Genomic DNA, 280,423 nt, shown 5'->3' with positions numbered 1-280,423 from the left:
GGGAATGTCTCCCACAGGATTCCTGGTCTGAACGTCAAACCTCAACCACCCAGAAGTAATGATATACTGTTTCTGCTATAACACACACACACATACACACAGCCTTGGCTGGACACAAACACAACACGTGCATATTCAGGTGCATAAACACAGATATTTGGGTGAGTTCATATAAAAGAAAAGAAAAACACACAAACGCTTTGTGCTTTGAAGTCATGACTTGGTGGAATTTGCTGAATGATAACACACAGAAGCTTATCTCCTCCTCCAGCAGAACAAAAACAAAGCTTTTCTGATGTAAATGATCTGATGTGTTAACGGGGACGTTAATGAAATTTTCCCCCTTTGGTCTTGAATTTTTTTCTTTTTTTTTTGTCTTTCCTCTCTTGTCCTCGCGGGACTCAAGTTTCCCAGAGTGTGTGATAGAAGAGTCTGGGAAGATGATTAATGAGTCCAACTCTGACCCCGGTCCGTATCTCTTATCCCCAGACCGCGTCCCTTTTTTGATTGACACGCACAGGCGTCATGGCGACTGTCGTTAAGTGCATCCCGGGGAGATGTCTTGGCGACAGGGTTGCATTCGCTGCGCAGCGGGATTGTTTATTTTTGTATGTTTTGTCTGCATGCTTGCGTGTATGTGTGCGTACATGCCGTAAGAGTCGGGGTGTCCATCTTCAACAGGGGTCACGTTACTGTCAATGAGAGGTGCAGTAGGAGGGTCGGGGGGGTAATGAGGCCCCAGAGAGCTGCAGGGAGGTCAGAGGTCATGCGACGAGAGTGAGAGTGTGTGTGTTTGTGTGTACGTGCGCAATTGTAAGACACATTTCATCCAAACACGGCAGCACTGAGGAAGGAGGGAACCGGTAGATTAGTTTCAGTGTTTGGACTCTGGTGCTTCAGGTTTGTTTTCTCACTTGAGCGTGTTTATTTTCTCCTCTGATATGAGGAAACACTTTGGCTGTTTGACAGGAATCCTGTCTAATCAATCAGTGTTTGTCGGCCTGTGTGGTCTGTGTCTCAGCTGCACAGCAACAAGATATGATATGAACGTATCTCAGTGCACATAGTTGACATTCACTCTGCTCCCTCTGCCTGATAAACCTGGAATTCATACCTGTTGTGTGCAGGGGTCGTCTTATTCTTATCTTGCCAAATTTTTCTAATCACACTTCTTTGATGTGATTCTTCAGTGTGGCTTCTTTTTTTTTGTGGGTGTGTGAGTGTGTGGGAAAAGGGAATGCATGCCGAGACGGTATTTGGTTTATAAAACGAAATCTGCCCTCAGGCGACTGAGGAACATGTTTTAATCCCTGCAAAGATGAGAGGATTTATTTTCAATACATTTTTTTCTGGAGAATTAATGTGTAATAACAGATGAGTATTTTTCTATAGATGCTTAAATGCTTTATTTGATCTCAAGTTTGTTGGCATTTTAATGATCTCTTAATCTTACTGGTCACTCCCACAGTGCCTGTGCTGTCTCATACCTCAGTCAAACTGTGCCCAGTCCAAATCAGCAGAGGCAAATTAGAGAACATTAACTTGATTTACATGTATTTTATTGTACATTAAACTGGGAGCGTCCTGGAGCATTTGTAAATAATGAACCTGGTGAAGCTATAACCTCAGGAGATTGTATGATGATGATCAAAATGTTAGTTGTCAGACCAAATTCATTATGCCATTAAAAAAGAAACATGCAGCACTTCGTAAAATGTAAAAAGTAACATATTTTTTCTCTGTCAGGGAATATACAATCTTCCAGTCAAGACACTTCAATGTATTTATACTATGTGCAGGAGACCATGTGTAATTCTATCTTTACATCGCTGAAAAGACTCACTTGGAAGATATACGATGCCTTCCTGATTCTTACACGTACACAACACGCAGTGAGATGCTGCGCAACAAATGACTCACCTAAAATAACCAGGAGCCACGTGCACCGCCAGCAGATGACTAAACATTTCTACTACTCACTATATCATAACAGAGGCTACACTACAGCTACACTACAGCTACACTGCAGCATCCAAACAATGCCTCCATCTGCACACACATCCCCCGGGACAGTGACAGCAGCTTCAACACAGCGCAGTCTGTTCACATGAGAAGTGATAATCATAACCTGAGGTGTGGGCAGATGACCTGAGTCTGACTCGTGTATCCAGTGGCTCCACTTTGACTCTGTTGCCACTGATAACTGCAGCAAGTTGTTTCTGCATTCTTGTTTGAATCTCATATTTTGACTTCATAATAAAATAATCCACCCCTGATTATAGGTGCAGCCATGACTCATATGCACCACGCACGCTAGACTTTAATGCTGTGCAAGACTTAACAATTTCATGTGCAATATCTAGGGCACCCAAGTTATTTATTTGATCTGTCTAATGCCTTTTAATCATACTCGCGCATTCTCACTCATCTCACTTGAATGGCAATAGAGGAATCTTGAATTACGTGATTGCAGCTAATCACAGTGCTCAGGCAGCAGGGAGAGACGCATCAGTGTTGAAGCAGATGCGCTATGACAGGCTTCAAATCAATGATGCCTCCGAGATGAATGGGTTAGATGTGGAAAACAGATATTAGGTTGAGTTGAACTTTGCTGCTCTTGCTCCAGGTCTTGGGACACGACTCTGAACTCGATGGCTGAGACTTGATGACTTTCCACAGTACATCACTGTAAACATACAGTCACTATACACACATACATTTACGGTTAAAAAAGAAATACTAATAATACCAAAACAAAATACAAACCATCTTGTTTTCTGACTTTGTGTGAATAAAACTCCTTTTACATTATTTACATTTTGCTTTTGTAGCTTTTGACACTTTGCTCCATTTTGTTACCGTGTGTTTTAAATCCATCATATGGACGTAGTTTGACTCCAGCTGTTCATTCCAGCTCTACATGTTTTCAGACAGACTGAGTGAAGGCACCGCCACAGAGCCGCTGCTGTGGTAAACATCACCACTCAAAGATATTTTGGATGTGTGCTGCTATTTTAGAGCAGCTGGCGAGCTACAAATGACCTCAGCCTGAACTAAACACACACATTCTCTACATTTTCACTCAAGTCCAGGATTATAAAAAAAACATATAATCCATCAGAATTCACACATTATTAGAAAGTGCTTTGGGAGGCTGTGGATAATCTCAACCTATGGCCCGTGAATCCTTTTAGTGTGTCCATTGCATGTCTGTAATATGTTTTTAATATGTCTGACTGGAGGCATTCAGCTGAGTTATGGCTCCAGACTTCTGACACACATTTTCCAGGAGGTGGTATCACGCTGATTTTTAACCCATTTAATGTCTTTCTCTCATTTTCACACACTTCCTTGACCTTTCCTTTTAACCTTTGCTAATATTGTAAGAGGTAGTGGGTGTGAGTATATGCTGTGTGTGCGAGAAGAAACGTCAACGACTGTCACTTTGTGTTACGTGTTATTCATAAGATACCTGATGCAGGAAAGTCATTTGGCTCTGCGATTAATTGAATAAGAAATCTTGAGAAGGTAAAAATTGTGACTTTTATTTTATATTATTATTTATATTGTAATTATTAAAGTGTGTGTGTGTGTGTGTGTGTGTGTGTGTGTGTGTGTGTGTGTGTGTGTGTGTGTGTGTGTGTGTGTGTGTGTGTGTGTGTGTGTGTGTGTGTGTGTGTGTGTGTGTGTGTGTGTGTGTGTGTGTGTGTGTGTGTGTGTGAGAGAGAGAGCGAGAGAGTGAGAGAGAGAGAGAAGAAACTGTGATACAGACCCACCAGATTGCATATGTTAAAGATTTAATGCTCAGAGGTTCCTTATTAACTCGGTGCAGTGTGTGTGTGTGCGACGCGTGTGTGTGCAGTGTGTGTGTGGTAAATATTGCAGTAGTGTGCAGCAGTGCTTTAACAAGCCTGGAAGTGGATTTGGCTGTCGTCCCAGTCTCTCCCTCTGTTTCTTGCTTCACATCTCTCTTCTCCTTTTCCCTCTGTCTTTCTGCCCTCTGCTGTCTCCTCTGCCCAAACCATCAGACTGAAACTCAACCCCACACACTGATTATTTTTGTTATTGTTGTATTCTCCACATTGATTTGTTTTACTGTAACTGTTCCCCATATTGCTGTCTGCATGGTACTACTTTTTCAACCTCCTCTGTATTGGTCACATGTGTGAAGAACGTGCAAGATGTACTCACTAAGGCATCAACATCCAAATAAACACACTTTAACTTTACACCCAAGTCCCAAACAATCACCGTACTAAAACCACAAGTTGTTTGACAGGAGCAAAGAATAACATGTAGAGACCTGGAATAACAGTAATCTTAAAAGTTATAGTATATATTAGTTTCCATATGTTTGTTTCTATTCAGGAACAATCAGACATTAGTGAAGGTTTTAAAGGACATGCTCACAAGTTCCTAACTCTTTCTTAAATAATAGTCAGATTCTTGCTGTACTCACTCCTCTTAATCATTCAGGACATTAACATATTCCTGCCAAACATACTTATTCAGTTGTGTGGTCACAATTGTCCTGTGCAGTCACAAATGATTGGAAACATTGAGGCATTGCTGTAGCACTGTCCCAGTGTCTCCAGATATTGTGAAACCCCATAAATGTCCATGCCACACTAATGAGATTGCTTTAATTAATTCTTTTGTTAATGGATACATATTATGCCCCTTTTCCACAAATTAAAATAATTCCCAGGTGTCTTAATTGGATCAAACATCACGTCTCTTTTCATTCGCTCAAAACAGCTCTGTTCAGAACGGCTGGTTTCAGTGCCTGTCCCTTTAAATGCAAATGAGCCACTGCTCGCCCCGCCCCACCCCCTCTACCGGTACTAATACTCACAGGTAAGGGTGGTATTATGCAAATTCGAAAACAGCTCATAAAACCACATGGATTTCAACCTAGGTAGCCTGCACATTGCAGATTTATTTTGTCAATTCTCACATTTTGGGGGCTGGAAGATAAGCTAAACACCCAAATATATGTTAAAGAGCCTTCAAAAAGTGATATTTCCATAATATGTCCCCTTTAATAGTTTCCTATTCACACTCCCAGCAGACACAGAACAACATCAACGGTTCAGTCAGATTCTTTTAGCTCTTGTTTGGTTTCCACCTGGACCTGGGGCAGATAGCATCATCAGCTAGTCGCTAATGTCGTCTGTCTGCTATTTAGTGCTGAGCAGTTCAGGTACAGTGGTTTATCTGAGCTTTTTTTTAACCACTGCTATGGCAGGAAATAACAGTGAAGAGAGGATCATAAAAACCAAAACATAAAGCTGAAAGACAGTACAATTCTCCATAGAGCTCTAGTGACAATTCTCTGTGGGTTATGATTGATTTGATCCAATATTTGTGTGAAATGATCAGTTGTAGCAGCTGTAAGTGCATTTAGTTGGTCTTAAACAACACTGTACGTGCACACACAGGCTAAACATACTTTTACTGGGTCTGTAGCAAAACATTAGCCAGAGCAGTGAAGCAGAGTAAAGAGATACTGAGTGGAGTTCCACTTTGTTACAATAATGACTCCCCAGGCTTCATGCCCCACTATAACTACACACTCATAATGTTTGTGATAATGGCAGCCATGTTCAGTTAATCGGTATATGAGAACACTGTAATGATAGTTTGATTGTAGCAAAAACACCATTATGTTTGGCAGCTTTCACTAATGTCTACAATGAGACTCTGCTGCTTTGTGTGTGCATGTGTTGGCATGTGTGTTTGGCGACACATGCATGAGCGCATAACGGCGTATTGCCTGTACACACGTGTGTGTTTGTGCATGTGTGTGGTCCCGCAAACCCATACAGAAAGATCTGCAGGAAGGAAGTGGGTCTTTGAGGATTTTTTTTCCCCAACTAAAATGCTTATTTTAAAAGCTCCGAACCTGGCTGTATGTATACGGCTCCTAAGTGCCTTTTAAAACGAGACCCTCAGCAACACGACCTCCTATCAGCATGTGATCTGCACTCCCATGACCTGCGCAGTTTCCTCCTCGTCCATTAGCTATTGTTTCCCCTCCCGGTCCTCCTGCTTCCATACCGCAGCCTGCACCCCGTAACCCCCTGCACTCGCCTTTCAGACCCCCACTTCTGTCTCCAGATACGACATCCATACCCTTCCCCATTCATACCTCAGGCTGCGTCTGCTCCCCACATCCTTCTGCGTTGCTTCCCCTCATGTATCATCATCTCTCCTCTCCGGACCGTTGGCTCTGTGTCCTCGGGCCACAGTGATAGGCATCTGCTGCTGCAGGGCCATCCAGTCTCCTGAGCAGGAGGTGGACACCGTCAGCAGACTTATCTCCGAGGGCTTGACAAGGAAAGTTGTTGTTGTTGTTATTGCAGAGTGTGGGGGGGACTGACACTCTGAATTAGCTCCTGACCCACTTTTCCTCCTGGCCCATTTTTTTTCCTTGAGGAATTGACACGAGAGGCATTCCTCACCGGCTCGTGCAGAGATATTGACACATACTTTAATACTGTTGATTCAGGTCCGTGTGGGCAGCGTCTCCGCCATGTTGCTGTTTCAGTTTAGGCCCCCGTTTTATTTTTTTCAATGACACATGAGAAGCACACGGATCCTGAAATAATAAAAACATGCATTATTTCTTCATTCCGCTGCACTTAAGTGAATCCTGCTGATCACACTCAAATGTCAGGCAGGAAAATCTGAATCCTTTCCACTCAGGCGTTCTCCTTCCTCCACTGGAAAATCAAATGTGTTCAAGCTTTTAACAAAAAAACGACTTCACGATGTTATTGCTTTACTTTTCATCCTAATCTAATCAATGTCTCTGATCTTACACGACTCTCTCCTCTTTGCTCTGCTGTCTGAGTCTTCACTGCCTTGTCTTTGCACAGTTCACCTGCCAATCGCAACGTTTCCCTTACTTGTTGATCTAAGTTGACAATATACAAACCTTCCATATAAAAGCGCAGATTTTTCTTATTTGTGCAATCAAGATATTTGATTTTATCTTTTATTTTCTTTTTGTAAAAACTTTAAAATCATGTAGAAGCTGTGTTTTTATATACATTTTTCAGTGAGCCACACACAGAGCCTGTGTGGGATGATTAGGTGTGTGTGCATGAATGTCTGCGTGTGTGTGCTCTCAGGGATCACTAAAAACAGATAGTATGAGCAAGGAATTTAGGTCAAGGTCACTCTGTGCCATCTGCTCAATGGTTTCATTTAATCTGGACGTTTTCCACTTTAAGCAGACTGGTGCTGCTCACTGCAGGTTAACAAGCTGCCGGCCATTTCTTTCTGGATTCTTCTATTGCATGAGGACGACTCTCCGTCTGGGCTCCTCGTTTGTTTAGCTCTGATTGACCCGAGGGTTTGAAACGAGCAGTTGTTTGTTGATGGGAGTTATGTATGCGTGTGTGCGTGCGTGTGTGTTTCAAGCTCCAACAGCAGAGTCAAGTGAGCTTGAGCGGCTTGGCCTGAATGACTGAGTGTTGCTGAAAATAGAAGACAAGAGACCGGGGAGACAGTGGCAGGGATGAAGAGGAGGAAAAAAAAGAGCAGGATGAGGAGGAGGAAGGGAGGGTACATGGTAACTGAGCAGACATGTGAATTTAAGGAAGCTGGGAGCGAGGAGCGGGTGGTCATGTGATCTGTTAAATCATTAATTAGTCTGAACCCGTTGATCCAAACTCTGCCTGCAGATGAGTTTTCACAGTCGCAGTAGAGAGAACTCACTGAGAGAACAATCTGGAAACTGGGATTTTTTAAATTAGAGAAAATATGAAAATATTGACCACAGGCAAATTTATTCCAAATTGACTCGGTAGTGCAAGTAAAATATCTTTTAATTCAATTTTCATTTGTTATTGTGGCCTCAATACATGAAAACACAACAAGTAGTGTTGCTGGAGATAAGATAAAAAATATGAGAGAGCATCTTTGTGACGGTCACGTGCAGTTTGTGCAACATTTTTGACTGTGGCTCATCGTTCTGCTCATTTGACACAATTTCCTAACCTCAGATGACCTGGCGTTGGAGACGGGGAGAAGAGGGAGAAACTCGACCTTCTCCCTCCACTGCTCCACCATCTCCTCCTCCTCCTCCTCCTCTTCCTCCTCCTCCTCCTCCTCCAGCCTCTGTAGAAGTCAGCAGCCTGGTCAAAAAAAAAAGCCCCGTCCATTTCTGTAACCACTGCAAGATCTGGTTGCTCTCCCCACGGAGACGCCCATGCTCTGCTGTGTATTTGTTCAGAAAATCAGATCCCGGGTCTGTCCAGAACATGTCCATTGTGCTGCTTTGATTGGCTGTCGGAGCCCTGGAATGTGTTAGTTTGCTGTTTTGATTGGCTGCTGCCACTGCGAGACAGTGTTCCTGTGGTGCTCTCTCTCTCACTCTCTGCTCGGCGTAGAGGTTTACCTCAAGGACCAGCTTACCATCCGCGTATCAGAGCCTTCAACATCACAGAGGAGAAACACTAAACTGACCCCGGATCAAAGTCTCTGGACGTTTTGTAGTTTTCCCACAAAAGTGTTTGATTTCTGACCTGTGACCTCTTCATTTCACACTTGTTCTGTTTCTCAGCCTCCACTTCATCAACTTTAAGAGCGCACACTGTCACTGCAATGGCTGGTACAGTCCAGGTACTTATGAAGGTAAAACGTGATCTCAGTGTCACTGATTAGGAGTTTCTTGCAGGAATTTTAGAGGATTTAGGGGCAGCATTTAGCTCACTTGGTGAGCTGCCGCCCCATGTTGAGGCTATAGTCCTCACTGCAGGCGTTCGGTTCGAATCCCGCATCGGGCAGCCCTTTCCTGCATGTCATTCCCCCTCTCTGCCTCCCCATTTCCTGTCTCTCTCGACTGTGCTATCAATTAAAGGCATTAAAAGCCCAAATAATATACTTAGAAAAAAAAAAGAAGAATTTTAGAGGATTTATTCATTTTAAAAACCACATATTTCAGTGGTGCAGTGATGTGATCTGTGATAGACTGGAAACCTACACAGATAAGCTAATGGATGGATGGATTTTAATTCAATTTCAGTAAAATTTTTCATTTACCTTATCAATGTGGATGGACGGCACATCAGATATTGCTTCAAAATGAAAAATAATGAAAAAGCGCTGCAGCAATTTGAGTTAGGGTTATGGTTCAGCTCTCAAATTAACAGCTTTACTGCAGCCTTTACTGAAAATGTTGTCAGCATTTGTGTTAATGAACGGTTGCTGTTGGCTACACAGGAAACCTGTTGACTGCTCACTGATGGAGGCTGTAAAATCACAGTGTTTCTCCTTTTCCGTTGGGGGGGCGGCAGTGGCTCAGGTGGTAGAGCGGGTCGTCCAATGATCAGAGGGTTGGCGGTTCGAATCCCGCTCTGTCCCGGGTGCTGCCGTAGTGTCCTTGGGCAAGACACCTTACCCACCTTGCTCCTGATGGGTCGTGGTTAGCACCTTGCATGGCAGCTCCCGCCATCAGTGTGTGAATGTGTGTGGGAATGGGTGAATGTGATGTATGATATACTGTAAAGCGCTTTGGGTATCGTTTCCGATGGAAAAGCGCTATATAAAATACAGACCATTTACCATTTAAAGACAGACGCAGAGAAAAGAGAGCGATGCTTATTGGTCCTCAGATTTCAGATTAACTTCGCAGTGGAACAGCCCTGTGTGAAAGTTAAAATAGTGATCCTTCACATGTCTCCGGCCTCCTCTTTTTTTACCGCGGCAGATTCATTTTCTCCCTGTAAATTTCCCCCAAGTTGTAAATGTTCAAAAGGATTTAAGAAAACACAGAGAATGTCAGCGATACTTAATCCTCCGCTCCTCAGAGTTATGTCAGAGTGTTCTGATTATAAGCCAGTTGTGTCTGTAGTTGGCCGCGATAATGTGTTAAAATCCCTTAATCCTGCGGCCACACACATGATAGCGTTTGCACAGGGAGCACAGGTCACTGGGTTTTGTGCGTGTGTGTATGCAAAGTGAAAATACATATATGTTCACACACGAGTTTGTGTACTTTGTGCTTTATGTTGGGTTCACGCTACACTTTGGTGTTTACCCTGTCAGGTGGAATCATACAAACCCCATCTGACAGTGTAAAGGACAGCACTCATGCACTCTGCCACACACACACTATATTTCTACTATAAATATTGTTTTATAGAAAATGGCTCAGGCGTGCTCTTTTCCTTTTTGAGAACACTGCACTAATAATATTTGTGTGGAATCACATCCAACAGGTGATTTGTTTCCATCGTTTCTGCTCCAAGACGTAACGGCACTCATTTATTAAACACACAGCCTGTCCATATATCAAACACACAGTCGTTCAAAGCAAAATCTCATCATGACGTCCATATTTTTGCTCAGCTGAATAAAAGGAGACAGGAAATCTCTCTCCTATTTAGCAGCCACCTGTGTAATATTAACCTACTTAACATTTCTGGTACCATTTACCCAAATATTATCTCACAGTGACCTACTATCCTGGATTTGCTTTCGTGATTTTTAAATGGATGGGGCTTTATACTGCCATCGTTGAAGAGAGTTGAATTAGAGCATGGAGCCGTAGCAACAGGGCACGCTGCTTTAAGATCAAGCTTTTAAACTATAAAGCTGCTCCCGATGGGAAACAACTTCAGTGCTCCTCCTCAGCACAGATTCTCAGAGTCTCTGAAATTCCTCTGGAGAAATAAAAGGTTGTTCTCTCCAGAAGTCGCTCTGTTTTTTGTGATCATTGTGACACTGCTGCAAAACCTTGTCACATGGTGCTGTCAACCGGGTTGATGGCAACACCATGAAATATGATTCACATCATTTTCACTCTCTTTTAACAATTCAGTTCAGTCCCTGTGTATTGAATGCAGATTTTCCATTCTGAACAGGCCTTTCCTTTCATTTGTCACTTGTCTAAATGATAGACAGGCAGAGGCACATGGGTATGTGTGCAGGAAGTGGTACATCAAGTTGTGTCTCCATCCTGAATGTTTGAGGCATTTCATGTCAATCCTTTGTTCTTTTGTTCTGCAGCGTTCACATATTTCATTTTATACTTTCCATTTAATTTATGTCTGTAGAATCTATCTATCTATCTATCTATCTATCTATCTATCTATCTATCTATCTATCTATCTATCTATCTATCTATCTATCTATCTATCTATCTATCTATCTATCTATCTATCTATCTATCTATCTATCTATCTATCTATCTATCTCGTGTCTGTCTGTGTCCTCTTGAGATTTTTCTTGCTTGGTTTGCAAGAGTCTCACAAACATAAGAGGTCGTGCTTGTATCTTGTGTGACTCCCTGTAAATCAGGTGTCAGTCCATCTTGCACCATTTCCACAGCACATACAGTCCCTGGTTCAGTTCTGCTCTATTCTCTTTTCTCTCCGATCCTCAGTTCCACCGCCTCCTGTCTGCTTTTTCTGTCCTCTCCTCAACGTGATGAACACCCTCCCACTCAAAATCCGAGGCTTCACGCCAGCAAACAATACCTACATCATTTTTTTAAGGGAACACTGGCATCACTGCTCACAAATCAAAGCCATGTGCCTGCATATGTCGTGGTCTCGTTCCAGGTGGAGATCCAAACTCACAAATCAGGCTGGTTGAACCGTTTCACATGTTTGCATCTGTTGTTCTTTCTTCATATGTTGGGCTATGAAGCAGAAGCTTGTATTCAGTCATACTTGACAAGAGCTGGAACAACAACAGTCATAGTTGGTTTTCAGGAAACACACTCTTAATGTCCTTAGATTTCAGATTCATGGTTGGACAAAAGAAGACATCTGGAGAATTCACTATTTACTCTTTGGATTAAACAGTCAATCAAGGAAATAATTTTAATCAACGGTTAAAATAATTGTTAGTTGTAGCTATTGAGGTTGAATTTGCAATATCTGCACACAAACTTCAATCTGACCTTTAAGAGGCAGAATTGTCACGTCATCTTTCTAGTAACAATTAGCTCTGAATATTAAAAAAAAAAAAAAAAACTCATGTCATATGTCAATAGTCATTAAAAACACATTTAATTCATTCATTCATTTATTCATCTGCCTCTGTTTTCAGGTCCATATGTTTCTACATCCCACATAGCTACGTTCTCATGGACCTGATATCTTAGTAACACCTTGACAGAACTTCTTCAAATTTGAAAAAAACATCCAGTAGGAGTTAAAGATAAACTGCTTAGATTTTGGTGACCAAAGGTCAAAAGTTAAGGTCACACTAAACATTATATTGGTATTGTGAAAGCAATATTTTGAGAATTCCTCAATTCAAATTTGGCACAAATCCTCAATTGGATTCAAACATGAACTGATTGACAGTCAATGGTCAAAGGTCAAAGTGACCTCACAAAACTTTTTTTTCAGGGTAAAACATTAGTTTATTCCATGAAATGTGTCATGTGGCATATTTTCTTGCTTCTGCTTGTCTGTCCGCTCCTCCTCCTTCTTCCCTTGACTCCTCCTGTCTTCTCATTGTTCATCAATCTTTCCTCTGAACCATTTCGCTAACTCAGGCAAATACATGACCGGGGTCTGTGCAGCTACTGTACTGTTACTGGACACCAGGCCACTGCAGGACAGGGCAGAGCAGGGCGGGGAAAGTTGGATCATGGATCCCAACTTCAGTCACCTCCCTCCTCAACATGTGTGCTGTATGTTTGAATCAGTCTGAATTTACTGCAGAAGCCACATTTTAGGTGAAGACTGCAGCGATTATTCATAGCTCCAATTCTAAAGCAGTGGTATCCTGTGTCCCGATAACTTCAGGAGTCTGCTGACTGGTCGGCATGTCAAACGAGCTTCGACAGGCTGAAATGTTGAATCAGGGCTTTGCTCATGGATCCATGTTGACGCGGAACTCAACACCACAAAACAGGACATCCGACGGTGTGGAGCAGGCGGCAGCTGAGGAGCGTCCTGGCCGCTCTGACCACTCTGTCTGGCATTCCTGGGATAACATGGGAGAAACTCTGAGCTCAGAGAGAAATTCCCAAAACTCTTGACCTGTCAGGAAGGGGGGGGGGGGGGGGGGGGGGGGGGGGGGGGGGGGGGCACAAAGAGAGACACCTCAGATGACTGACATTGGTGCGCTTTCACTTCAGGTTTTCAGGCTAATTTCTGCATCTCTGCTGTAACTCATTCGACAAAAAGACACATTCAGTCATATCATGATGCAGTCCACAAAAAAAATCCTCTGATACACGTGAATGCCTTGGATTCCTTTGTCCATGTTGTTGTGTTTTTCATATTTCTGTGGATAACTGGCAGATCAGACAACTTTAATATCCCAGGAAGACATTTCCAAACTTTTATTACATGCAGCCTCTTGAATATGCGGTTTCCTGTTGTTGCAGATAAGATAAGACAAGATAAGATAAGATAAGTCTTTTCTCATCCCTCAGAGGGGAAATTTAGAGAAACTTTAGGGGGGAAAAATGCATTTAATTATTTTAACTACTTTAAATTGTATACATAACCTGAATTAGAATTGGACATCAACATTACAAGCACATGTAGGCTAAATAAAATACAAAACAAAGATTATTTCATCAGGTCGAATAGACATACCACTAGCTCTGGTAACATGAGTTTTATAGTGGGTACTATTTACTTTTATTTCTTTAAGGTCTGAAACATTAGTCAAGTGGAAAAGGCGGGGAGGCAACATGAATAAATCGGTCACAGTGTGCTGGTACAGTGTGTACAGCTGCTGCCATCTGAGGTCCCGGGCTGGTGACTGGATGAGCAGCGATGCTAAGGAAAGCTGTTCCTGGCAGCACGGCTCAGCTGCAAGTTGTGTGTGCACAAGTGTGTGGCATGCCTCTGTGTGTGTTATTAGTGTGTGTCAGGGGATTGAAAGAGATCCTTGTTTGGGTGAGTGGGTGGGTTTGTGTCGTGGAGAACATGTAGGATGAGTGTGTGTGTATGAGAGAGAGAGAGAGAGGGAGAGAGAGGGAGAGAGAGAGAGAGTCTTGCACATGGGGAGTGGGGAAACCGCCTCTCACATCTGGCTCTCCTTGTCAGAGCTCCAGCCTCTCATGCAGAAGTTGTGTTGAAACATTTCTCCACCTTCGCCCCACAAACACACACGAGTGTGTCCGCGGGGCCGGTGAAGCCGAGCTGCCGCATCAGACAGTGACATGAGAAGCGGCTCTGTGAGCAGCGGGTCCGGGTCCCGGCAGTAGGACCTCATCCGCCTCCGCTGGTGCAGGAGGGTGACGCAGCGCGAAAGGAGCTTATACAGTACCAGGTGAAGCGGTGACGACCATTGCGGCAGCAGGCAGGCAGGCAGGCAGCCCCCGGACGCAGCAGCCGGGACGCGCTCAGCAGCTTCCCCCCACCCCCTCCACCACAACCCCCTCCACCACCACCTCCAGCTCCAGCTCCGACTCCGCCGAGCCCGCTGACGCTCACACTGGAATAAAGACACCGAGGGAATAACGGGCGTTGACGGAGCGCTGGTTTCAGCCCGGGAATATGCGTCCGGCTGCGCCGCAATGACAAGCCAGCGAAAGTCTGCCAAGCTACAGCTGCGGCGGTCGATCAGCGAGCAGCTGAGGGACTCCACGTCCAAGGCTTGGGATCTGCTGTGGAGGAATGTCCGGGAGAGGCGGCTGGCAGGTTAGAGAGCCGAACCCAGTGGACCGGGGGAAACTTAATGTGAATGTGCGGGGTTGAGTTTATTGTCATTCAAAGTGACACATGTCAGTCAAGTAGATCCATTAGACTCCATACTAACACAGGCTAAACACACATACACATACACATACACATACACATACACACACATGTTTGATCTCTGACCTCATGAATATTTGACCTCACTTGTCACTGTTGCATTAATAGAACATAAAGGCTCTGATAAATAACAGCCATTAAGATATTGGAGGACAGAAGTTTATCTGCATACAGCCTCTGTGTTGTGCTCGTGGTGGTGGCATGCGCAGCGCGCTCCCTGATATTTCGGGGGAAGGTCATTGTCAAATTTAGTGCCCAAACCAGCAAAGGCATGTGCAGGGGACGGGACGGGACAGGAGGAGTCCGGCCAGTGTGTCAGATGCCAGCAGAAGACCAGCATTTGTTGTTCCAGCCCTGGGAGAATGGTTTCATTTTGCTTCTTGAATTGTCCGGAGCTCGGCGGGGATTTAAGGGAGTTTGGGTTTCGGATTTCTTCTATATATCTGCACGGAGTATAAATAACACTCTCATGTGCGCGCCAATGCACCAAGTTTTGGAGGGTCAGCCAGTTTGCTCCGTGGCCTGGATGCGCAGAGTTAGATGTCTATCTGTCTCAACTGTGCGTCAGAGAGGGAGGGGGGAGAGAGGGAGGGAGACAGAGAGAGATGGAGAGATGCAGGCAACTGCAGCTGTCTCCTCGCTTTAATATAATTACTGAGATACCCGCCTCTTCAGCAAATTAAGCGACGAACATTCCCACATTCACAACGACACTATAAACCTACAGGCCACGATATGTCGGTCAGAGCCGCTGCGCCTGGGGGACCTATCACAGCACAGTATGGGATCAGTCTGGAAATGCTATAGCCATACCTAAAGACTGTTTTAACCATTGCATGATGGGTAATTACTAAGTGTGATGAATATTGCTTTGGCGATTAATAAGAGAAAATGGAGCATCTGAGAACACCTGCTGCCCCACTAATCCTCTTTCCCCTTATTTCTCACCCCCTTTATCCTGTCCTCCAGCCAGAGCCCAAAACCCCCTTAAACCCCCACAGCACCTCCCCCCTCCTCCCCTCACCCCGCTGCTTAACCCATCAGCTCACAAGGCACACAGTTCACATCTGTCTGGATCAGATTTGGAGAAAGGGGGGGGCTTACGGGGGATCCTTAAAATGTGCACATCTGGCCTTACCGTTATGCTGGTGTTCAGCTTTGAACAACTATGGATTTGTGAAAGCAAAATGGAAAATATTCACGCTGAGGGTCAGGACAGATGTTTTTAGTTTGAAGCTGTTGGATTTATGTGTTTATTTGTCATCCCTGATTCAAGGAGAAACGTGTTAATGAGCTGGAGATTTCTCCCGTCAAGTTTTTTTCTTTTCTTTTTTGCAACATAACAAAATCAAATGAAGAGGAAGCAAAAAAGAGACACAATAACAAACAGACAACAGCTCATGAAGCAGAGAGCTAAGGCAGGGAAGGAAAACATGTTAGAAACAGTGTGAGATGCTGTGGTGGACACAGATGGACAGATCAGGGTCCTGATGATGATGATGATGATGATGATGACTGCTGAAACTGGCTCTGTGGCCAAGTTGATCTGATTACGTTTATAGCTCCATTCAATCACCTGTGTGTTTGTGCGCGCGTGTGAGAAATGAGAGTTCACAGTAGCACCTGGGTTTAGTTGTAATCCTGATGACTTTTAGGTTAGAGGTGGGGGTCGCTGCTCCCTGTGCGTGTGGGATTTATGGGTCTTAGTTGCTTCAGTGTGTGTGTGTGTGTGTGTGTGTGTGTGTGTGTGTGTGTGTGTGTGTTTGGGATAGTTAGAAAACAGATGCATCCATTCTCTCATTATGTAGTTGTCACTGCCATAGTAAAGTAGTAATGAGTGTATAATTGAGTCCTTATCACGGCTGGGTGTCTCAGGGCTTCCTGCCCATCAGAGATGACTTCTTAGTATTAGTAATGAGTGCATTCAGAGTAAAGCTGTCATAAATAATCTCAAGGCTGTATCAATAAATGGAGGTGTCATCATTAGCTCAGCTTTTGGCAACGTTTCAAAAACATAAATATCCTCATGTGTCTCCAACACAAAACATGTTTACCATCATCCTGTGTGTGTGTGTGTGTGTGTGTGTGTGTGTGTGTGTGTGTGTGTGTGTGTGTGTGTGTGTGTGTGTGTGTGTGTGTGTGTGTGTGTGTGTGTGTGTGTGTGTGTGTGTGTGTGTGTGTGTGTGTGTGTGTGTGTGTGTGTGTATTAAGAGGAAACACATTTTAATATGACACCTTTATGACTCGTTTCATTTTTGCTTGGTCACAGTTTAAGTTTTTTTTTTTTTTTTTTTTTTAACCTTTTGAGCCTGGGATCATAGCTGTAAGTCTCAGGCTTAAACATTGAAGATGACCAGGAGTGAAGCTTAGAAACAAACCAGACTGTGGAGCTCAGGTTTGGCTCCATTAGAGTCATAAATAATGTCATAAAGCACTTTTCACAATAAAAGCTGCAGCATTTTCCTAATTGTTTCTTCACTTTTGCTCACATCTTTGTGAGAGGCATCAATAAACAAACTCTGTTGTGCTGCAGAGACGTTAACTCAGACAACTTTAGCTGCTTTTTCAATCCACTCTTCAGTTTCCTCCCCGCCTTGACCGGGTGTAACTGAGACGTAGTGATGGTTATTATATTACAGAGTGCCTACTACAGCCCTGCCCTGTGCCAGTCCATTTACACACATCTATTTAGCTCACTATCACTCCACAGATCCAGCCTGCTGTGTCCCGCAGCAGTACTAATGTTTGCTCAGAGCTCTCTGCAGTGTTTCACCTTATTTTGTCAGTGTATCCAGGCTGATGTTTTTCTTTTTCTTTTCTTTTTTCAGAGATAGCCTCCAGAGGGCAGTCTAGTCCAATCAAATCAAATTACAGATTTAATATTTCACAACTTCACTGACTTTGTTTGACTGGGCTCGACTCTGTGTATGTGATTAATGTGCGTTTCTGAGATTTCACATTGTTCACTCACAGCTTTCTGACAGCGTACGACCTCCAGACTAAAAACCCTCTCTACTGTAAGATCAGGTGTGCTTCTGTGTGTGTGTGAGTGAGTGCTGACCTAAAATTGACTTTACCGTGACCTACTTTTCACGTGCAACCCCATCCCTCTCTTACCCCCTGCCTATCATACTCCTAAAGCGAATTAAAATGACCCCCCTACGCCTTCTGGTCCTGGCACATCACCATCCTGCCAAACTAGGTCAAAATATGAACTTTGCCTCCTCTTCGCCGCATTCCATACGTTTATCCACTAACTCGGTTACTGTATGGCAACGCTCAGCCACACGTTGCATTCAGACAGCAGTCCGCTCTGCTTCCTGCAGCTGCTTTACAACAGGTTTGTGTTGGATGTGTTTCCTGTCCGAGTCCCAGGCAGCGAGGGGACGTGGGGGTGGCGATCAGTTATGTTAAATATCATGTGGTATGAACTTGATGATGTGGATTAGAGAACACTCCTCAATGGCCTTACAGTCCTACTCAGCATTAGCAACAATAGCTATACATTCCTCAGCGCACAGTCACACACCCACATACTCTCTATTGTTCTGCCCCTTCCCTCTTCACATTAGGATATGGCCGCTGGGACAGTGTTTTTTTTTTTTCTCCCGGCCTATCCCTTCACTGATCGCATCTCGCATCTCTGATATGCCCCTTCTCACACTCTCAAACATGCACACGCACACACACACACACACACACACACACACACACACACACACACACACACACACAGACATATGCCCCAGGCGTGTACCAAATTGTGTCTTTGGCAGGAGTTCAGGAAGCAGACCACTGCTCCCTCAGCTCTCCTGCCATTGGCCGCCGGTCATGTGACCATAGGAAAGACTTTGTGGAAGCAAGAGTTTGTGAGTCTTCCTCCCATCTCAGCTGAGAAGTCAGCATGTGTTAGAGAGTGTGTGCATGTGCGTGGGGGGGAAGAGAGAGAGAAAGAGAGAGAGAGAGAGAAGGTCGGTCATCTGAGTCAGGTGGTGTGATGAGGCTTGTGTGTTTGTTTCACTGTGGTGAGCCGGAGGGAGGAGGCGGGTGGGGGAGCTGATTGGGCTTCCAGTGAGGGCATGTCAGAGGCAGGAATTCACTAGGAGTGCTCACACAACAACTCATCAGGGCGAGAGGGAGGACGGCTCGTAGGTTAGCGGGGATTACACTGTTACGTTATGGAGGCTGTGGACAGCAGCAGAGTGCAGGTTATGGATGATGCGGACAGCGTGGCTGCCTCGGCACACTGTGGAGGTGCAGACCTGCTAAACGCCTGCAGCAACGAAGAGACGGCAAACAACTATGTGGACACTGAGGACAATGCAAGTGCAACAGAAACCACAGATGAAGATATCAACAGGAAAATCCAACGCCCTGCAAGCCCAACCATCATGGAGGACTCGGAGAGTGCTGACACTGTTGGTGCTGAGGAGAGCACATGCCAGGCTGCTGACGTGACAGACAGCAGGGGGGCGGAAAACGATGACACCGCGGACAGCATGGACGAAAGCGGCAAGGGCGACAGTAGCGACGGAGACAGCACCAACGAGACGGCCTGCCTGGAGGCCATGACCCCCGACGGGCAGGACTTCTACCTGAGGCTGGGCGACACCCCTCTGCGGCGCTCGGCCCTGCGCCTCTCACGCATCATTGCCCGCCAGCAGCTGCTGCGGAGGCTGGCACAAGGTATAGACGTAGACAGAGTTAACGGCAGAGTTGTGATGTGTTATAATGTTGGAATATGGAAGTGGTTTTACAGTGACTTGAATTTGACCTGTTGGGGTCAAGAAAAGGAGGAAGGATGTTATCAACTGATGTTGTTTTGTTCACATCACTGTGGTTTTCTCCCTCCAGATGTGCTGTTTTTACAGGAGGGAGATGAAACTTGAGTTATGTTGATGATTTTGAACTCTTCACCTCCTCGTCCAGTCAGAGATAGAGAAGAGATGTGGGCGCAGAGTCAAACAATGTAAGCGCTGATAAAGAAAGTGTGTTGAAACAGAGGAAGGGAGTTCATGTGAGATTCTGTCTGATTTCAGTTCAATATTTTATAATTATTTCATATTCTAAGAGGAGTGACTCTCGAGGCAGCCGCTCTATCTTCAGCTCCATCATAGTCTTATACACTGAAGCTCGACTCGTCCTTCTGCTTTTACTCAGTGAGGACACATGGAGCCATTTCTTCTTTCGCAGATTCAGTCTTTCATAACCACGAAAGCAGGGATAACCAGCCCTAAAGGCCCGTGTTGCTGTGTTATTGTTTTTGTCTGTGTCTCTCCTTCCAAACTCATCAGCTTTGTATTCCATGCTAACTTCCTCCACTTCCTGTCACATGACTCATGTTTCCCGGGGAGTAAACAGAACATCCTGACGCTCAGTGCAGCAGCTTCAGGCTGCTCCAGAGTTACTCTCCTCCGTACGCGCTGGTTTTTTCCAGGTGTGACGTTCATGTGCGTAAAAAAAAACACACCAGGTAACGTGTGTGTTTTTGTTTCTGATGACTCTGGTGTGATGAAGCAGCAGGAGCATGTCAAGTCTTGTGTCAGGCGGTTTTTATTTTCTCTCGCTGCTAATAAATTGGAGAGCGAGAGAGACATTGAGTGTTATGGCAGGTGAGGAATGTAGATGGAGGAGCAAGTTTATGCCTGTGCTGCGTTTGGGTGATGGTCTGACTTCATTTAACTTTCACTCCCTGCCTCCTGCACTTGCCTCTTTTCTTGCAATCCTCCCTCTGTCTCTGTCTCACACGCGCACTCACACACACGCACACTCCTCAGTTGCATTCCACGTCTCAGCAGCTGCTCGACTGTCAGACAGACTTAAATAAAAAAGAACTCGGTGACCTAACAAAACCTGCATCTGATTCTTCTCAAAAAGCAGTAGTTTTTGATTCACGTCTTCTTCACGTGGCCTCTCAAACTGATGACCTCAAGCAGCTGTTGTCAATGCATTTACGATCACAGTCACACAATGGCCGTATTTAACACCGCTGCGTGGAGTTACACTGTGAGCCACCTGCTCAACAGCGCACACAGTGAAGCATTTCACCAAGAAGCCTGACGACTCCCTCAGGGGATGATGGAGACCGAATCACAGCCAAGAGGTGGCCAGAAACATAACTCCAAAAGTTTGGTGGTTGTCCTATATAAGCAAAAGGTCATGGAACAAATTTGCCAGTCAACTTAAAGGGATAGTTCAACATTTTTGGCAAATTGGCCCATTGCCATAATCCCTATAGTTTTAGCAGTAGGTTTGTTACCTTTAATTGTTGGTGCAAACTGTTTTTAGAACAGTGGAGCAGAGCCGTGAGCTGCTCGGAGCTACGCTACGGAGGCTCATGGGATTTCTTGGTTTCCCTCATCAAACTCATCAAATACATAATCCAACAACTCCAAAACGCACTTGTGGACAAGTTGTGACCTGCACATTCACCACGCTATGAGATAATAACGGAACATTATGAGAGGTAAATTCATGCAAAACAGCTGATGCGCGTTCCCTTCAGGGGCAGTTTTTTGGCAAGCAGTCTCTGCATTTGCCTAGAAAACAACTCTATGAGATAATAACAGAACGTTATGTCTCGTTATGTTCTGTTATTATCGAGAGCGTTTTGGAGTTGTTGGATTGTGTATTTGATGAGTTTGATGAGGGAAACCAAGAAATCCCATTAGCCTCCGTAGCATAACTCTGAGCAGCTCGCGGCTCTGCTCCGCCGTTCTAAAAATAGCTTGCACCGACAATTAAAGGTGACAAACCTACTGCTAAGACTATAGGGATTATGGCAATGGGCCAATTTGCCAAAATGTTGAACTATCCCTTTAAAAGATGACAATATGTTAGTGTGATCACAACTGCTTTCAGTTTAGTTCAGAGCTAGTTGGACTGTAGTGACTGGGCTGATTGGTCAGGGATACTGTTGTTTTCCACAGCAGTGATATACACCTGTTTTTTTGTTTTTTGTTCAAACAAACTTTAAGCTGCCAACAGGTTTTCCTTGGCCGCACTGTGGAAAAATCACAATGTGCAGGAAGAGCCTTTACCCCGGGGAAAGTTCCTGCACATACCAACTTCTTAAAAAATAAAAAGTTCCTGGAGCTTTTGGTGGAAAGGGACCTATAGTCCCTGGTTCCCAAATCCATAACAAATATTCAGTTGGAGCAGGTTGTCAATACATGGTCTGTCCACACTGGAAAAGTAAAAAAAAAACAAAAAACAGGCAGAATTCATGTTTAAAAGAATTGTCTATGTGCGGTTGATGGATGCTATTTTCCCATGGTGCAATGCACAAAGGAAATGGAGGAGCTGCTCTCAGCTGCAAAGAATTAAAACAGGCCATTTTCACAGCAGACATTTTGTATGAAAAGGAGATTTGATGTAAATTTCATTAAACTTTGCAAACCTGCTCATCTATATAAGCATTCAGAATATTAGTTAATAGAGTTAACTATTTTTCCTGCTGTGGTAAACCTAAATGTGGAAAAAAATACAACTATTCAATCAGCACATTCAGCATGACATTCACAGGTTTCTGCTTGATTGACATGCACCTAAAGCATTGCATCATTTTCTGTTCGTATGTATTTACATCCATTTATATACTGGTATTGAATATGCAGTTGGTGTATAGTGTGGAAGCAGGGCACATTTTTGACGTTATTGATGCTGTTTCTGAAGCGTATTTCTTCTTTGGTGTTGATGGTGATGGAGAGCACTGTCTTTGGCCCAAAATCTCCCTCATGCTTTCATTTGAACTGAAAGGTGCATGGCGACTGTGAAATTCACTTTTACCCTCCTCACCACAGAGTCAGAGTCTCTGAACGGTTTATTCAGCTTGTTTATTCAGTCACTTAATGTTTGTCACCTGTCTGAATTTTTATTGAACGAAAGCTTTTCTTTATGAGCAGCTTCCACTTCATTGAGTGACTGTTCTCTCGCTCTATCACTCATGGCCGTGCTCACCACCACAACCACTGGTGCTCAGCCAGACCACAAGTGTACCGACTGCTGCTGCTCCGGGGCTAAGCACTCAATGATTTCCATTCAGCTCAAATCACTGAAAGACAAAAGGAATAAGTTGTGGCAACATACAAACAGTCATTTCACACTCTGCCTATAGTAACCACAGCCTTAATCCATACAGTAGTTTGACACAAATGTGAGATTAGGTTGCCATCAACATGCTGCTTTATCACCATCTGCTGGAGAAAAGGTGACATAACGACACCCACAGCTCGCTCACATCCAGTCTTGTCTCCTCCTATCACATCACGTCCCAGCAGCCTATTACTGCAGCGTATAGCTCACCATAACCCCGGTGCTCCTACAGTAATAACCACGGCTAACTGCTAACTCACCGCGGTCCTGCCAGGACCTGTCACGTTACATCCTGGTCCGTTCAGCCCTCAGTCAGTGACGAGCAGGAGACTCTGTGCCCGGACCTGCACTGAACTGATTCTGCTTTACAGTACATTCCTCAGGACTCAACATCATCACAGAGGAACCACACAGGACAGGACAGACATATTCCTCCCCCTCCCTTCCCCTCCCCCGTCACTCCTCCTCTGCCTTCTTCACTAGTTTTTTTTTTTCTTTATGACCTTTAAACATGAAGGACTAAGTGCTTTAGCTTATGTGGGAATATGGCTGCTTTCCAAGCATCCTGTGTGTATGTGTGTGTGTTTGTGTGTATGTGTGTAGTGTTGTAGGGACACTATGAGTGTTCATGCCTATGCAGTCTTTACAAACTAAGTTATTCTAGTCTCTTCTTTGTGATGTTTACGTCCTCTGGTTATCTAGTTAACTTTGACTGGAGCTATACATTTAAATGTAATGTTGTAAGACTGTGTGGTTCTCCTGTGTTACTGCTCATTAGTGTACCAGCTGAGTCCCACTGACATGTTCAGTCCAGGGACTTCCTGTTGCTGTTCTTAGCTCACATGCCGCTTTGGACGCTTGGGAAATTCAGGGCAGGAACTGATGTCATGCAAGGCACTTCAGGGTTCTTGAGACCCGGCGCTACACAGACGTAAGAGACTGAGAAAAGGCTGTTAGAAAGTCAAGGTTTCTGCTGCTGGATGAAAGGAAATGAAAGAATGAAAATGAAAGCTAGAGGACAGAGAGGCAAAGGCAAAGCTTTCAGAGACAAAAACAGGCCGTGAGGACATTGGGGTGCTTGTACTAGGTGTATTATGTAACATAGTGGGCACCCTGTTATGCAAGGAATTGCCTTACAGCCCCTTTTGTCCCATACATGGACGTCCACATTCACACACCCACACACACTCACACACACACACACACACACACACATACCATCTGTCTACCTACCCTGCTGTTGTCCTAGTGGCCCGCTGCCTGTTGTCATATATTCTGCGCTGCAGGAACGCAGCGACATGGAGTAGTCTGAAGGAAAAGCACGGTAGGCATCTTGGATTAGCTCCGCCTGACTGTGCGCAGCATTGGTGTGTTTTGTTGAACCACTAATAACTTGTTTGTGTACTAATTAATCTCTTGATTAAATTCTACACAGATGAATAGCAGCGCTTTGTTCCCACGTTGACAGGAGCTCTGCTGCTTGGCACCGTCGTGCAAAAAAACAAAGATGTATTGCCAATACCACAGGAACAAACACTGATGGAGTGCGCAACTTTGTGCTTTTTTAATATTTTTTAAAAACTTTACAATGGCTTCGTATGTAGTAATTAGTTTTGAATGCATCACTAGTTAAGTTGGTGTCAATGCAATTAGTGGATAGAGAGTATTGAGGTTCCTATGTAGCATAGTATGCAAAGGAAATAAGGATCAGGAGTGAATTTTGTATTTTCACTGCAGCACAAAAAACAATAATGCAGTTTAATGAAGACAAACAGAACAGAACTATGGAGATTTACTGCAGTTTTTACTTTACATGTATTCCTGGCTGTCACTATATGTAGGTAATACTGTACAGAAGAACCCAGAGAGGTAGACAATGGTTTTAAAAGCTTGCAAACAAGCTCAGATGAAAAACTACTGCGGTGGTGACTCAGTAATTTACGATGCTGTAACTGTAAATCTTGGATCATAAACAGTACGTTAGATTACAGAAATGTTTGGTGCGCTCAGATTCCCAGTTTAGACGAGGCTTTTGTCAACAAATCCGAATGAAAAGGTCAAAACCAACACTGTAGTTTTGAATAGTTTTTACCTCGCCCAGTCCGTCTGCAGGCCACTGCTTCCTTCTAAAGACAACAAATAGTTACGGTTCGCCCTGATGGACAATTTATGTTTGGACCGCTTCAAATTGGTTTTGACTCATGTCGTTGGCGATTTGTTTCATTTCCTGTTTTATTTTGTAATCGCTTCCTTTGTGTGTCTTGTGGTTATTTTACTTCCTGTCTTTGTCCCGTTTCCCTCCTCATACAGTCCTGCCCCGCCCTAATGTGTTTCACCTGTGCTCTACACCCTCATGTATTTTACTCTCTGTCTCTCAGTTCACACTCTTTTTTCTCTGTTGAACTTGAGTTTGGGAATTTGATGTTTCCTAGCATCCTCTTTGTTTTTGGGTTTCCTCGTTTAACTTAATATCTGTCTTAGTTTCCACCAGTTGTGCCTCCTGTGTTTGGACTTTTTTATTAACAAAGACACTTGTGTTGAACCTTCCTGCCTCGGATTGTCTGCATGTCAGTCCAGCCAAGAAAACTCTCGAAAGCTAGTCATGAATATAGCTTCTCACTTTCTAAAGCAGTTGTAGTGCTGCAGTTTTTAGCAAACCTTCCTCAAACAGGAATAGACTATGCATTTGTTGACTTTACGGCACCACAACCTTGTGTGTGGGATCGGCTGAAAATAAACTCCAGCTCCTGCGTTCTCTGTAGTGGAGGAACACGTCAACCTGTGCAACTTGACTGATGTGTTTCATCTGGAATAATCAGGATTTAAGAAAGAACTGGTTTCCCCCACCCAAAAAAAAGAGACATCTTTCAAATCTCACTCTGCTCTTCAGTAAATAAGCTGCTGCTGCTGTGGTATGTCTTCCTCCCTGCGGTTTTCTCACAGGGTCTGTCCATCTCTACTGCCCTCCCCGCCCCAGCTGTCTGCCTGTCTCATCCTTTCTGCATTCTCTCTGACTCACTGGGGGCAACATCTGGACTGTGCTAAATGTCTGCGCTGGTGTGTGTGTTCACACTGCTGGTTCCTGCAGTGCTGCTGTACAGTAAAGAGTGCGAGGTCAGAGTCTTCATGCTATAGGCTTGCCAGCGGCTCAGCTGACATGCGAAGTTATAGCGTCCGGCAGTCCTCAAGTCTGTGACCTCGGGGTGGGGGTGGAGGGGCTGGCTGATGCAAACGCCAGCTGAAATGAGCCATTTCCTCCGTGGGTTTGATGTGGCAATAGCTGCTCTCAACGAAGATGTGAAGTCCTGTCGGATCAGACTGGAAGGAAGGATGAGAAGGTGTCAGAGGAAGACGCAAAGGCGACAGATGGATTAAGGAAAATGTGTGAGGGGGTGTTCTTGTTTAGAGAAAGACGGGGTTAAGAGAAAGGAGTGACATAAAGAAAACATTCAGGATGTAGAAAGAAATGCACACAGGAAGGAATACGACGGAAAAGGCAAGAGAGTAAGAAGTAGAGCGAGGAGAGGAGTTGTAAAAATAGAGAGATATTGTATGTGGATCCTAACAAAGCTGAAAGTGCGAGAGAGGAGGCTGAGGAGAAAATTAGAGGGAAGAGAAAACCTGCATGGGGCAGGCTGGTGGAGGGAGGCAGAGTTGTAAACACAAGGGGTTGGAAAGGCAGCGAGGAAGGAAAGCTCAGAAAGTTGCCACTTGATGGAAAGCTGGATGGTAGTGAATGGATGTGCAATGGGACGGAGAGGAAACTTCATTCTGAGTAAAAGGAGAGAGAAATAGCAGCATGTCATTGCCGGCACCATGAAGGCTTCAAGTAAGTTTTCAGTGGAGTTTGTCCGTCTCTCTCTTGTCTATTTTCAGAGTGTTACAGAAAGGTTTTTTTTTTCCCCCAACCATGTGTTGCCTCATATGTGATTTAGAGAGAGGAGCTATGCTGAGAATGTTGGGAGAGGGAACGTAATTGCCGGATTGCGGTGACAGGATCATTTCCTGTGACCGTTCTCATCTCTGATGGTGAGGACGGAGGATTTTTTACTGCCATGCTGAACTTTGTCCCTGTGTTTTCTGCGGTGCCCCGTCACAGTCGCTGCAGGCACCTCCACACAAATGAATGGGACGACTGAGAGTGAGTGTGTGGGGCTTTGAAAGGTGGATGAGATAAGAGCGGTGGTTGAAGGATTGATGTTGCTGCTGGTGGTCTTTTTTGTTCCCTTGTTATGTTTTCATCTGCGTTAATGTTTGTGTGTTTGTCAAAGCGCTGAACTAATTTGCACCAAACCTGATGAATGGATGGGTCGATGTTATTCAGCTGAGGAAGAAGCTGAATAACATAGGTTTCACGAAGGTTTCAGAGTAAGGGAATTATTTCACATATTTAACAGTGAGATGGATCATTTTTTGTAACATTTTCATTGGTTTCTCAGGAAATAATATTAGTTAAGGGTCTTGGTGTAAAAAAGAATCAAACATTAATGGAGTTGGTGTCTTTTATTATTAGTGCAGATCCAGATAATAATCTGGATCTGACAGACTGTGTAGGATTGTTTGGCCTTGGTGAAGGGCTGTGTGCTCCACTGAGTGCTATTCTAGTTAGTGAGACTGATATTACTGTGTTATTTTTGATGACCTTGCCAGAGAGACATAATTAGCAGCTTCGGAGCTGATCTTACAGTCACTGTCGCTGCTCTTCTCTCTCTTCCACTGGTACAGTTCCTCTTTAACATACTGTATAAGTTTGTATTGTATGTGTGGAGATTGATTGTGAAAATAGATGTATGTGTTTATGTTATATTTACACTGATGCAAGATGACTCATATGTCTTGGTATAAGCACAGAGCGAGAGCAGTGTCTGCTCATAAAGAAAACACACACACACACACACACACACACACATGCATGTTCGAGAGCTGCCAGTTTAGCAGTCTGAGCGATACATATGCAAGCGGAAAAAAGTAGTAAAACAAATGCCTGTAAAACGTCTCGTAATGCTGGCGGCAGCGCCTAATGGGGTGTGGTGCCATGTGTAAAGGCCTCTTAAATTTATGCCATAACAGCTGAAACCTGGCTGCCGCTTCATCTCCGTGGATATTGTTTGAAAGTACAGGATATTTCTTGTTAAACTGTGTAAACTGTTTCCTTTGTCCTCTCAGGATTATGTACATCCCTCTCTGGCTGACGTCCAGTTTTTCCAATCCCATCATTCCAGTAAATTCCCAGAGGAATATTTAATTCTCTCAGATGTTCCTCCCCCGTATGCAAAGAAAAAAAAAAAAAAGGAAAACAGACAGATGCAATGTTCTGCTCTTCATTTCAGTCTTAATTTATTTATATTTCGGAGAGCAAATAATTAACGCAGCTCGTCAAGCTGGACATAGAGAAGACATCAGCCCAGTGGAATTCCCAGAGGGAAATTCAATAATGTGGGACTTTCCTCCACTAACATGATGATGATGATGATGTGATATTTGCCCCATTACTCTTAACTGTTTTCAGATTTCCTACTACACAGTAAAACCATGAAGGCCAAATCAAATGGTTCTAATCTGTGTGTAATCAACGTTCCTCTGCTGCTTTATTCTTGATTTACAGAGATTGAGGCGAAGGAGGCTTGTGATTGGCTCAGAGCGGCGGGATTTCCACAGTACGCTCAGCTCTATGAAGGTAAAACACACACACACACACACACACACACACACACACACACAAACACAGTAGCCAAAGTCCAGAATTTACCCAGCTGCCTTGCTTCACACAAACACTCGCCTCTTCATTTTTCTTCTTTTCTTCCCTCCTGTTTCCAGTTTTCTCTTTGTCTTATTTTTTCCATCATCTCTCTTTCTCTCTCTCTCTCTCTCTCTCTCTCTCTCTCTCTCTCTCTCTCTCTCTCTCTCTCTCTCCTTCTGCAATTCCTCCATCTACATATCCTCGTCTTCTGGGCCACTGGTTTCTATTTCCAGGCTCTAGTTCCTGTCCAGAGGGGAGGGGTCATGGGAAAGGCCTTGTTATCACTGCTGGGACTCTCACAGATTCTTTTTCTCTCTTCTCTCCTCCACCTTTCTCCCTCGACTCGCCCACACTTCTCCGTCCATCATCTCACCATCAAAGCTCGCATTTTCTCACTCTCCCTTCCTCCTTTCTCTCTTCGATCATGCCCGCTTTTCAACTTTCTGGGAAAACCTGCAGGCATTTATTCATGTGATGATCATCAAGCCTCGTACAATGGAGACACAAACAGGAAATGGCCCCAGTCATCTAAGAAGTGGCTCTTAAAATCCAGCGGTCCTTCTTTAGCAGAACACACACACACACACACACACACACACACACACACACACACACACACACACACACACACACACACACACACACACACACACACACACACACACACTACACTCCTCTGACAAACGCTGTGAGTTCCAGTAATGTTGGGTTATGGATGCCGGCCTCTGGGACTGTGTGGCGGCTCCAGGGAGCACATGATGCCTGCAGTCTGCCACCGCACACACAGACTCACCAAAATAAAAGTCTTGAGTCATTTTGGCATTGTGTGGAGAACCAAGTTATTTCTGGGTGTCTGTGTGTGTGTGTTTTCTGAAACCTCAGATGACAGGTGTTTACTGTTGCAGTGCCACACACTTCAACGTCTCCACCTTGATCCTCTCTGATACTTTCCCACAGATTCCCAGTTTCCCATTGATATCCCCTCAGTGAAAAAGGACCATGACTTCTTGGACCGAGACCTGGTGGAGCCTCTGTGTCGGTAAGGACAGATATATTCATTAGGGCTGGGAATCTTTTACTATCTCAGGATTCGATTCAATTCTGATTTTTGGGGCTACGATTCAATTCAAAATCGATTTGATTCATAATGATTTCTGCTTCAGTCTATCAGTGTGCAAAGGATCCTCATGATCTACTCCAGTCTGCTTTGCAAGACAGAATGACTAAAGTGTCTTTTTCACATTTATTGAGTTTTAAACATTTATCCATGCTTAGATAGAATTGTTGAAACTGTTGCATAAAAGCAATATCACATATTGTTTAAGTAACAAAATTGCCTCTTTATTAAAAAAAATAGTGCAGTTAAACATGCTGCCTTTTAAATTCTAAGGAAATGGAGGCCGACAGCCAGCAGATTTCATTTTTTTTATCTTTTAAAATCGATTATATCAATTCTGAATCGTATTAAATGACAATTGCGATTCTTATGTGAATCGATTTTTTGGCACACCCCTAATATTCATACTGTACACTCACACACCCCAACCAGACACATGCAGATCCCATTTAACACCAGTCAACAACTCATCCCAGAATCCTTCTGTAGCCCCCCCCCCCCCGCTCTGCTCCCTGCCCCGTCCCCGCGGCCCGGTGCTAACCGCTAATCATTAGACGTCTGACCCCGACCCTTAACGAACTCCCCACCCCTGTCTCCCGCTCAGACACACACAGCCTTTGATCTGGTCACCTCCCCTCCCCACCGCCACGCTCTGATCTCCCATTCAAAGAGAGGACACCCTCAGGGGGCAAAGTGAAAGAAAAAGGGGGGTGGGGTGGTGGGGTGAGGGTGAAGCAGTGAGTGAGGGGATGCCACTGTATTCCCCCAGATGGCTTTGTGTGTGCGTTTTTAAGTGCCTCTGCACACTTCTATGATCTCTCTGTTTCACATCTCCTATTCTCCTCCTCATTGAAGTTTTCCCCCATGTGCACCACGACCCGCCCCTCCCCTCCCCACTCATATCTTTTTCCGTCTCTCAACACTTCCCCCCCACTTTCCCAACGTCTCTGATAGGGGAGGGTGTGGTAATTACGACGTTAGTGATTCCTGACAGCTATATTGCGAGAGAATACACACCAGACCCCCTGAGACGTGTCTTCGAGAGCTGTTAAACACAAGAAAAACACACCACTCATTACATTCACATTACTTTTTTCAGAATTGTTTAGATTTTCGATTATGTAGCCACTTGTGCTTGAACGAACACACAGTGTACGGAGCACAGACTTCTAAATCTGTATGAATATATGGGCCGTCAAGTATTGTTTGTGCCATCCTGCAGCAGAAACACAGGGTGTGGAAACTACAGCGGCTCCCTCTGTGTATTTTACAACTCGAATGTTACTTCCAGCAACAAAGGCAGTTGATATGACAGCCCTGTGCTTCCTATTGGCGTTTTTTTTCTGGTTCAGCAACAAGCAATTCCCCGTCTGCCAGTCAGTGCGAGAGGACAGCGGATGTAAACAGTGTGCAAACGTAGGCTGAGAGATTTCCAGCGACAGAGGCCACAAGGCCCAAAACATGTTTTTAATGATCCCATCATGAAAGACACCAGCACAGACACCACCCTCCAATCCAGCTGCTGCTCAGTTGCAGGAAAAGGGGGAGAAAGTGGGTGGGAAGGATGGGTGCAGAACGCAGGGAGGAGGTTTCTCCCCCCCTCAGCACTCCAGAGTATAAGAAGTTAAAGGGGAGAGGCGGGAATGGGTGACAGATGAAGGGAGGAGGGAAGAAAGTGGGGAGGGGAGGCTGCATTTCAGCAGTCCCAGTAGAGTGATGCTGGAGAGGGAGAGGGAGGAATGAGGGGGGAGAAAAGGGGGAAGGATGGGAGGAGAAGGGCAGGGTGGGAAGATAGGGAGAGACAGACAGAAAAGAAGATCAAACAGGGGAATTGGAGGAATCTGTCTGAGAGAAGAGAGGAGGAGGAGGAGGAGGAGGAGGAAGAGGTGGTGAAAAGGCAGAGAGGAGAAAGTGAGAAGCAGAATGCAACAGAGAGCACATATCTAATCTATCAGCTGTAGCATTATTGATTGATTCTGTGTATGTACTGTATATGTGTTTGTGTGTGTGTTACAGGCGTCTAAATACTCTGAACAAGTGTGCCTCCATGAAACTGGATGTCAGCCACCCCAAGAAGAAAGTAAGCCAACGTCTTTATTTACTCTACATCTCTTTTGGTTTGACAAGACATTTCTGAGAAGCCCGTTGTCATGATGGGACAGATTTTCACATCTGTTTTATCTCTGTGGATGATTTTAGCTCATTACTCATTATACACAGTAGTTGATTAGTACGTTGCCTTTGCAAAATCCGTGTTCCTCAGTGGGAAGTCTCCATGTGAATCTGTTGTTATCCAAACTAGAACAATAGCAGCACACTGGTTCAAAAAGGCCCTCGCAGCCATAAATATAATAACCAGCAGGAATGATGACAGGTGTGGTTAACCATCCAACCACACGGGATACACAGCTCAAGACAATTAACAATTCATAAGGCATTCAGTGAAAACTGAATGAATACAAACACACACAGACAATGATGCATCAAACAGATGAGGAATATCACAGATATTGCAAATATAATGAAAATTGCTGTAAATCACATAAAATCAGACATAATCCCAATAGTTTCAGGAGTAGGTTGCAAGCTATTTTTAGAACGGCGGAGCAGAGCCGTTAGCTCCTCAGAGCTACACTACGGAAGCTAATGGGATTTCTTGGTTTCCCTCATCAAATTCATCAAATACAATCATCAAAACGCTCTGGTGGACAAGTTGTGAACTGCACATTCACCACGCTATGAGATAATAACGTAACGTTACGAGACTGAGTTGTTTTCGAGGTAAATGCAGAGACTGCTTGCCAGAAAACTGACCCTGACGGGAACGCACATCAGTGGTTTTGCATGAATTTACCTCAAAAACAACTCAGTGTTGTAACGTTCTGTTATTATCTCATAGCGTGGTGAATGTGCAGGTCACAACTTGTCCACGAGAGCGTTTTGGAGTTGTTGGATTGTGTATTTGATGGGTTTGATGAGGGAAACCAAGAAATCCCATCAGCCTCCGTAGCGTAGCAGCTCGTGGCTCTGCTCCGCTGTTCTCAAAATAGCTTGCACCGACAATTAAAGGTAACAAACCTACTGCTAAGACTATAGAGAATGTAAAGATACGTCACGCCGTGGGACGTTGGGCGCCATCTTTGGAGGATCGCGGATGTAAATGTAATGGATGTGCACTCACTCCACCCATAAAAGACGTGCTAACCAACCTGCCAAGTGGTTGTCAACCTCTTGGCGAAGAGGTTAGCATCGTCGCCTCCGGGTCGTGGGATCGAACCCCACCTAGGGCAGGCCGTGAGAAACACAATGCAGAGGGCCAGATATGACATCGGCTACATAAACACTTGCTCGTCTCCCTAAAAAAAGTTCCCCAAAGTCGCTTAAAAGTAATCATGGTGGGACAGTACTGCTGCGTAAAAAAATGCCACAGTAGTATATGCACTAATACCAAAAACGAGATAGTTCACGATGTCTGGATAAGTCAGTGGAGGGAGTAAATCTGGGTCCTGAATCCAGTCCCCACTCTCTGTTTACATTTGCGTTCCTCCAGAGATGGCGCCGACGTCCCACAACGCAAAGCGGCGTGACGTCAGCTTCACATTCTCTATAGGGATCATGGCAATGGGCCAATTTGCCAAAATGTTGAACAATCCCTTTAACATTGTAACATTGTTCTATTACCTATTGACCAACATACACATACTGCATGTTTTCACCAAAGCTTTGGATTATCTGCAAAACATGATATCTAAAACACTGTATATCTAATTTGCCAATGTTACATTTAAAAGAATATGCCATTCCTATCCAGACATCACGATGTGAGACTTTGAAGAATGACATTTGTTTTGCTTGTACTTCACTTGAAGTGCTGATGAAGGGCTGAACACTAAATAGGTCCAATGAATCAATCTGTCATCCCATGTGTTTACCTTGATTTATTGGGTGTACATCTTAAATGAACCAGAGGTAAAAGAGAAGAAGGGCGTCACGCGTCATTATTTTTCCTCTTGAACACTCAGTTGTAATTTGAAGGCTGTGTACCTGATACTTTGTTTATCCTTTACACAGGGTGACGACTCTGATGAAGATGACCCGTTGGCCATCAGCAAACGCTGGACGTTCGAGTGGAGCAGCCGGCGCTGGTCTCGTCTACAAGACTTCCTGTTGGACAGCACCAATGAGAGCAGCCCGACGGGTCAGGGCGAGGAGGGGCTGCGCAGCACGGTGAGCAGCGAGAGCGTGCTGACGGACCTGAGCGAGCAGGAGATCACTGAGATCTCCTCCTTGCACAGCGAGGACTCAGCCTCCGCCATGCCCGACTCCATATCTATGGCGTCTCTTTCCGCTTCCTACCAACCGCCCAGGGACCTCTCTCACTACAACTCGCTGCCAATCAAGAGCGGCCGCCACGGGCAAGGCGGGCGGAGCAAAGCCAAGGAGTTCCTGCGTCGAATGGAGATGATGCGCACCTGGGGACCATCGACGAGGCGGAAAAGCTCCAGTCGCAGGCCGCCGCTGGTCATCAGCGGGCCGGTCTTACAGGGGGAGGAGCCTCAGGCGCTGCAGATGCTCCAGTGCACTCCCATCAGCCAATTAGAGCAAAGCCCTAAGCACAACCACCAAACTGACGGTGACACGTCTCCTGTCAGCTTCGCCACCGACTGTAAAGAGCAGTCCATGGTGAGCGTGAGCCCCGGCAGTGAGACGGTGGCGCTCAGCGTCAAGGCGCCTGTGTGTACAAAACCCCGCACTGCCAGCAAGAGGAGCAGCATGTATCTGGAGGACATGGAGCTGCCCTCTCAGGGCAAGAGGACTGAGGGGCAGGGCCAGTTTGGCAGGAACCAGTTCCACTCATATGAAAACCTCCTCATTCACATCCCCAAAGACCATAAACCAGGCACCTTCCCAAAAGCGCTATCCATAGAGAGCCTGGCTCCTTCCCCCGGTGACAGGAACAACGGCCCTCAGACACAGGCGCAGACCTCTCCGCCCAACAACGGCCTGGGCGCGCCCTGGGCCGCCAAACCTCTTTCCAAGCCCCCCTGTCCCGGGGCGCCGCGCGGCAGCAGGGTGAGCGTCTACGACAACGTGCCGGGCTCGCACCTGTACGCCAGCACCGGAGACCTGCTGGACCTGGAGAAAGAGGACAACCTGTTCCCTCACCTGGACGACATCATCCAGCACGTCAGCGGCCTGCAACAAATCGTGGACCACTGGAGCCGCAGCGTGCTGCCCGAGGGCGAGACGGGGGAGGGCGAGGAGGAAGGGGAGGGCAGGACCACCCCCAGCGAAGGAGAGAGGGACGGAGTCTCCTTGAACGACACCGACTCAACAGGGACCAGTCGGGAGAGGAGGGACTCTGGAGTCGGGGCGTCGCTGACAAGACCACGGTGAGCAGCGGGCACAGATTATCTGGGTTTTATTAGAACATGGATGTTGTTTTCATAGTTTTGGCCCCATTTTTACTGTATAAGTTATGAAAACATTGTACCCTCCAAAGTAATCGCAGAGAGCTCAGAGTGTTCATCAGCACAGCAGGGTCTAAAAAGGCAAGAAACAAGCTGTCAGACTCTATTTGGAATTTAAAAAAGAGCAATAATCCTTTAAATGAGCATGGAAGCTGCTAGATTTCTTGTTTCGTGATCCCAACAGTTGGCAGCAAGTGCTTAACTGCAGTGTCGTTATCACTGATAGGAAGCTATGAAACACCACATTGACCTGGTCAGACTTTTTTACATTCACCCTGAGTCTCCTGCTCTTCATGAATGAATCTTCTCCCCGTCTCAGTCTGCGATGGCCGAGCTTCAGAACCTCCGATCATCTCAACCAGCCGGCGTCGTCGCTGCAGATCAGCAGCCAATCAGCAGGCCAGCTCAGCCTGCTGCAGAAGTTCTCCTTGCTCCGCCTCACCGCCATCATGGAGAAATACTCCATGTCTAATAAACACGGCTGGACATGGTGGGCACACACACACACACACACACACACACACACACACACACGCCGTCACACATGTGTTTTTCTCCTCTTCTCCGCAAACTGGCTATTAACTCATATTTTATGCATGAATTCATATTCAGGGATTTTTACAAGATGTGATGTCAGACACTTTGACATGGAAAGTGTCTGGAGCAGTTTTTGTAAACCTCTGGTCTCACTTTTATATTTTTTTCAGTTTATTCTCATTTTAATTACATGAACAAACTTTCTTATTACTGTATAATTTCCAGTGATCCTTGCCAACTAAGGAATATATGCTCTGTTACAGCGATAGTGTGGCAGCTAGCACACTGGGCTCTATTAGTTCCTCCATCTGTACATCAGAGCTGAGGTTCACATGTACAATCAACATGTTAAAGACAAAAACAACATGAGCTTCATGTACTGCACTGATCCTCGTACTTAGCACGAGTTTGAACACCCTCACTGATCAAAGGCGCCAGTGTCGGTCAATACATCTACATAAAACCACCAGTCACCGTGACCAGCAAACACAAGCACATCCTTGTGTCGTTAACGACCGGTCCTGTTCATTTTTTACTACGCCCCGGAGGGAAATTGTGTTGACCAGGATCTCCATGAAGAGAGAGATAATGAAAGCTCAGGCCGCTCTTTTCTCCCACACACTTCCCTAATTGTTTTTTGTCTATCGCTCCCAGGTCTGTGCCCAAGTTTATGAAGCGCATCAAGGTGCCAGACTACAAAGAGAAGAGTGTGTTTGGCGTTCCCCTCATCGTCCATGTCCAGCGTTGTGGTTTTCCGCTCCCTCTGTGTTTACAGCAGGCCCTCTGCCACCTTAGAACACACTGTCTAGACCAGGTTAGAAAACATTTTTTCGCCATGGTGCAAATTTGGGTTATTTACATTTCAGATATGAGACAGCTTACACAAAGCCTTGTGTTTTTTCCCATCTCCCCCCACTTGCTGTCCTCTCTCTCAGGTGGGATTGTTCCGCAAATCCGGCGTGAAGTCTCGTATTCAGGCTCTGAGGCAGCAGTGCGAGCTGTCCCCCGACTCCGTGAGCTACGAGGACCAGTCGGCTTATGACGTGGCCGACATGGTCAAACAGTTCTTCAGAGACTTGCCTGAACCTCTGCTAACAAGCAAGCTGGGGGAAACTTTCCTGCATATTTACCAGTGTAAGTTGCCTCGGAGCTGCGAATCCTGTGACACGTTGTCACCGCGTGCACAAAAACACTGAAGCTGTTGCAACACTGGCTGACGTCATCCGCCTCAGTCTGAGCCTCAGCCCTCCCTAAGGCACTCGGGCCCAGGAGATCATTCGGATGTAGGGGTTGGTACAGCCAGCCAATAAACTGATGTTAAGCTCACGAGTTAAAATTCCAAGCAGGGTTCAATCTGAGTATAGAAAGGAGAAAGAAATGCTCAACAAACAGCTTCTGTGTCTAATTAATGACGCAGTAATGCATTTAGCAAATCTGATATACAATGTGAATTTTAGAATCTTACTCTATAAATGATTTTATATTTATAATGTGCATATGCTCTATAAAACATCATATATTGGGCTTTGGGGCATCTGGTGGGTGACTGAATGATTAATATCATTAAAGGAGACATATTATGCCCCCTTTACACAAATTAAAATAGTTCCTAAGTGTCTTAAAGACATAACTGTGACGTGCTTAGGTCAAATAACCCCAAGGATCAAACATCACAGCTCTTTTCATCCTCTCAAAACAGCCCTGTTCACAATGGCTGGTTTCAGTGCCTGTCCCTTTAAATGCAAATGAACCACTGCTTGCCCCGCCCCTTCTACGGGTACCAGGTAGGGGTGGTATTGTGCAAATTCGAATCCTTGTTACATCACTGAGGGAACAGCTCGTAAACTATGTGGATTTCAATCTAGGGAGCCTGCACATTTAAGATTTTTTGTCAGTTCTCACATTTTGGGGGCCGAAAGGCAAGACAAACACCCAAATATATGTTAAAGTGATATTTCCATAATATGTCCTCTTTGAATAATTGAATAACAACTGTCAAATAATAGGAAACTGGCCAAAGAAGAAATGTAAATATACAGTATATACTGTATGGGGAATTGTGACCTTTTCCTTGACCCATCATTCTTTTCTTTAGACGTCCCGAAGGAGCAGAGGCTGCAGGCCGTCAGAGCGGCCATTTTGTTGATGCCAGATGAAAACAGGGAAGTTCTGCAGACGCTGCTCTGCTTCCTGCGTGATGTCACCTCCTTGGTGGAGGAGAACCAGATGACGGCGATGAACCTGGCTGTTTGTCTGGGACCTTCGCTCTTCCACCTCAGCATACTGAAGAACGAGACGCTGTCACCAAGGTGTGCACCTGAAAATCCAAATTCTGTTAATATTATGAGCAGATGAACCCGCTGCAGCAGCCTGCAAGGACGGGATCAATGAAGAAGTGTTCAACAGCACAGTTGTTTTGATTCTTTCGTCTTTCATGATGGCTTTTTTTTATATTTGTGCCCAGAAACTATATACTTATAATGATAGTAGTAGTGCAAGTTATGTCAACCCATGGAATTGCAGCTGTCATTACTATGGCCACATACAGTATGTTCCTCTATCTAATTTGCCACCATGATGATATCATGTCATATATAGGGTAGAAAATAATTGAAATTAAAAAGTCCTTTCACTCAGTAAATGAATTCTTCTCTCCCTCCAGGTCAATCCAGAGGAAGTACACCACAGGCCGACCCGACCAGAAGGACCTGAATGAGAACCTCGCTGCCACTCAGGGCCTGTCCCACATGATCACTGAGTGCCAGCGTCTATTTCAGGTCAGTATTTACAATTTACTGCTCTTTGTTTTCTGTCTCCATAAAAGCGAAATATGAAAACTGACAGAAATTCTACAGTCATCGTGTTGACTAAGAAATAATATAAGACCACATCTTTATGTATGAAATTAACAGACAAAAATAACATGAAGCCCGGTGACGTTTCCCCTGCTGAGCTGTTATTATCCAAGGACGCTGTATTACTATGTCTGAGCTCATTTCTAAAACTGTATATCATCACTACCTTGAGACTGTCAGCGTGTACAGTGTATTTACTGCTGCTGTCAGTGAAAACCTCTTTAGGGAGTAAGAAAACAGGCTTGATTACCATGTGTGTTTGTGTTTTAATGTGGTTTGAAGTGTTTTCAGACTAACAAGACTGTACTGTACTGTTAATGTACTCTTACTGTACCAAGACATTAAAAGGGACCTGTGCTTTTGTTGGATGGTGATATTTCAAAGGCAGAGGACACTGGGTATTAAAATGTTCCAGTTTTTTTGAAAGAACTGGTCTCAGTGTATTGTGCAACAGGGAATGGAAAACCCAGTTAGATTGCACTCTGTTTTTTTAAAGTGTATTTCCTGTTTGAGACGTGGTAATATTTAGTCCTGAGCTGATGTGATGCGATGCACGTCCTCTGGCTGTTCCCCCCAGATCCCAGAGGAGATGGTGACGCAGTCTCGCAACTCTTACATGGAGGCCGAGCTGATGGTGCCCCCGCTGGACGAGCTGTGCAAGCCTCACGAGGAGGAAGTGGATGAGGACGAGGAAGAGGAGGACGAGGACGGCTCCTATCATGCACACCTGGAGAGCCTGGTCCAGAACCTGCTGAAAGAAGCCAGAGATAAGAGCAAAGGCTGGGTGTCTCGCTCAACTACTGACCACACTGAGCTGGCATTCAAAAAGGTATGTGGTCATTGAGGCATGAGAAATTAAATTATGGGATTTTTTTTTTATATTTTCAGCTTCCTGTGCGCCCACGTACATCCTCATTTTATACATGATAAAACAGGCAACTACATTGTACACACCCTGTTGTGATGAATCTAACATGCAGCATGTGTTTGTGTGTAAGGTCGGGGATGGAAACCCTCTGAGACGGTGGCGAGTGGGTGTGGAGGTGACTGCAACTCCCAGCGAGGTGCTGCAGCGGCTGCTGAAGGAGCGCCCCCTGTGGCAGGTGGAGCTACAGCAGGAGAAGGTGCTGGAGACGCTGGACAAACAGACAGATGTGTACCAGTACTCCTGCCGCAACATGGCACCTCAGCCCAGCTGTGACTACGTGGTACTGAGGTGGGGATTACTGACATTTATCACGTAATGCTGTCTGCGTAAAAGCTGTTATCTAACCATTACTGAGCCGTGGATAGCATTTCAAATGCAGGGAGCAATTACAATCAATCCCAACTAATAGTATGAGAAGAAGGAGGAGCAGACTATTAAAACAACCTGATTAAATGTTTTCCTGAATACAGGAATAATTCTAAAATGTCACACTGCATTAAAAATGAATCTGCGGCTATTTTGTAAATCAATTCATTGAAAAGGTCATTTTTTCAAACTGAATTTTGCAGCTTTTATTGGTCCTCACTGTAGTAAATGAGTAAATTCAAGTTTTCTCACCTTATATGTTGGTATCGACCAATAATTTGTAGGTTAATTAGGAAATGCATCATTATCAACATCATTTCAAACAGTTTCTGACATTCCTACATTAAATATCTGACTAAACCCACAGCTTCTCTATTTTGTGTGTCTACACCCCCTCAGATCGTGGCGTACAGACCTGTGCAAAGGCTCGTGCGCGCTAGTGTGTGTGTCCGTGGAACATGACGACAGCCCACGCATGGGGGCGGTGAGGGGGGTTGTGCTGGAGTCGCAGTACCTCCTCGAACCCTGTGGGACGGGAAGGACCAGGCTCACCCATATCTCCAGAGTGGACCTCAGGTGTGGGCCGACTTCTAGTGCTCTCACAGCGAAGGTTTTTAATCAACATCGTAATCATTAATGCACCGTGTTTCCTTCCTTCTTGCTACAGGGGGAGGTCTCCAGAATGGTACAACAAGGCATTCGGTCACCTGTGTGTGAATGAGGCCCAGAGGATCCGCTCCTCGTTCCATCCCCTCGACCAGACGAGCACTGAGGCCAAGAGCTGAACCCCAGAAACGAAGCTTTAATCCTGGGTCCCACTGCCGGAGCAGCTGGGCCTGACGCCCAGAGACCCAGGAGGGAACTCATCCAGGCAACAGACTTTGGTGTCTTTTCATGCTGCTGAGCCACACTGATCATTACTGTACCGTGCTGTACAGAGTTACAGTCATTCACACACAGAAGAGAGAGAGAGAAATGCTTTTTGTCATGTATTCTGATAATTCTGCATAGACAACATATATATGTATTTATTTTCCAAAATCATTTTTTTGTACCATAGAACAAATGTGGGTGAGTTTCCAAATATGAAACAACTCATTTTCTTTGACATTGATGTTTCATATAATTTGCTCTTACCATGTGCATCATTGAAAGGAGCGTCATCAGTATTTATTGCTCTGGGCCATTCTTCCAAAATCCTCATCTACAAATCTTACAGAAAAAGAAAAAGATGAGCCAATGAAACAGACAGCATCAGCAGGTTGGATCATGAGACTGTTGCTGTTGCTGGGTTAATATTTAATCTGTAACACCTTCATTTGATATCACTTTAGTTGTTATTGTAATAGAATACCTAACACATAACTATAATTGATTTTGTTGTTGGCTGTGTGTGATCTGAGTTGGCATGGAAGTTATTCACATTTAAAAAGAATACCTGGATTTGTATTGATTACTTTGAGAAATCAATATTAACTCCATCACTGTAAAGCGCCACGTGGCCTGTCTGGAATATATAAGCAATTCGATTGAAACTGTTTCTTAATGTAGACCTGAAAACCAGGATGTATTTGCTCCTGATCTGATTGAATTGTTTCACAACCTGCCAATTTAATTGTATACACAATTATCAATTGATGAATCTATCGATAAACTCATGCAAACTGGACCTCCCTGACCTACATTAGCACAAATCTACCGAGCCCTCCACAGATACTGTAAAGACACAAAATCCCTGTCTGCAGGAATGACCAGGATCAGTGCATTATGGGTACATGACAGCACAACATTGTGAAAAGTGCACTAGCTTCAGGAGAAACAACTAGCGAGGGATGTGGATCACAGAAAAGGGGAAACACTCATCGGGTCCATGAATGCCCCATAGATCCATAAATGCGTTATGGATACTTTGTGTTGGATATCACTGTCGATTTAGTTCTGTCACTATTTTCAGTGTTAAACTTATCTAAATGAAATGTTCCTTTAAAATTATTATTGTCAGTATATCTCTGTATATTGTATCATTGTTGCTTTTCTTTTTTTCTTTCTTTTTGCCGTCATGTTATACAATGTCTAAGACATGTGACCATTTCACTGCTTCTGGGAAGCATGTTTGAAATTTTGCATGTGTGGGTGTGTGCATGGATGTACCTGTGTATCTGTGTTTTAGATATACGTACAGCCTGTAATGTAAATATATATACATATATATGTACATGATGCTCTCTGTGCCAGCAGATCAAACTTCATAGCTTTTCAGGGTCTTCCTATCATATTGATATGCTGACATGTGAACTTTCCACACAGCATCATACCTAAGCAATAGCAGACTAAAGCTTGCTCCGCCATGGCACTGCCTTGGCTATTTGTTTTTTTGTTTCGGCTGTAGGCAGCGTTGCTATGGTGTTGCTATGATACAGTATCTCTACACTGCCACTAAAATCCTGTGTGGATGCTGTTTCCTGGAGAACATTGTGGCGTGAGTGTGTGTGTGTGTGTGTGTGTGTGTGTGTGTGTGTGTGTGTGTGTGTGTGTGTGTGTGTGTGTGTGTGTGTGCGCGTGTGTGTGCGTGTGTGTAGGAGAAGGACACAAAGACAAGAGGATGAGTGAGAGATGTTGACATGAGCCCTCTGTGCCCTGTGTGGAGAGGCTCCAAATCGAACTGAGTAGTGGATTTCTGCTTGGTTATTTCTGACAAAGAGACAGAAAATAGAACCATTGTTTCTAAAACAAGAGAATAAAAAACTAAAAAAATCAACACTGTCTACCGTTTGTTGAAATGTCCTCCAGTGTCACAGTAAATCACAGGGTATACATCATTTTTCCCACTTTGTCCTGTGCTCTAGTGTCCATAGAGTGGTGCTGTTGCCCTGCTGGAGTCTGAAGGTCATGAATGATTGTGGAAAAGTATGCTATGGAAAATATTTTTAGATAAGTGAGTGAATGAAAAGTCATCAAAGCATCAGGGGATTTTCCCAAAGGACATTTTCACTCTGCGTGTCCTTTCAGTGGACGAATGGTGGAATCTAAAACCACCACCGCTCGGATCAATACTCAATCACATTTACCTACTTAGCCGTGTTAGATGGTGACTCTGGCAGAGGACGATGAAGGTGTTTGAACACAGATGCTGCTCCCCGCCAGCCTCCCTGCACACCAGCGTGTGTTCTGTTTCGAAACAACACAGAAATGAATGAAACATTGCTTTACCTCATTTAACAAGTCAGTGACTTTATCTAGAAAGTAGAGCACACTGTTAACAGCTTCTGAATGTCAATGATCCTCTGCACCATGGGAGTACTTTAGCTCCCCTACGCCATGGACTCTGACAAATGAGAAACAACATGTTGCAAATTACACTATAAAAAAGGATTACTGACAAGGTGAATCAAGCATTGATTTTCCCAAGTGGATCCATTCGTATTTGTTTGTTCCTTGAAGCCACTACTCTAAAGCAGATGTTGAATATCGACGATACGCTCTATGAAAAGCAAACTTCAATTGTGACAGTGTTGTCACTCAGTATCCTACACTCAGATCAAATGCAGATGGCCTTGGAAGATCATCAGTGTATAGGCTACTTGAATTACATGAATGACCCTGATGAAGTATTTTAGAGTGACCTCTTCTGGGGGAAACAAAAAGTGCAAGTCCACCCAGGCCCAAGATCTCTTAATATATTCATATATGAATATTATATCATATGAATAATATAATATATCCATGGTGCATTCTTTAATAATTTACTTTTCTGTCCATATATTCTCAGTTTGTAACACGGGCAAGTACATTAATGAATAGATAGACACGGATTGTCAGTGCTCCAGGAATATGGATATTATCCCATATCATATATGGGATTCTCATTCAATATTGTTACAGATATGTTACTGTGAGGCAAAATGGATAGATAGATAGATAAATGAATAGTAAATAGGCCTAAATAAACAAATAAATACAAATATTTTTATTTTTAGTCCTAGCCTTCTTTAATTTGGGGGATAACTGTGTGCTAAATTTTGAGGTTTTTTTTTTTTTTTTTTTTTACATGGCGTTAATGGACGTAAACAGGAAGTGTGACGTAATAGCCATGTTTAAGTCTAGCTAAGGGCTACAGCCTATGGCTACAGCTTGCATCCTGTTTTACTGTTTGTTCGCATGTAATTTGTTCACATGCTGAACAGGAAAAGTATGACGAATCAATATTAGCAGTTAATGTTCGTAATGTATCAGTGTGTGTGCAGACAGCTTTTAGGAGCCTCCTCTGAAACAGGAGAAAACTTTAAAACGTGTTTCTTCCGAGTTAAGTTTTGTTGGTATCAGCGGCTCTTTTTCACTGATTCAAGGGAGGTTTTTAATCGATGATTATTGGCGATGGACGTCGAGTATACCAGAGGGGATGAGGTCGTCGAGAAGCGTAAGTCTCGTTGAATTTAATACTGTGTATTTTGAGTTGGTGTGTTCAGGTCTGAGTGTGTTATGAGTCTGAGAAAGAGTAGACACTTTGACTCTTCTCCCAGCTCTGACGGTTAACCCGTTACCCAGGCCTACTCAGAGATTAGCAGCAGTCATTCCCAAGACAGCAGCTGTCTGAGACCAAGAGCAGGCAGAGCAGCAGCAGCAGCAGCCTGGAGCCACAGTAGTAGATAGTGGTGATGACACAGTGAAGCAGATTGCAGAGATAGGTCTGAGGCCTACTATTAACATCATGATAACACCAATGAGAATCAAAACACATTATAACTTATCACTTCTGTCCCAATATCCAGCATCAGCTCATTGAGTTAAGATAAGGCAGCACTATGCCAATGCTCATGGCAATGTAGCCTACTATTATCAAACTTCATTGTAATGATAAAGCATGAAATTTATATTTGGACTTTTTATATGTGTCACCACTGAATATACTGAATATATATATAGCCTATAATTTGTATGTTTTTATTACCCATTCCTGTTTCCATGTTTAGGTAGTTGTTGTACAGAGGTGGACAAACTACACAGCTCCATCACTAAGAGTAGCCTATAGTTCATTGTGGTCAAATTATACAGTCAAAGTGAATCTGTTTTGACTTGACTTGAAGTATTGGAGTTCTTTCTTTTACAAATAGGCCTACTAAATTAAAAAGTTTAGTTATTAATGTTAAAACACTACACTACACTAAATGTAGTCAAAATGGAGCATAAACTACTGTTTTACTGAATTATATTACACAAGTATTACTATTTACCTCTACTGTCATTTTTTAATCTGTGTTGGAGTATATAGCTTTATTAAATTGCAATTGGCCACAGAAAGTAAATGTTTAATCATATTTTAAGTAGTTTAATTCATAAATGTAGTACTTTATTATGAGATTTCTAAATGCTTCATATGTGTTATTTTAGAAAATATGCATTAAAAAAAAAAAATTGGGTCTTGAGACTGTTGTTGATATTAACCGAAGCCATTCTTTGTCTTTCTTTTCATTTTCCTCACGCTCCATCACAGTTAAAAGAAAATCACTGCAGGAGGGATGGCTAATCTAACCCAGCCACACTTCTAAATTCACCATCCAAAAAAAAAAAGAATTTGAAAATGAAAGAGACCAACGGCATTCAGACCATCTGAAGGGCACAGTTGATGTTTACAGTGGAGTGCTGGAGTGGATGTTTAGTAGTGCTGCTCTTTATCTGCACCACATTCATGTTAGAGGGGCCAGGCAAGGAGAAGGAGAGAGACCTGGGGAAATAAATGTATCTGCTCGGAGACCGACTTATCCACTGTCTTCTTCCAGACAACCATGATAAGGTCATTAATGAATAAATTATCCAATCAATGAATTATTGATGAGACTATGTTGGCAGTTGTGTTCTGGTGTGCGTGGCCTGGTATTGGCATGCACGGTGGCAAAGCTGTGTGCAATTAACAACAGAAATGAGTGAACCGGGTGTCAGGAGATTCAAAAGAAGGAATATTAAAAACCCAGTCAGTGTTTTCTTTGCAGAATTTCAGATGCACTTTGCCAGGCTTCTTGATCACATTTGTTACTGGGCAGGAAAAGTTTAGCAAGACCACGATAACACCACTTAAGATGTGTGAATGCATAATTGGTGTTGAGTGAATTGCCAATTCCATTTTTTATAATAAGTGTTTAATGTGTTTTTCCTTTTTTGCACTTCTTTCTTTTGGCCAGTCCAATCCTATTAACAAACCATAATACTGCTCATTAGTTGTTGTGTTTTTTTTTACTGGAGTTGTTAAAGCAGTGGTAAGTTCTGTAACAGCAGCTGAGATCCTTCTTGACTCCTCATGGCAGAATGAACGAGAGCTGCTACATCAATGATCCAGCAGGCTCAATATGCAGATGCTGAAATGGGCTCACCCTAAAGGAAACCCAGCCATTATCACCCCAACCCCTCATGTTTTTGATACAGTCCATTAGGGGTGAAAAATATCTGTTGCATGTTCAAAGATAAAACAAACCCTGTGGCTCAGGTGCCTCACCTCACCTGCAAACACTTGTTATCCTGTGAGTGGTCGGATGTGACGAGAGCAGAGTAACAGAGCCAAGCATCCCATTTTCCTGCAAAATAATGACCTAATGGTCTTTGACAGCCCTCATCGCTGGTCTGAAAACATCTCCAAAACCCTCTGTCTCTTTTAACTATCTTGATGAAAAAGAATATTCCAGTGTTGCATAGAGAGAAAAAAAGATTTTTGAACCATTTCTCCAGTTGTAACTGTATTTATTTTAATGCAGTTGAATGCAAAATAACATACTCCCTATCCTTATAATAATAATAACTTTTTAATGTCATTTCTGGCTAAAGCCTTTGTTCATTTATAAATGAGGTTAAATGCCACATGATTGAGGTTATTCATATTCTTTTGTTTTATTGTTTCCATGCAGACTGAACGAGAGGAGACTAAGAGGATGTTAAGAGGTCGGTGGTAAGTGTTGCTCAACAACCATCCAGGTTTTCCAAAGAGTGTCAGGTAGTTGTTTTCCAGGAAATCAGATGCAGAGCTCTGTGACTTGAATGTGAAGTAAAGATGAGAGGCACAAACCTGGTCTCGAGCAGAATGTCTTATCATTTCAGTCTGCTTTCAGGTTTAATAGGATTTGATTTTCCAATAAAATGTATTCATGATAGTGTATTCTATGCATATATATCATAATAAATATATAAGTGCATTAATCTCTCATGTGCAAATGCTGAAATATCTGCAAGAGCTGGAGTCAAAGGTTTGTGGACACATCCGTGATGCTCCATCACCCTGACATTTCAAGCCTTACACATCTTTATGCACTTTAAGCTGCTGAATGTCCCGGGTACACAGCTTCGAATAGATTGCACTTCGAGTGAACTGCTGAAATTCAGTGTTTTTATTGATTTGAATTGTTGTGCATGTGCACCTCTGCCAGGGTTCAATAGGATTCATCTGTACGTTGAGGGTCTGTAGGTAGAAGAGATGAAGCTACGCTGCATCATTGTCAAATACGCTGAAAACAATCCGCTCTCTAGTAGTTTACACACTTTCAGCTGCGGCCTTGTAAACTCAGTAGCCTTCGGAGGGATGTGATGTATGTAAGCTTTTGTATCAAACCAAAGCATGTTTTCCATCTCTGCATGGGTTTATTCATGGCCACCGCCACAGTTCAGGACTCACCCTCCGCTCCCCTTGTGCTGCAGCACAGTCAAAAGAGCCAAGTCCTTGATCCGGGGTCTTGACCCCTGTCAAAGTAGACTCCTTTATCCCCGGTGACAGCTTTCCAGATTGAGGGGAGTGTTACTACAAACCAGTGCTTATCCCCACCTGAATGATGAAAATGAGGAACTGACATATGTTTCAAAAATAATTGCTGCTGGAATATTCTGTTCCTGTCTATCTTTTCTCCTCGATTCAGATGGAACCGGCTTGCTCAAAGCGTTATCGCTGCACACTTGTGAGTTCATCTGGAGGTCTTGAAAGCGATTCATAAGACCAAAGATGGTCTAATCTTCTTAACCCATAGAGAAGCGTGTAATCCTTAAAACATGACAATGACCAATATTGAGGTTATGAGTTTTTAGCAGGATGACATTTTTTTCTCCTTATGTGCTCTTTCCTTAAGACGGATACACAGACGCTCTTTTTTTTATCTTTAAAACTTTAATAAGCTACTTTGTGGTGTCCTTTGAGGACTGTCCTCTGAGATTCCTGTAGAAAAATGCAACAGGGAATATGACCTCCTTGTTGAAATTATTCTGTCCTAAGATTTCAGCACAGGAGCAACTGAGGAAATCTTGTCCTGAGTGTGTGGCCCTAAGGATCTTTCAGTCCATTTATAAATCTCATTTTCTGCATACGAGTAAAAAAAGAAAAACGCCAGCGGGGAGAGAATTTCACACCTGTTTTAATTTGAAGTTTTAATAGTTTCTCAAGAATATAAATTTCTTGAATTCTGCATTGCGAATTACTTCCTGCTGCCTTTCATCAAAATATAGACAATATATTTTCACAAAAGAAAAAAGTTGTGAAGTCTGAATCTGACCCCAAATAACCCTTAAAGATGAAGTTTGAAGCGAGGGAAATGTTACAAAAACAAGATGTTCCAATATATGACTGAAAAAAATAAGACATCAATATGACATGAAGATTGGCCCACTGCTGTTGTTTGACAAAGTTATGACTAACAGTGAAAAATAATACAGAAACTGCCAATAATGCCAGAAAAGAAAAGCTCATGAGTGTTTGAATGAAAAGTTTGTTAATCTAAAAAAAAAAAAAAACTGATTTGTTCACAGAAGTAAGATAAAGTTGAGTAATGGACAAACTGTGTGTTTATGTTTTGTGCCAACTCTAATCAGCTTTTTTCATCTCCATCTTTTTCACACAGGCATAAACATGTACATGCACATGGACGCACACCCACGCAGGACCAGCTTGACGATGACTCACACTCGTCTGTGAAAACAGGACGTTATTACCTGTGTCTCCGTCTCTGCCTGAGGCCCCTGCCCTTTATACGTCTGCAAGTCTGCTGTGAGTAACCTCCTCAACTTATCCTTCTGTTTTAACGCCTGAAAATGCTGGTGTCTGTTTTTGTCGCAGTCTTGTCTAAATGGTCATTTAAAGGGATAGTTCAACATTTTGGCAAATTGGTCCATTGCCATAATACCTATAGGGTATTATAGGGGTAGGATTAGATAAGTTTATACTTCTTCCTACTCCTTTTCGCTCATGTAAACTGCGTTGCTTATGAGATGTTGTGTATACATTTTTCTGTTCACTTATTATATTATTATTTTATCTTATTTATTTTATTTTTTTTACACTGTCGTTTACATGATCGAAATAAAGATATCAATCAATCAATCAATCAAAACCTATAGTCATAGCAGTAGGTTCATTACCTTGATTTGTAGGTGCAGCTATTTTTAGAACCGCAGAGCGGAGCGGTGAGCTGCTCAGGGCTACGCTACAGAGGCTAATGGGATTTCTTGGTTTCCCTCATCAAACTCATCAAATACACAATCCAACAACTCCAATACGCTCTGGTAGACAAGTTGTGACCTGCACATTCACCACGCTACAGTATGAGATAATAACGGAACTTTACGAGACAGAGTTGTTTTCGAGGTAAATTCATGCAAAACCGCTGATGCATGTTCCCGTCAGGAGAACATGCAGAACCTTATTATCTCATAGCGTGGTGAATGTGCAGGTCACAACTTGTCAACGAGAGCGTTTTGGAGTTGTTGGATTGTGTATTTGATGAGTTTGATGAGGGAAACCAAGAAATCCCATCAGCCTCCGTAGCGTAGCCCTGAGCAGCTCACGGCTCTGCTCCGCCGTTCCAAAAATAGCTTGCACCGTCAATTAAAGGTAACGAACCTACTGCTATGACAATAGCGATTATGGCAATGGGCCAATTTGCCAAAATGTTGAACTATCCCTTTAAGTGGGAAAAAGTTGATGGATGGTAGATCCTTGTCAAACCAAATCCAACCACAACTATTACACAGGAGAAAAAAAACACATAAACAAACTGCATTTTCTCCAGTAACGCACTGATCAAACCCTCCCTGACAGATGTCACCTCTGCTGCACTCTCTCTCTGCCTGATCCTCACCAAGTCCCCGGTCCCCTCTGAAGCTCCTGCACCTTGATCATCAGCCCACACAAGACACTGGCACTACCTCCACACATCTCTACAAAGGTGCACTGGAGCAGAGAGGAAAGTGACTGCCTGCCCGCAAAGTACTGCATCTCTACTGGAGGTGAGAGAGGGAGGAGGTGGAGGAGAGATGATGATGATGAAAGAGAGAGAGAGAGTGAGGGAGGAAAGGAAAGAGGAGGAGAACAATGTTAGGAGGGTTTCACCCAATCACCAGCCAGATCCCGGTTAAGACCTCTCTTTCTGTTAAAGAAGTCTTTTGTGGAATCATGACAAAGGTGCAGAAGCGAGCCTTTGTCTGAAAACAAAGAGGAGTGTGTTTGTGTGCAAGAGAGAGCCTGCTATTGTAGTTGTGTGCATGTGTATTTGTGTGTCTGCGCAAGAACCCGAGTGTGTGCTCGTTTGAGAGCGAGATGGCATGTGCTGCTTTGAGAAACTGCTCGCCTGAGTGTGAGGGAAGCGCGTGTAACAGATGCGAGTGTGCAGCTTTGACGGACTGTGCACCGCCGCCGTCTCTTTCATTTTCTTTGTGCCATTGATTGGGTTGGCCTCTGCTCATCTGTAAAAATTCTCTAATGATCTCACGTGCGCGCATGCACGTGCGCCGAGTGTGAAGCGCACACAACAAACACATAGAAAGAAAATGTCACTCTCCGTGTCACCCCCAACCTTGTCGTCCCTGTCAACAGCCCAGCATCTCCAGAAAAATAAGGAGCGAGACATCAGAGAGACTGCCGTCACTGCCGACAGATACACACGCGCACACAGAGTGACAAATCAGCCTCCACAGCTTCCTTACTAATAGAAATCCTACCCAGCAGATGTGTCCTGTTGGAAGAGCACATGGAGTGTGAAACAGGCTTATGTACGCACACAGGTAGTGAACCAGTAGCCCCGGCCCCGCAGCCTCCAGAGGATACTGTAGGTGTTGGTGAGCCAGTGTGTGTTTTACGAGAATCTGTGTGTGTGTCGACACTGAGAGTCAGATGAGTGCACGGCCTAAAAATAAAGAAAACTGAGAGAAACAATATCCAGACACAGTGAAGAACGCAGGACTCTACTGTAAACACACTGAGATGTACAGCAGCCTGGAGGAGGATACCACACCATGCTCAAGTGTAATATACAGTATTCTACATAAATCAGGATGCTGCTCTGTAAAAGAGAGGGCACAGAGAAGACGAGGAGAGGTGATGGGGGGGGGGGGGGGGGGGGCAGGGGGAGGAGAGGGGTGAAGTCTGTGGAGAAAGAGGAGGGGGAAGGTGAGAAAATCACACGTGAGGAGATGAGTGTCAGGAGAGCGGTCCTGCCACGCGCTTCATGAGGAGACAAAGGTAGCCGAGTTAAAGCCGGGACAGCAGTAAGTGGGACAGATGGACGGCTCCTGAATATGTAAACAGTCTGTGTCTGGAAGGCAGCCTCTCTAAACTGCACCGACTTCATCTGAATTTGCCCCTGCACTGCACCCAAAGTACACCCCCACCCACCCACCCACTCACCCAACCTCCTAATACTTATTGGTGTGTTACTGCTGTGTTACTTCATTTTTAATATCAGCTCTTCTGCAGCATTTAAACCTGAAACAATTACACAAAGTAGGAAAAACAAACAAACAAATAAAAAAAATGACAAAACAAACAAACAACCATAAAACAACAGAAAAGACCCAGTAGTTTAGGTGGTGCTGTGCTGTGCTCTGTATGAACCCATGCATGGATGGCTCCATGTTATTCCGCTCCAGCGCCCTCTTAGAAAGTCAGCCAGTGCGCATGCGCGGCGAGAGCGCACTACCGCAGACAGGGGGCGTCAACATGGCGCTCTCTCCTCGACGACCGCACTGACTGCAACCTGCCAATGAGAGAGAGAGAGAGGGAGAGGGGGGAGAGGGAGAGAGAGAGACACACACAGAGGGGGGAGAGAGGGAGAGAGAAGCGTAGGCTACCGTTCTGTCAAACCTCCATCCTTTTTTTCCAGCCCTATGAATCCCTACATATTTTCAGGAGGATAGGGTGAATTCAGAGGATTCTTTTATTTTTTTATTTTTGGAACCAGCTCTCCCTTGTTTTTTTTGTTTTTTTTCTCTCCTGCGCAGTGGATGGTTTTTGTGCAGCAGCAGCAGCAGCAGCAGCAGCAGCAGACGCCCGAGCTTGTAGGCTAGAGCAGGTGTGAGAGACAGCGGCGACCGCTCCTCTCCTCCCTGTTTCCAGAGGGGAAATGTCGAGCGAGAAGCCGGTTGCGGCACCACCGGGCTCTGCTTCTTCGCTCACGGACACAGACCGAGACTCGCATCCTCCTCCTCCTCCTGCTCCTGCTCCTCCGGGCTCCTCCGTGCAGCAGCAGCAGGTCGCCGCGGGCGCTAGCTCCGGCGCCACCGGGGAGAGGATGGTGTCCGCAGCCGGCTCTATGGTCCTCCCGGCCGGCGTCATCAACCCGGCCGTCCCGATCAGGAATATCCAGATGAAATTCGCCGTGCTGGTGGGCCTGATCCAGGTCGGGGAGGTTAGCAACAGGGACATCGTGGAGACCGTGCTGAACCTGGTGAGTGGAAACAGGAGCGAGCAGGAGGAGGGAGGAGGAGGAGGAGGAGGAGGGGGGAGGAAGGAGGGAGGAGGAGGAGGAGGAGGAGGAGCGGGGGGTTAGAAAACAGAGACAAGCAGCCATAGAACACAGTAGAATCACTGCGCCCTTACCCGCTATGTTTTATTTACGATGGCTCACTCCCATGGTTGTGTGGCTTTCAGGAGGATGATGTCATTTGTTTGTGAGATTTCTCCTTATTTCTGCAGATGGAGAGGGAACAAACAGAGGCCGCGTGTTTGTGTGTGTGCGTGTGTGTGTGTGGGGGGGATAAATAAAGCTGTGATATTCTAAAGCATGTGACCCCCACCATGCAGGCATGGAGGGTTAGTCCATCCACCACCGGCCATTGTTGACTACATGACCCGTTTGCGGTGCAGCAGCAGCAGCGGGGAGGAGGAGGGGGAGGAGGAGGGAGAGAAAAGGCATTCGCAGTCCAAACAGTTAGTAGGTAGAGGATGTGATGGGAGAAAGTGTCATGCAGCCTAATTCTCCTGACCCCGACGTGTATTGATGCATAGGCAGCCGGGAACTAACGGGGCGAGCGCGAGGTCTCGGTGTTGCGCACGAGAGCCAAACAGGATGAATCCCGTTTTTTTTTTTTTTTTAATTCTCTAATGAGCGAAACCGGTGCAGGTACACGCTCCAGTCGATCACCGACACAAATGAATACAGCACAGACAAAGGCCGACTAGCATTATGCTACCCATCGACATATGTATGTGTATGAGGATGCAGGCCTATTGTTGGAGGCAGGGCCCTGCATCCTGTGCGCAAAGCAGTGGATGCAAAAGAGTGGCTCTGACACGGGTTAGCGTTTTATATTGCTGTGCGATTGTTTAATCTATGGATCACATTATTTATTTGACACCCCCCCTCTCTCTTCACCACCACCTCTCTCTCTCGCTCTCTCCTCCATCCTCTCTCCTCCTTGTTTCGGTGATGCTGGGCCTACCCTACACAACACATCAGGGGATTTAATCCAGCTGGGAGGAGGAGGGGTGGAGGAGGAAAGGGGGGGCAAAATGTACAGCAGACGTGGGTCTAGGACTAATGCGTTAGGAGGATATAGGATGTATACGTGTGTGTGTGTGTGTGTGTGTGTGTGTGGATGCTGCCTGGCTGTTTTCCCTCCTCCATGCATCAGGCGATGGCGTGTACTGCATGGTATTACATATCTGCCATGAAAAACGGGGGGGTGGAGGGGGTTCTGGTGATTATTTATTTTTATTTTGAGGAAGAAGTAGAATAACGTGGACATAATTTATAGGCTGACTCCAGTGCAGTGCTTTCTGGAAGGTTGACTATTTTCAGGGTTTCAGTGGAGCCGGTGTGGCCTATTTACTGAGTGGATGCTCGGAGCAGGACGGCCTACAGCTGGGCTAAACCATTTCCCTCTCAGTCAGACTGATGAGCCGTCCGGATTCAGGTCGCCTCTCATCTCCCAATCGATTATTGGTACTACATGGAGGAGCAGGTGGGGGCTTTGCTGGCTCACTCCGACCTTGTCTTCTTCCCTTACAACCCCACCACCACCACACATACACACATACACCCCCTTTGGCTGCACAGGCTGATAACCATCCATCCTGTTCCACGGCCCCTCTCCTTCACTCTGGAGGGGCTGAGAGGAGTGATGCTGCCTGCATAGACTGGCCTGGCAGGGCAGCGCCATGCATTTAAAAGCAGGTGGATAGGAGGAGGAGGAGGAGGGGGGAGGAGGAGAAGGAGAGGGGGGTTGAGGGAAGGAGGGAGGGTGGGGGAGGAGAAGAGAGAGTGGAGGAGGAGAGGTGGTAGGATGCTGCAGTGGCTATGTGCTCAGAAATCACCAGCTGATGCAGAGGAAGAGGGAAGGACTCTGGATTGGTCCACAGCAGATCAGTGAAAGCTCATCAGAGCGTTCAGCTGAAATGTACTCCCGTTTTGTTGTTGTTTTTTTTAACATAAATAACCTGCGCCGCACTTTTATATTTGTGAATGTTGGTCTGATGCATTAACACACAAAAGTGCCTGACACTCTGACAAATTAAAGCAGTATGTGTTGGCATTATAAAGCTTTACTTGCTAAATCCTGAATTGAACAATCAGTTCTGGTTGCAGGGCTGCCAATAGCTAAGCCTGTTAGGGAATTCTGTTGCCCAGCTCCTTAATTAAAAGAGTTGAAACAAAGAGGTGTGGAGGCAGGAAACCTCAGTGGTCATGCTGCTGGTACAATGAGTCCACTGTGACCCAAAAGCTGATCCATTATTCCAGTCAATGTGGGAGACCACAGCAGCCACATTCACCGTCCTACCCTGGCTGTATTGATCAGATCCCGCTGCGGCTTGGTTGAACAGATGGCTTGTCGGCTGGATCAGATATGGCCCCCCCCACCCCCGTTCTATACGGGATGATTCGGGCCTTTGGCAAATGATGAACTGCTGAGTCTGTGTGAAGAAAGAGAAGAAAAGACGAGATAGAGGATAATAATAATAACAATAATAATAATAAAAAATCAACTTGGGCTGGAACACCGGCTGCACTGATGCTGATACAGCGGCCAAACAACAGAGCAGAATCAGTCCATCACCACGGCTACCAGTGCAGCCAGGAACACTGGGCCTGTTATTGTTTCTAATATTGTAATACCGTACTAGTATATTGAAATAAAAAAAAAAAGTGAAGATGTAAGATACAGTGGAGGCAGTGCGCGCATATAGAAACACATTTATTCTCTGTGTGCGTGTGTGGGTTGCTGGTGGCGAGGTGCTCGGCTATTACCATCAACAAGGCATCACAGTTGTCAAGGCAACACTGCTCTTTGACTGCCTGCCTCCAGACGCTCAACCACCTGGTGTTGCTTTCCACTTCCGGACTTCTGTCACAGCATCTCTCTCTCTCTCTCTCTCTCTCTGTCTCTCAAGCTCTTTCTCTCTCTGTCTGTCTCCTACTATGTGATAATGTTTTTGTGTTTTTTTTTTTCGGGCTTGAGGAAGTCAAGGAAGGAAACAGCCCTGAATAACTGAGGGAAGTGCAGCGTGATATTTAGTGTTATTTTGTATAGCGGGATCACCAGGGGAATAAACTCGGGTTGTGAGCAAATAGGTGGCAAATTGAAAGTCGCACTAGTTTCAGGTGTTTGGGGGGGAATAGGCCACCATTTTTCCAAAAGATTCTGCATTTATTATTTTTATGACGGTGGTGGAAATTATTTCGCATATGCGTCAAGATCTCCCATTGGTGTCAATTTGAGGCTGTGAAGTGGTTAGCATTTGATTTGCAGCATTTTTTTTTCATGTTCACTAAAACCTCACGTGTGAACACCTGCACTTGTGAAGTTTCTCAGCTCCATTTATACAGATTTTTCCCCCCCCTGCCGGTATGTGTGAATAGATCTGTGTACATCAAGCCAGTAGTGGATATTATAGATCTAGTGGTTCCCAACCGGGAGTCAAGGTCCGTTCAAGGGGCTTTGAGATGAACCAGAGAGGCTGCCTGGTGATTGATAGGACAGGAGCGCTGTGGAATCACTTAATAGTTTTCTAACACAGGCCTCATATTGAGCAGGTCCACGAAAACCATCCTTTTCTTGGTTGATGTCTTCATAACCTGTTATATTCAGGTGCCAGTGAAGTCTCATTGCTTTGTGTTGACAGGCCACAAAGGTCCACTATTGTAAAAGGCGCCACACAGAACACTGCTTTCCTTCCTCCCCTTCACTTTACTGATGGTTCTGTTGATTGAAACTCCCCCCAAATTATCCAGGTCGATGGTCGGCCACTTCCACCCGAGGCGATGGTTGTCTGCTTCGGCATGTCGCGATGATGGATACTGGAAAGAGGAAGGTCTACTCTGGAGGAATGTTTGTTGACAGATGGAGGAGGGCTGACACGTGCTTTTGTCTGTTTGAACTGCACCGTCGTATCTGTTCTTTCCTTTTGAAGAACGGAGGGGTACGTTTCAAAATGCATCTACAGGCGGTGCTGTCAGTCCGTCTGCCTAAGTACGGCACCAGCTGTGCTTATTTATAGACAGCTTTATCTAGTTGTAATGCTTTTTTTGGGATCAAAACGGCGCGTTTGTCTGGCAGGGAGGGAGATTGTTGGTGGCAGAGTCTGGCTCTGGCTGCCGTCTCGGCCGCTCCGTGCTCCTTCTCTTCGCCTCGTCTTCTTCTCTCTTTCGCCCCTTCCTTCTTAGTCAGATGCAATTTCTTCTGGCAGCGTCAATCCCCACCTGAGCCCCCCTTCAGTGGTCCCACTGAGTCTCTGTTAGCAAACGTCTCATTATTCTTGTCCACACACTCCACAATCACCAAGGTCACCTGATACCGAATCCACAGCCAGCAGAGTCAGAGTCAGCACATCACATGGAGCCTGACACACACACACTCTCACACACACACATCCAAAATATATACATGCACTTATCTAAATGATCATATGCTGACATTCAGACATATGTTCAATCATTTTCACACATAGCAGCCCTCTGATGTTTCTCTTTCCAGGAAGACGTGATAGATAAATGATAAATAAATAAAATAAAGACGACGAAGAGGAGGGGAGGAAAAATGAGGCATGAAAAAGACTCTTTCAGTGTTTTATCTCTGCCTGACCCTCTGCTTTGAGGGCAATGACATTGACTTGCTGATTTAGACCTCACAGGCGCTTTTTCTTCTTTTAAAGGAATAGGTCGCCCAATTTTCAAACATATTCTGTGCTTGTTTGCCCTGAGGTGGTTTAGAAATGCAGGTACAAAAAAAAAAAAGAATTTAATTGAACTGTTCTCCCAGCATGCCCTTTGGTTGCACACTCGGGGGGCACAGGCTAACTGTTTCCCTGCAGCACTGTAATCTGCTTGCATGGCCATGGCCATGCGGGGGGAATAACAATGCGTCATTGTGCGCGCGCACATGTGCCATGCAGACGACTCTCGTTACAAGCATCCAATTAATAGATTTAAATGGCCTAATAATGAACGTGTGTCACCACCGGTGTGTGTTTGGATGGGCTTTCGCATAGTAAACACAATTGATGTCTATTTGAAATGAGCAGTATTAGATCGTTTTCTCCTTTAGAGTGTTGTGTGTCGTTTCCCAGCACCGTTCATGCTCCATTGTGTTTTTAGTGTGGCAGATTCTAGCAGGAGCTTCTTATGTTATTGTCATATGAACTATGACGGTCACCTTTCTGTTATTACCACTGACTAATAAGAAAAGTCGTTTGTGCTCCTAAAACTACTGGACCTACTCCGACCGTCACTGTTTCAGGTTTTTCTTTAATTAAAAAGAAAAGGCGACCTCTGTCTTCATCTTTCTGTTGCTGTTGGAGACGCATTGGATTTATCCCTGATTTTACAACTATTTTGATAACTAATGAATCCTTTTTCAGCCATTTGTCAAATAATGAATGCAAAACTTCTCGTTTTAGTTTTTCAAATGTGAAGATTTGCTGCTTTTTATTCTCAGTTAGCCCTAACCCTAACTCCCTACCCATTTGTTGCCCTAATCTTTCAAAGATCATTAGATTAATCAAGCTCTTCCTGCTTTATGTCCAAGCAGTGTTGCCTTTTACAGTAAAGTAATGCAGGTGCTTTCGCATTTAAGTCTGAACCCAACAATGGTCTCATTTACTGTATAGTAGTATTTGAAATCATATTGCTAGTCCTCTTCTTTACTGTGTGTACATAGACGCTGTAGTAACAGCTCTTGTATAAGAAACAAATAAAAACTCAGGCAACAATTTAATTAGGGTGCAACTAATGATTGTTTCCATTATTGATTAATCTGAAAACTATTCTCAAGCACTCATTTAGTCAATGAAAGAAAGAAAGAATGAATGAAAGAAAGAAAGAAAGAGAAAGAAAGAAAGAAAGAAAGAAATCTTTGGGGAAATAAACCGATTTCCACTGTAAGACAACGATGAGCAGCAAATCTTAACAACTGAGGAGGATCTGGAAGTTTTTGCTTAGAAATGACTGAAACCATTGATTACTTTTTGTCACTCAATGAAATGATTCATCATTTCCCTCCATTAAATGTCATGTTCGTTTCACTGTGACCCTGAGTTAACTTCTGTACAGTGGAACTTCTGGTGTATCTCATCGTCTCCATGAAGGGGACAGACAAACATTGGCCTCAGGCTCATGCTTGACGATTTCAAGACGGAGATGTCTCAGGAAGAGGGTGCACATTTAGTTTATCTTCAGCCAGTGTTTTGCAGGAGACGGCGATGGGGCTTATTCTCAGGGAAGATGAAGTGCTGTAATGCTGCAGAGAGTCAGTGTGAGCCTGGGGGCTGCAGCCAGTCAGCTACATTAGCTAACGGAGACAACAGCACCATTACTGACTCATGGAACAAAAAAAACAACTCGTTGTTGTTGTTTTTTCACGGGGTGACCTACCACTGTAACTGCATGAACACACTCTCTCTCTCTCAATACCAGTAACACACACACACACAAGTGCTTTGGAGGTGGAGGACAGAGGGTGTGGCTTCCACTGCAAGGTCATGAATGACTCTGCTATCTATCACACAGCTGGGCTGTCCTGACCCCTGCATGAGAGAGAGAGAGCGTGGAGGAGGATGACGCGGGGAGGATCCTCATCTTTCCTGTAGAAATAGCGACGGAGGGAGGGAAGATGGTGAAGGAGGGGAAGCGAGATGATGGGATGCAGTTAGAGGGATTTTAGAGGAGAAATTGAAAAGTCTGTGATTGTCCTTCAGGTGCTCTCTCTCCTCTTTGAGCGAAGCCGCTCAGGTCCAGTTTTATGGCGTTCAGCGGGGGTCTGATGAGTTCCGGCTGCCCCCCGCGGCGCCTCATCACGCTGCAGGTATCACTACGCTCCTCTGCTCGTGCTTCCTGTTGATTGAAGGGTGGAGTACAGCAGGGAACTGCGTAAACAGGAGAGTTAGCACACTTTTCTTACATGAAGAACAAATCTTGTTAGAGATACCTTGACATTTTAAGTTTTAATTGGCCATTTTTCCTCATCAGTCACTTGTCACTCTGTGGGATTAGCTTGTACTGGCTTGTTAATACGAGGCTGAACGGGAAGGGCCGTACTTAAAGCTTCCATGCTCTGAGGCATCTAGAAAGCCAGTTTCCACAGTGTGGTGAATATCTGGGGTCACAGAAAAATAACCAATTAAAAAATCTAAATGTCAAGTCCCTTAAACGACAAACTCTTTCGTTCCCAAATCCTCTTTGTAAGTGAGGTTCTCCATAATGACGTGCTCCGGAGCCAAATGAGTCTTTTTTTTAAAAAGTCTTTAAGGTGCTGATTCCTCCTGGTTTCTCTGTCGTTTCTCTTTTTAGGCTTAAGTTATAACACGGTTTTCTCTCTCTCTCTCTCTTTCTCTCTCTCTCACCACTCTTGATTTGTATGTGTGTGAGCGTCGGAGCCAGTTAAGCATCCGGGCTAAACCGTTCACCTCTGTGTCTTAGAGCGCTTCAATTCTGCTCTACTTCTCTAAATTCCGCCTCATCCATCGTTAGCTGCTATTTCCAGATGCTGGGATTTCTCAGCGGATCAGCCATGTCTGAGTTTTGGGTGAGGGCACCTTCTGGGAACGGGATAGGATGGGATGGGGGGAGGCGCAAGACAAAAATGTCCCATTCTTAACGACACCTTTTGTTACGTCCTCCATCTCTCCATTCTTTATCTCCTCTAAGCACATCCATCTCCCTAACCCCTCGGTGTAATCTCATCCCTCGCTCCCTGACTCCCTGGTTGGGTGAGGCGGCTGGTGGATGAATGTGGATGATCCCTATTGTGAGGAGGTAATGGAGCTGTCTGCAGTGCCGTTGCTTTTTACTGTTTCTTTTCTTCGCTCGCCGTCTCCTTCCACTCATCTCTGCCACATTTCAAACTAAGAAAGTCTGGAGGGAGAGAATGTGCTGTTAGCCATACGTCTGCCAACGCGTCATCTGCAGCCTCCTGGAGCTCTGCTTTTGTCAGTGTGGATGTATGGCGGAGGAGAATGACAAAAGGCCTGCTGGAGGAAAGATGTGCAGGTGTCTCAAACTGACAGAAATGGCTTCTTTTTTTTTCAGAAGCTCTGAGCTTCCATATAAACATTGTGTTGTGTTTTTGACCTGAAATGGGATTGTCACAATATAAGAAAATACATTTACCAGTGAAATGATTTGTGCAGCACACACACACACACATCTCTGTGTAGTCGGTGTGCAAGCAGCAGGTTAAATTGACTAGCGAGGTGAAAATATTAATTTAAAAAGTAGACATTGTTGACATTATTTTGACAGGCTGAGCGGTGAAGACGGTGTGTAATGGATGTTGTGAGTAGAGCACCCAGCTGATCTTATGAATTAGCCTAAACAAGCTAACGTTAGCCTCCGTGAACAAACATGCAGGCACAAGCCTTCTGATGCAACAGATGCCAGCTGACGCATTTCACGAACAATAACGGTATAACTTGAAGGACATGAACACGGCGACATTAATATATGAACATTATGTTGTTAATGTAAAGTTAACAGCTGAAACCCACTCAGTGTGCCGGTCCAGATGTCTCTTGGCACTATTTGCATATTGGCTTCTTGTTGTCTATATGTTGCAGGCTGCCACTGACCTGTTGCTGCTGCCGTGCCACGTGCCGTCTTCTTCACTTCAGGGTTATTATAGTGCCCTAGTTACAGCGCTGTAGAAAAACAATCGACCTGGTGCTAGCCTAGAGTGATTCTTGAGAAACACAAAGAATAATCAAAGACGCCAGATTGCACTGATTTGCCACAAGAGCAGGTTAAAGAGTGGATTTCATAATAAAAGCATGGCTCATTACCAGCAGCTGTAGTCACATTCCCTATTTGCTCTATACATTAAAACATTCAGTATCAATCTTAATAAACTTTGATTAGACATTATAATGATCATGCCAACAGATCTGGGTTTTAGTAATTTTAATCACAAGATATAATTGTTCATTATGTATCAATATATTCAAGCTAATAGAAAGTGAAGGAGGTTCATAAAAGATATAGTAGCTGTTCGTATTTTACTGCATATTACCAAGTGATTTCCACATGAATATTAATGTTATATTCAAAATAGATGAGGATAAAACCTAAAACACTGAGCCCTATTAAAAAAAATACCCTATAAAATATGCCAAAACTAAAGCAATCAGTAATGTCTGAAAGAAAAGGCTTTTAATTTGAAAACCCCACATTGTAATTATACAGCAGAGTTACAAAAAACAAAACAAAGCATGTTTCATTTTGCAACTCTGAGATTGTAACCACCTGGTTATTGTTATTTTTACTCAATGAAAAACTATAAAATTGCTATTTAATTAATGTCCTGTTATTTTACAGGCCAAATTAATTATTCATTTCAGCACTAATATTCATATACAGGCTCCACAGAGCGTGTGATCTGAATTATTCTTGTTGTCTTCCTCTGTGTTTCCACACAATTGTGACCGGCTGGTTCAAGCTATTGTCCCTGGATCTTTTGTTCTTCAGCTTTTTTTTTTCTCTTTTTTTCTTTTTGCCAAAATACACACAGACACCATCTGAGTGTGTGTGTGTGTTTGTGGGGACAAGCAGAGAATCGTCATTTCTATGGAATCCTTATTCGCTGCATTCGGATCAAAAACATTGTTGAATCGTTGTGTGTGCATTTGTTTGTGTGTGTGTGTGTGTGTGTTTCACTCTGGCACCTCTACAATGTACTAATCTCCAAATTATAACAAACTGCTTTGTTTGAATTACCTGGTGTTTGTGTTGGTGAGTGTGTGTACGCCCTCAACATCCCTGAGAGTTGATAAATGAGTGTTCCTACAAACCCTTGCTTTAGTCTCCTACACCTTCATCTGCACATTTTCTCTGGCAACAAACACACACACACACGCACACACAAAAAAAATACACACACTGCTCCCTTCCTTCTTGTAGCCCACATTATTGCCTGGCAGGGGTGATTTTATATTCATGCTGGCCTACTTCGCCTCTCTCCCTTGGCTCCTCACTCACACACACACACACATGCATACACACACACACATCTGCTTTACTGTGAAGTATAGCTAACTGTGTAGCTATTCATCATGCTGCATGCTGCATACTGCAGTGGCTGAAGGTTGTGTTGTGTTTGTACGTGTGGAACTTCACTTCACTGTTTGACAACTGCTCCTAATGTTATTTTATACCTTCGACATGCAGCATCTCTGTGCTGTGTTTGTGCGTTTCCTGCAGCACCAGAAACAGCATCGGTAACTGTAACAAGTCATTTAACGCCACATTAGACTGGTTAGGGGTTCTACACTTGCTATCAACCTAAAATATTATCCACCTCAGTTTCTTTTCTTCTTTTTTTCTCTCTCTCTCTCTCTCTTTTTTTTAACTTCTCTATGTATATTCTTCACTGAGCAGAACTACTGCATGCTCTTCCCATGAAATAGACTTGGGCCAGAGAGAATGCAGATGAGAGCTATGATCCCTCAAGGATTTCGTCTAATAAATCCACGTCAGTAATGACAGAGCTGCAGATGAAGGGAGAGAGTTAAACAAGGATATTCAGGGATTTTTTTTTCAAAGGACAGTGCAGCTTGGTAAGTACTGTAAAAGGCCTTGGTGATGTTTTGTGCTCTCCAAAGAAAAAGACCAGACAGTGACACAGTACTGTAGTCCTCTTTGCTTTCATTTTTTGGAGGTGATGCTGTCTGGTTAGCGCTGCAGCACCGTTGGTTTTAGTCCACACAATAAAGTCAGGTCTGTGAGCTCTGGTCTCTGTCAGCAGGGGAAATAAGGGGACACACAATAGTGTCCTGATCCGCTGTGGAGTAGTGAGACTGCATGTGATAATAACCTTCTGTGTGAAGGCTGGCTGTCACTCAGTGGTGTCGACCACTCAGATTACAGCAGTTTATGACCATGTTTTATAGTCTGATAGTGTTTGTACATATCAAGATCTAGTTATAAAATCTCTTATCACAGAGATTCAGCTTTGTATAAATAAGATAAATTAAATAAAAATGTTTTTAACCCAACAAATCAACGCAAACAATCACAGCAAAGCAACTAGGCCATGCAGCTGCATTTGGTTTTCTGTGAGAGTGGTACTTAATGTAGGGCGGCACAGTGGTGTGGTGGTTAGCACTCTCGCCTCTCAGCAAAAATCTTCAGGGTTTGATTCCCCTTTAGTTTACATTTTCTCCCTGCGCCTGCGGGGGTTCTCTCTCAGCTTCCTTCCATAACACAAACACACACACTGGGTTAATTGGTGACTCCAAATCGCCTATAGGTGTGAGTGTGTGAGGTTGTTCATCTCTATATGTTGAGCCTGTGATAGGCTGGTGACCTGGTGTACTTTACCCAATGTCAGCTGGGATTGGCTTCACCCCCCCAACGACTCTGCATGGATAAACAGTAGGGCTGCCCCCAAAAAATCGAAGCTTCGTTTGTTGCCATGGTAATCGATCATGAAGTCCGTGATCGATTGTTTTTTTTTTCTTTCCTTTTTTCCTTTTTGACACTGGCCATTATTTCCGCTACGATCTGCCCTCGGTGGGTTTCGAACCCGGGTCTCTCGCACCGCGGGCGACGATGCTAACTGTTTCGCCAAGAGGTCCGTGACCACTTGGGAAGTGGGTTAACGTCTTTTATGGGTGGGTGAGTTTAACTTCAATACCGCTAACCGCCACACGTCGTCACTTCACCTCACTGGTACCTCCAGACTGTGGCTATACCCGTGGACCTTCGTTACATAGTAGGCCTATGTATATGTGTGTGGTTTGGTCTGTCTTTTGGAATTAGATCCAAACAGTGTAAGGAGGTGAAGGAAAAGTATGTGACCATAATTGTACAAAATAATTGACCAATGGAAACATGTAGATGATGAAAGCAGTATCAGTCTATTATTTATTTCAAAGATATCATGGTAATTGTTAATTGTGGTATATCCTGACCCCTTCTACTGTATGTGAATGTGTTAAATATCACTACAATCCATCCAGTTGTTGTTGATATTTCTATCTGGACCATATCAGACTGTCATGTCAGCTTCATGTCATCATTCATACAGGTTGTATAAGGTTGTGGGCGTCACATAACTGGCTATTACAACATAAAGTGTTCTGACACGGAGGTTATCTGTACTGGTGCCAGAGCCTCTGTCACCCAGCAGCTCCCTGTCAGGTGGCTCCTCACTCCACCTGTGAGCTCTTTCACACTTTGAAAACACTGGGTAAGAAAAGTGCAGTTTTCGCTAGTGGTGACTCACTGTGCCCTCAACACCCCCCCCCCCCCCCCCCGGCCCCTCCCTGCTGCTTTCAGCCTCTGTTTCCAGGAAAACTATTAAGGGCCAATACAGAATGTGGATGGAGTGAAGCATACTCTTATAATCAAGCTAATGTATGGAACCACAAGGGTCTCACTCTGAGTGTGTGTTTGCTCATCGTACCACAGCGGTCACATATGGAAATTTCACTTACACAATGAGCTAAAAGTGTTTGACTAATTTTTCATTGCTGTTATGGATCATGCTCATTTTTTTCTTTTGTAACAGTGATGTAGACGTTATCCTGTTGCTTGCCTAAGAAAATAGGTTTTACTGGTACAGTGTATATATATTTTTGTACCGTTAAACTTATTATGATTTGGGAATGGACGGTCCATATTTATGTTTCAGAATTGACTCTCACTTTCCATCCCACATCCCAGGAGCTATTTCAGACTTCGCAACCACACTTGAAGTTTTTTTTTTTTTTTTTTTTAAATCTTAATCTTACAATCCTTTTTATAAATCTACCATCTCTTTTCTTTTCTAAGTGTTTGGCCTTCTTCAGGCAGCGGTGGAGTGTAAGCTCTCAAGGCTGCGAGTAAACGCTGGCGACGGGCTGTGATATTTGAGAATGGATTTTGTGTTGATATGACCTTTTGATAGGAAATTGTTTTTTTGTGAGTGAATTTGACATTTGACATAGTCTTCTGGGGAGTCAGCTTTTTCTTTTTAGGCAAGTATCTCAATAACATTCAACTATGTGTGAGTGCGTGTCATGATATTCTACTAATGCAGTGATTTCTGTTTGGAGATTTGAGACCAGTTCAGTTGAATAAGAGTTGTGCGACTATATTTGCCATCATACGTGAATGGCAGTTGTACTGGATGACTTCATGTGGGCTTTTTTGTTAATGAAAATGAGAGTGGTTTTTGTATAGTGATCATTAATCAGTTAAATTCAGCGACTGAACGTACAATAAATATTTGTTGCAGTTGTGAAGCATTGAATCTCGACCCATCATTCAAAGTTTCCACTGTAGCTAATTAAGTGGTACAGTTTTCAAGTAATACTTTGCCTATTCGTATCCATTTGTTAGTATCCATACAAATGACCTCCAGGATGATGGCACTGTTTTTAAATTATTCCATTGTAATAGAAACGGCATAATATACTATTAATGTATTAGATCCCCTAAGGCCATATGCAAATAAGGTAAACTTCCAAGCATAAAAAAGAGAACTGCTATGAAAAATATGGTTTATGTAAAAAAAAAAACCTAACATTGATCAAGAAAATGCGGACAATCTGAATCTTAGTCGATCACCACAAATGCAAACTTCCGATGTTTTCCTTTAAAGGTTTTTCTTTTTTTCCAAATCTTCCGAAGCCTGAGCGTCTGACAGCTGCTCCACTGTTACTGCTGTGTCTGCTCTACTTCAAACAGCAGCGGCTTCAAACAACACGTCTTCACAACCGTCCAGTGTGGAGGGACGAGTCTGAAGTGTAGCTGATGGTAGTGACAGCCAGGCCGGTAGCACAGAAACACCTAGACGGAGGAGAGGCAGCTGAAGTCGGCCCCTCGCTCTTTGGATCTCTCATGAGAAACGTAAATAACATTGAGAGCAAAGTTTGGTCTCGTGTTACCTCCTCTATTAGTCTGTCTTGACCTCTGATTGTCTTGTGTGTGTGTGTGTGTGCACCATGTGTGGTCTTTTTGCACCATAACACACTACATCAAGCACCACTAGCCCTTCCAAGCACTACTTTGTGTGTGTGTGTGTGTGCATGTGCATGTGTGAGTCATTCCCGATCCTGTCTTATGATGATGGATTACTGAGACTCATTGGAGCTGCTTGCTGCCCCTCTTATCCTCCATCAGCTGTGGCTCAGCGGAACAGTACTCTCCATTGTTTCACCGGATGGTGAACACATACACGGTTATGTGTTTGTGTGTGTGTGTGCGTGTGCGCTTACACACATGCATGCACACATCCTATCTGCTGCAGCGCATAGACTCAAACAAACCAAACAAACAGATTAGCGATCCTGAGTTGCCACCAGCCAGGTCTGAGTCAGGTCTGCAGGGTTTTATCTGCTGACCTTTGAACTTAACATCAGCTCGTCTGCACCTGCTGCATCTCACACACACACACACTGAGCAGAGGTGGGCAGAGATCACAACCTCCTTACCTCGCTGAAAATGTAGGTCTCTCTGGTCAAATATTACAACAAAAAACAAAGTGAAAGTCGGTGAGTCAGGTTTTTACTTGAGTGAGTGTGGTGTGGAGTTACTGAAGTGTTCAAACGTGCATTTAACCCTTTTTTTTTTTTTTACCCGTGCATTTTTTACTTTTAAATTTTTTTTTATTCATTTACATGAAATTGACTAACAATGAACACGAGGTCATCATGGGCGTTACAGTTAAAATCACAATAAAATTTCCCACATACATCATGGTATAATGTCATACTATTCAAAGTACATTTCTCCAACTCAAGTCTTTAAAGCTCCAGTATGTAACTTCTTTGGCTTTTTATTAGCAAAAATCAAATATTGCTTTAAATACATATTTCACTGAAGTCGAATCACACCCGCATACAAATGAAAGCTTTCTTGTACCTTAGAATGAGTTGTTACAAGTCGTTACAAATATACAAGGGGGGGGGGCGCACCGAACCTCGGCTGCCGTTTTCGAGGTAGCGCCTGTTAAAATCGTCACCACTGTGTAGTGTGAGGAAGGACGGAGACACTGATGTTGCATTCAGGTGCAGTCAGGCAGACGGCCAAACCAAACCAAAACCAACCGGATGTCGTTTTACTCGACGAGAGAAAGACGGTAAACCGTGGGTCAGGTAAACAATACGACATCACCATGACAACATATTGTCACGCCTGTATTGTTTTGCCTCGTGCTGGCGGACCACTTGTTTACATAGACGCTTGTTTATCCTGTTACATGCAGAGTCTGTTGTCTGTCTGACGTCTGCCCGATTTCACGTGAATGCAACAGCAAGAATACGTTCCGATATGCAACCACACCGCTAGATGGGGGTAATTCCTACATATTATACCTTGAAACAAAAGTAAGTCTCTCCATAAAATACATTACTTTCTCCATCCCGCTCCACTGGTTCAGGCTTGCAACTATTTTCTGCTTATAGATGTCCTACTACTCGCCAGAAGTATCTTTAATAAGTATTTATACTTGTGTTGGACTGTTTCAGGCATTTTACCAAGATATAAAGTAACGAAAAAGTAATCATCATTTTATTTATCTCAGTCTGAAGCCAATACATTATTATATTCCACATTTACAGAACCAAATGTCCCTGAAATGGCTTCATGAGTGACTGACTGTAGAGCTGGTGAAGTAAACATCCGTGGATATGCTCCTAACTAACCGAAATCGGTTGTATCCGTTGCAGTTATTGGAGTTCTTTTATGCCAGCAGTGATGGATTTCTGCAGTAAGCAACAAACACTTGAAATGAAAGATATCTTTATTTCCAAACCTTCAAACACAGCCTTGAGATGGGATCGTGGTCCGTGGTGAAGAATCGTCTGCCTCATCCTTATCTAACAGAGCATCATTAGGACACTGAGAGGTTCAGACGTGACTGACAGCGGAGGAGTTGGCTGTGATTGTTTTTTTTAACTGGCGAGCAACGCAGCATACAGTATGGTCTATCGCTTTCAAAATAAAAGAACATTTCATTCTGCTGACTGAAAGCTCTACTTCAAAGTAAGAGTACTTCATACAACTGTAGTGGAATGAAAAGTGCAGTATTTATCTTTCAAGTGCAGTGGATAATACTCTGGGAAAGTAGAGATACTGGAATAAAATAATATTTAAGATGTACCTTGTTGCTGTCCGACCCTGACTCTGACACACACACTTGGATGTACATAGTGAAAAGACTATAGCCACTACACAGGAGATTTATATAGCAGAGCCGAGCTGCTCTGGTCAATCACACCTTGTCAGCTGCACAGTAAGAATGAGGAGTTCAGTTCATAGTGACTTGTAACTCTCCACTCTGCTCTCCTGCCTGTATTTCTGTCTCTGATAATCCCACTAAGGTGTAAGCAACATGCAGGATGCCCTGTAGGACTTCACTTCCTGTCAGCTTCTTTGAGATGAGCGCTTTTGAGTCGAGTCGGGGGAACAGGTGCGAAGGCCTTGTTAAAGCACCTTATCTCAGCCTCGAGTCCTTCCTTCCCCGGCTCCCGTGACATAGCACACGAGGATGCCCTCGTTACCGCCTGCCTTAAGGGGAACAATGAAAGGAGAGGAAAATTGAGCTGCCTCTTGTCCCCGACAGAACCGTGTAGAAGAGGGCAAAGAGGAGGAAAAAAAAAACTGAAAGACAACATCCTACTCCTACATCTCACTGTTCAACTCATGCTTTCTTTCTGCTCGCTGTCTCTAGTAGATTTCAATAGAATGTCTCCGTCCTTTCAATCGTCCCCCCTCAATCACCAACTTTCATTGATGCTATTTTTCCTCCCTGCTTCTGGTCGTCTTTTTCCCTTTGTACTGTGACTGTTCAGATGTTCTCTCCGTCCCCATTCCCCCCCTCCAGACCTCTTTGTCCCCTGGCGATAGAAGTTGCCTGTGTAACTTCTCTATTAAACCATAGTTCATCCCAGGTACACATACTGTATCTATTCTGGAGGGCTCGGGCCTTCTCTCCCTGATAGAGGCTAGTGTGGCTGTTCCCTCTCTAGCATTTATTTTAAACCTCTTCCTCTGAACCCTGCAGATGTTGAGGCTGGATCTGCGCTTGCTCAGTGATTGATGCGTTCAGCTGCAGGTGTCGAAGATAGCGAGTACGGCTGTCACAACACTGGGATTGGAAATTTGATACCGATACTCTGGTTAATATTAAAAAGCATTGTTTAAAAAAAAAATAGAAACAGTTATCAAGATCAATAAAGACAGTGTTTCTAAGCTGTGTATAACAAAATAACAAAAATATACAGTAGCAACCAGGAAAAAAAAGAAAAGAAAAAAGACCAGGTTGTCTTTAGGATGCTTGACATGGTTCGTTGTGCTACTTGACTTTGTTGTCACCACTTTGTAGCATTGTTTGCTCATACTGTAGTATTACTGACATTTTACCTTCCCTAGTATGCAAAATATTTCCAAACGGCTCTTTTGCTTTTTCCATTTTTGACTCAAATTGGTCATGAAGGTTCCGTCCTTTACGCTCGGCAAACACCGCTAATGCTGACTTGGTTTGATAATGCTGCTGCTTTACATGTTGACTGTTCTGTAGGCCTGTTTATTCCCCCACTTGCTTTCTTCTTTTCATGGGATGAGCCCATCTAACACCAGATGACACTGTGGATGTGCTGCAGAAAACCCTAATGTTTAAAGGCTATATCTTGAGTTGGTGTTATGTTGTATGAAGACAGATGTAAATTTATTCATGAGAAAGTGCAGTGGATTAGTATTTCAGCCTTGAGGCATGTTTCTAAGCAATTCCCCCAACACTGTTAGTCTCAAACACATACTTTCTGTCACTAAATTTAAATGCTAAAATGTTATATGCAGGGAATATACGGTACCCTGAATTTACATTCACATCTCTAACGAACTCCCTTGTGTTTTGAGTCATGGTAAAAACAAACAAACATGGAAGTAAATGGCTTTTAATGGCAGATATTACGTATTCAGATCGCCATCAGAATTTAATCAGTGGTGTGATGACTCACAGCCTCTCAGTCCTTCTGTTAAGATGTTTTTTTTAGATATCCAGGGCAAAATAACCTTCACGGTGAAGGTAGAATTACTAAAGTACAAAGCCAAACCTTCGTTGATGAGCAGTACATGGTCGTGAGTTCTCTAGAGAGCCTGTAACAGACTGTCGTGTTTTCTCTAAAAGCAACAAATTATGTCTGTTATTTTCTTTTATATATTTGACGGCCTCTTTATTCACGTATTTCTACTCGAACTATCCATCGTGATGCAATTTTAAAATCACCGTAACATGTTCTGTTGCTCTACTGTTGTTTGGTGAATTGGGAAAGTTATTTGAATCAGTGTGTGTGTGAGAGAGAGAGAGGGAACATGATGTGTGGTTTTCTCAAAGACAAAAAAAAAGGGGGAAAAAAATATTTTTTTGTTTGTTGCCCAATAGCATGTGACGAGGCTTATTGCTAGATCCGTTACTAAGCCTCTTTGGCCAATCAGGTGGCAGACATTTTAAACTGCAGTTGGATGAAGTCAGAGTTGTGGTCACTTGGCTGCAATCCTCAATCCCTGCTGCAGTGTGTGTGTGTGTGTGTTTCTGACCTGGATTTTTTTTTTTTTTCTTTTTCGGAGAATATCAGCTGTGAACAGTGCCGTTGTGTTTTGCTATGGCGCTCTCAAAGCTTTGAATTTCATGTCAGGTTTTTTTTTGCTGTCACAGACTTTTAGTCCCTGAAAAAAAATATTGAGGGCATTAATACGGCAATTAGTCCAGTTCCAGTTTCAGCCGCCTGTCAGTGACTTTTCAGCGCTCGGTGAAGGATTTCTGTTGCATGTGTCAGCAGAGAGAGCTTTAGCTGCGTTGTGCTGAAAAGAGTCGGCTGTGTTTGTCTGTCTCGCTTTATTTAGGTGTCACAGCATCTCTGTTGCTGCACATTTCCTTTCTGATGTCTGACCTCACTCTCTTACCGTCCTTCCCTCTCTTGATCCCATTCGCCGCAGCATTCCTCCATTTTTTTTCTTCTTCTTTGCTCTTTTTAAAGCGCCTCAGCCTCCCGCTTCAACAAACAGATATCTTTTCTTTTTTTTTTCCAAGCAGCTCTTATATGCTAATGAAAGTGTGCCTCATTATTATTGGATTATTTTGGGTAGACTCACTGTATCGCTGCAGCTCTCTTCTTCTACCTTCACTCCTTTCTCTTTCTGTGTGTACTCAGGCTGTCATTCATGTGCATCACTGTGCGAGTGTGCGACTTAAGACCTACAAGACTTTTAGCAGTGCTTAAAAAAGGATTTTTCCTTTTGAACACTGTGTGTGTGTGTGTGTGTGTGTGTGTTTTGGCTGACTTTGTCAAGAGTGTGTGGGTACCTGGTGTGCATTTGCTTCTATGTGTGTTTACGGTGTCTTTTAAAGCCGGCTCTTGACAAGGTTTGAGTCAGATGACGGGGGCGGGACTAGAGGCACAATGAACCAATGAGCTGGTCTGCAGTGAACTGGAGAGTAAAGGCTTTTATAAAGACACATCTCAGCAGGTATTACAGTCTTATCTCGCCCTCTCTCACTCGCGTTTCATCCAACTCTCCCCTTTTGGGTTTCTGGCAGCGTTAATAAAAACTGACAAGCCAATACATGGGAATGCTCAATAGCTTTGCTTTTTCTTTGATGTATGTACAGACGCACATTCATGGTTATTTTTGTGGAAAATGTGCCCAGGGTACAGCTTCTGGCACCGATTACACAAATGTCTCTATTTCAAATCTATTGAAACGGCAGCACATGCACTTATTTGCTAAATTGGAGGTCGCAGTTGGTTGATTAGAATTTCTCACCTTAGCTGAGCAGCGCCCTTCACAGGCTCTGACTAGCTGATTGGCACAACTCTTCTTTGCCCATAGGACACGATGTTTATGCATACATGGCTTTTTGCATGTGCCAAATTAAGCCCTGAAATGACTCAAGGACGGAGTAGCTAATTCTTCATTCAGTGTGTTATGGTTCATACATAAAATGTATGAGAAGGAACAGGAAGACGTTTCTGGTTGCCAACTGCAAGTATGATTTCATCTCTTTGAAGATTTGATGGGTTTTTACACACACGTACACACACACACACATATACGAATGTGTTTTTTTTTTTTTTTTTCCCTTATATATCTTCTGTCTCTGTTATTTTCCAAGGTTCTCTGAATGGGCTTTCTGATTGGATGACTTATGTGTGAGAGGGATGAGAGCAGTGTTTATATCCAAGAGGGCAGTGGGTTTGCTCCATAGAGCTGCTGTGTATGGCTGACATACCAGTATGTAATGAACTGCACGCTCCTGTAGGGAAAAATGAAATGTGTGTACATACGCAGGAAAAGAAAAATACACACTGTTTATGTGTTCGAACCTCTCTTGGTTTTTTTTTTTGCCTTCTGATGGTTGAGGAGGTTTAGTGGGGAGATAAAAGGAGATGCGATAGTCCCAGTCCAATCACTGGGAGGGGTTGGATGTGAGATCTGTTGGTTTCCCAGGAAACGTTAACTTTTTCTCACACTTATGGCTCTAGTGCAGCCTAAGCCGTGGTGATGCTCATGGTCTCAATGGTATTGTAGTATTTTGGGTTATTTTTGTTTCTCACAAAACCAACTGCGAGCTTTGAGCTAAATGCTAATGTCAGCATACTAACATTTCAGGATGCTAACATGTAGTTGCTGATGAGTCATTTTTTGTTCACTTTCCATGTGTTAATTAGCATTAAACATAAGGTGTAGCAGAGTCTGATGTGGGATTTTATTAATAAACAGAAATGAAAGTCAGAGAGCCTAACCTGAGCCTGAAGGTGTTCAGAAAATTAAATTTTTGAGTAAATCTGGGGTGAAAGTGGGGTAATTATTTTTCGCATTGGATAATGCAGGCGTGCAAATAAATGCTTCACGTTGCTCACGATTCATCAGCCAGTGATATCAGGATCTGTCAGCCGTCAATTACCGTCGTTGTGATATAGGCCTACTGTAAACTTCTGAGAAAAAATACTAGCTAAGTTAGCAAGCTATAACGTAGCTAGCCTACTAGCTAACAGTTAGCTTCGTCAGCTAAACACACGCATACCGAGCTGAACAACATCCAATCAAATTCTTTCAAAACACTGTGTCCCGCCACAAACATTGAATATCCCGCCCGCTCAGGTCCGATCAAATTTGTTTCCTTACTCATGGAAGGAGACGGGACAATCAGGACAAACGGCCAGATCCGAACACCTTTAACTCTGTTGATGGTGAAAGGTGAACAAGCTATGACTGGCTGTAAATACCATTGTTGTAGTAAGTAGGCCTAGTTGTTTCGTTATTTCAATTTAAAGCCAAGGTGATGGACTGACATCATCAGTAGAGACACGCTGCTGCTGCTGCTGCCTCATAAATACCAAGCAAGCAATATAGTTAACTGTGCATAAACAAATGTGCACTTACAGTAGGTATATTGTATGTCCAATAGCTTCATTATTGTCAGACTTTGTTGACTCACATCACTTTGATATTTCTTTGAGTTTCTGTCAGACCCAAGACAAGTTCCTCTATCACTTTAGCCTATGGTGATCATATGAAGTTCACAGGATGGACAGGGACACATTCACCTACGTTGCGCCACACAGAAGAATCTAGATTCCATTATTCACATTTAAATTTTTTGAGCCCTGCATATTATTTATAATTTATTCTAATTGATTCACCGCCCAGCCATAATGCACCGTGCACTGCATGCGGTATGGATCCAGCCATAACTCTGCATATGCTGGAAGTGCTACTCTCTCCATCCTTTTGCAAATTTTATGGCAGTGAGAAGCACCTGCTGTTCACATCAAACATGCTTTACCTGGTTCTGACATTTTTAGACATTTTCTACTGGCACTCACCTATACCATGCACACACACACATACACACACACACACACACACACACACACACACACACACACACACACACACACACACACACACACACACACACACACACACACACACACACACACACACACAAACCTACACCTATAGGCTACATGCATACATGTACGTAAACACAAAAAAACAGCTTTGCTTGCTTGTGCTGGCCTAAACCACCCTTATATTCCCTAGTGTGGATTTACGTAATCGCTGGTGTATTTTTGCAGTGTGTGTGTGTGTGTGTGTGTTGAAACCAGTTCTATCTGCATCCTTTCCTAAAACTGCTCTGCTGTGATTTCTGCAGTGTACTTCACTTCACTCACTTCCTTTCTTCCAGTAAAATCTTAAAGTAAAAGCCCAACACTTCATGCTTCAACAGCTCTTAGAAATTACACACACTCGTGGTGGATGATTATGATTATTTTTGCTGACTTGTGCATCTGTGTGTTTGTGTGCTGACTGTGTGATTGTGATGTTGTCGCTCTGAATAGGGCTTCATGAGTGGGGGGCTGCATCTCGTCCCATCTGCCATCTGTGCCGACACTGGTACAGAGGAGGCCCATGGGAAATGCAGTCCAGGGGGCTCCCTCCTCCCTCCTCCCTCCCCTCCCTCCCTGTGTGTCTGTGGGCGACAGTCCGTCAACATGTCATTGTTGATCGCCATCACAGAGCCTGAGACAGGAACACGTACACTGCCCTTTTCCATTTCATCTCCTCATCCCAGTTCCTCTCCACCACTGTCACACTTTCTATCACACTTAATCACAACAATTTTCCACAGTTGCTACCCTGCAGCTCCAGCTAATTATATTTTCTTATTATCCATTTATCTAATGATTTTTAGGAGGGGATTATTTCAATTAATCATGTAGTTTTAATATATCAAATTAACAGTCGTACAAAACAAAGAGAAGCAGTTGAAACGCTGAAAAGCCCAACACGACATGGTCAAACAGCTTTTGTGTGTGAACATCAGTCAGATATTCAGATTAGTATGATGTAATGAAATAAGAAGCTGGAGCCAGCAAGTATTTGGCAGGTTTACATGACCAAGTATTATTTGATTATTAAAATCATTGTTGATTAATCTGTGGATCAACTTATCTGTTCGTTAATGAATCATTATCATAAGAGATACAGCCACATTGTTTTTCATCACGCTTGTTTTTTAAAGCCAGTGAGGTCACGTACTGTAGATCCTCGGCCTAAAGCCTTGCACAACCCGGATTAGAAGAAGTTTATCTTGAATATGAATATGGAGCCAGTGATAAAATTAACTGCAGCTCTTATCAATGCTGTTTACCAAAAATGAGGTCATGCAGAAAACAGCGCGTGGATTATTGAGTGTTTTGTGGCCAGTTTAGCCCCAATGTAATCCATATCTCTGTAGAGATTTGCTATGGTCATCATCGGAGCACTAAAGGCTGTGGGCAATAAAAACCGCTCTGCCGTCCCCATAATAAAGCACAATAGCATTCAGCCGCTGTCTCGCCCCTCATTTTCCTCCTCGCTCCATCTCTCCGCGCGTCCGCTCCTTCTCGTCGCCGCTCCCTCTCCTCCGTCCGGCCCCGCTTTCCACCGCAGTTCACACCATTCATTCTCTCTTTTTTTTGTTTGTTTTTCTCCACTTTCGTCTCCCCTCTCTACTTCCCTTTTTTTACCCTCACTCTCCTTCAGTTTTGCTCTCCTGTGCTCCGATGAGCCCTCTTGGCGAAGCGTTAAGTGTATAATCTGTGATCTCATGTCTAGATGGGCCTCTCGTCTCCTCTTTCACTCTACACACAAAGGGACTGAATGGCCGCGGCTCACTCAGGGGACACAAATGAGTAATGAGCCACACACACACACACATATACTGTGACCAAATAAACACACACACATCTCTGCACCTCTCCAGCGCACTCCCAAAGGCTTTGAAGTTGCATATTGATGATGCTAGCACCAAAGGCTCAATTGAATGTGCAGAGGCAGAGGAGGCGGCTATTGACCAGGCTCTCTCCTCTCTGACCTGTCATCTCTGACGGCTCTAATGAGCAACAGGTGCCTCATTTTGCCAGCTTTGGCCTTGGTCGTCATCCAATATTCAACAGTCAGTCATAGTAATCAGCCGGCATAATGGCTCATTTGATGTGCCATCACAGCACCACATAATGGGCTGTGGTGGGTCTGTGAGAGATCGTTTTCAATTAAATAATAATAGTCCTAATTAATGTCACGCCTTTTCAGAAAACACCTCTGAAATTCAAACTAAAGCGATTAAAACCAGAAGTTTAATTAAAAGGATTATGTACTTTTTTTTTCCTCCAAGATTTTTTTTCCTTATGGTGAAACCACCATCATCATCTGGTCTCATCAAGAGGTAGCTAATGTTTCACTGTGGTGGAAAAAAAGAAGAAGTCTTTTTTTCAGTCAAGCCACAGCTGGAAAAGCACAGGTGTAGATGATTAATTGATGAATTAATTAATAATGGTTGAATTTCATTTAGCTGCTTCAGTTTCATAACGTGACATGCCAGATGTTTTGTTAGACCAACCCACTTGGGAAGGCTTAATTTGGTAACTGTCTGGGGGAAAAAAGGTGCAGGTGCTTTCAAATCATACTTGGCAGGTGATTGGATGAACAGTCTGTCTACTTCAACCAATCAAAATCCACATCACCTTAATCATTTTTTGGATTTATTATGATTCTACATTAAGAAACAGACCGGAACGGGCGGCGTTTAGCTCACTCGGTAGAGCTGCCACCCCATGTTGAGTCTACAGTCCTCACTGCAGGCGGCCCTGGTTCAAATCCCGCATCGGGCCGCCCTTTCCGGCTTGTCATTCTCCCTCTCTGCCTCCCCATTTCCTGTCTCTCTCTCAACCGTGCTATCGATTAAAGACAATAAAAAAATATATATACTAAAAAAAAAAAAGAAAGATACCGGAAAGTCAGAGAAGCACAGGAAGCACAGGACGATGCCCATGTGGTGCACACTCTGCCAGCTGAGCCACCTGGCCGGCCCTGCATCCTGCATCCACTCTCATGGGAAAATAGCAAAAAATATTGTTTCTATCAAAAATAACTGTAATTCTCATTCTCCTGTCAGTGTAGAAATCCTCTGCAGCAGCGTCTGCACTAACCTCTGTGGAGCTGCCAGTGTTGGTAACAAACAGTTGCTCCTCACTTTCGTCACATCTGAGACGCCTCGTAGCTGCCTGTTCTTCCCTCTCTGGAAGCTGATTGGTCCTGAGCCGACTGTGGTTCGGCAACGAGCAAATAGCTGGGAGCCTGGAAAGATGGATTCCTGCATCATGAGGTTATTGTGCACGCTGGCTCACAGCCAAGGCTTATTCTGACACTTGAAAGGAACAGAGCTATTTTTAATGTTATTAGCAATGCGTTTCACACAAGACCTGAGTCAGACTTTATATTCACCGAATATTTTTGTGATTTGTTTTGTTCTCGGCTGAGCATTTTTATTCTTTCACATGGGTTAGGGTTGTCACACTAGGCTACACGAACCCTCAAAAGAATAACTTTTAAAAGGCATCTGAGTTTTAACAATGTTTATGTAACATGACAAGTTACCTAGTGAACACACCAGACTTTCTGGAGCAAAGTAAACACTCGTATTTGCGAAAATGAGTCTGCAAGCTATATTTTTAGCAGGAGCACACTCGAGGGAACTGAACGCTCGTCTCTGACAGTGGATTGCTCCACTTTTTTACAGCACTACAGGAGAGCAGAGATTTACTTCACCAGGAAAATGACAGCACTGCCTGTATGTTTGAACCATGAAAGTGACCGGTGTTGACATGTTTCCTGACAAGTGACAGAAACAAGGGCAGAAGTGGCTTTATGGTCCTAGAAAACCTCTTTGGAGCAGAGGACAGCGGTTTACATATGGTCTCCTGCCAACGCTTTCCCAACCGAACCGAAGTGGTTTACTGTAACCAAACATAACACTGGCTAAAATCAATAGTGCTCTGTTAAACCTTTGATCAGTCTTCAACAGTTGAGCATGTAGCGGCTAAAGAGACACAGATTTCTCTCAGGAGATGGTAGAAACCCCAAAAAATGATGCAAATCTTGGAGATGTGTCTTCAGCAAGGATGTGTAGTTACTATTTCAACTTGTCCAAAGCTTGTTTCTGCTGTCTCCAATTGTCCAAGACATTAGTTATTGCAGGTTTGACCACAGCTTGAGGGGGCAGATTATAAAACTCACATGGATCATTTTTAGAACTGCTCTGCGGATCATTTTTCAAAGAAGTGACAAATTACCCTCTTTTTTTTTTGCTTCAGTACAAAGACTCTTCCGGACACCTGTGCTTTTCCAACTGTCCGACACGTCTTAAGTGAATTGCCTTGGAGGAGCTCGGGGCTGCCTCTGAGCAGCGTGGCTGCTGAGAAAGGTTCAGATGGACAGAGGGAGTGTTTGTTTTTCCAGCCTCTTATGAGAGCTGGTTTTGGCTGGTCGAGGTGCCTGCTCATATAAGCCCTTTGTGGTGGGAAGACGGTCCTGGCACTGGACCCCCCCAACCCCCCACCCCCCCGACTCACCCTCCTCAAATTCCCACCTCCCCTGACACATCTCGAGCGATGCCAAGCCAAGTGCCAGCTTCCTTCAGGGGTCTGAATGAGCAGCACTGCAAAGCTGGTCAGGACAGAATTAGAAATAGTGGGGGAGCAGAGAGGAAAGGTAACACCGAGCTGGACTTCACTCAAACTCATTGATACCCCAGAATATGACATTAATCATCAGTGCTAAGTGGAAGATGCCTTTTAGACTGTTAAAGGGATAGTTCAACATTTTGGCAAATGGCCCATTGCCATAATCCCTATAGTTTTAGGAGTAGGTTTGTTACCTTTAATTGTCGGTGCAAGTTGTTTTTAGAACGGTGGAGCAGAGCCGCGAGCTGCTCAGAGCTACAGTACTAAGGCTAATGGGATTTCTTGGTTTCAACTCAAACGCTCTTGTGGATAACTTGTGAAAAACTGCCCCGACAGGAATGCGCAACAGCGGTTTCGCATGAATTTACCTCTGAAACAACTCCGTCTCACAACGTTCCATTATTATCTCATAGTGTGGTGAATGTGCAGGTCACAACTTGTCCACCAGAGCGTTTTGGAGTTGTTGGATTGTGTATTTGATGAGGGAAACCAAGAAATCCCAATAGCCCCCGTAGCGTAGCTCTGAGCAGCTTGCGGCTCTGCTCCGCTGTTCTAAAAATAGCTTGCACCGACAATTAAAGGTAACTAACCTACTCCTAAGACTATAGGGATTATGGCAATGGGCCATTTGCCAAAATGTTGAACTATCCCTTTAACTGTGTCAGGGGTAAATGTAGGAAGTGAGCGTGCAACTGAAGGAAGAAATAGATTTCCTTCTGCTCACAACACAAGGAGAATATTATATTTTGGTGTTATGCAATCTTTTTTATTTTTCATTTCCAATCTAACACAAGTGCATATTCTCTATACAGTTGGCAAATAACATGCAGACTCACATTCATACTGTATGCAAAAGCACAAACAAAATCCAGCCTCAAGTGTCAAATGTTCATAAACCCCTCCAGAACATCGATCGCGGGGAAAGAGGTTGTCGCTCCTTCCGCTACTGCTTGACGACAGCCTGCTTATTTTTTTTCTTCTGTCTTTCATGAACATGCAGACATAAGTGGTACTCTTGGGGAGCAGTAATTGTCATAATGCTGCCAAAACAAACCGTCTTCAACCCGGTTGCCAAGAAGACAGTGAGGTCAGCGCTCGCATCGCCTCAGAGGAGACGGGGTGTTACTGCCAAGCCCCTCGGTGCCGAGGCGTGTGGCGCAATACGAGTCCCTGTTCATGTGTGCGTGTCCTTTACCCACCAGGGTATATGTCGGGGCCTTAAAGGGCCTCTCATGCGTGCTCACTGATGCGATTACTCGACCCTTTGTGAATGCTTTCCCAACAGGATACGACGGGGCGAGGCGAGGGAGGGATCAAAGGTCACGAGTATTTATGCAAAAGATTCATGTTCCCTCGTAAAAACTAATTAGTCGTCTTTTGTCCGATGATGGCGGCGCTCGAGTGCGCTGGAGTGTGCGCTCGGGCTGTTCACCATCAACCTTATTGCCAGTTATGCAGCGTGTTTATTTATACATCAATTAAAAGCCCCGCTCAAGCAAATAATGGGCCGCATCAATCATGTTTATGGAAGTCGCATTAAAATGGAAAGCATGTATTTATATGGATGTTTTATTTTGGAGAATATTTTCTCTCTCTTGTGTTTGACCACCCTGCCCTCTTCTCTCACGTTCTGGGTCCAGGAAGCTTCTGGCAGCATCAACACAAGGTTTTTAGTTGCCTTTCCAGATGCTGCATCTGGCGGAGGAGAGATAATAATGATCTGGGCACGTTCTTTTTCTCCCATTGCGTATCCTGCAATCGTCAACCCACCCCCCTTCTATTTCTCAGTATTGTTGGTCACGAGACTCAATTTGTTGCCGTTGTTTGCATCACCCTACTCATCTTGCTGTGATGCTCTGTGCACGGGTGGTGGAAGTGTAAGCAGAGGGAGCAGATTATACCGGTGCCATACATGTGTAGGTATGCCCTGCGGATATGTGTGTTTTCCCTGTTTCGAGTTTGCCATGTGTGTGTATCTGCGAGCGAGTTTCTACAAAGACTATCAGCGCCGTCTCCCCTTCAGCCCGCGTTGCCGGGTTGCACGGAGCATCCTCAGACTGACAGGTTGTATAGATGTTGTAGGACACGGCGGTCCCGAGCGAGCTTTATAATTGGGAACCTCGGAGGAGCGGGGCGGGAAAAAAAATTCGATGTAGGATGAATTAATTCTTCCCTCTTTTATTCCGTGCCTCGTTCAGGGGTCCTCTAATCTGTGCTAATGCATTCGCAGAGTGCAGTGGATCAATTCACTTCACCGAGAGAGAGAGAGAGAGAGAGGGAGAGGGAAGAGAGGAAGGGGCAGGATGAGAGTGAGAAATGAGAGGCAGTTAGTGTGTCTGATGAGCGGCAGGGGGATGAGAAGAGCATGGAGACTGTACACTTGAATGGGTGTTGTTTTAACACACCGAGGCCCTAAGTCTAAAATCTAATCAATCGCAAGGTGACTTTAGTGAAACTAACAAGAGGAGAAGGAGCCGCGGCTTACAAGGCCCAACCTTTAATCTTTAAAGCCTGTCAATGGGCCAGGAATGTAATAAATACCACCGGTGATAATGAGAGCTGCAGCTAATGTTGCATTGTATGTCCATGTTGTATATTATATATATGTACGTGTCGACATCAGAGAGAGCAAACCCTCTGCATGTGCTTTGTGTTTGGGGTGACAGGGCTCCAGACTAACTTCTACTAGGATCACAGTGGCCCCTAACTTAGAAATTTAGGAGTGCAAGCAGAAAATTTAGGGGCACGCACCGTAAATGGACTTGCGAAGCAATATAATTGCATTTCCTTTTCATTCATGATAGCCTGCCACCTGTAATGACAAATAAAATTTTAGGGGAAAAATGTTTTGCTATTGCTACACAGCTAGCGTTAGCTATAAAAGCTGCTTACTTAGCGAGTTTAGCATCAAATATGTGAAGAGCTCTCTGTAGTGGCCTGAAGTAACACACCACTCTTGACTCGATTGCCTTTTCTTCTACTTGTTTTAGCATGCTAACAGGCTAACCCTGGTCACTTTCTCGTTGCGGCTCACCGTTGCTTTAAGTCTGCCCTGAAGACACAGTGCTATAACCTCTTGTCTTGTAAACACAACAATGGCCAAAGCTCTTGTGAAAGGCATTCTGGGAAACAAACCATGTTGGCAACTACAGTCTATGGTTGGCGACAGAGAAAAGATTACAAATAACTCCTTTAATGGAGGCCATGATCATATTTCCACCCAAAAATAGTGTTAAGTGTAGCTGATTTTCTAAGAAAGAAAGAAAATACAGCTTCTAATCTTCTGCCATCATGAACATCTTGGGATTTGAGTGCATTAAGATAAACAGCCACTTCTGTTAATTCTCCCATTCTGGTGCTTTAAATGCATGCAGGCGAAGAGGGTGCAATGAGATGGCACAGTTAAAAGAGTGGCAGTCAAAGCTCAGACAGTAGAAAACCATGTTGAAAACACGATGGCATTTGTTTGCTTTACCATTTAATTTGAGGACGACTCATCTCGTCGTTCCACACATTTGAAGTTTTCATCTGCTCCTACTTTTGCCCTCTTCAGTGGGATGGGAGCTTGAGTGACACTTTAATTAGCTACTTCATCCACTAAATCACATCCACTTTGTCAGATTTCATTTTCATCAAGACATCAACTTTTTTTCTGGTTTTACTTTTATTTTTTTAAACACACATTGACTATTTGAATATAAAAGTATAACAGGAGGTTGGAAATGCACTCTTTTTAAGTTAGGTGATGTTAGTGGAACATAAACAAACTTTCAACAGTAACATGAGTGGAAAAGACTCAGTCAGTGACATGAATCAGAAATATTGTAGTTTTTCATTTCAATGCTAACGGTCATACCAGACCAGCAAAGGTGTTTTGGATTTAGCACGGGTGCATTTAATTGTTCATTCATTAAAGACCGTTCATGTGTAAGATAAAGGATGTGACATATTTCAAAATTATTGCTACTGTAGCCTTTTCTGGAGCTTTCAGCCCCATCTCATGTTCTTTATCATCAACAGCTGTTTTCTCAGTTGTGTACTGTAGGTTTGTTAACGCTGGAGCCAGCAGCCTGTTCCACTGTTACACAGACTGCAGTGAATTACAAAAATCAACACTGATGTAAAACAAAAACTCATTTCGTTTTGTGCTTTTTTTTTTTTTTTTAGTACAGCTGCAATCACAGCACAATTATGCAATGAAAGAAACATGATCATCTCATTAAGTGCACAGACAGTGCTATTGAATAGATTTGCAGGCCCACTCAGAGCAGCTCTTCTGTGTGATGGTTTTTAAAAACCCTTCATCGAACACACACATCGACTCTGGGCCCCGTCCGTCCCCCACCAATACCGACAGCTCCTGTCCTCCTCCTGTTCTCCTCCTGTTCTCCTCAGACCTCGGGAAGCAGGGGGCAGCTCTCTGCTTCTCAGTTCATTGTAAAACACACTGACTTTACCTAATTTGATCCATTAGTTTCCTTCTCTCTGCTTGTACAAAGACGACAGTCGACTCGTACAGACAGATCGCTCCGTCCAGTCTCTTTATTTGGGCTCGTCTGATCGGCTCCCATGAGCTGCTGCCTGTTTCTTCTCCATCTGATTTAATAACCTCAATGGTGTTTCTCCTACAGTGGCTTGTTGGTTGCTATGACTACCCTTTCCTGGATAGTGTAGTATGCTGAGTGGGTACGCTTGTGTTCATTTGATGGATGTGATGAGTGTGTATGTGTGTGTGAGGCACAGCGGTATGAAGGCTGTACTTTCACAAGTAATTATGGTGCATTAGCCATTAAGAGAGAGCATTTGCTCTCGACTTTAAAAGTGGCCAACGGTATCCTGGTATCCCGGTATCCTGGTATCCATGGTATCCACGGTGTCCTCCTCCTGGCTGATGCTATCTGAGATGACAGAGACTGAGCAGTGTATTAATCAGAGCCGGTGTTGTGTGTGCTTGCGTGGTTGTGTGTCTATCTGAGGGGAGCGGAGGGGGCCATTTTTATGCCTGCTGCATTTTCAGAGTGATTGTAGTTCACAGAGGAGAATGCTCTGCTCCTCACATTAGAGAGAGAGCAATAGGAGATGAGATGGGCTTGTGCATGCGTGTGTGTGTATGTGTGAGAGTGTGTGTGTTCAGAAATGAAGGATGTTTATTTGTTGCAGTATGTGTGGCCCCCGGCAAAAGAAATGCTTTCCTGACCACAATCAGCATCCATCAGAAGCCAGGCTTACCTCTCCTACAGACAAAAGGTTAAATGCTTCACTAAATCATTCTCTCTTTTTGTTCTCTCTCTCTTTCTTTCTCCTTCCATCTTGTTCCATCCCCCCTTTTTTCCTCCCCCAACCTAATGTTCCTGCTATCTACCTTCCTTTACATTGGTACCCTGCCCTTTTCTGCCTCCCAAACCATGTCCTTCCTCCTCCTCCTCCTCCTCCTCCTCCTCCTCCTCCTCCTCCTCCTCCTCCTCCTCCTTCTCCTCTAGCTGGTGGGCGGCGAGTTTGACCTGGAGATGAACTTCATCATCCAGGAGGCGGAGAGCATCGGCTGCATGGTGGAGTTGTTGTCTCACTGCGAGGTGACGTGCCAGGCTGAGATCTGGAGCATGTTCACAGCCATCCTGCGCAAGAGCGTGCGCAACCTGCAGACCAGCACAGAGGTCGGCCTCATCCAGCAGGTGCTGCTCAAGATGAGCACTGTGGACGACATGATCGCAGGTGAGTGACAGACGGAGGAGCAGCAGCAGCACACATGGGCACCTAGTGATTTACATGTGACAGGAATGACAGTAGTATTTTTCTAGGATTAAGATACATTCTTTATCAGGTAAATTGATACAAGGTATTTCAATTCAATACTGACTCAAATTCTACTTTAAACATCCCATTATGTATACATTGGTTTTCCATGTGTGTTTTGATTACAAAGCAGCAAACAGTGTGTATTCAGAAGCCTTGAAATGAACCAGTCACTGCTCTCAGCTACGTCTCAAGCCCCGCCCACCTGGACCTTGCATCCAACCTTGAAAGAAAGGCAGCTAGCCATTATATTGTGATATGGATAACTTACTGTGTGCACAACCACATTTATAATAGTCAAACACAATAAAATTGTTCGATTGAATAAGATTAAAAAAAAAAAAAAGAAATTAAATGAAAAAAAAACCCGACACTCAGCTTCAGCCAGTTCTTTTGTTAGTCTGTTTGAGAACAGGTTGATTGATAAGAGAAAAACAAGCAAACACAATGAGATATGCTTTTATTTCCTTTTGAACTCTTTGTGCGGTTTTAAGACTAATTTTAACACTCACACTGTCTTCAAGCACCAGTTGATGATGTTGAATAAATACAAAGGCCGGTAGTGTAAAGGCTTGTTTTTTTAATTTCGCTTTTACCTGCTTATCCTCAGCCCGCTTAGCATTAGTAATGATTTCAGACAGGTAGTGATTTTCTCACAAGAGCCTTTTCACACAAATCACACAAAAGAGCCTAAACTCTTGAAATCAGGAGTGGGTTGCGTGTAGGTGGGAAAACAATTGTACGAGCACAGAAAAGGAAAGAGAGACAAAAGCTGTATGGCAGCGCTCCAGGCTAACATTTCCATTGGTGCTACCACCCTTCTCAGTAGGTTACACTTTTTTTTAATCATGAGGGAGGTTAATTATGGTTAACAAAAATCTCTACATTTTACTTATGAGCGAAAATACAATTCATGAGTGTGTAAGAGCGTACTAACCTAAAAACCTCTTATTGCATCATGAGAAAGGTGCAAAGTGACATACAGCACTGCAGTTATCGTAGTGGGGAATAAAAGAAAACCCCCAAAATAACACAACATAAGAAACAATAACAAATTTCCTGATCTTTCTTCCTTTGCCCCGAGGGTCTGAATAACTCACTGTTTTCTCTGTCTTGTCTATCCATGCTCTGTCAGCCTGTTATTATGCAGAGCCCTAAAACCTACAATGGAACAAAAATAATTTTACTGAGTGTACAGTTGTGCTATTCACATTGTTAGAGACTGTGTTTGCTGCTCGGTTAAGAACCCAGAGATACAAAATATATATGAGCATTATGTAAGGTTATGATATTGAAGGAGACAGAACTCAACTCAATTTAACCCCTGGCTCTGTTATAGACAGACCTGAATTTGATTTGAAGATTCAGGAAGATTCTCCTCCTGAAAAAGGAGTCTGAGTCTGCTGAGTCTGAGCAGGTGTGGTGCTTAACTTGCAGGAGTTTAAGCTTAAATTGTATCGACTTGGTAACGAGTTTAGAGCCGTCTGCAATAAACATGCGCACTTAAAAAAAAAGAAAATTGCTTATGCAACTATTTTGGTTGCAGTGTGGAGCCAGACTTTGATGCAAAATAAGCTTTTTTTGTTCACTTTAGTATTTCGTATTTATTCAGACAGTGTGAAAAAACAAATTTGGTGTAGCACTTTACCAAAAACTATAAAAAGTAATAGCTTCCGTAAGTTCTGCAAAGTGTCCTTTGTCCTACCTACTGCCGCAGGGTAATGCCTTTTATAACTTCTTTGACTTATTACTGCTCACCACAGCAGAGTATACACTGCTTAAATCAATTTAATGCCAATTCCTTTAGACTCCATTTCTCAGCAGTGATTCTTAGACGTTTCTAAAACTATTTAAAATGACCTACATGGATTGATTGTACCAAAAACAGAGCTTAGGGCTTTTAAATCTAGGACATTGTATATTGCATTTTCCTCGTACACCAACCACCTCGGTGAACTAACCTCTGTTCACATCTAGCAGGTCTAATAGTGAAGGAGGAGCTTTGTAAACACATTGCACCACTGTAACATCCACACTGCTCTGTTGTCGCTGTGTGATGTGAATGTCCGTGAGGCAGGAAGGTCATATTGACTAAACTAATGTATGTTAACACAATGTCGACTTTAATTATCTGCTGAAGTATTCAAAGGGATAGCTTTCTGAAGCCTTGTTTTTGTCAATTTCATGACATGTGGTCATTAAACAAGAACACATTTAGAGTCTCAGTGAGGTTGTTGACAGGTTGTTACAGAGCTCCTTTTGCCTGTTAAAGTGTGAACATATTATAGGAATAGCCTGACATTTAGAAATACACTAATTCATTCTCTTGAAGCTGGTGCAAGACGGTGGTTAGCTTAGCTTAGTTTAGCGGGCGCATGACGTCTGTCCGACTACCCATTTCTCCGACCACCCATTTCTCCGACTCCGACCATACATTTCTTTATTTTTGCGTCATCAGTCCGACCTCCCACTTCTCCTACTTAAGTAGCCCTAACCCTTAACCTTACCCTAAACCTAACCTCAACACTGTAGAATGGCTAGTCGGAGAAATGAGCCGTCGGACTTGTGGGCAGTCGGACTGACGTATGCTCCCCTAGTTTAGCGACGGTGGTTAGCTTAGCTTAGTTTAGCATGAAGACTAGAGGGAGAGGAAACAGTCACTGAATCAACCAAGAGGAAGACATATTGGATTTTTAGATTGATGTCTTTTGTTAAACCTTTGGACAAAGCCAGAGTTAGCTATTTCTTTCTGTTTACAGTCATGCTACTGTAAGATAAGACAAGCTAAGCTAAGCTAAAGTAAGCTAAGTGGTGGTGGTAGTGTAGCCTACATGTACATGAGGTATCAAAATAACTGTTGTAAGTGTTGCTGTTGCCACCCAGTACTATCAAGGGAAAAAATATATCAAGAGGACTTATATGTTATGTTTGTTAGGTTATGTATAATAACTAAAATATTATGTGGCTATTTGTCTTAGCTATTTGTTTAGCTAGAATATTGTTTGTGTTTATGGCCCCACATTATCTGATTTATCAATATGGGTATGATTTAACACAAGATATTACATCGTAGTTTACACATTCACAGTATTAAGGACTGCTGTGCTCAGCAGCTCTGCCTGAGATTCAAGGTTGTGTGCATTTTCTATAGAGTGGAGGAGATTTTTGACAGCACTAATAGATTGCTCAACACTCACGGTGTGTCAGGAGAAGGAGTTCCAAATGCTGACTCACATACACACACACACACACACACACACACACACTCACAAAGGATGTCTTGTTTCTGTTTCTTGCTGTCTTACACTGACTTACTGCCTTTATCTGTGTTTTATCAGACCTTCTGGTGGACATGCTAGGCGTCATGGCCAGTTACAGCATCACAGTCAAGGAGCTGAAGCTGCTCTTCAGTATGCTGAGGGGGGACAACGGCATCTGGGTGAGTTGTTGGACAGTATAAAACTAGCTGTGTAAGGTGATTAGAGTTTTAAGATTGTGGATCGGTACAGTAGGTGTTGGTGTAGGGGATTTTTTGCTTAAAAAAAGATCCAAGTACAGTAGGTACAAACATACTGTACAGCTCTGGAAAAAATTAAGAAACCACCACTGTTATATTCATCTTAACGAGGCACTGATTAGGTGATCACCTGAACCAAAGAGTATAAAAACCACTGTGATTAAAATTTGGGGTTATCCTACCAATGTTGATTTCTGAACTCTTCCCGAGTCAGAAAATGTGTGTTTTGTTTAAAAATGATTAAACTTGTTTTCTTTGCATTATTCAAGGTCTGAAAACAGTGCACCTTTTTTTTTGTTATTTTGACTAGTTTGAATTTGTGAATAATAGAATGAAACATAAGTGTTCATTTTACTCAAACACATAGGCTACCTATAAATAGCAAAGAAAAAAAGAAGTAAAAAAAAAAAGTGGTCTCTTAATTTTCTCCAGAGCTGTACTATACACTGATGGCAATGGAGCGGTAACGGTATCATTTTAACAGTTTTATATTGTAGATTCTTCTTTTATTTCATGAGAGTGTGGGAATGTCTGGAATCAGTGACTGGATATTGACATCTCGCTGAAGAATCGTGGTGCAATCAAAGTCCATTCTCTACAATGGCAGAGGGAGCTTCAATCCAAATCCCCCCAAGTGGCTCTGATGACAGCAGAGTGACAGATTCATTAGAAAACCTCAGATTTTGATGTCTTTGCTTTCTTTTGATGTTGTTAACCAGAGCTTTTGATCATAGTTGGATTGGAAATATATATATATATATACAGTATATACGTATATATATAAAGCTGGATGGTGTGCACTTGGGAGAAAGATTATAGTGCATTAAGAACAGCAGAATGACAGTATAAAACACAGTAAGAGCGTGATGTACAAGCACACTGTCACAGAGGTTAGCTGTTGCTCAGACATAGGTTGAACAGTAGGAATGATTTGCTGAACCTCTCTTAGTGACAGTGAGGCTGAAGAAGCCGCGCTGCCTCTGCAGTGTGTCCTGGAGACAGAGATGGGATGGACAGTCCTTGATGAAGAGCGAGTGGTTCAGTCACCTCCTGCCTCTCACTGGCTCAAACATCTCCAGGTTCTGACCAGAGATGGTCACGGCCGTGTTTGACTTTTTATTGATCCTGCTGGCATCGCTGCCACTCATGCTGCGCCCACAGACTAGATGGCACCTGCTACCACAGAGGTGTGTGTATCTATGTATGGTTTGATTTGAGAGTTTGCCAAGACGAGGGCAATTGAGCTCATGTTGAACTTTTTTTTTTCTTGTAATTGCCTATTAATGCAGCAGTGTTGACTGTGTTACCTCTGTTAGAGTACTAAGTAACAGCCTAATCGTCCATGAAGGTGAGACACTCATGAAATAGCTCGTTAATTCAGATTTGTTTTTCTCCTGGTGACCTTTTTCCAGCAGCGTTGTGCTAAACACCAACACTATAATATGCATCTAACCACCATCATCTTTTACCAACCACCTCCATGAAAGGAGGCAGGAGCAATTAACAGACATGGAACCACGTTGTTATGATTTTGTGCATATTTGAGCTTGATCTCATCTTGCAGAGATGTATATTCTCTCAAGGTGTCTTCCCCCAACACTGTGCAGAAGCAGCCCAACTGTGCTGACTGAAATATGGTTGTTGTGGAACTAAATGTATTAAAGGGATACTTCACCAATTTTCTTCTCACCGTCATGCCAAGGAAGGGTTTGGAGAACTTTCAGAGTTGTCAAACGCTTTGGAGTTCACTTTTGAATCGTCCAAAACTCACACAATCAAACATCCACATACCTCCATACTGCTCATCCTACTGACCCAAGTGTCCTGAAGCCGCCCCACGGAAAAGTTGTTTGGGAAAAAATCAATTAGATCTCTGTTTTTATTCTTGTTGTAGTAGTAGCTCCCAGTGGCTCTGTTGATGTTTGTGCGCATGCATGAGATTTGTTGTGAGATGTTCATTCGTCGTTGTAAACAATTGGACACAGAAGAACATCTCGCAGCAAATCTCGCGCATCTCACGTAGCCACTGGGAGCTACTGCTACAGTACAACAAAGCTAAAAACAGAGATCAAATTATTTTTTTCCAAACAACTTTTCCATGTGGCGGCTTCAGGACACTTGGGTCAGTACAGACGAGCAGTATGGAGGTATCTAGATGTTTCATAGTGTGTGTTTTGGATGATTCAAAAGTGAGCTCTATCCAATATGTAAACCTGCTGCCAGCCGGACCCCCACTGGAACTCCAAAAGCGTTTTGATGACTCTGAAAGTTCTCCAAACCCTTCCTTGGCATGACGGTGAGTAGAAAATTGGTGAATTATCTAGTTTATTATTCCTATTAATGATATTTGTGTCTGAAAAACAGGAAGGCAGGCCGAGGCCGTGCAGCTGCTGAGTCATGCCCACTTCTAGAGCCACAATGCCAAGTTTTCTTGAAGTACCTGTTAATGAGGTTAATTCAGGAGCTGAGAGTGGAGTGCGCTCCACTTACTGTGCTGCTCTCTGTCGTCATCTTAACCGCTCCCCGTAGTTTTCTGATCACCGGTGGATTGATTGTGGGTGTTTTCCAAGAGAGCTGTGACATTTAGGATTGGTTTTATGAGACTGAACCTTCTCCTCTGCCGTCCTCTCTCTGCTCACTGCAGAGTTGAATGAGTGCCGCCTTGTGTCCACTACCCGAGTCAATACACCCGCGCTCCTCCTCGTCAATCTCCCTCCTTCCACTCCAGGCTCCGGGAAACCGCCATCAACAACCCGTGGTCACTGATCAGTGTTCCACAACAAGATCATCATGCCTCCCCCTCCCCCTCCCACCTCTCCCTCCATATCTCCTCCGTCCAATAACGAGCATCACCCCGTCCAGCTCGCCCCTACCTCCCTGTCTTTTCCAATTTCCCCTCCCCCCCCTAGCAGCCCTCTCAAGGGACAGATCGATTAAGGGTTGCCATGGTATTGATGAGGTGTTGTCGGGGGATGGCGGAGGTGATTGAGGAGTTATTGATCCGGTGGGGTTGTGGTGGAGAAGTGATGTCACACCATGTTTTTTTTTTTTTTTTTTTTACAGATTCTCACCCCTGTGTCTCTGATAGATGCAGCATTTGTCACATGATAATGGCAATCACTCTCTTTTTGCCTCCTCTCCTCTCCTCTCCTCTCCTCTCCTCTCCTCTCCTCTCCTCTCCTCTCCTCTCCTCTCCTCTCCTCTCCTTCTCCCTTCTCCCTTCTCCCTTCTCCCTTCTCCTCCAGCCGAGACACGCGATCAAGCTCTTGTCTGTGTTGAACCAGATGCCTCAGAGACACGGTCCTGATACCTTCTTCAACTTTCCAGGACGCAGTGCAGCGGTGAGTCCGACCAAAAGATAAACACACAAAACACACACCGGAGCCTCATTAGCAAAAATGAGTCTAATTTATTCTTTGTGCGCCCACATTGCAAAAGACTCCTTCATGACTTTCCTGTTTACAGTCAGCACATCTTAATTAGCATCAGTGCTAGGAGTAGAATGGTAAAAAAAGAAAAAGAAAAGAAGTAATAACAAACTGAGTGACATGTTGATAGCTACGCACATTTGCAACAGCTGCTCTGAAGTGTGTGTTCTCCTCCAGGCTATAGCGTTGCCGCCAATTGCCAAATGGCCTTACCAGAATGGATTCACTATCAACACCTGGTTCAGACAGGATCCACTCAACAACATCAACGTGGACAAAGACAAACCGTACCTCTATTGGTAAGTAACACGCCAATCTTCTGGATTACTAAACTACCTTTCAGAAAAAAAAAGAATAAGAATATAGGTTTGAAAGCCAGTCGCTGTACTTATTTTTAACTCTTAAACACCGATGCACTGGAGTATATCTAATGGCCATAAATCTTTTATTCCTTTTACCCATTTTGTTGACTTGATATTGTAGCGAGCGCCATTACAGAGGACTTTTAATAGGAGAAAATGAATCAAAAATAAATATCAGGTTTTTTTTTCAGCCCTTCAGAATTACAGAGGATGATGTTACCAGGCTTCTCACTCCATTCAGTGTTTTTTTTATCAGTCAGACGGGCAGAACAGAAATAGTGAAAAGAAGAGGTGCCGGTCACTGACAGTAGCCAGGTGGTGAAAGTACGGAGGAATGAACTGAAGTGAACATAGGTGGAAGGAGAGAGTGCTTCACTAACCCTAACACACAGTGTTAAAAAGCACTCGACAGACTTAGCTCAGGCCTTATTATAGTGTGTCTCATTCGCTCTCAGTATTGCACAAAGCAGGTGATTAGGAACTTCTGTGCAGGTAACCAAAGTTTCACCTGATGTGATTGTTGTTCTACAAAAACAACTTATTGGTATAAAATTCAAAGCTTCTCCATGCTACAGTATATATCAGTTTGTGGTGAACCCAAACACAGAGAGTCCTAAACTAATAACCTCTCTAAATGTTCCTCTTGAAGAATAAACACAGCATTACTTCTTTCTTTATTTGCTGAAGCTCTCCTCATGATAAACATTGAACTTATCGGAGTGAATGACACAGACAGAAAGTCAGTAGATAAACAGATAATGAATTAGAACATAACTTTAAATGTCAAGGTACTCCATTATGAGTATGCTTCTGCCGCCGCTCATTGTACAGCTCTGGACCTCGGCTGGCCTCAGCGTTAGCACTGTAAGTGCAGACCGTTAGCCGCTAAGAAGCTTCATTAGCTTTGACCTTTTATTTAATTGAACTCCCTCACTCCGCTGCGTGTCTCCTTCCCTCCACCTCTTCACTCTGTGACGCTCGCCGGCGCCGTCCTCCCTTCACCTCTCTCCCCCCTCGCCGCCGAGTCCGACTGATTCATTACTGACAGAAATAAGAATCAAGAAGCTAGTCATCTACAGGAAGGATGTCATACATCCATATATTCTCTGGATACCATCGCGGAGACAGGCTCTAATCGTGAAAAGTGTGAGGATGTAATCCTGTTTCCTTAGTAACCATTTGTCAGGTTGTCATGGCAAGCGAGGAGCTAAGAGAGGAGGGAGGGCGTCCCCTCCTCTCCTCTGGCCCCGGTCTTATCATCCTCCCCCAGATGCAGCTGCTACTCCAGCCGCCTGTCTGATACCGGCCTCCGCAGCTGCATTAAGGCCGTGATAACGCAGCGTACACACTCCTATTGTGTATCAGGGATTCACTTGAGAGGGGGCTTCATATCTGCTTTCTGCTTCCGCTACGTGTGTGATCCTTCTGGGCCTGTTTCTAGAAGTGAAGTGCGTCTCGTTGTTTCACGAAGTAGCTTTAGCTGTGAGACTGGGTTTTACATGGAGGGAAGGGAAATGTTATGGAGGAGAAAAAAAAATATTCGGAGGGAAGGGGATTAGTAGTGTTTCTCACAAACCCATGATCTGGGACCCCTGGTGCTGCTGTGAAGAAAGCACGTTAAAATCCTGCTCTTTGTGACTGCTATAGGCTTAAATGCTGTGATATGTGGGTGTGAAAGATTCCCTGCTAGTATTTCATAGGCAGGATTTCACAAGATCTAATTTTATCTGTGAAAAACGGTCTGACTTTCTTTGATGCAGCTGACCCTTTACAGTCTTGGTTGTAGTCTACAGGGGAAAAAAAATCTTCACATTCTTTACAGTGAAGTTGATCCGATAAGTTAAACCTGACAAAATACTCAGGCTCACATTTATTTGATTTTGTTTGATGTTACTTAGACACTGAAAATCATTGAGGTGCGCAGAAACTAGAATATTGCAGTATTATCATCATTACTTTTAATTCAGAGTTATGACATTTAATTAATAGAGCTATTTTCTAACACAGAGGTTGACGTGACATCAATTGAATTGAATTGTCTCTGCTCCTCCTGCAGCTTTCGCACCAGCAAAGGAATAGGTTACTCCGCTCACTTTGTGGGAAACTGTCTCATCGTGACGTCGTTGAAATCCAAAGGAAAAGGCTTTCAGCACTGTGTGAAATACGACTTCCAACCCCGAAAGGTAAGAAAACACACACACACACACACACACACACACACACGTGCACGACCGAATAGTTGAACCGAATCATTTTCAGTGTGTCTATCCGGCGCCACTTGTTAGATGAGACAGCACCGGGGGCTGTGCGGCTGCTCTCCTCTCCTGTCGCTCCCCTGCACTCACTTGTTAATGAGTTTAGATAAGATCTGTCAATTAAGACCTAAACACTGCCCCTCCACAGCGCTGTCAGCATTTTGCCACTGTCCTAGTGCACACACAAACACACACCCTCGCATGCACACATAAGCGCACGCACGCATTCACTTGATGAGATGGCCTTCTGCAGTATTTGCTGACCCAGTAGAATCTCTGCGCTGCCTAACAAAGTTCCCGGTGCTTCCATTTGATCATTTTTTTTAGAAAAGTGGCCATGTCTGACAGCATTTTGTCCACGGTGTGCATGTGTTAATGTGCGTGTGTGTTTGTGTTAGCGCTGGCACACGAGCGTGGTACCGTATTGTCCACTTCGCAGTTACAGCATGTGTGCACCTGCAAAATCCTTAGCTCTTGCATCCTTTCCTCCACAGCCTCCACCAGCAGCTCAGCTTCCCCCTCCAGGGAATATGTGTTTGTTGTGACTAGGGAAGATGCTTTCTAAATAGACAGTCAGATGCGCACATACTCACACATGCACAAGATTATGAAGGTGAGGATTGTTTAATGTGCTGTAAACATCCGTGTTAGCTCAACCTCACACGGAGATAAAATGCCCGAGGGAGGACTTTCAGTATTACAGTGATGTATGAAATGAAATCGTATCCAACATATCTTGACACAGACATGTAAATCTGAACTGACTCACTGCGCTGCAGGAGACTCACGACCGTATCCCTCTATAGTTTGTGTTTATTTAAAGACAAAGTTTCAAACAACACATTTTGCTCACCACAGGTTTCACTCACAGTGGCCTCGTCAATACGGTGAATTCGACCACCAACTGCGCCAATGTGCAAAGACGTCAAGCAGTATAGATAGGATTGCCAAGACAAGGCAGTGCTGCACCTTTCAAACACAAAGGCAAAGACTTCACAGAATGCAAGAAAATACATTTGATACACAATATAAAGAAAGAAGGAATCAATTAAAAAAGGAAAGTAAACTGAGTTCAATTGCTGCACTGTTTGCATCAGAAGACATCAGACAAGCCTAAATCAATATCAAACACAACAGTTTTGAAGTGAAACTCCCACATGTAATGTTCAAATAAACTGAGGCCAAAGGGAAACAAAGCTTTCCCTGTCATTAATTTGCGTGTGAATTTTTTTTTAAATTTTGTTTTGATGTTTCATCTTATTTTTGTATTTTGCAGTGGTACATGATCAGCATCGTCCACATCTACAATCGCTGGAGGAACTCTGAGATCCGTTGCTATGTCAATGGTCAGCTGGTCTCCTACGGCGATATGGCCTGGCACGTCAACACCAACGATGTAAGGACACTGAGATTGGTTTATTACTATGTGTACAACAATTACATTAAAGATTTCAGAAAAAAAGACACAAAGTTATATAAAAAAAAAACCTTTGGGTAAAAAAAAAAAAAAAGCTTAACTCTTGATGTTTGATATTCTTGTTCTCCTGCCTCTATATAAGAGCTTCTGTACCAGCCTCAGAAATCCAGTATTAGTCTGGCTCTACTTCACACTTCCCTCCTATGGTAATGCTGGCAAACATCTGTGGTTTGTCCTCTGCATATGTCAGCTGGGGCAGATTTGTCCTTGAGCCATGTTCCAGCACAATTCACCCAAACTTCAACTTCACACTTTTCCCAGTTAGCAGGGGACAGGTAGCCTGACCTCTCGGTGGCAGCACAGCCTGCGTACCACCTCCCTCCTGTCTGGCCCTTGACACTGTTGCAATTATTGAGAGCTGGTGCTACTCTCGCTAAGAAATCTGTCAGGGGTAAAAAAAAGTCTTCCAGTTCACACAGGTTCAGACATGTAAGAGCGCACATAGCTACAGTACAGAGCACGAGAGGAAAGCACAGGTGTGGAAATGTGCTGACGCTATCAGGCTTTGTTTTGTCCTGAATTCTGAAGATAAAACTTTTTTCATCACTAGGAAGCAGCAGAGGAGTAAAGATTTCATTGTGATAAAGGGTATCAGAGGGACAGAGGAGATGAAAGGCGCATGGGCAGAAAGACTGTAATTGTAGGTGACGGCAAAGTTGTAACAGAGCGATTAGAAACGAGCAGCTATTAAAAGTTAAAGAGCCGTCGACTGTGTTCATCACTACAGAGCGCCATGAAGTTGTGAGCCAAGGCGGAAAATGAATAATTGACTGCTAAAATCTGAAGATTAACAAACTTTAAACAAACTTTTGCTCTCAAAAGTGCTGGAGCTATGGGTAAGCTCTGCTATCGCTACATCATTTTAGCGTTAACAGTTGTTTACTCATCAGTCCTGAAGTAATTTTTCTGTCATTTACTTACAGTAGAGTAGTGTTGTAGTACTCGAGACCAATTAGATATGGTATAGATTTTTTTAATTATCTATTTTCTTTTCAGTTGAGGAATAATGTAAATGTCAAGCCACATGATTATTATCAGAGCTGGGACCTTGAAAATGGGCTCACATTGGTTTGGTCTTGAGTCAGTCTCGGGTTAGGTGGTCTTGACTACAATGCTACCTTTACTTGCAAAGAGCTGTATCCAGTAGAATGCAAAAAAATATATATTTCTCTTTTATTTTTATCACTTCTTTCCCTTTACAGGAGTTAGCATGCTAACTACCTAGCGCCAGCCTGGTTAGCTTGTTTTGTCACTTTCTGACGCAGAGTCACTTAAGTATCCTGTCTGTTAAAGTAGCACTGCCCTGTGAACATATTGTAACCTCTTGTATTGTTATTATGACAACTGTATCTTTTGACAATACTGGTGAGTTAAAAGCTCTAATTGACTTTATAGCAGTATAGCTCCTTTAATGTGGTCTGGTAGTAGCTAGCTGATGTAATGACTGATTTTCTTCCATTGTTTTTTTGTTAATTCTTTTTTTTTTTTTTTTTTTTACAGAGCTATGACAAGTGTTTCCTGGGTTCATCAGAGACGGCGGATGCTAACAGGGTGTTTTGTGGTCAGCTGGGGGCCATTTACGTATTCAGTGAAGCTCTTAACCCAGCCCAGATCTTTGCCATTCACCAGCTTGGCCCAGGATACAAGGTGAGTTAGCACCCATCAACTATCCCATCAGTACTGTATATCGCCTGTACGCTTTGCAGCACATCAATGCCATGCACCATTTGCCTCAGAGAGAATATCCAGGCAACCTGAGGATTGTATCACCAGTGTTACAACCATCTTTGCCTTTTCAAGTCTTCTGGTTGAAGTAGTTGAGGCCAATCAAGAGTGACTGATGGTCTCAACTCTCAGGCAATATAAATTCATTTGAATTGATTTTAATTAATTTGTCAACAGTAGCTAGTAATATAGTAGTTTATTTTCTGTTAGCTTTCCATTTAAAATTTACATCCAATACTTTATCCCGTTAGATGAAAGCTACTCTTTTCACAGTCTCCAGCTGCACACATGCTGCGTTTAAGTGCTAGTTGGAAAACAGGAACTTTTGGTGAATTCATATGTAATTTCAAAGTGAGTCAGATTGATTTTTGCACTCGTCATCCCACATTATCCAACTATAGATTCTAAACTGTAGCCAATAAGTTTACATACACCCCTCCAAATGAACCAAATCATCATGAAAAGTTCAAATAGATGAAGCAGTTTCAGATGATCAAGGGACCCAACAAAAAGTAAATAGCTACACTATCTCTTAATACCTCTTGGGAAATCACATCTTGGTGTTTGGAATAAATTTGCGCTTTTGGAAGTATCCAGAGGTGGATTTCTGCCTGTAAACCTTAAGTCTAGACACACAGCTTTACATCCCTGTGGTAATAAAAATTATTAAAATGAGACTTCTCAATGTTGGGTGTTGAGCACTGATAACTTTTAGCAATCACCACCTCTGCCTTTTGGCCTGGCTTGCAGTGACAGCCGAGATGCCACAACACCTTGCCAGCTGTCTTCTTCTTGTTTTGGCTGACTCGCACGCCTCAGGCCACTTACAGCTTGTTTACCAAGGTGTCCAAAACTGTCGAAGTCCTCAGTGCCATGGGATCGCTCTGATGTCTGAGGTTGCTGATGTGTGCGAACAGCTGCTGGTATTTGAACGATTCCTTAGAAAGGTTATAGACCGAATCAAAAATGTACTTTTAATTACCAAGACAATGATGAAGTTGTCAGATGTGCAGAGCAGACACAGATCCAGATATGAAATGATCGCAACTTTATACCATCTGGAAGTGCTTGAGGCAACCTGTTCTGAGATACATAGAAGTTTTTGCACTTTGCTAATTTTCAAATAACGAAGAGAAAACAAACACGACCTTTTAAGGTGACACAGATGGAGAAACATACTGACAACATACACATCGTTTGCCACGAGGTAAAAGGAGCACTGACTCATACATTAATTCACACCTGTCTCTTTCTTTCACACTTGCCCTCTCTTATCTCTCTCCCTCTATCCCTTTCATGTCTGACATGATACAACATACAGATACATGATAGACTAGAGTTGTCACATGTTCCTCCTAATGAGCACACGCCTACAGTAGGATTTCGCTGTTTGCCCGCCACAAGTGTCGAAGCCGCTCTCCGTCACAGCCCACGGTTTCCCGAGGCTGATCAGTCGGATGATTGCCTCTCTGCATGGCACAAAATGGGCTTCTCTGATGCCCAGAAGAGACCATTAAATGGCTCACTTGCTTCAAAGCCACAGGCCGCAGTGCTGGTATTGTAATGAAGAAGTGCGCAAGTCTTTTTTTGGTCGACTCAAGGAGGCACCAGTGGAACTCACGTCACACAGCTTCCTCTCTTAATGCCAACGTAGGCCGGTGACTTAACGCAGACCATGTTGTGACAAGCTGTGGAGGTATTACCTCACTGGTGTTGAAGGAAACCGCACTGTACGGTACATGTATGTATGTGTGCACGTAGCTGCATGAAGCCTCTCGGTCTCAGCCACTCTAAGTGTTTCTGTTCAATAATGAGCAGCAGAAGCGGACAGACTCGGCGCTCGCTCCGATAAACAAGCCTTCAGCACAGTGAGGGTGTTCAAGGTCTTCTCGCTCGGCGCGTGATGGCCAGCACGCTGTGCGTAGTCGACGTCTACAGTATGTCTGCACAGTTCAGCACTTCCACGATCTCCTAATGACAAGGGAAGTTGGAACATAACATCTTGTTTTTCCGCGCACGCTGTGGTCAAAAGAATGCTTCAGTGGTTTTTTAAAATCTTTTTTTCTGTGTGTGTGCGTGCGTTTGTGTTTTGCCTGTCACTCACGAGCCGCGCGCGTTGCTCGTTGCACTCTTCATCAGGAGTCCAGATGCCCTCATTGCAGAGCGGTGAGCGCTGCCAACAATCTGGCCACAACGTAATTAATGAACCACATAAATCTATTTGGACACCTGTATTGTATGTCTCCATTCCATGTTTTTGCACACACAAATCATGTCAGGTTTCACAACGGTATAATTAAAAAGTCAGTTATGTGCATTTTTAATATTGAACTTAAATGTTGTGTGACCATAACTGGCCTCAATTTATAATATTGTGTTATAGTGTAGATTTTAAAGATGTTATCCAGGGAAGGGTGCACATGCTGGGGAACTAATTTTAGAGGAGGTCTTCATTCAGTGAAGAGATGCCCAGGCTGAGCTGAATGGAGTAGATGTGGGTGTGTGAGTGTGTAGATGCGGTTGTGCTGTTGTTACCGCGGGCCACCGCTCTATCTGCTTCTGTCAGGGACCAGGCAGGAAGGAGTTGTCGCTTTCATCCCTCTGTGTGTTTGTTAAAACCAGGTGAGGAGGACACGTATGTGGCTGTGTTAAGATTTACATGGGATAAAAAAAAATCAATTTTCTTTCTAATCGCATGCTCAGTACATCCCTTCATATTTTAAAGAGTCAGCAAAGCTCTTTTCCACCTTCAGCTTCCAGCCTCCTTTGTTTAGTAAAGCAGACATAAATGTACACGTGCATTTACACAGCTACATATAACAGGTTTACACAGGCTTCATAAGTGCCCTACGATAAATGGGCTTACACTGCAAAAATGTGCATCCCAATAAGTGTATTAATTTCACATTCAGGCTATTCAGTCGTGTTTTTTTTGTGCAGAGGGGCCATGCACCTTTAAAATACACCGGAGAGTAATTTATTTGTGTTGATGATTGATTATTCCTGCACATGGCTGCAGTGTTCTGGGTTAGCTCTAATGGATAACACTGGGTCATCACCTCATGTATTTCGCTAAAGTAATATGTTCTAAAACCTAGACGTGCTGTCCTACCATGTAATTACCATTAATTACTCTTGCAGATAATGTTTGGCTGGCAATAATGCGTTCATGGAGATAGTGTGTGTTTCAGATGCAGATAAGCAGTCTCTATATAGGGAAGAAGGGAGAAAAAAATGAAGGCTTGGACTTGTATTCAGCCGTCGGATGGGGATAAGGAGGTTACACTGTAGAGAGGCTGTTTTTCTTCAGATGTATCCATTGTGCAGTGCGTTCTTTGCCTCAGTGTGAAATTGAGTTCTGCATGGTTAAAACCGCTCAGGGCACATTTTCTCCTGCAGATCTCAGATGAAAGGTTTAGAAACAAGACGGGCCTGCGAGTCTGTAAGCAGCCCGGGGCTTTCCTGCGCAGTCAGGCTGAGCAAGGCACCTGGGGACCCAGCCGCTCGGAGGGGAGAGGGCTCCTCTCCTGGAGCTGTTGCAGAGGCTGGCAGAGCCAAAACTGGCTGGCCGTCCATCTGCACGGCCTCAAGTGTGTCAGCAGCGCTGCAGGATATATGGATCAACTGACCTGAGCAGAAGGATGGATTTAGACATAGATGCGTGCACACATTTAGAGTGCAGTTATTACCTCCTACAACATCTGCATTGACAAAAGCAATCATTTTTGTACAGGTCGTCAAAACCACTGTCCTTTTGAAAACCTGCCTCACCATTCTTCATGAGGACGCTTCAGATCTCTTAGATTTGAACAAGATCAAGGCTCTGCAGTCATTGTTGTATGAAGGAAACATTGCAGCGCAATACGAATACGAACACAAATATGTCGGTGTGTGTCCGTATTCCTTTGTGTGTGTGGACTACAAAGTCAGAAGATAAATTTGGAGCTCAGAGTGCCTCTCTCCCACACATCCGCTCTCCCCTCGCCATCTCTTATTCTGGGCTAATTGAATTAGTGCCCGGGTTAGCGCTGTGTTCATTAAGCTAATGCTGCGTTGTTTACACACAACACATGCTGCAATTAAGCAGACTCCATTTCGGTCGTTTGCACACACACATACACACACACACGGAGACAGACATGCTTCGTTTTTTTTTCCACCGGACATGTCATTTGTCCCCTCTGATTCAAAGTTTACACTCTCCCACACAACCTTTGACAACTTCTTTCTTTCTCACCACAGAGCACTTTCAAGTTCAAGTCCGAGAGCGACATCCACCTGGCTGAGCACCACAAGCAGGTGTTGTACGATGGCAAGCTGGCCAGCTCCATCTCCTTCACCTACAACGCCAAGGCGACCGATGCCCAACTCTGCCTGGAGTCGTCGCCAAGGGAAAACCCGTCCATCTTCGTCCACTCGCCGCACGCCCTCATGCTACAGGTCAGTGCGGCTGTTCCAGTTCCAGACTCCTGAATGTTCAGCGGTCTGTGAGTAAAAGGAAGCAGAGATTCAGACTGATTCCTTCAATTGTACTGGTTGCCAGGTATGCCTGTAGGGAGCGGCTAGAGGCTAAAGCTAAGCTAACGCTAACCGTATTTAACGAGCAGCAGCTCCGGTGTTGACAGCGGACTGGAAACACATCTGAATCCTTTCACACTAGCTCACAGATGAACCCGACAAACCCGCAGCATCACGCCTGAGCCGGAAACATTACAGTACCAGCTGACCATTAGTTAGCATTAGCATTAGCACGATGCCATTTTCTCCACAGAGCTATCAGATCTGGCCCCTGAGCTCCGCCTCACATGACATCAACGTACTAATGCTGTTGGCGCAGAGATCATTTCATGTTGACGTTGCCAACGTAACCAGATGTATTTATTTATATATTTTGGACCCGTCAAAATTTATAAAAACATTTATTTCTATACAAAAAAAAAAATAATTCAGTAAAATGAATACTTTTATTCTACACCCCTCTAGACATTCTGTGGATGTATTCTTTTTGGAAAATTAATTGTTTTGATGAAAAAGTTGTAGCCAATACCTTTAAAGGTGTACAGAAATGGCCGTTTGTCCTGTTTGTCGCGCCGAGTTGTCACGAGCTGCAACACGAGTTTACCCGAGTAAGGAAAACAAATTTGATTGGTCGTTATCGAGCGGGCGGGATATTCAAAGCTTGGGGCGAGACCGAGCTCCGTGTGTGTGTGCGTGTCTCAGACGTTTGAATGACGGATTACGGATCCAATATCAGTGGCTGGTGAATCGTGTACAGGCTGACGTATAATCCGTGCGCCTGCATTATCCAATGCGAAAAAAAAATACACACTTTCAGCCCGGATTTACTCAAAAATAGAATTTTGCACAAAGTTTGTCCTACATCGTCTGATAGATGAGTTATTACACTAATTTTATGACCCAGAGTGGGCTTAAATTCAATTTTCTTTTCTGTACACCTTTAAAAATAAAAGAAAGAAAACATGCACCAGCATGCACCGACTGCACCCTGCTGTAAACACCAGTGCTACGATGTCCACAGTTGACTCTCTGTGACTCTCAGCTGTTAATTGAACTCGTTCTTTTCAGGATGTATTGAGGGGGTTGTCCAGGGTCGGTGGGGAATGTGCTCGGTAATGGCAGCTCTTCTTTGTATCTCATCTTGATTTCTAAGAATTTCTCCCCTCTGAACAGTGATGCAACAGAGAGTCAGGCAGCAATTACTGTAATTCACGATCACAAAGACAGACAGCGAGTCACGATGCATTGTCGTTAGAACAAAGGTATTTCAGTTCGTTGGAGGAGATCAGCAGCAGGGGCGATCGGCAGCTTCACAGCAAAAATGGTTTTGGGTTCGATTCCCTTGCCTAAACGCCTTTCTGTGTGGAGTTTGCGTGTTCTCCCTGTGGCTGTGTGGGTTCTCTCCAAGTTCTCCCACACAAGGACGTGCGCTCTCGGTTGAGTGACTCTAAATTGGCCGTAGGTATGAGCCTGAACCCCGCCCTCGCTTGAATGTCAGCTGGGATTGGCTCCGCCCCCCCCCCTACAACCCATGCGTGAAGCGGTATAGTTAATGGATGGAAGAGACTGAGCAGTCATCTTTATTTGTCATTTCGGTTCAGTTAAGACAGCACAAGACAACCATGTACAGTACTTTGGAAAATTTGAGTCGCAGAATATCGAGTCTTTTCAATAATTAAACATTTTCTTTTTAATTTTGCAAATCTATTAAACTTAAAATAGATGAAAATCAGGACGTGTGAAGGGAAGCTAAATGGACAAATAACATAGTAAAGTCATGACAAATATATTCTCAACATTTTACATTTATATATTCTGGGGTTCATCATATCTGATATTCAGCTCAACACCACAGCTACTACTCAGGCTTGTGACAATACTGTATTTAATGCCCAGTGCAGTTTTTTTTCTGTAAGTCTGTGTGTGTGTGAGATGTTGAATTTTTAATGACAGTGGACGAGTGTCTATGTGCACATCCAGTGTCCACTGTGTCTCTGTTAGAACTAACGGCCCATTTCTGCTCCCACAGGACGTGAAGGCCATTGTTACCCACTCCATCCACAGTGCCATCCACTCTATAGGGGGCATCCAGGTCCTGTTTCCTCTCTTTGCTCAGCTGGACTACAAACAGCTCAACGACAGCAGCGTGGACACCACAGTCTGGTGAGTGCTCTAAGGAACAGCAGCCAGTAGCTGTGCAGAAAGCACTGATATAGACCAGTGGTTCCCAACCAGGGGTACACGTAACCCTAGGTAGCACACTGCAAGGGATATGTGGAAACACTTGATAATTTATTTCCAAGATGGTAAGTAAATATTCCCAGTCATTTCATAAGCCCATTACTAAAATGGTACGTGGGCGCCACAGCTAGTTCCCCCTGGGAGACAATAACCTGTGGCTCAACTCTGTGAAGACAAATGGCTCAGACGTTCGGTTACTGTTACTTGCTCCGGACTCAGGAGAGGGTTCAGGGGAGCTGAACGTTATATGTTATGAATATTATACGAGTTTAATAGAACAAAGGCAGGTTGATTTTTATTTGTTATTTATTTTTATTTTGAAGGCAGAAAGATTCTTATGTATTTTTATGTTTAATTTGAGTTGAGAACAAAAGTGCAGGGGAATACAAAAATGTCCTTGTACAAATTAAAGAAGGAAATTAAAATGATTTTCATTTTATAATCAGTTGTATTATGTTTTATGTGACCACTTTTGGAGAATCAACAACATGTATGAGTGAGGGGGTACTCATGGGTAAAACAGATAGGTTCAGGGACAAAAAAGGGTTGGGAAGCACTGATGTAGACAGTATGAATCACTAAATTGGCTGAAACTCTCTTTATTTATTGTTTTTCATCTACTGTGGCTGATCCCAGAAATGGACCCAGAAACAATCAAGTCTTAAGAGGGATAGGAAGTGAAAATAAGAGCAGCGTTACGAAAAAGATGAATCTTCTGTGCGAGGGAGTTATCTTCCATCTGAAAGACCAACCTTAGATTATAATGCCGCAGGCAGGAAATAACTGATTAAAGAGAGCAGGGTGTGTTAGTATGAGAGGAGTTATGTGGTTTCACCCAGAGCGATGAGAGGCTTTTAGAAAGTCTGTGCTCCCAGATCGTCCTGATGTGACTGTAGCACATGAACCTCAGTACAGTTATATACCGTCTACTCATGCTGTTCACTGGGTTTGTCAAATATCATCAGGAAGACAACGACAAGACACAAAAATACAACTGCTTATTAAAAATAAATGATGGGGAGGAAAGCAACCACGGTTTTATCACATGCTCCAATAGAAAATACGTATAAATCATTAGTGATTTCCATCTAGCATTCTTGAAATATTTGTGTATGTGTGTGTGTTTGTTGTGTGTGTTGCAGTGCTACTCTGCTGGCGTTCCTGGTGGAGCTGCTGAAGAGCTCGGTGGCCATGCAGGAGCAGATGCTGGGAGGGAAGGGATTCCTGGTGATTGGGTATCTGCTGGAGAAGGTCAGTAGAAGTCCTCCACAACGAGGCCTTAACATGTTAAACTAATTTGTTGTAGGCTGAAGTAGCCTTGGCATGTTTCTTTTTTTAACGCAACCTCCACTAAAATTAGAATGTTGGCAAATTTGCCCATTGCCACAATCCCTGTAGTTTTAGGATTAGGTTCGTTACCTTTAATTGTTGGATTGTGTATTTGATGAGTTTGATGAGGGAAACCAAAAAATCCCATTAGTCTCCGTAGCGTAGCTCTGAGCGGCTCGCAGCTCTGCTCCGCCAATCTAAGAATAGCTTGCACCGACAATTAAAGGTAACGAACCTACTCCTAGGTTTTTATTTTATAGGGATTTTGGTAATTATGGCAAATTTGCCAAAATGTTGAACTATCCCTTTAACTACATACATTCATACATAATGTGTCTGGGTATTACTATAGATAGAGATGTTAATACTGTCAGTGAAGCTCTTTCCAGCTGCAGCGAGAACTAACAGAACACCACAAATGTGTAAAAAGATGTGGGAATAAAGAGACGTCATCAAGTCTTTTTCCTGCTGGTGTTAATTCATTGTTTGAGACCGTTGGTAACTGCTAACATAGGAGCTCAAGATAACGCATGACATAACATACTGCAGCAGGTTATCGAATGTGAGACTGACGACAGATTGTGAATAAAATGATACGGATAAATGCTGGTATTTGTTGCTCGTAGCTGATGTGATAGTTATTTAAGGTGGACTCACACGCCACTGTCCTGATAATGAGAAAAAGGAAGATTGATTGGTTTATTTTTGTCAGTGGAGTTAGTCTGATTGGAGCTACTGTCAAGATATTCTGGAGATAAAAGGACACAGTAACGGTGTGAGGAACAAAAAAAAAAAAAAAAAAAAAGGTTTTCTTAACAATTTCATGAATCTGCTTTAATCATATTTCACATTCCCCGTCCTTTGTCCAGTCGTCACGAGTCCACATCACCCGGGCGGTGCTCGAACAGTTCCTGTCCTTCGCCAAGTATCTGGATGGTTTACCTCATGGAGCGCCGCTCCTCAAACAGCTCTGTGACCATGTCCTCTTCAACGCTGCCATCTGGATACACACCCCTGCCAAGGTCTGTTTATATATGTGTGTGTGTGTGTGTATCTGGGGAAAGTGTGTCCATGTGTGTGTTTTCATGACCTTGCCGCAAAAAAAAGAAAAAAAAAAGGAGATGATATTCTGAATATGAGAATTAATGGGGTGATGGACTCAGAACAGGCATGGGAGATGGTGTGAAATAGAAAAAGGACGTATTGTCTGCTTGTGCAGGAGGTTTTCAGTGCGAGAATAATTGAAACAAACAGGCAATGAAACACAGAGGAACGAGACGCCGACTTCTTAGTGGCTTTTTGCAGTAATGTAACAAAGAGGTTGTTGTACACGGAAGGAGGAGCCCGCTCGTCACGCAGAGAAGAGGACAAGAGCACGCAAGCAAAGGAAACAAAGAGAAAAAGTGACATTTGAAAAGACCCCAGGACAGGACAGAGATGTGTGGGTCCTCTTTCCTCCTTCTCGCTCTGGACTGGATGTGAGTGTTCCTGGCGTTCTCACGGGGCAAATCAGCTCCTGCCTCCATTATTTTCAAAACTTCCCAGACTCCCCTGTCCTCTCCCCTCTGACCTTGAGCTGTGATTGGCTCTGGGGCGCAGCAGCACAGAGCTCCAGGGCGCACTGGAGTTGAGACGGAATAAAACAAGCGGGCAAACAGGAGAGTAAGGACGGAGGAAGTAAAAAGAAGAACCATACCAACCTTAGTTAACATGTCACCATGAAACGGCTCCATACCGTTGCCCATTGTGTTTTTACCTTCAGTCGGACAATGAGTTGTCATTAAACATCACAGCAATTACGGACGGCCATAATGAGAACATTAGAAGAACAATAATGCCGCAACACAATAAAATCTTTAATCCTTTAATCTAACTGCTCTTGTACTACTCTGTCTCCCACTGAGCGTTATTATTTCCCACGTCTCAAGGTGTTATCAGCACCTCCATTGTACTGTTGGCAGAAATAACCTTGGTCATATTCAGGACTTAATGAAACACTTGAAGAAATCACATCATCTCACTCTCATCATCAACATCCTCCCTGTTTAGCGCTGGAAAATAAAGAGATGCTTTTCCTTCACCAGGCGTCTTTGTTACAAGCTACTGATGCATCAGCGTGTCCCTAAAATGATTGTGCCGTGCTGCGATCAATGAATTTCTGGGTATTTTTTCTCTGCAGCTGATTCCGTTGCAAATGGCACAGATTAAAAAGAGAAAAAAAAAAAACGAAACTAAAAAACATGAGCTCAAGGTGTGAAATGCAATGTAATGAAAGCCGTTTAAACCAGCTGAGTGCATCCTCCCTTCTTGGATGAGCCGCGGCGTGGTGTGGTGCGGTCGGCTAATTTCATCTGCTTAAACGGGGGCCTACCTCGTTACGGCCGGCCCTCGGCGTTGTGGTCACTGTAATGAGCTCAGAGATTTGTGCGAGAGCGCCGCAGAGCCCCGGTAAACTGTGTAACGGGGCGATGGAAGAGGATCCGTCAGAGGGAAAAGGAGGAAGGGAACAGACGGAGGCAAGGAAGGAGCAAATGAGCAACTGGAGAGCGCCCTCCTTAAATGTCAGCGCTGCGTGCGGAGCTCCTGAAATACTTGACGGCTTCAGGCACAGAGACATCAAAAACAACACGAGGAAGAAAACACTGGCGCTTTTCTGCTGGAGGGAAGTTTCCTGTCGTTCCCATGCGGTTGTCTTTTCACAATAAAACTGCCTTCTGTTTGAACGCCATAAACACATGCAGATGATTTGTTTCTCTCCAGCAAGCGTCTGATAATTTGTGTTTGTGTGTCAAGTGTGTTTTATGCCTATTTTATGCACTATATAAATGCGTGTGTGTGTGTGTGTGTGTGTGCAGGTCCAGCTGTCCCTCTACACTTACCTTTCATCGGAGTTCATCGGCACCGCCACCATCTACACCACCATCCGCCGTGTCGGCACCGTCCTGCAGCTGATGCACACTCTAAAGTACTACTACTGGGCCATCAACCCGCTCGAGTGCAGTGGAATAACCCCCAAAGGTCTCGGTATGTTTACATGCACACACACACACAGCACACGGTATGCCTGACCTTCTATCTACTGCACACTTCATATAGTGTCTGTTTGTACAGACTTTTATCCTCTTATCTCCATCTCTGTCTCAGTCTCCCTCTCCGACCCTCCTCTGTTCATCGTCTGTGCAGTATTTACGGTCTCTCTTTCTCTATTTACTCATCTTAAACATACAAAACCTACATATGCGAAGTTATTGCAGCATCCTCTCAAATCCTCCCAAAATGAAGCGACACTTTGCCACTGCACAAGCCTTAGAAAATATCTTAACAATGCATTTTTATAACAACATACCATCAGTGTTTGACACGTTGGCAAAAGTCTGACAAGCATGCAGCAATTGGCCAAGTGTGCAGAGGTGATTTGAAGTTCTTTCTCCAGCTGTGCCATATTTAACCTCCCAATAGCCCAGTTTTTCCTGCCTTCCACTGAAGCAGTAAAAACCGCTAGAAAAACTTTTGCCTTCCATGTGTTACGATGACAGTTTATTACTGGAGCCTCTTCCCACTGTCCTGACAACAAAAATACTCAATTCTGTCCTAAAACCCTTTTGCAGTGAAGGGACATTAAAGGGGAACTATGCAAGTCTGGTCGCTCTGATCTTGCAGGGTTGGTTTTCGGGCAAGAAGATGCTCGATGGGAGGCAGAGAGCCTCCATTCTCCCTGTAACAAGTCATTTAACCATCACAATTACTCTGAAGCTGTTAAATAAATTAATAATTTAAACTTACTGAAGGTCAAAAATCTTGCATAGTTCCTCTTTAATAATATATATCCTATTTACACATACACAGGAGGTGTTGAAGCCTGTGTCTGCAACAGCATTGGGCTTAATACAAATCCCATGATAGCTTATCTATTACTCATTTGAGATGTTTATTGTGTAATTACATCATATCTAGAGTTTCTTTGCCCTGTTCGAGACACTGTGCAAGATATCGACAGTGCAAATAAACTTGAACTGTCTCCACTTGACATAGGATTTCATCAAATCCGCCGCTCTCTCTTAAAGGTAGCTGGTGTCTCTCCATTAGCACAATTTACACATGCAATTGACCTTTCTGAAATCAAGACATCACTAGAGAAAGGATTTTATTGATTAATACATTGAGCGTGTTAGCCGTGCATTCTTAAATATGAAATTTCTCTCTCGCCACTCTCACATAACACCAGAGTGTTTAAGAGGTCAAACCCAAGAGAATCTTAACTCGACTCAAACTAAATACCTGCAATATTTTCATACCAAGTCTTTATTATTTCTGATTTGCACAGTAATCGTTACCTTTGGCGAACTTGTTAAAGATTTTCCTTGAGTCCTGTCAAAACAGCATGTGGAGAAACGTTCTGTGATATAATCTATCCACCACTCCACATCTGTGACAGTCACTATTACACAGCAAAACACAGGGAGCTGTAGTCACAGAGTAGGTGACTGTGCATTGAGCTTGATAAATGATCAACATGAGTTTTCAAATAGGAATCTGATCATAACCTCTCCATTGTTAGGAGGGATTTTGACACTTTTTGCTGATCATTTCTGACTTGATTTTTTATTCAGTGTTAATTCTAGTGTCCAAACAAATGAGAATTGAGAGTAAAGGTGTGTGTGTGTGTGTGTGGTGGCCCAGGTGGTGCTTGGGTCGTTTTGTGAAAAAATACATTTTTAAAGGTTAAGTTATAGTAATGTCAATGAGTGAGACGTGATTATCTCACCCATTGTGTAATGGCTTTGAATGCAAATTTGCAGCAACACCTCATGGTCAGAAAGGTCACATATGTACAGCTCTGGTAAATTGCATAAAACACAGATGGCTATTTGATCATTATTTCAACACACTGAGATAAAGGTCATTTATGCTACACACACACACATACTTACTGTACACACACATTTAGATACTCTTCCCTCTCTTATCAAGCATTGTTATAGCTGTGTGCTCATGAACAAAGCTGAATATGTTTCTGTGTATCTGAGACTGGGTACGACTCTTTGCAGAGGAACAGATTCTGAAATCCAATTTTCCTCAGCAGATAAGTAATAGTTAAAATGCTGTTTGTTTGTTTGCCCCCCGAAACCTCTTTGATTTTGAACTACAATGCGAGGCCATGCTTCCTCGCGCACGCAGTGTTTACATGATTTGTCTGTATTTGACAAAAAAAACAACAATTCAATATGAAAAACAAATCATATTCCAAACAGAGCACAGAACCAAATCAGTCTGTGTGCATGTTCACTGGCTTTGTAACGGAGCAGCGAGCGCAGCCACACAGAGAGCACAGAGCTTCAGAGGGGTCGGAGCAGACCTTTCACTTTAATCAACCCCTTCCTCTGGCCGGGACCCGCCGCCGACTACGCATCGTGCGCATCCCACGTTGCCATGGCAACAGACAGATTTGATTGGCAGATCCAAGGGAGCTTTTGGAATTTCTAATCAAGTGGCTGTCTGGCTTGCCTTTCTGTTTGGCGATACTGCAGTTTGACTACTGGGATTTAGTCCCACACACACAGAGCCACAGATAACAGCAGCAATTAGCCTCAGATGCGTTCTAATGGCCGTTCAAAGCCAAGGATGTGCTAGCCGCGGTTTAGGAAGTCTGCATATACATTCATGCTTAACTGTACAGTGAGAGTGTGATATGGAATTAATGGAATTAATTAGCATAGTAACTGACAGATATTTGAAACGCCCGCAATGGGCTTTGTGGATAAAAATGTATTTAATTTTGCCTGAGTTTAAGGTAATGAGATTGAATACAAATTTCAGACAGTGTATGTATATACGTATATATTTATATATGTGTGTGTGTGTGTGTGTGTGTGTGTGTAATATTTTTCATTCAGCTCCTACTTCAAATCGGGTTAGAACTACACAGTTTTTCTGAGTTTTTTCTCATGTTTTACAAATAACTCCATTTGATGTCGGCTGAAAATTGCTTTCAGGACGACACAGAGGCAGAGGCAGTGCTGTACCTAATGAAAACACCTCGGGCCTCTCTCCCTGGTCACGTACCGTGCTTTTGAACTCTGCTGCTATATTATAATACAACGGAAACAGTGATTAAATGGCTTCTATTGAGAGAAACAAGAATGCAGCTGAGACAAATGAAGAATGACATACTGTTAAATATTCATGTGCCGCAGTTTTATTTATTTATTCTGCTTTTTCGAAAAAGTTGTGTGTGCCATTTCTATATTAATTTGCATTTGATTATTTTTATACATTGTAAAATATTGTTACATAATGTAATTTGTCTGGTGTTAAGTTTGAGTGTAAATATGGTACGTGTCCAGAAGTAATCTCAAGTGCACTGTACACTGAATGCAGAAATTCACCACAGTTTTGTTAAATCCAATTAGGTGTAGTTGTTGCAATGTAGGAACATTCAGACACACACACACACAAACCTCATCGACTCTTCACAGGTTGTAATTACCTGAGGGAAAAAAAAGCTTTTTTTTCTCGATGACAGGATAAAATGGTGGAGTCAGTCACTCAAGAAGAGGAAAATTGATTTCAAAGAGTAGCAGACGATAATTAAAGCTGCCCCTTGGAAGAGCTTTATATGATTAGAAGCTTTCTTCAAATCCTCCGGTAACAAAAGACCCTGGTGCGCGCGTGCTCCCGTTTGACACGGAGCTGCTGCGAAAAACCATGATGGATGGCGAGTGTCACCATTCCACCAATATGCACCAGCCTGACACGTAATGATGATGGATCACAAGGAGATCTGGTCAGTGTCATGTTTTGGTTTTGTGAGGAGCAGGTGAAGAGACAGAAACACTGGTTCAGTGCCAGCAGAACGTGACAAAGGAAGAAGCTTCAAATCCTCTTCTCTGTAGCTTTGGGTCAGATATCAATTTAAATCATGCGAGAGGATGAGGTGCATGCATTTTCATTCATGGTACAATAAACAGGTTCCTAGTTGCAGCACTTCTCCCTCCGGTCCATTTCCAGACACAGCAAAGAGCACAGAGGCAAATGCGCACAAGCCGGACATCATAAATGTTTATCGTTGCCTTATAAACTTTTACAAACCTCTGTTGGGTATGCAGAATGCTGATGAGAATACGCAGCTTATGAGCTTCATCGTGTAGCGCGAGGGTTTGTTTCTTAATAACAAAGGTGGAGGAAGGAGGGGAAGAGCGGATGTCGACCTAAACTGCCGGCAGCAGCCACCGGGAGCATTAAAGGGAAACGTGGCCTTATTTTTGAAAGGCCGGGTCTTATATCACTCCTGCTTTGATCTGAATCAATGCATCTTTGAGACTATTTGGCACAATATTCCATTAGTGAGTTATTTGGCAGCCATTTTGAGCCAATTCATCATTCAGCATAAGCCTGTGGTGTATCTGACCTGCACATTAAACACCTCAGAAATGAATGAAACACAGTTACATCAATAAAAAAACCGCAATGCCAACATCTGAGTTGTTAATTTTCCCCTTAAACATTTTTTTTTTAAAGTGCTGCTGTGCCATTGTTACATAGAGGCAGATGGTGAAGCTCAGTGCAGCCAGATGTCAGACAGAAAGAAAGACACACAAAAGTTTCATGAATGTGAATGGAGCCTCTCTCTGTGGCTCTTGAAACATATATTTTAAGGTAATGGAGGTGTGTGGCATTTATGGAACACAACAGTTGAATGGAAAGGTCTTTTTTTTTTGGAGAGAGGGCGGTTGTATCATACCCATGTGAGAGATGTTTCAGTTCACGCATCAGATGCTTTCGTGTTTGTAGTTTGATCATGTCTTTGCTGATGCTGATGCCTTGTTTGGTTTGGATCATTTGGACTACTGTATCAGTCACATGTTTGCAAATTGAAATGCCTTTGCCTGCAATCGTTTAAAGGGATAGTTCAACATTTGGCAAATTGGCCCATAGTCATAGCAGTAGGTTCATTACCTTTAATTGTCTGTGCAAGCTGTTTTTTGAACGGTGGAGCAGAACCGCTGCTCAGAGCTACGCTACGGAGGCTTATGGGATTTCTTGGTTTCCCTCATCAAATACACAATCCAACAACTCCAAAACGCTCTCGTGGACAAGTTGTGACCTGCACATTCACCACGCTATGAGACAGAACATAACGACACAGAGTTGTTTTCGAGGCAAATGCAGAGACTGCTTGCCGAAAAACTGCCCCCGACGGGAATGGGCATCAGCGGTTTTGCATGAATTTACCTCGAAAACAACTCTGTCTGGTAAAGTTCCATTATTATCTCATAGCGTGGTGAATGTGCAGGTCACAACTTGTCCACCAGAGCATTTTGGAGTTGTTGGATTGTGTATTTGATGAGTTTGATGAGGGAAACCAAGAAATCCCATTAGCCTCCGTAGTGTAGCTCTGAGCAGCTCGCGGCTCTGCTCCGCCGTTCTAAAAATAGCTTGCACCGACAATTAAAGGTAACGAACCTACTAAAACTATATAGGGATTATGGCAATGGGCCAATTTGCCAAAATGTTGAACTATCCCTTTAAATTAGTGCAACTAATACAACAACAATAACAAATACATTACAGATTGCCGAACTGCTTGTGGCATTAATGACAGTGATTTACACGGTTCTATCAGTGTGTGTGTGTGTGTGCTAACATGTTTTTCTCAGCTCTCCAGGAAGCTTAATACAATCTAATATCAGTAAACAGTGTTGCTCACTCAGCCTGAACTACAGACTTATTTAACCGATCAGTATTATGCGCAAGAATGGTTTTTTTTTAACAGGAAATTATTCTTTTGTTTATGTGTTTTCGTAGATGGACCGCGGCCGTCCCAAAAGGAGATCATCTCGCTCCGAGCCTTCATGCTCCTCTTCCTCAAACAACTCATACTGAAGGTGCAGTGAGAGAAATGGATTATCTTCATCACATTGTTTAAGATGCAAGAATCTTTTTTTCTCCATCCTCTGTTGTTTTCCTTCCTCCTGGGGACCATTAGCTTAATCTAAGATGTGAGTGTGTGTCTGTGTCTGTGTGTGTGTCTGTGGAGAATCGCATTATAGATCTGAAGCCTGAATGAAGCGCTGCAGCTTTTGTGTTAGCGAGTGCTCGTCGTGCCTTTTATTTACACGGTTGAAAACGCATCAAGCGAGAACAATCGGTGAAGTCATCTGAGGTTAAGGAGATGAGAAAAACAACAGCAGAAAGATCATGTACGTCTCTCTCTTGAATGATGTCTTCTGTCTGCTTTGTCCCTGCAGGACCGAGGTGTGAAGGAGGACGAGCTGCAGAGCATCCTCAACTACCTACTGACCATGCACGAGGTACGTACTGTAGGTGCTGTTTGATGCTGAAACCGTCAGTGGGACAGAGAGAGCTGGAGTGGAGCTGGTGGCAAAATGTGCATTAAAATTAGTGGGCTGGAGTTATGGTCCACTTAAACAAGAGAGAGTGTGAGTCAGCTTCGGCGCTGTGACAGCATGAAAAATGGTGCAACAATGGACTGAACAGAATGTACTCCTCTGTAACAATTATATCTATTCTTGCTCTGAAATGCCACATGCTCCTCCGCAGTTACCCCCAACCACAACGCACACACACACACAAAAACTCCGCACGTCCACCTCTACAACTCTCTCTTTGTCCTCTTAAGCCCCTGTTCATCTGTCCTCTGTCCTCCTCCTCCTCCTTTTGTTCACCTGCACAACTTGCAGGATGAGAATATCCACGACGTGCTGCAGCTGCTGGTGGCTCTGATGTCTGAACACCCGGCGTCCATGATCCCCGCGTTTGACCAGAGAAATGGAATCAGGTGAATGCCGCCGCCGCCTCCCAACATGCTGCACACGTACACACACAGACGGATCTGATGCAACGCAGATCCTACTGACACAGAAGAATGAATTATTCTTTACCAGATATTGATTTTGTCTCGTTGTTACAGCTTTTCTGTTCATGGGTTTTTATTTTTAACAAGTAACCGAAACACAACAGGAAAAAAATGCACTATTGTTTCGTTGTTAGATGAAATAAGTTGAGTTTATAAATAAAAAGGCCATTCTTTATGCTTTGTGAAAAAGCTTCACAAAGCAGTTGCTTTACCTTTATATATCTCCTACTATTAATATGTATTAAGATCTAAAGCAATGAGCACAATCTGTTTTATAGGTTTGCTTTCTCACAGATCTCTGTTTTTTTTAGTTTACCAAATAACATTCTTCACTTACCCTTAAAAAATATGTCTTTTATTATTTTATGCTTGTTTGAGGCAGTTCAAATGAGGTGGAAAAAAGTATTAATAATGTTTAAAAAAAAAAAAAAAAAAAAAGTAAAATGAAATGAAAAGCCAAGAGAATTAAAGAGCTGGTTAAGAACAGACATAAAGATATAAATGTTTCTAGTGCTTTCAATTCAGTCCTCAGTGTTCAATCATTACCCTTCACATAAAAAATGTTCTGAAGGGATTGAAAGTGGGCCGCCAACATTTTTCACTTTATTATTGATGTTTTGGACAGACTTATTCATCCACCATACAGCCACATTCACATATTTTAATATAGCACAACCAAAAAAAACAAGACCTTGGTATATTCAGAGACATATTGATCAGCACTGATAAACAATAAAATAAAAGAATCCAGACTGATAAACAAACAGTTCACATTGTCCATCAGGCAGGATACAGAGATCCATCCCTCACTGTGTCCATGAGACCACAGATGTTCAGTCCCTCAGCTCCAAAGACCAGATTAGATTTCATCAAAAGGTGAAATATACATGAACTTGTCAATCAAACACCCACAGCACTTGTTTCTCTAACAGAGAGAGAAGAGACCCTCTCTCCATCACAGTCTATGTGTCACCAGGTCACCAGTAGATGGAGAAGATGTAGTTCTGCTGCATACAGTGCACAAAGGGCGGCCTCAACCCAGCAGTTAGATAGATATTTTTTCCCCATTTCAAAGCCGACCTCAAACTGTGCTGGTATTTCCCCACAGCACAGCTCTGCATGGATGTCTTTTTGGTTGCTATGGTAACTCCTCTGTTTCCAGAGAGATAGTTAATACACTCCTGTTTTTCTCACTTTTATGTCCTCTGAGTGCTTCAGTCAGCGCATTGTTAACGTTAAGGATGTTTACCGAGCGCCAGGCAGCAGGTGTTAAACTTTACTGTGCACTGCACACTTCTGCTACACACTGCACAGGAGGACTCACAGTGTGTGTGTGTGTCTGTGTGTGTGTGTGTGTGTTTCGTGTGTCGCAGGGTGATCTGCAAACTCCTGGCCTCGAAGAGCGAGAGCATCCGGGTCCAAGCCCTCAAAGTCCTGGGCTACTTCCTCAAGCACCTCGGTCACAAGTAAGCTCCTCTTGTCTCTGTCTGTGCCTCCTGACTCCTTTGTGTCTGTCCATGATCTTTTTTTTTTTATTCTTTAATTTTATTCTGTCACTGCTAAACTCAAATGCGGCACCAGAGTGGGGAGATTGAGAGGCCTGACACTGCAGTAAAAACTGAAGAACTACAGCAGTGCAGTCTCCTGAGCCTCAGAGGGGGGGCTGTTTGTTTATGTGTGTGTGTGTGTGTATGTGTGTGTGCGCACGTAAAGATAATGTCCTCATCATCACATCCGAGGCAGAATAATAATTTTGACAGCGTGCTCTGGCAGGGAGGTGGAACCGTGATGAGCGGCAATGAATGCTGGGGGATTTATTCCTCCCATGCGATATGGCACGCCACTTACTGCACAACATGGGGGCAGAGAGCCACGCTGCACCTGAGCCCTGCACCTTCAAACCCCACCCCCACCTACCCCCACCCACCCCCACCTACCTAAGATCTGCTCAGACCAAACATAGTAGGGCATCATCATCACCCAAGCTACAATACCATAGAGCCCACATGATAATAACTATAATAATAATAATAATAATATAATTCATAATATTTTATTGTTAATTACCATCTAATAAGCAAAAAGCAGAGATGTGTCATGACTTGACTCGGAGCTGCTGACTATAACCAGTTTAGATTATAATTTTTCCAGGATGTTGTATCTAATGAACAACTTTATTATACTTATATAAGTGTTTTTTAGGGAAATTAATTTGTAAAAATACTTTGCAGAACCTGTTTCCCCTCCGACTTGCTGAGAGTTAATGACTAATCTTGACAAGTGCAGTGTTACTGTGATTGTTGTTGTCTCATTACACAGAGAGGAACTGTTGTCACCTCTGATTGAGAGCGAAGTGAAAACAGCATCAACAGAGCATCACTTAGACCTACTAATAAGCTGTCGCCGGGTAGATTTATACGGCTCTCACTGTGCGTCAGGAGCACAGCGGTTCACAACAGTCCTCCAATTTAAAGTCACACTGCTCATGGGATGAAGATGATTTATTTTAATCACATAATAATGTAAAAGCCTAAGAACAACTGCCCTGTCCAATGACGTGTCAGTCTCCCCCTGCTCATGTATCGGTGAGTTGAAAGGAAAAAGGTCATTAGTTTGGCAGTTTGTTGACGGGTCTTCATTAGTTGAAAATGTGATGAATAAATGTCCTAGATCTGTTGGATGCTTTGACATTTAATTTAAGGATAAGTGTGTGTATGTGTGTGTGTTAAACCTCAGTCATGGTGCAGTCTCATTATGACAGATAATAAATTTATTTCTGTGTGCAGTAGGCCATCATGCCTGCAGTTATATTTGTTCTGCTTGTTTTTTAAATTCAATTTGTTCAGTCAGACTGGAGCGTTGAGAAAAAAAACTATTTGCAATTTCTGTAAAATGTAATTATCCTGTTAAAAGACTAAATTAGAACTGAACCGACTGAACTGATTGGAGAAATGTATTTGAAACGTGATCATGGCAACTACACGATTTCTGTACAGTATGTACAATACATAATATTAAATATAGCCCATTCTAATGACCCAGTTAGATGCAGGTTTATACATCAGCTGTGATAATCACTCATTTAATTCAATTGAAAAGAAACATTTAAAGTTAATCAACCCTGATTTCTGAGCCTCTCCGCTTAAAATCCTCTTAGAGACACAATTATCACCTCTTGGCAAGGTGAACGGGCAAAATCAGTAATTCACAGTCATGTGAGCGTTGCCTCGGTGACTCCTGCAGTGCTGCTGCTAATTCCTCGTCCTCTTTCGTCCCATCACAACTGACAGGGCCACATGGTGCCGCCTGCCAATATCAGACTGTCATCAGGCCAGTGACAATCAATGTCATTTTCAACTGTCGTAAATTCTGTTATGAATGGCAATCTATCTCTCTCTCTCTCTCTCTCTCTCTTTCTCTCCCTCTCTCTCTCTCTCCCTATCTCCCTCTCTCCCTCTCTCTCCCTCTGTGTGTGTGTTTCTCGGCAGGAGGAAGGTGGAGATCATGCACACGCACAGTCTGTTCACGCTGCTGGGGGAGAGGCTGATGATGCACACTAACACCGTCTCCGTCACCACCTACAACACCCTGTATGAGGTAGGTGCCTGTTTGGCAGCCGCTCTTTCACGCGCTCCGTCACTATAGCGAAGTACACAAAGTGATGCGTTTTTTTTTTGTCTATTTATAGATATCCACAATTCAGGATGTTGTTGTTGTTGTTGTTGTTTAATTAACTGCCGTGGCTCTTCTTCTTCTCCCTGTGCAGATCCTCACAGAGCAGGTCTGTACTCAGGTGGTCCACAAACCTCACCCTGAGCCCGACTCCACCGTCAAGATCCAGAATCCCAGTAAGTACAAAAAAAGACAACTACTGTGTCTCTGAGTCTTTGTCTGCCAGTAGTGCTGGGCTGTTTTAATGGCTGTAAACAAACGGAGGCCAACACTTCTTCCTTATCGATCTGCCTCACTCTCTCTGGCTCTCATATTTCTCTTTTTCTCTTATTGAAAATCTTCTCTATATATCTGCTTCTCCCACTCTCTCATCTCATTATTTTCTCCCCACTTCCTTTCCTAATTATCCAATTTTTCTCTCCTACCCAGTGATTCTAAAGGTAGTGGCGACCCTCCTGAAGAACTCCTCGCCCAGCGGCGAGCTGATGGAGGTCAGGAGACTCTTTCTCTCCGACATGATTAAACTCTTCAGCAACAGCCGTGAGAACCGGCGGTAAGAACGCACAAATGACTGCGTGTCATCTGCTCCTCGCACTGATTGTTACAATTTCCAACGAGAAAGTCGTTTTGCAGTTCCCCCACGCTCACATCCAATGTTTGTGTGGTGTACCAGATGCCTGCTGCAGTGCTCCGTGTGGCAGGACTGGATGTTCTCCCTCGGATACATCAACCCCAAGAACCCAGAGGAGCAGAAGATCACTGAGATGGTGTACAACATCTTTAGGATCCTGCTGTACCACGCCATCAAATACGAGTGGGGAGGGTGGCGAGTCTGGGTTGACACCCTGTCTATCGCACACTCCAAGGTGAGAGGGGAATGCACATTTTTCTTGTAGACTTCTTAACCAGTGGGGTTAAAGGTAGGGTTCGAGATCCTATTCTGGAGCATTTTTTACACAATGTACCGCACCTCAGTCCTGTAGGTGGTGATGTAGATAAGCTGGATGCTGGGTGGTTTATTATGATGTTAGGTGTTTTATTTCACATTAATGAGCCACGAGAAAAAGCTGGTGGACAGTTAGTGATGCTGCACAGTGAAAGCGGAAAGCTGCGTCGCTCAAATTGGGATTTCACTGGGTCACACTGCGATACCCTCTCAGCTTCACCTTGATGTGAACCCAACGCTGAACAAGCGCTGCGTATTCCTGAGCTCTGGAGGTGTGGCTTCAGAGAGAGCTCTGAGGAAAGGGGCTGCATGGGACTTTGACTTGTTTTCAAAATGTGCCCTGATACAGTAGAACCCTTTTTCCAGGATCTCCAACCCTTTAATGTTAAAGATATTGATTGATTGATTGATTGATTGATTGATTGATACTCTTTGGTTGGTCTGGGGAGATTCTTGTAGAATATCATATCTAATGTCTCCAAAAATAAACACATTACTGGTGTTAATGATTTTTAGGTATCGGTATTTTAACTGCAGCTATCATAGAGGCTAAACAAACATGTATTGATTTGTACATATTGACTATTGCTAACTGTAAGTCTCGGTTCAATAACCTGCAAGGCCCAGAGTGATCCATTACAGATATAATGTTCAATACCTGCTGCTGACTTCTTTTTTACTGATCCGTCGTGGAAATTTAACCCATTTTCTGACGGCAGAGTAAAAGTGAGGGGAAATTATGGATGATGGTTGTAATGGCCGTGTTCGGATACTGTCCCACTTTTAGCCTCCGGTGCGGATTATCTAAGAGCTCTACTTGATGGAGACATTATTGATGTGGAGAGCTATTGGCAGTGCCTTTTGTTCTGATCACACAACCACTCATGTCTGTCACAGGTGACCTATGAAGCCCATAAGGAATACTTGGCTAAAATGTATGAAGAGTACCAGCGTCAGGAGGAGGAGAACATGAAGAAGGGGAAGAAAGGCTCCGTGTCCACCATCTCCGGGCTCTCCGCTACGCCCGCCCCCGTCGTCAACGGCAACCTGGAGATCGACGACAACTCCCAGACGCAGACGCCCGAGAGCGAGGCCGAGTACAGCGAGGGCGCCGGCGGAGACTCGCGCAACCTCCTGGCGGAAGGCGCGGTGAAGCGACCCAACGGAGAGGCGCTGACGCCCGGGGAGCAGAGCGCCGCGCCGGGGGTGAGGGTGGAGGTCCACGACCTGCTGGTGGACATCAAGGCCGAGAAGGTGGAGGCCACGGAGGTGAAGCTGGACGACCTGGACCTGTCTCCGGAGGGGCTGGGCGGGGGCGTGGGCGGAGGAGGCGGGGGAGTGGGGATGGAGAACGGACCGTTGGTGGAGGTGGACTCGCTCCTGGACAGCGCCTACTGCGCCGTGGTCCAGAACCTGAACGGGAGCCTGGCGCCTAAAGACGACACGGCGGGCTCCGGGGTCGGGATGGGGCCGGGCCTGGCGCTGTCGGGAGTCAGCCTGGAGGACGACGGGAACATGGGTCCGCTCATCACACTGGCTGATGAGAAGGACAGCGTCCCGAGCAACAACGGGTTCCTCTTCAGCAAGGTGGGGCGCTCTGTTGAGATTATTGTCACTGATGAATTACTGTCTTATCTGTGGAGCCTCGTCCTCCCCTGCTGACCTAGAATATAATATCACCATTCACTTACTGTTGTATCCCGACAATTTTCTGTCCTTCTTACTCCTTCTAATTTCCCTAGAGGAAAAAAGTTTTCCCTTCAAACTTTCCCTAATTCGTTAATTTTCTCTGAATTTTTTATTACCCCATTTATCTCTTCCAGGTTGATGAGAAACTACTTCCAGCTCTGGCAGCCACGGACCCCCTCGTGCTGCCGAGTCCAGACCAGCCCGCTCCATCCGGCCCGGTCCCGGCCCACTCCACCACCAGCGCCAGTGATGACCTCAGCCTGCTGGCCCACATGACGAGCTGTGGCTCTGATTTACAGACCCAGAGCCACGCTTCTGGGGAGCTTCCAGAGGACGGGCCCTTCAAGATCCAGAGCCCTCTTGCTGACATCAGCTCCATCGCTGAGGCCGAGAGCCAGAGCCAGATCCAGGGAGCCTCCAGGCCAGACTTCCCAGAAGGAGAGGCCACAGCCGGGGCGGAGGGAGAGGCCGCGGGGCTGAAGACCGGCGGAGACACAGCCAGCACCACCTCCGATACAGAGAGGTCGGACGATGGGAAGGACAAGGACACAAAAAAGATCCAAACTACGGCAACTACTCAGGTGTGTTCATGTGTGTGAGTCTACACAACTACTGCTGCATACTTTTAAATGTCAATCAGTTATTTTCATAAAATTTGTATGTACATTTATGTTTCACTTATTGTAATGTTAGCTAGAAAGTCACAATTAAAGGAGAATTCCAGTTATTTTCTAAATAACGCTCTACAGCTCTAGGTCCCCGAGTGCTACCATAGGAAAAGACCTGAGAAAAATATGTGCAGCCAGGACCTAGCTCTCCTCCTGCTAGCTGCGCTACACTGTGGTTAAACACTGAAGTAATGAGGGCAATTCTTCTAACAGCGACTTTGGCCTTTATGTAATGCTCAAAATATCACTAGACGCTTTGCAACATCCACCAGTTCCTTATCACAACACCGAGTGTGCATAACTCTGTTAATATGAGCAGTGTTAATGTGTGTTTTTATCACGTACCTCTGTTTACTCTAGCTTCCAAGACCTTACTAGTCGACTGTCCAGCTCAGGACTGTTTCCATATCAACAATGACAAAAACGCAAGGAAAACATGGATTTAGGAGGGGAAAAAAGATTTTGGATGGGGGAAAAATACATCAATATGAATAAAGCTGCTTTTTTTCCTATACAAAATCTTTTTTTTCCTTAGGTAGCATTACTTATCCTCACCTAAATGAATCTGCCACTTCAGGCAGTGACCAAGCACAGGCCTTATTCCCACTGCTGCCCAGCGTGATCAGCTGTGTGTGTTGATTAGTGTAAAATATTCAGCCTTGGACAGTTTGTCTCGGCTGCCCACACGTCAACTAATTTTCACTAATAGCTCAGTGAATAGAGGATAAGAAGTGCCACAGAGTGCTCTGTGGTTTCAGTTATGAAATAGATTTTCATAACTGAATCTATTCCAAGTTTTATGTCGGACTAGTGAGAGATGTGCTGAAAGCTCACGACTGTCTGACCCCCCTCCTCCTCCTCCTCTGTCCTGTTGTATTGTATGTAGGCCCTTCATGGTCGGACTGCGGCGCAGCTGGAGCGGGACCTGCGTGTCGACCTGGGTTTCAGGGGCATGCCCATGACGGAGGAGCAACGCCGGCAGTTCAGCCCCGGCCCGCGCACGACCATGTTCCGCATCCCAGAATTCAAGTGGTCGCCCATGCACCAGAGGTTGCTCACTGACCTGCTGTTTGCCCTGGAAACCGACGTGCACGTGTGGAGGAGGTGAGTCGCCGCAGGCTGACCCGGAATCAGCTCAGCTGGGTTTCAGCGTGTCCGTTCGAGGCCGATCTGAGACGACCACGACCGCTGCGATGTCTCTGTTTCCAAACCTGTTGTCTCTCATCATCCGTCAAACTCTTTATTTTCCATTTCAGTCACTCCACCAAGTCAGTGATGGATTTCGTCAACAGCAATGAGAACATCATCTTCGTCCACAACACGATCCACCTCATTTCTCAGATGGTGGACAACATCATCATCGCCTGCGGAGGCATCCTGCCTCTCCTGTCTGCTGCCACCTCCCCTTCTGTAAGTGGCTCCACTCCCCCCCTCTGTGGTAGGAGGGGAAACTGCAGGTCAACAGCTGCCTCTCAGGCCTGTAGCTCACACGCCGACTTTGAGGAACCTCCTAATCCTGATTCCCTTTGTGCTCAGGGCAGAGTCGATCTTGCATGATTGAATAGGTTAAAGAAATTGAAGTGTTGACTTTTTTTTTTTTTACCTATTAAATCGTGACAAAAGGTCTTGTTGGTTGAGAATAGTTTGGCCATGAATTTTTTTTTTAAAAAGGGTAAAGTGATTAAACTCTCATGTAACACATTCTGGATTCCTCTCATTTGTATCTTTATGTATTTAACAATCTAACACCTCTGCCTCAGTATTTTAAGCTTTATTTGAGCTTTGTTGTAATCCTTTTTTATTAACAATCTATTTAATTTGACGGTGTATTAATTGATTTCCTTTAATCATCTTTCTTTTTTTCTTTTCCTCTCTGTGTTACATGTGTTCTTTGTATTTTCTTGTCCTCGTTGTCCCTGTTTTTGTCTGTTTGTGCATGTGCAGAGTTCTAAGAGTAGTGCCAACACTGTAAGTTGTGGTTTCTTCCTCTCTTTCTATTCTACTAATACTCTGTTCTGGTTTATTTACCATTGTGATTGACACTAACCCTTGCCTGTCTGACATCCATAGTGTTTCTATTTGTTGTGCTCCTTTGCTGCTAATCAATACCCCCCCACCCCCCTTATACTGTCTCTATATATTGTGGGTTTGCATTGATCGCTCTGCCTCTAGTTCTTAAGCGATATAATATTCTAACACTGTTAGAATATTATACACATAAGGGGGTTAGAGTAGACTGAAAGCCAGGAGGTGGGTCGGAGAAATTAGAGTGAAAGAGCATGAGAGTTTACCATAAGTCCTTGGGGGTTGCATCTGCTAAGCCTGTCCCATTTGTATCAACACTAAAGAAGGCAGGAGGAGCCAGACCCCAGAGGGGGTCAAAGGGAGAGGAGGTGACCCCTATTCCTGGGGGAGGAGGCGCAGGGGGAGAGGTGCGTAAAGAGCCTGAGACTCCCACCATCACCAGAAGAGCTAAGAGCACCAAGCCCTTCTGTTTTCACCTTGTGTGTCTGTTATCCCCCCCCACACACCCCCACAACTGTCTGTGCTCACCTGCGCTGACGAGCCTCCAGATGCTTGCACTCTGTCGACTCTCCACAGCCCCGCACACCCTGCTTACCGAAGCAGAGACACAGCAAACCACACACTTGGTTTGAGTTTTAAACCGATGCCATGCTGCCCTCTGATTCATTTTTTCAGTGCGGATGTGACCGAAATTATTTTTTTTTACTGTAATTAAACACGTTAGGTTGGTGTGGTGAACACGAGGGGAACGGTATCCTAGGCTAGCTTTGCCTGTCTCTACACTGCTACTGTCACGATCCCACTGTCGCCATTACCTGTGTGTCATCAGGCTGTACTTCCTGTGTGTCGTGTAGAGCACCCCATGTTGCCAGATTTCATCATATCAGTATGTACTTCACTTAACCAGCATGACACTAAAGACTGTGTTTCCCGTTCGCTGGTGAATCCAGCCATGACTGTTATGGTCATGCTTGCGTAAGTCCCAGCTGCATACATTTTTCTAAAGGTTACTTCTATTGTTTGAAAAAAAAAAAAAAAAAAAGGAGGATACTGCAGTGTTTCACCACTTTTCTAAAAACTACTGAGTGCAACCAAGTGTGTTTACATACTACATTACACTGTGTAACTGGCAAGCTTGTGTGTGTTTCTCCCCCGCCCTTTCCCAGACGGAGCTGGAGAACATCGAGGCGACACAGGGCATGTCTTCGGAGACGGCGGTCACCTTCCTGTCTCGTCTCATGGCCATGGTGGACGTGTTGGTGTTCGCCAGCTCCCTCAACTTCAGTGAGATCGAGGCAGAGAAGAACATGTCGTCAGGCGGGCTGATGAGGCAGTGTCTCCGCCTGGGTGTGTGCTCAAAGTTTTCACACTATTCATTTTAGAGTTGGACTCGCAGCACGTAGCTTCACGGCCCTGTGGAGTAGCTCTGCAACTAACAATTACCTCCATTACAGTTTATCAACAAATCTTTCGAGTTTTATTAATTAATCATCATTAAATCCCAGAATGTGGGCGAAAAAAAAAAAAAAGTTTAGAAAAGTGACCATTATAATTTCCCAGAAGTGCCGTCTTTAAATTGCCTTTTTCATCCAACACTGCAAAATCCAAATATATATTCAAATTACGCTGATGATGTGGAGTAAATCTAAGAGAGGCAGCAGTTACTCACTTTTACAGAGGCTGCTCGCTGATGAATTTTATTCTCCATTGATTGATCCATTAATGAATTATCTGATTCAGCACTACTGTTGACAGGGATGCAAAATATTCTCCCAAGTGAAAAATGGCATTGAAGACATCCACTAATAAGTGTGCAGTGTAATATGTTTTTACAGCTGCTCCAGATGCCTCCTATTTTGTGTCTTTCGGTCTGAAATTGATCATAACATCTCATTTCATGCGATATATAGCAAACTAACTGATTCGATTAAATTGATAACAATAAACTATTATGTTTATGCATTTTTCAAGCAAAACCATCAAATATTTGAAGGTTCCAGGTTTTCAAATTTAAGAATTTGCTGTTTTTCTCTTCTTTTTTCATCAAATTAAATTAATTTTTTTTATGTTTTACATTAAAAAGACAACTGACATCACACTAGACTTTACTATTAGAGTTACTCAATTTTCTAATATTTCAAAAAAACCAAAGAAATAATTGATTGAGAAAATAGATTGCAGATTAATCTATAATGAAAATAATTGTTAGTTGTGTTGCAGTTGTACAGGTGATTTCTATCATAGGGTTTATATCAAATGGAGTCTATGTCCGTCCATAAAGTGGTTATTGGTCATGAAGAAAGCTGTATACCGTTACAACAACTACATCACAAACAGACAGCAGCCAACCTGTGATACTTACATGTTTCCTCTCCTGGTCCGTCAGTGTGCTGCGTGGCGGTGAGGAACTGTCTGGAGTGCAGACAGAGACAGAGAGATCGAAGCTGCAAGTCGTCTTTAACCAGCAGCAAGTCACAGGACAGCCTCCACAGTGCCTCCACCACCGGCAAGGTACCACACACACACACACAAATCAAAAGCACATCCTGCGCACAACACTTAAAACCTGACATGAAAACATGCATATGTATGACACACTGCGTCTGACATCCTGTCCTCCATATTTAGCAGGATCCAGACAGACTCCTGCAGGATGTAGACATCAATCGCCTCCGAGCTGTGGTTTTCAGAGACGTGGTAAGCACGCGCCGCGCACGTGTGTGTGTGTATTTTTAGCGTATACAGTATTTGTGTGGTTATAATATGAGTAAATATGCTTGAGTGTTTTTTTAACTACATAATTGTGTGTGTTTCCTGTAGGATGACAGTAAGCAGGCTCAGTTTCTGGCACTTGCAGTCGTCTACTTTATCTCAGTTCTCATGGTATCTAAGTACCGGGACATTTTGGAACCCCAGCGGGAGATCGGCAGGTCCACCAGCCTATCAGGGAGAAGCATCCGCCACGAGATCAACTCCCCAACCAGTACAGGTGAGACTCATTTTCCCTTTTGCTGCAATATCCTCAATATTATGGGGTAATATTGGATGAGCCAGTGATGACTCATTGTTGTAGCGTTGGTGTCGAGAATACAGGCTTCAGGCGAACAACAATACCTTTGTCAGGAATATGAGACAATTAGAGGAAGAAAGAAAGAATGCTATGACTTGGCAGAGAAATGAAAGCTTAAAAGCAGGAGGAAAATAGCTGAGGATAAAATAAAAACAGACAATATGTTGTGGAATTTCTTGACAATGAATTTTCTTGTGTAGTTATCTGACTTTTAGTCCTCATAACATCACCCCACATTCTTTATTTCTCTCTCATTCACCCAGAGCATCCGTCCACAGCCTTCTCTGACCGTGACAAACAGACCCCGACCCCTGTGGATGACTCTCCCCGCGCCGGACTCCCACACACGGACTCGGGCATCGGAGAGGAGGGCCACGTGGCCGGCTCCCTGAACGGCTCGGAGATGGGTCTTGGGCTCGGCCTCGGCCTGGTGGGGAGAGAGACGGACAGAGACCGAGACAGAGACATGGGAGGCGGGGGAGGAGGCACGGATCTGTTGTGCAACCTGTCTGACGTTAGGAGGTCACAGGAGAGTCTCCTGGATTCTCCCCACAACCCCAACTCCAGCCAAGCCCCGCCCTCCTCCATCTCCAGCATTAGTCAAACAAACAAAGGCATCAATGTCAAGGTGAGTCTGTGGGACGCTGCTTGCATCCAGATAAATCCAAATAGGCTTCATGCATCGCTGGTAAATTGTGTTTGTAATTTTAATATTCAATATGAAGTTTATTTTTATAAATATATTTATATATATGCATATGGTGCCCCATATGCAGAGGCTATAGTCCTCACTGCAATCAGCCTTTTACTGCATGTAATTCCCCCTCTCTCTGCCTCCCAATTTCCTGTCCCGCTCAACTATCCTATCAAATAAAGGCAAAATATGCCCTAAAAATATACTTAAAATAAATAATATGTAAATATATTCCCATTTGTAGCGATATGTTCCCATTTCATTTGTCGTCCAGGGTGATCAGGAAATTAATTTGTATTGACTCTGCTCTATTGAGATCACATGTATCTGAGCACATTTAAATGAGCAATGTGTAAGTTTAACTTTAGCCACTTAGCTAGCATTAGCACTAACAGCTGTTTACTTACCAGAAGTACTAGAAGAAATGCTGTAACTTTAGCATCAAACTAGGTTGCTTTCCTCACCAGGAGCTGTGTCTGGAGGTGGAAACGATCTAAACTCCTGTCTCTTTCACGTCGTTTCCTCCACTGTGGTTAGCATGCTAACCAGCTATCCCCAGCTGGTCTCATCACTGTTGGCTCCGAGCGGCTCCGAGGTCGTTTTATAACCTCTTGAATTATAAAAATGACAGCGGCTCAAGCTCTTGTTAAACGACAGTTACCACCTGCTCCTGGCAACACACCACATTCGTCCTTTAAATGTGTATCAAGCTTCAGTACATCGGGTTTCATTAGCTGCACGGTTGCAGTCGTATCGCCTGACGTGGGTTTTAATGCCAGGTCTGAACAGGGTCAATATGTGCTTCTTTCACTGAGGTTGTACTGTGTACGATTACTGTATCATTAAATCATAAATATAGTTTGCTCACTTTCATCTGTGGCGGATGGATATTTGTCAAAAGCAACAATATTAAAACCAACAAGGAAAATGAACCTTGAAGCGTCAGCAGCCTGTTCCCTGTAAACACCGGCGCTGTTCTCCTCTCTGACACACAGGAGATCCTGAAGAGCCTGGTGGCGGCTCCAGTTGACGGCGGGGACCTGGGACAGGAGTCCGGCCCCACGCCCTACCACCCCGACCCCGCCCTGAAGACGCACCCCATGCTGCCCATGCAGTTCCACTCCTTCGACAGGTCAGTCCCAGCCGCCGTTTGACCTACAAGAGGCAGAGGAATACAGATATCACAGTCAATGCAGCCTGACACTTCCATCAGTGAATTGATTTTTCCAGCCCATCCCAGACTTTTACAGATGTGTGTTATTTTACTGCCATTTGTTCAATTGCTTCACATAAGTTTTGGAAAAACAGAGACACAAAAATTGTTCACATGAATGATAATGTTAGAAATTATTCTCCCACTTGCAGAAATCTTTTTGAATACTAACATTTACAAGCATTTTTTATTTGTTTTCCAGAAGTCTCATAGATATTTTTGTTTTTTACTTTCTGTTGAGTGAAACAGATTATACATAAAAATACCAAATAAAAACAGCCACACTCTAATGAAAACAAAATGACAGTGATTTCCCTCTAGTCACAGTGATACCATGACAGAAAAATGGAGATACTGTCGCTGAATGATGGAGTCGTTGCACATGATGAGAGATAAACAAAGTCAGCAAAGAGTTTTAAATTTTCTTTCCCTCTCCAAACTGTGAACATGTGACCGTCCGCTGACTGATGACCTGCTTATCTCTCCTGTGAATCACTTAGTCTCTGTGATCCTGCTCTGAGCCGGTCCTTGAGAGCCAAGTTATTGATTGAAGCGATGTGCAAAATAGATCATAAATGGCTCCATATCCACTTCCAAGATGTCTACCTGATGTATAAAGCCTGTCTGCACGCTCATGGTTCAGACAGGCGCAGACACTGATCCATCGCTCCATATAAATTAGTAGCTAAATGCATCGTTGGCTCTTAAAGTCACCACCCCTAGATTTTAGTTATGTTGTTTATTTACAAATGTAATCTGAGTTTACAGTGCTGTATATTAAAGGGACAACGAGGAGTTTTGGAAAGCGAAGTGTTTTCATACTACATTTCCCATGAGCCTCCGCACGCACGGTGAAATTCTTGGACCGGTGCAAGATGGCCGTCTTGCCAAGAATGTTTTTATTAATCAAGAATTAAAGTCAGAGGTTCGAAGACGATCACATACCGCCGTAGTTCCGACCATAAACGGCGATTCGGCGGCGTTATTCCCATGACCCGCCGGGCAGCGTCCACGAAACCGAAAGCAAGGAAACGCTGGTCGGCTCGCCCAGCATTTCCACCATTAATTAAAATAACGATATATTTATCGAAAATGGAGCCATTAACAAGTGTGGGTAGCGTAGATCCATCCACATTAATGTGAGACTTTTTTATAACCAAATACAAACTCCTCGTTGTCCCTTTAAGAAATGCACATATACTGATGTTTATTAAGGAATTCATATTTTTGACATGAACAGGCACTTCCTTCTAGCTCCCTCATGATGGTGATTTTTTGGTTTTGAGGGACACACACCTGGACTCTGTCACCACATGTATCTTTGTGAAATGACACAATAGATTTAAAAAAGAAAAATATATATTTGTATTTGTGCAAAGGCCAAGTTTCACAGGGCTGAGACTGAAATCACAAAGCTGACTTCAGAAGTCTAACACTTTTTTTTTTTTGCTCCGCGTACTGTCAGAGTAAACATGCTCGCAAAATCGGAGGCTGTCATCATCACTGGAGCAACATAAATTTACTGTGTATTCCTCCTCACAGATGTTCTCACACAAAGATATCACCGGGAGGGCGTTTGATAAGGAATATTAAAATATTTTTATAAATATTTTTTTGCACGCAGCCTCGTCTCATGCCGTTTTGTTTCATCTCTTACAGGAGTGTTGTGGTTCCAGTCAAAAAGCCGCCACCTGGCAGCCTGTCAGTCAACACGGTGGGCACACCCACCACCAGCGGAGCAGCCACTGCCGGAAGCACACCTAATATTTTTGCCGCTGCGACAGCAACACCCAAGAGCATGATCAACACTACAGGTGAGAGATGACACACAGATATAATTCTCTTCTCCGTGTATTTACGGGCGTTTTCACTCAAATAAATGTTTGCACTGCGTCTGTTCACCGCAATGTGCGGAGAAGCAGCAGACAGACACCTGCATTATGACAGAGGTGTTTTGGAGAGAGGCCTCAAGCATTTCAAAGGCTGCTTGATGAAGCAGAATTTCTCCTCTTGATGCTTTTCTCTGCTGTGCTTCGACAGCCGGAACAAACTGGAAGAGAGACGGACCGAACCAACAGTGGCAGCAGATCCTTTCAGGAACAGCTTTAGCCTAGTTAGCAAGCAAATGAATGCAGCTGCAGCCAGCACAGCAGAGTGGGAGATATCCTCAAGCCATTAAAAAAGTAGATGATCTCATACAAGTCCTATGCTGGACAGTGCACCGTTCATATGGCTCACACTTACTGTAATCCCTCCTGCAGGAAAAAAACATACAGATGCAGACAGAAAATGATGTATTAGATTTGCTTGGACCCAGATATGATATTAAATAGGAAGAAATGTAGGAGAACAGGATAAGAATCAAATACACGTCAGCTAACATGCAGGTCACAGCTGTTCCTGTGCAGCATCGTACTCAGCAGCAGAGTGGATTTGTGTTTGTCAGCCTGTCAGACATATTGTACTGTATCATACATGCATAATGGACAAGGAGAGGATTTGTTCTCTAGAATGGATTCTGTATATTGATTGCAAAGCTATTTTCACAAACGTGGGGGGGTGGGGGCATTACCAGAAGACAAGCAGCTGCATGTCCAGTGAAATACTATCCAAATTGAATTTAGTCGCAGCCGATCAGGACATTAATACATTTCCTTTGTTATTTTCCTGCACGCTGATCTCTGTGCGGCTGGATTCATGTTACTGTAACGCCCGTCTTATTCATCCGTCTCCCCGCTGTTGGTTCCCTAGGTGCTACAGACTCTGCCTCCTCTTCCTCCTCCTCCTCTTCGTCATTTGTCAACGGTGCAACTAGCAAGAATCTGCCAGCCGTGCAGACAGTGGCGCCCATGCCAGAAGACACTATGGAGAATATGAGGTCAGCACTCTCAGCATCACTGAGCTCTTAATCGCTCCAGCCATTCACTTTCCTCCCGCTCTTTCTTTTTTTTTATTTTTTATTCTTTTTCTTTTTTTCTTTCCTCCCTGACATTGATTTGTCTGTTTTCTTGGGTGCCTGTACCTTTTTCCATTTTAATTCCTGTCCCTATTTCATTTCACACTTTGGTCTTCATCTCTTCTCAAAGAATATCCAACCAGCAATTCACACTCACATCGTTACTGATGTTATTCATCAAGGTTAGATAACACCTACACCCTTTCTGAGGCCTACATTAGGTAACAACACCTGATAGCAGATATTTTTTATTTTCTAAGAACATCAGGAGTAAAAATATTCTCATGTTAAATAAAGTCAAAACTCTAGCTGCTAAATGATCCAATCCATTATTATAAAAAAGAAAAAGCCACTCCCACATTGACTTATCATTTTAGAGATCATCGACTAAGAAGAATAAATATTTTTTTGCATATCTAGAAAAAAGAAAGTAAGTATTTATGTTGACATTCACGTGCATCGCTCACACATCTTACTCCGTCGACACTATGGTGCTCTCCATCCCTGACTCCCAACTGTGAGTATGAAAATATCAGCAATATTAATCCAGCTTTAATAGATTTCAAAGTACCTGTAGTAAAAGTAAACCTGTGTTTTCTGTGTGTCCATACTCTGTGAAGGCGTCTGGGGCTCAGCAGTAAGATAAAAGATGATCTGCGATATGAGACTGTTAATGATGATGAAATAAGCTTTAAAGCAGCAGATCAGCCCTTTAACAGCAGTTTGTACTGTAACTTTTCTGTCCATGTCCTCTCTCCTCAGACCTGATAGACAATCTGTTGTGATGTGTGCGCGCACGTGAGTTGGCGAGGTCGGTTGCGTGCGTGCTCCTCCTTAATCAGTGTGTATGTCTGTACGTGTGTGTGTGTGTGTGTGTGTATGTGTGTGTGGTTTGTATTGCAGTGCCTATTGTGAGGTGGCACAGTGTGCGCTGCGCAGCGGTCAGACGCCCCCTGAGCTCAAGTCTTTTAGCTCTCTGGCAGGCTTCCAGGCAGCCCCCCGAGATGCAGGACAGTGTTTTAGGCAAGGAGATACTCGTCCTGTCCCCCAACCCCAACCCCTCCCCCCATGCCCTCAACCAAACCCACCCACCCAACCACCCCCCACCCCACTCCCCACTCCCCACCCCCTTCTGCCCCACCTCCACCACACACCCTTCTGCTACGCCCAGCCACCACGACTAAATGTTCCCAGAGTGCCATGCAAGAAAGGACAGACAGGCCACCTAACGGCTTCCAACACTTAGCAGTCACTTTTGTTTCAGGCCCGGCAGCTCATGTATTGTTTTTTTTTTGTTCTTTATTTCTCACACAGTCCGACTCTGTCACTTCTGGCATGGCCGTCCTCTCACACTGACTAACCCCAAAACTCTACATCAGACCTGAGTCAAACTGTCGTTGCAAATACTGTTGAGCCTGTGGCATCGTTTTTTCTTTAAAGGGATAGTTCAACATTTTGGCAAATTGGCCCATTGACATAATCCCTATAGTCTCAGGAGTAGGTTTGTTACTTTTAATTGCTACGCTACGGAAGCTAATGGAATTTCTTGGTTTCCCTCATCAAACTCAACAAATACACAATCCAACACCTCCAAAACGCTCTCATGGACAAGTTGTGACCTGCACATTCACCACACTATAGATAATAACGGAACGTTACGAGACAGAGTTGTTTTCAAGGAAAATTCATGCAAAACCGCTCTTGTCTGGGGCAGTTTTTCGGCAAGCAGTCTCTGCATTTGCCTCAAAAACAACTCCATCTGGTAACGTTCCGTTATTATCTCATAGCGTGGGAAATGTGCAGGTCACAACTTGTCAACAACAACATTTTGGAGTTGTTGGATTGTGTATTTGTTGAGTTTGATGAGGGAAACCAAGAAATCCCATCAGCCTCCGTAGCGTAGCTCTGAGCAGCTCGCGGCTCTGCTCCGCCGTTCTAAAAATAGCTTGCACCGACAATTAAAGGTAACGAACCTACTGCTATGACTATAGGGATTATGGCAATGGGCCAATTTGCCAAAATGTTGAACTGTCCCTTTAAACCGACCCATGTGTCTGTTGAAACAAAAATGAGGGTTTGCAAAACACCAGTGACTCAGATCTGCTCCAGAAACAACACGCTTACAACACGGCAAGAAGACGCACCGCACTGCCATCATGGCTGCTTTGCTGTTTATCCGTCCTGCCTTACTCTCTCCATTTCTTAACTAAACATAGAACAGGGAACTATTTTAGTCAACACCTACTACACACACTAACTAATATAACAATGTGCAGTCTTCACAAGACATGTCAATATACACAATATCTGGCAGTGTAGTTTAAAACACAGGGCCTCTTCCTCTTCTTTTTTTTTAAAGCTTAGCTTTTTTGCTCTTCAAGGTTCAGTCATATCACGAAGCCAAGTTGATTAGCAGAGCGATTAGTCTTTGAACTGCCTCATCAATCAATACTAACCCAGGCATAGTGCTTCCATATCAACCCATCATCACACACTCTTTGATTCTGTATGTTTTTGTGTCCTCTAAGTTCATTTCAGACATTTTTCCATTTCCTTCTCCTGCACCTCTCCCATCCTCTCTTGCCCTCTCTCGTCTATGCTTGTCTGCAATCCCTCCTTCACCGATCTGATCATTTCTTTCTTGCATGCTTCTCTTCCTCTCTGTCTAACCCACCGTAACCCCCCTCCCTCACCCCAACACCCCTGAGTTTTTCCCCCCTCTCACACGCTTCTACCCTCATTTGTACCTTGCTTCTTTTAATCTTCACTTCTATCCTCTTCATCTCTCTCTCTTTCTCCCTCTCTCTCGCTTCTTTCCCCACCACAGCATCACCACGAAGCTGGAGCGGGCTCTGGAGAAGGTGGCTCCGCTGCTGAGGGAGATTTTTGTGGACTTTGCTCCCTTCCTGTCTAGGACACTTCTCGGTAGCCATGGGCAGGAACTGCTCATAGAAGGTACAGGTGCTGTACACGGCTCCTTTTCTCTAACTGGCGTCTCTCTGTGGAGTCTCCCCATTCACTGTCCCTCACCGCGGTGTGCGTGCGTGCGTGCGTGCGTGCGTGTGTGAATAAAAGAAAAAAAGTGAGTGAAAGGCAAATAAATGAGTGAGTGAACGAGTGTGTGTGTGGTTACTTGGGAGTGGGTGTGAGAGTGAGTGAGTGTCTTTGAGCTGGCTGCTTCACTCATTCGTCCAGCAGGTATGAAGTCACTATTTTGCACCATTTCCAGATCAGCTAGCCAGGCCACGTCCAAGCTTTTAGATCAGATTATGTTGAGTCGTATCATTAATGCTGCTGCTATTATAGATCGTACTAAATGTGTTGCACTCCTCCTCCTCTGCCCACCTGCTTCCTGGCGTCCTGTTATTCGTGATCCACTGTCTCTGTGTTGCTCTCTCTCCCTCTCCTCTCTTCCTGCTCCCTTTCCTCTCTCTCTCTCTCTCTCTCTCTCCCCCAACTCCCCCTCCCCCTCCTCTCCTCCGTCCTCCTACTCTCTCTTCCTCTACTGTTTGTTCCTGTCTTCTCTGTGGCATGCTTTTTATAAACTTGACTACGATGACTGTAAACAACAGCAGAAACCACTGACACTACAGTGTCTTCTTTGATGATATTTCTGTGTATCTCAGTGGTGTGCGAGTGTGTGTGAGTGTGTGAGTGTGTGTGTGTGTGTGTGTCAGAGAGAGAGCGAGAGACGGAGACGCTCCTGACTGTGTGGTGTGTCTTTGTGCTGCAGGTCTGGTGTGTATGAAGTCTAGCACGTCTGTGGTGGAGCTGGTAATGCTGCTGTGCTCTCAGGTTGGTAACTCGTCCTCACCTCTCCTCTCTGTCCCTCTGTGCACTGTCCTCGCTATTAGGATTCTTTTGTCAAAGCCTGAAAAAAGTTGTTTTTAAAGTTTTTTTTTTTTTTTTTTTTTAACACCCACAGTTGAGACTGAGTTGAATGCTGCCGAGTTATTGATCTGGCCTATGAGGCAGGGTCGACCATTCAATGAGCGCACTGCAGATGTAATATAACCTCAGCTGATATGCATCATCACACTGTAGTGTTCCCTCATCAGTACATAGCGCTGCAAGCAGAATTTTCCATGTCAGTCATAAATGCTTGTACTCCTTTTCTGCCTTGGATTTGACTTTTAGGAAATCAACAGAAACACCACAGCTTCAGATTCAGCTAGTTTGGGGGTTAGTCATCAAACTTGTTTTGAAAGCCAGTATCTCAGTTTTCCTGATGAACCCTTAAAAGAGAGACACTTACCACTACAGAGGTTCCTGCTGATGGTGTTGATGACCAGTGTCCTGCTTCTTATCTCCTGAAGTGTATCTCCCAGCTCTGGATTCTTGCTGCCTGTAAGAGCTCTCGTCTTTGGAGGAGCTCCTCAGATCTTTTTTCCTCTTCTTCTTCTTCTTCTTCTTCTTCTTCCTCTTCTTCAACCCCTATATCATGGTCTTCGCTGTCATCTCTCTCCGTCTTTTTCCCTTCTCCGCCTTCAGTCGCACCATCAGTCTTTTCTGGTCCATTTTAGCACAGGGTTTGAGTGGCTGCTGCTTTCATCTTCTACCACTCTCCACTGTTTGCTCTCACCACTCCCTTTCCCCTCTCCTCCACTCTCCTGGCTGCTCGTCAGCATGTATAGTATTACCCCCTGGCTCCGGCCTTGTCTGACATTAGAGGCTCAGGAGAGCAAACCCTAGCCCAGATATTGATCCTGTGGATGGGGGGAGTGTAACAGGAGATGCTCCCATGTGTCCTTCACAGCCTTTCAGAGCGAGTGGAGCTAATGGAGCACTGATAGTTTTAGGCTTTCAGCAGCGCTCTTATCCTGCTCAGCGGGCTCCACTCTGATATGCACAAACACATTAAACACTCAAGTCATCTTGGACGGCTACTTCCTCATTGATACTCACAGAGCCGTGTTTTCAGCAGATTTGTGCTAATGTACCTCAACACCAGAGATGATAACTACTGAAATGATATTTCTGAGCAAAGCTATATTACTGACACGCTATGAGTTAATAATGTAATGTTACGAGTTGTTTTTGGTCAATTCATGCAAAACCGTTGCATGCATTTGCCTCGAAAACAACTTTTTGTCTCGTAACATTACATTGTCAATGTCATCTCATAGCGTGGTGAATGTGTAGGTCACAACTTGTCCACCAGAGCGTTTTGGAGTTGTTGGATTGTGTATTTGATGAGTTTGATGAGGGAAACCAAGAAAACCCATGAGCCTCCGTAACGAAGCTCTGAGCAGCTCTGCTCCACCATTCTAAAAATATCTTGCACTGACAATTAAAGGTAACGAACCTACTCCTAAAACTATAGGGATTATGCCAATGGTCCAATTTGACAAAATGTTGATATATCTCTTTAAAGCCATGAGTGGATGATGTGACAATATACTGTATGCAGGAGGAATTTCACTGTGTAAGATATTGTATCCTGACCTGGCTCTGGTAATCACACACTATGCCAACAATGCTGCAAATTAGTTGGATTTATAGGTTGTTTTTTTATTTTAAACAGTCTTGAAATGTCTAAAATGACATTTTCAGTGATATTAATAATCCAAATCCCCCCCCCCCCCTCCTTGTCCTTGCTGCCTGCCATATTAACCCTGATGTGTCCTCTACCCTTAGGAGTGGCAAAACTCCATTCAGAAGAATGCAGGACTGGCCTTCATTGAGCTCATCAATGAGGGAAGGTAATCCATCACACTGACTGATTATCACCCTCACGTAATTCTCTGTGATTCACACATTAACACCAGTACTGTTATCAGTGCTTCACAACTAATGGGTATGATACAGCCCTAATGAGAACCTTGCTAGGATAAGTGCACAGTGCCATGTGTGTTCAGCAGTCAAATCATTAGAGTGCAATTAAGTTTACTGCGCACTTGTGCTGCTCTATTTTCAGAGCCTGTAATCTTGGGTATTTCTTTTTTTGTCTCAAGTGTTTATTGGAGCACTGCTGCAAAACTTAAAAAGATAAATACACATCAAAAGAAAATAAGAAAACAGATATCAAGTCCTATAGATGCAATTTAGAAAAATGTGATATTCTGAAAACTTGCCTCCTGTGTGGAATTTGAATTTTGTTGCTGATGCCTGTAATCTCTCTCGCTCCATCATCACCAGACTCCTGTGCCACGCCATGAAGGATCACATTGTGCGTGTGGCCAACGAAGCAGAGTTCATCCTGAACAGACAGAGGGCAGAGGATGTGCACAAACACGCTGAATTTGAGGTAAAAAAAATGACATCAAACAGAGACCCTTTGATAAAAAGTTTTTTTGCCGAACCTTCTGTGTATGTGTATCTAATAAAAGAAACACAAATAACAACCCTCCGATATGTTTGTACTTATTTACAGAGGGTTAATTATGAATCATTTTTGGTTAGCTTATTAATATTTTAAATTAAAAGTTAAGTATGAATCTAGAGTTGATTCAACCAGTGCTGCAAATGCAGATATATTATATTTGAGAGTGAACTTGATAACAATTATGAGCTTATATTTACATTTTTTTATATACATAGCATAAATACATAATGAATTAATTTGTGGTCGACAAACAATTTAACACTGACACAGTTTCTTAATAACTTCAAACAAGTGTTACTTCCGCTATTTCTTCTTATTCATCAGCTGACATAAATGTAACACTAATAAATCTCTGATGAACTCATTTGGGTTGATTCATTGGTTTAGCTCTAGTCACCAAAAACTCAACAGACAGACTTGCCGCGCTGCAGCTCCTAAGCTCTGACAGTAATGTTCTTTGGTTTTGAGTCTGTCCCCCTGAATCTCTCTCTTCCCAGTCTAACTGTGCGCAGTACGCGGCCGACCGGAGAGAGGAGGAGAAAATGTGCGATCATCTCATCAGCGCCGCTAAGCACAGAGATCATGTGACGGCTAACCAGCTGAAACAGAAGATCCTCAACATCCTGACCAATAAGCACGGAGCATGGGGGACGATGTCACAGAGGTGAGAGGAGCTGCATATCACATTATATTCCTGGACATTTTTAGATCACCTTTACACAGCATGTCATTTAACAGGAGACAGCAGATAAGTGCTTCTTTCATTTAATGAGAAAATTAAATGATTATTAAGTCGGCACCATCCGTCATACATGGTCTGTATCACTGCAACATATCACCACTGTATATTGTTGCTGTGTAAATACAGTGAAAGTAGCACAGCACATATTAACAAAGCAAGTGGGGTGACATCAGCTTCAGATCACACACAAACACACACACACACACCAAACACATTTATAAAAGATATTATGGTCCGTGAGTCATGAAACAATCTTGTTGATCTCATTTTATTGGACGTCAGCTACAGCACACACACGGACAGCTGCCTGGCAGCTGAGTGAGACTGATCTGCTTATTTAACACACTCACATACACTCCCATTACCTCAGTGATTGCTTGTTATGCAGATCTGCCTCCAGGCTGGCAGCCAGTCCAAGGACATGTGATTTAATTTGAGAACATGTGACATGCACCATCTGACTCCTGTCTCCTACATGTCACTGTGGATGAAGTAAATTGTATACCACAACATTCAGGCTGTTGATAAGGACCTCCTGTCCTCACATAAAAAAAAATAAATAAAAAAAAACGAATCAAAGTGAATTTGCATCTGAATTTTTTTTACATTCCTTCACATTAGGCAAAACCTCAATCACATTTATGATGAAAGCTCATTTTTCATCTGTGTCACCATATGGTATATAAGTCCATTTTATGTCGTCCCTCTCACTTCGAAGCTAGTTATTGTTTTTGGTAACACTTTACTTGACGCCTATCTCTATAACGCATTTTAACCGTACTTATAATGAGTTATAACGCAGTTATAGCACTGTATAACTATAGTTATAAACACTCATTGATCATAATGTTTTATAACAATAACCATAACACACTATAAAGCATTTTATCATGAAATATAAGGTCAGGTATTATAATATAATTGTTAGTAACTCACAGACAATGCCCACATCGATAATAGATTATAAATATAGTTATGATGTGTTATGATTGGTTTATAAAAATGTATAGGCTAACTATCATTATAAACACTCATAAATGACCATAAGGCTTTATAACAATAAGCATAACACATCATATAATATAGTAATACTTGATCTTATATGACCATTATAAAATGCTCTATGATGTGTTATGCTTATTATTATAAAGACTTATGGTAATTTATGAGTGTTTATAATGATAGTTATACACGTCTATAAGCCAATTATAGCACATTATAACTATATTTATAATGCATTATCAATGTGGGCATTGTCAGCAAAGTTACTAACAATTATAAGGTATTATAATACCTGACCTTATAAGTCATGATAAAATGCTTTATAGTGTGTTATGATTATTGTTATAAAGAATTATGATCATCAAGTCATTGTAAGTATAGTTATAATGCGTTATAGAGATAGGTGTCAAGTAAAGTGTTACCTTTTTTTTCCCCAGATGTGTTACGTTTTATTGAAACGGATCTACGAGCTACGTTTACTTTCCCAAACTACACACACCATATTTACTCCCGCTGCGATGACTCATCTTTGCTCCTCCCCCTTTTCACGTCTTTAGCCAATTACACGACTTCTGGCGTCTAGACTACTGGGAGGACGATCTGAGGAGGAGACGGAGATTTGTGCGAAACGCCTTCGGATCCACCCACGCCGACGTGTCACTCAAAGCTCTGGAGGAATATGGTGCGTAGTAACGAGTATCAATTGTTGTACTTGCTTTTTGCGTACACACAACATTTACACGCGTGCTTGAAAACACACAGGCACAGAGGAGGAGGAGGAGGGGCTTAAGTCCAAAAAGACCTTCCGCAGCCAGTCGGTGGTCACCCAGAACCCAGAGGCGGAGCTCATGCTGGAGGGAGACGACGACGCTGTCAGCCTGCTGCAGGAAAAAGAGATCGATAACCTCGCAGGTAAGATCACACACAGTTACGGGAGCATACACACACAGACAGAGATGCTCCGGTGCAACTAAACAGTGCAAACTGTCTATGACTCTTGTTTTTAGTTCGTTTTCGTCCACGACTTTTTACCTCCAAAGGCAAGTTGGACACTTGAAAGTTCTGCAGCTCTTCTAACCATCTGATGAAAAAAGTGTAATTTACTAAAAACTGATGCTGATACGAATCAGACCAAAGGGCCAATTTAAAGGGATAATTCAACATTCTGGCAAATTGGCCCATTGCCATAATCCCTATAGTCATAGCAGTAGGTTTGTTACCTTTAATTGTCGGTGCAAGCTATTTTTAAAATGGCGGAGCAGAGCCGCAAGCTGCTCAGAGCTACGCTACAGAGGCAAATGGGATTTCCTGGTTTCCCTCATCAAACTCATCAAATACACCAATAGATACACAGTCCAACAACTCAAAAATGCTCTCATGGACAAGTTGTGATCTGCACATTCACCACGCTATGAGATAATAACGGAACATTACGAGACAGAGTTGTTTTAGAGGTAAATGCAGAGACTGCTTGCTGAAAAACTGCCCCCGACCGGAACTCGCATCAGCGGTTTTGCATGAATTTACCTCGAAAACAACTCTGTCTGGTAAAGTTCCATTATTATCTCATAGCGTGGTGAATGTGCAGGTCACAACTTGTCCACCAGAGCGTTTTGGAGTTGTTGGATTGTGTATTTGATGAGTTTGATGAGGGAAACCAAGAAATACCATGAGCCTCCGTAGCGTAGCTCTGAGCAGCTCGCGGCTCTGCTCCGCCGTTCTAAAAACAGCTTGCACTGACAATCAAAGGTAACGAACCTACTCCTAAACCTATAGGGATTATGGCAATGGGCCATTTTGCCACAATGTTGAACTATCCCTTTAATCCAGTGGTTCCTCTCTCTGACTTACACACATGATCGGGTTGTTTACAACAGTAGGAAGGTAGAAGAAGCAAATAAATGATTGATCTTCACTAACACAAAATGTGTCTAATTACAGAATGTGTGCCATTTAATCATGTGTTGTGTGATGATTGCTCATTACTGTTGTGTATAATGAGCCTGTCGATGCAATTAATACTTGGCTCCCCCTGACTACATAAAGAGGTAATAACACTGCCCCCCCTCCCCGCTCCAGGCCCAGTGGTTCTGAGTACCCCAGCTCAGTTGGTGGCTCCAGTAGTGGTGGCTCGAGGCACTCTGTCCATCACCACCACTGAGATCTACTTTGAGGTGGATGAGGACGATGCTGCGTTCAAGAAGATTGATGCTAAAGTGAGGGCAAGTTGTCTTTCTCTGTTATTTTTCAATATTTTTCAGTCCAGATAGTTGTTTAACCTATTGAATCAATTATTTATATAAATAGATCTTTATTTATGTTAAATGTTTCACTGGATGTGCATTTCGAACAGGTTCTGGCCTACTCAGAGGGCCTGCACGGCAAATGGATGTTCAGTGAGATCCGAGCGGTGTTTTCCAGACGCTACCTGCTGCAGAACACCGGACTAGAGGTCTTCATGGCCAACAGAAGTGAGTCTGCACGTGTCTCATTGCTTACATTAACATACTCACATCTATTGATTTCTCACCAACAGGGATTTAGCAAGTGAGGCATAAATCCAAGCCGCAGATAGCTTTCATTGATTATTTACCACCATCATGACAAGCTAATTAAACCTGTACATTTTTTATTGCATAGAAAGTTATCAAGATACAAAGAGTGTCTTTAAGCAGAGTGTTTGCTTTGTGTCATTGTTAATTACAGAGTTTCTAAGTAAATATTGTTTTGGTACAAGATGAAAAAAAAGGAACAGACTTCATCGTGTAATGAACCAAGACCAGAAGACATCAATTTAATTACAACCAGGCTCAGTTATAGTTGCAGTTGGTTCCACTCACTGAACTTCTCAAGTTTGTGCACAATTAGAAATAGATATATGTAATGTTTTTTTTTTTAATGTTTAAAGTAAGACTGTATCAAGCTGAACATTTAATTAAACTATATAAATAAGTTTTGCATTAGCAGTTGTTTACTTCGCTGTTAAAGTGCAACCATTATCTGTACCGTTCAATAAAAGCCCCAGTATAAGATTCTAATTATATTGCTTGGCACCAGTTGCACATTACTTGTCACAAACTCTCTGTTTTCATCACGTTGACTACATGTTGCCTCTTCCATCTCTGCAGCGTCTGTGATGTTTAACTTCCCCGACCAGGCCACAGTGAAGCGGGTGGTTTACAGCCTCCCACGGGTCGGGGTAGGAACGAGTTACGGTCTCCCACAGGCCAGGTAGGTGCCAGGTGGAGTCAGCAGGTCCACCGCTGCTCAGTGATTGTAGGTAGTCTGGTTTGATTAAAAAGGGAAATTAATTTCAGTGTGTGTGTGTGTGTTGCAGGCGGATTTCCTTGGCCACCCCTCGTCAGCTCTTCAAGTCGTCCAACATGACGCAGCGCTGGCAGAGGAGAGAGATCTCCAACTTTGAGTACCTCATGTTCCTCAACACTATTGCAGGTGAGGTTCACTCTCATTCTGCAAAGTCTGTTTTTTCTGAATCAGTGTTTAAATAATATATAAACCAGTCAGTAGTCTAGCACACATAACCTTTCTGGTCTGTTTCCCCCTATTCTCAGAGCAAACATTTAAATTATTTGAAAGAAAACATCCTCATTTTCTCACTGAACGATTTTGGAGATCGATTTTGAAAACACAACCTTATTTTGTGGCTCTGACACTTCCTGTTGGGCCGCGCTGTTTAAAATAACTGCACAGGCTGACACTGCACACTCATCTTGTTTGTATTCCCCCCGATGCACATCATTAAAGAAACCAATTCACAGTGATATATTCTTTTGAAAGGACCAGATGAAGAACCTGAAAGATTTAAAAAGATGAACCTTTTATCAGCTACCAGCAGTGTGGCCTGTAAATACATATAAATACAAAAATTACCTAAATAAATTCAGCTTCAATGACGATAGATAATGTGCAAGCAATATACTGTAATATAAAAAGCAATGAATTAAAAAATAATTACTACAGCCATATATTTAAATACTGGAGTATATCAATTTATTTCTGTCAGACTGAATATTACAATATACAATTAGAGTTTCTAAGTCACAGCTATATGAATGCCACGCAGTGAGAATTAGTATAAAAGCCTTTGCATATGCTGGCATGCAGCAGTTTGTCGGCAGCTTGTGCTTTTATTCCTCCCTCTGTCGGATCGTCTTTTATCTCACCAACATACGACCTTGTTTGTCTTAATTGGCACTTAATCTGTGCTCAGAAGTTAGCCTCACTGATTTAATGTTTGAGCCCAAGCCTGAATTGTTAGGTGCAGAAGCTTTTGAAGGCTGATAATTAGCAGCAATGATGCTATCAATCACTTTTTTTTTTTACAGTGTGGATGCCATACTGTAGCTGCTATTCATCAGATAATGTCAAACTCAGAGTGATTAAAGGAAACATGCAAACAAGACTAACGCAGCAGGGCGTCACAGTGTGGGACTGTCTCCTGACACAACTAAAATGGAATGATGTCGTGATTTTGTTTCCACTCAGTCTTTTATTTCCTCTCCCATTTGTCTTCTGTCCCTTCAGGGAGGACCTATAATGACCTGAACCAGTACCCTATCTTCCCCTGGGTCTTGACCAACTATGACTCAGAGGAGCTCGATCTCACTCTGCCTGGAAACTTCAGAGACCTCTCCAAGGTGAGAGCACTCAGACACACTTACCGCACCTCTGCTCCAATGAATTCTTAATGTGCTGCTAATACTATGAAGTCAGAAATGGTCAAACATCAAGATTCAGCAGAAAAATGTATCCACTCTCCCCACCGAGGATCAAAACAAGCAGGAGCTCGTTCATTTGATTTTCCAAGACTTCCCCATTAACTTAAATGGATTATCTCTCTCTGGTTTCTTCCAGCCAATCGGTGCTCTGAATCCCAAGCGAGCGGCGTTTTACGCAGAGCGCTACGAGACGTGGGACGACGACAGCACGCCTCCTCACCACTACACAACCCTCTACTCCACTGCTCATTCAACACTGATGTGGATGCTCAGAATAGTGAGTACTGTACCTACCTGAGACACTTAAAAACTGAAGATACGCCGGACACGCAACCTTTTTTTTTGTCATTCAAATTTTTATTTGTTTTAACATATCTTTACAAACATTTCAAATGTCACAGATATGGCATAAACAAATTAATAGTCTTTAAGAAAGCCTGTGCATATTCTCATTTGTCCAGGTCATAGTATCTCAAAGGAGGTTAAATCGAAAGCAACTGGACTTAGTTATTTGTCTAGGAAGACGTTTCACCTCTCATCCAAGAGGCTTCATCAGTTCATGTACGCAACTGACCAGGCTGGGACTGGTCCAACTAACTGGTGTGGAGACCCAGTATTTTAAGAAAGTAAAAAGGAGAAACAGATAGATAGGACGAAGAAAAAAAAATCTGAAAAAATAAAATATAACATTGATAAAAATTAAAATAAAATACTCATCTTACAACTTAAAGGCAACCCCCACCCCTGGCACCCCTCATGCTTCATAAACATTCAAAACATACATAAATACAGTACAATTACATTCAACATACCTATCCTTCCCACCATGACACCCGATTTTTAATAATGAGTCTATCCTCCCTTGTGCCTGTAGGAGCCGTTCACCACGTTTTTCCTCAACGCCAATGACAGCAAGTTTGACCATCCAGAGAGAGCCTTCTCTGGCATCGGCCGCTCATGGAGGAACTGCCAGAGGGACACGGCCGATGTCAAGGTAACTGTTCCTGAAGGGTTGAAAGAACAACATACTGAGGAGACGGGTTCGGATTGTTGGAAAACTATCAAATCAGCCTGTGAAGACGTGAACACACCAACACAATAAGCACTGAGAGTTGTGTGATTTTCAGCTAAATAGGTTTCAATGATGCTTTAAACGTATGAGAAGTGTCAGTAACGTTGTCTGAAGCCCTTGACCTCAACACCTGTCAGAATTCTGCACAATACAAAGACACACATTCATTTTACTACAGTCATGCGATTCTAAACAGAATAATTTTGCTTCAAATAACAAAAAAATGTTTGTTTTCTATTTTCTACAATGCATATGGACTTTGAATGTCCATAGATTTTTTGGTAACACGTTATAACGCGTTATAAATGAAGAATTCAGTATTTATTAATGCTTAACTAATGCTTAAAAGTGTGTACTTGAACTGAAAGTATTGTAGTTGTTTGGAAGATGAAAACAACTTGTGTCTGTCAGCTTTGAAAAACTAATAATCATGATTGATTTCTTGAATGTCAGATGTAGTACTGTACCGGTAATCATTTTGTGGTACTGTATTGTCTGCTGTGTCTGTCAGGAGCTGATCCCAGAGTTCTACTACTTGCCTGAGATGTTCGTCAACAGTAACGAGTACGAGCTCGGGGCGCGCGAGGACGGAATCCCTGTGTGCGACGTGGAGCTTCCTGCCTGGGCCAAGAAACCTGAAGACTTTGTCCGCATTAACAGGATGGTGAGAGACACAGATTTACTAGAATATAAACATCTAAAAGAAGAAGTTTTTTGCCTCTATCTTTAAATCTAGCGACACTGAACATGTTCTTGACCTCTTCTCTGCCTCTTGTCTGTACACGCGACCAGGCGCTGGAGAGCGAGTTTGTGTCGTGCCAGCTCCACCAGTGGATCGATCTAATATTTGGCTACAAGCAGCGAGGACCAGAGGCGGTCCGAGCCCTCAACGTGTTCAACTTCTTGTCCTATGAGGGAGCCATCAACCTCGACAACGTAGACGCCACACAGCGCGAGGTCGGTTTCCACAACATCACTCTTGTTTGAGTCAGAAATTGATCTTTACAGCGCAGTCGCTCTCATGATGCGTCCGCAAGATTCTTCTCTATGCAACATCAGATTGATGAAATGTTTGCAGAGTTAAATAGTTAGTAGATATTATAGATTAGATAATGACGCTCACACAAATAACTTTCAGGGGAAGTACAGTATATAAAAATGAAGGGGATTTTATTCTGCCACCTTTCTCTTCCTTCACCATGTTAACGTCATCTCCTTCTCTTTGCAGGTCATGGAGTTGCAGATCCAGCTCTGTGGTCAGATCCCGTCCCAGCTGCTGATAGAGCCACACCCACCTCGCTCCTCCGCCATGCACCTGGTGAGTAAAAAACCTCACCCAAGCGAATGTAACTCTGTTTAAAGTTTCCATCCCAGGCGGCTGGACTGAAGATTTTTTTTCAAATTGCACAACTGATAAGCACCCACCCCCTCCGTCCAATCAGGAATCACCAAAACCGTAAAACAGACCGTTGCTAGGGACGCCGCTCCGATCGGAGTAGCACAGAGCAGAAGAACTATGCAGGATATTTACCTTATGTTTCATTTTTACCGTCATTAAACGGCTTCGGACTAATTGTGATGTTAGATAAAAGACTTGTAGCTTGTTCCAGGGAGAGTGGAGGCTCTCTGCCTCCCACACCGCTGCTGGAAACCAAACCTGCGATCAGAGCCTAGGACCCGGTGTCACAGCTCTCGTCTCTTTGGCACCGTGAGTCTGCGACACAAACGTGTCCCGTAAACGTAGATGGCGGTTGCATGATTTGGTGACAGACCAACCAAAGTTGTTTGAGACTAATTTGATTGGTCGGACACATTTTGGCCCCTGCTCCTTACACAGATGACCAAATTTGGTCATTGATATGTCAAATCACTTATGGTATCTATTACTGTCTATTACTTACCTACTAGATATACTCAGGTTTTTATAATTTTGCCAAAATTTTGCCAAAAATGAGCCGCCTGGGATGGTACCTTAAAAGGCAAATGCACATGAGTTAACTTTAAGAGAAGGAAAAGAGGTTTCCCAAGCGTTTTACATGTTATTTACAGGTTTAAAGGTTTGTATGAGCAGAACTGAAGCTTTCATTCCAGCCCTTTACACAGTTAATAATCTGGTGCCAATAGGAATGGTTTTTGAAATGACATTACATACAAGTGTATGTAATGGTGTTTTGTTTTTTTTAATCCTGCCTTGGTGTTAGCCTCTCTGTCTCCCCTGCTCCCCTCAGCAGCACGAGGCCTCAGTGTCTCCACATCAGAGCCATCTCTGTCCCAACCCAAACCTGTCAGTCCTGAACCCAGACCAACCAGTGCCTCCATCTCCTCTCCTCAGCCTAGAGCCCGCCCCCCTCAGTGTGTGTACCTGCTCTGACCCTGTGCTCCCACTAATATACCTTTTCCCTCCCCCCCCTCTGTCCCATCTGTTCTGTCTCTCCCTCTTCCTCCATCTCCATCCCCCTCCTCCCTCCCTCCTCCTCCTCCTCCTCTCCTCTCCTCCTGACCTTCCCCCCCTCGCTCTGTCCTTCTCTCTTCCTCTCCCTCTCTCTTTCTCTGTCTGTCTCACCAGTGTTTCCTTCCCCAGAGCCCTCTGATGTTTAAGGATCAGATGCAGCAGGACGTCATCATGGTGCTCAAGTTCCCGTCCAACTCCCCCGTCACGCACGTGGCAGCCAACACGCTGCCTCACCTCAGCATACCGGCCGCCGTCACCGTCACATGTAGCCGGCTGTTTGCAGTCAACCGCTGGCACAACACAGTCGGTGAGTGCTGGTTTGAATCGTGTTTTCAGCTGGAGGCTTGTCTGCGGGTTTCTATGGCAACACAAATCACAGGACACCACATCTACTGCCATGTTGTCGTGATAATCAAATCGATGTCAGCGTGGAACTAAAATCTTTAATGAGACACATTTTAGAGTGCTGTCATTTTCATTTTGCCCTGAGTGGAAAATGACTCTGAATGCATCATTACAAACCACATGAGCGCGTCCACTCCACTTATTGGTCAGATCCACGGCTGGAGCCGGACAGCGACCACAGGACGAAGGTCACAGGAACCATCTGAGCTGCTGGTGGGTCGGATCAAGTTCAGAACTCAGAAACTAACCCCTCCAGAGTTTTTTTAATGACTGGACTCACACCACCTCTTCAACTGTTTTCACACCTTATTTAACATATTGTACCAAGGGTTCCAGCGTCCACACCCCCCTGTTTAAACTGAACATGTGTTGTTTTAAGGCGTGATTAACCTCATTAATTGAAGTGAACCAGGGTTCAGTTTAAAACAGGTGTGAAAACTCGCTTAAAGTGAAGAATGGTGCATGTCTTTAGATAACCTTGACAAATAAACTGCTTTGTTACTTTACACACACAGTCGTTTCATTCTGGAGATATTGTGATTGTAGATTTTAAGCACTTTTCTAAAACATTTTTACAGCAGTCGTTTGATAATAAACTGAGATTCAAACTCAAGTCAAAAAGCAAAAACAGGTTCCACTTCTCTTGATTGTTTCTGCTCCTCAAATGTGAAGATTAGCTGATTTTGTCTTTTTATCTTTATCTTTTGTAAATGGAATAAAGTTTAGTGTTTGTTTTTTAGGTGATGTATCAGAAGTATAAAGAGATGACTTTGCAAGCCTTATGGAAATTAAATGCAAATACACTCCGTCAGATGTTGGTTCATTTCTGTGATCATTACTACTGTATATCCAGAGTTTTTTGGTTTTGTTGTATTTGGTTATAGTAGTTGTTAACACAGCCTGTATGTTGGAATTGTTTTTAATTTAAGGCATAATTAACCTCATTAACTGCATCATTAGCACAGCAGGCGAGGTGTAATTACATGTAGTAAAGTAATTACAAACTGTCATGAAGCAGTTCAAGTGAGTTTTGTTGTTGATTGCTTATTTTTAGCTGACCTGACAGCCTGGCTGCTGTTTCTGTTGTGTGTGAGTCATCAAGGCAAACTGGCGTCCTGGAGACACCTACTGTACAGAAAAGTAACACAGAGGTGCTTCTGAGGAGACTGTTTGTGTCTGTGGACAGATTTTTATCACAGATACAGTCATGAGGTTTGCAGTTGAGATGGAAATGAAGCTTTGAACACAGGGGCGGTCTGAAGTTTAACACGAGTCTGTATCAGAGCGGTCAGAGGATGTGGTTAAGCTGATTTATAATGTGCATATGTATGACTGTAATGTTTGATCCTCCACCATCCAGGCCTCCGTGGAGCTCCGGGTTACTCCTTAGAACAGGCTCATCATCTTCCCATCGAGATGGACCCTCTCATAGGTCAGTGCACCACATTCTGCACAGTAGATTTCTGAAAACTCCTCCATTTATTCATATTTTCATCTCTAACTTCTGTTGATAGTAATAGATGGGGTAGGCAGGATTTGTTTTGAAGACAAGCCTACAGCTCCCGGTATCTTTGACCATTTAAATTTATTCCCTGTCTGTCTGAGGGTTTCTGATTGGTTGAAGGGCTGGCCCTACTCGTGGCTTTAACAAATCGGGAGGACAGAGTGGCACCAATCAGTAACCCCCTCAGACCAAAATAGACTTAATTGTTTAAAGGTACTGGGAGCTGTAGGCTTTTCAGGCTGCTGCATACAGAGATATAGAGAAACACTGTGAACACCCCAAACACACAGACCTTTCCTTACTGACAGCTGAATGAGAAAACACAATTTTCTTTGATAAAAAAGAGTTAATATTTTGTTTTTCAAACAAATCCTGCCTACCCCAGCTTTAAGCTACAGTCCTATGTTTCATTAAGAACATAGTTTTGTAGAAACAGCTGAGTGGATGACCTCTCCTCAGAGGTCGGAGCAGACTTCATTACATTATCTTGTTGGTGGTGTGACCTCATTAACCTGCAGCCTCACTGTTCGCCCCCCCCGTAGCAAACAACTCAGGCGTGAACAAGCGTCAGATCACTGACCTGGTGGACCAGAGCATCCAGATCAACACACACTGTTTTGTGGTTACTGCCGACAACCGCTACATCCTGGTCTGCGGCTTCTGGGACAAGAGCTTCCGCGTTTACTCCACTGAAACTGGTAGGTTTTGAATTATTTATTTAAAGACATTTTTTTCACTTTATTTAAACACGTAGCACACTAACCTGCTTGTTTAACCTACTAGTATGAGTAAAGAGCACAGAGTCTGAGCTGTCTTCCCCGTTCCTTCCTTCCTTCCTCTCCACAGGGAAGCTGACCCAGATAGTCTTTGGCCACTGGGATGTTGTGACGTGTCTGGCCAGGTCAGAGTCCTACATCGGAGGAGACTGCTACATCGTGTCAGGCTCCAGAGACGCCACTCTTCTTCTGTGGTACTGGAGCGGACGACACCACATTATAGGGGACAACCCTAACAACAGTGAGTGGCGACACTGACTCAGCAGGAGCAGGAGGTGTCATGATGTTTGTGTCGCTGTGTCTCTCAACTGAGTTCTCTTCCTCCTCCAGGCGACTATCCTGCTCCCAGGGCAGTACTGACAGGACACGACCACGAGGTGGTGTGTGTGTCCGTCTGTGCAGAGCTGGGGTTGGTCATCAGTGGAGCTAAAGGTTTGTGTATGCTGTGCCAAACATATATTTTAATTTTACAGTTTTTTTTACACAGTGAAATTTGAATATCAGTAAAAATATAGAAAATATTTAACCCTTCCTTGGAGATTTCCATAGAAATGTTATTATCTCATTCATTTTAAGTGTTTTTGTTTTCTGCATTATTTCTAAATACAAATACACTATTGATCTCACAATATTTCGTCGAACCTTACAATCACCGAAGCAGCATCTACTGTACAATAACTTGTTTTGGTTTTGCTCCTCAGAGGGCCCGTGTCTGGTCCACACGATTACAGGGGATCTGCTCAGGGCCCTGGAGGGGCCGGAGCTGTGCCAGCGGCCCCGTCTCATCTCGGTGTCCAGCGAGGGCCACTGCATCATCTACTACGAGAGAGGCCGCTTCTGCAACTTCAGCATAAATGGAAAACTGCTGGCACAAATGGAGGTCAACGATTCCACACGGGTAAGACTGTGGGAGTTGGTACTGGCGTTTCCATCCACCTGTTCTTATTCGCATTTTCAGAAATTGCGAATAAATACTTGGATGGAAACGCCAAAAAGTCAAAAAGTTTTTACGCTTTGGGGGGGTGGATTTGTCAGCGTATCGTTAAAAGGAAATAAACGCGACCGATGCCATTCACATCGCAGTATACAGTATACAAGTTTCCCAGAATGCAGCTGCATATACAGCTGTAAAACAGGCGAAAAGCTGTTTTATTTCCCACTGTAGTGCTGTTGTTATTATCTCACATTATTAAGTTTTAATATTGTTTCATGCAAGAAATTATCTGTTTAGATCCCCAGTGTGCGGTTAGTTTATCCAAATGACGCCTGTTTAGAAGTTTGCTACAATGTTTTTTGGAGAAGTGAAGCTCCACCTTTGTGAGCAGTGACTGGTCGTCACAGAGGCAGCAGCCTCGTCTCCTGAGGTGCTCGGCCGGTGAACCTGCGTCATCAAAAACAATCGCTAATGAACTTACCCGCAGGTCTTCTCCCAATGATCACAAAACAGTAACGAATGGAAACAGGCATAAATTTGCATTTTCTTTTTGCGCATTTTCACAAAATTTGCTAAAAAAAATTTGATACATTTGGATGGAAACCTGATCTTACTTTATGTTTTTGTATTTATACTTTCCTTCTTTACTCAAACTCATATACCCTACTGTCTCTGGTAACCTCTCTGTCTCCTCGTGTTCCTCTCTCCAGGCGATCCTGTTGAGCAGCGACGGACAGAACCTGGTGACCGGAGGTGATAACGGAGTTGTGGAGGTGTGGCAGGCGTGCGACTTCAAACAGCTTTACATCTACCCAGGCTGTGACGCCGGCATCCGTGCCATGGACTTGTCGCACGACCAGAGGTAAAAACAGACAGGGCGCCGCTGTGACAGACAGAAGTAGATGCAGGCAGTGTGACCGTTGGTAAGAAGGCTGCCAAATTCAGGGCTGTGTCTTCTTAAGGACGACTGTTCTCAGGGGGTGGAAAGTGGGTCAGGGCCATGGGGACAGCAGAGAATACTAAACGATCAGACGTGTGGCAGTTATTTCACCCAAAACCTCACATGATTTCTCAGGCACAGGGAAGTGTTTTATGGAGAATGTGTGGCCTGTTTACAGATGTGACTCTGTGTGTGTGTGTGTGCTCTGCTCTCAGGACTCTGATCACTGGCATGGCGTCCGGCAGCATTGTGGCGTTCAACATAGACTTCAACCGCTGGCACTATGAACACCAGAACAGGTACTGAGGTGGACAGCTTGAGGAAGAGGAGGGTGGAGAGGAGAGAGAGGACCGGAGGGGAGAGGAGATGATCCATTCTGCTGTGTATCTGCAACGCGGGGGAAACCACAGGTACTGAGAGGAAGGGAAAAACAAGTACCGGACCTTAGGCTCTAATCCGACGAAGAAGTTGACTTGATGTGAGGATGCGGCAGCGCTGCTGGAAAATAACTTCCTCTGTGCACACGTGTTACGTACACGCACGTGTGCAACCACAGACACACAATACCCTGAAGATACACACCAAAACCTGCTAATAAAATAGACAGACTGCAGAATGGGGAGAAAAAGAGCAAGTCAAGCACCTTGTAGAGGTCGCTCATATCCGTACCACTCACAGGACTGGTGCAGTTGCTGTTGCTGGTATGCTTAATGCTTCACAGACAATGAACCTAAGTTTTATTTTCTCTTTTCTTTATCCTCCTTTAATTTTTTTTTCTCCATGCTTTTGGTTTGAGGGGAGTTACATCTGGGAATTATTTGGGTGGACTATGAATTAAGACTCCTTCAACTGATTAGATACGGTCAGAAATGAACCAGCCCCACCCACTACAATTCAAAACCGGTGCTATTGGCTTGATCTTAAATTCACCCTTGAAAAAATTGCCTGGGGATTTGAGTTTATTTTCTCTTATTTGATTTTATCAGGTTTTCTTTTATTTTCTAATCTTAATCATATTCTTTTTACCCACAGCAGGGTTAAAGTCGGATTTTTATGTAAATAAGACTCTGCCTCCTTCAGAGTCAACACTTGTTCTTTCACTACACAAACTGCGCTTATCACCTTTAATTTATTAATGACTTGCTGTATGTAAAATATTGTGTAATAATTATTATAATGTTGACAAGACTGATGGTAATAGCGGCAGTGTCAAGGATGGTTACGGGGTTTTTGCCAGAGATGGTGATGATGAAGAGGTCTTGCCAGTGCCACCACGGATGACAACCACAAGACTGACATGATTTCCTTTGTATATTTGGTGATTGTTTTGTCAAATATGTACATATAGTCTTGGTTCAGGCTTGGTGGGAGACTTAATCAGCTGAATAAGACTGAAACCGCAAAGGAAACCTTCACTTACCCACATTTGTTGATTATTTAAAAAAAGAGAATCAAATCAATGTAAAAGTTTGTTTTGTATTTGCACTTTGCACCAATCACATATCATTATTTATTAGCTTGGTTCTTTCTGGTCGGCTGCCATTTTGTTTCGGTCCATTTTCCCGACGGGATTATTTGTGCATTGATGTTTGTATTTAAAAAACGTTGAGCTCATGTGTGATTATTAAGTTTTACAACCTCACAGTTGTAAGCAATATCATGATTCTGTAGCTGATAGAGGTGGGAAGGAGGGCCGTGAGGGATGATGATGATGTTGATGATGATGATGATGATGATGATGATGAAAATGTGAGATGTACTGTATGTGTGAAGCCATCTTGATCAAATGCGCACATGCACATACTCTATCGACAGGTTCAACTTACGTATCCAAAAAAAGGTTAAATATTTTTGGATCTATGAAACCCTAAAAACTATTGTATTCATGTTTTATTGCAAAGATGTAAAATATGACATGTGTGAGTTGAAAAAAAAAATCATGATAAGAAAAATAAAATATGCAAAGAATTTGATGACTTGACTTTTCACTGGGCGCATATTTCCCCTTATTGACATGGAGGACGTCCTATTGACGCATGTACTGTATGTGACGCCAGTCTAAAAAGAGGCTTCTTTTCTATAATGATTCCAAGAGACTCCTCAGATAACGTCTTGTACTCTAAACACAACTGACCTTGTTGCTGAGCCTCTTGCATCACTGTGATTGCCATTTCAGATGTCTGTTATTATCAGCTATGTCCTGCAACACACAAAAGGCTCTTAACACACACAGAGAAATACTTCCCATTTCTGCCTCTACAGCTTTGGCTGGACTGTTCCTGCATTGTATCATGTTGATCTTATTTTTAAAGTAAAAATGTGCTTAAACGAGACATTTTCCAGTTGTGTTTATGGACCTACAGTACTGTAATGTAGCAGATGGAGATAAAAACAGGAATGCACCCATTGCAGTATTAAAAAGAGTACAGCAGAGAGGAAGTAATCAGTGATAGTGTTGATTAGCCTGGGTTTTTTTTTTTCTTCGTTCGCAGCCACAAGGTGTACAGCACAGTGAATCATGCATGGAGAGGTACTGTATCCACTTAATTACTGAGACACAGGTGGCAAAATGAAAAGAATTTTAATCTACTTTGTATGTTCATTGAAAAAATGTCTGTATTTACATGACTAACATTGGAAATCAGGGCTCTAGTTCAGCATAATCAGAGGGTTTAAAGGTCCCATATTTTACACTTTTCAGAGTTTTGTGTAGTTATGCTTTCTGTAGGTCAGTAAGCCAATCAGAAGAGAGGGTCTGAACCTCTCTTCTGATTGGCTGACTGTTTAAATAAAACTATTAGTAGATTTCAGGTCAAATCAAATCAATCAAATAATGCTTGTTTGGTTGGTGGATCCAGGTGGGTGGGGCTCGGGGGATGTGTTTAGAGCGATGACTGTTTTGTTGTGACATCACAAAGTTATAGAAGTCCTGACAGCTCATTTTAAGCCAGAATTTCTTAATACATGCTGTGTCTCATTTGTCTGTGGACTGAATGCTTTGATTCTTTCACAGCATTAATATAGAACCCAGTCCTGCTTAATAATAAAAAAAGACAGGGAAATCTCATCTTTAAAATGTGGGACCTTTAATCTGCAGTGCTTTATTGTACATCACCAGACTAAAACATGATTTTACTACATGGGCATCTTGAAAACAAAATTTTAGAGATGATTTCAAACTTTTTTTTTTGCACTACATTCAACCAAAAGGCTCTGGATACAATAACCTTACACCTGGTTTGCATACAAATTTACCCTCCACTGAAACAATGAACCGCCATAAACACTATGTCTAAATGGAGGAGTGAAACTAGAAATGATTTGTGTGCCTTTATTATTTTGGGCTCAATATAGACGGGATTATTGATTAATAACAAATTCTCAACTGTAACTAAAGCACACACATTAATCCTCCCAACTTTACAAGACAAACACAGCTATGAAAGATCTCCTTTATAATCCAAATTGTAAACAAAATGTTGCACATACTGCTCCCAGAGCTTGGAGCAGAGAGTGTGTTTTTTTTTAATTAATATGATTTGTGAGTCCATGTGTCAGTTCCTTAAAAAAAGAAGCTTTCGTGACTAAACCCTTCCACCAGATATACAAGAGTCTGGCTGATGCAGCACAGTGACCTGAGAGACAGATTTATGTGAGAACAGTGAGATGTAACTCCCTTTGTTTGTGACTGCCACCTGGACCGTCACTGTCTTATTGATTGTTGCTGGATTTGGTGTAAAAAGTGTACCACAGTGTAATTAAACCAGTGCCTTGTATTTTTGTTACCATGTCAAAGAAACTCCAGTCATTATTTAAAAAAAAAACAAAAAACAGAAGATGTATTTTGGGCAGAGATAGCCATTACTGTATCTTCAGCCTGACAGCTACACAGAGCTCTCATGCTTCAGTCTCTATGGAGACCGTGATCAGATGTCTCACGAGCTGACAGGCAGGAGAGGGTAATCCGTTTCGCTGGTAGCCCTTGTCTTTCAGAACCAGAATTTCATCTTGTACTTTCTGCCACTTTTGACCCTGGTCTGTCTGTAGCTACAGTCAGAGGCTGTCTGTCTGTCAGCAGTCTACAACCCCCACTTCTTCCACAGCACCATGTCTGTCATCTCCTTCTTTTTTTCTTTCACCCAACCTGGAAAATCATGAACTGGTTTGACATGTGCAAACTTTTCACGGTACAGTATCTTAGCAATTGGTTGCATTAAAAAAAAAAAAAGGTGATACAGTGTCCAAAGCCTTGCTGAGCAACTGAGACATAAGCATGCATTTCTGTACAAAGTAATGATCTTTAATCTTATGTTAATACTGATTTTTGCAGTGTGGTCTACAGATGTAATGAGGCATGCTGTACAAAGTGTCACTGGAAAACAATGCAGTAAATATGACAGGTACAAGAAATGACTTTTACAAAAAAAAAGAGAAGTTTGTCCTTCTGCCTTGTCCTTCAGAGAAGAGGCAGGTTATCAGGTTCATTTGTCTTACTCATTAAGGCTCAGAAGGGTTCAGTCACACTCAACCTCTCAGGACCTCTTCATCACATGGTGAGCCATGTTTCCCCTGTGCCTTAGCAAATTGCATGGACACACCTGACTCACTGGACCGTTGGGAATAAAATATGCATGCATGGAGAGTAAAGCCGTGCCGTCAGCTCTTTTGTAGCTGGTGGTGTGTTTTTGTGTTTGTATGTCACGCTGAGGAGGAGCATGTGCTTGCCTCCCTGTTGTTTGCATGTCCGCATGCATGCTGCAGTGAATCCACATGTGTATTGTCTTTGTACGCTCCCTCCTTCCCGTCCCCCTCCCATCCTCAGGTGGACAGTGAGGAGATGGTGGACCTCTGAGACGAGATGCTGCAGATCTCCATGTTGGTGAAGGAGCTCCCTCCTTCGCTGCTGCAGTCGGGGACGGAGGAAGAGGAGGAGATGATGTTCTTCAGCCTGTGGAGGGAGATGATGAGCAGCGTCAGCAGGAACACCAGCAGGCCGAGGAAGAGCCACACGTAAACGTACACGTTGCCCTGACGGCCTGGGGATGAGGCGGCCGCTGATGTGGAGGCCGAGGTTGGAGAGAACCGGAGGAAAGTCCCATTGTCTATTGGAGAGATTCCAGTCTCATTGTGGTCCACCAGTGGGACATCCATCCCAGACATCCTGTCTGCACCATATCAAAAAGAAAGATGACAGAGATTTATGGTGAAACAACAGAAATTCAAACCTAACAAAAAAAAACATTTATTATTCAAACGACCTGTGGGAGAAATTCTCCTTTGTCTGCTGGAGCTGCCTGGGATTTAATTTCTCCCTCCAGGACACTTCAGCATGGCAGATGCTTGCTGACACAAGAGCTTTCAACCACATCCTCAGATAACCTCCATACAGCCTTGGCTGAGGTTGAAAGGAAGTCAGAGAGAACTTCAGATTCAAAGCCAACTTTTTACTTCAAGTGCTCCAGATAGAGAGAGAGAGAGAAAGAAGAAAAAAAAACTCCCATCAAATAATCTTTACAAACAATAATAACTTCCTTTGTCGCTCTTGGAGCACCAGAGGAGAGTCTGTATGAACCATCAAATTCATCAAATTGCAAATACCACATCTATTATTAATCCCAGTCAAGTCAGGGAGCTTGTTTCAGCTGAGGGGACTGTAGCCTGCTGACCAGACGGTGGTGAACTGTAACAGCAGGGGGAGTGCTTGTCTCATTGAATGCCTGCCAGGCCTGGTGCCTGGGGCTGCGTCTGCTCATAAATGAAGGCATCCTTATCTGATGAAATTAAACTCCTTATAATCAGCTTTCATAAGGACAGCTGAGAGCCAACCCTCCTCCACTGTGTATTAATGCTGCTAATAATGTTCCACTGAAAATCAATGCAAGGCACGGACCTGATGAGAAGATGTGCCTGAGCATTGTGGCGCAGAAAGTCTTTGTGATGGTGGGAGACAGAAGGAAAAGGTAGAGCGAGGCTGTTTTTGTGTTTCTGTTAGAGCAGCCTTGTGTCTTGACTTGATCTATGACAGCAGAGAAAGACACTTCAAAGGGAGGAATAATTGACCATGACCAGAATGAAAGCAAGAGGTCAGCACATGTACTCACACACACACTCACTCACTCAGTCTCCCAGTGATGTGTGCTTGTTTCTCTCCTATGCGCCAGCCCCTTCCTCTCCACTTCATGGTTATATATTTCACAATGCACCATATACATATGCCAGGCCACTTGCGTTATATTCACCTCCTCTATAAGCCCTGGAGCTGCAGTGGCTGCATGTGTGGCCCCTGAGGAGTTTCCTGTGTATTTGTGAATTATGGGACGGTGCAGTCAAAGAACAGAGAAGGTGCTAAATGCACATTAGCATTTCAAACATATATAATTTTATTCTATTCTACTGTGTGGACTCATCTGTGGGTACCAGTGATGTTGCCAAATTGGGCGGAATTTCACCTAATCTGGCAACTGAGGGAGAAAGTTAAGGTGCGTTTAGGTGTCCTGAAAAAAAAAAAAGAAGAACGGTGGCGGCGGCAGTAGACCTAGTAGACATGCGCAGCTCCTGAGTCCGAGGAAATGAAGGTAGGGCGCACTTCTTCTTTTTAGCGCCAAATGTTCGAGTTATTGTCGAAAACAAAATTCATAAAAGTGCCAAATCTGAATGCACACACAATAGCCTACACGTATTTTATAGATAGCTACTGTGACTACACTGTCCGGTCATTTCAACATATCCTGAGAAAGACGCCGCCTTATTTACAGAACCTTCCGAAGGTTTTCTTGTGCTTCACAGCGCTTAAATAGTTATCAGTAGGCTACTAGCCTAGTTAGAAAACAATTAAGTAGGCCCGAATCAAATTAGCTTTAATTTCTCTAAATAAGGACAAATAAACACAAAAGAACGGGGCCAAACCGCAGTATAACTCATTAAATCCTCTGCAGGTGAGTCTTACAACTAATTAAGGCCAAACGATAAACACGTGTGTTGTTGCTGCTTATTATCATAGTAGCAACAAACATAGTAGCCTAGCTACTGTACGTAGGTAGGAAGTAGCCTATGCTAACATTGAAGTCTTATGTGAGGGCAGGGATATGCAGGAATTAATTGGAAGTAGTAATTGTTTGTTAACACTGGTTAGACTTGAATTAGACAGATCCCAATAGTTTGTTTAAAGTTAATTTTGTTCAGAGATGTGTGTGTGTTCGTGTTGAGTGTGAGTCTGTTGTTAACAGACAGGCTGGGAGCTGTCTGCTTGTGGGCAGGTGACTCCTGCTGAAATATGTTGCACCAGTGTCTCAGTCATTCATTCAGAGTGTGTAGTGTAACACTCATCAAAGCTGTTACAAAACTCCCATTGTGTTGTGTAGCTTTTGATGTTGAAGCCAGCCACCCTGTCTCCCAACTCTATTCTTCTCCATTTGTTCGCTGCCTTTTATTTTTCCTGCCGCTTCCCTCCATTTGCCTCTCTGTGGATGGCAGGCTACAGTTGACAAGATCTCTCCTCTCTTTAATTTACAGCCCACTGTACCTTCAGGGAGGCTGTGAATATAATGAGGCTGGATGAGTTAGGCTGTGCTCTTTTTCTGTGATTGCATGCTCCCTTTGCCCCAGCTCTGTTTTCTTTATCAAACACTCCCAGAGGTTTTCCCAGCCCAATGAAAAACTTTCTTTCATTGTCTCTTTTCTATCATGCAACTTTTCACAGTCGCATCGAGCCAGTATTGATATTTTGCTGCACAGACATTGCCCTTCCCTCCTTCGGCCTCCATGTTAACATCAGCTTAAAATGTGTCAGTGAACTCCCGCCCTTTCCCTCCGTCTACATCTCTGCTTTCATGTCTTCCTCTCCTCCGCCCTGCCACCTTCTCCTCGTCTTGTCATCCCCTCCCACTCCTCTCTGCTTCGCGCAGGTTGCTGTCGTTAATGATATGTTGTTTTGAAATCTGTGATGAGGCTTGCTCATTGTGAGCTGAAGGGGCTGATAATTGTGCTTAATGATGCTTTTTGTATCCAGGCAACACGGCACATTCGCTTCTTTTTTTTTCAGGCTAATCTACTTTAACAGGGCAGGCCATGCAGTCCCACTGAGGCTGAGGAGGTCACACGCTCGCCTACGTATCATAAATACCAGTAGATGTTGTCTTTAGGAATAGCTGCAAGCCTAATGCAGATAGCAGTGAGGGTTAATTGGGAAAATGGTTTGTCTTTATTGGGGAAAATTATGTAAATGTTTGACTTTTTGGTTCAGTATAAAATATTGGGTTTGAGTATTTTATTATTATCTCTAAAACATCAGAAATCTTCTGCATTCTGTGTTTTCCTGCCTAGCAATGCAGCTGAAAATCCCTAAATTGATATTTGCATTTGAGCCAGTGAGCATGTTCATCTGCACTAAATGCTCTGCATATTTGGTAGTTTGACTCTGTAAGTGGTTAGTGCTGCATGATGTGCACAAAAAGGTTGTTTTAAGTTACAGTAAATAAAGTAACATAGGTGATGAGCCGCCGTGAATCCTGTTTCCAGGGCTGTGCTGCCTCAGGATGTGCTCGGCTTAAACTCCGGATATCTCTTTATCTATGAGGGGGACTTCTCACTGCTCCGAGCTCTCGGTCTGTTTGTTGAAAAGATATTTATCTCTGAAGAGCGTGTGGACTTCGATTCATTCTGTCCCTGCCGGGTAGCTGACACTACTGTCTGCAGACATCAGGCTGAAGGCTTGTCAACACAAACTGTGCAGATGAATTAGTGAGCAGACTGTCAGTTTCTGCCCCGTCTGAGTGATAAGAGCTGATCTTAGCTGAAGCATCAGCCACTGACGCTCCATGCATAGCTATGTGTGCATAAGTGTTGAAGAGTCTTTATTACTTTTGCACAACTGTTTTGACACAAAATGAAAAAAACAAATTAGCCTTTAATGTGCACAGTGCATTCTTATTTTGAAGGAAGCAATACTGTTGTTTACAGAATCAAATCTGACCCCCAACCCTTCTGATTACATCTAGTGTCAGAGATGGAGGAGTGATCAGAAGTTAATTTGAAACTCTTTGCTTGGCCTGTTTTCTTTCTTTCTTTCTTTCTTTCTTTCTTTCTTTCTTTCTTTCTTTCTTTCTTTCTTTCAAGAGCTCATCTTTGCCACTTTGTTCTTGAGTTTGGTCCTCGCCGTGTCATCACTGCCTGTGAAGTACTCATCCAGCTGATTAGCCGCTTCACTCCACATTAAGACTGGCCCGACTTTGTTCAGGTTCTTTTCTGACACTTAAAATTGGCCCTTGGTTTTTCATCATTTGCCCACTGAGCTGTGATCTCATTTGTGCTTTGTCTCTTTAACAAGAGCTTGGCTTAAGTTCAGCTTCATTAAACTTTAATCCTCTGTTGTGGTCTCATAAACATACTCATATCAGATGGATACGTCATGACTTTTACCTTTTTTTATACACTAAATGAAAACTTTCTATTCAGTCAGATTAAAAATAAAATTGGCAAGTAAAAGTGCCTTTTAGTGTTATTTTGCACAGAGAGCAGCAGCAGGTGCTCCATTTGCACTAAAGGTCCGTCGTGATTTGCTCTTTTAGATGTCAGCAGAAACTGCAGGTTGAGCTCACCACAGTTAAATTGGGGTTCCAGCTGCTGCCCGCTCCCTTTTTGCTGTCATTCTCCACCTCACAGAGTAAAGAAATAAGTTCTTTTGGAAACGAATGAGGCTTCTCTGCTGGACCAGGATAATGGAGGCTGGCAGCAGCAAAGGAGCTGTGGCCTGACTGCTCTGTCAAGAGTCCACTCACACAGACTGGACACCAACACAGCCCCAGGGTCTTTGGCACCTCTGTCCCTCTTTAACACCAGAAGTTGAGCTGTTTCTTCACTTGGCCACGTAGAGCTCAGACACTTTGAGGCTGCTCTGCCCTTCACACTCCTCATTTTCTCTTTTCCTCCTGAGCTCATCAATAGCTTCTTACAGAAGTGCTCTTCCTTTTCATTCTCAATTCATGACTTTTTTTTTCTCTCTGATTATGTATTTCAGCGTTTTCAAAGTCAACATTGCCCTCTCGGCTCTGTCAAGAGCTTTTAATATATTCTGTACAGCCTGAGTTATCTCCACCACACACTGTTCAAACCGGGGCTGCCTTGAGCTTTCCTCTGTCTCTACTCCACTGTTTCTTGCTCAAGTCTGGGCTTGAGCATATTTTATTAAATTTTTTTTTGCCCACCACCACTCATCTGTATTTGCTGGACTCCCAGGGCTCTCTTTCGTCCTGATCAAACTCCTCTTTGTGCTGCGCAATCTCTGAAAGTCGCTCCTCAAACAATCTCATCCTCTGCCGGGTGGAGTATGTTCAGCCAAACTCCTCCTGAGACTTTTGTGCCGTGTAGCTTCCTCTGCTCCACTTTCTCAATCTGTTCCTCGCCCTCCACCCTCCTCCACTCTCTCATCGTCTCCTCGTACACTTTTCACTGTCACTGTTCTATGTATATTCCGCACAACCTGCATAAATATCCAGTCTTATTTTAATAACGCAGAGGCAGCTTATTCACATGAGTTGCATTGATAAAATGTATAACTTAACTCTTCAGGCTTTTATTTATATTCACAGCGGTTTGTCTATTCATGGCCCCTGGATCACACCGATTCATATTCAACCTTCAGCTCTTTTGATGATGGAAAAATAGCCTCGGCCATTGCTGGAATTTTTGTACACTCCACGCATCTAGCCGATGCAAATATTTACTGAAACCCAAAGTTCCCGGAGAGGGACCTTCTGTTGTCTGTTCAGTTCTGGTATAAGCTATTCACTTCATGAATAATGGACGAGATCCATGTGTGGCTAAATGTCATGGCATTTGGGCCATACACACTCTCTCTCTCTGTGTGTGTGTGTGTGTGTGTGTGTGTGTGTGTGTGTGTGTGTGTGTGTGTGTGTGTGTGTGTGTGTGTGTGTGTGTGTGTGTGTGTGTGTGTGTGTGTGTGTGTGTGTGTGTGTGTGTGTGTGTGTGTGTGTGTGTGTGTGTGTGCGTGCGTGCGTGCGTGCGTGCGTGCGTGCGTGCGTGCGTGCGTGCGTGCGTGCGTGCGTGCGTGCGTGCGTGCGTGCGTGCGTGCGTGTGTGTGTGTGCAGATTTGATTTCATGCCGCATTCAAATCCACATGCCCGAACAAACAAAGACAAATACCAGGTATGTCCGTTCAACATCATCCATGCCCATATGTAAAAATGCTAAAGAATTTGCACACGTACTGTATGGAGACACACACACACACACACACACACACACGGAGGGAGGGAGAGATTGCCAGGAGATAAGAGTAGCCTGAATTCGAAACATTTTAAATATCTCATGTTCAGAGCCAGATCAGCTCAAAACAGACCCGAGGCTTAACCACATGAAATCCAAATCGCCTCAGCAGAGCCAAATACCACAGATAACCCACACAGGTCAGAGATATGCATGGTGATGTGAGTATGAGGAAGGTAATTTATCAGTATCTGTCAGAAGTTCTGGATCATTTTCGTGTATATAAATATATTTTTTACAATCTATTCCTCTAACATTTGGATTGTTTCCGTGTTTACTCTGAAATGATGTCACTGTACAAATGCTAAAGCAAGTTAGAGAAGGAGGTGGGGTTTGAATGAGTCCACTAGACAATGGCCTGATGTTTTTATTCATTTCCTTTTACATTTGAATGAGAAAATCTCAGCACACACCTGAGCGCTCTCCAAGCCCCGCCGGGGGTCGAGCACCGCCGTTACCTGATTCTGTCAGATATTCACGGCATGAAAAGTGAGGATTTTAAAAAGGCCGGAATTTGAATGAGATCTCGGAGGTGCATTGAAAGGCTTATTAAAACTGACAGAAAGATAACATGAGACACAGGGACTATTACAATAGGAGGAATTATTGGAAGGTTTTTTTTTCTTTTTTTTGGTCAGTGGCCAGTGTAGATAACGAGCTCCTTCCCTTTGATGTTCATGCGTGTTCAGACGTGTGTGTGTGTGTGTGTTGGTTCATCCCTGTGGTGGTGTGTATTTTTACACCTCATATCTCATATCTGTTAATTACTCCTGATACTTGTGAGTGCGGTTGCCAATAAACCTGATAGGGGCTGTTTTCACATTGTGTGTGACGATAAAGCTGGGGGTGAGTCACACACCGTTTTGAACGCAAACAAACCCTGCTCCTGTTCTCTTTGCCCTGAAAGGACACTTTCATGCTGTCTTCCTACAAATGCTCCACTCATCCCTTTTTTTTCTCAACTGTCACACTGGAAGCTTGCTCGTCTCCCAACTTGCTGAATCAAAGTATACCTGCCCCCCCAGAGGCCTCACAATGCCATATAATAACAATGTTTAAATCACAATATGATATTAAGATTTGAAACGTTGCAATTACATACTGTGACAAAGTTCTCACTTGAATCATTTTCATTCATGCAGAATGGGATGACAGACACCCGTAAAACATATTTTAGTATTAAAGACGTAAATTTATATTTGCTGTTTACATAATAAAAAATCAATACTTGTTTTTTCATGTATTGATAGAGTATTTCTTCTTCCACATTAACCTTGTTTACTGGATGCCACAAATCAGCTCCTGCAGCACCCCCCCGTCGTTTTACTTATTATTATTTCTTTTTGCCTTCTACTCTCTTTTTTCCGTCGCCCACCCTCCTTTGTTTTCTCACTCCTGCTCTGCAGGAAGTGATAAATCACTGAACAAAGTTTCTGGCAACTGAAGAGAGACTGAACAGAAATCACGCCTTTCTGTAATCTGCTCTTAATGATCATTTTAAAACAGCATCCCCTCTCTTTCTTACTCTTAAAAACAATTTGGAAACATTTCATTGGAGAGGAAAAAAAGAAGCTGCCTGAAGCATCAGCGTCTTACATGAACATGTTCAGAGGAAAAAAAGAAAAGAGTTACAGACCTTTCACTGTGTGAGGGAGCTCTCCCCTCGCTCGTGTTCACGTCGTGCGGAAATCCATCCCGTTGTGTTTGGTCCTTCAGCCGAGCAAACCAGTTCTGTTGCCCCTGAGATCTCGTTCTCTCTCCCACTCTCCCGCTCTCTCTCTCCTTCTGTCATTCAGCGTGACTCACACACACACACACACATGCAAACACACACACATGCTCAGAGACGCACTACAGCTGGAGAAGACAACGCCAGACGTGGAGCCTCTCTGTGGATGGGCTCACGTTCAAGAAGAGAACATGTAGCTACACTCACTCACACAGAGGGCCTGTAACTGAGAGGCTGTAACTAATGAATGACACTGATGGTTTTTTATACTGGAGAAGCGGTGCAGAGGAGAGAGGGAGTACTGCTCACTCTAATCCCTGCCCCTTTTCTCTGTGCCCCCCCCCCCCCCCCCCCCTCCCCTCACTTTTTTTTCCTCTGCTGCTCGTCACCTTTCAACAGTAATAACATCAACTGTCATTGCTGCTGCTCCTCTGTCTTTTTGCTCTCATTAAACATTGAGCAAACACTCCTGCTGAGCTGATCAGTGCTCGGTAAACGCGGGTTAAGTCGGCAGATAAGCGGTTTGATGAGCTGATCAATAAATCAGTGTGTGTCATCACATGCAGACCCTGTTGAAGCCTTTATTTTGCATCTGTGTTTGTGAGAGGGACGCCGCCTCGCTCTCTGCTCTCAGCCGAACTGCGTCAGCAGACAGTATCCAGTGGCGAGCAATAACCTGGCAGAGCGAGCTCCTCGGATGAGACCCCAAACAGGCGGATGAATGGGAGAAGGGAGAGAAACAGCCTCTAACACCTCTCAATCTCCCAGCGCTGCTCTCCAGGCCTCTCTTCATCTTAAAGCTCTTTTATTTTTTAGCTCTTTTTCTTTCCTTTCCTCTGATCCCCCCCCCTCACCCCCTCCCTCCTCCTCCCCCTCGTCTCAGCACTGTCTGTTAACAGCAACCGAGCGCATCTGTTATCTTGTACGAGTACACAGTATGAATTGAAAATGAACATATGCTTGAAACTAATTACTTATGAAACAATATCTTTTTTTCTCTCAAAAGGATTTCCATATTACTTTTTTCAGTCAACATTGTCAAAAATGGGAATCGTATGATGAGGAAAAACAGGGTAGGATAAGGTCAGTTCCCCCAAATTAACAGGAGGGGGTTACACACAGTGATTGAATTTGATTTTATTTGGACAGACCATAAAACTGTCTGTCTATGTCAACCCAGTGCAATGGGAGATAAATTGTTTATGGTGCTGATTTTACAAGAAGTGATGTTTTGGCTAATGCTACATAGCTAGTAGGGCTGAACGATATGGACAAAATTTCATATCTAGATATTCATGCCAGATATCTCGATATCGATACGATACGACTACGGGTTCGGTGAAAACTAAAAACATCAAAGAATGTGGAAAGTGCAGTTTTATTGATAAGAACTCACTGCCAGTCATCAAAATTAACAAAAAGTCACCAATAAATAAATTAAAAATCAAACTTTTGATTTGTGTCGGACGTCGCGCTCGTCACTCTTCCAGTGACGACAATCAGTGGAAGGCAGTATGCAGTAGAGCCAAAGTCTCTGGTAGAGCCGAGCCGTGCCGTACTGCGCTAATGTTACCCTCTGTGTATTGTAAACTCTTGCAATACTAACTATAACATTTCCACAAAACAATCTTTGCCATCAGTACAACCTACTTGATGCACACTATCTCAATTCAGCAACATCGTGGTTCAGTATCATCAGCTTCCGCCAGTAGCAGAATTCAATTGCAGTAGCCGAGTTTCAACCGATAAGAGGGCATTTTTACAATAAAAATTGAATTTGGACCAGAATCAATCAATAAACAACACTACTAGCAACATACCCAAATACATTTGTTTTAAGCTGAAAAAGAGGTTTGGGTCTAGTTACTCTTTGTCTTGTAAACAGTCACTCATGGCAGCAAACCACGTGTGGTGGTAAAGAAAACTTAGCTTAGAAAAAATAGCTCTTGAATACTAATGTCAGCGTCATGCCTATGCTAACATGCTCACTGTGATGATGCTAGTATGTTGACATTTAGTAAACATGCAGTTAAGGATGTTCATATGTTTTTGCTAAGGAGAAAGTGGATGTGGAGTTTTTCAAATAAAGTCAGTTTAAACTTCATCTGAGGAAGCACGTTTCTGACATCACCATGTACGTCGTCTGTGAATTATGAGAGTATGAATTGAGTCTTTTTAACTAAATTTATTACCAATCTAATGAGTAGACTGTGAGATATTTTATTGATAGGCCTAATGTGCTAATTAAACTTGGGGAAAAGTCAAAGGATCATTAAAGTCACTGAATTCATCCATGAATGTGTGTCTATATTAACGACAATCCACTCTATAATTGCCCATTTATTGTATCCTAAGTATAGTCTGTTTCATTACTTACTGAATAATCCTCGTTCTGTCTGGAGGTTTCATCACGACTCTTCTTCTTATTGTGAGTTGCTCCACCTGAGAAAATCTTTAGTCATTGGGGTGACGTGACCTCAGTAAGTCATTCTGAAACGAAACACTCCAAATAAGGGTCGGCCCCCCTCTGATCTAAAATAAATATTGTGCGTGACTGCGAATCTCATGCATGAGCTTGTTAGCACCTTAATGGTATTCATGAAAGTGTTAATTGTGCGGCAGATGACACCTGTCCCTGCTGTGCGAGGGGGGAAAGGCACCTTCTCCTCCTCTGCAGATGCCTCTGTCTTTTGCCATCTGCCCGATGACACAGGCAGCAGAGGGAAACGGCAACAGTGGAGAATAGAGAGAGAGAGAGGGATAGAGTGAGAGACAGAGAGTGAGAGAGAGGAAAAGATAAGAGGAGGATTATTTTATTGCACATCCAGATCTGACGCTCGCTAACATCACATGGCTGGTTTTCATGTGTTCCTCAGACGGGGATTTGACAGGTATTTGAAGGGGTCTTGGATTCGTCTGATGAGCACGTATCTGCTTTTTGAACATTTTTCTTAATCCGAAGCTCCAAAAAAAAAGGAGAAGAAGAGGTTAATAAATATTTTAATGAGGAGCTGTGGGCTATTTCACTGCTGTTGTTAAGAGGGGGGAAAGGACACCGAGTAGGAACGTCGCACATCATTTAATTATTCGAATAATTATTTTCCCTGACCTTCATCCCGCTAATCACACCCTCCAAGACCTTCTCTCAACCAACGGCAGGAAATCTGTACACACACTCAATTCCTCATTTTCCTAAAGAGGGGAATGTGTTTGGCAAAGCTAATTAAGTCTTTGTGAGTACACGGGGCTTGTGACTGTACAAACTGAAGTGTTCTCGCGTGCCTTTTCGACGTAGCCATGTGTACGTGGATGTACGCAACAGAGGACTGAGGGATGGAGATAAGAGCTTTGGCCTCGGCCGGCTTTTGTCACTAATCCCAGAAGGCGAAGAAGTGGCCGCCGATTCCGTGTCATTCCCTGATATCCCAGCCGAGTTCTGACTCGGTGCCATCCTGGCGCTGCCCTTGTGAGGACACTAGTCTCTGCACTGCATGTTAATGAGGCAGAGACATGCAGCGACAACGACTGCATTTGGGGACTATTTTGAGCTGCGTTGTTGTGTGTGTGTGTGTGTGTGTTTGGGGATTTTGACAAGCTCATTCCACTAAGCTTGTGGGAACATCTTTAAACTCTGAGATAACAGGCAGGAAGTTGTGGAGATATTAGCTGCAAATAGGTTAGAAGTTCAGCGTTATTTCAGATGCAGCACCAGATATGTTTGACATCTCTCTGGTAATCTGAACCAATTTTCCAAGCACCCCACTGAGAGCAGGCTCACAAAAGATGAATTTCAGACTTTGAAAAGCGCAGGAAGGCTGCCTGTTTCACTTGTCTTCTCCTCATTGTGAGATCAAGTATTTTTGGATCCATAATCTTCAAGAGACACTTAGAACCAGACGTATTTTGCTCACGTCTCCGAGATATTGTGCAAAAAATGATGTGATCATCAGCTCCCTATTCAGAAATTTTCAAGATCAGACATCAGCCAATAAGTATGCACTCAACTCCGGCTTTTTCGTCTCCTCGCAGTGTCATGCCAATCTAAATGATCTCCACAGATCTGAGGGCATGGAGCAGACACAACACACTGAGGCATATGTATCTCATTGACACAGGACAGCAGCCTGACAGGCGAGCGCCAGTCCAGCATAACAATGAGACGGAGGGCGATGCAATATTTGCACCGTCTCCAAAAATCTCTCCTCGTGACAAGAGAAACAGAGCCAGACAAGACCGACTGTGCAAAAAAAAAACATCATGTCTGAGCAAGAAGACACCGAAAACATTGTTCTGCTCCAACCTTTACCACTCTCAGTCTTGGCAATTTTGCCCTATTCCACTGAAGGGTACACTCTAAATTCATGAAAGAGGAGAAGAAAGGGAAAACGTCCTCAAAGTCAGATTCATTTGAATATATGAATAATTTAGTGCACCAAAAGATTTGGGGCCCTTAAATTGCAAATAAAAAAAAAGCCCTTACTCTTCAGCCATTCATAATTCATAAGCTCCGTTGCTCAGGCAGACGGAGACAGGGAGATGTTTGATACACAAGTTCACCAATAGCAGGTGTGGATGGAGGAGAGGAGGACACCAGCTACTACGCAACGCTCTGTCGCTCTGTCAAATGAATGAATCAGTTCATGTTTTTACATTTCACTCATTCAGTGGATATGAAAACATGGTTGACTCTACTCTCTTTACTCACTCTCGCACTCTCTCTCACTATCTTCCTCTATGAATCACTCTGAATAGTTAATTACAGGGAGGAAAAAAAATCACAGCACAGCCTAAAATGTAAACAATTAAACTTTCATTAGAGGGGCTCGGCATTAATGTGGCGAACTCTGATATTCCATAAAATGTTGCCCTCTGGTTACAGATTGGTTAATCAGTCCCTCTGTGGGTGTGAATCTGTCATTGACTACTTTTGGGGACAAGTTTCAGATTTATACTTTTTTTTTTATAGACCAGCCAAATCTGAGACAGTTTGTTCAACAGCAGGTCTTTGGGTTAGGTGGTTAGGCTATCGGTGAGCGTAAAGCGCAATTAATTTGAATATAATCAAAGTACAACATCCCAAAGGCAGAAGCTGCAGTTTATTTGATGATCACAACAGAGCATAGCGGAACTGAGTCTGTGGACTGAAAATCATATTTCTTAGACACAAGGGAACAAGCTGGTTTGAAACAAAACCCTGTAAAAGTCACATCATCAGTTGGAATATGGGACATGACCATTCCAACTGAAATCACAACTCATATTGCAATATCTGCCAAAATAATCACATCATGATTCATTTTTTAAATGAACCTATCCATGTAATGTCAGCAAAAGTGACCTATGACTCTGTGTGTGTGTGTGAGAGAGAGAGAGAGAGGGAGAGAGAGAGAGGTAAATCCTTCCCATTTAATAATAATTCAAATAAAAGTGATTAATTAGAGATTATGATACAATTAAAAATAATAGGCATAATTATTGTGCCGTCATGAGAAAGACGTGCTAAGAGCTCTCAGTCTTGACACAGCGCTCCTCCGCCTCTCTCTCTCTTTCGGCTCATTTGCTTTTCAGGCCTCCGGCTCATTATAGTGATGGGTCTATTTAATGGAAGAGATTGGCACTAAATTCACATCATCCACATCATATTGCTCAACAAAAGAGCCTTTGATCCTCATGAAGATGATTAAATAAAGCATTATTCCACTACAAAGACTGTGAAACACTTGACCTTGACATGTGAAACAAAGAAATATGGGTCAGCTCACTGACTGATCACTACTGCTCATATTTAATGCAGTTTGTTGTTGTTGTTTGTTGTGGTTTTTTGAGACTCTACCCCTCCACATATTAGATTTTTTATTTTGTTTCTATTTTTTTTGCAGTATGCTGAAGCCTCTCTGCAGTTTGGCACAGATGATTTGGCTTCTTTGGAGTTCTGTCGGTTGTCTCATGTTGCTTTGGAAACTTTGATATCAAAGTGTTGTTTTGCCAGCCGTCTTTTAGAGCCAATTAATGCTGCTCATTTGCCTCTGACCTAACATGACCCATGTTTTGTAAGAGCAACAAAATAAGGGAAGAGTTGAGGAGCCACTTGGAAGTTTTGCCGCTGCTACATAGCCAGTGTTTTGAATCCCTAAAGGGATAGTTCAACAGTTTGGCAAATTGGCCCACTGCTCTATAGCAGTAGGTTTGTTACCTTTATTTGTCGGTGCAAGCTATTTTTAGAATGGTGGAGCAGAGCCGCTGCTCAGAGCTATGCTACGGAGGCTAATGGAATTTCTTAGTTTCCCACATCAAACTCATTAAATACACAATTTGATGAGGGAAACCAAGAAATCCCATTAGCCTCCGTAGCATAGCTCTGAGCAGCGGCTCTGCTCCACCGTTCTAAAAATAGCTTGCACCGACAAATGAAGGTAACAAACCTACTGCTAAAACTATAGGGATTATGGCAATGGGCCAATTTGTCAAAATGATGAACTATCCCTTTAAGGGCAGTCTACATACTGGTCCAGTGAAAAAAATTCTAGTTCAACATCAAACATGATCCTTTTACTTGTCAAGAAGCCTTTTTGTTTTGCTTGTACTCCTGTTACTCATATTGAAGTTAGCATGTTAACCAACAAGCCCAGCCCTGTCTGTAGTGTCCTGAAGAAGTAGTGACACTGAGACACTGCATCGTCTTGCTGCTATAATGAAGCCCTTGGCAGCAACTGGTAAGTTAACGGCTGTTCATGCTAATTTTGTTAAGTTATGTAGCAATAGTAAAACTTAAAACTAACTCCTTCGAGACCTTTTCTACCAGGTGTTTGTATTGTTTTCTCAACAGCACATAACTGATGAAGAAGAAGAGTAGAGCACATCAAAGATACCAGACTCCTCATGGGAACAGAAGGTTCCTGAGCTGCCAGTCGAAGCTGCAATCATCCATTTATTTAACAGTGTTCTGATGCAAGGTGAAAGCTGTGGGCTCTCATGATGTTGTGTTTTCTCAAATTATTTACTAGCCCAGCTGGAGTGAAGGATTGTGGGGAAAATGGTGGAGACTGAATAAAGAAATGACTTCATAATGTCATTTTAATATCTAACTATTGCAAGCCAGAGCTGTGCAGTCCCATCTGACCCTTGACTTTGGACACAGTCATGATCAGTCAATCTACTTCTCCCTGCAAATGATGGTGGGAAACCTGGGTAAATCTCAGCAGATCAAGCTGCCTTTTCGTGCCTTTTATCCTTTCCTACCTTTTTTTTTTAAACTTGCTCTGATGGACGATTTTCTGTGTTCAGGGTGTGAGGCAATCTCAGCTGTGATCTCTCCCAACCCGGGTAACACCAGTAGATTGAGGTGCTGCAGGGAGATGAGACATGTCCATCTTCGTTAAATGAGGACACTCCTGGACGGCGGTACGGTATCATAGAGGTGACACTCAAACCCCCAGCCCATCTGGCCTCAGCCTGTCACCCGCAATACATCACGCTAATGAAATGGCACCGGCCCAATGCTATCTGTCATAAGCAATCTGCATCTGCTTAGTGACTGAACGGAAATGAGGAAGAGGGATAAAAAAGACAGAGGAAGACAGAGAGACTCTGCGTCCCCCAAGCAGGTGTCCTGTTTGTGTTTTTCTGTGGCGGTATGAGTGTGTGTGTGAATGACTCGGTCTCTCCTTTGGCACAAAGTGAACAGATATCGATTTTATTCCAAGTGGAGAAAATAGCCCCAGCAGGGCCACCTCATCCCCCATCTCTGCAGGACCTGATAGGTGAGGAAGTCTCACCGGTTATGTGGTAGAACAAAGTTCCATTGCATCTTATCTAAGAGAAAATTACACACTACCTTCTCCTTTTTCCCCCCATCCTCTTCCTGTTTTTTTAGTTTGTTTCTCTCAGACTTGGCTCTTGGGGCAACTGGTATCGATATCTATTTCAGCTCCACAGGCTGTGAAATTTCACACAAGCGATTTAGGTGAAAAACTACAACTGGGTTGTGAAAATGTGCTCCACACATCCGAAGAACAGCAGCAGCTGCATAAGAAAGAGTTTGAATAGGGTTGAGAAAAATGACTTCATCACTTTTGACTTTATTTTCTCCTATCTGGATAATAGGACATATAATCTTTTAAAAGCTTTATATAGGTCAAATAAAACAGGCCATTGAATCCTGATTTTCGCTCTGATACCAAAATTGATTCCAAACAATATTGTCTTGTGTGTTTTGGGCAAGACACTGAACCCACACTGGCCCAATCTGTGCATTGGGTGTGTGAATTATCAGCTTCCAAGCACTGTGTCTAGCGCTGTATGAATGTGAAAGGGTGAATGCGATTGGTCAGAGAGACTAGAAAAGCGCTATTTACCATTGAACATTTGCCATTATTAAAGTGACCTTTTGTTTTTGACATAGACTCAATCATTGTTGATAGAGTTGTAGGATGATACCATTACAGTCACAACTTTTGAAATGCTAACAATCAACTCAAGTGTCTGAGATGATAATACATGTAGAAGAAAATGCATAATTATGCTACAGTACTGTATATTCCCAGTGGTGTGAAGGTTCAGAGGAAAATCTTCAAACATGACTGAAAATGTTCACATTGTGTTTTAGTCTGGCAGTGCTGTTATGAACCTGGCTGATTAAGGATTTGTTCCCATCAGCCAGCCCTCCTCTGGGACTAATTCATGGATTACTGCGATGATTATAAACTCTCTGGGGAAAGTGTCGCGCTTAATGTAGAAAACGCTTTGTATTTGTTTTTCCTAATTGTATGAACTTTCAGATCCAACCAGATTAGACAAAGAAATAGATTATTTATTCATTTATTAATATTTAACAAGACTATTCTTGTTACAAGAGGGTAAATATGGTAAATGCACCATTTAAAACAAGCAAGGCGGACCTCCATCAACTCCAGCCGTCAGGAAAGTATTAGGGAGTGATGGTTGGCAGAGGGTTCAAGTGGCAGCCTTGGGACCAAAAGGTTGCAAATTGGAATCCTTAATCCCCCCCCGTCGCTCCACTAGAGCTGCTCAGCAGAGGCAGCACCATGACATGACTGTAGTTAATGCCCCAGGGGCTTCCTCCCAAGTCCCTATACCTGCCTCTCTGCTGCACCTCCAGTAATCCTCCTGCGACTGAAAAATAATGATAATGATGAGAATAATGTTAAGTTCAGACCAGAGGCGTTTAAATGTCCACATGGTTTGCAGTCAAAGAGAGATGCTTAAGTTGGAGTAAGAGTCACTTTGGTATTTTAATCAGCTGAATTATTTCACCACTTTGCACCATCTCCCTCCCTGAGGAGCGGCTGAGCAAAGTTTCTGTGATAATCTGTAAAATCAGACATAACAGGGTGGTTGCATAGTCTCATCACTTTTAAGCGTTTATTCAATCTTAGTCCTGTTAATTTAAATATTGGGGGTGTAGCCATGAGGTGAGACTATGTGTATATGTTTGCATAATGTGACAACCTCTGAAAAAACAACTATTTGTCATGGCAGCATGTCTACAGTCTGAATAACATGAAACAGTGAAGAGAAAGCCTGCCATCTGATGGATATTGGAGACCTTGCAGCCTGTTAGCAGGTGACTATTTTTTTCTATCATTATATTCACTGTTTTATTATTTTATTAATCTTATTTCTGACTATTCATCACTGTACAATTAAATATAACAAAGGCACAAAAGTGTTTATTTTTCCCTTTTTTTCTTTCTTTTTTTTCTGTGTTGAGGACACTAATAGTACCTGCAATTGATCCATATTTAAATATGACAGGTGAGGTTAGAACCACTGTGCCATCTCTGCACCTCTGTATCCGAGTCGATAGTTTACATTATAACACTGCAGTGTTGAGCAGGTCCACAGGAGGAAGTGTCTGTGTGGATGTCAGGCTGTTATCTGCTGGAGCGATCTGTGCTTTGGACTGTGTTCCTCTGGTCTCTCAACCTGTTTTTGGATCACTGCCACTGCTCTGTCATGGGACTGAACCAAACAGCCTCAGCAACAACAAAGGCAACAGTATTGGCAAGTGGAGTAAATAATGCAGCTGGCAGTTGAACCCCAGCAGAGGACAGGACTGACAGGAAGGCATTTATACACAAGAAACATCACTTTCATCCTCACCTTCAACTTTTTGTGTATTTTTCTCACAGAAGGAGGGGAAGGAACTGCAGCCTTGCACAAGTTCGAGGCCTGAAGTGAACCGCCAACCTGACCACTGCCAGTGTGATGAACATGAGTCAGCTCTTTGATGACATCAAGTATAAATCTCACTCTGCTATAGCATGCACCTGTTTTGCTGTTGGGTTAATAAGGTTTCATGAAACACTGGCACTTTATAGTCGTACCATCTGTCTCCCCCCTCTACCTCTATAGGCTGGACCTGCCCACGATTCTGAAGTCTACTCAGCACTTCTTTCTGTCTGACTCGAGCCCATTCTGTCAGCACCTACTGAAGGTGTGACACTTTACTTCCTTCCCAGTGACTTCCCAGCAGACCATACATCATTTCATGACATGCAGACAGAGACAAGCTTCAGATCAGTGTCTCCAAAGCGGACGTTTTGTCCAACTCAGGCAGAAAATCTTTTTTTGAAACCCTGTTTCTGCTTTGAATCATTTAAAACTAAAGGACAGTCACAAAGAAAAACTAATTATAGCTTTAAGAAAGGGTGATAAATACATTGCTTTTGAATCTATTTAACTGAACTAACTTATGTTAGTTAGTTAATGAAATCTGATAGTGTCCAGCTAACAGTCCAGATTTCTATCATTTATTTTCAACAGTCTTAAGGTAAAAAGAGATGTTAAAAGGAGTTACCAATTGCAAGCAGTGGAATGTCATCTTATCCATGCACGAGTACAGACCATAGCCCAGCTCATCCCAATATCCATTTATAAAGAATTGTGCTTAAGGCAACTAAAAAGTTACCTTATTAATTAAAACAGTTCCCTGGAGCTCAGGTAATACTTTTTTATATAATTCTTTGGAAACAATATAACAATTGTAGAGCAAGGGGACAAAAAGAGGAAGAGGTAGAAGGAAAAATATTAAAGATTAAATGTATTTTAGTAGATTTAGTTATAGATTAATTATTTCATAGACAGTCGTGTGGCTGCTGGTCCTGTCATAATATGCTTATCCAAATCTTCTTCTAATTGTGAACATGTAGCCTAACTCATTCAGGAGATACATCCTACGTCAGTGTTTGGATTGGTTGGATAGAACCTACTGTATGTAGCATTTTAAAAGTTTGTTTGTTACCAGTAGGCTATTAGGCCTACTTGCTGAAAAAGGTTGGGTTGCTAATAGCCTACCATCATTAGCTAGTTTAATTCAAACAATAAAAGAAATACAAACAAGCAAGATCAATAAAGCTATAGGCTAGTGTTAAGTAAATTCAACATAATGTAGAGATGACCTCAGTTAATTTACCGCACCAATGAAACAGGCTGAACCCCCTTTTATAGAGAGAAGACGTGTATTAGCTACTACCCATAACAGTTGCATATAAAATGTGTAAAGTTTTGTAAATGTATTTTGCCATTGTAGCATAAGCAGAAGACCAGCAGTGGGAGAGAAAAGACATGTTGGGGCATGAAGTTGAGTAACGAGATAAGGTTTAATCCAATTCATTACAGAGTGGGGCTCAGGTAAATCCAATCAGGGATTCCTGACGCCTGACGTCGGCCGTCACCTCCTTCCGTCGGTCGCGCACGTGATTGAACAAACGAAACGCTCGGAGGAAACAGCTGATCGGTTTACAGCCCGCGACCTGGAGGAAAGCCCACCGGACCGGACACACCTGGGACATCCAGCACACCGCTGTGAGTCACCTGAAGGCCGCCAGAGGTCGCTGTTGGTCTACAAGTCTGTGTCAAACAAGTCAGCATTCACTGCTTCAGCTGCTGCGGTCAGTCTGTAGTTGGTAACGTTAAACTACGTTGGCCGTGATGGCGGTGAGTGTGGTGAGGAACAGGTGAAGACATGATTTATAGGCTACTTGGAGACAGGAAGCCGTCGTTGGGTTGTGCTCAGTGCTACATCGAAGTGATGCTGACTTGTTTTTCTAACGTGTTTATCTCAGTTTGTGTCTCTTACACACGACGCTTGGTAAATGCTTGTAACCATGGTAATGATGTCCCTGACTCAGCCCATCTGCGCCTGGAGAATGTCACAGCATAGAGGGATTCTCATAATCAGACTTCACTGATCATTACTGATGATGATCAGTGAAATTATTATTCATTGTAGACGAATATTGAATCTGAATAATGTGACTTGGAGCTGACAGTGGAAAAAAATCCAATCCCGAGGACTCAATGATTGTGCTATTTCCTGTTTGAGAGTTCACCAGCAGGAGGCAGTAGAGTCTACAACAGCAGTAGCTACTGTACACTGGGCATGGGACAGTATGGTTGAAAGCAGAGACTGTATATTGAAAGCAGTTCATAATCATCTATTGCTCTTTGCTTCTTCCTCTTCCTGAGGGATTGACCTGAAATACTGGTTACACACTCTTTTACTATAGATACTTTGACCTGTCATAGAGAAGAAAAGCATTTACTATTTGCTGGTTGCATTAGAGTGAACCAGGGAGCAGGAAGGCTAAGAAGCTTGTGGCCTATTTAACAGAGCAGAGCCTTGCCTCACTTCATTTTTCAAGGGAAAATATTTGACTTTCTCTCCACTTTGTTTCTCCATTTAAATTAAATGAGCTTTTTGGTTTTGGTTTTTGCAGGTTAACATTGTAAATAAGCTAAATACTACCACATAGTATAAAATCAATATTCAACATGAAAGATATAATTGTAAAATTAAGTCATGAATATGTCAAGACACATCTTATTTTCATTCATCATTCAGTTCATTCAGAGTTTAAAAAATATGATACATTTTTATTGTGCAATTTAATTTTTTTGTTTTTTGTGTTGGGGAAACCGGAGCTCCCAGAGAAAACCCAAGTGAAAAACATGAATTGCATAATTGCTATACTGTAATTTTAATAACCTTGCAGCTAATCCCTATGTAGGGAAAAACAGCAGTTTTAGTGAGTTGGGAACCTCACAGTTCTTTCTGTTATATTGCTGTCCCCTTTTGACATATTGACCACTTTTTATTTTAACTTGATCTTTCCCCGTTTCTTTGTTTAAAGATGAACTTCAACATGAATGCCCACTTTGGCAGTCACACTCGCAAAGAAAATGTTCCACCATCAAGTAAAATGGATGTAACGCAGGTCCAGAGAGCCAAGCATCGGACAGTGCTCGGTGTCTTGTCAGAAAATGAGCAGCGTGGTCAGTCCTTCAGCAGGGTAAGTGATGCAGAGGAGGCCATTCAAATTTGAGTGATTTTAAATTCAGGTTCCTTCAGAGCTATCACATTTTGATTCCATATGGTAGTCCTAGCTCATTCATTTTTCACCACAGGGAAGCCAATTTTCCAAACACAGCTTTGTCACGGACAGCTCTCAGCACACCTTTCTCGGCTGTACCTCCAGTTCCAGCTATGATGTTTATGTTGAAGAGGCTTGCGAAGTTGTTCTTGCAGCATCCGGTCAAGAAGTGGTTTCAGACAGGTATTACCAAGATACCGAAACTGCTGCCCTGCAAAATGAAGGTTTGAGACTCCTGCTGGACCTCAGTTCAGGTGAGTTTGTCCAAAAAACATCTATCGAGAGTACTACCAAGTAAGACTTTCCTCTTGGTTTGCCTTTTATGTTTATCATCCAGCCACTGTTCACCCTTGCAGGTTCATCTCTGGATGCTTCCACCCAGTCTAAAGCAAATGAATCCCTGATGTCAGCGAAGGTGCTGTGTGTGTCCGAGTACGCAGAGGACATTTACGGACACCTGAGGGAAAATGAAGTGCGAAATTATCTGAATCATCAATCATGTTACTGTGTATGGTCAGCATTAGATACACTGTAACTGTGGTTCACTTTTTTTTCCTAATGCCAGGTGAAGTTGAGGCCATTGCCACGTTACTTAGAGAAACATCCGGAGATCAGCAGTGGTATGCGGGTCATCCTGGTGGACTGGCTGGTGGAAGTGGTCCAGGAGTACAATCTTTGTTCTGAGACTCTGTATCTTGCCATCAACTATTTGGACCGCTTTCTTTCCTGCACAGGATATGTAAAGCGGGGAAAGCTGCAGCTGGTTGGCACCGCTGCGTTACTGATCGCTTCGTAAGCACACATTTAGTTTTTTTTTTTTTTTACATTTCCTGTCCAGTTCTTGACTACCTTTTGGAACAGCATCGACCCAATGACTGACGGTTGTCTGATCTCTCACCGTGCAGAAAATATGAGGAGATTTTCCCTCCTGAGCTGAATGACTTTGTGTATGTCACAGACAGCACGTACACTAAGAGGCAGTTGGTTCAAATGGAGCATGTTTTTCTAAGAGTGTTGGCCTTCAGGATGACAGCACCCACCACAAACCAGTTCCTTCGCCTTTTCATGTCTGTCCACTCCGTCTGTGCCACCACAGAGAACCTGGCCCTGGTTAGTGAAATCTATCACTCAAATGATACAGCTTGCCATTTTACCTTGATTTTTTGTTTTTGATTTGGTGTGTTTTTCTGCCTCCAGTACGTTGCCGAGTTAAGCCTGCTGGAAATTGAACCATTCCTACATTACCCCCCATCTATACTGGCAGCTGGAGCCTACTGCCTAGCCACCTACATTGTAAACAAATCTCTCTGGGTAAGTTTGTTCACATTTTTGATTTGAGTGTTAAAAGCTACTTTTATGAGAATCCATTGAGGACTTTTTTTTATTTTTTTTTTATTTTAGCCCGATTCCTTACATGCCTTCACTGGCTATACCATGGCTGAAATTGTGCCTTGCCTGACTGACCTCCATAAGCTACACATCAGTGCAGAGAGTCGCCAAGAACAGGCCATTAGGGAAAAGTATAAGAGATGCAAGTAAGGCATGCTTTCAGGTTTTTCATATACAGATATGTATTTAAAACAGCAGGCCTTTGAGATGTTTCATGTGTAGTTCATGTGTCTGGGTCAGTAATGCATATGAACAGGTGTCTCATATCTCTTCATTTACAGGTATTGTCGGGTGTCACGGATCACTCCACCTGCTATTCTGCCTTTCCTATGAATCACCGCTCCACCCTACTTTCTGACGCTTCTGCCTGGACAAAATTAGACTGAGAGCAAAACAAACACAGCTGAACTGATTGTACATGCCACACCCCTCTGGACACTTTGCTGCTTCTAATTACATTTTGTTTTAGTTTATGCAAATAAAAGTATTAAAGATACACTACTTATGACAACTGAAGATGTTCATGCAACAAAGGATTTTAAAGCAATTAAGTCATCAGTTGTTACATTTGCTTGTATTTTGTTCAGTATGATACACAATTAATGTAAATTCATCACAGAATCATCCATACTGTATCTCTGAGAATTATTCTAAAATTGTAAAATACTTCCCCCCACTTCTTCTTTATCTACCATATGTCAACCGTCAGTGTAATTCTAAATGTCTAATAAAGGTTTTATTGATGTTATTATTATTTTGATTTTTGCTCTCGACTTTATATTGAAAGTTTGGGCAGGAAGCAGTCTGTGTCGGTTCGGTCGCTTTGACGCCTGTTCGGTGCGCGCGCGGAGGGCGGGGCAGAGGTGGAGGGGTGCGTCAAGTTGAAGAAGTGAGAGAAGTGAGCGTCTGTGGAAGTGAGCAGAAACATTTTCACCATGAAAACACAGATAAACTGACAGAAGCCGAAAGAAGAACACTTTGAAGACAAAACACTTTATTTTTTCTTACCCGGGGAACAAACGTTTGGTCGAAGGTAAGTAGTTTTCAGGTAGGCTCCTATCTTTGTTTTGCCCAGGGGTCAGGTATGATGTCTGAGGAGGTGACAGTTGTTTTAATACAAAGATGAAATAGTATACACGTGTAAACGCTGCTATCTTTTAAATGTAAATACTTTGGACCTGTGAAAGCTCGCCCGTGCAAGTTCAAGGTCTTGTGGTACAGGTTAAACCTGATGTGTGTTAACTCGCGCGAGCCTCCTCAGGTGCACCCACAGTAACATTGCAAGGATGTTTTCCATATGAACCCATCCACTTCCTTATAAGGTCAGAACACGTACACAAACGTTTTATAATGTCAATTATAATATCAACTAAACTACTAACTTTGATGCCAGTTAAACCGCAGTCCAAACCAAAGATTAACCTGTGTGTTACAGTCAGAAAGAAAAGGAAAACAATAAAATATGAATCATATTTTGTAAAAAAAAAAAAAAAAAAAAAAAACATATTTGGAGGTAACTATCTTGCTTAAATATCTGCCTATTTTCCATTTCTTTCAAGTCTCAGTATCTTCACCCCAGTATGTCTGAGCCTGCTGAGCTGCTGCTCATCAAGGACCAGTATGAGTTGGCGTTTCACTCCCTGAGTCGTGGGGTGACAGCTGATGAGGCCGGTAACAGAGATGAGGCCCTGGAGTATTACAGAAAGGGCCGCCAGCACCTTGCCCAAGGAGTGGAGGTCCCCACTGGGGGGGAGAGGCACCAGGGAGCGACCTGGGACACGGCCAGGCAGCTCCAACAGAGAATGAGGGTCACTCTGAGCGCTGTAAACACCTACCTCTCTGACCTGGCCACCTCTCAGCCCACAACAGGAGCTCAGAGGGACCAACTGCTAAAAGATCTTCCTCCCAATCTTTATCCAGATCTGTCACTTAACAGTCACCCTCCCCACAGCTCTGTCCCCCAGCTATGCCCCACAGAACCCCCTACCAACCAGAACACTACCCCAACCCCAAACACAGCCCCTGTCAGTCCTGCTTCTCCTGCTCTACCACCCAGACGCATGCTCCCCGCAGTGGCCCCAGACACTATAGCCATGGCTCACCCAGGGGACCAGCCTCCAGCTTACACACCAGTGCCGACAGACGGACACCGTAGCCTGGCTTATGGCACTGCTGGGGGAGGCCTCGAGTCGGGAAAGAAGACCGGACCAGCAGCAAGAGGAGATGGAAACGAACTTATTTACATTCCCTCTGGGGTACAGATGTTTTTCGTGGCACCAGATGGACAGGTCAGCTCCCTGTCTAATCCAGGGTACCTTCGCATCATTGCATTTGACGACAACAAGGGTTCGACTGCAGGGAGACCATCAGGATTTCTACATGTAAGTAAATGTTGTAATTAGTAGGCCTATATGTCATATTATGAATCTGTATACTACATCAGCAAAGCTTTTCCATGGGCATGTCACCCCAGATGTTGGAAGATGTGAACACCTAACTACCCATGGTGAAACCACATCACTATTGGACCAGTTTTATTACTTTCTATGAATCATTATGTTGGTCTATATATGAGTAATATTCACAAAGAATCTCCTGCTTATTAATAATGGTGTATTGGTGATATGATCTCATCTAGAGAACTATAATATACTTTGAGTTTGACATAGTACAGTATGGTAAGACATTACTGAGTTTTAACTTTATATATTATATACCCAGATGATTTTTCATGACTTGTATTTATTTGAACTGCCCTTTTTGACTGAATAGGGAGATTACAGATAGCACCAATGATAATAATTATGTTAATCTGGGTTTGATCTGATGATTAGCTCCTTAATTTATCTATTAGTTTGGTTTAAAGAAAACATTGAAAAACATGTGAGCTGTTGAAGATGAAGTTTTTTTTTTTTTTCAAAATATGTTTTTTCACAGTGTTTAGAATATTTGACTGATGTTATGCAAACGCAATGTTAAAATGATCAAATTATCCTTTCCCATTGCAGTGGATGTATTTATCTTTACTCTTCATTATGTTGTTATGTAATCTCCATATGTCTTAGCCTGTTAGCAGAGTGTCTATTGTGCTCTATAACTATTATAGCACAATCTGGCATCAAAGAGCACTGAGTGTAATCACGTGGGGCCTTCTGACAACCTGGTCCTTCTGGGTAATGGTTTTTGCATAGAGTCCATATAAAGTTTGTAAACAACAATAATGTATTCTGGCGCCTCAACAATGAGCGTACTAAGCTGAGCTGTATACCGAGGTCCAACCCATGACTCTGTTTCCTATCACACCAGGCTGATGGGCCGCTCTCCTGTATTCTGGCTCTGCTTTGTTTCCCAGCAGTACAATGGTCCCATTAACAGATGACTCTGCGCTTCTGTTGTGCTGCCGGTCACTGCCCTGCGCCCTCACAGGGGTCATTCTGTTGGGCAGCATACCAGCAGCAGCAAGTCTGCAACTATATTGTCTGTATGGACGACTGACCTAAGACCTGATGGGGATAAAAGCCCTTTAATGTCTCTTTGAGATTATGGGACACTTTGCCTGCGGTGAAATGAGCAATATAACTCGAGAAACAAGACAAACCCACCTAACCCTAAACTACCCATCCACATATGGATTTATAAGGAATAGTAGTGCAATAGTTTTAATAAAAACCAGCTGCAACTCTCAGTAATATCACATGGTAATGATAGTACATGGGTTATGACTTCCTTTGTCAATGTTGACCTTTAACTTTTGTGGCTTTTTGTGTTTTCAAGGTGTGTGACTGGCTGTACCCGCTGACATCAGACACCCCAGTGCTGCTGGCGAACTCTGGGATCTTCATGTTCCCCGACTCTTTGGCGGAGACCTCAGGGTGCTATGTGGGCGTAGTGTTGTCCTCTGAACTGCCGGCTGCTGACCGAGAGATGTTTCAGGATCTTCTATCACAGCTCGCTGATCTCAGGGTCCAGGTCGGTCTTTAGTGTAAGGTTTTAGCAGGTGTAAGGTTGGGTATGCACGTGGGTGGAGTACATACCTTGGTACATTTAGGGTGTTTTCTGCTTGTAGAGTGTCTCATAGCATAAAAATGTGGTTCTTGGTTTTTGTTTTTTGTTTTTTCCCCGAAGATCCTCTGTCCCACATTCTCAGCCTTTTGCGTCATCACCTTATTTTACTACCGTAACAGAAATTCAAATGGTGTTTTGCTAGTGAAACTGAAACCCTTTGTGATGTGACAATGCTCTTACAAAGCATGTACTACTGTTTAGATATAGACAGGGTATTTTATATTTATCTCCCAGGCCTTCAGGAGAGGCAAAACAGTCTGATGTTGTGTGTGAAAACAAACAGAACATGTTACTGGAACTCAATGTTTCCTTTCTGGGTGTGGGCACATTATCAAGCCATATATGATGTATCTACTCTTAATAGCTGTTGAGCATATGCCTTAATGTAGTATTCCCTGACAGGGTCCAGAGGCAGCAGAGTCAGACGTCATCAACCTGAGTAAGAAAGTCCCCCTCGGTCCACCAGACGACCAAAACAGACTGACAGTACCAACCGGGGACAAGGAAAAACCACCACTTCCTGGGTGGAGTGAGAAGATGGCACAAGGAATCTTGACAGGTGAAAATCTACATAACACTGAACACATACTGTGTACACAGGCATTCTCCCTGTGTTTGCAAAATGACCACTAGATGGTGGTATTTACTAAAATAACAAGCTTTTCTGAAGGAAAACGGTGCTCAACCACCTCTTGATTTAACTACAGTTGGTAATATTTCCAATTGTCAAGATTCTTCTACCTAAACGTTTTTTTAGGAGCTACACGGTTGAGTGAGGGGTTTGCAAAAGGAGCAGAGGCCACAGGCAGGGCCATTCAAAAAGGAGCAGCCAAGATCCGGGACCATATGACGCCTGAGGAAACTCCCTCAGAGGTCAGCCCCCGGGTCACTAAAGGTCTGCAGGTGGCTAAACACGCCACAGGAGGTGCTGTGCGGGTCAGCCAGTTTCTGGGTAAGGACCTAATCACTATAGAACACAAATCATTCCACAGAGAATATACTGTAACCATCTAAAACCAAACTACGGTATATAAGGTCCAGAAAACCCTGATAAAGGCTTGATTTTCTTTCAGTGCATACCATTACTTTCCTGTGCTCGGGTAATATGGTCCTTGACCTACATGTATATGCTTCACCTTGTGTAACTCTCTATATTTACAGTTAACGGAGTGAGCACAGTGGCAGGACACGTGGCAGAGAAGGTGGCGCCCCATGTAAAGAAGCACGGTGCTAAGCTGGTTCCAGAGTCAATGAAGAAGAGCAAAGAGGGCCAGGCCTCCAATTTGGATGGAGCTAAGTTTGTGGCAGCCAGCAGTGTACAAGGTATATTGTTGTATCCTTTATTCATTACTGTAGTCCATAGTTCATTATCATATCCAAGTGGTAAGAAGTAAGAAATACAGTTAAGAATAAGGTTAAAGTATATTATTATTATTATTATTATTATTATTATTATTTATTTGTATGATGTTGCAGATACAGACCACAAGGTGGCATTGGTGTTATGTGTCGACTATAAGTGACCTGAGAAAAAGACTACGTTTTGAACTGTAGAAGAAGAAAAAGTGTTAGATATAGGAAATGAGAGTAATGTCGATATCATTTTTTTGGAAGGTTCCATCAGTAAAAAGACAACAAGACAATGTGAAGTACTGTTCCATTTTTAATCAAAGCTGCTAAGCAGCTAAATTCCCATGTGTATGCCAGGAGAGCAGTAGTTAGAATGTACATCACCTCTGTGTCTAACACAGAAATGTCAATACTTACTCACATATGAGTACTGTAAGTATTGACATTTGGCAGTTTTATGGCTAATGAAAGTATTGTAGAATACTAAATATTTTTATTTACCTCCAAACCAGGTTTCTCCACGATGTGGTCGAGTTTGGAGACCGGGGCAAAGCTTATTGCCAAAAGTGTTGGAGCAGAGACCGTCACAACTGTGATCTACAAGTAAGGATAAAAATTCTCTATCACGTATGGCATTTCTTATTTCCACTGACATTTCCAATTTCTGCATCTTTATTGATAGAGATGTCTCAATCATAATTGACCTATTGTAGATCTCTTTTTTCAGCCTTTTTCTGAATCTGTGGTCACTTTAAGCAACAGTAACATTGGAGCAGAAACCAGTGTTACTGTTGTTGCTTTCCTCTTGGTACGCTGGGAAACTGATCTGCTTTCACACTTGTTTCTTTTCAGATTTAGGGGCTTAGAGAATCTTTTAAACAGGTCCAGCAACATATGACTGCGCAGGGGAATAAAGGCAAAAGGCTTTTGAACTAACTGCTGACACTGCTTTTAACCCTTTCTTGCACGTTCTTCTCACTAACTCAGATCAAGTCAGAAAAAAACGAAAATAAGATGTAATCAAAATTGGACATCTAACACAGAAACTGACTTTTGTGGAGTTGTTTATGTCTGGACAAAGAATGTATTTTGGGTTCTTGTTTGACGTGGTGTAGTGTCTTTCCAGCTAAATGTCTGCTTGAGTGATACTGCTCTTGCCCTCCATGCTATCTGTAGCCCCTTCCCTTGGTTTGCTACTAATAAAACTGCTAAACCGTTTGATATGACTATGTTTTTCTTGAACAATTGTGTGTTGATGTGATTGACAGCAGAACAAATATCACATAGTTAGCCCAGCATTGTACACATCACTTATTGTCTCACACCAAACCACTCTTTTCCTAACTCCGCTATATTATTCGTGGTGAAGGTACGGTGACGATGCAGGCCAAGCCACAGACACTGCTCTCCGATCAGTGGCCAATGTTGGTCTGACTGCATACAACATTGACAATCTGGGCATCAAAGCATTGCTCAAGACAACAGGCAAGGAGACAGCAAAGGCCATGGTCAAACGAAAGGAAGAACAGTCAGCAGAAACTGAGGGGAAGGATGCCGTGACACAAGAACATAAAGCAGAGACTGAGGGAGAAGGAAAAACAGAAGAGAAGCAAGAGTTGAAAAAATAAATTCCCACATTGATGCTTTCCTGAATCCTAGATGTCTGATTAATAGGTCAACACCATGCCTACAGGTCCATTAAAGTAAATAGGTGTCTTGGAGTAGACACTTTCTTCTATTATTTGGAGTTTTAGGGACAACGTTGCAAAATGCTGGAACTATTGCCTATTATGTCAAAGGGCATTCATACTTAGGGGTTATTAAGTTATAGGTCAATGTTGACCTACATTCTTATGATTGTAAACAGAGACAAAACTAATTATCACTGTTAGTTTTGTAGGCTTGTTATTGTATATTTATAGTACGCTATGCATTTTCTGTATGTTTTGTATGGTGTCTGTACTATTGAACGTGCTTTACAGATTGATTTAAAACGATAGACAACTGATAACTGACATCATCCTTGACATCTGTGAAAGTTGTTATAATAATGCAAAGAAATATACATAGAGTTTGTATATTAAAATATATATATAAATTTCACATTGATTGAACATAATTGTATATGTAGCCTACGTCGGATGTGTTTGCGGAACTCTTTTGTTCTGCTGCTTATTTATTTGTTTTCGTTTTGTTGTCCTGACCTAAATGTTGACCCACCCTTAATAATTAATGTAAATTGTTGAATTAAGAGTTCCGTAGACTGGAGGAAGTTAATTTTCAGACCCAATTAAGCGTGAAATTAGCTTTATAAAAATGTTGTTTGCAGTCCTACTTATAAAACTGTTTACCAGGACATATCAAACCAAGGTGCGGCTTTTATTTTGAAACCTCCCGCTAAATCTAGTCCGAGGCCGCCTGAACTAGTCGGAAACGGAGGTCTCCATGGAAACCTGGAGGCACAAACTTTTTCTCCAGTCGATTGTCAGTTTTTCAGAAACATGGCTGGAGAAAGTGACTACAGTAAATACGACCTGGCACGTCTACAAGCAGAGCTCGAACAGGAGAGGGAGGTGAAGTAAGTTTGTTTAAACTAAGTTACCATGAAGTTTTAGTGCTGTCTCTCTCCACTGTAAACACTGCACCGTCTGGCTGTAGGGAAATGCTGGCGGAATCAGTGTCTGACCTGCGGAGCACAATGCGTGAACTGCAGGAGAGGCTGCACAGTGTTGATGGGGAAGGTGAGCAGCCTGTTGAACTGACCGCGGTGAAGTTAGTTCAGGTTGGATGTTCTATCGAACGTCATGATAAAGTCAGCAGAATGTTCCTGCTTCAAAGAAGTTGAGCTTCCTTATTTAGGTGTTGGCGCGTCTTTGGTAGCAAATAGTCCTAAACTTTGAGCCAATTGGTCACATGACCTGGAAGCTTGAGGAAAATAATGCTATCCCCCCCCACAAAAGTATTAATATAAAATAGAGGGAGCAGTGTGTCTGATTCATCAGAGTAGTAAGATAAACTAATATACCGTATTAGAGAAATATTTCTACTTGAATCATCTTTATTTTGGTAACTTCAGAAGATGTTAAATAATAGGCTACTGGTTGGATTTTATTTCAATGGTAATTTGTTGATGGTCCCTAAATGAGATCGTGGTAGTAAAGAACGAGGTGATTTGAGCAGATCTTGAACGAACAGCCATCACTGGTTGGAACAGAAGAAGTTGTCAGTACATCTGGAGCAAATGTCCATTGAATATCCAACCTAAAACCAATTTCACTGCGGTGCAGAAGTGTAGATATTTCATAATAAATCAACCCTGTACATTTTCTTGTACTAAATTTTGTCTCATGATGTGGTCAAATCTCCATCTCTGTTATAAGCAGTCAATACCTATCATAAAGTTCATCAAGTTATTACAGGACATTGTTGTTAATGCTGTTTAAGGTTATTGATGCCTCCTCAGTGTTAGTTGTGATGTAATGTGATGTGTATGTTTCCTCTGTCTGTGTTGATGTATCAGAGAATGAGTGGAAGACAAGGTATGAGACACAGGTAGAGGTGAACGGACAGTTGGAACGACAGATCTCACTCATTCATGAGAGACTGGAGGACCTGCGAGGCAACCCCATGGGTGAGTTCACAGACTGGTTTCACTGTTTAAAGGGGTTTATACTCTAAGTACATTTGTAAGTTGTTATTGGAATTCCACAGAATGCTTTTACTTTCTATCTACTTCTACTTTCTTTCTGTCTGAGAGAAAGGAAGAAGAGAGAACAATTGTATTGGGAGGAGATAAATAATATAATAATACTGTCGCAGTCGATGGTAACATGGCACATGGTTAATTTACAATATCTCATTTGAAAGATGTTTAAATCTTGTGTTATTGTACTTAAATGACTGCTGTTTGACAGACACTTCTCGTGTTAAAGTATTGGATGTTAGAACTTCCCAAAATCCCTTGAATGCAACAACTTGTAAGAATTAACTGAAACATTAACCCATCTCATGCAAGTTTGTATTTAAATGCATGCATACATAATGCTTAGACCCTCTTTCTTTTCACAGACCGATTGGCCTCCATCAGATCTTATGATGACATGACTGTAGTGAGTAGTGATCTATTTACTGTTATCTTATGAGTTTTTAAAAAAAACAGATGACCTGCAGGAGACCTGGAAGTAAACTGGTTCAAAAGTCTCGGACCACTTCCCTGCTCAAGTGAATGGGAAAGTGGTCTCAGACTTTTGGACGTCACTGTGTTTTAAATAGAAGCACACACCAGCAGAGAGAGCCAGAGACACGAGGTGATGGTAGGAGGCAGGCAGGACAGAGAGGATTGTAATACCAGCTGCTCTCCGTCCTCCCGCTGATGCAGGCTGAATAAACCAGAGTTTAATCACAGCACTGTAATCACAGGATTACAAACCATGGGAGAGTAATGCACGCTAATTACAATGCTTTAACACACACACACACACACACACATGGATGCACAGAACATGCTGAAAGGTTGCACAATGCATCCTAATGTGTGTGTGTCTGGGTGCCTTAAGGCGGAACTAACAGATGCTCATTAGTGTGGCCGTGGAGTGACCGCAAGATTGTCGACTGAAGATCTGTAGTCAATCTGTGAGCATGACACTGAGACAGACACTACAGTGTGTGAGAAGAATATAGATGATTTTTAATTAGTGCGGTGAGTAAATGTTAGGAACACAGTGAAAAACAACAATAGATGATAATCACACACAGTGTTGAGCTAGAACATTTGTTGCACTGAGGCTACATCATGCAGCATCAGTGCACACACAACTTTTGCATCAGCAAATTAACTTATATCTGTTGGATAAAGCAGCTGATACTTTTCATGGCATGTACTCTGGGATAGCATAGTAGAATTATAGATTAACAGAATTAATGCAAACACGCAGGTTTGACATTCATAAAATACTTTGCTGATTGGACAGGACTAGTACTAATACATGCCGGACATTGCACCTTTAAAGGGTAGTTCTACATTTTGGCAAATTTGCCTATTGCCATAATCCCTATAGTCATAGCAGTAGGTTCACTACCTTGAATTTTCAGTGCATGTTGTTTTGAGATCTGCGGGGCAGAGTTGCGAGCTGCGCAGCGAAAACAATGGAGGTGAACGGTACAGGTCCCCTGTCCCTCAACAAACTCATCAAATACACAATCCAACAACTCCAAAACGCTCTCGTGGAGAAGTTTTGACCTGCACATTCATTACGCTATATAGGGATTATGGCAATGGGCGAATTTGCCAAAATGTTGAACTATCCCTTTAAACTAACTGCCTACAGTGGGAGTTGTTACAGATGACTACAGGTGCTTATTTTGGTTGCACAGGAACAAGGAAGAGACTGTTCTGAATCCTGAAATGCACCAGGTCTCATTGCTCTGCACGCTGCTATAAATCTCCCGTAGCCTGGCAGCGTATCCGCTCTAATGTGTTTGTTAAATAATGTATGAGCCCTAATCCATTCTTGTACTCGTGTTTTCTGCATTAACTCATTTTGTTATTGTTTGATCCTAGCACAGTGTAATTCTGGTACGACCTGATCTGTAATCAGACATCTTTATGCTTTGTGCTCATTAATGGAAACACTTTGCCGCAGGAGACACTGAGACAGCGTCTGAAGCTCCTGACCGAGGAGAAGGCTGACATCCAGAGTCAGCTGATGGACTGTCATCTCAGAGCTGAGCAGGAGGGAAAGGTGTTGGCCTCAGCTGTTCCAGTTGTTAGAGGGATGTTGTACAGAGTTGTTGTTGTTGTTGAAGGTCACAATATCTTCTGGTCCAGTTTTATTTATTTCTTATACAACCAGCTTTACATTTTTCCAGGTAATAAATATTTCAGTTACAAACGAGCATCATTAGCAAAGGATTGAAAAGGATTTAGCTCATATTTTTTGTTTTGCATTCTTCATTTTTCATCGACCATTGATGCAAAATGGAAGCTCGACCTTTGTCCCCTGCTGCTACGACTGGGTCAATATGCTCTTAGTTTAGCGATTTGGCTCTTTGTTTATTGTTCTGCTCTGCAAACAGCATGATATTGGTTGGATGAAGCCGTAACACGCAGCATGAGCAGCACAGTAATCCCTTGTTGTAATCTGTGGCTCCTTAATATTGCAGCTTTACTGATGGCTTCTCTGTTTCTTTCAAAATGTCAGGCGTTTCATAAAACCAACGACGAGAGACGGGCGTATCTTTCAGAGATTGCCAAGGTAAGCGTTCCCTTCAGCAGCGTGTCGGCAATGGTGCTCGTCACCCCTGTAGTAGACTGTCTCTCAGACCAAATCTGTTTACTACGAATCACTTGAGTGTTCACTGGAGAACTGCTGTCATGGTTAAGTGCTACAAGAGGACAGTACAGTGTTTAGAGCAGACTGGTGTGCTCCCGAGCTCTTCTCTTTCAGGTCTGGTTAGGATTTCTCATTCATCCTCTAGTGCTGTTTTCTCCTGTTATGTAACAGCTGAGTCCCTGTTCAACAAAAAAAAACTTAGTCAAGGACTTGCTGCTTTATGCTGCAACAGCACTGGCTCTGACAGGGATGAAACTATTGCACCTTCAAGGACACTCAGTTGCATGTTTCTCTCAGCCATTTAGAAACAAATCTTTATGTTTGTCGTAGCATGTGACTGGCTAGTGTCGGCTGTGAGCAAAACTGTACAAACAGCTATAATGCAATGTATAATATAATACCTCTGGAATGCACTTACTGTACTGTAATTACTCATGAGCTGTCCACCGCCACAGCTGTCCTCCACCCTGGACGCCCAGAGACGACAGTATTCCACTCAGCCACAGAGGGCAGTAGACAGCAAACTGAGGAGCTCAGTGAGGCACAGCAGTTACAGGTGATGGACGTTATTATATGAACAACTGTACAGTGCAGTGAAGAAAATGTGACTTTAGATTTGAATCAAAGAGAAGAACAAATTAATGTCTGAATGCTTTCATTTGATACCAGTCTGTTTTCATTTCCACTCTTTATTTGAATTATTTATAAGACACTGTACAGCATAACATATGAAATAAAAACTGCCATTTGATGCATTCTGTGTGAGTTAACTTACAGTCTAGTGGCAAATCACTATAAACATAGACACGTCAATGACATACAGATTTAAAACATGATATATAATTATAGGTGATGTACAAAATGACATCACTTTTACAGTGTAAAAACAGACACGAATGCAGCAAAAATACAAATTGACCAAAATATGGTCATTAAATACAGTTTAGAGTCATTGCACTGGACCCAATTTTATAGTTCTTGAATTGCAGAAACCTAAAGGAAGCTGGTAGAGAAGTGAGCTACATTTACTATATGACATCCTGTGAGGAATTAGTGTAGAAATCCTGATTAAACTGATATGTTCTGGGATCAGACTTAATTTTGCAGTCAGTTGATAAATGAGCTCACTCTCTCATACTGTGCTACTCTCCCTCTTATCTCTCTGTGCATAGAGGCAAGCAGACCAGCAGGAAGGCAGAGGCTGACTCGAAGAAAGGACAAGACCGGGAAGAAGACGGAGGAGGAGGAGCGCTTGTGAAAGGAGGAGGAGGCTGTGGAGCAACGGCAGAGAGAGGAGAAGAGAAGAAGTCTGTGAGGGGAAGCAGGTTACCCACCCTAAAACACTACCTGAAACACAACCCTTAACCCAGGTCTTGTGGGTATGGAGTGATTGCAGTGGACATTTTTATATAAACTCACATTTTCATTGTGTTCTTCAACTTCCTATGGCTTTGTTCACATTTCTCAAAGGCTCATGGTGAGCAGGACACAATGATGGCAAACACAGTGTTACGCTAAACTCATAGTATAAAATGTCACATTTATACCAGAGTCTGGTATCATTATTTTCCTACATGTTTTTTTTCCAAGAGGATGACCTTCCTACACCTCCTGGGTGCAGGGAGGTCACCTCAGCCTGCTGAGTCTGACATTTCTAGTGTCACTGCAGTTTTTTTTTTTTTTACAATCCACCTCCTACGAGTTGTGTTACGTAAGCAGCTCGACTTCCACCACCTTCTCTCTCAGCATGTAGTTCATCTACAGCACAACCAGTCACCCCCATCTCACCCACTGACCACCTTTACAAATGTGGGTGTGAGAAGTCTGTATCCATATAAGACAATGTAGTGAGTAGGAAAAGTGCCAGAGGCTGTTTCAATCGTGTTAGTGAAGGAACGTGGAGGAGTTCAGTTCTCGTCAGGCTTAACACTGAATTAAAACTGTATCTCTTAACAAAGGACCTGGTCTCACAGGCATTCACCACTCTGCCTTCTCCATTTAGCTTTATCCAATGAACATACCAGTTTTCTTCTTCTCTGATTGGTCTGTAAGTACAGTGTCGTGTATTAATTAGATCACAGATTCTGACCTAAAAACTAGGTTAGGAGACAAAGAGGTCACAGGCAAATAACTATTCATAATGGTGAATTAGATTTTTATCTATTGTATGACTTTATATCCAAGACTGACATTACAGTGTGTTGTAGGAAGACGGAAACTGGCCTTTTAACTAGAAGAGCAAAGATCAAGCCTGAAGCATCAGACCAGCTCAGCTGTCCTTTAAAGGGATACGCCAACATTTTTTGTGTGTGTCTTGCCTCACTCCCGAGTCCATGACAAGCAGATAGACACCATCCTTTCGACTGTGCATGCAGTAACAAGGGAGATACGGGCAGAGCTGATGCACTGCTAATTAGCTTAGCTCAAAGGCTGGAAGTGCATGGGTAGTGTTACAGTAGCCTGCCTCCACCTAAAGTCATCAGAGAACTGTGACTGTGACTTGTGACTCGCGTTATGTTACGTTATCTATTTTTAGACGAATAATAGCAGATAATATAATTTCACCGATCTACTGCATGAGCTCTTCTTCTTCTTCTTTCCTCCTCAGCTGTTTACAGGCACGCATGCGCCCAGCCTGCGGTCTAGTTTCGTGTACGTATTTCTTTCGGAAAATTACATGACCTGCTAATATTAGTCTAAAAATAGATAACGTAACATAACGTGAGTCACAACAAGCACACTGGACCGTTTAGAGTTGTTCAAGAGTTTCTCTGATGACTTTAGGTGGAGGCAGGCTAACACTATCCATGCACTTCCAGCGCTAAGCTAATTAGCGGTGCGCCAGCTCTGCCCGTATCTCCCTTGTTACTACACGCACAGTCGAAAGGATGGTGTCTATCTGCTTGTCATGGACTCGGGAGTGAGACGTATCCCCTTTAACATGACACTGAAAGCCCCCCCCCACATAAATAAATAAAAACCTTATACTTCTAATGACAAGTCTGTGTTACTTGTTTTTTTCTCAGGCTAAAATTCAAGCTCTATAAGATATTCATATATTGCACTAATTATGATGTTGTACCTACAAGCAGAGATAAATGATCAGGTCATTCATTCATTAAAAAAGCTCCCAAAAGTATTGCCTGATGACATCATCAGGTACCAACCCAGTCCTCTCCGTCACAGCTTTGTGTTTGTTGAAACTGACTGTCCTCACTGGAACATCACACTGTGAGCTGTGTTTTAGGGCGTGTTTCTCCTCTCCAGGTCCAGGTCTATTTCTGATACTGTACTGCTGGCTGAGCTGGCGTATAGTCCTGACTGTGCTGCAGTGACAGGTTGTTTGTCTTAGATTAATGACTTCATTTAAAGATAGCCAGTCCATGTTGCCTTATGAAAGAGTGAGCATTGGAGTGAGCACATTTGCAGCGTGCAGCTCTCTCTCCCTCTTTCTCTTCTCTTCTCTTTTCTTTCTGTTTCATGTAGAAGCTCACTCGTGTTCAACTCTATGCATCCTGCACCCTTCTGCTGACATGTTAAAGATGGTGACGAATCAATACAGGACGTGTCAAAACACCATGAATCACTCTGCTCCTGCTAATTCAGTAAGCTTTACTCACTGCGTGTTGAAATGAAGCCACGTGAACTTAATATGCAAATTAACTGATTTGACAAACCAAATTCATGAATAAGTTATTGTAGCTGAAGATGCAATGATTAGCCACAAAGTGGAAAGAGTATCTTTGAGGCATCTGCCAACAGTTTGGGGTGGGTTATCAAGTTTATCTCCTGGGTTATATTTAATTTTCACAATCATTCTGAATAGGATTCAATCATCATTGATGTTTGCAGAGGTTTCATTTTTACTTTACTTTCTTGTGTCACTGACACAACTTCTTCAGCCGAAAGGTGGAAGTCATTAGCCAAAGAGTCAGTCTTGGCTTAATCATCTCTCCTTTTCCATGATGGATAGCAGATCATGAAATTGCCTGATCCATTAAAATGCGCTCTGTATCGTCTGCAGTGACACTCTGATAGCCTTACTCACATCTTTTTTTTTTTATATACAAGTCAATTGAATCTCAGGAAATTGCCTTGTCATGCTTCAGGAGCAAAGATGGCCTCTATGAAAAATTGCTCCTACGGTATTTCATTACTTGGCTGGATCCAATATTACCGAGCCGATTTTGTTCTGATTTTATTTTGGTGAGTCAGTCATTGGTCAGCTGCAATATTGTTACAGATGAGTATGCAAATCGACCGTTTTATTCTGCATACTTTATTAGTTTGAAAAGTGTAATAGCTTTGAAGAATGTGACGGGGTTATACGATGCTACAAGTTAATGACTACACAGCAATGCAATGCTGAAATGAGTTGTCACTTCCGTGTGTCACCTTGTTATTTGGACACAAGTTTGTTTGTGTCACCTTTAGAAACCAGTCCACTTCCTTCAGTGTGTCCTGTCCTTGTCCTTTATCTTTCTCACACTGGTCTGAAGACAGTCTCGCCCACAAATGCCCTGATTCCCCGGGATTAATATAGACTGGGACACCTTGTCTGCCCCCAGTTTGTGACGCACACTGGGTCCTCTGTGTGTGTATCTCCTCAAAATAGAAAAATCTGTGTGTATGTGGGGGAAAAAATCTTCTTCCGTCACTGTCACATACTCGAATGCATTCATATGCATATTCACGCAAAGCAGCTCTGCTCATGGAAGCAGTAATAAAAGATGAAATCGCATACTATGTTTGTCCATTAAAATGCCTGATATGATTTGGTTTGGGATTAGACGAATTAGATGGTATGTGACCTTTTCAAAAAAGCATTAGGCAAATGTCACAAACGTTACATAAGTGCAAAGAAAAGTGAGTTGTGAAGCTGTGACAAGTTCAGCAGAGTGGTGTCTCTTCCACATGTTAAACCACTGCAGTTACAGTGATGTGACTGTATCCTGACTGACTGCAGCTGTAACTTTCACCATCACTGGCACAGATAAAATGCTGGGTAGCACACACTCACTTGTACGGGTCATCAGGGAGTGGTGATGGAGCGGAATTAGGTGGTCTCCGGAGGCCAGGATGTAGGTCAGTGGTCTTTATCTCTTCCATTGCTCGGAGAGACTGTTTGGGGCTGCCACATGCAAACAAACTTCAGAGCTTAATGAAGGAAAAAAAACAAAGCTTATGATAATGAGACAGCAGCATCCTCCTCCTTCCCCTTTATGTTGTCTCATGGAGTTGACATGATATGTTAAATACATTAAAAACATGTGGTCCCTAATGAGTATTCAAGCAAGAAATGAAAAAACACATTCAGGTCAGTGAAAGCTGCTCTGTATAGCCTGAGTCTTATAGTGTAGATTTCAGCTGCCTTGAGACCCCTAGTGTATACAATGGAGTAAGTATGTTACATAACATCTCACGTGCAAATATTGTGGTGGTTTAAACATAAGGCTGCTCGGTGCTTATAGTCTCAAGGCTTTAATAAGTGCTTTTCCCTTTTTTTTACAGCAAACTATACACTAAGATATAGTTTATACTTATTGTTTTGGATATGATTGATTCACAAATATATACATATAGCCCATACAGGAAATAAAAATAAAAGGAATTCAGAGGGAGTGATGATTAATGTGAACTCTGTGATTCTAGAGATCTAGGGAATTTTCTAGAAAAAGATGTAGAATAATGAACCTTATAAATAGGAATGAAGCTTTAAACGAAAAGCTCTGAAATTGCCATCAAGGATGAAAGATGGGACCCCCCCCCCCCCCCCCCCCCCCAAAAAAAAAAAAAAAAAACATCTGCGCGTGTGTTCAGGGCTGGGGGGTGGGGGTGCAGGAACAGCAGCATCCCCAGCACGGGTGGATGAAGTGGTGGTGGTGGTGGTGGTGGTGGTAGTGATGGTAGGGGGGGCGTGGGTTTGCATCATAATGAGGGGTGGGGGGCGCTGAATGAAAATCACGACCAGGGTGACGTGGAGGAGGAGAGAGGAGGTGGGTGAGCAGGAGAATGGGAGGGGGAGCAGCTGCTACCTAGTCCATTTCCATCCCAGCCTCCGCACGCACGCACATACACACACGTACACACACACATACACAGTGGTGTTAGGTGGTGGTGGAGCAGCAGCAGCAGCAGCACATCCACCGGACAACAAAGGGACACGCAGAGGGGGGCTCCGCTCACTGCAGCCAGGACAGGCTCCCACTCCAGCAGCGACCAGCTCACTGAACTCTTTCTTCACATCTTCGGGGGAATCAAACATCAGGCAGACTGGAGGTGACCGTCACAGAAGCGTTAATCGCTCGTGTAGGTAAGCGCGTCATCAGAAGTGATCAATTACCAATTAATTTGTAATCAATTCTTCTATCATTGTCACCATTAACGCTGACCCGGTGTCAAAACCAGAAAGTAAAACAAATCATTCATATAGCCTATATACGTATATATATCTGAACGGTGATGTAAGGTGTTGATGTTTATGTTGAAGTCGCAGTTTGGTGTTGTCCAACTCTCCATTGAGGACGCAGCGGGTCCGGATGTGCGCGGAGCTGGTGAATATTTATAAAGAGGGAAATTAATAGACTATTATCGATTCGTGACTGTCGCTCTCTCTCTCTCCATCCATCTGCGCGTCAGGGCAGCTCCAGCTCCAGCTCCGGCGCACTCTGTCAGACGGTGTGGTCGTCACCGCGCGGCTTAAGAGCACTTAATCTGTCATTAGGGAGTTATTTTCAGACCGGGCACCACAGCACAGACCGAGACCGACACCGGCAGGCTTCTCCTCCACCGGCCGTCCAGACCTCCCCTCGCATTTCTTTTCCTCCGTCTCCCCCCCCCCCCCTTTTTTTTGTCTTGTTTTTATTTACTTATTCGCTGCAGAAAAGTTTTCACCGCAGCCTCATCTGCTCCCCTCCTCCTCCTCCTTCTCCTTCTCCACCTCCTCCTCCTCTTCTTCTACCTCCTTCTTTTGTCTCCCAGACAGTACGGCCGTAGTTGCGAGCCTCGGCAGTAAGATGGAGATGGAGCATTTCGACGATCGGGACAAAGGTCAGAGGCACAGCCGCTCCAGCGCCAAGATGAACGGGGTGCCCAGTCCCACGCACAGCGCCCACTGCAGCCTGTATCGGACCCGGACCCTGAAGACTCTGAGCGCCGAGAAGAGGGCGAAGAAGGTCCGCTTCTATCGCAACGGAGACAGGTACTTCAACGGGATCGTGTACGCCATCTCCATGGACAGGTTCCGGACCTTTGACGCGCTGCTGGCGGACCTGACCCGCTCTCTGTCCGACAACGTCAACCTGCCCCAGGGCGTCCGGACCATCTACACCCTGGAGGGCTGCAAGAAGATCACCAATATTGAGCAACTGGTAGAAGGTGAGTAGACAGAACTACAACACACTCAAATCTGCAGGTGAAAACTCATCCACCTGGAACCAGCATTCACAATGTAATGATATACTATAATTGCCTATCTTCTGTTCCTGATCTGTATCTGCCAATACGTTATGTGATCCTTCTTTAATCTCCCTGTGATCAAGTAGGCCCAGTTACCTGTCTAGGCTGTTTATCTTGAAATTGTATCTGTAAAGATGGCCAATCAAGTTAAGGGCACTGTAGATTTATTATGAAGATTATTTCACTCATTTGATGGCCATATGGTGATCAGATCAGATTACCTCCCTCGTACAGTACGTGCCGATATCCTCACACCACAAGAAGTGACTTGGGATGACCTGAAAGTTGTTGACATCATCTCCGAGTTGATATGTAAAATATATGCTTGTACTGACCTATATGAAAAATTGAGTGGGAAAGACCTGAAAAATATCCCATATTAGAATATCAATAACTTTTAATTAAATAATAAGGTATTTGCTGGCTGATGCTGAGGGAACCAGCCTGTGCTACTGACTGTATCTGTTTACTTTATCCTTTTGTTTCATATTCTTCTCTATTGATTTTGCTGAATCATCTGTGAAAGTTGATCATCTTTTGTCATTTTAAAGTCCAATGTCTTTTCTTGCTTCTCTTTCCTCGACCCCATCAGGTGACAGCTACGTGTGCAGCTCCATTGAAGCTTACAAAAAGTTGGATTACACAAAAAACGTCAACCCCAACTGGTCGGTGAACGTCAAGGCCTCAGCTGCGTCCTCCCGCGGCCCTCCTTCCCTGGCCAGCGCCAAGGCCGGGGGTCCTGAGAGCCGCGAAACCAAGGACTTCATACGTCCGAAGCTGGTGACAGTGGTGCGGAGCGGAGTGAAGCCCCGCAAAGCTGTGAGGATCCTGCTGAATAAGAAAACGGCCCATTCCTACGAACAAGTCCTGACCGACATCACTGATGCCATCAAGCTCGACTCTGGAGTGGTGAAGAAGATCTACACGCTGGAAGGCAAAATGGTGAGTGATCTCTGCATGTTTGTGCACCGAATGTGTCATGCAGACTCAAACGGTAGTGTCTGTGTTGGTATGGTATCAAAAGATGTCAGACACACTTAGATTTCTTTGTTGGAAGTGCAACAGGAATGAATAAAACTCAGAAATCAGTTAACCTCCTGTTCTCTCATCCCAGAGATGATTGGTTTTTGGGCTCGGGTGAAATAAGCTAATGACATTTTCACATTATACTCTCTATATATCTCTACTTTTTAAACTTTTATCTCTTTTGAAAAAGTTGTTTGCAACCAAGTCAGCAAGCATCATGTAAGCATCATAAACTTTTGTTAGTCACAGATCTTATTTTCTCTGTTAATCCAATGGATAAATCCCAAATTCTTGCAATGCAGCGTATTGAAGCTGGTGTTTTGGTGTAACATATTGGGACTGGTTCCATTGAGAAAAATAGAGACAGAGGCATGGAATAGTTTTTCTATTGCTCTTTTGGATAATGTTTAATGTGCGACAGAAAGATTGGAAATCACCAACTAACAATTATTTATAGTGAACGTGGTGGTTTTCATTGAAGAAGGGGGGACTGAGATCAACAGGCTGACAGAGGGATCAAAACAGCTAAATATTTAATGACCACACTCTCATTTTTCTTTTATGAATGAAGAACATTTGTGTCTCAGTTCTCAGCCAGAGCTGTGGAGATGATGTGTGACACATACACACACACACACACGGACCAAAAGAGGTCGGTGGAAGGTAAAGATGAAACGAGACTGTGAATGGAGCCTGGGTTCTCACCCACGCTCCAGCGATGTGTGTCAGAGCTTTGCCTCCGAATACAAAAATAAATCAGAGTCTCGGCCCCCCTCGACGGTCCACCCACGTATCCAGCTTCCTGTCTTATACTCTGAATGGAGACAGTAGGAGAAGACATACAGTATCTTCTCAAGTTGTGACCTGCACATTCACCACGCTATGAGATAATAATGGAATGTTATGAGATGGAGTTGTTTTCGGGGCAAATGCAGAGACTGCTTCCCGAAAAACTGCCCCTGACAGGAATGCGCATCAGTGGTTTTGCATGAATTTACGTAGAAAACAACTCTGTCTCATAACGTTCCGTTATTATCTCATAGCGTGGTGAATGTGCAGGTCACAACTTGTCCCCAAGAGCGTTTTGGAGTTGTTGGATTGTTTATTTGATGAGTTTGATGAGGGAAACCAAGAAATCCCATTAGCCTCCGTAGCGTAGCTCTGAGCAGCTCGCGGCTCTGCTCTGCCATTCTAAAAATATCTTGCACCGACAATTAAAGGTAACAAATCTACTCCTGAAACTATAGGGATTATTGCAATGGGCCAGTTTGCCAAAATGTTGAACTATCTCTTTAACTCTGGTGATCTCATGTATGTGGTAGTGGTCTGCACTTTGTTGAATGAGTTGAAACATAGTCTCTTGGCTGACACGCTTATATATAGCTCTCCCAGTCTCTTCCTGTCTTCATGTCACCCCCCCCCCCCTCCCCACCCTTCATAATTGTTCCTGTTTGCCTGTCTGCCCCCCTCCCCTCCCGCTCTGCCTCTCTAGTAGGTCATACTGTAGCTCAAAGTTATTGAATGTAGCGACACAGAACCACGCTTCCTCTGGCAATACAGCGTTAGAATGACACCATTGCTTTGAAACAGATTGCGTCTGACGTCAAGGGCATCCTGCCATCTTGTACTCGTACAGCAGTAATCATTCCCTAAATGGCCAATTTGTGACTCACTCTCGTGAATATGCTCTTTGCCCCCATGGGCTTTTGGTTCTTAATTGCCATTTTAGTTCTCTTTGTTGCCGTTTATCCAAGTTCTAAAGATTGCTCTCCATGCGCTGGCACCAGCGTGTCGTGCTGTGTCTGAAGCCATGCTGCCCATTTAATGATCCACTGTTAACCCAGCACGAGGTCAGTCCAGATTTCCTGATCTGACCCGCTGTGAGATCCCAGCTCCAGCCAATAAAATCCCAGGATCAGGTTTTCCTTGAGAAACCTCCTGTTGGGGATTAGACTCACGCTTTTGCACAATGTTCACTAACTCTGTGGTCGCCACTGGTTACAGTTATCTTGGAGATTACACAATAAACGCCGCTCTCGCCCGGTTCACCCCTCTGCGATTGGAAGTAAGACTATTATGGTGTAGGCTATTTTTAGACATGGTATTGATTGGGCCTGTAGGCATGGTAACACACTCGCTGCCAAATTGGCTGGGCTGGGCTGAGTGCAGAACCAACTCCTTCTCGTTTTTAATGTGTGACTGTGCGTGGGTTAATGCATGTGGGAGAGTTTGCGTTCATGGTTATGTTATTAGGAGAAGAGAGAACGATAAGGAGGAGGGAGGGAATCGGAGTTGGAAAATCAGATTTGAAAGTAGACCGGACCACAGCACCTTTGCATAGGACTGAGAGTGTCAATGTGTGTGTCATGCGTGAGAGGAAATCCTGGGTAAGACCTGAACAGCCTCCTGTTTCTGAAGGGGTGAAAGGTCTCAGAAAACACTGGATAATCATGTAACAAATGTAAACCCCCTATGAAATGTGGTTAATCCATGTTAATGTAACCATTTATGAAGAGAGGGGGAGAGAGGGCCTTAGGCTTAGAATAACCAGAAATAAACCTCAACAGAATGAAATCTGAAAGGAAATAATAACTCTGTGAATATCAGAATAAAAACTCTTAACAATAATGGGTTGGGATGACGAGCGAACAACCCGTATGTTAATGACACTAGAATATACATTATTGAATACTAGGAGAGTGCTAAAGGTAATTACCTGAGTGTGGGTTGGGATAAGGTTACTTGAAGGGTTAAGTAGAGTATGTGTGTGTGTCTGAATGTGCACAGGAGGATGCATGTGTGCGTACATGTTCTCGAGTGTGTGGGCTGCTGCCGTCAGCTGAGCCATGTCCGTCATTGAGCCTACGGCAGAAGTAGGTTTCTGGGCCTGGCTGCCAGTAACGTCGAATCCCAGCTGAGCCGCGGAGCCTGGAGAGAGAGCATCTGAGAAGCAGAGCTCCGGCTCCTCGCCTTCATTAACCCCTGTAATGAGGACAGAGACAGTGGGGCAGGATGTATACACCTACATACCCACACAGCCTTCATCTTCTTCTCATTCTGAAGGATTACAGCGGCCCATATAACTGTTCATTCATTTTTTCCCCCCTTCCTATATACATAATAACTTTTTTTATTCATTTCATCCTATTTTCCAAAGTTTCTCTCAGAAGTTCAGTTCGGTTACAAATACTGCAGCTAGATGAATAATGAAACATGTTTTTGGTATCTGAAAAGAGTTCAACTCTGTTTTTAGCTGCAGCGTACTGTCAGTGCTTTTATTGAGCCTCCTCATTTGTGTGTGTGTGTCTCTATGCGGATATCCATTTGTGAGGGAGTGTGTGCCTGTGCTGTTGCATTGAGTGTTGTTGATGCAACAGCTGAGTTTGGGTTTTAAAACCAGAACAATGCTGTTTTAGATGCCTTCTTTATTTTGAAGAGGGAACTACATGTCACATAAACACATACAGCTGTATTAGAGTTTTAAATACAGAATATAACTAATAGAATTTGGACCTGGCTCCTCCCAGACATTCATTAAGTGAACTGCAAAAACATATTGACATATTTTAATACACATTCACAATGTTTACACTTGGATTTGTGCTGTAACACTTGGCAGTAATTTGATGCACTGATGATAATAATGAGATGTTGGAAGAGACGACATATGACTGGCTGTGAAAAAATGTGTGTGATGTGTGCCACCGGGGGCTCACTCTGCTCTGATCATTTTGTATATCATATTTCTGTCTGTAATACGAGCAACGGAGTGAGAAAGAATATATCAAGTTCCACCCCCACTGTGATATTGATTCTCCAACTGTCTTAGGTTTCATTGTATCTGGTAGGTGGTATTTTTAGCTCCACCCCCCCACCCCCTCCTACCCAACTCCTTTGGGGTTACCACAACCTCATATTTCTCGGCAGGCTCTTCACCTTGGCCAGTTTTCTCATGATGATTTGATCTAGTTGCCTAGGAACCAGCCAACCTGCTGTGATGTCACACAGTAACATGGTGGTGTGGTGGTGTGTGGCTGGATTGGTCTGATCAAGAAGGTAGACGACCTGTAAGTGGCTTAGGACACGGACATGGCTGGTCTATTAATACATCTAAGCTGTGTTTACACACACACACACACACACACACACACACACAGACGCAGGCACGCACACACACACACACACACAGGCACTATATGTTGGACCCCAGCTGCCAGCCTTGAGCCCTGTGAGGCTTATGCATACTTAGGCACGGACAGTGACACACACTCTTTTTGAATACACTCATCAAGATTTCTGCTCATGCATCACTGGACACAAACTGTAGGCAGTTATCAAGCAGTGCATGAAGACATGTCGCTTAGGCATCTCTAATGTTGGTTGGAGTTTATGAGATCCATCAGTGTGTCTCAGTGGGTTGAGTACGTGCAAAAGGTTTGACTGATGGATTATAAACAATAATATATTTTATTTAGATGGATAAAGTGCAAGCATTTATAGAAACTGTATAATTACCGGTAGTCGGTTTATTTAATGACAAGAAGAATATTTTCTTATTAACTCTGTGGTATTTATACATTTGTTTTGAATGTGTCCATTTTCTTTAGGAAACTTGTTTAAAGGTTAGTTATATGGTACCTCATGGACATTACCATGTTCAGCATCAGAACCAACTTTCATGACTGATCATTAAGAGTTGTCTCATGTGCTGGGAAACAATGTTGAGTCCTGCTTTACTTCTGTTTCAGTCACTGCTGTTCTGCTGACGCTGTGTTATGCTAACCAGGTCGTCCCAGACCATCTTGTACTTTGTGATAGTGAGTCACTGGTGTCCACTCCACTCTTAGTGCACTTATCAGGGGTCACATTCTGACCCCTTGTCTTTTAAATGCAACAGTGGCCAAAGCTCTTGGAAAAATGATCATTATCACCTATTATCATAAAGTCAAAGGATGCAGATGATTCAGATTGAAAAACTGAATTGTCAAGATGGAAGCAGCAGAAGCTGAGATACTCAGATTTTTTCTGTCTCTATTACAGGTGAAGTGAAAAGAGATGTTAAAGTAAACATTAGCATTTTAGCATTGTCATCTTTAGAAATATAGCATGCTGATATTAGCATTTTAAGCTTTAATGGCCATTGTAGCACAGCCTCAGTGGATAACTTAGCTCTAGATTAGTATTATAGTTTTTGTTGTGGATGTATTTGGCATTCAACTTATACACAACGTCAGAGTGAGTGTCCTACTCTCTTAAATGTTTTCAACATCATGGCCTGTGTGACTGTGATTTGTGTCTGTGCCAAATAAACAGCACATGCTGAACAGAAGTCATACGTCCACAGGAGAAGAGTGAGTCTGAGCCACTTGTTCACTATCTGCAGTGCAGCTCTCACTTTTCAAACCGCATTGTTGGCCTGTTCTTCTCCTTGCTGGCAAGGCTGAAGAGCTTTTAACATCCTTTTATCTTCCTGTTTTCTCTGCAGCCTCCTCCTTCCTCTCTTTGTGTTTCTCGCATTTTCCTTTCAATTCCTCTCCTCCCGTCACTGTCTCTACTCCTCTCTCTGTCTGCATCATATTTGATCCTCTTATATAATATTCAGTCTTGCTCCAATCAACAAATTTGCCCTCCTCACATCCATAGCTGCCCATGGCTCCCTCTGATCCGCTTTCTCTCACCGCCCCTAACTTCATTCTCCTCAGTCAGTCTGTCTCTTGCTGTCGACAAGCGCCGTTGTTTTTACGGCTGTTTAGTCCTCATTTAATTAGCACACTCGGCATGCATCCCCAAATCCAAGAGCTGCAACATATGGCATGGCTCGCTCTCCCCCACTCTCTCTCTCTCTTCCTCTCTATCCTCTTTCCCTCTCTCTGTCTGTCCCTCCGCATCACCCCACCTTCATTATTCCATCCACTCTCCTGTTTCCTCGGTGTCTCTTACTTTTCCATAGTTTTGTTCCCTCCCTGTCTCCCCCCTTGTCCTCTTTGTTTCTGCTCTCCTCAGCTCCGGAGGGACTCTAGAAAGGGTGCTACGGCAACGTCACTTAAGAACATAGCATACTAAGAAGTGCAGTGATTATTATGGTCTGCTCAAAAACAAAGCAATTGACGGTTTTTAAATCCCCATTTGATAGATTGCACGTTGATGATGTCACTTTTTGTTCTGCAAAGGAGGATTGTGGGAAGCAAAGTCCATCTGCTGCTGCTGATCTGCTGAGTCACAGTTAGTCAGCACAGCGTCGTCTGTGTGTGTGTGTGGGATGGGTCGCAGGTGTATTGTGAGTGTGTCAATGTGTGTCATGGACCCCGTAGTGTACTTGCTGCCATACAGTAACCTATGTTTGCACTGATGATGAATTCCTCAGCTGAAATCTTCCACCTAAACCTCTGCTTTTGTGTGTAAACAAGTTCTAAACAACGTGTTGTCTGCCTCTCTCTCTCTGTTTGCTTGTGTGTGTCTCTGTCTAACAGCAGAGAGGGGCAGACTGGGGAGCTGTCTGTAGTCAGGGGAGCTGCTGCCAAATTAGGATCGATGGCAGACGTTTTGGGCACTGGCAGACTGTTGAGAACCCAGTCACACACAACTTCATCACACATAGACACACACACACACACACACACACACACACACACACACACACACACACACACACACACACACACACACACACACACACACACACACACACACACACACACACTGTCTGGTTCTTGCACTTCCTGACTCATTCACTCTCTAATCTCTCTCAAGTTGCCTGATCTCTCTACATTTGAAAGATTGTTTTCATTCACTTAAAGGTCAAGTGTCTAATAATTGGCAAGGTTCATTGGCAAAATCTGAATATACTACCCATGAATATATTTGTGAATATAAGAGTATAGAATAAAATTTGTTTGGTTTTCGTAGCCTTATAAATCTTCTTTTATATAAACATAGTGTCGCCATCTTACGTTGCCATGTTTGTACGGCAGTCTGAACGGAAAATCTAGTGTTTCGCGTGCATAAATAAACCAACGAAGAAGAAGGCGGAAGGAAAGAAGAAGCGGCTGCGATCTAGAATCTGAATGCCAAATATCACGGTTTTACCCCCATTTTACACACTGGCCCTTTAAAGAGCGGGACAGCCAACAAGACACCAGACTGTAAACATAAAAGTACAGCGCTTCTCTGTGCTATTGCATCTTTATAACAGATGCACCTTAAAATCAAAATTTAATGCACATCACTAAAATTTGTGCACTGTATCATTTCAAACTAATAGGATTCCTTGCAGCTCATATAAACACTATAAACACGGTCCTATATAATCCCTAGTAAGTAATTCTCCCAATAATTTATTTGTTGTTTGTTTTCATTCTATTTTTTATGAGCAGCTCCCTCATTTCTGTCTGTCAGCGTTAATCTGCATGTCGGCCTTTTTAAATGCACCGTATAATGTACCTCACTTCACTTTCTTTTGTCACTTTTGAATTATACAGTAAGTGCACTGTATAATCAAAACTGTTTTATATACTGTATATGGTTGAATTTTACATATTTGCCTTGTCTGTGGGAGTGACATTTTTCTTTGTAGCTACGTCCCATCCTACAAACTGTTCTCTCCAGAGAGAGTTTCTGTTGAAGGTGAAACAATACACTTATATATCGGAAAATTAATCAGCAGCTATTGTGATAACAATAATCATGAGTATTTTTAAAGTAAGCAAAACTGGCAAACCACCCTCCTCCAGCCTGTCACATATCATCTTTACTGATTATCTGTCAATGTCTTTTTGTTCTTAACTGTTGTTGTTGGGCAAAACAAGACATGTAAAGTAAAAGATGTCTTTTTTTTCTTGTTAGAAAATGTGATGGACAACAACAGATTCACTCACTCACTCACTCACTCACTCACTCACTGATGCATGTAGGCTCATCGTTTGGAAAAAAAAAGATGTAAGACAACAGATTGAGGGGGAGATGAAATAAATCAGTGAAGGAATGAGCAGTCTGGCTTAGAGAAGAGGAGGAAAGACAACTTGACAAATCAGATTAAAAGAATGGGGACCGTCAAAAACACATGAGAGAAAAGGGTTGAAAGAGGAAAGGGAAGCTGAGGCCATGATGCCCTGTTGCATCTGGTTTTGTGTCCCCATGGGAACGACGCGGTGTAATTCCGTATTTTTTATTCATTTCATGGCTGTAAGTGAAAGTTGGCTTCCTTCCGACACATGAAGGACAGCGGGGATGCGCTCGCAGACGCATCTCCAAAAGAAAGTTTGCTGTCCCCCTGTTGAGAGCAGAAGCTGTTACATAAGTTGTTATGCAACAGTAGCAGCCAGCCAGCCCGTCTGCAGGCAGCGAGGCAGGCAGTCTGCCACGCTGCTTTGAGGTGAACGCGGTAACACCAGCGCTATCTCAGCCCGCTGCACCGCTAATTGGCCTCACGTCGCCGCTGCTGCTCTATTTTTCTGTCTCTGTGTTTTTTTTAACTCCCTCTCTGTTATCTCCCAACCTGTGTCAGGCGTCTGCTGAGACGGTGTGCAGGGTGCCGGGTGAGGTCATGCTGTGTGTGTGTGTGTGTATGTGTGTGTGTGGTATCTCCCTCGGGGTGCAGATGGTTTCATCCCCCCCCTCATGCCTCTTTCAGATCGATTTCCGTCTACCTTTCCTCCTGTCAGCCAGTGTGGCTCTTTGCCTGCCCGTCTCTGCCTCTCTCTCCCTTTGGTCTGGAGGAGATCATTTAAATTCCTCCAGAGTCTGAGGAAATGTATTTTTCCTGTTTCATTTGGAGACAGACTGAGACTGTTCTGCAGATATTTGAATATGGTGAATATTCCTGACAGTGACAGGGGATTTGTCTTTCTCTCGGGGATTGAAACCCTGTAGACTCTCCACACTAGTTTCTGTAACATCACTGACAGGTAGAGACTCACAGCTCAGACATACCAGTCTGTGTCTGCTGACGCCTCAACGTGCTGCTTTGATAGCTTTGTCCATCTGTGTCATATTTATGAATCCCTGTTAATTATGAATTATGACTGACTGTCTGACTGCATCTGTCATTGCTCATCAGGGTTCTGATCCTTGCCTCCATTACTGCAAATGAACTACTTTCATTACATTTATCGAAAGATAAAACACGCTGAGTAGAGCGAAACAGGGAGAGAGAAGTCGTTGGCAACCAGGCTGCGTAGCAACTAACCACTAGAACAAATTCTACATATCAAACCAAAAGTTACAACATAAACTCCTGCCTATTGTCTGTTATGTTTTAGCGTTGGAAGGAAACACCAGCTGAACTAATGGTGGATCCTCGGCTGTGATGGACAAAATCAGAATTGTAATCTCCCTGCTGGTGTGTGTCCCAGTGCCACAGGCCTTGTGTTGGGCTCTCTGTTTGCCCCAGCAGTCCTGGTGTTGAGTTCACGCATGACTTATTTGCTGCATGTCATCCTCTCTCTCAGTTTCCCATCTCTCCTATATGGCTGAAATAAAGGCAACATCCTGAACTTCAAAAAAATAGATAGTCTATCTCCTCTAACTTGTGTGCTTGTGTTTACACCCAAGTAAATACAGCTGAGATTACAGCTCAGTCTTTGTTTTATTTATGTTTGGTGATGATTTGTCACATGATGTTACAGTTATAGGTAACACTTTATTTTAAGGGGTCCTTGTTCCTGTGTATCTACCTAATGTGTAATTACCTATGTAACCGTATGTAATAACATGTACTTACATTGTAAATACATAGTGTATTTTCATGTACTTACAGGTCCTTGTTACACTTGTAATAAGAAATGCTTGTGCAAAGAGAGAGGCCACTTTGGCATTTCTTATTACAAGTGTAACAAGGACCTGTAAGTACACGAAAATACACTATGTATTTACAATGTAAGTACATGTTATTACATACGGTTACATAGGTAATTACACTGTAATTAATTAGGTAGATACACAGGAACAAGGACCCCTAAAAATAAAGTGTTACCCAGTTATAACATCATGATTAGACCGCAGACAGTCCAGACATGCTGACCTGACCTGTTATTCCTTCACCTCAGAGGGCTCTGCATGTTCGCCCTTTGTTTCTGTCCTGTATCAAAATATCTATTTGCTACTCTATCAGCCTGCCTGTCTTTTAGTATTCGTCCATCCACCTGCCTGTCTGTCTGGCCGTCCATCTATCCATCCTCCTGTCTCTCAGTGCTGAGTGTATCAGAGCTGCAGTGGATTCAGCACCGTGGACAGCTCCACTGAGCTCAGCTCCCCCTGGCAGAGCTGCAGCGACAGCTCGTCCCTCCAAAAAATGTGGTGTTTCTGTGGGCAGGATTACGTCGACCTCGCCATGTCCTCTGTGTAACCACTGTGAGTCCACTGTGGCGTAGTAGATTAGTGGATTTTCCCCCTTTTTATTTATTTATTTGTGTTCTGGCTTTGTGCTGTAGCCGTCTGTTTGTCCCAGTCTCCGAGAAATTCCTTTGTTTCTTATTGGAGCGAGACCAAAGATAAAAGAAAACAGCTTGAATTGAACTGTGGTACTGTAACTAGAGCTGCAGCACAGTTTCTTCTAAGTGTTGCCAACTTCTAAATCCAGAGATATTCAGTCCAACATGGTATAAAAAAAATAGAGAGAAGCAGCAAATGCTCACATCAATAGAAACTGTATGCAAGAAATAATTTAAAATTTTCTTTGATGAATGTCTCAAGCTGTTCCCAAACTCTCTCTCTAGATGTAGCCCCAAAAACATTGAGGCTCCAGTTACCTGTGAGTGGCTGTGAGGAGCCAGGCCCTGAAACACGAGTCCTGCAGGTAGACCTGAAATGTGACAGAGAGGCAGAAACAGCCGATGTGGAGGAGCAGAGTGAGCAGTGTTGTCACTGATCATTTGTGGCCGGCAGCTGATTGACTGGAGCTGCTGCTGAGAACCAGACAGACTGTTCAACACCCAGTGCTTAGATCTGGCACCATCTGCACACTAACAAGATGGTGTATACTGTATGTATGTGTAGCTGTCTGGTCATCTGTCCATGTCTCTCCACATATGACATATTCTCATTTAAAGTGAGTACAGATAGTGTTTAGTATATATTTTCATTCTGTAGGCTTGCTTTCCTTTTCCCTGTGCCAGCTGTTAGTCTCTCTGCACATTAACCTGGTGTAACCTGGTGTACTTGAGCTCTCCAACTAAAAATCTGCACAGCAGCTCCACACTCATCCCTCCTGTAACAGATTGACTTTAAGTATTACTCTGCAGAGCCCCAGATTTAAAACATCTTAATGTCTCTGCCTCGCTCTCTCTCTCTCTGTTTGATGCTCCACTTTAAATCCAGGTAGTCCGTGTGTCTCATTTGTTTTGAGGACAAATATAATACTTTCTCTACCGGCTACTGGACCGGACGTCACCTCGATTTCGTGATGGCACTGTTCCAAAAAAGTCAAGGCTCTTTGAATTAGTGCTGTGGAGAGCAGCTTACGAGTCTTTCCACATCCTGTGGTTATTAAACAGTGCCACCATGTGGTGTAACCGATGTTATCTCCTCTCAGTTTGCGGTCTACCTTTGCAGTAATGCGGTGCAAATTGTTTGAGTTGCAGAAAGCTTTGATTAGTCTAAATGTGATTTGGAGTGCCTTGGTACTTTCTCTGTTTTTTAGTCTAAATGTGATTTGCATTTAATCTGAGACACACAAAGAAAGGGAGGAAGAACAAACCAGTGGGGAGGAGAGAGAGGGAGAGACTGTAGTAAGTGTTCAGTGTTGGATTCTACACTAGGTGGCGTAGTGAGGATATAAATGACTTGGTTAAGAGCTATTGTTTGTTGTATAAGACATTTCCATATGGATGATGGATGACGGTCACATTCATATAGGTCACAGCTCTTGAATCGTCTTTTTGTGCCGGCCTTTCTCTGTAAGTCTGTTGGAACAGCTGGATATAGCTGCATATTAAGCAGATGTCCTTCCCCTTATTTGTTAGCACCATGACAGATAATCAGCCATCCTGTCAGTCATGGTGGCAGCAGGCACTGAGGAGTGGGAATTTGAGTTTCTCAGTCACGTGAGATGTGATAGACAGTCCGTAGAGCTGTCAACTCCTCCGCATTACTTGACTTTAAAGTAATATCATGGAAATGTGAAGATCCTATCTAAAATTGGGAAGTGGTGTGATCACTGTGACCCAACCTTAGAACCGCTTTAATAAAGATGTGTGAAAGGTGATGGCAGGCTTGTGAATTTGCCAATTTCCACACTCCCCTCCCTGCTCTTCTCCCATCGTCTTATTTTAGCCGCTCTCTTTTCCTCTTGTTTCTCTTGTTTGTTTCTTCCTGTCCTTGTTTTATAGCAGCGCTGGATGTTGTGTAACCGCGCCGGTTCTCTGTGAGAACGCAGCACCAGAGACATCAAAGCAGCTTGTTTTGTCACTGGGCTCGGAGCAGCAGTCAGGAATAGATCTCCTCCTCTGTTACTCTCTTCCCTCTGTCTGTTTGCTTCCTCTCTGACTCGGAGGATTTGGTTTCATCTCTGACTTTTCAGTTTTTTGTTTATTTTCATCTGTTTTAGCTCCCCCTCTCCTCTCCATCATTCATTGAGTCCGTCTGTCTTTACGAGCATTTCACTTTCTTCTGCTCAGCATCATCCTAAGAAAAAAAACAACAAAAAACACACAGATGATGCTGTGAGTATTTCAACGTTAACCAGGCCATTTCCCTCTTGTATGTGTTTGTGTGAATGACACAGTTCTGGAGCGTACCGTGCCCATAGTAGATAAAATATGAATGATGGAGCTCTCTATCACAGTGTGCACATCGTGGAGTCGGTGGCATGCACCAGCCATGCACTAATGCCTAGAAGGCATTATCGCCATGGCAACCATACTTTTTCACGCCCTTCTCAGAGCACAGCAAAGTATGTGTTGGCGTGTTGCTCCATATTAGTTTACCCTCAGCTCGACGCTGCCCTCGGAGGCTGCCCTACATGAAAACTATCCCTCCCTCTGTCTCCTCACTTCTCCTCCTCAGACTCATCACACTGATTACACTCTGTGTGTGTCCTCTCCTTCTATCACCGACATTTCTGGTGCTGCGCTGTAGTTTCTATCTTGGGATGAGCCTCAAAGAGACTCTTTCCAGCAACGTCCTTTAGGTTAAATCCAGAAGCAGCAGCAGCAATAGAGGCCTGAGGAGCTGGTCAGTCAAACACACGTCCAACGGTAGTTTCCTTTAAGGAAGAAAGTTTGCTTTGTCATTAACATTATCAGATAGACAATGGAGTAACTTCTGTAGGAAACTGATGATTTTTTTAACAAATTATCATTATTTAATTGATAAATTTGAACAGTTTAAAAATGATGAAATATTATTTTACACTTTTCCTGTGTCCTATTTAAAGTTTTGACATGAGAGGATATGGAACCAAAAACGTCTCAATGACGTTTTACTCTACTGACAGCAGGTCAGAGAGCCAATCAGAGGATAGTCTGGACCTCTCCTCTGATTGGCTGTCTGTTTTCTGAGCGATTGAATAGAAATGTGGTAGACTACAGAGAAACCAAATGCTGTAAAGGTTGAATGGTTAGTCTAGATGGGCGGGGCTTAGGGCATGACTGAGAGTGGTGACTGCTTTGTTGTGACATCACAAAGTTACAGAAGTCCTGGCAACTCATTTTCCCTCTCTGAATACAAGCTATGTGCTTTTCTCTGTGGACTGAGCCTCTGATACTTTTACAGTGTTAATTCTGAACCTTGATCTGACATCAGACATGAAACTTGAAACTTTACTATTATATGGGGCCTTTAACTTTTTACAAAGGCAAAAATACCAAACATCTTCCAGCTCTAGCTTCAAGGTTAAGGTGGATGATTTTATCTCATATTGCTTGTTGAAGCTTTTGTTTTGTTCATCTCTAAATGCCTGGTCTAAAATGCAACGTGATTATATTATTATTATTTCTATGAAATGTGTGGAATATTTTCATCTCAGTTTAGCAGAGCTGAAGGCGACTTTTATCAGACAAACAGTCCAAAGATATTAAAGATACAAGACAAAGAAAAATATCTTGATCTTTTTGAAAAGCTTAGGTCACAGTGTACTCACTGACTCACTCCTTTCTCATATTGAGTAATAATTGCATCTCAGTGGGCAGTGATTGCATGACAGGCTTACACTAGGGCTTCAGCTGATTGTCTTACAGATTATTACATAGATTCACTTAAAAAAAAGCTTGAAAATAATGAGAAATGCAGGTCACTTACTATTCCTCAGGGAATGAGTGTAACAACTTCACACTGGGCTGCTGGAGTAGATGAGGAGTATTGTATATGAGGAGCTGATTGTGGCCAGTGAACACAATGTACAGCAGATAGTATGAGTTGTGTTTATGCTACAGCCAGTGATATGAAACTGGTGATAAGGATAAAAATAATGTAAAAGTACAGTGATGATAAAAAACACTCCAATTATAGGTAGAAGTGGCCACGACACGCTGGGGAGATGTTAACAGCAGCAGCATCTGTATCGCCGCCGTCTTGTTAGGAAGTCGAGCCGCTCGCGCCCGAAATAATCACGAACACAGTGTCAGGGGATATCAGGCAACAAAGCAATATGCACTCCGTTATGAAACTAGACTAATATCGCTTCCTCATGCACAGGCACACATGCACACGTACCTACTGTATGTGTGCATGTGCTGAAACGTGGCCCTTCATGTGATGTGTGCTCAGAGTCACGATCAAGACGCCGAGCTGTGATTTGAAAAGTTAAATGAAAACAATCCGTGGTCCACAGAGAGTCTGTGTCTGAGATAAAAACTTATTTTTTTGCCTCCCCACTGGCTTATACACATATACACAGGCAGAGAATGGCCTCTTTGCTGTTTACTGGGTGTTTTGTTGATAATGCTGTTACATCAGCTGTGACTTTCTTTTGGGGCGTTGATCGGTGGCTAATAGGAATTTAAATGGATTCTTGGATGTTAATTGCCATGAAAATGTAATAATGGGAGCTTTGTGTTTATGTGCTAACTCCAGGCGGTGCTAGACATGCATGCAGCCTCAATTGTAATAGCTCTTAATAGGTTTTTTGGTGGGAGATTTGTCATAGCGGATGAATGAACTCTCGTCTTCCTGTAAATCCTCTTCTGCCTATCGTGAAATAGAATTTGGAGTATTGATGGCTCAGGATGGAAATGTGATGGTAGGGTCCCTTGGTGGGATAATTAAAGTTATTTGAGTAAATCACGCTGAGTTTAGATCAGATACAGAATCAACTGTCGACTAAATCAAATAGAAAATAATGAACAGCGGCGTGTTTCTTTGCCTGTTTGTTATAATAAACACCCTGTGGTTGAGGCCACAGAAAAATGAATCACATCAGTCTTTTGCAGACAACGAGCAGGTGAAGAGTTTAGGTTGGAGAATAATGTATCAATCTGACACCTCCAGGCAAAATATTGAAGCTCCTGCAGACCCTCGGATGAAAAGAAACACTCTTCCTTAATGATCCAGCCTGTGTGAGTCAGACACTACTTATATCTCTGTGCAGCTCATGTATGCATTCGCCCTCTCTTCCTCTCTTCTTAATTCCCTTTCTTTGTTATTCATTACCATTTATGAGACACAAGTTTTCAGGGAACAGACCCCCTGCTTGTTTCTCTGGATGTTGGGTGCACGTGCTGCAGAGCGTCAGCAAAATGAGTGAGTCAGCATGGTCTCATTATAGCTGCTGATAGACTGATTAAAGTGCAGAAACAACTCTGCCCTGCAGCTCGGGGACATGCTGGGCATGCGCAGAACAGGTTCACAGACGCCCATGAGCATGCATGCAAACAGGAAGGCACGCACACACAGTCACACACGCACACACACGCGCACACACACACACACACACACACACACACACACACACACACACACACACACACACACACACACACACACACACACACACACACACACACACACACACACACACACACACACACACACACACACACACACACAGACAGCTCTGTTTACTGTGTGTCTCCTGGGGTTCAGTGGCTGTGCCTTTTCACCTGAGCACTGGAAGGGAAAGTTAATTTTGTGACCAAGTGCAAAGTAGAACACAGTGAGTTTCTTCCACAGAGTGCAGCTTCTGTGTATGTGTATGTGTGTGTATGTGTGTGTTTGTGTGTACTGTAGAAGTAGCCTTGAAGTTAGGAAGGGAGACGTCTGACTGCAGAGCTGTCAGTCAACATCTGCAGATCAGCTGGGAAATGGCCTTTGGGAGAACCTGTGGCCTTGAGCAAAGCGTTGAGCGCTGTAGCAGCAGAAACATGCCACAGCTCTCAGCAGCCGCCGGAGGTGAATTAAATGAGAGGAACAGCTGACACTGACTTGGATGAGTAAACGACTGGAGGAAAGTATTAACTGCATCATCTGCGTGTCTCTGTTTCCAGGTGTCGTGTCTGCAGGACTTCTTTGGTGATGAGGACATTTTTGTTGCGTGTGGACCGGAGAAGTTCCGCTACCAGGACGACTTGATGCTGGATGAGACCGGTGAGGCAACTGTTCCTCTCCGATGTTTCACATCTGACTGTCCAGTCTTATATTCCACCTCTCCTTCATTTCCTTCCTGTCCCCATCTGTGTTTCTCCTCACCTCCCAGTTTTACACTTGGCTGTTTTCCATCCATTGTAGACCTCTCTCAGGCTTATCTTTGGGACTCTAGCAACAACAGACCAATCAGCCAATCAGAAAACAGGCTCTGAGCATCTCTTCTGATTGGTTGACTAATTTCTGATTTAATAAATGTAGAGCAGATTTAAGGTAACAACCAAAAAAAAAACTAATCCAATGACCCTGGGTCCAGGTGGGCGGGGCTTGGGGCGTTGCTGAAGGCAGTGACTATTACAGAAGCCCTGATGGCTCATTTTAAGGCACAGTCACTGAATAGTTATAGTATTAACATAGCATCTAGACATTCTTTATTATAATAATGATAATGAAGACTGACTTTCGACAGAATAGTTTTATATTGTTTTACTTGACCATGTAGTTCAGTGCAGTGAACAGTCTAACTGTTTAAAAACCATCTACCCAGAGCAGAAACAGACAGAGAACACACAGACGGACAGTCTCCAGGGTTCAATCTATCTATTTCACATAATTATAAAATCTGTAACTTTTTGTGTATTAAAACATTAAGTTATTCAACTTCTTTCCTCCTTCCTGTCTGTTAGCTCTGGTTTTGATGTAATGGTCACAGTGCTGGCTGGGGGGCAAGTCTTTCAATGTCTTTTCACTGAGAGAACTTTTTTTTTTCCAATGACCCTTTTCAGGGAAGCTGCTATTTGACCCGCAGACATTCATCAAATGGACTAAACCGTCTCTTCGTACTGTTTGACATTTTGTCGAACAGTCTTAAAACGATGATCTGTATCAGTTAATATCTTATGTGTTCATCAGGATGTTGATTTAGTCTGTATCAACCAGCCGTACTCTCTGTTTGTTAGTCAGAATATGTTTCTATCCAACGATTACTTGTAAAAAATATCATATATATCTTATTTTCTCGGTTGCACAACACTTTCTCCTTATCTCTGCTGTATATGACACATCTCCCTGGTTCAGGTGGCAGAGGACTGTGTAGGCTGTTCACTTCATTACGCTCCGCTCTGTCTCTCTCTGTCTCTCTCTCTGCGCCTCCCCTCCTCTCTCTTCTTGGAAGTAGCGGCCCGCTGCACTTAGGCCACCATGTAACCTATTGTCTCATTGTTCCTCTTCCTCCTCTCCGCCCGTCTCGCTGCCGCGGTTCGACTGAGGATACGTTTATCCTCACTTCACCCGTCCGTGTGTCTCTGTCTGTCTCTCCCTCTCCTTCTCCATCGCTGTTGCAGAAGACTCCTGCCATTTAGCGCTCATCTGTATTCCCATCCTCTCATCTCGCTTCCTGTCTCCTACATGAATGAGTGTGCTCTGGCTTTTGTTCAAAGGTTTATTCATTTCATTTGTTCCCCCCTCTGTATCCAACCCACCTGGGTCACCAGTGTCCACCTCCCCCTTTTGTCTCTCTTTGTCTTTTTTCCCTCCCTCTCTTCCCCCTTTGCTCTACTTCCATTTACACAATAGCTGCTTCCATTAGCCTGTTTTCCTTTGGTCACCACAAAATATCCTCCTACGTGCAACAAGGTGTTTCCAATGTACCTGCATTTATATTGTAGTAACCAGCTGTAGGAAAGTAGTGGAGCATCTCTTTCAGTCTGCAACTTAAGCTCCTTTTCCCATCCATGTAACCACAGTGACTAGTGTGATGTAAATTTCATTATCTGCTGTGGTGTGTGAGGACTGTGTGTGCAGACTGAACGCCCAGTGTTTTTGTCTTCTGTTTTCTGCTGTCTGCTTCTGGGAGAATTAGAGCTTTTATCTTCCTGCGTTTAAAGTCTTGTACATCGTAACTAATCAACAAGGCCTGTCCCGTCTCATAGGCTCCTCCAGATGTAGCTTTTCTTTATGTCAGTCCATCTGAGGCAACAGGTTTATTGGCCTTAGTCCCATAATCCCTTGTAATCCCTTGCAGGCTGGCAAATTTTTCATGGTGAATTCACCAACGCAGAGTCGGGAGAATATTACATGACATTTGCTCTGTGTTTGACTTTTTAAAATTTTTCATTTCAACTCTCATCAAAAATATTAATATAAAATGTGCCTAATTTGGCTGCTAACATAACTAACTGCTAACATCTCATTTATAAGGTAGGTTTAAGATAGGATAGGAGCTAGTGACATCATCTAAATGCTCCTGGCAGTTTGTGTGCAAGGTCATTAGACAGGACTCTGCTCTGCTCACCACATGATGCATGATTAATGTGCAGAAACAATGAAACTGCAAGTAGTCGCACTGGAAGCAGAGGTGGACTTGCTACACAGCTGAGGTCAAATATTATTCCCAAGGGGAAGTTGTTTAGCCTAGATTTGAAGTCATCACACCGTTGTATTGTTCCACGGTGTATTTACAGCTAATGAATCTGAAACAACCTAATGACTGACTGTAGAGTCTGTGGAATAACAAGCTTGTCAAATTTGCCAATGGAGATGGTCATAAAAACAGGTGAATCAACAGAAGGAGCTGTCTAATGAAACATGTATCTAATATTACACCAATGTTGACTTTCTAAAGTTGGATGTTGTCTCTTTCTAGGCAGTGATGAGGTGTGGTTCAGGTAAACACATCAGACATGCAAAACTAAAAGAATTTTTCTTTATTTCTAGAAATGCAACCATGGACTAAAGGTGAGGTGAAGGATATTCTGCCTCATCTTAATGTGACGTAGCCATCATGAGGACACTGTCAGGTTCAAACTGAGCTCCACATGACTGACAGAGGAGGAGTCGACTGTGATTGTTTTGTTTTCCTTCCTGTAACCAACACAGCTTATGGTCTTTTACCTTTTTGAAAAATAAAAGAAATTCATTCCACTGATTTTAAGTCTTGCCTCAAAACAACAAATTCGTCATTGAGATGCAGCGAAGCCAAAAGTACAACATTGGTCTTTTAAGTGTAGTGTAAGAAAAAAACACAAGTAAAGTGCAGATACTTTGTTGTTGTTCACCCTGAAATTATCATCCATACATTAATTATGGCTATACAATCACTTAATTCACCAGAACTTTTACCCTAGGGTGAACAATTCACCTCTGTGTGGATTAGTCCCCAAAATGCGTATAAGCAGAGTTCTGAGATGATAATAACACAAAACACACAGACAAACACACTCTTTGTATTTTTTCCCGATGTCCCAGAGGACCGAGAGCACACTTTGACACCTCCTCATGTCCTGGAACACAGAGAGCACGAGGCCTGAGGCAGAGACAGAGGCAGAGACAGAGGCAGACAGGGACAGACAGGAGAGCAGCAGAGCCACAAAGGAAACAGGGAGCGAGACAGTCGGAGTCAGAGCTGCAGACAGCTTCACCTCCTCTCAGCATCACTATAATTATCGCCTCTGCCTCGGCGCTGGCACACTGTCATCATGTTAACACTCTGCATTGTACATTACTCACTGGGCCACAACGACTGCCGTGCAAGCACACACACATAGAGACCCAGACAGACACACACACACACACACACACATGCAGACAAGGAGATGCACACACACCAGACTGTGTATAATTTTGCCTCCCCGCTGGTCTAAAATGGTAATGAGGTATAATGGGGCTGGGTTAATGAACAGGAGAGGAGCAAAGTTTGGGGATGTGTGTCTATGTGCGTGTCTATGTGCGTGTCTATGTGTATGTGTATGTGTGTGTGTATACCATATCACATGGCTCATTTATCAGGACAGTGTGTCTGTGAAATATCAGACCTCCGTGAGTCATAGCTGTCACTCCTGAAACACCACAATAATTACATTTGGAAAGGCAGCCCAGTGAAGGTCAGAGCTCAGTTTTGCAGGGGGGGACCTGAAGGTAAGACCAATTACAGCTGTGTTGATACATTAGTGCTTTTGTGTTTTCTTGCATGACTGAAGGTCAAAATCAATCAAAACAGTAAAAACAGCAGTAGCTTAGAAGCAAACTGTGTTTCTGAAATGTTCAGTTGTTATGCTGTTAGTTTTTTTTTTTTTTTTTTTTGTGTGTATTTAGGTGTGTGTCACAAAACACAAGGTCATACCACAGTGGCACACGCTTAATATTCACTCCTCCGGTGCATCCTCCTTTCCTGTGTGTTTGTGCCAGCAGCAGGAGTGCAGCAGCTTTTATCCTCCTTTTGCTTCCAGCTATTCATTTGTTACACGTGGATTTAAACACTGTATAGTCCCTGGATTTTTTTTTCTTCCCTATGTCTGACTTTTTTTTATTTTTTTTTATTTATTTGAGTGGATTAGTGAATTAATGTGAAGGAATTGGTGTTTTGCAAATGGTCTCTCTCTGAACCACGTCTTGTCTCTGTGCTTTCAGAGTGTCGTATGATGAAGTCGGTGAACTATGGGAAGATGTCTGGCTCTCTGAACCGAAGCTCCCCGAGGACCGTCGTCCAATCACGGCGCAGCAAGTCCCCTGCTTCTTGTAAGACAGTAAAATAAGTTTCTTTTTTTCTTCTATTTGCCTCCTCTTCCTCTCAAGGACTTAAATGCTTAATGAAATCGGACATGGTGTCACTGCCCTGAATGCGTGTGTCTCCTTGCGTTTGGGTGCTTCTTTGTGTGCAGCATTTCAGACCTGATGCACACAGTTGGGAGTCATATGCATCCTTATACTTCCCCATGTGATTGTTTAGCATTTTCTAGCTCATTACTTAATCAGTGTTGCAGAGTCACTGCAAATGAAAACAGTATGAACAAACCACTGCAATGCAATCAGAGCTCTGTGATGTGCCATACAATGTGTGTGCATTGTGAGCTGTGTCTCATTGCATGCAGAATATGAATTCAAATGAATATGATTTCACATGGGAGTGGAGAAAAAGGCAAACAGGGATGAGAGAGGTGAAAAAAAAGAGAGGGAGCGGAATGAAGATGAGAGGGGAAGGAGAGAGAAGGGGGGTTGGTGACTCAATCCTGCAGCTCCCCACAAGCCGCTCTTCACCTGACATGCTAATAAAATGGCGAGGCCTCGTTAAACCTTGTTGTTTATGACTGATAATGATGCTCGAAAAAAAGCCAAGAACTCCTCTTTTTTTTTTCTTCTTCTTTTTTTGGAGGTGACAGCAAAGCGGGGAAAAGATGTGCTGAAACACAACAGAGTAACAATTACAAAAGCTGACTGCAGCTCCGTGTGTGGCAAACGTTGACGCTGGCTCCAGGCGGCTGAGGGCTGGGTGCCTGCTCTGCTTTTGAGCTTTAACAAACATCAGGTTGTTCTTTTTCCTGATTGTTCAGCTTGAGCTTTTGTGCATGTGGAAAAAAACAAAAAAAAACACCGTTATGCAACAGAGCACTTGACTTTTCAGTCTGGCTGTTATTATTTTTGCTATTGGAGCGTGCACGGAGAGACACGTTGGGTTGGGGTTGATGCGACGCCGGGTGATGCAACATGCAGAAACTCCACAGAAAGAAGTGTTTTCCACCTGCTGTTGAAGCATCTCCAACATGCACAGACAGACACTTTACTGTTTTCGGAGCGTCTTTGTGATGTTGCAGGAGTGGAGAACTGCTGGTTGTTAATGTGTTTTGTGTTGAGATGTGAAAGGAGAAGGCGAGGAAGGTGCAGAGACACAGCTGGGGTGAGAAGAGAAAGTTCTGGATGCTGATGGCTGGAAAACTTTGGGGAAAAGGTTATGAGGGTGAGTCATAGGCTGATCTGAGCACGTCGGCTGAAGCAAGTCTGGGAGGAAGGTGAGAGAGAGAGAGAGAGAGAGAGGAGGGAGGGAGAGAAAAAGAGTCTGAGACAGAGGGGGAAATAAGACTGACTCGTCTTGGTTGCCACGGAAACATAGCACAGTAGGAGCATGTAGCCATAGACACAATAGTTGGTGACAGCCTTATATGGCTGTGACTTCCGGTGGAGCGGCCCTGCAGTGGAGAGCGGAGCCGACTGACGCTCGGCCCTCGCTGGAACCCTGAGTCAGACCGTCCCGACGTTTTCACTTCTCAGAAATAATCCCCCTCCTCTCTCTCTCTCTTTCTCTCCCCCCTCACTGCTTCCGCCCGCTGCTTAACATCACCAAGTGTTCCCGGGGTGCTGTTGACTGTTTAGCTGCGCATCCCTCAAAAACATCATCAGTTTGTACCGGGAGACAAATGAGTGGAGGAGGTGACGAGCGATGTTTGCTTTTTTGTTTCTGCGGCCGTGGCCTTATACCTTCCCTTCCTGGACAGTGTGTCTGATCTTTATGGTAATAGTCAATAACAGCTGATACTGGCTGCTGCCGGCACCACATGGCTCAGACAGGTGCCCGCTCTGTTCTTATCCAACATGTTCATAAGGAGGTTTCATCATTAAAAAAATACAAATCACATAAAACAGAATCTCATCCAAATGATTTATGCAACAGTTGCATTTTACCAGAACTATTAAAAGTGTTTTTTTCTGAACAGTAACATAATACACTAACTGATCTACATAAAATTAATCCTCATTTTGATCTTTATCATTGATTTATCAAGCATAGACATTAACATGGATGGTTTAAGCCACTCTATTGACTACTAAATTGAACATGTGTTTGACAGACTGAAGAAAGAATTTGTTACCTTTGGATTTTGGAAATCTTGATGAGTTTTTTTTTTTTTTTTTTTTTTTTTTTTTTCACAGTTTTCTCAAAACATTTAGTCTCTCAGTAACTCTTACGTGTACAAAGAGAAAGTAAAGATTTAAATAGAACAAAAACAGACGTCTTATAACAACAACATATTTCCCAGATGTATAGATTTAACAGGTGTATCTCATCTGGGACACATCTGGAACTCAACCATCATCCTCTAGAGGTAAATCTAGTTGCGTGTGAGCACAGACTTCTGACGTCAAGGCTGAAATGACAGTCAGCATAAAAGATATAGATAGATATATTCACCTTAACGCTCCATCAGTATCACATCACATCAGTATTAGTTATGAATATAGAAATTGGATGGAAGTTTTTAAATCAATTGAGCCCGCAGAATAATGCATTTAGATGAAAGTTGATTCATTATTCAATTAATTATTCAGTTATCATTTAAATGCATCTCCACTCTAAACCCTTTTATCTGAAGTGTTTCCAGTGAAATGAGCAGTGAGGACACCAGAAAGTTCAGTCCAGTTTTTGATATTTAGAAACCAGTGCATTTTTCATTATTCCTCATCCACACTTAGAGATAAAGACAATAAAGGACTCCAGTAGTTTGAAACCTTACTGCAGGTCTTCAGGTGTCCTGAGCGTGGCCTCAAAGTCCCATATTCATTTTTTCTCCAGCCAACACAGGCCTTAATAAAAAACTCTGTATCTCTCCATCTAATAATCCTGAGCGAAGGAGCTGCACAGAGATGTGAGGTAGATAGTGAGACACACAGAGAGAGAGGATGTAACACAACACATGTGCTGTCAAACATCACCTGGTTTCCTTTTGTGTGTCCATCTGCTCCCCATTGTGTGTGTGTGTGTGTGTGTGTTTTTACCCAGCTGAGTCCTTCAACAGCAAAAGATAATTAGGAGTTCAAAGTTAGACGAAATACAGTATATTCACCTGACCCCTGAGTTTTCCTGTTTGTTTTTATGTCAAATTGACTGATCAATTTTTATTTTTATTTTACCAAAACATGAAAACAGAAACTCATCTACATCATTTCAAATATGAAATTAAACATACAAAGTGACCCAAACCATCATGGGTGCATCCAATTCCCAGGATTTATGTCTGTTCAGCTTCACCAGCATCATCAGCCTTGACTTCAATGACAAAATTAATTCTTCCACTTGTTCATTATACAACTTTCAGAAATCCACATTTCTCTTCAAATTAAGGTCCCAGCCTATAGAGAGATTTGTGTCCAAAATAGTTTAAGTATTTGCCCAAAGAACTCTGAAATATGTGCATTATCTTATGCACAAAAGGTATTTGCCTCAATGTACTAATCACAGTCTTTTAATGTGCCCATTTGCTGCACTGTGACAAAACAACTTCAAATCATGCATTTACAAACAGGAAATACTTCAAATGAAGTAAAATACATATATAGAACAATTTAAAGTGAAACTTGAAAAAAAAAGGATGAATGAAAAAAATTGTAAGACATTTCAGTCAGTGTTATTGCTTCATCATGACTCTACAAAACACTTTGTCTCGTCAGGTCTGGTTCAAGAACATGAGCCTTCAGAGAAATCTGCTGAATCAATTCAGAAACACTGTAATAATAAAAAACCTCATCAGGCTGCTCCCCTGCACAAAGTGTTCTTCTTATTGAAAACCGTCGGAGCACAGAGAGGCTTCTGTGTTGTATGTCGGCAGGTGAATCATGCAGTGGGTCTCAATAGTGAGTGAATCACAGGCCTTTGTCATCATTATGCAGTAATCACATAATAATGGCTGGGATATGAATGAGAGCATTAACATATGTTGATGGGTTTGAAGTGATGAAACCTTAAGATACGGATTACACCTTGACTTTCCTCTGATTGGCCATCAGTGGTGACATCAACTGATCCAACTGCAACAGAGAGAGAACACACTCCACCCGTACCGTCGAGGGTCTGATGTTGCATTATGTTCTGTATGCATACTGTGTGTGTGTGTGGGCAGGTTGTTGCGTGTCGGGCCATACGCTGTCATCACTCGAAGTCGAAGCCTCACTCTGCGATGATCTCACAACCCCCCTGGCTCACCATCTACACACACACACTACAGACCCAAAATAATAGTGAGAAAACAATTTGCACTCATACATAGTTTCTCTGCCTGTCTCTCCATCTGTCTCTCTGCTCTCCTCTGATGCCGCATGTCAGCTAAAATTAACAGAGAAGTACAGATGGTGTCAACAAGCATCACGCTGAGACTTGGGGGTCTCTCCTCTCCCTCGCTCTGTCATGAGCAACTCCTCGTGACGGGGGGAGAGACTTTACGTCGAAAGCTCGCGGGGCGGCCGACCCACAGATAATTCCTGGTGTGTCTCCAGAGGATCAGCCGTGATCACATGATGATGTGTGCAGCCTTCTTCGCCACCTCATATAAAAACCTGCTCACCAGGGGAATGCGCGTATTTTCTGAAGCCGGATAAGCACGGGGAGGGCAACAGATAACAGAGGGTGTGAGGACAAATAAATTCACGTCCAGGCCAGTATTGATATTTATTGATATTTGGACAAAAGGCAAGATAAGCACATGTCTGGAGGCAGCTTTGTGTTTATGAAACAGCATTGTGTGAACACTTTCCACTTATCTGCTTTCAAGATCTTTGATTGGGTTTTGCCTCTTTTATAGTCCCAACTGTGTCATGGGGGTGTAGTCCTGCTAAACTCACATATTTCATGTGCTGAATTTCCCATAATGCCTTTTGACTGCCCTCGAAGAACACATTTGTAAAAGGGATACTTCAACATTTTGGCAAATCGGCCCAATGCCATAATCCCTACAGTTTTAGGAGTAGGTTTGTTACCTTTAATTGTCAGTGCAAGCTGTTTTTAGAACGGCGGAGCAGAGCCGTGAGCTGCTCAGAGCTACGCTACGGAAGCTAATGGGATTTCTTGGTTTCCCTCATCAAACTCATCAAATACACAATCCAACAACTCCAAAATGCTCTTGTGGACAAGTTGTGACCTGCACATTCACCACGCTATGAGATAATAACGGAACGTTACGAGACAGAGTTGTTTTCGAGGCGAATTCATTCAAAATGTAACGCGTAGCCCTGAGCAGCTCGCGGCTTGGCCATTCTAAAAATAGCTCGCACCGACAATTAAAGGTAACGAACCTACTCCTAAAACTGTAGGGATTATGGCAATGGAACAATTTGCCAAAATGTTGAACTATCTCTTTAAGTTGTGTCCACATGAACCATGTGTTTGTACCACATATGTTCTGTTTGCACTACACAACGTGTGTATGTCAGGGCATAGTTCTTAAAATAAAGGTGTGGTAATACATGTGTGAGACCTGGAGCACATATGGTAAGAGACAGGGAAGCATGTAATTGGCTGGTCATCAAGGCTCATTAATCCAAGAAAGCTGCTTTGTTTCACAGTTTTCAAAGATGGAGAAGAAGAAAAAACAGCAGCATGCTGCTTTCAGATTCCCGAGATGATGTTAGGTTGTCTTTGTCAATCTGACAATATTAAATAGAAACTCCTTTGACCTATGTGGCTTGCCATAGTTGGCGCTTTTAGTTTCGTTTACAGCCCATGTTCTTATTGTGATGCTCTCTACCAAGACTGACGTCTCTACAACTATTGATGGATTGCTGTGAAGTTTTGTTCAGCCATTCTTGGTCCACGGAGGATTAATTTTATTCTCTCTGGTGATTGATAAGCGAGTTTTCTTCCAGCACTGCTCATGAAGATGGCATTTGTGGTTCAGATGTGTCATCATGAAATCTGGTCCAGACCTTCATGCTTCCCTCAGGATGAATTTGTATTTGTTCATCTGTCTTCAACAGGGGGTCTGCGGAGGTACTGCCGTGGGGTCGTGACATTTTTGGTTGTTTTATATCTTCTGGGTTTCCACATTTATGTTTCAAATAAAAATGTAAATTTAAATAGCTTGTCTGCATGGTTATGCAGCTTGCAACATGAATATAGGAACCTGTGTTTGGTGTTAGTGCCTGTTACGTCACAGAGCTGTTGACTTGGCTGTAGAGTAGAAGCGTGTTGTCATCCACATTGAAAACACTTTGACTGACTCGTAGGTGTTGCTATGTTAAGTCCAAGTAAACCTGCAAAAAAACAAACAAACAAAAAAAAACTGTTAGGTAACCACCAGCAGACTAATTTTAGCTGCATATCTCACCATGAGACCATGTGAAATTTAATATGCAGCTTATGTATCATCATGCACAGGGCACAGCTGGAGACAGGCACGCACACAATGAGGTGCTCCTCCATGTACACTCCTTGCACAGCTCACTTGTGCAGCCATTGTGTGAGAGAAGCTGAAACACATCGTCTTCTGTGGCTGGTTGAGTTGCTACCTCACTGCTGTCTCCATGCCACACGAATCTAGCAGGAACCCATCACTTTACAACCATTTGGATTTTGTCCAAAGCAACTTAAGAGGGTCATGCTCTCAACTCCTGCTCCAGACTTGATTCATCTTCTCCACAACAAGAACCTGTGATGTTTCTGCTTCATTCTACCTCCACATGACCTCACATCTACTAACCGCAGGAATAAGAAAAAAACCCTGAAGGCAGAGCATATATAGTGCAGCACTGCTTTTTTTTTTTCTTTCCAAAAGCATGTATATTCATCTGATTCTGCATTAATATCTCATATAGTTCAATTCTGAAACCTCTGCATAGTTTTCCTGGCATCGATAATATCAATTCATATGTTTTTTTTTAACTTCTTCCCTGCTGGTTTCTCTCTCCCTCGCTCCTTCTCTCTCTGCCTCTCTCCGTCCCCGGTGCGCGTCAGAGTTTGCGCAAGCATCCTCCCCGCCTCTCCGTGTAGTACAGCTCTGCTCCGTCTCTCCCATTCACCACAGTTTACTATCACACTCGGGCGGAGCGCGTACAGAGGTGCTGTTCTTCCTCTTTATCCTCTTCTTCTTTCTTCTTCTTCTTCTCTCTGGATTATCACTGTGTTTTTCCATCATGTTGGAAGTGGAAGGTAGGAACCATGATAAGAACATTTATTGGGCTTCAATGTGAAACAGTAATTGTCATTTTCCCTTTTTTAAATGGCAAACTTTATGTGTTCCTTTATCGGACAGTAGCCTATACGCGCGGTGTCCATGACTCTCCATTGGTCTCCATTGACTGTGAATATCATTGATTTAGCCGTGTTGTGATTTTTTTTTTTTTTTTTTGGATTGGTATATATATGAAGAGAGATTGCTTTAAACGGTGCCGTTGTGTAACCGGGGAGGAGTGTCTGTCTGTGTGCGTAACGCTGATGCCGAGTTTCATCAATGGAGACGTCCAGGAATTCAACGCTGAGACAATAGCGTCTTGTAGCCCGATTTCACTGCTCTCTCCCCGGCGTGTTCGGTACGACGAGAGCCGGTATAGTCGCCGTGCGTGGCAGCCGGTGCTATTTTAATCCGCCGTGGGGCTTTATCTTCTTTGTCTTGAATAATTCACAAAGTTCTTTGATCTCCGCAGGGGAATAAACATAAAACAGCGAAGGTTGGACCACTTACATCTCCCATAGGTTTCACTTCTCTGCTGCAGCGACCGGCACTGGCTCTGACAGTGTTGCTATAGGTGGAGGCTGACAATGAGATATTGTTTACATGCAGAAATGCTTTGGAGATTGTGAAAATGATGAGAAGATCATAATCATAATACTAATACAAAGAACTGGGAAGTGGTTTGAAATAGGGAACCTGGTTGTGATTTGATTTGCAGACAGTGGATCTATATTTTCTAGATTCCTCCTCAGTGAGGATGAAGCATCTCATTTACATCTCATTCAGCGTTTTATTTAGCGTTTATATGTAAAATCACTGCTGTTTTATAGAGTTGACTCCAGTTGAAGCTGCACCTTGTTGCCAAGAGACCATCACCCATGTTTCCAGTTAAATTCATGCTGCAGGTGTTTGCAGGCTAACGATGTTATCAGGCGTTTTTTTTAATATATATAAATTATTGATTTATTGATTTATTCATGATCACATACATGATTTCTGACATGTGCAGCATTGATTTATCTAATGTTCTTGTTTAATGAGGTGATGCCACTGGGTTTTTTTGTGCTGTGCTGCTGCAGCTGGAGAAGTGGACCACGCTGAGGTCACTAGTGCATTAAATGAGGACAGCCTGGTGTTGTGATGTTGACTCCCAGCCTGCACTCCAAGCGTGGAACGTGCTGTGCTCTCATTATTAGATGCACATCGAACCGGCTTGTTTCTCATGGAGATTTTTGGAGCAACAGGATTTGTATTTTAGCTGAAGTGGAAAAAAAAGAGCAGTGTGGACTTCAGTGCTCTTTTCCTTTCTCTCCGGCTCCCCCTCTCATCGTCGTCCTCCTACTCCTCCTCTGCCTCGTTCATGTGAATGGATGGATGCTGAGGGCGGAAGCGTGGGCTGCTGCTAGACACTCGGAAATATAACTGTAGAAAACATCTATTTGCACCGAAAGGATCGTTTATTTCAATATCTCTTTCTCTCTCCCGGTCTCCACCCCTGTCACCCCACCCTTCCTGATCAATTTCTCTCCCTCTCTCTGTGGCTCTCTCCCTCCAGTGAACGGGATGCCGGCCAGTCAGCTGTCCACTCCTCACTCTCCCAGCCCCTCCCCGACCAGCCCGGGCAGCCTCAGCCAACGCCGGGTAAGATCAGAACACAGGCAAACACACTGACACAAACACACATAGTGACACATATATATAGTTACACTCAACATATAGTGACACTAAACCTATAACACATTGCTTCTATGTTCTCAGGAAAAGGACAAAGCTGTGACTGAGCATAGGCCGACCACATCTTAGAGTTGCTAGAATACGAAGGAACCACAGCATCCCAACATCTTTATTGTCTCTTAAAGGGGCAGGGCGTTGACCTTTGACCTCACGCAGTGCTGCTCTGGGGATTCCAAGAATGGCAGGCTCATGTTAGGATCCTCTAACTTTTTATCCAGTGTTAATAGATTTTCAAGGGCAAAAAAAAGAAGAAAAAAAAAGAAATCCCCCTTTCTCGTGCTGATTATTCTGTCACACTCCCACTCCCGCTGACCTGCAGCTCTTTGTTCCTCACCCAGAACTCTACCTGCCTTTGGTAGCCCAACGCTGAGCCATGCTTTCACTGACTTTTAGAGATGACACGATATGTCAAGTCAGTAATTTGTGCAATATCTGATCTAAAGATGAGCCTGCCGATTGGCCTCCTCTGATCTTCCAGCCTGTTTTTATTCTGCAAAAAATTGGTTTGCATCCCTTGTTATCTACCAGGCAGTGCTTTGCTGCGTGTTAGCACAAGAAAAGACCCAGACAATACTGATCTGATCAAAGATTCCTTTTTTTTTGTATCAAGTCATCTCATTTTGTACATGTCCTGTTGTGTAAAAGATTTAGAAACACATTTTATACTAGTTAATTTAATTATTTTATCTATTTTTTTGTTCAACTACTCAGTTATCGGTCTGAGTTTAAAAAGCATACCTGTTAAAAACACTACATCTGTTCTAGAACATGGGAGAAAGGATCTGAGATGCAAACTCACTATATTCTCTGTAAAGCTGGTAGTTGTTACTGTGCAGAGACGGAGCATGCAACTCAAAGGGAAAACCTTGAATTCCACAGTAGAAAGCCAGAGTTCATGCGAAGGGGGTTGTGTGTCTGTGTGTGTACGTGTGTGTGTGTGTGTTGAAGATCAAAGTATGTGCTAATCCACATAACTCGTCAGTGACGATGGCGAGCTTTCAATAACGGCTTCAGTCCTAATCAGTTTCCCTCATTTCCATCTCACATGCAGAAACGTGAGAGAAAACACATACATGCAGGAGCTTCCTAAGCCTGTTGCTGATTTAGCTCCTTCTCCATCATGAACAAACAACTCACACGCTCACAGACACACACACAGCAGTATGCAGCATGTGAACCTGGGATGCATTCATATGAGCTCCCACCTGTGTGTGTGTGTGTGTGTGTGTGTGTGTGTGTGTGTGTGTGTTTTTCTCCAGCACACAGACTGAAAAACCAGACAGAGAAGTCAAGAATACGTCTCCTTTTGTAATAGGACACAAAGAAGAGTGTGGTTATGACTTACTTATGCGCACAAAGAGCGGTGTGTGTCAGTATGTATGAGTCACTCTATACACCAGAATCGGCACAGCACATAGAAGTCACTTATTGCACTCAGCGGATACATTTGATTCGGCAGGAAGAGTTAATGGATGGTGGAGAGTCTGGCCCTCAGGCTGGTGGCTCCATCAGTGATGGGTGGTTGTATGGATGTGATATGAAGGTCAGGCCGGGACAACGGGAGCAGATCAGCTTTGGATCGGATGGTCACCGAGAACAGAGCGAGGTACGGCGGAGCCTTCAGAACAATAGAAGTGGGTCACCATTACATACTGTAGATCTCATTGTAAACTGCTGAATACACGGGGTGTGGTTAATGTAGATGTCTAAAGTGGCGATTTTCTCCTCCTCCCCGGTTTCCAAGGTTAGATGGTGAGAAGTCGGTGTTCTGAGAGGTGATGGGGAGCTAAACAGATGTAATGAGAAAAAAAGGAAAGAATAATTACTGCCCCGTCCTCTCCACTTTCTTCCGCCCACTTCCCTCATCAAACATTAGCCTTCACAAATTATCTTTGTAGTGCAGTCCTGACCTCGGCGGTACAGCAGTTAAATTCCAGTTTTTACACAACAACAAGTTGAGTGTGTATTTCCGAAAACGGGAGATTATTCCCGGCTTTGTGCTCGCTGACACGCCGTGCTAAGCCTGCAATGGCTTGGCTGGGGAGGAAGAGAGGGAGGGAGGAAACCTCGCGGCCCATTATCTCTCGTCTCCACTCGGCAGCTTCACACTCCTCGGCCATATTACGATGTAATTCTCTCCTGCGCTTCTTCCCCTCTCCAGCCGCCCTGTTAGTGACTCTCTCCCTCTGTTCCTTCCCTCCCTGACAGTTTCTAATTTCTCTCTCACTCCCAGCTCCCATCCATCCTCACCCGCCCCGCCCCCACCGCTTCTCTCACTTCCCCATATGAAAGAGTATTAACTTCACAGGGAGAAATTATATTCCATCATTTCCCTTGTAGATTAATTCTAAGCTTCTTTGAGAAGTAGGCGCCAAGTTCCCGAGTCCCGACACTGTATTTTCACATTTTCTCTCCTTCTGTGTTACCTCTGTGTAAACGGGCATGAATAAGCAGCGACTACACAAACCCAAATCCTGTTATTGTTATGCAATGGAAAGTTTTCTCATCCTAACTCGACCTTACCAAATTAACACCAAGAAATGACCCGGGCTGAATTTTTACCATCTGTGTTCTTGAAAGAACATCTGGAGTTCAAAAATAGCTGAAATCCTTTTTGAAATTCCAGCCAATAAAGCACTGAAAGCTCCTATAAATCCATTTCCTGAGCAGCCACAGAGCCTCAGTGACCTACTATGAATATTGCATTTAAATAGTTCACCTCTCCGGACCCTGCATTTAAACACTTAGGGGCACTTTTGCTGCCTGAAGTAGGCTGCTCACACGGTTCAGACCATCACAACCTATTTCCCTGAGCAGACTATACATAGACATAGCTTAGCTCAGCCGCCTTGTTTCTCTTGTCCTCATCTACACACAGTTGCAAGCGTGCAGAGAAGCACGCGTGTGGAGGAACTCATTTATACATGAAATCGCCATTTGTGCACAGTTTTACACACTTGGTACACGCTAGTATGACCCATTTTTTATGAATTAGCTACACAAGCATGAAAAGATGGTCTACATTCATGAAGTCACCCACCCCCCACCCTCCCCTTCCTCTCTCCTCTAGTCTTTTCATGGCCGCTTGCTTCCCTAAGAGCACCCTAACCTTTCACATTCATATTTATTATTGAACCGACAGACAAATTCGATGCATTTTGTTTTTCTGTCAACGCCTGGTGTAAAACATGTAACAGATGAACTGAATGAACCGGCAAGGTCACAGCTCCTCCCGCTCTCTGCTCGCTCCATTAGATGTGAAAAACACAGACAGGGAAATAAATCATTCAAACAAACAAACAAACCAAAAACAAAAAAAGGGCAATAACAGAGAACAGTGACTGACAGAGTGAAGACAGGACAAATAGGGCCCTAATTTCTTGGCGCAACTCACGGGGGCGCAGCGAAGCGAGCCCTGACGCAGCTGGCGCAGTGGCATTTTCCTCCAGTGCAACAAGGTGCGCAGCGGATTCGGTAAATTGGTGGACTGCTGTGCGCTGAGATGGGAGTGGTCGCGCAGCAGGGGGAGGTGTCGACAGATTCGCCGTGGCGCAGTGACAATTTGTTGCCGATAGACCGCGCGGAGAGTGCGCCGAAAGCTCGCCAGCTCCAACCTGGTCTAATGTCAGCGCAAGGCGAAGCGCAGCCAGCGCAGTGGCAATTTGACTGCCCAGCTCGCAGTGCAGACACGTCACCAAGACCTCACAGGCAGATTTCCACACTTCCAGGCACATTTAAATGCAATTAATAATAATAATAATAATAATCATCATCACAATAACCCCTATTTATTGTATCTGAATCAGCACATACACCTATATCTATATAGATTGTCCCGTCACACTGATGACCATCAAAGGCTTGCGTAATGGAAACTCAGCCTGACTGAATTAACACAGATGAAACCAGGGAGGGACTGAGACAGCCGTGGATGTCCCAAGAGCAGGTGTTGACACTACACACTGTGCCGTTGCAGATGATCAGCTATTTATTTATTTATTTATTTATTTATTTACTTATTGATTTATTAGGGGCCAGCGCCGCATCGTCACGCGACCATAACAAATACAACTGAAAACAAATAAACTATCATCTCTCACAGCAAACCACAATCAGCCTCGGCACCATAGTGAGCAGATATTAACATCTCCATCTCAGGTAAATTCTAAAGAAAAAAGAAAAAGAGAGACGCTCCGCGATGCCTCGTTACGCCCAGCTGTTTGTTATGTTGTGATCTGTGCACACTTGTTTAAATATAGGTTACTAAATATGAGTGTCTTTATTAATGGAAAAGGGCTGTGTGTGTGTTTTTTTTTTTTTTTTTTTACTGGGCAACAGCAATCTGTCAGAGCAAACATCATAACCTCCTCCCTCCCAGACTACTTTTGCACCATCAGCCCGTGAGGTCTGTTCGCGTGACCTGACACTGCCAGCTTGGACCGGACCAGAACATCAGTTTCCTCCCGTCTCACTTGCTCTGACAGATTGAGAGCTGTTGCCCAGTAAAAAAACAAAAAAAAACAAAACACACACACCCCTTTTCCATTAATAAAGACACTCATATTTAGTAACCTATATTTAAACACGTGTGCACAAACAGCTGTGCGTAATGGATGCATCGCGGAGCGTCTCTCTTTTTCTTTTTTCTTTAGAATTTACCTGAGAGGGGAGATGTTAATATCTGCTCACTATGAGCACTATGCCAGGCTGATTGTGGTTTGCTGTGAGAAATGATAGTTTATTTGTTTTCAGTTTTATTTGTTATGGTCGCGTGACGATGCGGCTCAATAAATCAATAAGTAAATACATAAATATAGCAGATAATCGTGTAGTGTCAACACAGCAGTAATCCATCCTCATCTTTCATCTGTGCAGCCTTTGATCTGTCATCAGTGTGACGGGACAATCGATATACTGTAGATGTGCTGAATGTGTATGCTGTAATCTGTATGTGCTGATTCAAATCTTCTCTTCCACGGTGAAATCAAACGTCCGCCTTGCGCGCGCGGCGGATTTAAAGGTGAGGAGAGGAGCTCATTTGATTGGTGAAGATCTGACTCGGCTGTGTCAAACCCACTCCACGCCTTCTCTCCACCCTCTATGCCATTTGCGCCGGTGGGAGGGAAGTAGGCGGGATGCGCTCCGCTGCGTCTCGAAGCAAAATCGCAATCTGCTCCTGGCCACTCCCCGTTGGCGAAGCGAAGGCGAGGCGCAGGGCAGATGCGCCTCGCCTGCACCTAGTCTACCAAAGTAGAGCCCATAGGCTCCAGTGTCCCAACTGTGACACAGTCAGGCGACTGTTTGTGTGAGTGAATGAGACAAAAGGAAGTGCTAATCGCCAACCGTAGTATCTGTCACCTCTCACCATTGAGTCATTCATGTGCACAGTCCATTGAATTGCATGCTCCATCTCATTATTACTGTCTATATTTTGTGTCGGGTGATTCATAATGAATTATGTGTGAGTGTGAGCGCAAGAGAGGAATATGTGTGTGTGTGTTTGTGTTATGAACTTGTTAATTAGCATCTCATCTCATCCATGTGAGTGTGTGTGTTGTTACTAAGGACTGTATTTGTTATTTGTCTGTATTATATTTCCTATTTCATGTTGTGTTGACGTCATTAGATGACTTGTTTCTTTTTTTTTTTTCCTGTGACCACTGCCACAAAGACTGGCTGCAGCACATGAGGAAATAAGGGGGGAGGGAAGGAGGGGGGGGGGGGGGGGGGAGTGCATCAAAGGCTGCAATTTCTAAAGCGTAACATTTTTTTTTTCTTGAACATTTAACTTGTTCAGAAATAATTACAAAGCAGCTCATATTCACGTCACATCCTTATCTTAACTTGAATTTCCCTGCTAGGGATGAATAAAGTATTCTCTATTCTATTCTATTCTATCTAAATATTGATAACTTCACATTTTTGTTCGCGCTGCTACATGAAAGATATGTAAATACGACAATTGTCCGTGGTAAATTGTGTTTTGTTTGATAATCTGGTCCGTCATCTGCGCAATTTTCTGATGTGAGGCTGCCAGCTCTTCACGGCTCATTTGTTTCCGTTTGTATCTTTCTTTGATTCATGTATTCATTTCCTTTTGTTGATGTCATTAAATTCATTGTCATTTCATTTTACTTTTGTGCTTTTTTTTATTATCATGATTGTTATTATTCTCATGCTCTTCATTTGTGTTCATTAACAGTTGTTTATCACATACAAGAACTAACAGATCATTTTCAGTGGATGGTGGATGATTGTGATGATAATGATGATGATGATGGTGATGATGATTATTGTCTTAATGTAACTTAACTTAACTTGTGCATTTAGCAGCAGAGACAACAACCCAAACTCAGTCCCAGAGGTTTATTCATGTCCCCACCGTCCCCACTGTCCCACTTCTGTTCTGGACTGTGTTTGTGGATGAGGCAGCTCAAGGCTCCTTCCCCCTTTTTAATTTCCCCTGAAGTATTTAATCACGTTCCTGTGATTTCCCAGGATTGCAGTCCATAAGGACCGTGATTAGAAAACTTTCCCACGTGCCCAACTGGCAGATCTTAAAGACCGAATCCCCCAAACCGCGTTGATCGCTTTAGATGAGAGTCAAATAGATTATTTTTCCTGTCTGTCTAGACAACAAAATAAGAGCCAAGAAATATTACCTCCCCGTACCTTGTGGTCTTACGAGAGACGGACAGTAGTAGGAGCTTGGGACAAAACAAAGTACTCCATTTCTATCAAATCTTATTACATTTTTCCCGCTGAAGCAAACACCAATAAATCCTGCTTTTGCTGGATATTGCACGACAGTGAAAGTGACAAGAAAATGCCGCCGGAGGAGGACGAGGTTTGGCTCCTCCAGCTTAAGGGACGGAGAGAAAGACGGCTTTAGGATGTGTGCGCCGTAATCTGATTCAACCGGGGGCATCGAGGACGCGGCTGGCATTACTCTTAAGTTGCTTATGTAAATGTGTGGTGCATTTCCAGCGACACATTCCACAGCTGACAGACTCCCTTTTTCTAACGCAGCATAAATCAGTGGCTCTGCTGCCACACATCTGCTTCTGAGATGATGCTCCACATTTAAGGTCAATCATGGACATCCTGTTTAATTCCTACTTATGCGCTGATCAGCATTCAGCCGCGAAGCGTTGCCCTTGCGGGTTTTGAAGAGCAGTGGCTGCAGCCATGATGTAAAAGGTTTGTCAGTTGTGTTTTTTAGTGCGTTTTTTTTAGTGAGTCATAGCCAGAGCAAAAGTGTAGAGATGTGGAGCTAGAAATAGTGTGTGTCGTATTGTGCAACAGGGCGAAAGCGGGATGGTCTAACAATAACAAGACAGTTCCTGCCAAGTCCAGTGATCAATATCAACCACACCAGACTCCATACATCTTTCCTCCTCTCTCTCTCCATCTCTCCCTCTATATCTCTTTGTCTCTCTCTCTCTTTCTCTCTCCCTCTGTCTGTCACTCCGTCTGCCTCACAGCTTTTCACACAGGAAAAAAAGAGACACAATGTTCATAGAAGGTTGAATCCACCTCCCAGCCCGCAGACAGGAAATGGCCATATATAGGCTTCTGTCTCCACAGTGGAAGTCTCATAAGCTACCTCTCCCTCTCTCTCTCTCTCTCTCTCCTTTCTGTGAGCAGTTTCCATAGCAACAGCATTTTGTTTCCCTCGGTGGCAGGAAGGGAGAGATAGGGAGTTCAAAATGAGAAAGGCGAGTAGACGACGAGGCTGGATGTGAGATAAGGGCACAAGAGTAAAGTAAATATATGAGTCAGGAATGAGAACATAAAAGTGCAGGAGAAGGATGTTTTGGCGACTGAGCGCAGGAGGGTCATCGGCTTTATGGGCATTAAGTCGGTCTGCTTGTTCCGGGATGAGTGCCCGACCAAAAACAACATTACATAAACCAAATTCAGCCTGACTCACGGCTACACTCACCTGGGTGGCTTTAGGTCACAGCAGCAGAGATGAGTAAAAAGAGCTGACAGCTACTTGGGCAGAGATATAGGGCAGCTCAGCTCTGTAAATAGTTTTCACATCTAAGTCATCATGATGGGTGGCCTTTTCCCTCTCTGACAGCCGCAGCTCTCCGGGCTGCACCACAGTCCCACTGGACACCACAGGACACATGAGGCCGGGGTGAAAGAAATGAACTCAAACAAAAGAGAAACACTTTTATTTCCTGGAAAATAATTTCATAATCTACAGGCCTAGATGTTATGTTTTTTTTTTAATTATATGTCCCTGAAAACTAACTGAATCAGAACAGGAGAAGAGTTGTAAACATTTATCATAGCAAAATAATGTAATGCTAAAATAATTGTGGCCGGCCTCCATTACTTTGGCAGTATCTTCTCTAAGCAGCCCCTATTAATTAATATTCCATGTGGGAGTGCAATTTATGCACATGTACATAATACAATAAAAGCACACGTGAAATGATACTAACATTCACATAACCTATTTAAATTTTAAACAATCTCATATGTACACATTGTATGTCTAGTCCATACACATTTGCTGTATATTGTAGACAAATGTTAATTTTATATACAGTTTATCCATCCTGTCAGTATGTGCACATGCATAATATCATATACCGTGGGTTCCAAAAGTCTGAGTCCACTTTCTAGAGTGTCAACATACACTCACATTTATTACACCATCACTCTTGATATAGCGACATAATATGTCAAAAGTTTCATTTATGCATGGGATGTCATCCCATATACAACCATATGGCTCAACCAGCACAACAATGATGGGAGATGGAGGAAAATGTATCATATAGTTTAATAAGCTAATAAGCTCTCACATGGAGAGCAGCTCACGCATCTCACATACAGTAGATAGAGCAGACTATTTACAGAGCAAACTGCACTTGTTAATAATTCACATCTGCCAAGGGGCCGTGCTTTTATTTAAAAAACTGTGGCTACATATGCCACATGCACCTGTGGGATTTTTGTTGCGACTCGAGTGTTAGAAACCTCCAAACCCCAGAGGTCCTTCACTGTGAGGCAGGAGAGGAGGGTTTCAGCAGAGGAGGGAGAGAAAAACGGAGGAATAGCCTATTACAAACAAAGAGACGAATGGAGCAGCATCAAATTGTAGTAAAAAGAATGTGAAAACCATCAACAAGTTTTGGAGGAAAGGAAATGGGTGGATTCTCATTTACAGTCCCGACTAGAGCCTTGCTCCCCATCCTTGTTGCTTCCATGACAACCAGACAGAGGGTTACGAGGAGGAGGGTGTAATGAGTTTTTGTCTTTAGATAGATGCAGACGCCGCATCTCAGCCGCTCTCTTTCCTCCTAATGACCTCCCACTTACCAGCCAGATGAAAGGTAGTATTCATCCGCCTTTATTAGTGTCACCCAAACCTGTATTTTTATGTTTTTATTACAGATAGTAGTGAGGAGTGAGAGGAAGGTGCAATTAGACAGGAATTACTTCAAGATCTGTGAATGGAGAGGAGCTGATTGAGAGTCTGTCTGCACTTGTGTGTTCAATACATACACACACACAGGTGGTTTGCTGGATAAGAAACTGGTTTTATATTCAGCTTAGTAGCTTAAGTAAATCTGTTTTGGCTGTTTTCATGGGCACAGTGCACACACACACACACCACAGGCAGCACAATACAACAGACAGACATGCAAACACAAAGAGAGACATGAGGATGTTCTCGGGATGAGATGCACAATGTCCCTTTGCCTATTTTTGGACGCCTGTATTTGCCTCAGCTGGGATTGTAGCAGAAGGGACTGTTTTATTGTATTCTGCTGGGTGCAAGTTGGATTACAAACTATTCTGGGCATCGCAGCCGTTTAAACTAATTTCATTCCCCTTCCCCCCCCCTCTCCCCTCTCCTCAGGGGTCGCAGGGTTCTTCCACCTCTCTGTCTTCCGCTAAAGTTTCCAGCTCAGTGGAGGATGGGGATGCACTCATTCCTGAAGGTGAGGAAAGTTTTTTTGTTACGAGAACGTACCATCAGCGGACACAGGGGATGTACTAATGTACTTGCAAATATCATGCGTGTCTGAATCATGTTCATGACCTTTGATGTCTCTCTCCCTCTCTCTCTCTCTCTCTCTCACACTCCCATCTCTGTGTATTTCCAGTTTGTACATCCTGTTCTCAGCACGCCGTCGTCTCACACCTCTCCCCTTCTCCCTCGCTGGTGTCTCTCCTCACCCCTCTCACTCCATAAATCTCACTGGGAACAATGAACAGACGGCCATTTATGTTGCATATATTGGAAAGTAGTCACTAATTCCACTGTGCTTAAAAAAAAACAACAACCAAAAATGTAACTAATCTCTTTGAGTCAGGGAGCTCTTAACCTCATGTGGCATTTATCTTAGATTTTATGAGGACCTCCTCGAGTCTCTTAAATCAATGCACGAATTAATATTTAACTGAACGCTCATTGCATATCTTCACATTTTGATTTACCAGTTGGTTCCGCATTTACTTTTTCATGTGTCAGCTTGATTACACTCTACAGAGAATATGCTGAGACTTAGTGAGACAAAATGTGGGGTGCTACTCGCCCTCATTGGCTTTGACGCTAATATAAAGTGATATATCGATATTGCCTATCTATTTAGATATATTTTAAAGAGATTTGAGAAATTATATTCTATTTTTAAAGATTTATTATTTATTTATTATATTATTTATTAATGAGATGTTGTTGTTTACCTCAGTGTTCAATTTAAGCATCGACCACTTATCAGTCTATTAACCACACTGCTCATTTCCTCTTGCTGTGTGGACACAGAGCTAATCACTGTGCCAGTCCATCATGGCGTCCCAGGGGCTTCAACTAATTATTATCCATTACAGTTGCCACAGCCAATGCTACGGCCTTTAACTAGACTCTCAATGGCCTCTGCACTTGGTGTATCAGTCTGAAAGCGCTGAGCCGAACCAAGTAAAGTGTCCCTGAACTGCTCTAACCCTCCTGCCTTCTCCTCGCAGCCGAGGTTCTAGTCGACGAGGTTCCAGCCGTGCCGTCCTACATATCAGATCGCTACAAGGTGGGACGCATGTTGGGCGACGGGAACTTCGCAGTGGTCCGAGAATGTGTGGAGCACTCCACGGGACGAGAGTACGCTCTGAAGATCATCAACAAGGGCAAATGCAGAGGAAAGGTAATGAAATATAAAAAACGTACATAGTAAGATTAGTTGGGTGTGGCAATGACCTCTGACCACACCCATCACACCAACAGAGGGACGGATCAGAGAGGGCAGGAAACACTGCTGTCTATCTTTATATTGAGCTGCTCTTTAAGATATCAAAGTTTCCCTTTAGTTGGTTTTTCTTGGCTATAATATTCATTTTCCTTCTTGTTCCAGGAGCACATGATCCAGAACGAGGTAGCCATCCTCCGCAGGGTCAAACATCCAAACATCGTCCTGCTCATAGAGGAGATGGACACCTACAGTGAACTCTACCTAGTCATGGAGCTAGTCAAGGTGCGTACTGTAGCAAATGATTGCATATTCTTTATTTTTATGTTGTTGTGCGTCATCTGCTCTGCTCAGGGCCAAGATGTTTTTCCCAACTTGGATAATGGATGCTACTATTATGACAGTGATCATTATCTCCAGTTTGAGAGCAACCGAGAGGAGCATTGAGGCAGAAATCAGCGACAGAGTCAGAGCAGCAACATTTCAGCCGGTTCGAAGCAAACGATGAATTCCAACAACCAGTCACACAGTGTGGGATCGAGAGAATCAGTCTATGGCCCGGAGCGCTCATGTGTTCACATTCTTCATTCTCTCTTGCTCTCTGAGTCAAGAAATATTTGTGCATAATTCAGGAGCCAGGAATGTGATCCATCTGTTGGTGTTGTGGTGTGGAGTACTACAGAATATAGATGAGAGGCAATCTGTGGGAGCAATGTGTGTACGTGTGAGCATGACCAAAGTAGGAGGATCGAGAGGAGGCTGTGGATGAATGAGGTTGAAGGAGTCAGTGCAAGAATGACAGGGACGGAGAGAGAGAGAGAGAGAGAGAGATGGATGGATGCAACACATGGGCTTGTTTCCTTCTGGCTTTGTTGTTGAGATTCAGCAGGCAAAAGTATTCTTCTACAGCACAGTATTTCAGACAACAACAGTGTTTGAATTTGAGGTTTTGGGAAAGCTCTTTCCTGTTTCAAAGAAAAACCTGTAAAGATCTCATATTGTTTAAAGCGAGATGTCCATGTGTTGTTTGATTATAAAGTAGCTCTTGGTTCTATATCAATACTGTGAAAGTCCACCGAGAAGTGCACACAGCCTGTATTCAGTGTGTTGAGAAACAGAGCCTTAAACGAGCTGTCAGGACTTCTGTAACGTTGTGATGTCTCAACAAAGCAGTCACGACCCTCAGCCATGCCCCCAAGCCCCGCCCACCTGCACCCATGCTCCAAGACTCACTTGATTTGGAGTGAAATCTAATGTTTTTTTATTATTATTATTATTCCGTTGCTGAGAAAACAGTCCACCAATCAGAAGAGAGACTCAGATCCTCTCTTCTCATTGGCTCACTGACCTGTTGTTGCCAGAGAGGACATGTAAAACTACACTGAGACGTTTTTTGGTTCTCAAGAGCACAAATATATCCTGCTAGGGCTCAACACTTAAAATAAAAAAAACCCAGAAAAGTGTAAAATATGTGAGCTTTTAATACCAAACCTCAAACACATCAGCCAGCTCCTTCACCTAACGCAGCAGAAGCATTGTTATCAATATGCAATGGAGGGTCTTACATCTGCGTATTGATAACAATGCATTTTTCAAACAGTCAACATAGAGTTGTAACATCTACGTGTCCACATACTTCTGGCCATAGACAGAAGGGAAAGAACTGCAAATGCATTGCTTAGCGGCTGAGCTGTGGGATTTGTCAGCTCTCACATTTAAATAACTGTTGCTGTGCGAGTCGGACACTTGACAGCAAGTCTGTGAGTCTGTGCAGAGAGAGAGAGAGACGAGATTCATCCCTATTTTAAGCCTCTGTTCCAGTTAGTCCACTTAGGGAGAGAGACAGGGAGAGGATAGGAGGGAGAAAGAGAGAGAGAGAGTAGGAGGAGGGTGAGAATCAGACAGAATGAAAATTATGAGAAACTGACACAGACAAAAGAAAAAGCCTGGTAGAAAAGAGGAGAGGCTGAATTAAAGGGGGAGAAATATTTAAATGAAAGTGAAATATTAAAGACAAGGGGAGGAGATGTTTCAGCCAAGGTGAGGAATGGAGGATACACGGTTTACAATTTCAGCTGCTGAGCAGGCGAAAACTAAGTCGACTGTTTAGGCGAAAACTCTTTTCAGCAGAAAACATGAGCAGCTGCGAAAAAGTTGGAAGTCCTCAGCATGACGGCGCCAGAGAAACTCACATTTGCGACATTGTTCCTGTTACTGACAAGCCCGTCCGTCTATCATGATGTGTCCACAGGGGGGAGATCTGTTCGACGCCATCACCTCTGCCAACAGATACACAGAGAGAGACGCCAGCGGGATGCTCTACAATCTGGCCAACGCCATCAAATACCTCCACAGCCTCAACATTGTGCACAGAGACATCAAACCAGAGAACCTGCTGGTGAGTGGGCCCGCGCTGGATTTACATACACGCTCATGTAACTTGCCGCAGTAGAGTCGTCTTTGTGAATGAGCAGTGAAGTAACATCACTCACTCTTGACTCTCACAGAGCAACGAGATGACTCATCCCTGCTGCCCTCACACCTCCCGCACACTCCTTCTCCTCCCTCCCCCCTCCTCCCTTCTGTTCATTGTCTTCTCATCCTAAAACTGCTCTTCTTGACTCCAAAAAAAAGAGAAAAAATCTGATAGTGAGACTTTCTCACCTGCAGCGACTTTACAGATGTTTTACTCCAGAGCCAACTGAGTGACCTCTGTTGAAACATCCATACCCAACTGACTGATGGAGCCCCGGCCTCTTTCCCTGTGTTTTGGCAGCTCTGCCTCCCCAGCACTGCTTTCCAACTGTTTTAATTAAACCAGGACTGTTGAGGTTGAGTGGGCATCCACAGGAAGAATGCTACACATTTGAGTGTTGGCATCTTGTCCTAGCTTCACAGTTGTGTGTTACTGCTGTAAACAAGGCAGTTTACAGTTTATTGAACCATACGGCCATTTTTTAAACCCGTAGCCTAATAGTTGTTTTTTGTGTTTGTTTTTGGCTTAAGTCACTCACCTTTTAGCTCAGTGTTTGACGAGAGCGTATCTATGTTCCCTGAGTTCTATGTTCCCCTCTTACCCCCCCCCCCCCCCCCCCCCAAAAGGGTTCTATGTTCCCTGCTTATCCCAAAAAGGTAGGAAACATAGCAGTAACTAACTAACCAACTCTAACCCTAACCAACTAACTAACTAACCCTGACCCTCCACCTAACCCTAACCCTAACCCCAACAACATATTAATGCTACTGCTATGTTTCCTGCCTTTTTTGGATAAACAGGGAACAAAGAACCTTTTTTTTGGATAAGCGGGGAACATAGATCCCAGGGAACACAGGGATGACCCTGTGTTTTTTTTGAATGACGCTGTGTTTGACTACACCAGTGCCTGCTAGCCATGTAGCTGCTAAATGCTATCCTGTGGTCACAAAGCGACAGTATTTGCTTGTGGCTAACTTTGTTGTGGGGCTTATGAGAGAAAACAGATGTTCACTGGCTTTGAGAGTCGACCCAAAGTTAAGAGTCTGACACAAAACAACGAGCTTAAAGACACTTAAACCCTCCATAGCAAATAAGTGAACAGCAGAGTCTGGCACCCCCAAGTGGCCCTATCAAAAAAAGAGAAAAGAAGGACAGCTGACAATGTAATGTATGTGGCTGCCCCACAAATGTAGCCCGAAGATAGTGAAAATAACGAGCCAAGGCTGCATCGGTCCTTCCCACAGCGGTTGCATTGTCATCACTGTCATCATACCCATCTCATTGCTGCTGTCAAAGATCTGACATTGAGACATCATGTGTAAAGTGTGTTTCCCATGTGTTCAGGTGTATGAGCATGCAGATGGCAGCAAAAGCCTGAAACTGGGAGACTTTGGTTTGGCGACCGTGGTGGACGGACCTCTCTACACTGTCTGCGGGACCCCAACATATGTAGCACCTGAAATCATCGCAGAAACAGGGTGAGATCTTCATTCTGTGGTCTTCTGCCTTAAAGGACAATGTTGTATTAAATTTTTTTATTTTTTTCTCTGTCTTTGCCTTGAAGTCATCACATTACTTTGTCTTTGTGTAGGTATGGCCTTAAGGTGGACATCTGGGCAGCTGGAGTCATCACCTACATCTTACTGTGCGGTTTCCCACCATTTCGCGGGTAAGCTAACATCAAGTGAAATTTTACTCTCACTTCAAAAATCAATCTCGATGTAATCTGGCACAGAGAGCTCTTTCTCTTCCTTCTCCCCCTCTATACTCCTGTGAACACTTGTCAGTCAGAGCTGTGTTTTGTGCCTCTACTCACATTCATGTGTAAATGTTTTGGTTTGCAGGAGCAGCGACGATCAGGAGGTACTTTTTGATCAAATACTAATGGGACAGCTAGAATTCCCTCTACCGTACTGGGACAATGTGTCAGAGACAGCCAAGGTGAATATCATCTCCATCCGTGTGGACATCATCTATTTGTGTGTGTGTTTGCTTTATATAAAGGGAATAAAAACTCACCATTGTTTGCTTGCTGCTGCAGGAGCTGATTCGATCTATGCTGGAGGTGGAGGTGGATCAGAGATACTCTGCCCTCCAGGTGCTAGAGCATCCTTGGGTCACTGTAAGTACTGAGCCCTTTACATCTTTTCTATATCTACAATATATACACATATAAATATATATGCTAATGTATATCCTCCCACTCGCCACAGGACGAGGGTCTCTGTGAGAACGATCATCAGTTGTCAGTAGCAGGGAAGATAAAGAAGCACTTCAACACCAGTCCGAAGGTCAACGACACCACTGCAGGAGTGTCAGTCATTTCTGTAAGTCTTTGTTACTGGAAACTACAGCACCCATAAGTCAATTTGCCCTATAGATAGTATGGTTCATTTAGAGCTGTGGCTATTGCACTCAGCTGAAATGGTTTCTGCAAGTAGATTTTTAGAGTTTCCTGTTCTTCTTTAGACAGACTCTCTGAGTGAAGTGTGTTTCTATCGAACTGGTGTTTAGATTGATTGTGCTGGTTTCTCTTTGTGCTCAGTTGGATGACAGCTTTTCTATGCAGAGATCTGGGTCGTTGGATTTCTACCAGCACCCGGCCATGTATTGGATAAGGTACGCCAGGTTTCCATGGAGACACAACTGGGTAGACGCTCACAAAATCAGCGAGAAATCAAAACAAACCAAAATAATGTCTCTGAAATTGACGTCCCCCTCCCCTCCCCGTGTGCTGCCCCGCTGACTGACTGGCTGCTGCTGTGCTGCTGCGCTGCTTTGACGGCTTCATGTTGTTGTCCCCGCCTTGTGATCTTTGTGCTCGGCCTTTCGCCTCCCTCCTTTCATCCCTCGCTCTCTGCAAAGCAGATTTTTACACAGCGCCTGCACCGTTTTTGTCTGCCGTTTGCCAAAGCCCTGTCGTCTGTGTTGTATATCACTGTCTCCCGGATGTCTGTGAATAACCTTGTGAATGTCTCTCCCAAATGTCCCGTTTCAAGATGTGCTATAAAACAAAGTAAACAAATGGATGTTGCTGAGGTTTTTACTAAGCAACACTCACTTTCTGTTTACACAATTTCTTTGTGAATGCTGCCTTTCCAAAGAAATAACCCCGTCCCTTTGCTTGTCACAATGAATTGCACTGTTTCTTTTTATATGTGTTATTTTGCTTGATGTGATGCTTCCCACCTGGCTGCCTCTACTAATACCACGATTTGCTATTCAGCTCCCATTGCCCCCCATTGTGTGACTTTATCCACTGATTTATGGAGGACCTGGAGACTCATGGTTGCAAAGGTTTAGAGTTATAAAGCCATTGATCGGTTGATATTTACAACAACTGGACTTTAACAAGAGGCATTAATAATAGAATTTAACAAATTAATAACAGATGAATGCATGCAATGAAATGAAGAGATTCATTAAATCAAAGTAGATTATAGTTACCAGATTTGATAAAAAATAATAAGTTTTTATGGAATGGAAATTACAGTGGACTATAATAGTTATATAGTATATATATATTTTTTAACTCTGCTTTGATATGCCTTTTTTCATTTCCTGTTGCAAACACTATTGTAATTCTACCTGAGCTTAAGAGGCTGAGACAAAGCAGCCCAGAGTTTTGGGGTATGTTAAGGAACAAACACACTAACCAACCAATTAACCAGTCAACAAACGAATTAGGATTGAAAAAATATTTATTTGATCATATCTAATATTCTTATTAATCATTTCACTTTGAGCTTTATAGACCTGTTTGTTGATTTACTCTCTTTGCTTTTTTCGATCCCTCTTTTGACTGTCCAAGTAAAAATCACTTAAAAATAACTCAGTGAACGCAGGCTAGACTCTCCTGGTCCTCCATACCTCCATACCAGATCACCCACTGCGCTGCTGTGTTCCTGCTTCAGAGGATCTAACCACAGTGTTCTCCTCTCCCCCCTCTCTCAGGCCACCCCTCTTGATAAGGAGGGGCAGGTTCTCGGACGAGGACGCCACCCGGATGTGATGCTGCTGCCTTTGCAGACGATGCCAACGGTGACGACAGTAACAACATCAACAACAAAAACACCACGGGCGGAGCCTCCTAGTTGCCTCCCTGGCCTGCCCACGGCCCCTCCCTCTCTGACCCCTGACACTTGCTCTGACCCTTCCCCGAGCCCCAGCCTCCCATCTGACTCTGATGACATCTCCATCAGCTCAGCCAGCACTGCCTGCTCCCCCAACTCGCCCTTCTAGAGAGGAGGTGGAGGGGAGGAGGGGGAGTAGGAGGAGTAGGAGGAAGAGGAGGAGGATGAGGTGTGAAGAGGAGGGAGAGAAGAGAAGAACATCCTCATCCAGCTCCTCCCTGTGGGGAGGAGGAGGAAGAGGAGACATCAGCTTCCCCACACTCTCTCATCTAAGGCTGGGGGTGACTAGGGGAAAACTGTGGAGGGAAAAACAAAAAAAGAAAAAAATTGGAGTGGACTTTTATCTTCCCTGAATCCATCTTTCCGAAACCTGGAGGAGAGATCGATCAAAGGGCAGACAGTGGAAAAAAAAAAGATGGCAGAGAAAGACTAAAGAGGCGACTAGAAACAGGGATCACGATGAAGAGGGAAAAGGCAGAACGAGGTGAAAGACTTTTGTTTCTTTATTTTTAACGTTCTCTCATCTGAGCACATGTTCCAGGGCTCATGGAGCGAGAAAGGGCGACAGCGCGTTCTTCACCCTTAAGTGATGATCCGGGCTCAACATGGAAACTTCCTTATGGCGGAGCAGCTCTACAAGGCAATATGAGAATATGGACCAATGTTCATGTTTTATTGAACCTTATTTATCCATTCTTTTACTCACTGCATTTTTTGATATGTATTTCTCCCTTTTTTTCATAAAGGGTAAGTCTTTGTTGATTTGTCCTAAGAGCTTGGTGAAATGAGACTAATGGAAAAAGTGCGTAGAAGTAGAGGTCAGACATTGTGAAGTAGGCAAATGTAGACTCGATGAACAGTGTCATATTGGAAAACGAAAAGGTGAGGTACCGGATGGGGAGAAAGGACTTTTTTTCTTACAAAAAATGTATTAAAAAAACAAAAACAATGTTCACCGAAAACGATACGTGATGGAAACCGATCAAAGACAGCACTTGTGCTATAAATCTGTGCTAAACAGTATTGGCGTTGCCTTCCTGTAATGTTGGATTGCAGTATTACAGTTTACATTTTACACGGACTGCTAAGACAACGGTGCAGCGGATTGCTCTTTGTTCTTCTGTTCACTGCTTCATTCATCACAACTTGATTCACGAAATTCAGCAGTATCCGGGTGCTCGTGTAGCAAACTCAACATTTAAACTAATCTTTTTCCTCAGTCCACACATGCTCATGTGTCATATTATTGAACTTATTAGTTCCTGATGCTCATGCACACATTTTTGAAGCCTTGTTTACATTTTTCTTCCCTCAACACTTAAGGCATACTTCATCCACATACTCCAGCAGTAAAGTGAAGTTGTTGTACCACTTGTATGGGGTGGGAAGAAATGTTTTAAGTAGTAAATATATCTACACAGATACGAGGACTGCCTATTTGCACAAAAGTACTGCAGCTCAGGTGCAGTCAGACAGGTCCGAGAGAAAGTCAGTATGGATGCCAGAGAACCAGCAGCGCTCTTAGAAAGCAGTACAGGTAAAATGATTTATTTCAGCTCTGTACAACCTCATTCATGGCTTCATTTATCCAGATGAAAGCATGACAGACATACAGTAGCCTATTCTTATAAAAAAAAAAAACAACAACAACAGTTTAGTGAAGTATTGTTTATATGTTATGTAAATAACATAATTTTATTTATTTTGATAGTTCACAATACAGTATATTTCTTTACTAGTAGTACGTCTACGAGAACTGTAACAAAAAACAAAACAATCAATCATACATGTGTGTCAGCAAAGAAAAAAAAATCTAGAGGAGATCATCAGGTCAAAGTGAAACAGTACAGATGATTCGGAGAGGACAGTTTCAACCTGACATCGTGGCACTTAGATCTTCTTAGGCCATGTTTGCTTTTTTTGTCAGAAACTGGGAACGATGTCGCTTCCTCTGCTAAAACAAACACTAACGGGAAGAATCAAAGGTATAGGGAGAGAAATACAGAGTGATATACGTTAGTTAGTTTTAACTTTTTTATTTTCGCAGATGATCTCCTTGCAGTCGTCCCACGTGTCTGTACGTTTCTGTATCTATTCCCATCATCACACATATACAGTAATGTGCCGCCATATTGACCAAATCGATATGAATTTGTTGTGCTGTTGAAACACACGTTCTCCAGCACCTGGGCACATGTGGTTTACCAAAGTGCTCTCACAGCTGCACCACACTATTACAATCTGTTGCAATACCAATACCTGTACCTCTGTTCAACAATGGTCTATCAATAATAATAGTAATAATTAAAATATGTTTCAAAAACAAATTGTCTGTGTTTTATCTTGCTGTGTGACTGATTTAATTGTAAACTCCTCCAATCAAACACATGGACGTCATCCACAGATTTTTTTTCTTTGTGTTCTTTGTTGAGGTGGCACGGGTGGCACTTCACTGGAAGGGCTCTTGTTTTATTTTTTATGAATTGCACAACAGTAGTGGCCAGATATGTGGGATCCAAATTTTCTGCAGTTGAGCAGGTGCTCAGGAAACAGGTGGGATGGTAGAGTAGAAATAACTATCAGGCTTGGTTAGTCATTGAAATTTGTTTTTGCTTTCCATGTTGAGGAAACTGTATCAGATACATAATAAGGTATTATGTCACATATGTGGCATCAACAATAGATATTAAAGACATCCTGGTCCCCTGTATCCGGAGGAGTGCTTGGAATTTTAATGAAAAAATTATACATGTAACTCATCACTGTGTGACAGATTGTGCTGTGCCTGTGCCTTCTATTATAATCTGACCAGATATATTCCCACAGCTTGACAGTTTATTTCTATTCTTATCTGCAGGAACACCAGACCCAGTGGAGGCATGTAGATCTGAACTCTTTCTGTCACTGTAAAGTGTCTCTACCTGTAGGAAAACTATTCACTTTTCAGAGCTGTCAGTTTTGGCAAATATTAAACTTTTGAATTTACATTGAGTCATTTCAGTATTTAGTATTCATTATCTGCAATCCATTAGGAGTAATTAAAACCCATCAAGATAACAATATCCCTTCCAAATGTAACTGAGAACATTTATTAAAGTAATCTACTAAATTTTGAGACTCTACCACTGTAAGCAAGTTCTCTACTCTTCTGTTCCACCGGGGAGATATTGCGCTTTTGATTTAGTACATTTATTTATCAAGAATAGTAGGCTATCTTTGAAAATACATATTATTATAGATTAATTACTTCTGATTAATTAGTAGCCTACACACATTGTAACACTATGTTGCCTATGGGTATTCCTGCATATATTTCTATTCATCTTATTTATTATTATTTTATTTTATAGCAAACAGTTTTATTACCCTCTTCTTACATCATGTTGTAAAATGTTGGGAGTGTGCAGCAGCATTTCTGTGTTTGTCCAGCAGGAGTCAGTCATGAAACGTGACATTATAGCAGCGAAGAAGGAGAAGAAGAAGAGCAGCTATATTTAATGCAGCGAAAGCATTAAGTGTGTCCATTACATGTACTCCTTATATCATAAGTGTATTTATGATATACTGCCTTCGTAGAGAAGCTGAACGCCTTCTGCTACAGCAGCCCGGGCGTCGACATGTTAGCTAACAGCAGCTAACGTGAACCGACTGTAGCGGTACTGCAGTTAGCCGGCGAGCTAACCGGAGCTAGCACGTTAGCTCTCTGCTCTGTTGTCGTTTCACCGCAGTCATGAGTGAAGATGGCACTTCAGCATCAGCAAACAAAGACAAAGACTCCACTCTGCTGCTCACCAAGGACGGACAGCGCTACTACGTGAGTAAGAGCGGGGTGGTCGACAGCAGAAATGTGATAACGCCGCATGAGCCGGAGAACAACGCCTCCTCCTACGACATGGACGACCCGGACGAGGAGAGCGACGTGCTGGACACCTCGGACCCCAGGGACAGCGCCGCCAGCCCGGAGGAGCTCAACGACGAGGAGACCTCGGAGGGCGACAACGCCCCCAAACAGTGCACGTACGAGGGCTGCACGGAGACCACGACGCAGGTGGCCAAGCAGAGGAAACCGTGGATGTGTAAGAAGCACCGCAACAAGATGTACAAAGACAAGTACAAGAAAAAGAAGAGCGACCAGGCCATGTCCAGTGGGAAACTTGACGTAAGTTAAGGCTCAGTTTCACTGCAACAGACAGGGGTTTCATCTGAACCGGTCATGGATAGATAGTGATGGAGACAGTATCCCATAAACACTTGAACAGACTTGATTCATCCTGTGGCAGCTGCATAGAGAAGTTAGAGTGAGAAGTCAGCCTTGGCTTACAGTCCAGTGTGCACTGCCAAGGATGAGCTCATTGGCTCATGTGATCTCCAGCCTCAGTTTTTCCAGACGTTATCATGAATCACAATAAACAAAACTCCCTTTTAGTGACTTAATTGCTTGTTTTTGTCTTTTTTTTCTCAGGAAAACTCAGAGGAGCGGCCTGTGTCTGTGAACAAACAACGTCTTGGTGCCATGGGCGACCGGCCGGCCAGACCCTCCCTGATAGAGCAGGTCCTCAACCAGAAGAGACTGGTGAGTTACACCTGAACTGACCACACAGCCCAGAAGTGGCTCTTTCACATTATTTTCATACTCATCAACCTATTCATCGACACCGCCCCTTAAAATAATGGACCCACTGCCAAGAAACTGTCCCACACTTGAAAGAAATCATTTGCAGGTGTCATTTTCCGTTCTATCATTGATTCAAGTTTTTACTTTAATTAATAATGGCTTCAGTATTTATATGACTTATGTCACTGTTGCATCCATCTCTTATATGGAACCTGTAATTGATTGCTTTGTTCAGCATTAAAACTGTGATAGAACTTGGCTGAACACATCGTCTCAATGACTTGCAGGAATCTGCTAAGTATCTAAACGAACAGATTTGACAGTTACAGTGTTTTCTATGTCTGTTCTTTCATACCGAGAGTTTTCAACTTTTAAAGGTGTACAGAAAAGAAAATTGAATTTGAGCCCACTTTGGGTCATAAAATGAATGTGATAACTCATCTTTCAGACGTTGTAGGCCAAACTTTGTGCAAAATTCTATTTTTGAGTAAATCTGGGATGAAAGTGTGTATTTTTTTTTTCGCATTGGATAATGCAGGCGCACGGATTATACGTCAGCCTGTACACGATTCACCAGCCACTGATATTGGATCCGTCATCCGTCATTCAAACGTCTGAGACACGCACACACACACGGAGCTCGGGCTCGCCCCCAGCTTTGAATATCCCGCCCGCTCGATAACGACCAATCAAATTCGTTTTCCTTACTCGGGTAAACTCGTGTTGCAGCTCGTGACAACTCGGCGCGACAAACAGGACAAACGGCCATTTCTGTACACCTTTAATGTGTAGAGGCACAAGGTTTTCTTTTCTATGGAAGCCCTAAAAGTCAAGGACATTTATACCCAAGGTCATTGTCATTTTTTTTTTAGAAAAAGGGGGAAAAAAATCACCCACTTTAAAAAAATTAACTCAATACAACGTAACAACGGCCCTGCTAAAAAAAAGACGACGCTGTGCTGTCCAGCCGGTTCAGCTGCATCTCCACAGAGGAGCCTCTGCTGTTCCTCTCTCTTCAGCCTGGTGTTTGGCTGCACTTTGTATAAAAACAGTTCAACATTGGAACATCTAACTGCCGATGCTGCTCATCCCAAGCACAGTGTGTTTGTGTTTTATAAAGGCAAAAAAAACCCTCGACCATCCTCCGATAGAGGATCGGGTTGCTGACCGGCAGAAGCCTAGTCACAGACACTCAATAGAACGTTTGAACCAAGTTTGTCCCCTTTCGGCTACCATATTCAAAGATGGCGATGCCGCATGGTGCACTGCCACCTATGTATTTGTAAACAACTCAATCTAAGATACAAGAAGGCTTTCATTTGTATGGATTGTGATTGGGCTTCGGTAAGTATGTATTTATGAAAGCAATATTTGTTTTTTAAAAAGCCAAATAAGTTACACACTGTACCTTTAAGTAAAAAAAAAATTCTAGTTTTTTCTTTCATCTACTGTGTCCCCCAAAATAATCCAAGCAAAAGGAAAAAAAATCACTTGCCTTAAAGGACAGTTATTTTTATTTTTTTTAAGGAAAGTTATGATGGAAAATAATCAAGATTTCCACTTCCCCTTTAGGGCTTCCATACTGTTCCTACAAAACGTAGAGGAAAGCCAAGAGAACTGTGGATCTAAATGTATGTATGCTGTTACATTATGGTCTGAAATGAATGTGTGTTTCCTTCAGTCTCTCCTCAGGAGTCCGGAGGTGATCAGCTTCCTGCAGCAGCAGCAGCAGCTCCTGGCCACACAGAGCCGCAGCCAGTCACAGCAGTTCCAGGGCTGCTGACACCGGCCCCCCAGTGTTTTACCTTACTGTTTGTAATGTATCTCAAGCACTGGCTCCCGATGCATCAATGTAGTAACCATACACTGTCGATTGGATTTCTGCTGCCAGGTAGAGAGGCCGAGGTCGTGGTGAGACGGAGACTGAACCATGAGTTACATAATTTCTGGTGCTGTTTAGGAAGTACAATTTTTTACATTTACTTATTATGTTTATGTTGTAGTTACACCATCAAATCCCACTTCTCTGTAAATTATCTGTTATCTGGCAATAACAATGAAGGCACTGAATTACAATCATTCAGTCAGCTCTCGTCAAAATAATCATGATCTCAGTTTGATCCTGTGTTTCCTGTTGTTTTATGAGACTAGTGTGTCTGTTTTAATGTCATTTGTGCATTTGTAGTCTTGAAGAATTATCCTGCACGGTGCTTTTAACGTTTTTCCTTTGAACATTAAGTGTTGTTACATGTGACAATCAGTCTTCTTCAGTCGGGTGGGGGCTTTCAGGACGGGTCTTCAACACCAAATTTTTATATAATGTTCGTAGAACTGTTGCACAGACACTGATTTGTACCTGTGTACAAAAGGGAAAACAAATTGAGATTTGATGGGATGTATGTTGGTCATGTTTGGCCTTGTTGTCTCTGTGTTGAAAAGTGGCAAGGATGTGTACCTACTGTTTGTTGTCTATCTGCCCTGCTGTGAAGGTGAAACTAAAACTATGATGCTAACATTGAGAAATGTCTCCCTGTGTGATGCACTGTTCTTTAACATTGAAAAACATCTTTACAAATCTGAATCTCAAGGGAAAAGCTTCTTAAAGAAAAAACAACTTTAATGAAACGAAGAGAAAGCAACCGGTACACGAAGGCAAACATTAACACTTGGAAATACAATACATATTATTATAATAACATTTATAACACATAATAACACAAGTCTGAGTACCTACAAATGCATCCCATTTTTTATTCCTTGTCTTGGAGTGCAGTTAACAGTTGGAGTGATTGGAAAGAGAGGGAGGAGAGAAATGATTTATCATACTGAAAATAAACAATAATTTAACTGCATGATGTGTAATTAAGCCAAATGAAATCCAGGTATATGTGTCTTTCAGTTCAGCTGCATGGTAAAACCCAGTGGTCTGGTTCGGGGGCAAATTGGAGGGAAGATGAGAACAAATGCAAATAACAAAATAAAACTGAATTATTGTATTTTGGGCATTATTATAAAATCTAATTTATGATAATACAACATCGAAACCTTATTTGCCATGCTCATCTTTTTAATTGCCTGCCAGACAATTTATCATTCATGACATCATGACCATTAACTGTTAAAACTGTTCAAAAACTCAGTGGGTTTGCAAAGGGGGTCCCGACCAGAAGCTAATGCTATTCAGGGGGCCTTGCCTGTAACAGCTAGTTTTGTAATTTCATGTGAGATGTTGAGATAAGGGATCGTAGGACAGAAAACCTGGACACAGACGAGCTTACAGAATCTACGACTACCTGTGTAGACACACACTTTAACAAAAAAAAAAAGTGTGTGTGCGTGTTCACGTTATGACACCGAAGAGATGGGGTTGTGCGGGGAGCCCATCTGTGTGAGGACCTTGTCCAGCCACTGCAGGGGCCCGTGCAGGTGCACCTCGATCCAGCAGGGGGTGCTGGTCACGTCCTGCCGGTGGTATTCAGCTCCCCAGCCCTGAGGACACAACCATAAATCTCACTATGCAAGATGGCAGTTCAGTTTACTATTAAAATGAATGGGTGCCAAGTGAGCACATGTAATCCCTGTTTGTGCACAGTGGGATTTAACAGGCTCAACAGCACTAACAGATCTGAATAACAGCATATAAAGTTACTGTGGGAGTCTGTGAGTGGGGATCCAACTCTAAATAAACCATAAGGATGATGGCCAGCTATGTTTCTGTCTTTTTTTTCTAAAGTCTTGACAAGAGCTCATTACCTTGACAAAGCTCATTCGGATGGTGCACATCTTGGTGAGCTCGTAGACGACCTCGAAGCCGTGGTTAACGGACTGGGCCAGGAGCTGTGCAAACAGCTGGTTGTTGAAGATCTTGAGGCTGCAGCCGCTGGGGATCTTGCACACGGTGGTGGCGTGGAAGCCGTGCTGGAAATTACAGTTTCGGCTCTGGACGAAGATGCTGCTGTCGCTCAGACACTCTGCGTACACTTCGCCACCCACGTAGTACAAATGTAAACCTGAAGAGAACGGAGGACAAGATTGAATAGTCTGAAATGATTATATAGCTACAAAAAATAAGAAAAAAAGGAAATGTTGCATGTTGGACAAAAAAATCCCTTGTCTTTTTACTGTGATGCAAACACTTCTATAATAAAGACCAAACTAGTACAGCAAACATATCATCAAAATTACACATATTCATCCACTTCATTGTACATCCAGCCAGAGAAAAACCACCAGGGCTTGTAAATGACGAATGTTTGACTAGTGTCAGTATGAACTGGAGATGAACTATCCTCAGCTCTTTGAATCACTCCTGTCATTTAAAACCACACACATCCTCTCATTGCACAGTTTACTGTAACCCACATCACGGCTGATGTCCGTCCAACAAAGGCAGCTTTTCTTAACCCTTTTATCAATGAGAAAAAAACAATATTTGGCCTGAGGGATTCAGCACAAGGAGACAAGTTAAGTTTATAGATTCCAAACAAGCTTCCCTCTCTGGCACGATGCATTATGGGTAAAAACTACCAAAAAGGAGAACAATTTTAAAGTGCAACTTCCATTTAGATTTGAAGTGATGTACTTGGGAAAAGAGAACCAGGGATTAGGAAGGTCGGGGGGATAAATATATATTTAGAGTAATATTGGTGGCACGTAAAAAAAAAAGAAAAAAAAGAATGACAACCACAATGACCTTGGGAATAAATGTTTTTGACTTTCAGGGCTTCCATAGAAAAGAAAACCTTGTGGCTCTACACATTAAACGTTGATAACTCAGTATGAAAGAACAGGCATGCATGGGTAGTAATGTATAATATTTAAAGGATGGAGAAGCTGACTTTCTCAGCTGGACTGGAATAAATTTAAACTGGGTTGATTTTGTGCAATAAGGACATTGTGCATTATAGATCCCTTGGGTCACGCTACAAACTTTAATTGCTCATTGTTCATATGTTTATTAGGATAAGGAGTAAGCTTGAAAAAGGTACTTCATATTACTTCTCATTTACTCTACTTTATGTTAAATTGTGAGTTTATGTTTCTAGTTTCTGTCTTTGCTCCCCTATGTGGAGTATGGGTATGTTCTGTATATTGGAAAAATTGTATACAAGATGTAAGATGTAAGATGTTGATGAGATAATTACTGTATGGAATCAATAAAAAAAAACTACCAAAAAAGGAAACAAACTGATGTGTTGTGATGTGAATTACCTTCACCTACCTTTGCCTATGTGCCTGCGTGTGTGTTCGATGGTGGAGTTGCGGTTGACGTTGGAGAGCAGGCCGAGGCAGAAGCGGTTCTTGTTGTTGGACGGGTCCGTGAAGCCGTCTACCAGTAAGCTGCGGGATGACGCGTGGAACGTCTCCCCCACCCGGTTGTTGAGCTCGTAATAAGCGATGGAACACCAGTACTCCGGCTCCTCGTAGCACACGGGCCGTAAATCTACAGGAAGACGAGGAGGAGCTGACTCTTCATCTCCTGATCTTACGGTACATGACAAAGCATCCTGCCCATTGATCTGCAACATTATCTGCAGCGGCTCATCCCATCACATCATTGCCTATAGATTCATATGCATACAGTACGTCCTAATAATGTCAACTTATCTACTTTCTGTGGATCTTTTGAGCTGAAGTTACCTGTGTGTGGAGCGGAAAATGTGAGTTTAGTGACTCCTGTGGAGTTGCTGGGTTTCACATCCTCTTGAGGGTTGGTCTCCATCATGCTGTACGGAGGTGGGGGAGTCTCAGCTGGAAAAACGAATGTCACAAATCACCGTAAGAGGATAAATGGGGAAAATCAACTGATGCACACTCATGGTGAAGCCGCAGCCTGCTTGTGTGTGACAGAATATTTCACCCGAGCTCTTAAAAGTGCCAGCTTGCTGGTTTTGATCCCTACCTGTGATGTGATACGGACTGCCGGGCTCTGCAGAGCTGTTGGGGGAGTTGGGGTAACTCTGTGAGGCGGGAGACTGGGTGAGGGTGGAAGCAGGGGAGGAGGAGGTGAAGGAGGGGCAAGGCAGCGGGGGGAAGGAGTCGGGGTAGGTGGCGTTCTGGGGCATCAGCGGCTCGTTGTGCAAGGAGGCGTTCCTGAACTTAGCCAGGAGACTGTGCTGAGGGTTGAACTCGCTGTGGCGTGGGACCAGAACCGGCGGCAGCACTGGGATGAGGAGAGAGGAAGGAGGGAGCGAGTGAACGAACACAAAGAGAGACAGAGCACGAGCCAGATGCCGTTATAAAAGATTATATTACTGCAGATCCTTTTGGCTGAGGAACACTGTGTTGGGATCAAATGTCCTGCCTCTATTTGGAGAACCCATAAAAAGCTGAATGGATAAGAACACTGATTGTTATTTACAAAGAGCTAGTCCATAACAAAATCAGAAAAGACTTTCAAAGAACGTTAAGCAAGTGTAACTGTATATATTATACATCTCCTCTGTGTTTGTTGGGTTTAAATAAAAATATAAATAAAAAAATAGTTAAGGCGAGACACTACAGGCAAAAACACTGTTTTTTCATGCACTGATCAATTTTGAGATTTTGGCCTATTTTTCTTCCTTGGCATGTATTCTTTCAGAAAAGTCAAAAGAAATGGTAGAAAATCCACATTAAGGTGGTTATTTTACTTCATTTTGTCTCTTTTGTTGGTAGATTTCTCCTAAATTTGCCAAAGTTAGCAGCTACTGTGACATACTGTGCTGTGCCTGTTGTCTGACCCATGTCATGTCAGGTATCATTGTAAAGCTCCCTCTCTCCTGAACAATGATGTAGGCTCCAAAAATTATCATCTCCTCAGTATCCACAACCAATCGTAAAAGTACGATTGACATTAGCAATCTATGTAGTTTTACAGTACAAGTCTTTAAAGGCTGTTTTCTCAAAATGAGTTTTTCCTCAGACTCTGAACCTGAAATCTCCACTTAAACAGACACCAAACCTTCCAGTTTTATTCCTAATATCCAAAACCCCCTCTGTAAAAACTTCTGACTTGAATATGTCGCTAAAATAAAACAAGAATTTTGAAAGTAGCTTTATCCATTTTTCAGATTTCGGTTCTGGAAATATATGCAAATCAGCGCATATTTCATCAGATATTGCCTAATTTACATATTTAAACATAAAACTTGACTAAACGTGTAATACAAAAAAAATATTTGTCTTAATGTAAGTGATAAACTTGGGAAGTTTCATGGTGAAATCTGTTATTTAAAATTTTTACCCTATTCACTTTATCTCCCCTTAAAAAAAAACATCTGTATGGATACAATACCAAAACTCAACAATGAACCTTGTCCTTGCTAATTCTGAAGCTGTACCTGGGGTCTCCACCCGCCTGTAATGGTAGGGGTTGACGCAGATGTCCTTCTGCTTGGAGCCGAAGGGGAACTCGCAGCACTCCAGGGCTTTGAGCTCGTGGTGGGACTGCAGGTCCGGCCAGCGCCACACCCTGCAGTAGATGACGTGGGGCAGACCCTTCCTGTGGGACACCTGCAGCCTCCCGTCCAGCGAGCGAGGAATCGTCACACACTTGCCTGAAGAGTAAACATAAGATCAACATAGAGCTCGATGAACTGGGCAAATCCTGCTGTGGGCTTTAAACATCTGTTTTTTGAAGCTTTAATCATGATGCGGCACATTTGTTAGCACCAACACTTACAGGGAAGTTAGTGCCATCGTTTGTGTGTCCAGGTTCAACATACACAATGATGAAACTATATCACATTTCAGGCTTTTAATATTTTCTTTCAGACCTGCTCAAAATAGGTTTCTGGCTTCTTGCACAGGAACACACACACTGACGAAAGGCATCTGTTGCAATCGAACCTCAGCCTTTTACTGACTAGACCGGTGACTCTCGACCTTTTTTACCTCATGACCTGCACATAAAGCATTACTTGCACCCCCCCTCCTCACATTACATGATATGTCAATTAGCTGCGAGTCGACCAGGAGGGATTTTTCCCTCTGAAACTGTTTCATTTCCATCACTTTTACTGGCCCAGAAGGGAAAGTATCACATTTTTCAAAGGAAACAAGTAAAGATTGGAGTAAAGTTAATAACATTTCCTATGCTGTAAATCATCCCAAGTGTGAACCCCCCACCCGCATGACTTCTGACCTCTACACTGGAAACCACTGTGCCAACTTTACTGATACTTACTGGGCTGACCGGGGCAGCTGAGGGCCCTCTCTAACTCCTCCATCGCCCCCTTCTTCTTCTTTAATTTCTTCACTAGTGAGTCCACAGCCTTCTCTGCCCACTTCTCCTCCTCATCTCCTTGTTTCCAGCCGAGCAGCCGCTTTACCGCTGGGCTGGTGAAGGAGAATAGGGATGTAATGGAGGCCGAGGAGTTCATTGTGAGATGAATAAATGGGGTGGGATGCGAGATGGGCGATGTTAAATGTTCCACTTGAGTACAGAGGTAAGGATAGAAGAGGTAGCGTGATGAGTCTGTGTAAACAGAGGCTGGGTTTTTTTGTATTCCACTGTTACTTCCAAGCAGCGCTCACAGGAGGAGGAGTTGGACTCCCGCCAGAGCAGGACAAAACCTAAATCTCCTTTCTGGGCTGGCAGAGAGTGGATCCGGCAGCTCGGCGTTAGAAAAGGGTACTCCTCACGGAGACAGAAATCCAGGTCAAGTTTCAATCACCTGGCAAGAGAAGTAGGAGAGAAAGTATTAACAGCTAATTTAGCTTAAAGGAGGCATGAATGGTGAAAACAGACCTCGGGATTTAATTGTAGGGGAGTTAAATCACAGTAATTGAGGTGATAAGCTCGATCTGGAGTAATGAGAACAACCAGAGTGAAATCAATGACTCAAGAAAATGTTCTCATATTCAGTGATTTGAGCATTAGAGAAACATCTCAGTGATAAGGAGGCGATATCAGCAGGGCAATGTTACAGAGAGCATGCCTGCATCATACTGAACTCCCACATGCTGAATAACAACAAGGTTGTTCTTATTCTCTACAGAGAAAAATCAAACACGCACCAAAAAAAAAAAAAAAAGTGTATGAGAAAGTGCAGAGCAAGATGGCCAAGCTCATTTCTAGATCCACCAACAATGAGGAATGTCCTTTCTGGCCTCTGTTTCTATGATCATGCCACTGACGCCCAGGAGCCATACTGTCTGGCCAGAACACATCACAGGACAGGAGGGGGAGAGGGAGAGAGAGACAGAGCGAGCGAGCGAGTGAGAGAGGGAGGGAGCCACAGAGAGAGGGGGAGAGAGAGAAGGAGAAAGAGAGAGAGCTCCTGTTTTTTTGTTTATAGTCTTTGTTCATTGAGAAAGTATTAGAAATTACAGAAACAACAACAGTTAAGGTACAGAGATGTAGGTAACCTCTTTGTGTCTTAGTGCTCTCCACTCCAGCAGCATCATCCTCAGCAGTCAGTTTATTGTAATGGACTTGGTTTATCTCCTGCAGAGTGGCAGAGTAGCATATCTGCCCCATGAGGCAGAAAACCACCTTTTTGTACTACAAGTGTTCTGAAGCAATTTTGCGTGTAAGATATGTTCACTAGTTCATGCACGCCTGGCCTGATGCAGATAAAAAAAAAAACTCCTGGCAGGTACAGACTTTACTAATGTGAAGTGGAAGCACTTTTTTTATAAACATAAACCAAACTTGTAAAAAAAAAAAAAAAAAAAAAAAAAAGGACAACAGAGCAGAGTTTATTGTTGGATCTGTGATTCTGTGGCTTTTCAATCAGACAGATCTCAGAATACACACAGGTAATAAGCAGTGTGCAGCAGCCTGACTGCACAGGCTCTGCGCTTGTTGATAGAGAAGTGACCAACGCTGGTTTCCAGCAGACAAACAGACAGCTGGGGTTTACAATGACAGCAGGAAAAAAAAGCCACAGGCTCAATGCGGCATCAGTCCGCCTCTGCTGCTTTATGGAGCCTGGCGTCACACAGTCTGCAGGCTCAGATAGGCTAATTACCTAATGCTTTATCACCAGGACACCCCCCCTCACACCCCCCCTACCCAAAAAAGTAAACACGACAGCTTCCTTTACTACTACTACGACGACGACAAAGAGGAGCCACACTGCCGCTGCACAATCCGGGTTCTGCCCCAATTAACCTCTTCACACACCTTGATGGTACAATGTATGAGCATGAGCTCTGGCATCCAAGTTCATTCCTGTCATAGCATGATACACTCACTACACAGACAGCGTGAACCAGCACATGTAAAGATAACATTGATTAGCCTATGTATTTCTGATAACTCATGAATTATTGCGCATAAAAAATATAGGATATTGATTTTTTTCATTTACATTCATATAAGACCATTATCTGCTTATTAAATCCATACATCTCAATATATGTTAGATAGCCTACCGGTTTATATTTGATCTCAAAAAGTTGCTCAACAGTGCCAGTGCGCACAGTTTCAGGATTTTTAACAACAACAACACTCAACAAACAACATTTTAAAATATTGACCCAACCAACAAAGACGCAACAACCAATTCAAAAATAAATCACAATTTCTGGAAATAGTCAAAAAATATCTTACCTTTGTTGTGATAACAAGTGCACCGCAGACAGCCCTGTGCGCGTGGAGGCTTCCCTGTCTGTCGTAGGTCAGACTGTAACACACTGAGGCAGCGAAGGTGTGTGTGTGTGTGTGTGTGTGTGTGTGTGTGTGTGTGTGTGTGTGTGTGTGTGTGTGTGTGTGTGTGTGTGTGTAAGAGAGAGTGTGTATGTGCGGGTGGTGTCTGTGGGCATGTGTGTTGACGCTGAGGTGTCAAGCGAGCGTCCATACAGATGACATCCAGCTGTGGATTTCAAAATAAAACGCATCATCAACAGCTGGCCTGTGATGCAAGGTCAGCGCAAGACAACATAACATAGATGACAGTCAACACATTTAACCAATGAAGTCTAGTGCAATACAAAGTCTAACAGATATGTTATTATAACAATAATAGGCTAAACATAGCCTAATCATGATTCGACCATTAGTCAATTACACTACACTTCATGGCTTAGGCTACATAAAACTGTAGCCTAGTGGTCAGATTGAGTTTAATCAAGATATTTTTTCATTATTGTAAAAAATAAAATAAAATATTATAATATGTATAATATATAATATGTTTTGGGGAATAATGAAAAAAAGATAACTTAGGCTATAGGAAGGAACCCTAAGATAATTAGGCTATGTAGTTAAATATCATCATCACATCTGCATGTTTGGTGCAATAGTACATAAATGAAGGTCTTTTGTCAAAAACGTAGCTATCTTTTAAAACTGAAAGTGATAAAATGTATGTGCAGTGATTTGAACATTTGGTCACCACCACTTCTGGCTGATTTACAAAAGAACATGATCAATAGGCCTACTTTTTTTTTTTTTTTTTATAGCCAAGATGTTTTTGTTCAACGGTTAATTCGTGAATATAGCCATAGGTTAGTAGCTACAGTCACACTGACTGGGGCCAGTCGCCTTTATTGTGAAAGTGAAACCTCAGTGTTTTCCGGTATCGGCCTGGTCCTCTGCGGGATTATTGACGCAGGTCTGTAGAGCCCGGAGCCTCCACTCCTCCAGCCGAGCGCCACACAGCCACGGCGGCGTCAGCTTGGCTGGAACCGCAGCGCCTGCTTTTCAGATCCCTCCGCCTCTCTCCCTCTCTCCCCCCTCCTGGAACTTTCCCAGGATCTCAGGGATTTTAGACCCAGGACCCACAGCCACATGCACGCGCGCACACGTGCATGTGTTATGCGCAGCTACCACCTGAGTCTCCCCTACAGACAGACCCACTACGGCCTGACTCTAACTATTAAGGCCAGGAAGAAAACACCTCACCTGTTTCCTTTCTCCAGATACTCTGACCTCTCCAATATGCTCACAGTTTGTTGTTGATCAGGTATTTAGAACCTGTCCCATGGGACAGGTTCTTCTGCAGTAGCCTTCTCCTGCACGTTTTTATTTATTTATTTATTTTTTACATCTATCTATCTATCTATCTATCTATCTATCTATCTATCTATCTATCTATCTATCTATCTATCTATCTATGCATATAAACCTTTTGATAAGGTATAATAACAAGGGAGGAGCAGGTGGCTGTCAGTGCAGTGATGATGAAAGTGTCATGCAGTCAGTAGGATATTCACTTCCTCTGTAGGAAGTTACAACAGTGATGTGATATAAATAAATAGATATCAGTTATTCCTGACACAGCAGGCTAAATCATTTACTAGTAATTTCAACATCGTCAAATCTGACATCAAATAACTAATAACTACATTAATAACTATTTATAACCTACTACTAATGTGCACGCGCACACATCTTACACCTGTAGCCTCAACAATGTAAAAGTAAAAAGTCATGTGCATGACAGGATGTATCCACGATCTCCCTTCACCACTTCACTCTCGCTAATCTGACTGTGAAATGTTTTTCTTCTTTAAAAAAAAAAATCGAAGTTGTTTCATTATCTATTGTTGGGAGTCACGCAGAGGTCTTTCTCATTGCGGATGGATACGATCCTTTATTGGGAGTGCCGTGACTGGTCCAGTTAATGACGCAAGCCCGGCTGGCGACAGTGAGTCTACAAGTTTGACATTTTCACAGTTTACAGCAACTGCTGCGGAACGTAACAATACTCCCAACACGAAGTGAAACCACTCTGGGGATCACGGCTAAAACCTCATGATTTCATTCTTTTTTCCCCCCAACCACCAGGTGGATCATCAAGATGCACCACCGGGATCAAAGTGGCCCGGTGTGCCCGCAAATAGGTGGTGCTGGTCTGTATAGGAGCAGAGGATTTCCAAAATATGGTCCGAGGGCCCCCAGGGAAGCTGCGAGAGGATCAAAACGATGAAAGCTATAAATGTTTTTTTTTTTTTTTTTTTTTAACACTCTGTGGACATATGAATAGCAACAATTCAGCATCATAATGACTGATTTATTCATGCGGCCGCTGAAAATCAGTTTAGTGTCATATATCAATTCAAATTCAGAAATGAGCCTATTTATTTTGGCATTACGTTGTTGAAGTCAATCTAATTTCCTGCAGAAAAACAAACTTGAATCAATAGGATTTATCCCGCATGTAAATCTTTAATCTGTCACCTTCTCACTGCGCGGCCAGATGATGATTCATGGTCCGACTGCTCTGCTCAGACAGACAGACAGACAGAGACAGGCAGGCAGGGCACAAACAGGATGCTCTCCCCGGGACTCCGGGAGGCCCCAGAGACATCCTCATCAACATGAAGTGTAGACCTCAGGCTTGCATAAGAAAACAGCTCAATGAAGAACTTCATTTACTGGAACCGCAAAAACGCTTGCTGGACATTTTCCAAGATGATGTCCACATGAAGCTCGAGAGACAGGAAAAAAAAAAAAAAGGGACAACTTTGGTGACACATAATGTAATCCAGGTTTCTCCCACTCTGCTTCATGTCAAGGAAAAGCTGAACATACCCAACATAATAAAACTTTATATCGCTGATTCCGGCTAATTTAATTTCAGGATTTTAGCTGTTAAATCTAATTTTATACCAAATTAAATAAACTAAGTAGAGTCATATTCTGCAGATTTCTACTAATGATATTTAACAGATATTTTCCTGACCCCGGTCCTCTCTGTAGAATGCCTGATAGAAACCCTATAGCCATCAATTTTGGGAACCAGTGACCTAGGATGAAAGCCGTCATTCATTGTTGCACTGTGCGCCCTCTGTGTTAAGATCCAGTTAAGATAGTGCATCTGTTGAATTTTGCAGCGAAAAATTACATTAGCAGGGTGATGCTTTGTGTCAGGGACAGGAAAGAGACAAAGGGACAGGAAGCTGACTGATAGACCATCAGGACGCAACCTGGCAAAGTTTTGAATGCTGTCGAGATGTGAAACAAAACCTCATCAGATTTTGTTTGATCCCGATACAAGTTGTGAGCTGCATGAGAAATCGATGATTCAGTCATGCTTTAACATTACAAGATAAAAGAGTTATTATCCCACATGCTTTAACAAATACAACATCTATCACACAGTTAACCAGTTTAAACTCGTCTCCATTTGCTTTCTGTCATATAATGATTGATGGCAATACTGATACAGAAGGTATCAATTACATGGTCATGAGTTGGGCCCTCTGACTGCTGCTGGGGCCCTCAGGTTTTAGCACAGAGATTTGTTCTGTTGATGTGTTTCTGCTGTTGTCACTTCTTGGACTTTCACACAACCTCATACAAAATTGCCCCAAAAAAAAGCACATTTCCACAAATCAATAAAAAACATGTGTTTACTGTAATATCAGTGCTGCAACTTACTTTTACTGTCATTATCAACTAATGTGATGATCAGTTTGTTGCGGAATTGATTAATTGAGAGTACATCAACAGGCCAAAGCTCGGAATATTAAATTTACAGTGATCTCAAATTGAAGATCAAATTAAGGAAGTGAACTTTTGGAAGCCTTCAATCAACAGATATTTGGAATTTTTGCATGCTAAACTTATTAAATAATTATAAAAATACCTCACATTTCTGTGAGGTCAGTCATCTACAGAAACTCATTTTTGCTGCACTACTTGGATGAATAATCATTTTCAAAAAATAAACCATTGACATTCTTTTTATTTGGATTCAAGTCATCCAGCCCATCAGCCCACAGCCAAGATCCCTTAAAAAAACTATCCCTCCCCCTTTGAAAATCTCATATAACACCGTCCGGTCTACCTGTCATAACACGCACATTAAACACATCCTTCACATCCTCCACATTTCCTACAAGTCTTTCTCACTTACAGCTGATTGGCAATGAAAATAAACAGTAAGTAACTTTACAAATACACCAGTCATACAGACATCCTGTAAACCGTGGCAACAGAAATGTGCGTAACAGTGGCCATCACAAGCCGATATCTGATTTAAAAAAAGAAGAAAAAAAAAAGGCAGGACCACGAGGAGCCCACAACTGTGTCATTACTGCACCTCCGGTGATGTTTGGAAAGACAAAACAATGAGGCGTACTGTACTCTGTTCTTTGTGACTGATGGACACAGTTGATAATCCCACCTCATTCAAAGGTTTGGTGGCCCTATCATAGGCTGTTTCTAGGATACCAGGGCCTGTGTGATTGGCTAGTCAGTCTTATGTGGAGATTCCAGTTTCCAGGCTCCGGTGATGTAGCGAAGGCGAATGAAAATCAGGTCTCGTCCCATCTGCAGCCAGCTCCAAAACGGGACCAGCTTGGATCCTGGCAGAGCAAACACACAGGAACTTAATTCTCAAGTGATGTTTTTAATGGGACAAATTCTGGAAATATAACGGTTTGTAGACATTTAATGCTGATGAGCCGTGCTGTAATACCAGCACAAAAGACTTCATCACAGCAGTACTTAGCAGGATTAGGAACAGCTGCTGTAAATGTGTCAACATGGAAAACAAACAACAAACACAGCAGGTATTAACATGTATACCATATAAATACTGACAAAAAGTTAAATTAAGATTTACTATGCAATGTTATGTCAATCAGCCAATCGTAGACTTGGAAACACAACAGAGATATTTATAGACCTAGGTGGGACAATGGGGGGACACATGTCCACATATTCCATGGAAAACCCACCTTCTATTTCAGTCCAGTTGACGGCCACCTCTGCTATGGGGATTTTAAAACACTGGGCAATATACAGGAGCTCCACATCAAAAGCCCTGTGAAGAAAGAAGTGAACACATGTTCAAAAGTTGTTGCAGTAAAAATAAAAAAAGGTTTTATTGCAGATTTGGGGAAGAAAAAAAAAAGAGGTCCAATCCAAAGTGATGGGTGTGGAAGTCAGACTTCTCTGTTACTCAGTATTAAAAACTGAGAACGAGCTGAGAACTACAATTGAATGTACTACGAGTTTTACTACAGATTAACAAAATGTTTTCAAACCATCACTTTGTTCACTGTGTTAAAGGGATAGTTCAACATTTTAGCAAATTGGCCCATTGCCATAATCCCTATAGTTTAGGAGTAAGTTTGTTACCTTTAATTGTTGGTGCAAGCTATTTTTAGAACGGTGGAGCAGAGCCGTGAGCTGCTCAGAGCTACGCTACGGAGGCTCATGGGATTTCTTGGTTTCCCTCATCAGACTCATCAAATACACAATCCAACAACTCCAAAACGCTACCACATCACGCTATGAGATAAAAACAGAAGGTTACGAGACAGAGTTGTTTTAGAGGCAAATGCAGAGACTGCTTGCCGAAAAACTGCCCCCGACAGGAACGCGCATCAGCTGTTTTGCATGAATTTACCTAGAAAACCACTCTGTCTTGTAACATTACATTATTATCTCATAGCGTGGTGAATGTGCAGGTCATAAACATGGTTTTATAAACATTTGTTCCCAAAGAGAAACAGGTGGGCTCAATTTACACAGAGGCACAAGACTAGACAAGCGCGCAGTAGCCACCAAGACAAAAAGAGTACGTGATGGAAGATAAAGCAGCTGTTACTGCGTGATCGTGTTAATACAAGATGTCTCCATGGTGCAGTGTGAGTCCTTACCATCGCTCCACATGAAGAGAGGAGAAGGTCTTGACTGCAGCCTCACGTGTGAAAAGCTTGAAGCCGCACTGTGTGTCCTTGATCCCTCTCACGCACAAGAACCACACCAGGAAGTGAAATCCATACATGAGGAATGTACGAAACATGGATCTCTGCAGCAGAGACACAGCAGCAGTTACTTAACGCTTAAACACACACGGTCTCCGATGCTGCAGACTCCAAGCAACACAAAGAAAACAGTCAGTTACCTGGGCGACCGAGTCTTGCTCCAGATGAGCTCTGGAACCACAGGAAATTCCCATGTTCTCCTAAATGGACAGACAGCGGTTAAAATGATGGTCACACACTAAATGCCTTTAGTTAACAAATGTGTCTTAATCAGAGCTACACAAAACTGAACACAGCCACACCGGTTTAGGGTCGAGGCCTCTGAGTCCTGCCTCCACTTTGTCAAGGTCAGAAAACTTTGTTGCTCCATCAGCATCGGCCATCAGAATGACTTTACCTCTGGAGCTCAGAGTTCCCTGTGGATGAAACAAAGTTATTAAAAAAACATATAAACAATACAAATTAAACTCTATATTATTGCTTTTGTGCTGCATCCAGACAAACTAAAGACAGTCTCACCATCCGCACAGCTCCTCCTTTCCCCCTGTTCTGCACCAGGGTCAAGACCCGCACTTTGTCCGCTCCATGCTTCCTGCTGTACCGCAGAGCAACCTGACAGGACATCACAGTGTTAACTCGCAAAGCAAATCATTTTGAAACTTCGCAGAAGTGAGCTGGGCAAAAATACATTTCTTGGAAACAGGTTTTAAATGATTACCTCTGTGGTTTTGTCTTTGCTGCCATCATCAACCACGATAACCTCATAGGTAAAAGAGGGGTTTTCTTTCTGCAGGAGGGAAATAACATGAAGGATTCATTTCACAACAGGTACTTTTACAGTTGAATGCTGCCACCTACTGGCCCTTTTGAAAATAACAGGCATAACCATCATCTTCCTTTAAAAGATGATAGAGAAGCTTCACTCAGATCAGTACAAGTAATAAAAAATAATTCTTAAAGTTAGGGTTAATATTTAATTCAACGCTGCTCATATGAGGCTGAGCACTTACCTGTCTGTTTTCTAAGTACTCCATGGCTTCATCCAACATCACAGGCACTGCAATGACAGAGTCGTACACACGTTAGTACCTACATCCAACTGCAGGTGTTAAGGTGAAATATGTAACTTAACTTGAACTGCACCCATCTGCATGGAAACTGAATGCTTTACTCGTCGATGGGTGGTGTATAATTGATCATTCACCACATAGTAAACTGTACGTTGTGATTCATTTTACAACATAAAAGCAGAACTTAACACATTCATCCTAATGACCTAAACATTTTACATGAATCCTGTGACTGTCACTCACTTCGGAGCTCCTCGTTGTAGGCCGGGATCACCACGGACAGCTCCCTGGAGTGGGGGTCGTGCAGGCTGGGAAACAGCTCCTTCTCTCCTGAGGAGGTGAGGAAGTATTTCTCCTTCTCGTGGCGTGTCAGATTCACCATCCCCGCAGTGACGTGCGCTACAACCAGCACCTGAAAAGGACAATGGGGCTGTTTTTAAACCTGCCCTCAGGTACTTATGGAGTTTAATACATCACTGAATAGAAGACAACTGAATCAATGCTGGAGGGTGTACTAATTACTTCATTACCTCTGTTAAATGTCACAACTTCTACTAAATCAGTAAAGTAGCAAACACACAGACACTTTGTGACCATGAACTCCAGAGCTTTTCCCCTTAATCATGCTTTGATTTAATGTCTCACAGCCTCCTCAGCTATATTTGTTATCTTAAAATATCATTGACAAATTTGAGATTGAATCATCTATCTGTGAATAGACTACTTTTTTTTAAACCAGTGTGTTAAATATATCTTGTTGTCTTATAGGATAAAATCAACTTTTAAGGATGAACCTTCTGCTGCTGATGTTTTGGAGCTTTTCTTAGCATTAACAACTAAACTTAAGCTTTTATCAACAGAGGCAGAGAGAAAAGGCAATGTCATAACACTCGGGGAAAACCCAAGTTCATCTTTAAGGTTCTCGACTTGCATCAGCACGTCGCTCTGCTGAGGGCTTCTTATGGAAAAGTCAGAAATGGCAAAGACCCAAACAAATGACTTTTAGACAGCCTGTGTCTTACATTAAGACAAAACAACACAGCCCTCTGCCAGCACAGTATCAACTTATTATCACAGCTACTTACCACAATCAATGCTAGAGCTGCTAATGCGACCAGGGCTTGAACTATTTCACAGAGGCAATCCATTTTCCATCAGGTGTCCCCCAGCCACTGACAGACCACCACTCACAGTGCTAGCTCCGGAGCTAGCTCGTCTTCTCCCGGCTGCTCTCCGTGTCTCGCAGCCCGGACCACCGCTCCCCGGGGACAGAAAAATACTCGGTTAGGAGTTTGATGAGAGCACGGAAGCACTGACAGACAGACCCTATAGCTCCATAACTCCGAGGGTGGTTCAATGGACTCCACTTCCAATCACAACTGTACACAGGGTGACAAGGAAGTGACAAGTTGTTCTCGACCACATCATCAGTTTGAGGCAAGAGAGCACCGGCAGGCCCCGGGCCGCCTGCACTGACCCCTGGAGGCCGGGGGTGGGAACGACGGCTGCTGCACTAGCTACCTCTTCCCATCCCAGCACAATATGATATTTGTGTAAATGATGTGCAATAAATAAAGTTTGAAGAGAAGAGAACTGTATCCAGACATGCTGTTCGTTTTCACAAGGACTTCTACTTCAGGATAAAGACTGTTTAAACCGTTTACTTTGTCCACAGAGCTTGTTTTGTGGCTATTTTTTGACAGTCGTCAGTCACTTTCAGCAACAACTTATTAAAAAATAGATATACTGTCGATGGGGTAGTTAGTTAGCTGGCTAGACATAGTGGTTTATTCCTGAAGTTTCTAACCTGGACAACGGGCATCGGGAAAGAGCCACCACATAACACAGGTGTGGTGATTAACGGGAGAGGACAAGGGGGGAAAAAAATCGCACTGCGCTTCTCCTACCGGCTTCCGTAGTGCGAACTCGTAACCCCACGTGGTTAATCAAAACATCATGGCGGCTGGTTTCAAGTAAGTTTGAACAGACTGTGGCTTTTGAATCGAAAATGACACTTTGATGTGATTGAATCTTAGTTTTAAAGACAATAAATCATTAGAAACGATCGTCGACTGCGGTCAGAAAAATAAAGATCAACAATCGGTGACAAATCTGGGTCCTGTTCTGCTCATCAGTGCTGCAGTTGTCATGTGTAGAATATATCATATCCTATGTATTTGACTGCTGAGGAGTTACTTAATGAGGGATAGACGCAACAAACAGTCCCGTCCGTGGTGTAACGTTAGGATCTTACCTTTCTTAAGCGAATTATGAATTTATGTGAATTACGGAAGACGAAGCGGAATCTGTCACTATATAATATCAGACGTTTCAGTCTCTGTTAACAAATCTTTATTCACTGCAGGACTGCTGAGCCTCTGGAGTACCACAGGAGCTTTCTGGTCAGTGGGAATTCAAACACAGCTGATGTTCAGATTTACTTTGAATTAATGACCACATGTTTCTATTTATCGTTAATGTCAGTGTCAGCAGCCAAGTCACATCCAAAGCTTTCCTTTTCAGAAAGAAAACTGTCGGCCTGATGGACGGGAGCTGACAGAGTTCAGAACCACAACACTGAACATAGGTGAGACACACTGATCCTCATCCACACTATAAATCTTGTGTTCCTGTGCTGCTGTTTTTTGTTTTTGTTTTATATAAACGTGGGACCATCCTCTCTGTTCAGGGTCCATATCCACAGCAGATGGCTCAGCCCTGGTGAAGCTTGGAAACACCACAGTCATCTGTGGGATCAAAGCGGTAAATGTCCTTGAACACATTAGTTAAAACCCTTACTGAAATGGGTTTGGAACAGATAAATAGATGTTTACTCCTTTTTTGTGTTTTCTTTGTGTGCAGGAGTTGGCAAACCCTACAGTGGAAGCACCTGGTAAAGGTTACATTGGTAAGTGCTGATGAGAGCAGTGTTCGCCACGTTTGTTCCTAATGTTATGCAACTGTACATAATTAAAACATCCTGAATTTATCCAGTTTTCATGACATAATTGCATAATTCAGACTGTCAAATTGGCATTTTCCCTTTATGAGCTGATTTATAGTTGGGGATTTATAAGGTTTTCTCAGCTATGCAAGTTTTATTTTATGACTGTATAAAAAACATCACATTATTGACATTTACTGGAATTTTCTCCACGTGTGCCTCAGCCTGAGCAGATATTGAGGCTAGAAATGCTATCTATATGTCGTTAAGAGGTCAGTGACCTAATCATAGGATATACTCTTAGTGCATGTCTACAAGGAATACATGAATAAAAAGTTGGAAAAAATAATTCAAGTTGTACGTTTTCTAAGGTTCTGACTAAGCGAACTGATAAAACAGACTCCATGACTGTCTCCATCCTTGTTAGTGCCCAACGTGGACCTGCCACCTCTGTGTTCGTCTCGGTTTCGACCGGGCCCGCCAGGAGAGCAGGCCCAGGCTGCCAGCCAGTTCATCGCTGATGTAATCGAAAGGTGCAGTTACTGCAGTAGATATATTTATATATAATATACATCTCCTAAGGTTCCTTTAGGTGTGTGTTGGATGTCTTTATGCCTGCCAGTGATTTTTCCATATGGGTTTTGCAGCTCTGAAGTGATCCAAACAGAGGACTTGTGCATCGACAGAGGAAAGGTAAACTCACACACACTGGTGGCTGTAAGATTGTAGTTAAATGTTGAGATCATGGGTTGTGATGGTGCCGGTTCTGGTTGCAGCTCTGCTGGGTGCTCTACTGTGACATCATGTGTCTCGACTACGATGGCAACTTGTTGGACGCTTGTGTCATCGCCCTGTTGGCTGCTCTGAAGAACAGTATGTACTGTCATAAAAACGATCAAGTTCACTGTTACTGCAGCTGACACGAAGTAGTAATCCCTTAACGATCAATTATCTGTGCCTGACATTTAATGTAACTGCAATATTTTGCAGCACATTCTTCAGTCTCATGCACACAACTACTGGCCACCATGGTCATGTATGATCCCTCTCTGTTTTGTAAGCTGCTTTTTTTTTTATCAGTATATTAACATTCAGCTTCTCTCTCCAGCTCAACTCCCAGAGATCACCATCAACACAGAGACATGTTCACCAGAGGTCAATTTAGAAAAGAGACATGGGCTGAATATTCACAAACATGCAGTCGCGACCTCTTTTTGTATCTTCGACAAGTAAGTCAATGACTTCACAGTTTGTCCTGCCAGAATAAAAACCACATTCACCGTCCAGATGTGTGATCCTGGATCTGCTCTCTGCACAGCTCCATACTGATCGTAGACCCCACGGCTGAGGAGGAGACTCTAGCAACAGCTCAGCTCACGGTGGTGATGGATGACAAAGACCGACTCTGCTCTCTTCACAAACCAGGTCAGAATACACAGTCTGATTTGTTATCGATCATATTAGACCTTTTGAATGATCTAAGAATACAAAGGTTACATTTAAACTATGAATACTATACTACATTAGTCCGGTTTATCTGGGTATATTGTTTTAGCTAAAAAAAAAAAAACTAAACCAAAAGTTGTTAATCAGTTAAAAAATAAAGTTAAATGTAATGAAAAGCTTTTTTAAGACAAGATACTAAGGCTGAATGAGAGGCAAAAAACATTGTATTACGATTTTATGGGCAGATACTGTGCTTTTCATTTTCACTTAAAATATTAAATTGTTGATTAGATTAGATAGGGTCTTCCAAAAAAAATAACAAACATGTCCTTCCATCTTGAGAATATGGTTTGTTACACATTTTACATTTATCCAAAAAAGACTGCAGCTCCTGCCATTTGGATATTGCTCTTGGCTAGATGGCGATTTCTATTTCACTGTAATTGGTTGAGCAGCCCAACTAGTTACCCGCTACTCCTTCGTTCTGTTGCTGGTTTTTGGCATTTCTGCTAAGACCCAGGTGAACACATGCCACATTAAAATTCCAAACCAGAACACAACAGATTTCTGCCCTGGATTTTCTTTGTGCGTGTCTTGGATTTTAGTGTTTGAGCTGTTATCACACATTTAGCACGAACCTAGCCTGGAATTTTTACACAGTGTGTTCAGTCAGACAAAGTTGAAGAAGAAAGAACGTTACGAGACGGAGTTGTTTTCGAGGTAAATTCATGCAAAACCTCTGATTCGCATTCCCGTCGGGGGCAGTTTTTCAGCAAGCAGTGTCTGAATTCACCTTGAAAACAACTCTGTCTCATAACGTTCCGTTATCTCATAGCGTGGTGAAAGTGCAGGACTTGTCCATGAGTGTTTTGGAGTTGTTGGATTGTGTATTTGATGAGTTTGATGAGGGAAACCAAGAAATCCCATTAGCCTCCGTAGCGTAGCTCTGAGCAGCTTGCGGCTCTGCCGTTCTAAAAATAGCTTGGTTAAAGGTAACGAACCTACGCCTAAAACTATAGGGATTATGGCAATGGGCCAATTTGCCAAAATGTTGGCAATGCAACTATTCCTTTAACAAACCATTCTGACTGTTGTAAGAAGCTGAACGCACATAAACCATCGCTGAATCTTTCCCTCCGGCTCAGGTGGGACGTCGCTGTCAGGAGAGAGGCTGCAGGAGTGCATCAACCGAGCGACGGCGCGACAGAGAGAGATCCAGAAACTCATCCACAAAGTCATACACAGTGTGAAGACATCGCAATGAAGAGCCGCACACAATGCTTTTTTACCTAAAAGCTGTATTTTCCACTGTCAATATATATTCTTTTTTTTTTTTTAATAACAATAAAACTGCTGACAAAGACTGCTTAAAAAATTATTTCTCAGTGTCCAGAAACGTCTCACACACACACTCAGTTGATGTCTCGTAAGAATACGCCCATGGCTCCTGAACTAATTAAAAGGAAAACGCCTTTTCAAAATGTGCTGTACAAAAGCAGGTACACCATCTTGCATGTTGATCTTGAGTCCTCGGTTGAGCCCTGTGCCGGGATTGCTAACAGAAGAAAAACTTCCAACAGACTGAGAGGTAGAGAGCTGCCCCCAGGCACTACTCCAAGATCAGATTTGCATTTTCACATGTAATGGTTATATGGAGGATTTGGTGTCGATAAGCTCAGCTGGGATCCGTGCTTAAAGGGCAGTTTCTACCGTGGTTGGGGGTGGTGGGGTGGGGTCAACCAAGCAGAGGCACGAGGATCAGGAAGGCTCATGAGGAATCCTCTGAGAATGAGCATTCATGATCCCCTCGGTCCACAGGGGTCTCCGTAGAAAAAAAAAAAAAAAAAGTCTTCCTGAAGGGGCGACCTGTTATTGTGGAAGCCCGCAACCTACAAGAACCATCTTTTTTCTGTTTCATCTCAAAAAAATATCACTAAGGTTCTTTAAGCGTAGGGCTCCCGGTTCTAAAACCCCAATCCTCTATGGTGGACACAGTTTTGGTTCTCCAAAACCTCTGACAACCATTACATACAAATTTGTCAGCTAGAAAAAAGACAAACGGAAACAGCAAAAAAAAAAAAGGTTGTTTTTTTTTGTCTGCGGTCTCCACAATGAGGCAGACAAAGAGCACAGTATGGATCATTCATGTCCTTATGTAGCTGGGGCAGGATGGTTGGTTGTTGTTGTTTTTTTTTTAGTGTGATTCAGGTCTGTCATGACTTTGGGAGGGGCTGTGGCGTGCTCCTCTTCCTCTTACTTCTTGGTTGGCTGGCGGTATGTTGCCGTGGCGCTCCCCCCTGAGGAGCTGCTGCCCCCATAGCCATTTGCTGCTGCTGCTGCATTTGGTGCTGCAAGAATTGCAACTGTCCGGTGCAGAGGAGAGAGACGACAGAAACACAAATCAGAGGCGATAATGGGCACGTTGGCAAAAAAAAAACTACAAGCAACATGGCGCACGCTGCCGTCAGTGGTGTCTAAAGGTGTGTGTGTGTAAGCACCTGCGGCGCGGTTAAAGAAACATTCACTGGCATCAGTGTTGAGCAGACAGACGCCCTCACTGCAACTGGTATCGAGTCATATCTCACATAGTGTACTAAGTGGCGTGGGTTAGTGAAGCTGAACTGAAGCCTGGTACGACATACAAGAGGAGTGTGCAGAGAAACATAGAAAAGTGGTTAATGGGTTGCAGGAGGAAGGGTTGGAGGGGGGAGGAGGAGGAGGAGGGGAAACAGAATTGGGGGGAGGGTGTGTTGGGGTGGGGGGTGAGGCAGGATACAGTCAGGCAGCACCAGTGGCGTTCTGGAAGACACAAATTATTGGCTGTGATCCTTGGCAACGACAGACATGCAGCGTAGCAACCGTGCTTTCTGCTCAGAGTAAGTCAGCAACTTCAACTGGACAAAACAACCAAAAAAAAAAAGAAGTAAAGAAATAAATAAAGACATCTGTAACACCTTATGCTTCATGCTTAACAGTGTAACAGGCTCTGGTCTCTCTAATCTGCTAAGCGATACAGTCGGCAACATCTCGCTGTGTCAGAACATGCCTCCCCCCCACACTTTCCACACGCTGTTAGTCGCTGCCCTGGGAAGTGGCGCAAGCTCTGGTGTGTGGGGGTCGCTTGCAGTAACAACATATTGACCAAAACATACAACACAAGATGGAGTGAATGGTGTGGATCTACAACACAGAAAAATTAATTATTCCACAAGGCAAGTGGTGAAAATCAGACCTGGGGGTGGAGAAGTTTTGATTACAACTCATTAAAAGGAAATAATACATCTATATATGAAGAGAATTGAAGAAAATAGAAAGGATTTGGTCTAGAATATGTTTTCATCTATCTGATGTGGCTTGTTACACCACATAAAAAGTATCTTTAAAATGCAGCATCTTTGGAAGCTTGAATGTATTTAAAACCCAGTTAAATTTGACCCAGGTCTGATGAAACTGATGTGTAAAGAAGAAAGATTAAGAAACTGTGTTTTTGAGACTTAAACACACAGCATAAAGCAAATTTGTGTAGCACAACATACACCTGCCTGCTAAATGAAGGCATGGAGAGTTGGCTGGTGAATCTAGTCTCATGTGTTTGGCTCCTACGAAAAAAAATGTGTATGTGTAAACAGATGTTAAAGTTGCTGTATTACTTGGATCTGTGGCTGGTGCTGCTGCTGAAGCCTTGGAGAAGGCAGCGGGGGCCCAGACCCGTCCAGGCCACAGCCCAACTGGGACAGCACTAAGGGGAGGGGGGAGGGGGGGCAGGAGTGGAAGGAAATGACGGCAAGAGGAAGAGAGAGAGAGAGAGAGAGAGAGAGGCAGAGGAATGGAGTGAAGTATGAAGAGAGAAAATGCAAGTATGGGCAAAAAGGGGGACAAAGACGAGGATGATGGAGAGGATGCCAGGTGGGGAGGGGAGGGGAGGGGACACATAAAGGAAAAAGGTGAAATGGAAGAAATAGAAGAGACAAAGAGGGGATGTTGCAGGGAAGCCAACAGCACAGGTCATTTAACCATGTGCACAGAGATTTCAAGATTCAAGTGTGCATTATGGGTAAATAGCATTGGGGGGGAGGGGGTCGTACAAATGGGAGTGAGCAGGGCAGGTGCAGGTGCAGGAGGAGGACCAGGAGACGGTGCACGAGGGAAACACACGAGGGTGGGGGCAAAAAATACAACAGAGAGAAAAGAAAAAGGAGAATGTAGCAGAGAAGAAGGGGAAGTTGAGTCTCTCCTGTCAGTTGTTAAACGCTCCACTGAGAGGAACAATGGCTGACTTCAGTCACATGATCATGTTTCGTTACAGACTATGAGTCCTAATGTACAGTGATTACAATAATGAATACATTAGTAAATCTTATCTCATTAGTACCAGTTAGTGGCAATGGTGTCAATCTTGAAACAGGTCAACGACCTGGACAAAGACGAGTGTTTGTGTTGGTTTGGTGTCTATTTAAGTGTGTGTGTGTGTGTGTGTGTGTAAA

General features: G+C 43.3%; 12 protein-coding genes across 17 annotated transcripts in view; 8 read left to right on the top strand and 4 right to left on the bottom strand.

The window, feature by feature from the left end:
* The first annotated feature begins 14,395 nt into the window (after positions 1 to 14,395).
* stard13a (StAR related lipid transfer domain containing 13a) lies at positions 14,396 to 42,559 on the top strand. 3 transcript variants are annotated; one of them, XM_083986843.1, is made up of 15 exons: positions 14,396 to 14,627; positions 28,444 to 28,515; positions 29,536 to 29,617; positions 31,712 to 31,775; positions 33,767 to 35,088; positions 35,486 to 35,656; positions 36,358 to 36,517; positions 36,639 to 36,837; positions 37,799 to 38,012; positions 38,366 to 38,480; positions 39,136 to 39,387; positions 39,557 to 39,774; positions 40,252 to 40,428; positions 40,520 to 42,383; positions 42,432 to 42,559. In XM_083986843.1, the coding sequence occupies exons 1-14, from the start codon at positions 14,504 to 14,506 to the stop codon at positions 40,635 to 40,637; spliced, it is 3,288 nt and encodes a 1,095-aa protein (XP_083842969.1). In that variant the 5' UTR covers positions 14,396 to 14,503; the 3' UTR covers positions 40,638 to 42,383; positions 42,432 to 42,559. The 3 variants fall into 3 exon arrangements, with proteins under 3 accessions (XP_083842969.1, XP_083842971.1, XP_083842970.1); XM_083986845.1 differs by lacking the exon at positions 14,396 to 14,627 and adding an exon at positions 19,277 to 19,430; XM_083986844.1 differs by lacking the exon at positions 14,396 to 14,627 and adding an exon at positions 26,027 to 26,667.
* A 9,652-nt stretch (positions 42,560 to 52,211) lies between these two features.
* nbeaa (neurobeachin a) lies at positions 52,212 to 153,721 on the top strand (the record flags this gene model as incomplete). Of its 3 annotated transcripts, XM_083987225.1 has the most annotated exons (62): positions 52,212 to 52,535; positions 84,550 to 84,781; positions 88,201 to 88,301; positions 91,625 to 91,720; positions 91,985 to 92,106; positions 94,226 to 94,352; positions 95,701 to 95,820; positions 97,402 to 97,548; positions 101,869 to 102,066; positions 104,174 to 104,307; positions 105,528 to 105,636; positions 106,584 to 106,736; positions 108,570 to 108,738; positions 114,520 to 114,599; positions 114,963 to 115,025; positions 115,416 to 115,513; positions 116,965 to 117,057; positions 119,080 to 119,188; positions 119,358 to 119,439; positions 119,693 to 119,816; positions 119,937 to 120,129; positions 121,107 to 121,796; positions 122,033 to 122,479; positions 123,453 to 123,670; positions 123,823 to 123,976; positions 124,511 to 124,534; positions 124,915 to 124,998; positions 125,758 to 125,938; positions 126,978 to 127,102; positions 127,220 to 127,288; positions 127,412 to 127,580; positions 127,925 to 128,289; positions 129,351 to 129,487; positions 131,228 to 131,382; positions 132,320 to 132,446; positions 133,428 to 133,547; positions 135,352 to 135,485; positions 136,258 to 136,319; positions 138,162 to 138,226; positions 138,663 to 138,771; positions 139,347 to 139,513; positions 141,151 to 141,275; positions 141,356 to 141,505; positions 141,601 to 141,633; positions 142,673 to 142,809; positions 142,947 to 143,064; positions 143,722 to 143,824; positions 143,931 to 144,046; positions 145,139 to 145,251; positions 145,469 to 145,609; positions 146,207 to 146,326; positions 146,916 to 147,068; positions 147,197 to 147,361; positions 147,633 to 147,722; positions 148,971 to 149,163; positions 150,622 to 150,693; positions 151,308 to 151,463; positions 151,612 to 151,782; positions 151,872 to 151,973; positions 152,243 to 152,439; positions 153,186 to 153,337; positions 153,631 to 153,721. In XM_083987225.1, 62 exons carry the CDS (start codon positions 52,212 to 52,214, stop codon positions 153,719 to 153,721), a joined length of 9,174 nt encoding a protein of 3,057 aa, XP_083843351.1. The 3 variants fall into 3 exon arrangements, with proteins under 3 accessions (XP_083843351.1, XP_083843353.1, XP_083843352.1); XM_083987227.1 differs by lacking the exon at positions 141,601 to 141,633; XM_083987226.1 differs by lacking the exon at positions 141,601 to 141,633 and having other exon boundaries at positions 142,673 to 142,815.
* A 4,512-nt stretch (positions 153,722 to 158,233) lies between these two features.
* sertm1 (serine rich and transmembrane domain containing 1) lies at positions 158,234 to 166,449 on the bottom strand (the record flags this gene model as incomplete). Its single annotated transcript, XM_083986813.1, has 2 exons — positions 166,335 to 166,449; positions 158,234 to 158,580 (listed from the first exon to the last, which is right to left on the bottom strand). Exon 2 carries the CDS (start codon positions 158,573 to 158,575, stop codon positions 158,234 to 158,236), a length of 342 nt encoding a protein of 113 aa, XP_083842939.1. The 5' UTR covers positions 158,576 to 158,580; positions 166,335 to 166,449.
* Positions 166,450 to 179,581: 13,132 nt separating this feature from the next.
* On the top strand, positions 179,582 to 181,360 carry ccna1 (cyclin A1; the record flags this gene model as incomplete). Its single annotated transcript, XM_083985957.1, has 7 exons — positions 179,582 to 179,740; positions 179,856 to 180,075; positions 180,178 to 180,293; positions 180,387 to 180,613; positions 180,727 to 180,931; positions 181,019 to 181,132; positions 181,223 to 181,360. The coding sequence occupies 7 exons, from the start codon at positions 179,582 to 179,584 to the stop codon at positions 181,358 to 181,360; spliced, it is 1,179 nt and encodes a 392-aa protein (XP_083842083.1).
* A 1,430-nt stretch (positions 181,361 to 182,790) lies between these two features.
* On the top strand, positions 182,791 to 188,253 carry sparta (spartin a; the record flags this gene model as incomplete). The annotated part of the gene is made up of 7 exons (XM_083985956.1): positions 182,791 to 183,591; positions 184,985 to 185,179; positions 185,678 to 185,834; positions 186,033 to 186,227; positions 186,437 to 186,598; positions 187,138 to 187,228; positions 187,995 to 188,253. 7 exons carry the CDS (start codon positions 182,791 to 182,793, stop codon positions 188,251 to 188,253), a joined length of 1,860 nt encoding a protein of 619 aa, XP_083842082.1.
* An 873-nt stretch (positions 188,254 to 189,126) lies between these two features.
* ccdc169 (coiled-coil domain containing 169) lies at positions 189,127 to 194,322 on the top strand (the record flags this gene model as incomplete). Its single annotated transcript, XM_083986393.1, has 8 exons — positions 189,127 to 189,203; positions 189,284 to 189,366; positions 190,146 to 190,256; positions 190,694 to 190,734; positions 192,268 to 192,366; positions 192,826 to 192,879; positions 193,413 to 193,513; positions 194,130 to 194,322. 8 exons carry the CDS (start codon positions 189,127 to 189,129, stop codon positions 194,320 to 194,322), a joined length of 759 nt encoding a protein of 252 aa, XP_083842519.1.
* Positions 194,323 to 199,973: 5,651 nt separating this feature from the next.
* dclk1a (doublecortin-like kinase 1a) lies at positions 199,974 to 249,090 on the top strand (the record flags this gene model as incomplete). Its single annotated transcript, XM_083986482.1, has 16 exons — positions 199,974 to 200,334; positions 201,008 to 201,357; positions 217,857 to 217,956; positions 222,361 to 222,468; positions 231,217 to 231,302; positions 241,279 to 241,360; positions 242,388 to 242,560; positions 242,768 to 242,887; positions 244,854 to 245,000; positions 246,423 to 246,556; positions 246,670 to 246,747; positions 246,923 to 247,019; positions 247,120 to 247,200; positions 247,292 to 247,405; positions 247,624 to 247,697; positions 249,033 to 249,090. The coding sequence occupies 16 exons, from the start codon at positions 199,974 to 199,976 to the stop codon at positions 249,088 to 249,090; spliced, it is 2,163 nt and encodes a 720-aa protein (XP_083842608.1).
* Positions 249,091 to 252,683: 3,593 nt separating this feature from the next.
* On the top strand, positions 252,684 to 256,340 carry rfxap (regulatory factor X-associated protein). The gene is made up of 3 exons (XM_083986490.1): positions 252,684 to 253,370; positions 253,674 to 253,784; positions 255,508 to 256,340. The coding sequence occupies exons 1-3, from the start codon at positions 252,942 to 252,944 to the stop codon at positions 255,607 to 255,609; spliced, it is 642 nt and encodes a 213-aa protein (XP_083842616.1). The 5' UTR covers positions 252,684 to 252,941; the 3' UTR covers positions 255,610 to 256,340.
* A 625-nt stretch (positions 256,341 to 256,965) lies between these two features.
* smad9 (SMAD family member 9) lies at positions 256,966 to 264,440 on the bottom strand. The gene is made up of 8 exons (XM_083986486.1): positions 264,367 to 264,440; positions 261,994 to 262,483; positions 261,149 to 261,364; positions 259,729 to 259,989; positions 259,467 to 259,577; positions 259,048 to 259,269; positions 257,580 to 257,836; positions 256,966 to 257,315 (listed from the first exon to the last, which is right to left on the bottom strand). The coding sequence occupies exons 2-8, from the start codon at positions 262,187 to 262,189 to the stop codon at positions 257,172 to 257,174; spliced, it is 1,407 nt and encodes a 468-aa protein (XP_083842612.1). The 5' UTR covers positions 262,190 to 262,483; positions 264,367 to 264,440; the 3' UTR covers positions 256,966 to 257,171.
* A 3,811-nt stretch (positions 264,441 to 268,251) lies between these two features.
* On the bottom strand, positions 268,252 to 272,950 carry alg5 (ALG5 dolichyl-phosphate beta-glucosyltransferase). The gene is made up of 10 exons (XM_083986488.1): positions 272,635 to 272,950; positions 271,793 to 271,961; positions 271,490 to 271,536; positions 271,198 to 271,266; positions 270,999 to 271,091; positions 270,782 to 270,895; positions 270,620 to 270,679; positions 270,372 to 270,523; positions 269,445 to 269,530; positions 268,252 to 269,069 (listed from the first exon to the last, which is right to left on the bottom strand). The coding sequence occupies exons 1-10, from the start codon at positions 272,695 to 272,697 to the stop codon at positions 268,954 to 268,956; spliced, it is 969 nt and encodes a 322-aa protein (XP_083842614.1). The 5' UTR covers positions 272,698 to 272,950; the 3' UTR covers positions 268,252 to 268,953.
* Positions 272,951 to 273,488: 538 nt separating this feature from the next.
* exosc8 (exosome component 8) lies at positions 273,489 to 277,297 on the top strand. Its single transcript, XM_083986489.1, has 11 exons — positions 273,489 to 273,522; positions 273,915 to 273,951; positions 274,073 to 274,136; positions 274,239 to 274,312; positions 274,412 to 274,457; positions 274,921 to 275,026; positions 275,141 to 275,186; positions 275,270 to 275,366; positions 275,602 to 275,722; positions 275,812 to 275,918; positions 277,085 to 277,297. The coding sequence occupies exons 1-11, from the start codon at positions 273,506 to 273,508 to the stop codon at positions 277,201 to 277,203; spliced, it is 834 nt and encodes a 277-aa protein (XP_083842615.1). The 5' UTR covers positions 273,489 to 273,505; the 3' UTR covers positions 277,204 to 277,297.
* A 769-nt stretch (positions 277,298 to 278,066) lies between these two features.
* The window catches only part of supt20 (SPT20 homolog, SAGA complex component), a 15,613-nt gene continuing 13,256 nt past the window's right edge, over positions 278,067 to 280,423 (bottom strand). Inside the window, exons 23-24 of one of the 2 annotated variants that reach the window (XM_083986480.1) lie at positions 279,590 to 279,678; positions 278,067 to 278,302 (exon numbers count right to left, since the gene is read on the bottom strand). In XM_083986480.1, coding sequence (XP_083842606.1) covers positions 278,153 to 278,302; positions 279,590 to 279,678 — 239 coding nt within the window. In that variant the 3' untranslated portion in view covers positions 278,067 to 278,152. The remainder of the gene's footprint in view (positions 278,303 to 279,589; positions 279,679 to 280,423) is intronic. The other variant, XM_083986481.1, reaches the window with a different exon arrangement.

This window comes from Trachurus trachurus (genome assembly GCF_905171665.1).
Source record: "Trachurus trachurus genome assembly, chromosome: 14".
NCBI lineage: Eukaryota > Metazoa > Chordata > Actinopteri > Carangiformes > Carangidae > Trachurus > Trachurus trachurus.
This window is presented reverse-complemented; position numbering and strand designations above follow the sequence as displayed.

Excerpts from the sequence above, each read along its gene's own strand:
- rfxap (XM_083986490.1), top strand. The coding sequence starts at position 252,942 with ATGAGTGAAGATGGCACTTCAGCATCAGCAAACAAAGACAAAGACTCC. Across the intron at positions 253,371-253,673 it reads TGTCCAGTGGGAAACTTGAC|GAAAACTCAGAGGAGCGGCC; the intron begins GTAAGTTAAGGC and ends TTTTTTTCTCAG. Across the intron at positions 253,785-255,507 it reads TCCTCAACCAGAAGAGACTG|TCTCTCCTCAGGAGTCCGGA; the intron begins GTGAGTTACACC and ends TGTTTCCTTCAG.
- exosc8 (XM_083986489.1), top strand. Across the intron at positions 274,137-274,238 it reads AACCACAACACTGAACATAG|GGTCCATATCCACAGCAGAT; the intron begins GTGAGACACACT and ends CTCTCTGTTCAG. Across the intron at positions 274,458-274,920 it reads ACCTGGTAAAGGTTACATTG|TGCCCAACGTGGACCTGCCA; the intron begins GTAAGTGCTGAT and ends CATCCTTGTTAG.
- smad9 (XM_083986486.1), bottom strand. The coding sequence starts at position 262,189 with ATGAACTCCTCGGCCTCCATTACATCCCTATTCTCCTTCACCAGCCCA. Across the intron at positions 261,365-261,993 it reads CAGCTGCCCCGGTCAGCCCA|GCAAGTGTGTGACGATTCCT; the intron begins GTAAGTATCAGT and ends TTTACTCTTCAG. Across the intron at positions 257,316-257,579 it reads TCCGAATGAGCTTTGTCAAG|GGCTGGGGAGCTGAATACCA; the intron begins GTAATGAGCTCT and ends TTGTGTCCTCAG.
- stard13a (XM_083986843.1), top strand. The coding sequence starts at position 14,504 with ATGACAAGCCAGCGAAAGTCTGCCAAGCTACAGCTGCGGCGGTCGATC. Across the intron at positions 29,618-31,711 it reads CTGGTGGAGCCTCTGTGTCG|GCGTCTAAATACTCTGAACA; the intron begins GTAAGGACAGAT and ends TGTGTGTTACAG. Across the intron at positions 35,657-36,357 it reads AATAAACACGGCTGGACATG|GTCTGTGCCCAAGTTTATGA; the intron begins GTGGGCACACAC and ends TATCGCTCCCAG.
- alg5 (XM_083986488.1), bottom strand. The coding sequence starts at position 272,697 with ATGGATTGCCTCTGTGAAATAGTTCAAGCCCTGGTCGCATTAGCAGCT. Across the intron at positions 270,524-270,619 it reads AGCAAGACTCGGTCGCCCAG|AGATCCATGTTTCGTACATT; the intron begins GTAACTGACTGT and ends TCTCTGCTGCAG. Across the intron at positions 269,531-270,371 it reads TCTCTTCATGTGGAGCGATG|GGCTTTTGATGTGGAGCTCC; the intron begins GTAAGGACTCAC and ends CTTTCTTCACAG.